The sequence below is a fragment of the Panthera onca genome, chromosome F1, assembly GCF_046562875.1.
Source record: "Panthera onca isolate mPanOnc1 chromosome F1, mPanOnc1 haplotype 2, whole genome shotgun sequence".
Lineage (NCBI taxonomy): Eukaryota > Metazoa > Chordata > Mammalia > Carnivora > Felidae > Panthera > Panthera onca.
In genome coordinates this window covers 28,089,535-28,376,993 of record NC_138355.1, presented here as the reverse complement: position 1 = coordinate 28,376,993, position 287,459 = coordinate 28,089,535, and the positions used below count along the sequence as shown (strand labels likewise).

Genomic DNA, 287,459 nt, shown 5'->3' with positions numbered 1-287,459 from the left:
GCAAGGGCCCCCCAGGTCTGTGGAGCTCTGTCTGGTCCCCAATCTTACCTGTATCACTACCAGGGCACTGAGAGGCCAACCCCAAAAATATTCCTGAGGTGTCAGCTTTAAACTGGTGAAAGTTTATATTTTCACTGGTTTTCTGATGGCTTCTGGGATTCTCCAAGGCACCCAGGTGTCCCTTATTATAGGATAGTTGGGCCACTTTGCACAAGCAAACTGTGCAAGGCAGTCTAGGTTCTTCCTCCTCTGCCTTCAGGGAGAATCTGCACATCGGTGTAGGTTAGGGCTTAGAATTGGGAAGATGCCCTATACCCCCAATGGCCTACTGCCATGACCAGGCTACCCCTGACAAGTTTTCTGAAACAGGTCCCTAGATACTCTGATTTGCTTGTCTTGCACATGCACTATTTCCTCCCCATCAGCAGACTTCCATAACAAAACCTATTGAACATAGTTCTGAATGAGAACAGATTGAAAATATGCCTTGTTCACTAATCCCACCGAAATCACTCAAGAGGCGGTTTAGGGGTAGAATAGATTACATAATTAACTTCAGAGGATTCTGAGAGACCTATTGAAATTTTAGACTGGACAAAATTTGAGACTCCAGATGTTGGCCTGATCACCTGACCGAGTTACATCCTGTATTAAAAAGACCAAAGACATTACAGCACTCTTATTAAGAGCATTAGCTTGCATAGATGCCTATAGATAGAAAGGAAAAGTGCCAGCACGAAAAGTGATCTCCAGGGTAGAATGCTCCTTAGGGCACTAACCCACACCCTGAGCTGATTATTTTAACCCTTGTTGACCCTGTTCATTTTAACTACCTAGAAGCTAGGCCTACGAAAATAGACAAAACTACAACAAATGATAATATGGAACCAATCAGAATCACTAAAGAGAAACCTTATACCAAACAAGAAAGAACAAAAACTGGAATTCCAACATACTGATTTTGACCTACAAACTCAGTGACTATTAGATTTATGGTCCAAAGGAGGACAAAACCTGATCCTCACAGGAGCAGAGATTGTGCACCTCAAACCCATTACCAGCATTGCTACATTGAATCAATACCTTAGAGCATCTGGGGAAAACAGTACTAATTTATAAAATCTTTGGGTAGCAGCAACCTGGAGATTAAGATGGTCTACTCCAAATATATCATCCCTCACAACACCTCCATAGGAAACAGCAGGGGAAGCTACTAATATAATGAAATTAGGACTATTAACTATGATTTATGATAAGGGCAGAAACCAACACTGCTAAGTGTGGAAGCAAGAGAATAAAGAAGTCTAAAAGCTGTACCCCTTCCCCTGCCCACAGTCACAACAGCATTTATAGTATTTGTAGGCCCCAGAAACAGGAGAACTGATTGGCTTGATAAGGACAGCTGAGGAACTAAGTCAAGATATAAAGGATAATTTTAACACTTATGTATATAGACAATAGAAGCCTATGCCTCATAAAAATTAAAAAAAAAAATGCCAATCAAAATAGGCCATCTAGACCCAAATCTACAAGGCCCTTTTGGCTACCTAGACCATTTAGACCACCACCCTTGAAAACAAATTATAACCATAGAAACTCAAAAAATGCTCCAGAAACTACACAGGCAGAAAAACAACCAAACTTGTACAGTAAATAGAATTGCGGAAAATAAACCCACATATACCCACTAGTCCATTTACTGTAAATACTACCCCTTTACAAAACCTAATCCCATTAACAGACAAATCACTGCTAGCCCAAGAGAGCAAACCCTGTGAGCTCCCCACAGGACTCAGCAGTTTTTTATCCTTGGCCCAGGCCAGAGACAATTGCCCATATGTTACACTGGCCGTATAAATAGAAACTTCTCTTGCAAATAAAAATATTATGTATACTGCTGTATTGTTAGATACAGGGTCCCAGTAACAATGATACAAAGATACCCTACTAATTTGAGAATTTAAACAATAAAAAGGGACCAACTGAAGGATTAGAAGGAAAATTAACCCCATGCACATGAATATACACATAGATTCCTAACAATGAGGGCAGATTTTTTTTTTTAAGATTTTATTTTTAAGCAATCTCTATACCCAATGTGGGACTCAAACTCACAACCCTAACTCTACTGACTGAGCCAGCCAGATGCCCCTGAGGACAGACTTTATTTCTTTTAATGTTTATTTTGAGACAGAGACAGAGCACGAGTAAGGGAGGGGCAGAGAGAGAGGGAGACACAGAATCCAAAGCAGGCTCCAAGCTCTGAGCTGTCAGCAGAGAGCCCAATGCGGGGATTAAACCCACAAACCGTGAGATCATGACCTGAGCTGAAGTCAGACACTTAACCGACTGAGCCACCCAGGTGCCCCGCCTGAGGACAGACTTTAAATGCCTTCAAAGTCCCAATTTAGAAAATATTCTTGGAATTGATATGATAGGACACATCATAAGGAACCATTCAGGAACTTCTAAAGAAACAAATGATTGTTCCTACTATTTCACCATATAAATAAATCTGTCCTGTCAAAAATCCAGAAAGGTCAGATAGATTTATCTAGTAGATATTAGGAATGTAAATACTCTCTCCAAAGTGAAGGAGCACTCCTGAATATAGGCATAAACAATACCACCACTGGATCTGGAACTTATTCATGGAGATAGATTCATGTGACATGTTCTTTGCTATTCCAGTTGATAAGGAGAACCTACTCCTGACTGCATTCACATGACAAGGCAAATGATATCAGTTTACTAGATTACCAACAGGAGACCTTAACAGCCAGTAATAAGAACTAGACCCACAAACGTATGGCCAACTCATCTTTGACAGAGCAGGAAAGAACATCCAATGGAAAAAAGACTGTCTCTTTAACAAATGGTGCTGGGAGAACTGGACAGCAACATGCAGAAGGATGAAACTAGACCACTTTCTCACACCATTCACAAAAATAAACTCAAAATGGATAAAGGACCTGAATGTGAGACAGGAAACCATCAAAACCTTAGAGGAGAAAGCAGGAAAAGACCTCTCTGACCTCAGCCGTAGCAATCTCTTACTCGGCACATCCCCAAAGGCAAGGGAATTAAAAGCAAAAGTGAATTACTGGGACCTTATGAAGATAAAAAGCTTCTGCACAGCAAAGGAAACAACCAACAAAACTAAAAGGCAACCAACAGAATGGGAAAAGATATTTGCAAATGACACATCGGACAAAGGGCTCGTATCCAAAATCTATAAAGAGCTCATCAAACTCCACACCCGAAAAACAAATAACCCAGTGAAGAAATGGGCAGAAAACATGAATAGACACTTCTCTAAAGAAGACATCCGGATGGCCAACAGGCACATGAAAAGATGTTCAACGTCGCTCCTTATCAGGGAAATACAAATCAAAACCACACTCAGATATCACCTCACGCCAGTCAGAGTGGCCAAAATGAACAAATCAGGAGACTATAGATGCTGGAGAGGATGTGGAGAAACAGGAACCCTCTTGCACTGTTGGTGGGAATGCAAATTGGTGCAGTCGCTCTGGAAAGCAGTGTGGAGGTTCCTCAGAAAATTAAAAATAGACCTACCCTATGACCCAGCAATAGCACTGCTAGGAATTTATCCAAGGGATACAGGAGTACTGATGCCTAGGGGCACTTGTACCCCAATGTCTATAGCAGCACTCTCAACAATAGCCAAATTATGGAAAGAGCCTTAATGTCCATCAACTGATGAATGGATAAAGAAATTGTGGTTTATATACACAATGGAATACTACGTGGCAATGAGAAAAAATGAAATATGGCCTTTTGTAGCAACGTGGATGGAACTGGAGAGTGTGATGCTAAGTGAAATAAGCCATACAGAGAAAGACAGATACCATATGGTTTCACTCTTATGTGGATCCTGAGAAACGTAACAGAAACCCATGGGGGAGGGGAAGGAAAAAAAAAAAAAAAAAAAAAAAGAGGTTAGAGTGGGAGAGAGCCAAAGCATAAGAGACTGTTGAAAGCTGAGAACAAACTGAGGGTTGATGGGGGGTGGGAGGGAGGGGAGGGTGGGTGATGGGTATTGAGGAGGGCACCTTTTGGGATGAGCACTGGGTGTTGTATGGAAACCAATTTGACAGTAAATTTCATATATTAAAAAATAAAAAAAAATAAAAATAAAATAAAATAAAAAAAAAAACAGCCAGTAATAGCACACAACCTTCTAACACAAGACATCTAGGCTTTTCAGGAAAACAACACACACACACACACACACACACACACACACACACCAGCATTTCTTATATTGGTGACATGCTCATTTATGGTGCTAACTTGGAACAGACTAGGGTTGTAATAGACTTAATTGAATTCCTTACACTCAGAGCATGGACAATTGACCCAAGTAACATCTAAGGACCCCACACTACTGTAAAATTTCTAGGCATAATTTGGTCCTCTGAAGACAGAAAAATAACAGACCCAGTCATAAACAAGACAGATTGCATCCCAGCTCCTACCACAAAAGCAGCAGCTCAGAAACTGATAGGACTGTTTAGATATTGGAAACAGCACATACCTCTAATGGGGATAATACTAAAACACATTTCTGAAGTAACAAGGAAGATAGGGAATTCAGTTGGACAGCGACTCAAAAAGCAGGCTTCAGTTATTTCAAAAATGCACTCAAATTTTTTTTTTTTAATTTTTTTTTTTTATTTTTGGGACAGAGAGAGACAGAGCATGAACGGGGGAGGGGCAGAGAGAGAGGGAGATACAGAATTGGAAACAGGCTCCAGGCTCCGAGCCATCAGCCCAGAGCCCGACGCGGGGCTCGAACTCGCGGACCGCGAGATCGTGACCTGGCTGAAGTCGGACGCTTAACCGACTGCGCCACCCAGGCGCCCCTCAAATTCTTAATACATTGGTGTCAGATAGTAAGGACTCCAAATATAAACTGAAGTGTCTATACTCACAAGGTTTACAACATGGTGTCTGTGGATTAAAACATTGCAGGACCTCAAATTTTACCAGATTGCGTTTAGGACTAATAAATTCCCATGGTCCAAGACCAGATAACTAACCAATTGGAATGCTCACTTAGGCACTCTATGTGGCCCTACAGAACACAGAGCCAGTAACAGAATATAAACCAATTATAGTTAAATGCCAATAGCCTATTTTGGAGTGGGTAAAGCAGACCCCTGACAGAGGGGAATAACTCCTGACCGTAAAGTTCTAAGTGGAAATTGTGTTTTTCCAAGCAGGACTAATGGATGAAGTTTGAACCATCTGCATGAGCTGAGGAAATCTCTGCAATACTAATAGTGAAGTTGCTAGAATTTCCAACAGGAAATTCCAACAGGGTAAGCCTATCCAAGCTTGAGCACTTGGGCAATGGGAGCACCCTGGTCCTCTGAATGGTTTACAGATGGATCAGCCTCCATGACATCATCTGGATTATACTGGTAGACTGCAACCCTGAGGACTAATGATGGTCTCATCCTGACAGAAGCAGGCTCTGGAAAAGCAGCACAGTACACCGAACTAATTTTAAAATTGATGAGGGAACACTCAGTTCAAAAAAAAGTAGAATGACACATGTTTTATCAGACCCATGGGAAGTAGCTAATGGAAAAGCTCTTTGGTTAGGAACATGGCAGGAAAATGAATGGAAAATGAGAAATAGCATATGCAGTAAGGACAGATGGCAGAAAATATCACTGGCTAACATGGCCCTGTTCATCATATGTGTCTCTACAGATCAAAAGGACAACTGTGAAGTAACTAAATTTAATAACTAGGAGATAAACTCAACAAGAAAACTAGTAAATCAAAGAATCCTAAAATTTATCTTAAAAAAAAATAATGATTCATGGCTAAGGAGATAACCAATTCAAAACATAACCATAAATAAAGAAGAAAAACATTAGAATGTAAAATCTAAATGCACAGCTATGCCAACTGATAGGATCATTGCATGGGCACATCACCAAAGAAGTCATGCTGTTACACACGGCACTAGAACATGGTTAGAGGAAAGAAGCATGTATATACCCATGAAATGTCTTCAATTTCAAATTAAGAAATATGAGAATTGCTGAAAGTTTAAAGCTTGGAAGTAATTAATGAATACACCAGATAAGGTTAAAGTGACAGACCCTTCAATATTATACAAATTGATTATACAGGACATTTGCCCATATCAAAGAATAAACTATATGCATGTGCCATTGTAGACACATGATCACCAATAGGATCATCCTATCCTTGCAGGGAAATTATTTTTAAAAATTCACCATCAGAATAGAAAATACCAATGCTTGCTATGGTATTACAACCATAATAAAATCAGATTACAGCCCACTTCACAGGAAAGTGAATATAAGAATGAGCTAAGGAAGAAGTCATAATTGGAATGTCAACTTACCCTACAATCCAGTTGCCTCTGGATCAATTGAGAAGTATAATGGTTTACTCAAGCAAAAGCTTAGAATGCTCACTAACAATCCAGATATGAAAGCTTGGACCAAAACAATCTGGGGGTGGCAAGATCTCCAAATCATCATTATATAAAGGATGGAAAAACTATTAAATAAATATTGCAGTCATCCACGGAGATAAGAATTAGCACGAACACCCCAGAATCTAAACTAAAAGGAAAAGTATTAATTAAAAACATAATATATAGGGGCACCTGGGTGGCTCAGTCAATTAAGTGTCTGAATCTTGGTCTCAGCTCAGGTCATGATCTCATGGTTCATGAGTTCGAGACTCGAGTCAGGCTCTGCACTGGCAGTGTGGAGTTTCCTTGGGATCCTCTCTTTCCCTCTCTCTGCCCCTCCCCTGCTCTCTCTCTCTCTCAAAATAAATAAACTTTACAAAACAAAACATAATAATATATATAGTACTCAGGGGAAAATAGCACCTGCTACTAATCAAACCTATTGGGTGACCAAAGGAAAAAGTATATCACATCAAGTTAAGGAAAATAATGTGATGCCTCCATAACAATTTCAGGAGGGAAGAACACCATCTTTTATTTTATCAGTACCAGATGCCTAATATTTAGCCTAACATGTGTGGGATGATTGTACTTAGAGGAGTATTGGAACAATGGCCATAATAACTATAGATTTCCTTAAGTGGCAAGAACAACAAGGAAGAATTGAAAATTTATAGTACAGTACACCTACCTATATTTTGTAGGCATGAATCCACTATGCATCTTTAACTCTATCAGTATCTCTAACCTGGTCAGTAGCACGCTGCCTGTTGGCTATACCATTCTGCCTACTGTTTATTGTTGGTTACCATACTCATTGCAGCGATGGATAATCTTCTGACAGCACCAGCAAGAGTAGTTGTGCCACCGTTCTGAAGCGGAATGCAACCTTCTGGTCTAGATATTCCACCCTCTGTGACATCCTCCACTTTCTTCAGAAATCAGCCTGGTCACCTTATTGCAACTGAGAACTCACCAGCATCCCCAACATTATCCACATCACCAAGCCCAGCCTCTCCATCCCATCCTTTATTATCAGTGCCATCTATTTGCTGGGAATCCTTCAATCAATGGAGAAACCAAATATTCAGGGATGCTGATGAAGCAGTGGAAAGCTCCACAAGAATCCACAAGGATCCTCAACAACACTCCCTACTAGACATTGAGTTGGAGGATGAAGATTTACCGGAATTACTAACGTGCCTTTGCTATTGTAACCCAGTGTATATACCAAGACAACCAGGGACTAACTTTTCTATTTTTCCCTTATCTTACTTTTGAGTTCAGCACTGGACACATGGCAGAGACTCTGTGACAATAACCCAGATTTAACTCCTGATTTACTCTGTGCTAGTATTTGTAAAAGAGCAGCTGCTTAATATGCAGAATGGATGATTATATCTTTAAGTATAAATAAGTCGAAAATTGATAATTTGCTACACTCCCAATTAACACTATTTAATCCATAATCACCTACTAGAAAATGAACAATAGATCCATGGATACTATAGCCAGACTTTAAATGAACAGAGACATCCTGTAAGGTATATAGTGAAATTTGCATAGGAAACTTAGCATATAACACACATCATTATCCTTCATGGTATATATGAGACCTCTTTTTTTAAATTTATTTTCATGTTTTATTTATTTTTGAGAGAGAGAGAGACAGAGCTTGAGTGGAAGAGAGGCAGACAGAGATGGAGACACAGAATCTGAAACAGACTCCAGGCTCTGAGCTGTTGGCACAGAGCCTGATGTGAGGCTCGAGTCCACAAACTGTGTGATCATGATCTGAGCCGAAGTCAGATGCTCAACCGACTGAACCACCCAGGTGCCCCCATGAGGCTTCTTTCTTACACCATATTTTTCTACCCCAAGAATATGGGAACCTATGTTACTAAAACCTGTCCTGGTCATATTGGAACTTACAATAGTAGGCTATGTTCTGAAGTTTAATATGCAGGATTTTCAAGCCAGAGATAGATCCCAAAATTGTGCTCAGTTTTAGCACAACCTATGTCAAAAACAGATTCACTAAAAAGAAGGAAATTCTTTCAGTTCCTTGTTGGCCTTGTAGGAGGTTTAATTGGAGGAATATGTGTCCTGGTTTAGGTCCCCAACTACCCTGCAGGCATGTGTGCAGTTCCCCCTATCAGCCAGCCTTGGGTTAGGCATTCCATGGGCATTCCAGGCCTATGGAGCTCCAGCTGACCCCAAGCACTTGAGCAGCCTCAGATGGAAGAGAGCCTCCCTCTAGAAAATCTTTGTGATGCAGCAGCTTTTAAACTGGCCGTAGTCAGTCCCCACTTAGATAGGTTGCCTATGTGGCCCTGGGCTTCTCTAGCAATCAGGGCTCCCTGTTACCTATATAGTTTTATAGACATAGGTATATAGGATGGGCCCTAATATACTACACTATATTCTTGCCAAGGAACAATCCAATGTGTTTGAAAGCCACTACTCTTATATCACAGTCAGGTGAGCAACAAAGGGGTCTGTTCAGCCAGCTGAAGTGGGGAATGCAAAACAACCACCCTCTCTGTCCTGTACACACACAGTGATAAACCCTCAAAGCCAAACTGTAATCACTTTTTGATAGGCTCATACTTTTTTGTGTTCTTTTCAGATTTGCACTCAGGCAACCATCTATGTAAAGGAATACTCCCCTTTTCTTCTAACTCCTTGCAAGGCTTGGAGTTCTGGTGAAGCCCTCCAGAGCCCTTGTAGCTCTGCCATCAGTTTAAAAGTTGTCCTATTTTTCATATCTTCATTCTGCCATTCAGCTTAGTGCGACCTCTTCAACAATACAGTGAGGATCCTGTTGCCCCTTCCTGTTTGATCACTCCCGGTCCAACAGAGCGGTGTGAGGATGAGCCTATACACATGAGGAAATCTCATTCTATAGTTTCCAAAAAGCATATGATTTATAACTAGATTATGTAAGAGAAGTTTACATTCTTTTAATGTAATACCTGAGCAATTATACTATCCTCTAAGAGTAAATCTGTAATTACTCTGTGCCGACTGTCTTACATTTCTTTCCTAGATAAGCTCTGTAAGTTTTTGAAATTGAGAAAAATGACATTTGAACTCTTAAAGTTGAAATTGTCACCCAAAAAGGTGTTTTCCTAAAACTACTAGAAATAATAAAAGTGAAAGAAAATACATATGAAAAATAAGTTTAAAAAATAGAATGTGTGTTTTAGATAAGGAAAGGTATGAAGAAATATGAGGGTTTTGGGGGCACCTGGGTGGCTCAGTGGGTTGAGTGTCCAACTTTAGCTCAGGTCATGATCTCATTGTTCATGAGTTCGAGCCCCACATTGGGCTCTATGCTGACAACTCAGAGCCTAGAGCCTGCTTCAGATTCTGTGTCTCCCTCTCTCTCTGCCCTTCCCCTCCTCATATTCTGTCTCTCAAAAATGAATAAATATTTTAAAAAATTACACAGAATATGAGGGTTTTTGGGTTTTTTTGTTAGTAAAGTAAAAAAAAATAATTTTGTTCTAGAATAAAATGATTGTTTCAGAATTTAAAAAAAATTCATTTTGGGCGAATCCTGGGAAGATGGCGGCATAGGAGGACGCTGGGCTCACCGTGCGTCCTGCTGATCCCAGAAACCCAGAAAACCACCAAGTGGGACTTGACATCTGGAAGGTTATAAGCTAACAGCTCTGCTTGGAGAACGGGAGGGCTGGAGGACAATGGGAGGGAGAGTTGCTGAGCCCCGGGACACAGAGCTCAGTTTGGCGGGGAACAAAGGCGCTCACCAGTGCCATCTCCCTCGCCCATTCCCCAGCCAAAATCCCAAAGGGAACCAGTTCCTGCCAGGGAACTTGCTCGCTCCGCGCAAACACCCAACTCTGTGCTTCTGCGGATCCATCCCTCGGTGGGTCTGACTCCCTCCCGGTGCCACAGGGCCCCTCCCGAAGTGGATCTCCGAAGGAAAAGCGAGCTGAGCCTGCCCCTCCCACCCCTGTGCACCTTGCCGATCCACCCCAGCTAATACGCCAGATCCCCAGCACCACAAGCCTGGCAGTGTGCAAGTAGCCCAGACAGGCCATGCCACCCCACAGTGAATCCCGCCCCTAGGAGAGGGGAAGAGAAGGCACACACCAGTCTGACTGTGGCCCCAGCAGTGGGCTGGGGGCAGACATCAGGTCTGACTGCGGCCCCGCCCACCAACGCAAGTTATTCAAGACAGCACAGGGGAAGTGCCCCACAGTCCCTCACCACTCCAGGGACTATCCAAAATGACGAAATGGAAGAATTCCCCTCAGAAAAACGTCCAGGAAATAACGACAGCTAACGAACTGATCAAAAAGGATTTAAACAATATAACAGAAAGTGAATTTAGAATAATAGTCATAAAATTAATCGCTGGGCTTGAAAACAGTATAAAGGACAGCAGAGAATCTATTGCTACAGACATCAGAGATCAAGGGACTAAGGAACAGCCAGGAGGAGCTAAAAAATGCTGTCAATGAACTGCAAAATAAAATGGAGACAACTACGGCTCGGACTGAAGAGGCAGAGGAGAGAATAGGTGAACTAGAAGATAAAATTATGGAAAAAGAAGAAGCTGAGAAAAAGAGAGATAAAAAAATCCAGGAGTATGAGGGGAAAATTAGAAAACTAAGTGATGCACTAAAGAGAAATAATATATGCATAATTGGTATTCCAGAGGAGGAAGAGAGAGGGAAAGGTGCTGAAGGTGTACTTGAAGAAATTATAGCTGAGAACTTCCCTGATCTGGGGAAGGAAAAAGGCATTGAAATCCAAGAGGCACAGAGAACTCCCTTCAGACAGAACTTGAATCGATCTTCTGCATGACATATAATAGTGAAATTGGCAAAATACAAGGATAAAGAGAAAATTCTGAAAGCAGCTAGAGATAAACGTGCCGTAACATATAAAGGGAGACCTATAAGACTCATGACTGATCTCTCTACTGAAACTTGGCAGGCCAGAAAGGAATGGCAGGAGATCTTCCATGTGATGAACAGAAAAAATATGCAGCTGAGAATCCTTTATCCAGCAAGTCTGTCATTTAGAATAGAAGGAGAGACAAAGGTCTTCCCATAAAAACTGAAGGAATTCATCACCACTAAACCAGCCCTACAAGCTCCTAAGGGGGATCCTGTGAGACAAAGTACCAGAGACGTCGCTACAGGCATGAAGCCTACAGACATCACAATGACTCTAAACCTATATCTTTCTATACTAACACTGAATGTAAATGGATTAAATGTGCCAACCAAAAGACATAGGGTATCAGAATGGATAAAAAAACAAGACCCATCTATTTGCTGTCTACAAGAGACACATTTTAGACCTGAGGACACCTTCAGATTGAGAGTGAGGGGATGGAGAACTATTTATCATGCCACTGGAAGTCAGAAGAAAGCTGGAGTAGCCATACTAATATCAGACAAACTAGACTTTAAATTAAAGGCTGTAACAAGAGATGAAGAAGGGCATTATATAATAATCATAGGTTCTATCCATCAGGAAAAGCTAACAATTATAAATGTCTATGCACCAAATACAGGAGCCCCCAAATATATAAAACAATTACTCACAAACATAAACAACCTTACTGATAAGAATGTGGTAATTGCAGGGGACTTTAACACTCCACTGACAGAAATGGATAGATCATCTAGACACACAGTCAATAAAGAAACAAGGGCCCTGAATGATACATTGGATCAGATGGACTTGACAGATATATTTAGAACTCTGCATCCCAGAGCAACAGAATATACTTTCTTCCCGAGTGCACATGGAACATTCTCCAAGATAGATCACATACTGGGTCACAAAACAGCCCTTCATAAGTATACAAGAATTGAAATCATACCATGCATACTTTCAGACTGCAATGCTATGAAGCTTGAAATCAACCACAGGAGAAAGTCTGGAAAACCTCCAAAAGCATGGAGGTTAAAGAACACCCTACTAAAGAATGAATGGGTCAATCAGACAATTAGAGAAGAAATTTAAAAATATATGGAAACAAATGAAAATGAAAATACAACCATCCAAACGCTTTGGGATGCAGCGAAGGCAGTCCCGAGAGGAAAATACATTGCAATCCAGGCCTATCTCAAGAAACAAGAAAAATCCCAAATACAAAATCTAACAGCACACCTAAAGGAAATAGAAGCAGAACAGCAAAGACCACCTAAATCCAGCAGAAGAAGAGAAATAATAAAGATCAGAGCAGAAATAAACAATATAGAATCTTAAAAAACTGTAGAGCAGATCAATGAAACCAAGAGTTGGTTTTTTGAAAAAATAAACAAAATTGACAAACCTCTAGCCAGGCTTCTCAAAAAGAAAAGGGAGATGACCCAAATACATAAAATCATGAATGAAAATGGAATTATTACAACCAATCCCTCAGAGATATAAGCAATTATCAGGGAACACTATGAAAAATTATATGCCAACAAATTGGACAACCTGGAAGAAATGGACAAATTCCTAAACACCCACACGCTTCCAAAACTCAATCAGGAGGAAATAGAAAGCTTGAACAGACCCATAACCAGCGAAGAAATTGAATCAGTCATCAAAAATCTCCCAACAAATAAGAGTCCAGGACCAGATTGCTTCCCAGGGGAGTTCTACCAGATGTTTAAAGCAGAGATAATACCTATCCGTCTCAAGCTATTCCAAAAAATAGAAAAGGAAGGAAAACTTCCAGACTCATTCTATGAAGCCAGTATTACTTTGGTTCCTAAACCAGACAGAGACCCAGTAAAAGAAGAGAACTACAGGCCAATATCCCTGATGAATATGGATGCAAAAATTCTCAATAAGATACTAGCAAATCGAATTCAACAGCATATAAAAAGAATTATTCACCATGATCAAGTGGGATTCATTCCTGGGATGCAGGGCTGGTTCAACATTCACAAATCAATCAATGTGATACATCACATTAATAAAAGAGAAGAACCATATGATGATCCTGTCAATCGATGCAGAAAAGGCCTTTGACAAAATTCAGCAACGTTTCTTAATAAAAACCCTTGAGAAAGTCGGGATAGAAGGAACATACTTAAAGATCATAAAAGCCATTTATGAAAAGCCCACAGCTAACATCATCCTCAATGGGGAAAAACAGAGCTTTTTCCCTGAGATCAGGAACACGACAGGGATGCCCACTCTCACCGCTGTTGTTTAACACAGTATTAGAAGTTCTAGCATCAGCAATCAGACAACAAAAGGAAATCAAAGGAATCAAAATTGGCAAAGATGAAGTTAAGCTTTCACTTCTTGCAGATGACATGATATTATACATGGAAAATCCGATAGACTCCACCAAAAGTCTGCTAGAACTGATACATGAATTCAGCAAAGTTGCAGGATACAAAATCAATGTACAGAAATCAGGTGCATTCTTATACACTAATAATGAAGCAACAGAAAGACAAATAAAGAAACTGATCCCATTCACAATTGCACCAAGAAGCATAAAATACCTAGGAATAAACCTAACCAAAGATGTAAAAGATCTGTATGCTGAAAACTATAGAAAGCTTATGAAGGAAATTTAAGAAGATATAAAGAAATGGAAAAACATTCCGTGCTCATGGGTTGGAAGAATAAATATTGTCAAAATGTCAATACTACCCAAAGCTATCTACACATTCAATGCAATCCCAATCAAAATGGCACCAGCATTCTTCTCAAAACTAGAACAAGCAATCCTAAAATTCATATGGAACCACAAAAGGCCCCGAATAGCCAAAGTAATTTTGAAGAAGAAGACCAAAGCAGGAGGCATCACAATCCCAGACTTTGGCCTCTACTGCAAAGCTGTAATCATCAAGACAGCATGGTATTGGCACAAAAACAGACACATAGACCAATGGAATAGAATAGAAACCCCAGAACTAGACCCACAAACGTATGGCCAACTAATCTTTGACAAAGCAGGAAAGAACATCCAATGGAAAAAAGACAGTCTCTTTAACAAATGGTGCTGGGAGAACTGGACAGCAACATGCAGAAGGTTGAAACTAGACCACTTTCTCACACCATTCACAAAAATAAACTCAAAATGGATAAAGGACCTGAATGTGAGACAGGAAACCATCAAAACCCTAGAGGAGAAAGCAGGAAAAGACCTCTCTCTCTGACCTCAGCCGTAGCAATCTCTTACTTGACACATCCCCAAAGGCAAGGGAATTAAAAGCAAAAATGAACTACTGGGACCTTATGAAGATAAAAAGTTTCTGCACAGCAAAGGAAACAACCAACAGAACTAAAAGGCAACCAACAGAATGGGAAAAGATATTTGCAAATGACATATCAGACAAAGGGCTAGTATCCAAAATCTATAAAGAGCTCACCAAACTCCACACCCGAGAAACAAATAACCCAGTGAAGAAATGGGCAGAAAACATGAATAGACACTTCTCTAAAGAAGACATCCGGATGGTCAACAGGCACATGAAAAGATGCTCAACATCGCTCCTCATCAGGGAAATACAAATCAAAACCACACTCAGATATCACCTCACGCCAGTCAGAGTGGCCAAAATGAACAAATCAGGAGACTATAAATGCTGGCGAGGATGTGGAGAACCAGGAACCCTCTTGCACTGTTGGTGGGAATGCAAATTGGTGCAGCCACTCCGGAAAACAGTGTGGAGGTTCCTCAAAAAATTAAAAATAGACCTACCCTTTGACCCAGCAATAGCACTGCTAGGAATTTACCCAAGGAATACAGGAGTACTGATGCATAGGGGCACTTGTACCCCAATGTTTATAGCAGCACTCTCAACAATAGCCAAATTATGGAAAGAGCCTAAATGTCCATCAACTGATGAATGGATAAAGAAATTGTGGTTTATATACACAATGGAGTACTGTGTGGCAATGAGAAAGAATGAAATATGGCCCTTTGTAGCAACGTGGATGGAACTGGAGAGTGTGATGCTAAGTGAAATAAGCCATACAGAGAAAGACAGATACCATATGGTCTCACTCTTATGTGGATCCTGAGAAACTTAACAGAAGCCCATGGGGGAGGGGAAGAAAAAAAAAAAGAGGTTAGAGTGGAAGAGAGCCAAAGCATAAGAGACTGTTAAAAACTGAGAACAAACTGAGGGTTGATGGGGGGTGGGAGGGAGGGGAGGGTGGGTGATGGGTATTGAGGAGGGCACCTTTTGGGATGAGCACTGGGTGTTGTATGGAAACCAATTTGACAATAAACTTCATATATTGAAAAAAAAAGAAAAAAATTCATTTTAAGTAGATATATAAAGTTGTAGAAGCTTTATGGAAAAGAAATATAGAGAAATGAATTCTATATAGTCAACCTAAAATTAGAATGTATTTAAGTTAAAAAAGAGTTTTAATATCAAAAATATTTTTTAAAATTCATAATCAACATTTTTCTTCGGTTAAAAGAACAAAGTTTTATTATATTATCAGTCTGTTTTCAATAAGAAGTTGTAAACAAATGTTTTCCTTACGTTTAATATAATCTGCATAGGAAACAAAGGTTTTATATTGTGTCTTTTAAAAAAAATTTTTTTAATACTTATTTACATTTGAGAGACAGAATAGGAACAGGGGAGGGACAGGGAGAGAAAGAGTCACAGATTCCAAAGCAGGCTCCCTGCTCTGAGGTGTCAGCACAGAGGCCGATGCGGGGCTCAAACTCACAAACCCGAGCTGAAGTCAGATGGTAAACTGAATGAGCCACCCAGGTGCTCTTGTTTTGTCTTCATCAGGTCTCTGAGCACTCAAGAAAACCAAGTCTTCTGCATATTAAGAGAGCTAAGTTTTGGGGCGCCTGAGTGGCTCAGTCGGTTAAGCGGCCGACTTCAGCTCAGGTCACGATCTCGCGGTCCGTGAGTTCGAGCCCCGCGTCGGGCTCTGGGCTGATGGCTCGGAGCCTGGAGCCTGCTTCCGATTCTGTGTCTCCCTCTCTCTCTGCTCCTCCCCCGTTCATGCTCTGTCTCTCTCTGTCTCAAAAATAAATAAAAAACGTTAAAAAAAATTAAAAAAAAAAAAAAAAAAAAAAGAGAGCTAAGTTTTGCTTCAACTTTGTGAGCCTTTGAAATCTTCCCTTGTCACTTTGGACAAATAGACAATTAAATACTGCTTCATAATGATCTGTAATTCTATTTGGTCAACTGTCCAACACCTTTTGATTTTTTTTTTTTTTTTACAAACTTCTCAAAATTAAATTTTTTTTCATTGCTTTTAAACTTTTTTTTTCCAATCTATGAAATTTATTGTCAAATTGGTTTCCATACAACACCCAGTGCTCATCCCAAAAGGTGCCCTCCTCAATACCCATCACGCACTCTCCCCTCCCTCCCACCCCCATCAACCCTCAGTTTGTTCTCAGTTTTTAAGAGACTCTTATGCTTTGGCTCTCTCCCACTCTAACCTCTTTTTCAAAATTAAATTTTAAATAGTCTTTTTCTCTAAAAGTAACTGAGTATTTCCACAAGATGCTTGAAACTTCTCAAAAGGTTTGCTCTCTCTCCTTATAAAAAGGGAAAGGTTAAACTGCACTAATTAGGTACATTGGGTATTTTAAATTACATGACAAGTATTGTCAAATAAGAGATGCTAAATTTGAATATTTTTGTGTAGATATATGTTAAAATAAGTGTTCTATAAATTGTGTGAAACTCCTTGAAATCTGATATGTTCTTTTTTTTTTAATGTTTGTTTATTTTTGAGAGAGACACAGACAGAGACAGAGGGGCAGAGAGACAGACAGACACAGAATCCGAAGCAGGCTCCAGGCTCTCAGTACAGAGCCTGACGCAGGGCTTGAATTCACGAGTGTGAAATCATGACCTGAGCCAAAGTCAGATGCTTAACCAACTGAGCCACCCAGGTGCCCCTGATATGTTCTTATATATTGAGATATGACATATCTTGAAGTATGTCACAGAAATAACCAAATTCCCTTGCCAATTACCTCATAATAAACTTTCATGAGACCTCTAACCATTGCTATTTTTAAGTCTTTTGTCATCTATAGCCATGATTTTAAGTACTTCATCTTCAAGGATATTTATGGGAAATATTTGATAGTTTTTAATAAATTTAAGATTATAACACTGAACTGGGTAAGAATTTCTGATAGATTGCTTTAATGTTTTGTTTTCCAGATTTAAAGGACTTCTGTTTTTCTTCTATAATCTATCTATAGCTCACAACAATTTTGTAAAATATATTTTTATTTAATTTACTTATTTTAGGGGAGAGAGCAAGTGGGAGAGGGGCAGAAAGAGAGGAGCAGAGGATCTGAAGCAGGCTCTTCACTGACAGGCTGACAGTAGTGAGCTTGCCGTGAGGCTCGAACTCACGAACCACAAGATCATGACCTGAGCCAAAGTCGGACGCTCAACCGACTGATCTACCCAGGTAAAGTATATCTCTAAATGAAAATTAAAGCATTTAACTTTTTCTCCCTACCTGATCCCTCTAGAATTCTGAAACTCTTATTAAATTCTTATTAAATATTTAATTAATTATCAAATATTAAACTCTTATTAAATATTCTTATCATTTATGACAATGTATATATTTACACAAGTTCATGAGAATCTGTTCTCTTTGGAATAGCATACCCAATGCAACTACTTCCTGCTTTGACCAACAGTCAATAAAAGGAGATATACTTCAATATTGGAAAGGCCTCATTGCTTCTATTAAAAATAATCACGCTTTTGTAGAGCATTCATTCCACAGCATATGCTCCTGGAAGACAGAAACTAAAACATCACCTTTATAAACTGGGGACTTTATCTACTGGAAAACATATCTCCAGAAAGACTCTCTTCAACCCCGTTGGAAAGACATTAATCAGGAACTGTCAGACCAACTCTTGTGTCACCAAACTCCAAAGACCAGACTCTTGGATTCATGTGTCACATCTAAAGGAAGCACCAACCCCTGACTAGATCCACACACTCATAGGTGACCTAAAAGTAAAGATTTCCAGGAACTGAGACATATAGCTGAAGAAGACAGCTTTCCCAAGACGATAAGAACAGGCCGGTATGCCCTCTCCTTACTGTTCCTTCTTACCTTGTTTCCCGCCCTGCCCCCCGCCCCTTTCACTTGGAGAGATAATACTCCTATATGCATTTCTCAGTCTATTGCAAAAAGGGAAAACCTATCTGAGTTTTAAATCTGTCACCAGAAACTCCAATTTGTTCACAGTGTCAGAGACCCTTTGGTCTTGTAACTAATTTCTCCATAGTCCAATGCCACAACTGAATACATATATAAGCCTATAGATGTCACCAATCAGGTTAGATTGATTTGACCAGATGTTCCCATAGCTTGTTTCAACCTGTCCGCAATCATAACCATATTAGCTCAACTAACCAACTGAGCCACCCAGGAGCTTGTCCTGAATTACAATTCTGCTGCTAGTCCCAAATAAATTCATTTTGCTGATAAAATAACTGGCATTTTATTTTTAAGGTCGACACCTAAAATGTACACAAATACACACACATATAGACAAACACAGAGGTATTGTAGCTTCTGTTTTAAAACACTATAAAACTCACCAGTTTATAAATAAGAGTTGGAATAAACTGTCTACTCATTCAGATGAGTAAAGTCTTTTACTATTTGTGGGGAAGACTTTTGAGATTTGTATCTGTCCCTGGCAGTAATCTTAAGGAGGCAGTGCTAGAATTTGGGCACAAGATTCATTTTAACTGCTTGTATTTTTTAAAGGCCTCTTTCGGGGCGCCTGGGTGGCTCAGTCGGTTGAGCATCCAACTTCAGCTCAGGTCATGATCTCACGGTCTGAGTTCAAGCCCCACGTCAGGCTCTGTGCCGACAGCTCAGAGCCTGGAGTCTGTTCAGATTCTGTATCTCCCTCTCTCTCTGATCCTCCCTCGTTCATGCTCTGTCTCTCTCTGTCTCAAAAAACTAAATAAAAAAAAAAAATTAAAGAAACATTAAAAAAAATTTTTTTTTAAATAAAGGCCTCTTTCCATTTTTTCCCTTTACTCTCAGGTTACTGTGAGCTATGTTTATGTTTCAAAGACATGAGATTTCTAACTTTAAAAAAGAAATAATGCACATTTTTTCTAAGATATTTGGGGTAGTTGTAATTGACCTTTTTAAAAAATTTTTTTTTTAATTTTCATTCATTTTTGAGAGAGAGAGACAGAGCACGAGTGGGGAAGGAGCAGAGAGAGAGGGAGACACAGAATCCAAGGCAGGCTCCAGGCTGTCAGCACAGAGCCTGATGCAGGCTCAAACCCAGGAACCATGAGATCATGGCCTGAGCCGAAGTCAGCACTTAACCGACAGAAACACCCAGGCACCCCTGTAATTGACCTTTTTAAAATACAGGACAATTTTGTTCCAATATCTTGATGCTTATCTACAAGCATTTTGAGAGATACAGGTGAGCTTTGGAGGTTAGTAAAGATAGGTGGGCTTTGGCCATTTCTTGAGTTGGATTTCTGGTTTTGTAGAGATTTGCAAGACAAAGATCGTTGTTTTTGATCCTCCCAAAGGAATTGGCTTATAGCCTAAGTATTAAGGGACTGACCCACCTTTTTAATTAAACGTGCTACTTTACATCAGGGAGATTTTAACTAGAATGAAAATCAGACAACTTAGGCCTTTGTATAAGGTCTGTTATAAAGCATTTTAACAAAAGCCTTGTTTCTGTGTACACAATTCAGCATTGGCTTCTATCAGTCCCTGAACATCAGCCCTTCTGCTGATCATCTGCAGACGCACCTAGGAGATATTTTGGTCACCTATTTTCTCTGTGGGGAAGTATTGTGCATGACGACTATCTTTCTAATTGCTCCCTGAATTTGGGAGATCTTCTGAAAATGGAGGGAAAGGGCTTTATGAGTGAAGAGACATGCTTATTCAGGGGACATGAATTTCATTTTGATGGGGTGGGGGGGGAGGGTCTAGGATGGATCTATAAAGGACATCGCATAGGAATGCGTGAAGCTGGCAGAGGCCTAAACAGTAGGCGCAAAGCCAGCCTTACTACCAGTCTCAGGAGCTGGTTAAATTCATTTCCTCACTTTCAGCATTTATAAGAGTAACCTGTATACTTTGAACCTAGAGATTAGGCCAGAGTGCTCCCTATAAATCATGTAGGAAAAGGGAAGTTAAAGCAGGTAGATAGGGCCAGATTGTGAGAAGGGGGATTTAAGTTGGATGCAGACATTAAATTTGGTCTTAAGTCTAATTTCCCTTCTTTCATCTTACCAAGGGAGTCCCTAAGCTAGTTGTTTTACTAATAAGACAAAGACTTGTCTTTCCTTTCAGATATAACAAATTTAAAGGATCCACCGTCTGGCCACTAACCAGTAGGCGTTTATTAACCTCAATGGCTACTCAAACCAACACACCTTGTAACAGAAAGACCCAAAGTCAACTTTCCAGGCTTAGACCATGGATGCAAAGGGCATGCTTAGAGAAGGCATCACCGATGCTGGCCCCCATGATCCCAAAAATCCTCTAAGAAAGCAAAGGTGTTCATTGCACAGGCAGTAAGGATTGTGTAGTGAAGACAGTGTCTCTGTTCTCTCCTGGAAATGTGAGACACCTCCAGTCCCAGACTGCTAATCTGTGACACCAGGCAGGCACCACTGGAATGGGACTTTCCAGTATTAACAATCAATGAAGGTTGAGACACACATATCCCTTATGGCTGGGACCCCTCATGACAAACTCCACCTAGAGCTTGGAGAAAGGGAGAGGCTCGACAAAGAGTGCTGCTGCGAGCCTTGTGTTTCAGAACTGTATTCTATCCCACTGGCCACCTGGTACACCCCGGCAAGTGCATCCTTCAGATGACAGAGACCAGAGATATTCTCACTGGTCACAAAGCCAAGTTCTTAGGACGCAGAACAAGATGAAAGGAAAAACTTCATCTTGTTTTCACAGAGAGGACCCACAGCTAAGTTTGTCTAAACAGACACCGGTCTGAGGAGAACCTGAGCTCCCCCCTCTGTGAGGCTGGCTTGAACAGCAGGCGGATAAGGGCTTAGACTGGTGTCCTTTCCCTGTGGTATTATAAATCCTTTTTGTGACCAATGACACAAAAGACAAAGAAAACAGTAACCACCTGTGGGAAGAAAGGGATCAATCACACCAAGAGTATTTTACCAAATTTGCCAGAGTCACTAAGCCCAAGAAACTAGTTCCACAAATGTTTTATCTGACTAATCTAAACTTAGAAAGTGACAGAAAATGGACTCCTCCCTCTTGCTCCATTAGACCCTGTGGGCAGAGAGCCAGGGGCTGACATGTAAATATTCCTATCTTCTGCCAGCTGCTGCTCAGATGTCCCAGGATGTCTCAGCTAACAGTGTCCAGGCAGGGAAGTTTGTCTTGCTGACTATGCCAGCTCTTGAGGAGGAAATATTTTCCTCTTCCCCAAAGTTCCTCTAGCTGGCCTAAGAATTAAACTGACAGGACACAGATTCACAGAAGAAGAAAACAAAGTTTAGCTCACTGTCTGTAACCAAATTGAGAACCAAAGAAAAGACCCAGGCAGGCAGCTTTTATACTTTTTAGACCAAAATTGACAGAAAGGAGAACACTTATGTTTGGGAGCTTCCATTAGCAAGAAATTCTAAACAGAATTTGGGCTGAGGCAGTCATTAATAAAAGTGATAAGGTTTGTTTATACAGCCTTTTCAACTCTGAATGCCCTACCTCTGATGCGGATATCTTTTAGATTTTGGTCCGGGGAGGGCACCTTTCACATGTGAGATTTTTTTCCTGCCTTCTGGAGACAAAGGGGGGGTTTGGGTGACTTTCTTGCACTGGCTGTTTCTTAAGTAATGTACCAAAGTGGCACATGTTAGGGTGGCCTATCCTTGGCCTCCACAGGTGCATCTTTACAGGTTAGGGCTTAGAATAAGGCAGATGCCAAGAGCCCCCCACCATGAGACTGCTCTTGAGGCCTGGATTCTCCAGGCACTGCCCAGTTGCAGGTCCCTGAGCTCCCAGACCTGTGTGGCCCACACCAGGACAGCCAGACTTTGGCAGCTAGGGCCCTCCAGGTGGATATAGCTTGAGCCAGTTTGCAACTACTGACAGTTTCCAAGGTAGAAGGAGCTCACCCCCAAAATCTTTCTGAAGCATCAACTTGAAATTATCAGTTTTCATTTGACTGGCTGCCTGATGGGGTTCTGGACTTCAGGCATCAAACTCCCAGGTGTCTCATATTGAAAGATACCCCTGCTCACCTGCCCCACTCTCCCCTAACAAGGCATCCAATTTCCTGCAGTCCTGACTTCGGGGGAAATGTGTGCGTTTGTAAACGTTAGGGCTCAGAATTAGGCAGATACTTTTGATCCACAAAAGCCCTCACCGAGGACACGGCCTATCCTGACACTTGCCCTGTTCCTTGACTGCACTGACCTGCATGGCTCACACAAGCACTGTGTGTACCCCATCATCTGGCCATGGGCGGCCGCGGCCTCCCGGCTCAACCGGGACCTAACCACCTGCGTAGCCTCATGGGTGGAGGGATCCCTTCCCTTTCCTGAGGTGGCAGCTTTACATAGACGACAGTCAGACCACACCTGCACTGGCTGCCTGATTAGGTCCTGGGCTTCTCCAGCAATCAAGGCTCCCCAGTGTCTCTTACAGGAGGATACCCTGGCCACTCAGGGAATCAGGCCTCATAAAACCAAGGGCCCGTTCTCATGAGCAGCTTTTGCCCACATTTTTCCTGTCACAGTCCCTGGTTATCCTGATCTGCATGGACCACACACACACAGTATGCACCCATAAGCCTGCCTTGTGCAGACCCGGCCCTCCAAGCTCATAGAGCTCCAGCCAGGCCCCGACCACTTGCATATCCTCTGGGGTGGAGGGAAAAAAGCTGAGGCCGCAGCTGCAAATGTGCAACAGTCAGTCATCTTGTGGACTTGCTGCCTGATGGGGTGCCGGCCCGAACAAGGAAGCAGGACTCCCAGGTGTCTCCTCGTGGAGGGATACCCTGTCCCGACCACCCTGCCTGTCCTCGGCAGAGCAGTTGAAAACCCTTCAGCTCTGCCTTTAGGGGGAATACTGCATAATGGGTAGGTAGGCCTTACAGTTCCGTCCATACCTTGCACCACCAAAAGCCTGTCACCAGGGACATGCCTGTCCCGACACTTGCCCTGTTCCAGGTCCCTGACTAACCTGACCTCACAGCCCACGCATGCGCAGTAAGCGCACCTTCAGCCACTTTGGGCTGCCAGGGCCCTCCTGCCCTGAGAAGCTGGAGCCCATCCCCAATCACCTGCATTGCCTCAAGGCTAGAGGCAGTCCACACTTAAAAATCACTCTGAGGCAACTGAAACGTGTGACAGTCAGTCCCCGGGTGGACTTGCAGCCAGTGGCGTCCTGGGCTTCCCTAGGAACCAGGACTCCCAGGTGTCTCCAAATAGGATATCCTTTCCCTGCCTGCCTGGCCCCTCACTGTCAAGGCAGTTGAACAACCTCTCACTCTGCCTTAAGGGGGAGGATTAAACAACAGGCAGGTAGGCCTTATGCATTGGACTAATGTCTTGTCCCCACAAGAGCCCCCTACTGTGATCCAGCCTCACCCAATGTCACCCTGCCCTAGGTGCCCGGCCACCCTAACCTGCACAGTCCACACACGGTCAGCTGGATCTGGGCCGTGGGGGCATTCTGGGCCTGTGCAATGTCAGCCAGAACGCAACCACCTGAATGGCCTCAGGAACGAGGGAGCCCACTGCCCAAAGTCTTTCTGAAGTAGTGGGTTGAAACTGGCAACAGTCAGTCCCCATTTGGACCCAAGGCCTGATGGGGTCCCGGCTTCTCCAGCAATCAAGTCCCCCAGGTGTCTCTCGCTGAAGGATATACCAGCTAGCAGCCCGGCCTGTGATGGCCAAGTAGCCCAGATCTTCCAGCTCGGCCTTCAGCAGGAATATCCACATCTGTGCAGGTTAAAGCTTAGAATCAGGCTGATGCCAGGTACTTCCTCGTACTTCCCTTGTCACCCAGCCTCTCCCAACATTTGCCCTGTTCCAGGTCTCACACATGTGTATTTTGGACCCCACTGGCCATCCTCAGGAAGCTGAGTCCCTCCAGGCCCATAGAGCTTGAGCTCATCCCCAACCACCTGCACACTATCAGGGATGGAGGGAGCCCACGCCCATTGCCCTGCGGTGACTGCTGAAATGGGCAACAGCGCCCACGCAGACTTACTGTATGCTGGGGTCCCGGGCTTCTCCAGCAGTCAAGGCTCCCAGGTGTCTCTTAATTAGGATACCAGGCCAGCTCACAATGATCCAGCCCTGGCAAGCAGTCCAGATGACTCTGGCTTGGCCTTTAGCACTTGGGTAGGTTAAGGCCTATAATCAAGCGGTTGCCTTGTAACCCCAAGAGCCCGCTCCAGTGACCAGCATCTCCAGAGGCTTGCGCTCGCTCTTCAGCTCCTTAACTACCCTGACCTGCCCCACCCACACATGCGCAGTAAATACCCATAAGCCAGCCTCAGGCCAGCCTGGCCCTCCAGGCCTTTGGAACTCTGGCATGGCCTCAGGCATGGAGACACCCAACATTCTGAAAATTTCTCTGAGGTGGCCGCTCCAAATGGGGGACAGACCCCATGTGGACTTGCTGTCCAGGGCTTCCTTAGGAACCAGGACTCCCAGGTGTCTCCCAATCGAGCATGTCCTTTCCTGCTCACCTGCTCCCTTGCTCCACAAGGCAGTTGAAAAACCTCCAGTTTTGCCATTAGAGTGAATATTCCACATTGCTGGATGAGGCTTGAGATTTGGCCCACGTTTTGGACCCCCAACAGCTCTCTGCTGTGACCTAGCCTCTCCTGACACTCGCCCCTTTCCGGGTCCCTGGCAAGCCTAACCTATGCCTCCCACGCAGGTGCAGTATACATTTCATCATCTGTCCCTGGGCAGCTGGGACCCTCCAGGCCTCTGAAACTATGGCTCATCCCCAACCACTTGCATTGTCTTAAGGGTGGAGGAAGCCTACCGCCCCAAATTGCTCTGAGGTAGCTGCTGAAATGGACAACGATCAAGCCCCATGTGGACTAGCTACCTGATAGGGCCCCAGCTTCTGTGGCCATCAGTTCTCCCAGCTGTATCTTATTGGAGGATACCCCAGCCAGCCGGCCAGATCTAGTCCTGGTAAGGCAGTCAGGACTCCTCCAACTCTGCCTTCAGGGGACTACATATGTTTGTAGGTAGGTTAAGGCTTAGAATTAGGAGATGCCATGTACTCCCAATAGGCCTCTCCTGTGACCTTGCCTCTCCGACATTGCCCTGATCCAGGTGCCTAGTTATTCCCTATCCTGCATGGCGCACGCAGATGCTGTTCATCGTCTGTCAGTCAGTTTTGGCCTGCAGGGGGCACTCCAGGCCTGTGAAGCTCCAGGCTGACCACTTGATTGGCCTTGATTGGCTTCAGGGTAGAGAGAGCCCTTCCCAGGAAAATCTAATGTCAACTTTTAGCTGGTGAGTTAATACCCACCCCCTCCCAAATGGACTGCTCACCTGATGGGGCTCCAGCTTCTCCAGCAATCAGGGCTTTCGGGTCTCTCTTACTGGTGAGTGCCCCAGCAACCCAACCTGGCCTCCTTTGGCCAGGAAGTCCAGGCTCCTCCAGCTCTACCTTTCAGGGGAAATACGCACATTTGTGTGGATTAAGGATTAGGCAGATGCAAGGTATTTCCTGGTGTGATTTTCCTGATTTCCTTAATGATGTGGAAAGTTTTTTTCTTAATGGCAACAAATACATTTGATCATTTCAGATAGTGATTAGTCCTATGATATCTTCAAAAATAATGATCGTTGTGAACAACTTTGGACAAGGAAATCCCATCGAATGACAGCAGCTGAGGCCTAGCGGATGAAAGGAACCATCATGCTAAGATCAGCAGGATAAAACCCCAGGCAGAAAGGACCACAAAATCCAGGCCTTTGAGGAAGTGATGGTCTCAGGATTCTTGAGGAACAGAGATACAGCCAGTGCAAGATAGGAGAGTGAAAGCAATTATCACAGAGTTCTAGGACTCTCTATGTGATGGTGACAGTTTGGGTTTTATCTTAACTACAATGAAAAGTCTTTGGAGGATTTTAAGCAGGGAAGTGACCTGATCTGATTTTTTTTTTTTCAAGATCATTTTGTGGAGGAAGGATTGTTAGGGAACAAGTATGGAAGTCAGTTATGAGGCTGATGCTTCAGTTCCAGTGAAAAATCATTGTGGTTTGATCCACGTAGTGGAAACAAAAGGTTGTGAGCAGATTTGGGATTTATTTTGGAAGGAGAACCAACTGGGCTTGTTAATAGATTGGATGTTGAGGGGTGGAGAAAAGAATCCTACAAGACTAATAATTTGGGGGCAATTAGGTGGAAGATGGTAATATCCATAAGTAGAACCTGCATTTCAAAACATGGATGTCTTCTGCCTATTTATGATAATATTAGTCATGGTATTTGAAGAGATCGTCTAAGGAGAAAGGGGGGAAAAAGTGAATTGCTTGAGGCTTAAGTCAGGGACACTCAATGTTTAGAGGATGAGCAGAAAATGAGTTGGCAAAGGACATTGTGGAGAAGCAAACAATGGGGTGAGAAAAAGTAGGTGAGTGTGGTGCTGAGAATGCTAATGGCGGCAGGTGAAAAAGCAAAAGAGTGGTCAGCTGGTAGACTGGTGAAAACAGAGAAGTGTCATTGGATTCGGTGCTATGAAGGTCATGGGTAATCTTGACCTCCTAGGCTGCACTGGAGCAACTGACGAAAGCTGCAATAAGCCCCACTCACAATTATCATTCAGCCCTGCCAAAGTCACCATCTTTGGCTCTCTGGGGAGGCCACACCTGATGGAGTTGCAGACCTGGGTTTGTATCCTAGCTCTTCCACTTACCACCTTTGTGAACTCGAGCAACTTATCGATCCTTTCTGCACATTATTGCCTCTTCTGTAAAATGGAATAATTGCATCTCATAGCATTGTCCTGGGTGTTGATAGATGTCATGTATAGAAGGATTAGGCATTGGAAACCAGTAGGTGCTCAAGAAGTGGTAATTGTTACGTTTACCACAATTGTCTCCCCTGTATTGCTTGTCCAGTACATTCCAGGTGGGCAACTTCCCTCTTCTCTATGTAACTGGCACTTCTGCTTGACAAGTCCAGGCACAGGATCACCTTGCCTAACATAGCACCTAACATGAGCTACAAACTCAGTGAAATGTTTGTGATAATGAGGACCAAGTGAGAAATATTTGCAGAGCATCCACAGAAACCCTCAGAGAATGAAAGCAGAGGGTAAAACGATCAGTTCCTTCCTTCTCTCTCTACAGACACCCCAGCCTCAAATTGTTCCAGAATTACTGAAGGGCTGAAAATAGGCTCCTTTTCCCATTATTAAAGAGGAGGATGCCCTTTCTTAAAACCTAACCAGGAATTATTCATTGAGCATTTTCTATTATATTTATCACCACTCTCTATAGTGGAAATATCACTTAGAGAAAATCAGACTGAATAAGATGACTCCAAGTTTTATTGACTATGCTTTACAAATGGGCATTTTGATTGACATAACCAGGTACTTACTACAAATCAGAAAAACAAACCTTAATTTTAAAATCTAAGGCAATCCTGCTTCTCCTAAAACCTTACAGAACAGCCTTAAGTTTCTTTCTTCCAGTACCTTTTTTTTAAGCAAGGAGAGGATGATCCATGCAATCATAGGTGAGAGTGGAGGACATCAGTGTCAATTATGTTTAGTTTGACTTCCAACTCTTCTTAACTTCATTTACTGTCATCATCTCTTCAGAAAGAACCTAAGATACTGTTTTATCCCCAGTTCCTCCCATTCAAGGCTCCACCTTGACCACCAGAATGAGGATAAGTGGAAAATACATCAGACTTAATGCCAGAAAATATGTTCAAATCAAGACAGTGATACTTTCTAGCTATGTATTAGAGTAAATCAATATGTCTCTATCCTCATCTGCAAAATGAAGATAACAACACCTACCTTACAGGATAATTTTGAAAACTAAAAGAGAAAATATGTGGGTGTAATTTATAAATTATAAAGCACGATTAAAATGTAAGGTAACATTATTATTCATTTATAAAGATGGTTCATTCATTTTTCAGTGACTATTTATTGAATGTTACCATATGGCAGACATTTTGCTAGGCACTAATGATACAAATCAAAAAATATATATTGGGGTGCCTGGGTGGCTCAGTCAGTTAAGTGTCCAACACTTGATTTCGGCTCTGATCATGATCTCATGGTTGTAGGATCGAGCCCCACGTCAAGCTCCATGCTGAGCCCTGTCCCTCCCTCACCTATCCTCACTCTCTCTCTCAAAATAAATAAATAAACATTATAAATATCACTGGTCCTTGAAAGCTTACATTCCAGTGAGGAAGAAGCAAGCTCAAGGTGGAGAGAAGCATGCTCTGGTTATGGGTGCTAGGGGGCCAGAAAGAGCACTCAGACTGGGGGATGGAGGGTGGGGGGAGCTCAGGGGGCTTTCTGAGGAGGTGACACTGGAATTGTTTCACTACAAATCCAAAAGCAAGAAAATAAATCCAAGTCACTCCTCTGTGAGGTGGTCTACACAATCCATGGTCCTGGTCCCCAAGCCAGTTCAAAAGTGTCCCAATTCCTTAAGGCAGAGTTTCTCAGTCTTGGTACCACTGATATTTTAGGCTGGATAATTCTCTGTTGTGGGGGGCTATACTGTGCATCATAGAATGTTTGGCATCATCCCTGACCTCCATCTATCTGATGACAATAACATTCCCTATCTCCCAGATTTAAAACCAAAAACATCCCCAGATGATGCTAAATGGCCCCTGAGGGGCAAAACTGCCCCCAGTTGAGAACTTCCTTGAGGTCATGGAAAACCAATGTAGGTCGTTCTAGAAGGAATGGAATTCATACAATTAGTGTCTGGTCTTATACTAGGTGTTCAACAAATATTGAATGAATGAATGAATGCATAAGTGGAGTAAATGAGTGAATGAGCTTTCTGGAGTCCCTTTGGCATATTCCTTTGGGGATCCACCCAGAAGATCCCTGGGCTAGTGACTAAGTTCTAAATACCCAAGTAAGTGATAACAATAACACGAAATGCATTTATACAGTGCTCTATGCAAGATGTATGATCTTGGGCAAGTAATTCAAACTCTCTGAATCTCAGGTCCGCCAGTTCTTAAATGGGGATAATAAACCCTGTCTTGCAAGGTCATTGGCAGAATTAAATGAGACAATCAAGGTAAAACATAGAAGCATTACAGGTGTAGCCACTCAACTCCTGGGGTGCAACTGACAAGAGGAATCTTAGCAGGATGCCCTCCCAGCTCCTAGCACTAAGCTTTACCCATAAAAAAGACAAGGAAGGTAGTTTAAGCATATACATTTTTCTGTTGTAAACATGTAGGAAAACTGGGCACTGTGTCAGGGCCTGATATACCCGCTATCTAACATCCCCGCAAACAACCAGGTTAGTTAAGAGACCCAGACAGAGAGTTGTGACTTGCCCAAGATCACAGCTAAGTAAGTACCTCCCTGAAGTCTAAAAGCTCAGCCACCACTCAGGGATGACCTCTATCACACTAAGGCTTGTTGGGATTGAGGGTTTTGGGAAAATGCTTTTTGTATTCTGTGTTCTGTAGTTTCGTGTAGACATAGATGACCAGATCTGGAAATTTCTCCTGCAAATACTGGAAAGGTTCTCCAATTCTCGACTTCATCCTGAAATGAAACATAAACATATTGGCATGGTTGCCCCCAAATCGTCTTCCCCCATTATAGCATCTGCGTCCAAAGATCTCTTTGTTCCCTTGGTTTCTAGAGCAGAGGGAGTAAGGAGTTTAAAATCTGACAGAACAAGGGGCACCTGGGTGGCTCAGTCGGTTAAGCATCCGACTTCGGCTCAGGTCATGATGTCTCAGCTCGTGAGTTCAAGCCCTGTGTCAGGCTCTGTGCTAACATCTCAGAGCCTGGAGCCTGCTTCAGATTCCGTGTCTCCCTCTCTCTCTTCCCCTCCCCTGCTCACATTCTCTCTCTCTCAAAAATAAATAAACACTAAAAAAAAATTTTTTTAATCTGACAGAACAAGATTCATCTCCTAACTCTTCAACTAATTAGCAACTTGATTTTTGTGAACCCGTTTTATTCTCCATAACATGGAGATGATACAGTTCCACAGTCCCTTATCTACAATTCCAAAATCCAAAAGAGACCTGAAAACTGCAAGCTTTCTGTGAGTTTACAGCTAACATTTTAAGCTGCAAAAGCTGATTTCACTAACAGGGGCTACTTTTGAGACTTTTACAGCACCACATTCACTTTAGCCAGCTGCCCGGGCCCCTGCATTTCTTCCCACAAGGGAGTCACTACCCTTCTGTTCAAGAGAGCTCAGCAATAGCTAAAAAGGAGGATAAGAGCCTGCGGGGCACATCTGTCATTCACTGTAAGACCCTTGTGTTGGCCTTTTCCAGAGGGGAGGAATTACTTTTCTTCCATCAAAATAAATTTCCTATTCTAACAAATAGCAGATATAAATTTAGAACTGGATTTTTAATTTTTTTAATGTTTATTTATTTTTGAGAGAGAGAGAGAGACAGAGCACACATGGGGAAGGGGCAGAGAGAGAGGAAGACACAGAATCCGAAGCGGGCTCCAGGCTTCAAGCTGTCAGCACAGAGCCCAGCACGGGGCTTGAACTCAGGAACCACGAGATCATGACCTGAGCTGAAGTCGTACACTCAACAGACTGAGCCTCCCAGGCGGCCCTAGAATTAGATTTTTAAATCACCCTCATTTCATAGATGACTTGCAGGAACAGAAATAGTACTTACTCTTTGTTTTTCTCTTCATTAATATGTTCTCCCAAATTCCGGATGAACTTTAACAGATCACACACAGTATTCTTATAACGTTTGCGTTTGTTTTCATAATACTTATTCATTTCTTGCATAACGTAGTTGTCAATCTACAAAACAAAATGTTAAGCAAAAATGTAGTAGCAACACAAAATAAACCCTAATGCACTATTAGTACAAAAAGGCAAAATGCGAATTTGAATATATGCCCAAATTACCACTGATTAATAAAATAAATTAATAGAAAGAAAAAGAACGGAAGTAAATACTATAACATCAAAATGCTAACAGTAGTTGTGTCTAGATGTGGGATTATAAGTAACTTCACATTCTGGTATCTATTTTCTCAGTGAACTGTTTTCATAGGAAGTTAAATATATTGAAACATGGTTTAGACATTCGTTGGCTACTATCCTAGGAAATTTACTCGTTAGACTGTACGATATTTTTATCCTGGTGGCCACCTGTCCAAGTTGGTAATTGATTACATTTCCCCCCTGAAGAGGGGTGTTCAGACTAAAATCGGACCCGGCAGCCATTGCCAAAATGAGTGTGGTGGGTTTTGTTTTGTTCTGAATCCTATTTCCAAAGGTTCCATGTTCCTCCTTGCCTCTAAGTATCTCACAGCAGCGTCTCCCAAGCCCATGCCTTTCTCTGTGTGTTTGCACCCTTGTAGGTGGCTCTCCTTTTTACAAAGCGTTAGGGGTAAGAGAATAGCACCCAACAGTCGTGAAGATAGAGTCCCTCAAGAATCACGGGTGACTAGACCACCCCAGCGAAGACCCGCTGAGACAGTCCACATGTGCCACGTGCAGCGCACCTGGGAGAAGGGCTGAGCCACTGCACGCCAGCGCGGGGCACCCCGGAGGGAGGAGGCAGGAGCACACGCTGGAAAACTTGGCTCCTCGGGGCTGCCGCAAAGCTGAATGTATGACCGTGAAAATGGGCAAGTCGTGAGAATTGACAGAAAGTCAAAGTCTCAAATGGGAATTAAAAGATAAGACTTGAGGGGCGCCTGGGGGCTCAGTCAGTTAAGCATCCAACTTTGGCTCAGGTCATGATCCTGTGGTTCATGGGTTCAAGCCCCACGTCAAGTTCTGGGCTGACAGCTCAGAGCCTAGAGCTTGCTTTGGATTCTGTGTCTCCCTCTCTCTCTCTCTCTGCCCCTGCCCTGCTTGTGCTCTCCCTCTCAAAAATAAATAAATAAACTTAAAAAAAAAAACCTAAAAAATAGTAAAAAGGTAAGGCTTGAAGTCAGTCAAAATGCATCATAAGTCCATGAAGTTTTGGGGAAAGAACTGATGAACTGGGAAACAAAAGAACAGGTTTTCCTTCCCAGGCTCTGCCAATCTTTCTTTTCCAGGTCTGGCTATTTCAGGTTATACCTCTGAGTCTCAATTTCCTCAGCAATTAAATGAACGGGTGGACTTCATGGCATCATCACTTCGTGCAGTGAGTAGCTTTAGCACACAGCATCAGCAGCCCGACTGCCCAGCTTCAGATTCTGTTGCTGGCTCTGTGCCTTTGGAAAAAGTATTTGCCTGTGCCTCAGTGTGCCCACCCACAAAAGGGAGGTAATTGCCTCAGAGGTTGTTATAAGGATTAGCTGTGGAAACTCTCACAAAACCCTGGGAACTATAACTGCCACAGATTCAGTGCTACAGAATTGTCAGCTGTTATTATCACTTGTTCTTGTTTCAAACTTCTCTGTTCCTAAAAGTTTAAGTTTTAGCTGAAGTTTTATAGATGTTCATTTAGCAAAGAGTCATGGCATACCTACTCCATGCCAGGAATTCAGTAACAGACATGACTACGGACAGTCTCTGCCCCCCTGGAATTTACAGGGTAGTGGGGGGAAATGGACACTAAGGCAGCAATTATGAGTGTGATGTGTCATCTAGAGGCAAACAAGGGAAGGAAAGCAAAATGAGACCCAGAAACAAAGAGGTGTGAGACAAGCAGTCCTAGATCAGGCATATGATTGGGAAGCTATTGGTTTCGGTCAAAGACCTGGGGATATGGATTCTCCCATAGTGCTTTGCACTGTCTCCACGGAGCCCAGCATGTATCATACAGCCAGTGTTTCTGTGGGTCTCTTGGCCCTCCATGGACCATGCTGTACTCTGCTTTACATGCCCACAGCCTCACATGGGTCTAGCATGAAACTGGCACTCGATAGGTATCTGCTAAGTAATAATAACGAAAGTTTTGGTAGCATTGACCAGATCGAGGTGATGATTAATTTGTTATGTTTTACTGTATTTAGTTCAAGTTAGGTGGACCATTTCTTGAAGAAGAGAAATTTGAAAGATTTCTTCATGGTGTGTTTCCCCAGGCAGAATGTAGATGTGTATGTGGGCCCTCAGAGCTGGGCTGGACAGTTGGCAGAGGCAGCCAATCTCTCCCTGGACTGCGAAGTCTCATGGTGCGGGACCTCCTTGGGGTTAAACTCTATTTAATCAGCTGCTCTTGTCACAATAGTAATAGGATGATTAGCCAGGCCTCTCTTAGAACCAGGGCTGGAGGGAAAGAGCCATGAGAAAGGAAAAGACTCCTGGGCTGGGACGAGGCCATCCTGAAGAGAAGTCTAGATGAGAGTCTGTCTGTCAGGAGGGCCTAACCTCTGAAAGATGAGACAGAGACCCAACAGGGCAGAGGGGGCTGGGATGGGGAGGAAGGCAGGGAAATCACATCTTCCACCCCTTGGCTGAGCCAGGCCAATAGTATACTGAAAGTTAAAAAAAGAAAAAAAACTAACATAACACATTACACAGATCCTTATTCCTGGAATAACTTCCAGACACAGGAATCGTTCATACCTTAGAAGTCCACTGGGCAAAACTTCTGGAACATTCAGACATTTCAAGTTGCAGTAGTTGGACAATCCTGCTATTACATTTTCGCATTTTAATGTCCGATTCATTTCCCACATCCCTAAGGGTCCTATAGCGGCTGAAGATGACAAAATTATCATGGTCATTCCACTCTGCCTTCTCTTTTCAGAAACAACAATGTTACCTTTTGGTTTTTGATAAAAGTAGTAAAACCATGTCTCTAAAAATTCTGTATGATGGAAGAAGCAGGCATCTTGCTCTCTTTCTCCGCTCCCCCTTCCCCCCCCCCTCCCCGGCTTTTTCTTTTCCTCAGAAAACAAAACCAGAATCCAGAGACATTAAGTCACTACTCCAAAGATACACAATCAGGAGATGCCAAGCTGAGAGGAGAGCCCAGGTCTTCTGATTTCCAGACTAACTCCTTCCCACACCACCTAACCATGATGGTTAATTTTATGTGTTAACTTGTCTGGCCACAAGAGACCCAGATTAAATATTATTCTAGGCATATCTGTGAGGTGTTTCCAGATGAGATTAGTATTTGAACTGGTGAACTCAGTAAAGCAGATCACCTTCCCCTTGTGAATGGGCCTCGTCTAATCCCCCGAGGTCCTTGAATAGAACAAAACCTGGAATTCACCCCTTCTTGTCTTATGGCTTCATCTGGGACATCAACCTTCTTTTGCCCTCACCCCTTTTGGCTCTCAGGCCTTCAGACCCTTACTGGAATCCCCATCATCAGTGCCCCCTCGCTCTCAGGCCTTTGGATTTAGACTAAATTACACTATTGGGTTTCCTGAGTCTCCAGCTTGCAGAAGCAGATCATGAAAATTCTCAGCCTCAGTACTGCCTAAGCCATTTCCTTATGAAAAATAAATATATATTTATATTTATCATTTGGATATATGATATATGATTTTATATATATTATATATAAAATCTCCTGACTAATACACTCATTGTCTCCCTTCTGGATGCCTGAAATATGCAATCAAGCTTTACTTACTTCTCCCAACTCCAAAAGAAGGGATGACCCAGCAGGCCACTCAGATGCTCCTTCACATTTTCTCCAGGGTTGAACAGGTGATGAATGAGGTTACAAGTTTCCTCATCTGGAGAAAGCTGAATCACCTCTTCATTACTTTTAGTCTTCAGGGTTTCAAAAGGGATATCTCCCTTCTTTACCACATATAGGACCAGCAGTCCAAGGGCCTGCATGAAACCCATAAATTGAGCTAAAGGTATTCATGAATTATCACTCTGTATGGAGGTGTGATATAGGTTATGACCAAATGGAAAGTGGGAGAAATCTCAAGGAGTCCACAGGCTTATTAGGGAGAAAAGACACAGGTAGTGTATAAAGAACCCTTCGAGGCAGTATATGGTCCCCACAACTGAGGTTTATAAGGAGTGAAAAGTAATCATGGGCCAGAGTTGTCAGGGCAGACTGCTTAAAGGAAGAGGAATTTGAGCTTGATCTTAAAGTATGGACAGCATACAGATAAACAGGGGAGAAGAAAAATATTTTAAGCAAGGGAAATGGTAGGAATCTGGCTGGGAACTGGGACTTTGGGTTGGGGCTATGTCAGGGAGCAGATAAAGGAGCCAGTCCAGGTCCAGTGGGACAGAGTGATAGCCCCAGGAGTTAGGTCATGACAGGGAGGAAAGGCAAAGAAGGAGGTCAGCATAGGAACTTCATGCAGCAGGCAAGACACCAGTCAGGGAAGAAGCTAAAATCTGAGGCTTTTAACAGCAAAGGCCAGACATGGATAGAGAGCTCTTGCTCCTGGGGTTGAAAGTTGAGCACCCTGGAGAATCCCCCAGGACAAAGCTGCCCTGACAGGATCAGAATCAATCTGGAACCTTTGGTCTGCAGAGGTCAGGCTCTGTTTTTGCCCTCTCTCCTCCCAGGAGAAACAGCTATTTCAGGGTCTTAACCCTTTTGGCCAAGATTAGTCTCTTTCAAGCTGAAGATCAATCTCATCCCTCCCTTGTGTTTCAGAGGGCTGTAGTATCTGGCCCTCCCAGGAGTTTAGCACCCCAGTTTGGATGGAATGGGAAAAGAAATCTCAACTGCTTTGTCCTTAGGCAGAAAATACCTCCTGCAGAAATTCTGGAGGTAATTTGGAGATGCTTCTTGGAGGTAATTTTAGAAGAGATGTGGCATGCTCGATTTATTTACTATCTAGCTGGTGCAGGAGGAGAGAGATCCAAAGAGATACAGAAAGGAGCCACAGCAACAACCAACTCCACACCAACCCAGAGAAATGCTACTGTCTGCACAGGACTGAAGGCAGCGATCTCTGGGAAAACGCTGTGAAAGTTAGTTAAAATAGAAATGATGAACTCTAATTGGCCATAGGACATAAGGGAATGAATGAAACAAAAAAGGAAGGTGAAAGATGGAAAAGTAAACTAGTTGTAGAAATTACCTCTAGATCTGTCTTGATTTCCTGCGGCTCTCCACCCCACTTGATGCTTTTATCGAAATCTGCCAGGCAAACAGCATTCTTGGAATCTAGAGGATAGTTTGTAGAGATGCAATGAAAATCCTTTCTCTTCCTGTTGTAATTAATTTAAATAAATATGTTCCGCAATGTGCTACCATCGCCGAAGAAAGCAGCAATAAAGCTTATATCTGCATGGCCATTTACTCCTCAAAAGAGCCATGTGCACCACATCGTTTCACCTGTTAGTTATATGCCAAGGGCAGGATTTAAATTTTATTTTTTTCCAGTCCTGGGGGTGAGGTAGGATGAGGATAAATTTAACTAGCTCCCCATTCAGGCAATTCCTGGGGGCAAAGAGCACAGATTTATAAAGAAACTGCTGGCAGGAGTTATGTTGACTTCCTAAGGCTACACAACAGCTAACCAACAAGATTCCAAATCCAAGGCCAGATTAGCACAGCACTCCACTAAATCAAGCCCATCACCCACAGACCACTATGATGCTGTAAGCAGTTATCATGGATAAACCATGTGCTTGTTATGAGTCACTGCCTCATCCCCTCTTCAGAATCCTTCTCCCTAGAAAGAAGCCACTGAGTCCTCAGACAGAGGGATGCATGGACAGGAGAGATCCGGAACAATATGAGAGGAGAACAAGTCAGTGATCTGTCCTTGAAGAAGTAGCTCCTGCTTCTGGCTTGAAGGAGTCAAAGAAAGAAAACTGGGTAACTCCAGATAGGATGACAGTCAGTAGAATTGTGTGCTTCTCGAACCCCTTTTATTCTGAACTTAAATATCAAAGTTGCACGGAAACCCACAGTCTAACAAAAATGCTTCCACTAAATTATTCAATAAGGGTCTAGTGAGGGGGAAAATGACAGTGGAGGAGGAGAACACGGCACAGACCCTGCAGGGTTCAGAGTCGCTGAACAAGGAGATAGATATTGAGTGAATAATTACACAAATAAACACAAAGTTAATTGCAACTTTAAAAGTACTAGCCAAAAGTGCAGGAAACTGAAAGTTTATAACAAGAACCACATGGCTGTATGTGGGAAAGAAGTCTTCCTTGAGGAAGGACTCTTAGGGCACCTGGGTGGTTCAGCTGGTTGAGCATCCAACTCTTGATTTCAGCTCAGGTTATGATCTCACAGTTTGTGAATTTGGGCCCGACATGAGGCTCCATGCTGTCATCATGGAGCCTGCTTGGGCTTCTCTCTCTCCCTCTCTCTCTCTCTCTGCCCCTCCCCTGCTTGCATTTTCCCTCTCTCTCTCTCTCTCTCTCTCTCTCTCTCTCTCTTTCAAAATTAGAATTTGAGTGGATAAGTGGAGCAGGGAAGAGAGAATTCCAGATAGGAATTCCCAAGGCAGAAAGGAACCCGAAGAATTCCGCTCTGACAGAAAGCAGGCTGAGTACCTGGAGAGGAGGGATGTAGTTGGAAAGTAGGTTGAAGGGGCAGATGGGATGCAGATCATAACCAGGGACTGTTTTCAGCTATTTGAACTAATAAATCCCCTTCATTGTTTAAGCCACTTGGAGCTGAGTTCTACTACTTAAATTGGCAAGTGCCTGATGGAACACTTCACATCTCTGCCTAACACTTGATTTTTTTAACAAGCCCCAGTTTTGTTTTGTTTTGTTTAGATTCAATAGACATTGTTAAAGTGCTATCAAAATTTTAAACTTACATCATCACAGACTGTTAACAGTCGATGGGCAGAGTCCGGACAAAATCTGCCTACTCCACCCTGCTGTCAATGAATGAATCAAGAACCTCTTCATCCTCACTCCCACCACAGTGATGTCATCTAAGATTAATATATTTGTAATTCTTAAAAAAAAAACAATGTGCATAATTTACATAAACAATGAATTCTTTCTTTGTTTATTCTTTGCTTCTTGTAAGTTACTATTTTCTCCCAGACTCTCTCTCCTTCCTTATGCATATCCTCTAGCAGATCTTTCATGTAGGGTCTGTGGGCAGAAAGTTTTCCTGGATCCTTGAATGCTTAAAAAATGTATTTCAACAAATGGTGTTGGGAAAACTAGACAGCTACATGCAAAAGAATGAAAATAGACCACTTTCTTACACCATACACAAAAATAAACTCAAAATGGATCAAAGACCTAAATGTGAGAGCTGGAACCATTAAATTCTAGAAAAAGAAAAACATAGGCAGTAATTTCTTTGACATTGGCCATAGAAACATTTTTTCTAGATATGTCTCCTCAGGAAGAGAAGACAAAAGCAAAATTAACTATTGGGACTACACTGAAATAAAAAGCTTCTGTACAACAAAGGAAACCATCAGCAAAACGACAAGGTAACCTACTCAGTGGGAGAAGATATTTGCAAATGAGATATCCAATAAGGGGTTAATGCCAAAAAGGTATAAAGAACATATGCAACTCAACACCAAAAAAACCCCAAACAATTCAATTAAAAATGGGCAGAGGACCTGAATAGAAACTTTTTCCAAAGCAGACATACAAATGGCCAACAAACACATGAAAAGATTCTCAACATCACTCATCATCAGGTAATGCAAATCAAAACCACAATGAGATATCACCTTATGCCTGTCAAAATGGCTACAATCAAAAGGACAAAAAATAAATGTTGGTAAAAATGTGGAGAAAAAGTGTGCACTGTTTGTAGGAATGTAAATTACTATAGCCACTGTGGAAAACAGTATGGAGGTTCCTCAAAAAATTAAAAATAGATATGATATGATTCAGTAATTCCACTACCAGATATTTACCCAAAGAAAACAAAACACTAATTTGAAAAGTTATATGCACCCTTATGTTTACTGCAGCGTTATTTACAATAACCAAGATAAGGAGGTAGCCCAAGTGTCTATCAACAGATGAGTGGATAAAGAAGATATATATATATATATATATATATATATATATATTGAGAGAGAGAGAGAGAGAATGAAATATTACTCGGCAATCAAAAAGAATGAAATCTTGCCATTTGTAACAATATGGATGGTCCTAGAGGCTATAATGCTAAGTGAAATAAGTCAGAGAAACCTAAACACCATAGGATTTCATCACATGTGGAATTTAAGAAACAAAACAAATGAACAAAGAAAAAAAAGGGGGCAAACAAAAAAACAGGCTCTTAAATACAGAGAACAAACTGGTGGTTTCCAGAGGGGAAGTGGAGGGGGATGGGTGAAATAAATAAAGGGGATTAAAGTGTGCTTATTGTGATGAGCAGTGGGTAATGTATAGAATTGTTGAATCATTATATTATACATCTGAAACTAATAAAACACTGTGTGCTAATAATACTGCAGTCAAAAATATGTATTTATTCTGAATCACATGTGAACAATAATAATGTGACTGTTCTCTCAGTCAGTCCTGGATGCTATGACAAATCACAATAGACTGAGTGGCTTAAACAACAGAAATTTATTTCTCACAGTTCTGAATATTGGAAATCTGAGATGAGAGTGTCAGCAGGACTGGGTTCATGGTGAAGACCCTCTTACTGGTTTATAGACAGCCATCTTCTTGCTGTGTCCTCATATGGTGGAAAGATAACTAGCTAGCTCTATGACTTCTTTTTTTTTTAATGTTTATTTATTTGTTTATTTATTTTGAGAGAGAAAGTGCAAGTGGCAGAGTGGCAGAGAAAGAGGGAAAGAGAGAATCTCAAGCAGGCTCCATGCTATCAGCACAGAGCCCAACACAGGGCTTAACCTCAAAAACCATGAGATCATGACCTGAGTGGATATGAAGAGTCAGAGAATCAACCAACTGAGCTGCCCAGGCAGCCCTCTATGACCTCTTCTTATAAGGGCATTAATCCATCCAAAGCAATTTTGAGAAAGAACACATCTAGAGGCATCACACTTCCTGGTTTTTAACTATATCACAAAGCTCTAATAATCAAAACAATGTAGTACTGGTATAAAATGAATGAAACAGAATCAAGAGCCCCAAAATAAACCCACACATATGTATTCTTCACAAGGGAGCCAAGAATACCCAATGGGGAAAAGACAATCTCTTCAAAAAATGATGTTGGAAAAAAACAGATAGTTACATGCAAAAGAATGAAAGTGGAACCCTGTCTTACACCACTTAAAAAACTACTTTGAAATGGCTTAAGGCTGAAATGTAAGAAGCCCTATAACTCCTAGAAGAAAACATAGAGGAAAAGCTCTTTGATATTGGTCTCAGCAGTGATAGTTTAGATCCGACACCAAAAGCACAGGCAACAAAAGCAAAAAAAATGAACAAGAGGGACTACATCAAACTAAAAGCTTCTGCACAGGAAAAGAAACCATCAACAAAATTAAAAGGGAATGTACAGAATTTAAAAAAAGCTATTTGCAAATCAGATATCTGGTTTGGAGTGAATTATAAAATTCATTCAATACAATAGCAAAGATAAAGTGTTCTGACTGAAAAATGGGCAAAGGACCTGAATAGACATTTTTTCCAAAGAAGACATTAAAAGAGCCAAAAGATACATGAAAAGGTGCTCAATATCAGTAGTTATTAGTGAAGTGCAAAACAAAACTATAATGTAATATCATCCCATACATCTGTTAGAATAATCACCAAAAGACAGATGACAAGCACTGGTGAGGATGTGGAGGAAAGGAAACTCTAGTGTGTTGTTGGTAGGAATGTAAATTGGTGCAGCCTCTATGGAAAACACCGTGAAGGTTTCTCAAAAAAATTAAAAATTGATAAAATAGAAAAGTATATTTGAAGGAAATAAAATCACCATCTTGAAGAGGTAACTGCGTCTCCAGGTTCATCACACCATTATTTATGTTAGCCAACACATAGAAACTGGCTGTGTCCATTGACAGATGAAGGGATAAATAAATAAATAAATGGTACACACACACACACACACACACACACACACACACACACACAGAGCGGAACACTATGTAGCCATAAAAAGACAGAAATCCTGCCATTTATGACAACATGGAGAACTTTGAAGGCATTATGCTAAGTTTAAGAAGTCAGACAAAGAAACACAAATGCTATATGATCTCACTTATATGTGAAATCTAAAACAAAACAAAACAAAACAAAACTGAGGGGCACCTCGGTGGCTCAGTTGGTTAAGCATCCAACTTTGGCTCAGGTCATGATCTCATGGTTCATGAGTTCAGGCCCCAAGTTGGGCTCTGTAATGACAGCTCAGAGGTTGGAGCCTGCTTCAGATTCTGTGTCTCCCTCTCTCTCTGCCCCTTCCCCGTTCATGCTCTGTCTCTCTGTCTCTCTGTCTCTCTGTGTCTCTCTCTTAAAAATAAACATTTAAAAAAATGTTTTTAAATAATAAAAAAAAAAAAACTGAACTCATAGAAGCAGAGAGTAGATTGGTGGTTGCCAGTGGTGGAGGTCAGGGAAATGGCTAAAGGCAGTCAAAGGGTACAAACTTCCAGTTACAAGATGACTAAATTCTGGGAATGTCATGCACAGCACAGTGACTATAGTTAACAATACTGTATTATATACTTGAAGTTGCTGAGAGTAAATGTTATAAGTTCTCACCACACATACACACAACGGCAACTATGTGAGGTAATGTGTTAACTAACTGTATTGTAGTAATCATCTTGCAATATAGACGTATATTATATCATCACATTATATACCTTAAACTCACACAATGTTACATGTCAATTTTGTCTTAATAAAGCTGGAGAAAATGAAAAAAATTATTTCTAATTGTGAAAAAAAAAAGGCACTAATGTCATTCATGAAGGCTCCACCCTCATGATCCAATCTCCTCCCAAAGGTCTTATCTCCAAGTGCCCTCATATGGAGATTAATGTTTCAACATATGAATTCTGGGGTGACACTAACATTCAGCTGTTAAATAGGCTCTTTCTCATCAGTGCCTTCCTTTGGCATTCAGGTTGCTGATGAGAGAAGTCTCTTACCAATCTGATTTTGGTTTCTATGTAGGTAATTTTTTTTTCTCTTGGGAGCTTTTGAGGTTTTCTCTTTTTTCTTTGATGCTTTGAAATTCCTTTAAGATGTGGCTCAATGGGGTTTTTTCCATACTTATCCTCAGCTCTTGGTGAGTCTTTTCAATAAGAGAACTACATCTATCTTTTAGTTCTGGGACATTCTCAGCGATTTTTTTTTCAAATATTGTTTCAGCCTCACTCTCTTCTTCCCTCTGGAATGCCTATTAGAACTTCTGGATCTAATTCCTGACTTCTTAAACTTTTTCCCTTTCCATCCCTTTATACTTTTCTATTATTTCCTTGGAGAATTTCTTGGGCACATCCTCTAGTTCACTCATTTAATCTTCAACCCAGTCTTGAGTTTTAAATTTTTATTTTATTATGTTTTTATTTTATTTTTGAGAGAGAAAGACAGAGCATGAGTGGAAAAGGGACAGACAGAGAGGGAGACACAGAATCTGAAGCAGGCTCCAGACTCTCAGCTATCAGCACAGAGCCTGATGCGGGGCTGGAACTCACAGACAGTGAGATCATGACCTAAAGTGAAGTCAGACACTCAACCGACTGAGTCACCCAGGCACCCCAAGTTTTAAAATTTTAAACAATCATATTTTTAAATTCCAAATTCTCTATTTGGTTATTTTCACAATGCTTATTCTTGCTTCTTGGAAGACATGACCTATCTTTGTTCTCTGGTTTTATTAATTATATTTAAAGTTGTATTGTGGTTACTTAATAAGGTAAGCTAAGTAAATGCCCATGTACTAATCCGTGGAATCTGTGAATATTACTTTATTTTTTTAAATTTTTTTAATGTTTTATTTATTTTTGAGACAGAGAGAGAGACAAAGCATGAGCAGGGGAGGGGCAGAGAGAGAGGGAGACACAGAATCAGAAGCAGGCTCCAGGCTCTGAGCTGTCAGCACAGAGCCCCACGCGGGACTCGAACTCACAAACTGTGAGATCATGACCTGAGCCGAAGTTAGATGCTCAACCGACTGAGCCACCCAGGCGCCCCTGAATATTACTTTATATAGTCAAAACAAAAAAGGATTTTGCAGATGTGACTAAGAATCTTAAAATAGGAGAGATTATCCTGGGTTAGCAGGGTGAGTCCAAAGTGTAATCACGTACATCCTTATGTAGTGAGAACTTTTAACAACTACCCTCTGTGGAGGCAAAGGGAGATCTGACAACACAAGAGAAAACAATATGACTACAGAGGCAGAGATTAAGTGATGCTACAAGTCAAGGAATATCAGCAGCCAAGAGGAAGAGGCAAGGAACAGAGTCTCCCCCCACAGCCTACAGAGGGAATTTGGTCTTGCTGACACCTGATTTGGGGCCAGTGGTACTGGTTTCTGGCCTCCAGAACTGTGGGAGAATAGGTTTCTATTGTTTAAAAAAATTTTAATGTTTATTTACTTTTGAGAAAAAGAGAGAGTGTGCAAGCAGGGGAGGAGCACAGAGAGACAGAGACCAACTCTGAAGCAGGCTCCAGGCTCTGAGCTGTAAGCACAGAGCCTGCCCCGACACAGGGCTCGAACTCAGGAGCCATGAGATCATGACCTGAGTCAAAGTTGGAGGCTTAACTGACTGAGCCACCTAGGCGCCCCATAAGGTTCTATTAAGACACCAAGTTTGTGATCATTTGTTTCAGCAACCATAGGAAACTAATACATTCAATTAGCTTTGTTTCCTTGGGTGTTAATTCTTCTATTTCATGCATCTCTTTTATGGTATCAGTACTTCATGAATATCTTAAGTGATTTTTTACTATAAGCCTCACTTTGCAGTTGAGAATCCCTGATGCCCTGTGAGTTGTTTCTGTTAATGCTATCCAACATAGGGGGATGGAGGCAGTTGTCAGAACTGCTTTACATTTTATTCAGTGAAACTTAGGGGTAAGAAGGACATGCCATTCAGCAGGGTGCTTTGGCACAAATCTTGTGGGTTTAAATGTTCTTTGTTTCTCTTGAGATCATCAACCACCCAGTGTCTTGAGTAGCAGCCCTGTCTCCCTGTCTGCAGACAGACAGGCCTGTCATAGATGCTTGGTCTGTGGGGGAGAGGGGATGCACAGGGTTTGAGCTTCCTAGTTTCTACCAATGCAGTAATCTGCCTATTACCTGGTCCTTTGTCCTCTCCTGCCTCTGGCTTCCATTACTCTTGAGTGGGGCTTCTTTGCACTGATCCCACTTTTATGAGTAACATCTAGTTGTGGCCTTCTGCATTTATACTGGCTCCTGTGTCCTTCTTTAACCCCATCCAATCATGTTCAGTCTCTTAATGACTCTTCAAAGATTTTGTCCTGTAAAACTTCTTTTGTTATTGTGATCTCAGCTATGAAGTCATTTAACCATCTTTCCCTATCATTTTAGGGATTTAATACAAAGAATAGTCTCTAGTATATGTTAGGTTCACCACCTGAGGCAGAAATATAGTCTATTCTTTATTGTTCAAGCTTAAGAATAGAAGAGGTGGTGCCAGAGGTTCTGAAGAATAGGTAGTGACAAGTAATTTTCTTTAGAACATAATATATGACACTTTTGCATCAAGATAGACATTTAGAAGCGGGAAGGAACCTGCCCTTGGCTGAATCTTGAGACTGCTTCACTTGGTAGAGCTGCACATATTTCTGGCCTTTGTCAGTCTCCCCAGCAAAGTTGGTTAACACCAGGAAGGAGTGCCACTAGTGGCTTCAAACTAAAAGCCAGATTCCAGTTGTGTTCTTAGATTTACCTACTTCTTTCCAGGTCTTGTCCAGGACCTTAAACACTGTTCTCTGCCTTTCCATACCTGAACCCTCTTTTTGTCTTGTTCCCCTACACCTAGCTTGAATCTCAATGCATGCCTGTATATTAGGTACCTGTTTCTGCTTAGCTCTCTAGACAAGAACTTGGCCTTGGTTGAGCACCTATAGCACAGGTAACTTGTCTAACATACTGCACTTAGACCTCATAACAACCTTATCAAAGCAGTATTATCAGTCTTAAATGAGAGAACTAAGCCTCACAGAACCAAGTGACTTTGAGGTTGCAAAGCTACCAAGTGGCAGGACTGGGCTGCAAGCCTCCCTCAACCTGTCTAAAGCCAAGACTCTTTCTACTGCACCACATTGCCTCCTGGGACTTTACATTCAGCTCTGCTTCTTTTCTTTAATGTTGCTTTCATTTGTTTGTTTGTTTGTTTGTTTGTATGTTTGTTTATTGGCTTGAGCCAGTGGGTAGTGCCTTGTTCTGCCTACTTGGAGGCTGTTTCACTGTGTTGCATCTTATCCTGGCATGCCCAATTTTGACCTCAGTTTTGCCATTCAGTTTTACGGTGACTACCATCTTGTCTGAAGGAACATAACTTCAGGATTCTCTGACTTGCAGGCTACTTTAGGAATTCAAATTTCTGGAGCTGACCCCGTCTAAGACATACCTTCATACTTGCATTTGTCAAAGGAAGTATAAGGTTAGCCTGGTATTCCATTGGCATCTGGGACCTCCATGTGGGGTAAAGGTTATACCTCGTAGCAGGAGAGACTGCACTATAATTATGAATCAGTTTCGTTAGTCCTTGAACAGAATAGTATACACGTACTCTACTCCTTTCCTATCTATAATGAAAATCCTTTCCTTTTGTAAATAAAGATCCCACAATTTTTAAGAGAAGACTGGGGAGACTCACCTATTAAGATGTTTCTGGGGTGCAGATCCTGATGAGTGTATCCACACAGTAGATGTAGTTCTTCCACAGCCTTAAATACAGAGAAAAGGACATGCCGGGCAAATTCATCTTCCTCATTTCCCACAGCCTCCCCTCTGTGCTTATCCAAGTGCTCCTCCAGTGTCTGCTCACAGAGGGCAAGGCACACATACAGACAGTCCTTGTGGCTCTCACTCCCATAGAATGTCACCAAGTCACTGTTTGCTCGGCTGCTCTGCAGACAGGAGACCTCCTTTTGTCCATGTGTGCTGCCTTCATAGAAGCGTTTCACAGCTACTTCCTGCCCTTCATAGAACCCCAGGTAGACGCCCCCTTCAGAAGTGTCAGCAATTTTATATTCCTCATCAATAAAGATCTTGAGTTTGCCAATCATAGGGCGGTATATTCTGTGGAGATGTTCCAAGGCCTCCCCCCAACGTGAGCTTTGAGGCTTCCAGTCTTCAGCAGGAGAGTGAAAATCTTCTCTGGCTCCATGAAGGAGAAGAAACTTTGCAAGGGAACTGTCATAGTTGCGCCTCGCTATCATAACAAGATCTCCACAGTCTGTGCTGGCTCCTTTCTCGCATAACAGTTGAGCAATTTCTGCCAGTTTGAGTTGGACAGCCAGCAGAAGTGCTGTATTGCCCTCACTGTCTGTGTCATTAATCTCTATATGCTCTTGTTCCAGAAGCATCTGCACCAAACCCAAGTGCTTCTTTTCCACTGCCAGGATCAGGGGTGTCTTCCCTTTCTCTCCCCTCACATTGACATCAGCCCCATGGTCCAGCAGAAGGCGAGTGAGGACCTCCACCTTTCTATCATCAGAGTTCCTAAGTGCATAGATCAAAGCGTTTCTGCCCATGTTGTCACGGGCTTTGACATCTGCCCCCATCTCATCAAGGAGGACCTTCAAGGCATCTACATGTCCATTTTCAGCAGCATCCATTAGAGCTGTGGCCCCTCCTTTTCTAAGCCTCTTTTGATCCTCCTTTGTCCTTCGACTCAAATTCACCTTTGCCCCACTCTTATATAGGAATCTTAAGGCTTCGACTTTACCATTCACAGCAGCTTCCATGAAAGCTGTGAAGCCATTAGCATCATACTCATTGACCTCTGCACCTTTAGAAAGTAAAAGTTCGAGCACCTTCACCTTTCCTCCAATCCCAGCGATGATGAAGGGAGTGGCCTCATTCTTCTTCCTCAGACAAGGATTAGCGCCATAACGAAACAGAAGATGCAGCATGTCCTCCTGGCCACTTTGTACCGCATTATGCAACGGTGACCAGCCCCACTCCTTTTCCTGGAAATTGACATCAGCCCCTCCTTCCAGCAATTGCTGAACCAGCTTGATGTCTTCTTTTTCAACCGCTTTGATCAACTGGTTGTCCTCCACTGATGCCCTCCCCTTGCTGGAGGGTGTGGGTCTCTCCTGAAGGTTGTCATGGCTCTTGCTCTCCATGATGGTAATTACCAATGGCTACAACTCTGTGCCTTTCCTTTAAGAAAATGAAAATTTATCTTCTTGGGACTTGATCAAAGAGACATGGAGCTCTTAGAACTCCTGTCAGGGTAAATCGGAATTATCTGACTGTGGACCAGCAGTATGAGGGAAAACAATACTCTTGCAGTCTTCTGACATCCCACCAGGAGATGAGAGAGCTATCTGTAATTTCACAATAGTGAGGAAGCATTTGAATTGGAAAAATTAATCTGGTTATTAATATAGAACTATTTGCTCTAGAAAATTATTATGCTACAGTCCCACCACACAGAAATAATCATTGTTAACATTTTAGTATATTTCTATACATTTTTTAAAAATAGTTGAGATCATGCTATGTAAAGATGTTGTATAAATATCCTGCTTTCTTTCACTTAATGCCATAGTGTAAATAATTTCCTATGTTACTGCAAAGTCTTTTAAAATATTGTTAATGGTTGGGGCACCTGGGTGGCTCAGTTGGTTGAGCAGCCAACTCTTGATTTCAGCCCAGGTAATGATCTCACAGTTTGAGACATCAAGCCCCTGCCTCAGAGTCGGAACTGATAGCATCAAGCCTGCTTAGGATTTTCTTTCTCTCTCTCTTTCTCTCTCAAGAATAAATAAATAAACTTAAAAAAATTTAATGGCACTATGCCACCAAACAGTTGCTTCATTTCCTTATTACCGAGCAGTATTTATTTATTTTTTTTTATTTTTTTTATGTTTATTTATTTTTTTGAGACAGAGCATGAACAGGGGGAGGGTCAGAGAGAGAGGGAGACACAGAACCCAAAGCCGGCTCCAGGCTCTGAGGTGTCAGCACAGAGCCCAATGCGGGGCTCGGACTCACGGACCGCGAGATCATGACCTGAACCGAAGTCGGCCGCCCAACCGACTGAGCCACCCAGGCGCCCCTATTTATTTTTAAATGTTTATTTTTGAGAGAGAGTGCAGGCAAGGTAGGGACAGAGAGAGAGGCGGAGAGAGGATCCCAAGAGGACTCTGTGCTGACAACGGTGAGCTCAATGCAGGGCTCGAAGTCATAAACCACGAGATCATGACCTGGGCTGAAGTCAGAGGCTCAACTGACTGATCCACCCAGGCACCACTACTGAGCAGTTTTTAAAAACAATTTTTAAACAAGACGTTTAAAATTAGAATTTTTTTAACCATTCTAAATAATGGTTCAGTTAATTTAGCTTTTTAAACTTTATTTTCTTTCTTTTTTTTAATGTTTATTTTTGAGAGAGAGAGGGAGAGAGTGCAAGTGGGGTAAGGGCAGACAGAGAGAATCTGAAGCTGGGTCCAGGCTCTGAGCTGTCAGCACAGAACCCGACACAGGACCCGAACCCACGAACTGCAAGATCAACCTGAGCCGAAGTTGGACGCTTAACCAACTGCACCCAGGTGCCCCTAAAGCTTGTTTTCTTTTTTTTTTAATTTTTTTTTCAACGTTTTTTATTTATTTTTGGGGGGACAGAGAGAGACAGAGAATGAACGGCGGAGGGGCAGAGAGAGAGGGAGACACAGAATCGGAAACAGGCTCCAGGCTCCGAGCCATCAGCCCAGAGCCTGACGCGGGGCTCGAACTCACGGACCGCGAGATCGTGACCTGGCTGAAGTCGGACGCTTAACCGACTGCGCCACCCAGGCGCCCCTTATGAGAAATCTTATAATAGATTTCTTACGATAGATTTCAAAGAACTGAATGCCTGGTCAAAGAGTAATGGCACACTAACAGGTCTTAAGTGTTAATTTGCTTCAAGCCTATGCACTTGTGTGTGCTGACCTAAGTCCCTCGGTCTGTAGCGGAACTAATCTACTTTCCTTGAGATGTGCAGACCCCTGGCCTTGAGGAGTGAAGGGCCAGCTGCTGCTGATGCCAATATGTCTGTTCAGGGTCATACTGACAAATGACTGCCTGGGCATCTGCTTCTTGGGCACGCAGCCCCCACCCCCTCCCTTTCCCCATGCCTTCCCCAGCTTCCCTTGCATGGGGAAGATGGTCTTTGAGACTTTAGTCTGCCATCTTCCCGGGTTGTCAGTTTCCTGAATAAAGCAACCTTCCCTTTCCCACCATCACCTGTCTCTCTAGTGTTGATTTTTGAGCAGCTAGAAGCCAAACCTGAGTTTGGAACCAGTTCTCTGTCCCACAACAAAAGGATATGATCGTTTTAAAAACTCTCAAGCTATGTTAATAAATGTCTTCTGATGTCATATAAACATACTCTTGCCAGAAATAGATGGGCTCTTAAAAAAAAAAAAAAGAAAGAACTCTCATTTATAGGGGGAAAAAATCTGTGTTATGTCAATTTGCATTTCCTACGCCACAGGTAGTGTGATTCCTCTCAGCGTGTTTGTTCGCTGGCGCTGGGCAGGTCTTCTTTGTGCTTCTATTCAAAATAATACAGAAAAGCGGAAAGAGCTTAAGCTCCAACCTCACAAGATTGAAGTCTGAACCGCTGGTTGTGTAACTTTGGACTGTTACTTCCTAATTGTGTAGCATTAGATTATTCTCAATTTTGTTTCCTCCAGAGGGGGCAACAGTAAATACAGTCATGCATGTCACGTATGGCAAATATTAGGCATTCAATAAATGAGAGAACTAATAATGTCCCACTATGAAAAAATAATAATTCAGCGAATCCTGGTCTCTCCACCTGTGTGCACACACACAGCACATAAACAGGGGACCTGATGGTGTTGATTTAGTCCAACGGCCCTCCACCAGGTGTGAGTAACAGAACTGCAATTCAAGCATGAGCACCAAACTGTTACTTGTGTATCTGTAAAACTGCACCTGCTACAGAACCCACATAGCAACCACTTTTTAGCAATCTGGCCACCCTGACAGTATCAAAGTCCCCTCCCTTAGAGATCTAATCGATCGTGCTATGAAAGCACAACACCCTGGCAATGAAAACTTTGAGACAAATGTTCACGTGCAGGGTTCCTGTTACAGCAGGTGTGAGATGGGCTGGTAGAAATAAAGGAGCAGGGAAGGGAAGGGAGTCAAAGAAATCCCAAACAAAATATCAGAGTAAAGAGACACTGCAGCAAAAGCGCTATCATAGACAACAGCCGGCTTTCAGTTTCGTTTTCTCCGACTCACCAGAGGTGCCGGACAAAGAAGGCTTGAGTTAAGCAATGTGTGAACTGTGGCCAAATCTTGGGGCTCCCAGGAGAGCTCCGGACCAAAGGGCCCCCTGCCAGCGGGCTCTGAGCTCCCTCCCAGGTGTCCCACACCCGCTTCCACCTCCAGACCCCGGAGCCCAAGGAATCCGGAGCCCAAGGAATCGAAGGGAACAGCTTCTCAAGCTTTCCCAGCTCTCCTCTTTGTGAGGTCTTACCTTCTAAACTCAGACGCCCCTCAGCTATTCCTTTGAAGTCCTATACGCCCCTCAGCTATTCCTTTGAGGTCGTATAATCTTCAAAGCCTGTCGCCTACAGGAAAGCACTTCTTGCAAGAGGTCCCTGAGCCACAGGGCGGAGCTGAGAGAAGGAGAAAAAACTGAGCCAGAAAAGAAAGGATCAGGGCCTGAGCAGAGAGCCCTCTAGAGGACAGTGGAGCCCCCACTCTGACTGCCCCTGGCTAATTTGACATCCAGTATAGAGCTGTTCATCTTTCAGCCCTTTAGGCTTTCAGGCCACTGCTTCCAGCTCCATCTTTACATGTTCTTCTAAATCCCGACCTTTCTGAGGGAAATGAGTGGTAAATGCATATTTATTGAACTCTGACTGTGTGCCAGGCGCCCTGCCCATTGCTTCACAAGTGACATGACCCCAGTTGACCCCTAACAAACCTGTTGATGATGAACCTGTGGCTCAGAGAATCTAGATAAACCCAAAGCCCAAGCTCCCTCACTCATGTGGGCATACTCAACTCACTCACTCCCCGAGGCACGGAGGCCTCCTCAGGCGGGCACCAGGATGGCAGTCTGGAGACTTGGTCCTGCAGCCAGCACTGTGGCTGTTTAGGGGAGTGACCTCAGGTGGGTGGATGGTTTAACCGCGTCGAGCCTCATGCTCGTGGAGCATGGTTTTTAAGATTCCTTTCTACTCTAGAAGTTCGGTTCTTGCCACTCTCCTCGCACTGAGATGCATACTGTGTACTCAGTGCTGCAGTGGGAAATATTCCTGTCCACAAGGAATATCCAGTCTTGCTGGGGAGACAAACTCCTGACCATTTTGAACCAGGAGAAGCAAAGAGGGGGTGGCTCAAGAGACAGGTAGAGTGTGACAGCGGGCCTGGTAGGAGGAGACTTCGTTCTGCTCACAGAGACGCCAGCCACTAGGCTGGTGCACAGCTCCAGACTCTGAAGAAGGAGCCACCAAGAGCAGAGGCAAGCAGGTCCAGGAGTGAGTGGGAAACTGAGGCAAGAGCATGCAGAGAAACATAGGCCAAGGCTACATATCATGATGTCCCCCTCCATCCCCTGGGCTTCCCCTTTCCACACACAACATGCTAGGATGGGGACACAGGGTCCTTCCCCTTTCCTTCTTTGGACCAGAAAGAGCCCTAAGGCTGCAAGGATTAGCCCTAAAGTGCGACTAAACTGCATGTTACTTACCAGAATCTCTTCTTGTTGGATCTTGGCAAGAAGACAATGGGGTCGAGTTGAATCAAATACATGACTGATGTTCTCACAGCTTCCTCACAATTTTGCTAATGAAATCTAGGTTTCCCTGCTTTCCTTTGACTGTAGTAATCATGCACCTCACCTATTCTGTGAGCCTGTTAAGAACAGATGAGAAAGTAGAGATGTGGCTAAAATCAGAAATTAAAATTTGCAACCAAAACAAACAAAAACAGGATGCTCATGACCCAAGTGATCATAAAGCAGAATTCTGAAGGAATAAACAAAGGAGTAGCAAGAAATGTGGGCAAGACGAAACAGCTAGCATAGCTAGAAACTCCCTAGCACCTGCGATTGAATAGAGGCTGTTGCCAGGGTATTCCATGCTTAGGAGCAGGAAATGGCAAGACTCTTGCTAGCAGATGTCAAGGCACTGAGTCTCCAAAATGCTTTAGAGCAAGGACACCGGAACCAGGCTGCCTCGCTTCAAAGCCGACTCTCCCACTATAATAGAATAATTACCAAAAAAGAGCCACATTTTTTTTTCCATCTTCCCTTCACCCATGCTCTTCACAGTTTAACTTCATACTGGAATTCTCATTAAGTGCTCTCGTTACTCCCCTCTTTGAATCTTGGCTGGCCCCGTGACTTGGTTGGCCCAGTAGAATGTGGCAAAAGTAATAGTGCACCAGTTCCAAGCCTAAGCATGTTTTCACTCCCTCGGGACCCTGCCACCATATGAAGAAGCTTGGACTAGCCTGCTGGGTGGTAAGAGAGACACAGGGCCCAGACACCACCATTGCCCAAGCCAACAACCAACCAATCCTTAGATGTACGACTAAGGCCATCCTAGACCTGCCAACTCTTACCAGACCACCAGCAGATCACAGATGCAAAACCAAGCCTAGCTGATATTAGCTGAGCCTGGCCAGATAAGCAGAAGTGCCTACCTGACCCACCGACTCATAAGCAATAATACAGGCTTATTATTTGAAGCCACGGAGTCTTGGAATGGTTTGTTATGCAGCAACAGCTAACTAATATAGCTAACTAATATATAACTAGCTAACTCTTTGAATTTAGGCAATTTCCTTAAGCCTTCTGGCCTCGGTTTCTACATCTGTAATATGGTGATAATAATAACAGTAGTGACCTCAAAGGAAGGTTGTGAGGGTTACAGAAATGAATATATGTGAAGCACTTAGGATAGTGCCTATGGCATATAAGCAGCTACAATTTGTTGAGCACTTACTGCCTGTGGGGCACTGTGATGAATATTTGTCATAAATTTTCTCATTCCGTCATCACAAAAGCCCTGTGAAGCCAGTACTATTGTTATTCACAGGTTACAGGAAAAAGTGATGCTCTGAGAAATCCAGTAATGTGCTGAAGTTTACTCCACTGAGAAGTAGCAGGTGTGGGACTGACTTCAGAGCCCGCTGTCTAAAGCAGGACCCTACATTGTCTGTGAAACTGCCTCTTGGAACGGGCATGATGGGATAAGTTAAGGCACTTATCCTATCCAGCAGAGAACTCTTTCTTAAGTGGGGGCCCATCACAAATAAAAGGTTAATCCACACAGCATTGCTTTTCTCAAAGTTTAAAGCAAATCCTCGTCTAAGTTCCTTCCAAGGCTTGGAAATCACCAACACTGTAAGTCGAGAGGTATCTTTTCTAAATGATGGAGACTCAAACTCCATTATCTAGCAGCTAACTGCATTACATCCCTCACCCTTGGGATCTTTCCTCCGTTATTTAAATTTCAAATTTCTTTTCTTCCCTAAAGCAATTTGAATAGCTGGACCAATTTAAAAGTTTCAGTAAAAGGGAATTACCTTGAGATCAGCCCTTAATATGCCCTGAACACCTTTCTCTCTTCACCTAAGAGCTTCAGTTTTTAAAGTTAATTTAGCCTTATTGACTAAAGTTCACTAAAGAAATCTTGTTCTAAACCCTGTACCCATCGGGCTGTCTTAAAAGTTACGCTAATTGGGGCGCCTGGGTGGCTCAGTCGTTTGGGCGGCCGACTTCAGCTCAGGTCATGATCTCACGGTCCCTGAGGGCTGTGAGTTCGAGCCCCGCGTCGGGCTCTGTGCTGACAGCTCAGAGCCTGGAGCCTGTTTCAGACTCTGTGTCTCCCTCTCTCTGACCCTCCCCTGTTCATGCTCTGTCTCTCTCTGTCTCAAAAATAAATAAATGTTAAAAAAAAAATTTAAAAAAAAAAGGTTACGCTAATAATTTTCATTCATATTAAAATTTCACGTGTTTATTAAAAAGCATTAATAAACAAAACTATAAGTTATACCTCTTGGATACCATTCCAAAGGAAGTAGCCAAACAAAATATGGCCGAAGTCAAGCAATACGGAAAAAGTATGCATTGCCTGATATGGCCACAGGGAGGCAGCAGAGGGTGAAAGATGGGCCAGGGGTCCTTGGCAGTCTTGTGGAAGCAACAACAGCACCATGTGGAAGCAGCACTAGCTGACTGGGGTGGGGAGGGGGGTTGAGCGAGTTGATGAATGGCTCAACCCTTGATTTTCTCACTTGAAATTCTGTAATACTCTGCACATCAGATGATATACAATACTGGAACAGTTGGACTATTTTTGAAAGAAAAGTAGATTTGGAATCCTGATTCTTCCAATCTGCTCAAAGTCGGTAAATAATTACTATCTGATGCCCACCGTGTACAAGGCACTGTTTTAAGTACTAGGGATCAGGTAATAATAATAGTAACTAACATTCATGGGAAAATAAGTGCCAAACACTTATTTCATTCAATGTTCCCAAAGAGGGGTGCACTTTTATTATCTTCATTTTACTGTGAGGGAACTACCTTAATAACTTCCCAAGGTCATAAAGCAAATGAGCCAGGATTCCAACCCAAATATTTTGACTCCACAGCCAGAGCTGTGAACCATTTTGCTGCAATCTGTCCGGTCCCATCTTATCAAGGTAAAGGATATGGCTTTTGACCTTGAAGAGACCAGTTTAGGGGAAGGAAAACAGCATGAATTGCACCATGCAGTATGTACAACAGAGTGAAAAAAAGAGTGTGTCCTAGAATCACGGAAGTGGGAGAGATTAACTCTGTGCAGTTGACATCTGGGAAGGCTTCACTGAAGAGGTGATGTTTTTGTTGGATTTAGAGGAAGGCATTTCCCTCCTCACCCCAAAACCCCCATTTAAAAAAAAAAAAAGAGGAAGAGGGCATTCCCAGCACAGGGAGCAGCATGTGTGTAAAGGCCATCTGGGCAGAGGACAGGTCAGAAGAGGGACTTGGTTCAGCTCAGAATGAGCCTCAGATGCCATGGTCAGATCTGGACTTTCTCTCGTAGACAAAGGTGAGCCATTTTAATGCAGCCATCACACGCTCATATCTGTGCATTATGGGTGAAGATTGGCAGTGTGGGAAATGAATGGGAGAGGACGGGGAGGGAGACCAGGTGGAAAGCTGTCTTTGTAGCTCAGACTGGAGAGGACAACAGGCTCCTCTAAGGAGGTCTCCGTGAGCCTGGGAAGGAGAAGCTGGACTCAACCCATTTCCAAGACTGGATGCGATGACATAGGGAAGAGATGGAGAAACCTGAAAAATGGGTGGCCAGCCCCTGTGTATATCAGGGTTAGAGAAACAGAAGGCAGTGCATATTGGTGGGGGATGATGATAACCTTGGTTTTGAATGTGTTATGTATGAAGAGGCTGTGGGACATCCAGGGACGGATCTGGATGGAAGTTGGAAACCGTAATCTAAACTTTTCTCCTGCTGGATTTAAAACTAATCATTAACTCAAGAGCCATTTCCTGAATGCTTATAGGCGAGGCCCTGGGGAGGAAGACCTGCCTAATCCCAGGAGCTTGCCCTCAGGTAAAGAGAAGCAGAAAGCAGGGATCTAAGTGCTCTAATTCAGTTATGAGCAGCTGTGGTACATTGAAAGAGAGGCATCCGTAATCACACCCAAAGGTTCGGGGAAGGCTTCCCAGAAAGATCCTCAAGTTGGTCTTTGGAAGATGCCTCCCTAGCTGAGTAGACGCGGTGGAAAGCGATGATGAGAGGAGGGGACACAGCAGGCAGATGGTCCAGGATGAGGAAGCAAGGAAGCCCGAGACAGTAACAGCAGATCTGGGAACTGTGACAGATTTGTTTTCAAGGGACAGGGGAGAGAGTAGCGACAGAGGCCTAGGAGGCCAGCATTTCCCACTTAGGAAATGCTTTGCCTGCTGAGTCAAAGCCTAGAGTGCTCTGGGGAAGGGGCTAAGGATGCCAGAGACACTTGCTTAGCAATGTGATCTTCAAGAAGTCACTTAAACTCTCAGAGAATCATTAGAGCATGGGACGGTTTTGAGCCTGACACCTGGGTCAGCAAAGAGGTGTGTTTTTTGTTTGTTTTTCTTTATCTTGAGAGAAAGAGCATGCAGGAGGGCAGAGAGAGAAGGAGACAGAATCTCAAGCAGGCTCCGCACTGTCAGCATGGAGCCCAATGTAGGGCTTGAACTGAGGAACCATGAGATCATGACCTGAGCCAAAACCAAGTCAGACGCCCAACCTACTGAATCACCCAGGTGCCCCAGCAAAGAGCTATTCTTATCTCTGATGTGTACCTACCACCTTCAGCCACACCACGGAAGCCAAGGCCACTTTTCATGTGAGAGGGAGGTTTAGTGGGGTGGGGACAAGCCTTGAGGATGGTCCCACTGGACTGTGGGGTCTGCGGCACACACCGCAGATATAGGAGGTCTCCCATCCCCGTTCGTTTCTCTCTCACTCACTGATTACACCTGCCTTTTCCTACTGACCACCCACACTGCTTAAAAAATGTGTGCCCGTGTCTAGCCACATTCAGAATCCCCACCCGCTATGAAATAAATGAAGCTACTTTCTGGTGAAAGTACAGTTATTGCTTTTGGTTTTCTGCCAGGCACCCAGTGGACACACTCAGATTCCTGAGAAGGTGAAGAGATGGAAGGAAAGTAAGAAGAGGACAATGTGGATAGCTCCCCGCCTCCCTGGGGACCCGTCTTTCTTGTCATCCATCACATCCCTCCTCCCATCTCTCACACACTGGACACCCCCCAATGGTGTAACTGGGCTCACAGCTCATCTCTGCTGCTCTCTCGAGCCAGCTGCCCTGGGCATATTCCTTGCCCCACAAACTTCAGTTTCCTTGGTGTTATAGGCTAATACACCTACCTCACAGAGCTGGCCTAGGGACCAAATGGGACCAGGGCCTGCCACAGCATCTGACCCAATCTTCTCTGGCCCTAAGGTCCGGATCCCTCCTAGGACTGCCCACAGAATTGCCCCCTTAGATCTGGGTTTAGAGTGCGAATCTATCAGGTTTTCTGCCCGTCATACCCCGAGTCTGGCCACTAACTCAGACTAACAATAGGGGAGAAATAAAAGTCAATAGCAGGTCCAGATCTGTGTACAAACAGATAATTCAAGAAAAGTTCTTGGGCCGACAGTACTAGGGGGACCCTGAGCTCACCCTGTCCCACATTTTCAACTAGATATCATCCACATCCAAGCCAACAAACTGCAGAGTACAAACAGATAATTCGACGGAGAAGAAAAGTTTAAATACTGGTAACGGGGTGGGGCAGAGGATTGGTAGGGTAAGCAAAGGGAACAAATAGGCTCTTGGCAAAGGATGAGCAGATATGATCCTTGCAAACCTACCCCCAGATTCTTGCAAGCCCAGCTCAACCCCCTTACTCCCCTCAGCCCCTGGAGTGGAGCGGCCTTGCAGATAGAGTGGCTTCCCGGAGCTCATCTCAAAGACTTCTATGAAATTATTTTAGAAATATGAATCCTTTGAATGTGCATGAAATTCTAGTGCAAATTAAGAATGGGCAAAAGTGAAGATGCCCAAAAGCCACCCCCTAAGTGAAAACATGTGGCTACTCGACCGAGGAGTCCCGCCCCTTGTGTGTCTGTTAGAGGCAGAGTTGGGAATGGTTCGTGCTGCGTCAGCCAGGCAAAGGCCATGGGCTCCGAAATGACAGCAGGCTGACAGGGTCCAATCAACACAACAGCCAGACACCAGCTGGGGCCATCGTCAGCTGAAGGAAGTTACCAATCTTGGTGGCCACCCTTAGCACCTAGCCCCTCCTCATCAGTTCTCCCAGTCACCAGACAAACATGGGTCTTTCCCCTGTGCCTCTGCCAGGAACACAAAAGCTCTCCCTCGTGCCCTGAGGGATTTCCGGAGGCCAGCTCCCCCACAAGGCTTTCCATGGCGTTTCTCCTCACCTCTTCCAGACCGCACAGCCCCCGCAGACAGAATCTCATATCTGGGCTTTATGTTTATTGTACAAGAATATAACATGTTAAAACAGGGAAACAGGGATTGAGTACACATTCCTATCTAGGAAACCAGCTCCATTGTCAACAATAAATAAATATTTAACCAGTGAGGAGTCCCTGACAGGCGCTAAGAGGTTCCCAGCACGTAGAGGTAGAGTCTGGTGGAGAGGGAGACAGTCAGGCTGCCAGTTCCTGCTGAGATTCTCCAGCAGAGGCAAACTGAAATTACAATAATAATAAATAACAACAGCAACCACACAACAGTAATAAAATAATATGCTATGACAATGGTCACAAAACCAACAATACATTATACTTAAATAATTTTCTCCTGGAGGAGCTCACAGCACAGAGAGAACAGTGTTGCTTTTCCTGGGGCATAACGGGGCTGCCGGGTTCATTTGCCTCCGTGTCCCGGGCTCGTGCAGAAGTCTCACCAAAAATAGGTGTTTGGTGTTGCCCTGAGGTGACAAGCAGGTTCTGATTTCTCCCAGTCCGCCTCCTCCAAGCAGTCTCTCCCCCCAAATGCACTCCCAGCTTCTAAAGTCTTCCGAGGGCCATCTCGGTTCCAGGCCCGACTTCCCCCCACACTCTGGTAAGGGCACCTCACATCCACAGGAAAGAAACACAAGGCTCCCCTTCCACTGAGGGCGGCCCTTTTTCCCTGTTCTCACACCCACAAAAAATACTGGCTTGATTTCAATGGAACTTTTGGAAACTGCCAAGAGAGTTCTCATGACCCTTTTCTCCCTAGCTCCACCCTGCTGGGCCCAAGAGCTGGGCTAGCCACTCACTGAGGGGCCCCACACCTGCCTCCTCATGGGCCCTATGTTCAAGGGCAGCATGGAGCCACAAGAGGGCACAGCCCAGCAAGAGGCCCCACAGACCCTGCTCACAGGCGGACCTTGCCGCAGGCACAGGGTCAGGGACCACCTACAAAGGTCACCAAGAGCACCAAGATTAATTTCACAGGCGCAAGATGGCCCCTTTTCCAGGCTCTCTACTGACTTGCAAAGGGGCTCAAAAAGCCAGTTTTTGAGGTATAAAACTCTTGCTTGGGGAAAGCATCAAATTGGTTCTCCAGCCTCAATAAGACTGTGAGGCTGGACACGGGAATGTTAAGAAGGGCAAGCTAAGCGACCCTCGGACAGCCCAGAGGTGAAGGGGACAGACTGGGAATGCCCTTCTGTGTCCTGGACAGCCTGGGAACTAGGAAAACAGGATGCAATCGGAGTCAGCTGTTCAACAGGCGGAAGAGCTGATCTGGTGGTCTTCCCCTCTCTCGTTTACAAGTTCCCCTTATCCAGGCTGGAATATTTCCTGCCCCATGGAGAACAAGAGCCAAGAGCCAATGATCACTCCACCACCACCTTTCCTTTCCCCGGAGAGCCCCACACAACCCTCATCTCCAGCCCTATCCGCTGGTCCTGGAAGCGGGCGGTGGGGGGACCCACTCCTGCACAGAATTCAGTCCCACAGTATCTAGAGGAGAGGGCGCTGCTTCCAAAACAGGCGGCCAGATGGGCTTTTTCCTTCACTGTCCTCTCGGGCCTGCTTTGCAGAACCTGCCTCAGGGATGGGCGACTCCACCTCTCTTCCTGGCTGGCTTCCTCACTGCCACAAGGCTCAGGTGTGTGAGGGCTCCACCGGGCCGCAGCTGGACGGAGAGGCCAAGGCGGCCGCGGCTTGGGCGGCCAGGTCCCGGTAAGCAGGTGACTTCAGGAAGCGCGGATACGAGTCCTTCTCCATCAGGGTGCGGGTCTTCCCCTGAGCCACGTCAAAGCAAGTGGCTGTGGCGGCCTGCACATTCGTCCTGGTCAGCTCCCTGGTCTCGTGGTCTATGTTTACCTGTGGGAAGGAGGGCAACAATGTGGGTGAGTGGAGAGTGGGCAAGGCGAGGGGGTCAAGGGGTCAGGGGGCCGAGGAGGGCCTGACGGGCAGGTGCAGCAGTGGAAGGGGTACCCGACTATGAACCTGGAAGCTGGGGTCTCCTGAGCTGACCATTAATTGGCTTTTCAACTGTGGGCCTGTCCCCACCTCAGATCCAGCATCTGCCGTCAAATCTCTCAGTTATCAAGAACATATTAAGAATGTATACAAATCCGGGGCCTCTGATTCTTGATTTGGGCTCAGGTCATGATCTCATGGTCATGAGTGTGGAGCTTGCTTGGGATGCTCTCTCCTCTTTTCTGTCTGCCCTCTCCCCCACTCACACGCACTCTCTCTCATGAACTCACTCTCTAAATAAATAAACAAACATTAAAAAAAAAAGAATATATACAAATCCAATCCCATTTCATCCCTGCCTCTGTACAGTCCTGGTTCAATTCGCCATCACCTCTCTCCTAGGTTAGTGTTAGAGCCTGCTAACTGGTCTCTCCCCTCCACCCTCACTCCTGTGGTCTATTCTCCAGCCAGCAGCTACAGTGAGCCTTTTCAAACTCAAGTCAGTCTGTCAGCAGCAGTGTTGTCTTCCCTGGTCACTCAGAGGAAAAGCCAAAGTGTATGCTGGGCCCGCAGGGCCACCTAGGCCCACATCTGGCCACGTGTCTGACCTCATCTCCTACTCTCCCTCCCTCACTCTCCGTGCTCCACACAGGCTCACTGCCTGGTTCGTAGTAACTAGGACATGTGTTCTCTGGCTTTTGCACTTGCCATTTCCTGTGTTAGAATGTTCTTCCCTCCCTTATCTGTTCATATGTCACTTTATGGAACAGCCCACCCATCACTTCCCTTTGTAAAAACAAAAAGACCTCACACGTCCACCCATCCGGTACTCCTGTGCTCCCCCTTTTTTTTTTTTAAATGTTTATTTATTTTTGAGACAGAGAGACAGAGCATGAACAGGGGAGGGTCAGAGAGACAGGGAGATGCAGAATCTGAAGCAGGCTCAAGGCTCTGAGCTGTCAGTGCAGAGCCCAACACGGGGCTTGAACTCACGGACCGCAAGACCATGACCTGAGCTGAAGTCGGATGCTTAACCGACTGAGCCACCCACGTGCCCCCTGTGCTCCCTTTCAAATCCTGCTTTGTTTGGATCAAAACACGCACCATCACCTGACATATATTTATGTATTTCACCATTATTGTCATCTTCTCCCATTAGGGTAGAGACTTTTGTCCCTGCTATGTCTCTAATAACTATAACAGTGCCTTGCATGTAAATGGTGCTCAATAACTCTTTTATGGAATAATGTGGTAACAATTAAAGTGCTCAGAAAATACAATACAAAATAGGATACAAAAGCAAGGTATTACTATATTCTCTCCACAAGGTGGCCCCGTGCACTTTACCAAACGCTGAGGCCAGCCATGGAGACCTGAGGAAAGGTGGAAAAATTCACCAACCACATACCAACCAGCCTGAGGCAGCCTGAGTCAGCCAGGGGACTGAAGCAGGTCACACAAGGTCCCTAGGGTGACCTGTCTCCCCACTTGTATATTTTAACCCTCTAATAAGGGCTTAGTTTACAAAAGCAGGTATGCACCAAAGCCAAAACACCTGCCAACCCCTCTAAGCCCCATCAGCGAGTCTGAGGGTAACAGCACCCATGAGTGGCACAGAACCTGGTTTTCCTAGTCTCCAGCCACAGAAGCCCATTCATGCCTGTGCAAAATAAGATCACTCTCTATACTCAACCCTTGCCCTGATGGACACCCACCACCCCCAGTTCTCAGTGGGGAAGGAGCAGGCAGGTGGAGGGTCCACAGGACATGTGGAGGCTCTGACCTCTTTTGGGGCTTCACTGCGGATGAATTCATCAAAGATCTTGTGAGCCCGGGAGGCCAGCTTGGTAGCCGACCGGAGCTTTTTAAACTCCTCACAGGCCAGCCAGAACTCCAGGTTCTCCTCGCTGAACTCCGTCTTCAGGAAAGCATGGAAGGCGGCTACTCCATCTGGGGTTGAGGGGACAGAGGGAGAGACAGGTCAGACAGTGGGACAGCGAGGAATCAAAGAAGAAAGACAGCAATTGTAGTTAATGGCTCTATTTTTAGGATGTAATTTTCTTGAACAAGGACCTGCCTTTGTATTCTGAATAGAGGCTGGCACACTAGGGGATGGATCATTATTATTATTACTACAACTATTATTTTGCCCACGCTTTCAGCATCCCTCAGGCTGGCTCCAAAGCACATGGGTACACATGTGCCACCCCCGGACGGACACAACGGATCCTACTCACTTTTACTGCTCAGTAGCAAGTCAAATGACTCTTTCCACCCCAGCACATCTTCTGAGAAGTTTCTGCTAGAAAACAAAACAAAACGCAAAGATTTTACTTAAAAAAAAATCAACAAACTAATGCCTAGCATAAATCCTAGCCAGAACTCTCATGGAGGTTGTAGAATTCACACAAAGTGATTACTGGAGCAGACTCCTCCAACCCTTGGTTGAGGCTACAGGTATTTTTGTAGGGGACAATTAATTCAGTAATGAGAAACCAAAGCCAAGGGGCCTTCTAGTCCTCAGTAGATAACTCTAAGACTGTCTCTTCACAGTCCAAAATTGTTTCTATTCCTCTGACCGTGGGCTTTGTTTTCTACATTTCCCCTCGTGGAAATAAGGGCCTCAGGAATAGAGATTAAGTCTACCCATAACCCCAAAGCCTAGAGCAGCACCTGGCAGTGTTGATTTTCAATATGAAAGGGCTTACAGGCAAAGTGCACACTAATGGGAGTAAAGTCATTGACTGAAAAGCCTCAAGTGTTCTTAGACCTTGTCCTAGCCCTGGTTGCAGAGACAGTGACATCTGCAGGTGGAGGAGTCTGGTAACTAGACATTCCACCCTGGGCACACATATCTGTCGGTGGGCCGAGAACCCTGGAGCCACCGACCCAATCACCCATAGCAGACCAGCAGGAATCTTCACTAAAATCCTCAGGAAGGGGTCACCAAGATGCACCCTCACACGTCCTAATTTCTGCTTGTATTTTCCTCCTTGTGGCTCCTCTCCTCGATCTGGATCCCTCCCCTCTAGGGCCCTAGGCCGGCCAGCAGGACTCACCCCTCTTTGCCGTGTTTGCTACTCCACTCGAACTTGCCAACACTGCCAGTATCAGAGCCCAGCTCTGATTTGTGAAGAAAGATCCCCAGCCGTGTCTTGAACTCTTTGGCTCTGGAAGACAAAGCAGGCACATGGGAGGATTCCCCATTTGCTCAGCCAGGGCAAAGAGGCGTCCCAGAAGAGTTGGGGCCGGTGCCACCCACCTTCCAGCCTCAAGGGCTCCTGGGAACCTTCAGCTGTTCCCAGGGCCTAAACTTTGCTTCTTTTCTTAATATCACCAACCCAGAACAATGAAAGTAATGTTTCAGCTGTTCCTCAGTAGGACTTACACTTTCTGGGTTCAGAGCACAGCATACATGGCCTCTTTCCCACTTAAGTCACACTAATCTATATTTGTGCCTGTTGATTAGCAGAATGCAGCTCGGCACCCTCTAGGCTTGTCATGAATATTTCTGGAACTTTGTGGAAACTGATTCCTGCCTTCGCCTTCACAGCCACCAGCTTCAGCAAGGGCTAGAGGTGGCTGAGTAGCTCCCTGGGAAGTGGGCACATCCCTCACTGGTGGACCCAAAACACACCTCCCTGCCTTCTCAAGGCCAGGGGACTCATGCTCCTAGATCTAGGCTGTAGAATGAAAACCCAGTGTTTAAGAAACTAGAAAGGCAGTTCTGCCTGCTGATGCCAACGTGCTCTTCGTGTAGCTGATCTTTGGCAGGTCACCTGAGGACTGCCATTTGTCAGAGGCTGGGCTATAACAGTAAACAGTGGTCCCTCCACTTCCCCTTGTTTTTCCTCCTCCCTTCTCTTGGCCCGTGGCGTCTCTAGGACTCTAAGGGAAGCATCTGAGAACGTGGAACTAAGGTGACCTCTGCGTCTCCTCTCAAGTCAGTAGAGTCTCATTCTCCCGCCCACCCGGTCCCCAAGCCTGCCACTCCACTCCTTAAGGACTGGTGGGACTAGGACTTCTTCCTCTGGGCGGCTGGCAAGCTCCATGGGACAAGCTTCTCTTACCTCTCCAGGCAGGTGGTGGGGAAGGCGGTCAGGGTCCGGCACATAGCTGCGGGTTCAGAGCAGCACGTCGTGGGGAGGATGGTGATGGGCTCCAGCGGTCGCCGCGAGCGCGACGAGGCAGAGGGGCAAGAGGCGCGACTGGCACTGTTGAGCAAACCTGAGCTTTATCGGACTGCACGCAAGGAGGCGCAGCTACCGCGGCTTTTATTTCCTCGGAGGGAGTGGGGCGGGGCTGCGCGCCACCGACCAATCGAAGCGTGGAGGTGGAAGGTGGAGGCGGGGCCAGGGAGATCGACGGGGCGGGGCGCCCGCCACTTGCACGCAGCTGTGAGTCGCTGGGCGCACGCGGCGGCCCCCTCCTCCGGGCGGACGCTACCACGCGGAGGGAGAAGCAGCAGGGAAGTTACACGGCACGAGGTGCGCCCACTCAGTTTAGTAGGAAAAAACCCGTCGGCCTCTAGTAAAAGCAGAAAGCCAAGTCAGCGGTAGCAGGCGGATTTGCGTAGGGGGTGGCACGTTGGGGAGGCACACACACAGTGCCAGTCACAGCCTGAGCCTGAACCTGCGGGGCCCTGAAGGACGGGAGCGAGGGGCGCTAGCCCGGCAAGACGGCGTCGTGATTATACTGATAGCAACCATTTACTGTGCTCCTACTCGAAGAGCCATCCCATCACCTCCATTTCAGAGATGAAGAAACTGAGTCAGAAAGTTAAAGAGGGTTGGAGTTAGCAGACAAACGGCCCGGGGTCGGGGGGCTCTTTATTGAGCATCTGTATGCCAGGCATTTTTACTAAGAGTCAGGTTACGTAATTTGCTCAGCCTTACACAATTAGTGTTATGCCAGCATTCAAATATGAATTTCCCATGCTTTTTCCACTGCCCTACCACCCAAAATTAGAATCCCAACACCTCTGTAAACTGATAAATGATCGACCCTGGGTTTAAGCAGCAGCTAACTCAGTGTCCTTATCTCTGAGATCAAGGACATCTTCCCTCTCTCCCCATCTTCCCATGAAAGCCTTACAGCCACCCCCACCCCTCACCCCCGTTGCCCCTCAGTTCCCTTGGAATTGCTACTGAAGAGGCTGCATGTGAGGTTTAGAGTGTGGAATCCAGAGCTGGATTTCCAGGTTTCAAATCACGGCTCCACCACTTACTAATGGGAGACCTTGGGCAAGATTCTTAATCTTTCTGTGCCTCAGTTTCCTTATCTCTAAGATGAAAATATGATACACCTATTTCATAAAGTTATGAGGATTACATGAGTTCTTAGAGTTCCCTAGGAGACAGGAAATGCAGTTCCCCTGAGGCATTGCCTTGCTGGGGAAAGTTCTCAGATCAGAGAGGGAGTGAGAGAAGCAGGGTTAGACAGAGGGAAGAGTTAAATGCCATGCTGCTGTGATAGAGACCACCATTGGCCCCAGGGGATGCCCCCATTAAAGCAAGGGGGCAGGCCTTTGTACCTCACATTAATCATTCAATGTATGTGGTGGCCCCAAGAAGATGCTTAATCTCAAGGCAACTGCCTCTGTCAAGGGCAACTCCCAGAGAGACTGTGCTGTGAGCCTACAGCAGACCACAGGCTGGAGAATGAGGGCCTCGGTCCCAAACAAGAAATCTTGGTGGTATGCCACAGCACCCCTACCAAGGTGGTTAGATCAGTGCTGAACACATAGTCTGCACTCAATAAACTTTAGCTCTCGGATTTACTTACTAGGAATACAGGAATCACCAGACAATAAGGAAAAGTAGTAAGTTTTTTGTGCCTCTTGGAATTTAGGTTTCCATGAGGGGCATCTAAGAGTTGCTGTTCTTTAGCAAAGCCTGGGAGTAAAGGGTCAGAAGAGAGAGACAGGAGGAGAAGAGGTCCTCACCTGAGAGAGTAGGGTGACACAGCCCAGAAAAGCTGGTCAGGGAAGGAAAGGTTAAAACCACAGAAGGGGTGAGGACAGGAAGGCCTGGAGATTGTCGAGGCATTGCTTGAGCAAAAGAGGCCCAAATCAGAGCAACATGTGGGGCTATTTGACAAAACAGATTCTCTTGTTAAGCCAGGGCCTGTAGAAGATGACCCGGTTAGTAAAAACATAATGCGCTCTGAAGAGTAGAGTCAAATCCTTCCCCAGCCTCCCAGTGGGTCAGTGGACAGAGGCAGGTACAAACACTGGCAGCAGCATCTCAGGTGCCAGCATCCCACCTTCACCCCCATCCCTGGGTCTTCCTTTCTCACAAGTGCAGGGCTGGGTTGGTGTGGGGCAGGGGTTGGGAGGGGGGCAGTGGTGTGCAGCCGGGCAATCGAAGAATGCCTCTTGAACATCTGTGTTGCTCAGCACAACCCTCCATCCACACGAGGAAGTAGCCCACCCTCCCCATCAGCAGCACGTTCTGCTGGAGGAGTTGGTCAGCTGAGGGGAGGCCCGATGCTGCACCCGGTGCCACTCAGCTCAATCCCCAGCGTGGGATTGATTGTATTATGCAGCTGCCAGGTGGGGATGCGGGTGGTATCCGGGACAGCTTCTCTTCAAGCGACAAAAACAAGTTTATGGACGGACTGAATGCCAGGTCTTGCCCCCAGTAGCACCATGTTGGAATCAGCCCAGACGTGGCCACATAACAACAATGATAGTGATTATGCACAGACCCTCCCTAAACCTTCCTGTTCTGTCTGCATCCCTGTGAATAGGCCAGAGGAGCCTCTTAATTTCTATTTTGCAGACAACAAAACAGCCAGTGCCTGAGGTGACCTTACTTAAGGACCCTGGAACTGAAAACAGCTGAAACCCGGGCCCGCTCTCCAGATCCTGAGCTAGCGCTTTCTCCCATTGGACAAACAAGGCAAAAGAGGCAAGAGAGACAAAGGCTTGCAGCCTGGCAAATCCAATCCGAGAGCACAAAGCTCCCGGCTCAAGATGAAGAGCCCTCTCTGAGTTCAACCTGCCTCCCGGTTGCCATGGTTACCTCTTCAGTTTCCAGACAGAAACTTTTTGAAGTTCACAATGTATCCCAAATTCTCTTCCCAGCAGGTGGGCTGGTTCATGTCTGCAATTTCAGTAATGACTCCACAGTTGCTGGAAATCCAGCATGTTGAGCCCACCTGTGAACCTCACACGCTTGGGTATGAACCTGACCTCGTTTTTGCCCAGCGCTCGCAGCACAGCTGTGCTCCCTTTAATGGAGGGTGTGGGGACACAGCTCGGAAGCCTGGGTCATCTGGGATCAGGATTAAATATCCCACAACATCCCGGCCACACTGCCCTTCACTCCTGCCCCTGCTCCTCTGCAACCCCACCCAGCACCACCCTTTCCACCGAGCTGCAGTCTACACAGGACCTTGTCTGCTGAAAACGATCCGGGGAAATGGAAACATTTTCTCGACTTCTGATTTGGTGCAGATGATCCTCACCGGGGTCCGAATGTTCCCAATTCCATCATCGATCTACCAATAAATATTTAGTAAGAATTGATTATGTTCCCTGGCCGGTGGAGGAAATCACAGCTTTTAGACTCTTCACTGAGTTTAATGACCTTCTATTTCCTCCTCTCTGAGGAAACAGAACTAACACAGTAGGGAAGGAGAGGTGAAAGGAAGTTATTGACAGGAGTTGCAACAGAAGTCCGGGAAAGTAAGAGCTCAGGGAGTGTCTGCGATGTTTTAAAAAGGAGTGAGTGGGGTTTGAGCACGATGGAATACAGCCAGACATGCTAGATATGAAGGAAGTAGCGTGCTCCCAGTGGGAGAGCTGTACAAGCCAGTTGTAGTTTGGGAGTGCGGGAAGATTTAGGAATCCCTCGTATACAGCAAAGGCTCTCAGGATGCACAACTGCATATCACGGTTTGATAGAAGCATAAAAACAGCAGGAGCAGCACATACCGTGAGGCAGCTCAGTGAGGAGAGAGATATCCCTTCCTGAATGCATGAAGTAGACAGTCACCGGGGCCATCTCCCTGCGAGGTCATGACAACAACTATGGGTGCCCTCCCCTCGGGCAGGGGGACTTGAAGGACTTCAGCCTGGATGCAGGAAAGGACTGTTTTTCCTGGTTACCCTTCAGAGCACTGGGTACAGCTCACTTCAATGGCTGTTTTATTCTTCTCCCACTTCTCCTCTTTCCTCTCCCTCCTGTCTGGGAGAGGTTCTGAGGGTATGGGGGTTTGGGAGGCCTGCTTTCCTCCTCCCCCACCAGGCTAATGGACCCCTGGCTTCCAAGGCAGGGCAGTCTCAGTCACTTGGGAAGGAGGCTGAAACTCTTCAGCAGTACCTATGGCTTATAGGACCATGTCTACACTCTTCTGTACGGCATCTAAGGCTCTGACCGCCTGATCTCACATCCTTCATCTCACACCCTAAAGCCCAACCAAATTCAGCAATTGGCAGGTTCTCATGTCTCCGTGCTGCCTTGCACATAGAAAGCCCTGAGCATGAGATTCTCTTGGCCTAAAGGTCTCTCCTCTCTCTGTAATACTCACTTTAAAAGAAATTTCCTTCATGTGCCTTCCAGCCAACCCCACCTACCCGCCCCCCCATCAGAGGTAACCATTATCCTTAGTCCTAAAACCACAGGACCAGTGTTGACTCTTCTTGACTTTATCACCGAATTTTGAGACCTAATTTTGATTTCCAGTCTGTTTGCTCATGAGCTCCTGGAGGGTAGGGACCATTGCCTTGGCCACCTTTTTATTATCTTCAGCCCCTAGCACCATGCCCTGTCCAATGTATGTATCTAAGTAAGTGTTGAATAGATGGATGGCTTCTGTTTCAACACCAATCATAACAGCTAGCATTTATTGAACACTTACTAAGTGCCAGGCTCTGTTCTGTGTGTTTTCCTCTGAATTATCTTCCAGTTCTCATAAGTGCCCCCACAAGATGAGTACTTTCTTGTCCTCATTTTACATTTGAGGACACTGTGGCAGAGGCTGGTTAAGTAATCGGCCTTGTGTCACACAGCTACTTAGTGGTCAAGCTGGGTTTTGATCTCGGATAGTCCAAGTCCAGAACCTGTGCTCCTAAGCACATGCCATGCCTGCTGGAGGTATGGCACTCTCCAGAAAGCGGCATTTGCTCACTATGAGAAGATAAAGGCTGAGCTTGGGAAATCATGGCAGGATGCTACAACCCCTCTTTCTGTTGTAATTTCCTCTTCTCGTCTCCTCTCCAAACATCTCTTCTTCGCTCACTCCATCCTTCTCTCGTCATGCACATCTCCCACTTTCTATCTTTGCCTTTAGTGTATGTCATCACTGGCCCTAGCCTTTTCTGCTTCCTCAGTCCCTTGTGTGTGTGCAGTTCCCAAGAGTGGTTGCAGAGACCCCCCTTTTCTGCTGAAGTCCTTCCATTAATATCTGGGCTTTGATTTTTCTTTGCAGGAAAGCTCCGAGTTCAGCTGCTCTGCCCTGCCACCCTTTCCAGCTGTGTTTCTCCATCCCTCTTTGCTCTTGTGGGACTGCGATTCCCATCCGGAAGGAGCCCCAGAGCAGCTTCTGAGGGAGGCAGATCTTCATCTCCAGAAGTCTTTGGGATGTGTTGGACCCTGGGGACCTTTGCTTGTCCTCAGCCTCCTGGGAGCCTGGCTGCTGATAGATGTTGCTTCCAGTGTTTATGCTTTTTCCTAAAGGCTGGCTGTGGCCCTTCCGCAGGCTCCTCGCTCGGTGTATGACGTCTGACCCACACGCATGGTCTTCCCCTCCTGCCTGTGACTGTCAGCCCTACCCCACACACTAACCAACCATCCACCTGCCTCAGACTCCTGAATTCTCACTGACTGCTGGTGCCCAGCATCCTCCCCACAGCATGCCTGTCCTCAGCCTGTCCCCATACTCGCCCCCTGTCACCTTCACTCTCACCTGCAAGTGCTCCTGCTGTCATATTGATGCGTTCTCTAAAGTACCAACTAAATTAATGGCTGTAAATGACCCCCATCTCACATAAGACTGCCAATTCCAAAATAGGAGAAACTACTCAAGAACCCTGGGTTTCTAAATGTCTTCCTCTTTCTCACCCTCCCTCCTCATCCCTTTGTTCACTTTTGTCACAAATGTCATATTTCGGAGAGCATTTCACTTCCACTCACTGAGACATAGAAACAAGTTTGTCAGAATGCAGATTTTCCTCCTTTAATAATTTTCCAAGGCCCTGAGGAACCACTTAGGATGAAGGATGAGGGGGGAAAATGGGAGGTCTGGGATTTGCATACGACTGAAAGATGATGTTTACAATTCCAACTCCCTGCTTCTTCCCAGGCTGAGGATGAGCACTTTTGGATCCTAGAACTGCAAAATCAGACAGGTGCTACATGCTGGGTTGTGCCTCTCTCCAGGCAGGAAGTAAGCCCCGGGATGGGGGGGGGGGGTGGTGGTGGAGGGAATCTAACATGCCACCCTCTAGCTGGGGAGTAGAAGGGGAGATTCTGACCACTCACTGTCTCTGCCACATTCCTCAACCAGGGCAACCACCAGCGCTTGAGATGGGCAAGGAGAAGGCACACTGTTCTCTGGGAAGACTCTGAAAACAGCCTAATTGTTGTTTTAAGGGAGGACAGGGATACAGAATAGGTGACGAGGAAGCATTGTCTTATTCTCAAACTGGGAGTGTGTTTGTATGAGTATGTGTGTTTGTGTGTGAGAGTGAGTGTGTAAGGCAGGGAAACCTCTACTGTAGCCGATGAAGCCCAAGCCTACCACCCTCATTTCTCAGGGAGCCTCAGCACATCAGACTATCCCTGATCCCAGAGACACCCAGTGTTGGGAAGTTAACCATTGAGAAGTGGGTGTTCACTTGGGCAGATCCAAAATGGCCCCAGGGAGGCCTGGCCTCCTGAACCTTGGTGCCCAGCACGGTCTCTGGCACAGCACAGGAACTCATTAAATCGTCAACGAGGAGTGAAGGAAACACATCCCATTCTAGATGAGATCTTTGGGATCACAGACATTCTTGGCTGAACTTCAACCAGACAGCTTTCTGGAAATGGGTCACAGACCGGCTGGATTACACAGTGAAACATGACTATGCATCTCCCAAACTTGTCTCCCACTGTGGCTTGTGGAGTCCCCCAGTGCAGGCGAACTGGCACTAAGTCGGGGAAGGGTCTGGCAGATGTGAGTGGTTCCAGAGCACAGCTCAAGTGGGAAACAGGGCACCAAACACACATGGAATCTGTGCCTCCTCGTCATACTTCTCTGAAGGTCTTGAGTAAGGAAAACCCCAACACACCTTGTCCCCTTCTCTCCCTCTCCTCTAAGTACTTCAGAGAGGCATGTGCTGGGAAGAAGCCGTGGGCCGGACCCAGCTCTGTGTTTGGGAGTAAGGACAGACTTCAGCCAGCTGGAGGACACCTGGCCCTACTCTAAACCCGGTTTAGGAGGAAGAGAAACTGCTCTTTGTATGCCCTGCCATGATCTAGCAGTGAGCTCAGTGCCTTATAGACACCACCACAGATGGGGAACTGGAAAATCATGGGTAAGTAGTCTAACCAAAGTGACATACCCAGTAAATGCAGGTGCCAGGACTGGAACCCAGTTCTGTGTGGCAGGTCCCAACCCAGGGCTACTCAATGCCTGTTCTCTGGTTTCTGAGCAGCTCTTTCACAGGCCCCTGGCCACTGCTTCAGGCCATGTCTCCACACTGCCCTCGTTAGGGATTTCTAGGTGCTTACGTAGGCCACTGAAGAGACGTAAGGACTGCGGGAACAGCAAACCCAGCATGTGAACATCACAAGCACATGCGGAGATGTTAGGTCAGAGCTGCAGGAGGGCCTTTGCCATCTGGTGGGAGTTAGAGACCTGCCCTCCACGCAGCCCTCTTTCCCTCCTTTGAGTCACCTTCCATGAACCCCCATGTCAACAGAGAGAGTGAGGGTGAGGGTGGGGAGGGCCGATGCAGGGACACAGAGGGAAAGCAGTTTTATGGGAAACGGGAGGGCAACACTAGCCGTGAGTGCCGGACAAGTTGTAAGGAAACGTGCCTCTCACGATGTGCCCGAGACACCTGAGCAGAGGGAGGAACGTGGTTTGATATGCGAGCAGTTGGAGGCTGGGGCTGGCGGCGTTGGGGTGGGAGGGAAGGGGCAGGCAGAGCGAGAGGAACAGGTGGTCCTTTCACAAGCTCCCAGGCCATCAGCCCCTGACATAGCAGCTGTCCTAGAAACAGGCCCAGGTGGACGGAGGGAAGAGCACAGTGGGGGGGGTGCGTGATGTTCTGCAGAGAAAGAAATGAGCCCTCCCTAATGGGCCCCACGCATCTGAGCACGGGGAGACACGAGGCGAGCTGTGTGACTGAGCCGGGCTGAGCCCCTCCCTTTCCACCAGCCCGCTGGCTGTGCTGCTCCAAGTATGGCCCCAGGGAAACCTGCTGGATCCAAATCCCCAGGCTTCCTGAACCCCCACCCCACCGGGGCTGCAGTAATAACCATGATAATCACTAACATTTAGTGAGTGCTTTCTGGCTCTATATTTATGGTGCTTCTGGTCTTCATCTCATTTAAGTCTTGCACTAATCTCTGGAGAAGGTACTCTTACTGTTGTTGTTCTACAGATGGGGAAACTGAGGCAGGGAGAGGTTAATGGAGGAAGGGACAGAAGGCAGAGCCTGGTACCTGGTCATCTGACTCCTGCGCCCGTGCGGTTAGCCACTCACTCCACACACTGCCCCCACCTTCTCTGGAGCTGCAGAAAGCCCTTTCCTGGCCTGGATTTCAAAATGCTCGTTTCTCAAGCTCCAAGAGGATTCGGGAGATGAGGGTTTTTATCTTCCCTTATAGTTCAATCTGGTCTTCACTTCTTGGGAAGGGGCAGAGGGAGCACAAGAAAAGAACTTCCTGCTTCCAAGACACAGGTTAGAGAGGGCCAGTCCTGGGACGCCCAGCAGATTTGACCCCGGGGCTGTGCCATTCATCTAGAACATCCCTCCCCTCTAGAAATGGTATTTCACCTATCCAGCAACTACAAAGTCTTCACCTGGAGCTTGGAATTTGGAATTTCATGCATATGAGCTCATTTAATGCTCACTGTGAACCTGCCAGGTGGGCTGCCCACCCTCTGGCTTGCCTCCCATGTCTGTGGCTGCTCCTCTTGTCTTTTGCCCGTTCATCCAATACGGATGCTGCCCAGGGCTGTGGCCTTGACCCACCTCTCTTCCAGTATGATAGCCTCTTTCAGAATAAGCTGTGATTGCTTCTGCCACATCTGTATGCTGATGACCCCCAAACCTATCTCCCTGGCTCCTGCTAGAATTCAAGAGCCTATATCCACCCGCAAGTTGGGTGCCTTCATACTTAACTTGTCCAATATGAATTCAGTATTATATACACACCACCACATTTGACTAGATTAGTGACATTATTTAATGGTAGTAAGGCATCTATTCACTTGGCTCTAAAAGAAATCTCACTCACCACCAGCGATCCCTTTCTTCCATCCTTTCTAACTCCAGTCAGCCTCCAAATCCTATCTACTCTGATCTGATGTCTGCAATCTTCTCCTCCCATCTCCACAACCTTTGTCCCCACCCTCTCTCATGCTAACCAGTCTTCTTCCACCCACTCTGGTGCCGGATAAAGATAAATCAGAGCATGGCATCTCTCTCTTCCAGAGCCTTCAGATTCTCCCACTTTCCCCAGGGTCACGCAGAAACTCCATATCAGGACATTCCAGTTCCTCCACAGTCTGGTTCCAATCAGTTGCTCCAATGTCCTCTTCTTCCTGCTCCCCTACCCCTTCAGCTCTGGTCACCCTCCACAACCTTTTCGCCAAATACTCCATGTTGCCCACCCATTTGCTTTTCCTTGTATTGTCATTGCAGCCTGGAATGACATTCCTCTTTTGTCTGATAAACTCCTACTTATCTGAAAAGACCCAACTCAAAATCCACTCTTTGAACGTCCTTGTTCTTAGAAGATGCATGCTGAAATGTTTCAGAAGGGATGTCATGATTCCTCTCACTTACTGTCAAATGATTCAGCCATAGCTGTACCTTGAGAGGGAAAGATAATATGGCAAACTATGGTTGAACCTAGGTGGTGGTTGTAATCATCTTTCAATTCTTCCATATGCTTGAAAATTTTTCACAGATAAAATTACCTCATCTCTGATAGTTTCCTCATTGCCTCTGACAAAATGAATGACCCCTTTCTCTGAATTCCCGTAACACTCTGCATTTGCAGCAATATAGCACTTCACTACATTTTACTTTAATTTTGTGTTCGACAACTTTCTCTTCCATAGACTGTGAACCTACAAAACCATACTAGCTGCACATAGTAGGCACTCAATAACTGTTTATTTCCTGTTTACGTCCCCTCCTGCAAAGCTGAACTGAAGGAGCAATAAGCCACATGGGGCACCTGGATGGGTGTCCAACTTCGGCTCAGGTCATGATCTCACCGTCTGTGGGTTCAAGCCCCGCGTCTGGCTCTGTGCTGACAGCTCGGAGCCTGGAGCATGCTTTGGATTCTGTGTCTCCCTCGCTCTCTGCCCCTCCTCTGCTCAAGCTCTGTCTCTATTTCAAAAATAAATAAACGTTTAAAAAAATTTTTTTAAATAAGCCGCAGAACAGGCAGCCCAGCCCCTGATGCTTCATTCTCCAATACATGGATGGATGCCTGTGAGCATAGGACAGGCACCTTGGGGGAAGATAATAGATGGCTATTTACTGGATAACAGAACATAATTTAAAACTCAGGAGATCTAGCCTCTGTGACTGGTTCTATGAGTAGCTGTGTGATCACGGGCAACCACCAACCTCTCTGTGTCTCAGTTTTCTCACTTGTAAACAGAGAGTAATAATGTAAGTCTTACCCATCAAATGGGAGGAAAGTGTGTGAATGAGCTCTGAGAAGTCTAAGAGATGTACAAAGAAGGCGGTGCTATACTGATTTTTGTGATTAAAATGAGCAAGACCTTGTCCTGACCATGACCGGTGAAGAATTCTGAGTCACTGGGTTTTGGGGCAGGGGAAGTGCTTTGCTTCCGTGAAGAATGGGAATTTCCACCCAGCTGGAAGTAATGAGCGGCTGTGGCTTGGGCCTCATTTTCCCCACCCCGCTTTCCCTTTCCTCTGACCAAGTGACAATTGCTGGGAAACAGACAGAACCAGGGATCTTAAAATAGAGCAGCAAATGTCTGGACTCTCTGCCCCAGGCTTGGTTGCACCATCAGTCAACTCACACTGCATACACACATACACAAACGACTGGCTCACAGGGGCATCCACCCCTCCCGGAAGACCAAGGCCGTGGAAAAAGTAACACATTGATTCCAGAGAAGAGCAGTCATCCAGGAATGCAGTGTTGTGGTTGGCTGCTGAGGCCCAGCTCCGTCGGGAGGAGATGCCTTCCCTGATGCTCCTGTATCCTCTGAGGCCTGGGGCTCCCCCAAGGACCAGCTCTTCCTGGAAACAATAGCAGTCGCACTGGCCCCAGCAAGCTGGGGAAAGACAATGAGAGGCCTCTAGGGGAGGTTCTATGACTCACTGGTTTCAGAAAGCTCGACTTCCCAGACTGTGAGCGCTTCAGTTGGGGATGCTTATGCAACAAAACACGGGCAGCCTAAAGTACTCTGAAGTGGAGAGTCACCTCGAAGACCGGACCCTTCACTGTGTGACCCCGCAGACCCAAAATACTAATCTGGTAAACTTTCAGCCTGATCCTAGAGAAAGGGTCCTTTCAGAGTGTGAAGGTTGAGGTGATGAGACAAAGATCATAATCCTGAAAAGCAACTGTTATGCTCATTTGAAATTCTCCTAAGTTCATTCGTTCGTAAACAGTCGGTGCCAGGCCGCACATCCCATATATGCACTCATTTAATTGTCACTGTCTACAGGAACCGTCATTCTCCCTGCTTTAATAATGGGGAAGCTGAGACACACAGAGGTCCAAACTCTCACAATGGCAGCACCGTGATTCAAACCCAGGCAGGCCGGCTCCAGTGTCTGTGGGTGTAACCACTACACTACAGCCAGTAGCTGCTGGGAACCTGGTAATGGAGGGGCCCTGGTGAGGATGGGGAGGAGGTCTGGCAGGTAGCTTACTTTCAAGGAAGGAAAACAGATAACGAACGACTATCAAATTGCCAACAGTGATTAACACAGTAAAGAAAATAGAAAGTCGGGTGGGGGGGTGAGGAGACTAGTTTAAGTAAGGTGGTTTGGGAAGGTGTACTAGTCAAGTTTCTGTTGCTAAGGACAGAAATGAACTTTCTCTGACTTAAAGAGAGAATAATTTTTTGAAGGGAGTTCGGGGCAACCCACAGAATTTTCAGGCAGTCTCAGAACAAAGATAAGAACAAAGGGAGGCTCAGCAGCCAAAAATCCCTACACAAAACCGTCCTGATGAAGACCCAACAGGTACCAGGGCTGAAGGCTAGACGTCTCAGCCCTCTCCACAACCACGGCTGGAACTCCCCAGATACTGCTGCTGGTTCTGCTGCCCTGGAAACCGGATACCGCCGCCACCACTAACCCCAAAGTGGATTCTCCACCACCCCATTTCTTTGCACCACCAGCTCCTGACTCAAAGTCCCTGATGGGTGCACCTAATTGGTGCCCTGCTGCTTCTGACACAAAAGTCCCAGGCTGTGCTGGGAAGGCATTGGCAGCTCTTGGCACTGGTCCCACCCTGTGCTGCTGGATACGCAGGCCTGTGCTTAAGGCACTGTTGGGGGGAGGGCAAGAGGGGATGCTGACTATCCATCCACTCTTTTTTGTTTTTAATATTTTATTTATTTTTGAGAGAGAGAGAGAGAGAGAGAGAGAGAGAGCGTGAGCAGGGGAGGAGGACGAGGGGGGACAGACGATCTGAAGCAGGCTCCCCTACTGACAGCAGCAAGCCCATGTGAGGCTTGAACTCACCAACCCTGAGATCATGACCCAAGTGGAAGTCGGCTGCTGAGCCACCCAGATGCCCCTATCCATCCACTCTTTATTGAAGTCCACTCCCAACCGAGTTTGGCTGATGCAGCCTTTCTCTTCCCACCAACCACCCCCACCCCCCCGCCACTGGCAATGGGATTTCAGCCTCCCTTCCAATAAAAATAATAGCTACTAATTTTGAGTGCCTATTAAATGCAAATCCTTCACAAACATCATCTCTAAGGCTTACTACCTCTTTGCAAGGTAGTTAATTACCCTCTCCATTTTCAGATGCAGAATCTAAGACTTGGAGAGGTTAGAAATCTCATCGAGGAAGTTGCTGAGCCCATATGTGAATACAGGTCTGTTATGCTCTCAGGAGCACAGGCTACCTCCCAAGGGGATTAAAATTCAGGCAAATTTTCAGCACCGATGTGACCCCCTCCTTCCGAATCCAGGACATCATACATGGGGGGAGGGAACAGTAAACTCCATCTGGATTTAGGACCACAGGTCCTACAGCCCTTTACCTGCCAATCACCTATGGTCTTCCTGATACCCCAAGATTGCAGCTGTCCCAGCCTTTCAGGTGGCCAAGCTCTGTAAGACCATTTGGCAGGAGTCTCTGGTGCCTTCTTTGTCAAGGAGGACCCACACTCCACTGAGGCTTGCCCCATCAAGCCTCCATAAAGCCCCTCTGGGGTTCTACACTTCTGGACTTATACTGCTATAAGCAAGGCTCACTTTCATAAGATACATATGGCCCCTAAAACTACATCTGAGTTGCATTTTTGTGAATCAATTCTATATACTCATTGGCTTACACCATCACTTCAGATATCATTGTTAATCTCCAAACTCTCTTCACTGAGCATTGACCACCAGATGCTTCAGCTTAAATTATCATCCCCCTGCCCCCTCAGGGCACTCCAGTGGCTCAGTTGGTTAACCATCCGACTCTCGATCTCAGGTCTTGATCTCAGTGTCATGAGTTTGAGCCCTGCATTCAGTGGAGGCTACTTAAAAAAAAAAAAATCATCCCCCTCTGCCTTCCCTACTTTTCTCTGAAAAGATCCATAAGCCAACATTTAAATGTACCAGGGAAGCTTACCATTAATGCATTTCCAAGGGGAATCATCTTAAAGTGAAAAAATTGCTCCTTGAAAAGGAAAATCATCCCCTAAGACATTCATATTATGAATTGGATGGTTTTTTTCTTGGTTTTAATGCATCATATTCCATGTATATACCTAGGAGTGTAGTAATAAACTGGTACTGTAAAATGAGTAATTTGCTCAAAGAGAATGAAGAAAGAAAGAGAGGTAATGAGAATGAATATAGATTTCTGGGCCTTTTTGTTACGGGTTAATCACAGGTCACCCAGCCAGTCATTCAGGACTCAGTTTCTCTCTTTGACACACAGAGCATAGATCTTCTGTATATTTGATGAGGCTGTCATGAGATCTTAATGAGGCTCTCTGGTTAAGGTCCTTTGAGATAAGCACAAAGTATTATTAGAATGCAATCCATATGCATCTATTAAGAGAGCAGCGTCTCACCTACCACTGCTTGCTAAGTGCCCCCCACCCCTGGCCAGGTTTCTATTTTCCCAAAGTGCCAGTGCCTGCATCCTTCCTAAAAAGGAGGTTTGGCATTGCATCATTCACACTTTTCCCCAAGGCCTGAACAACAAGACAAACAAAATGGCTGTAAGGTCGAAGACTTGGTCTCTGGCTGCTGCTGGAAATGTGCGCAGCAGTATTTCCCCTGGCAACAGACAGCTGCTGTGTTAGGTGTGAATCAAACATGTAAACCTCTGGAGATTTGTCTTTCACTTCTCCGAGACACAACTTAGCAGAATTGCTGAAAATATGGTGACACATTGCCTTCGCACAGGGCTGTCAGGGAGACGGAAGAGAGGAGTGAGGATTACTCTTCACTAGTGCTCAGGAGTGACTCCAGTCCCTATCCCCATCCTCCCCTGGGCCTCTGTGCCTTGACATCATCTCTCTTCTCCACTCTGAGTTTCTGGAACTATCAGACTATAAAAGCAGAGCAGGCCCCTAGCTGCCCCAGACACCTTGGACGGTGATTACATCCCTAGAGGTGCCAGGACTCTGCCTGGAGACCCTGGGCAGGAATCGGGCTAGAAATGAGCTTGATTCCTTCATCTGTCCCCTGATTACTTTGGCTAAGAACCTAATCCATGTGTACATACATGTGGACCTACGTGCACACACATGTGTGATCCCTGAGCTAAAGGACAAAAATTCTCTCCAGAAATGCCAGTAGTTACAGCTGCATTCCTTTGTCTTTCTTGTTGGAGGGTTGATGATCCCCTGATGATGTGTGAGCAGGAAGAGACATTCTGCATCCTCCTCCAATGATGGATGTAGGCAGGCTTAACAATGTAGAAGCTGGGGGCAGCCAGGCAACCAATAGAAGCCTATCCTGAACTCTCGCACTTGGGGCCCAGGGAATTTATTTTATGTCATTATTATTTGGTACACTTGGCATTAGTTTATATGTCAATGTACACATATCAGCTAGGAATCCCAGCTCATAAACTGTTTTCTTTATTTCCTGTAGCCTAACCTAATTTTTTCAATTTAAGCACCCATTCCACAAACTGCTAGAAAAGCAAAAAACAAAGATCGGATCTACCAAAGGTACTCTCTGCAAAATGGTACCAGGGCTATGAGGCTTTCTATAGCACCAGGCATCAAGTAGTGGGAATGAGCGGCCCTCTGATCTTTGATCCTCTGTCCATTCAGGTTTCTGCTCAGACAGCTACAATCCCTATCTGTGATCAGGTCCAGAAGCTCCCTGCTGCTGTGCTACTTCTCTTGTGGAACAGGAATCTTTTACACAAGTATTGTCTTGTGGACCCCTTGCTCTCCCAGGCCTTCCTTTCTAGCATCTTGCTGCTCTCTGGAGACAACCCTAGCAAACAGATCACAGGCCCCCTCTGCTTTGATAACCAAAGCTATTTACTCCTTCCTGCCCCAGCCCCAGGGGAACCTCTTTTGAGTGGTAAGACCAAACTGTCTCAGAAAGGAGACTTACAGATACTTACAGATGCTGACATTTGGGGCTGCCCATGGGAAAACAAACAAACAAACAGGTTTCCTAAAAGCCCCACTCATGCACACAGAGCTTCCAATGATGTTCTTAGTGTTTTACTCTTAAACACAAGTGAACAACTGAGGATCGCCAGACCTTAGAACAAAATCTTGAACACAAAAGAGACTAAAATAAATGGTAAAAAGGAACCTGGAAGAAACAGAAAGGATTGAGGGAACAGAATAAAAAGTAAACAAACTAAAACAAAATAAACCCATCATTAATATCCTTAGAGAAGTAGGAGAAAATATTGCATTTATGAAATAAGATCAGAGTTTTGTTTTGTAAGAAATAATCAGAGAAAAAGCACAAGCTCTTGGAAATTAGAAATATGATAGCAAAAAAAAAAAAAATGATTTAGAGGATAAAGCCCAGTAGTCTTATTTCTAACTAGTAGGAATACCAGGGGGGAAAAGCAAACAGAGAAAACAGTGGGAAAGAAATTACCAAAGAAATATTATAAGCAAATTTTCCCCAAAGTGAAGCATAAATCTCCAAATTGACAAGACCTACCAAGTGCTCATACTGAATGTAAAAAGTCCCACATCAAGCCCCACATCATTGTAAATTCAGAACCCTGGCACATAAAGGAGATCCTAAAAGTTGAGACAACAGAGTGAGGGGGACCAGGGAACAGACCAAAAATGATGAGCAGGAATTAGAATGACATCAGTCTTCTCAACAACATTGAAAATGGAAGACAATGGTAATGACTCCAAAATTCTAAGTGAAAATAAGTTTAAGCCTGGAATGCTATCCCTCCCACCCCTGCCAAATCAAGAGTACATAGAGAATGAGATTTTCAGTCAGAAAAGTCTCAAAAAAATTTTATCTCCCATGTACTCTTTCTTAGAAAGCTACTAGTGTCTGGAAAATATGCTCTGTTAAAGTGGAAACAAGAAAATAAAAAGAGAGGATGGGGTAGGAGACAAGAATTAGGAGACAAGAGAGAGGTGAAAGGAATTTTCAGGAAATCAGCAGAGGAAAGGGTCATAACAGCTAGACAACAGAGAGAGCAACCAATCTCCATACAAGGTCAGCAGACTCCAAGAGAGCCATCTGGGAGGGGTTGAGGGGGTATCTGTCAGGCTCGACAACATGAAAACGTTATTGAGCAATGTTTCACAGAGCTATGGGAGCATGTGGGAGAACTTAGTCAAGTGTTGATATAAAACTAAATGAATGAAAATTAAAGGCAATTATTAACCCCAGGAAAAATTTTTTAAAAATGTGCAAGAACTGATATGTAATTAAAATACATTAATTGGTTTAATAGTAAACAATATTTATACAATTATGATAACAACAGCATTGTTAACCAGAAACAGGGGCAGACTAGAAGAAGAGAAGGAGGGAATGTACATGGGTTTAAAATCCTCATTACCATAATAGGAAGTCTATAACTAACATCTAAAATTGATAAGTAAGCAGCACATTCTGTGAATTGGAAATCTAGGGGAAATACCAGATGAATAACTTAGAGTTGAAAGTGGTTTTCTCTTTGCAAAAGGAGGTGGGGCAGAAGGGAGACAAATAAGAATAGCTAATCTTTATTATGTGTTTTTCTACAAATATAACTTAAAACTAAGTATCCAGGAGTAGTTTTATTTAAAATAAAAGTATATTAAGTAAATATTAAAAATGAACCCCTGGTCATGTATGTGAAACAGATAAACAGGTCTGACACATAAACAGATCAGTAGAGAAAAGAACTACAGGTGCTACCTATACTCAGGTAAGGTGTGGACACCAAAGAGAGGGGAGATGACCAAGAAATTCCTGACTTCTACTCTTTCATCTTATCCAGGGACATTGCTGCCTGTGTGCGTATACAGATGTGGCTCACTTGTAAAAACCTGAGAAGCAAGGTAGAAACTCACCAAACACTCCTGGAAAGGTGACAGGGTCTGTAGGTTAGGACGCCAAACATAAGCATCACACTGCCTGGGTTTGAATCCTGGCTTTACCACTTACTAGTTGGGTCGTTTTGGACAAGTTACTTACCTTCCTCAGTCTCCTCAAATGTTTCTACCTCAGGGGATTATTTCAAGGGTTCAGTGAGTTATTGTGTAAAGGGCTCAGAACAATTATTGGTATATTTCAGTATTCTCTCAGCAGCCACCAGGTGAATCTGCTGAGTGCAGACACTGGATAAACAGTGTGTGTGTGTGTGTGTGTGTGTGTGTGTGTGTGTGTGTGTTGGGGAGGGGGTGTGGATTACAAAGAGCTCTAAGCCTGTCCCTGCCCTCTAGGAGCTTAAGGAGAGGGTAGGGATTGAGGAAAAAGAAACACCTGTAAGTAGGCATTTTACCAGTACTAGTGACCAGTAGCTGGATGCAGAAAGGGGGGGCGGGGGGTGGGGAGAAGGGCTAGTTTCCTAGAGACAGTGACTGTCAATACATGCTCCATGGGAGGGTCTAGGAGACACTCTCTGGATGGTAGCATCAGTCTCCTTTCTCTAGGAATTTCTCCTTCCCCTCCCACCTGCATGCAGTAGAAGCAGAAGCTGCTACTGCCTCTTTGCCTCCTTGGCCCAAGGAAACACATCCAAATCAAGTTAGCCTCTTACCTGAAAATTTTGGACACAAAACTGAGACAGAATTTTTTCCCTCTTGATTTCTTTGTGTTAGGACTCATATGTCAACATGAAAGCTATTGGTCATTTTTTTGCCATGGGAACTGGGAACTAGGAAACAGAAAAACAGTCTGCAAGCAGAGAAAAGGGTGCAGCCAACGCACAGATGGACACCAAGGCAGGAAGAGAAACAGGGCTTCTGGGTTCCTCAGGCTCTGCTCACTGTTTCTGATGCCAAACAGGCTATATCCCTGTGTAGGTTCCATGGGGACCCCAAGTACTCTGGCCACCCCCCATTTTATTAATGTTGCTTAGAGTTGAATTTATGTGGCAAACCAAAATTTCTTTAGTAAAAGAGGAGGTCCCTCCACTCCTTCCTCCTGTACAGGCAGCAGAAAAAAAAGATTTGACCATATTCCCTGATCTAGTGAGACTTTTGGTAAGTGTAAACCTGGAAAAACCCAAAGGAGTCCCTGGGGTTGCATTGAGATGTAGTCTGGCTCTGGGCCCAGACCAGAGCAGCTCTGCTTCCTGGGAGGGACTTGGACTGTGGAACAGGCTGAAAGAGTGGACAGAAACTCTGGGCTGTGGGAGAAGTCGAGGCTATCTGGCTGAGGCTCATTCAAGCTTGAAGGACAGAGGCTGAGGTGGGAGGACTGACAGGGAAGGACCAATAAGCATGGCAACAGGAAGGCGAAAAGGAGTGTCAGTAGCTACTAGAGGCAAAGGTGAACTAGAGGAGGGGGTGACAAAGCAAGGCTCCGGTGCAGGCCAATGAGTGGTAACCCTTCCACCTATTAACTCTGGCCTCCTCTGCCCATTGTATGCTAGGCAGCAAAACTTGGGGTCAAAGGAATGAAAGGCCAGCTTTTTGAGGGCTCTGCTATGGAGATGAGTCACAGAATTATGGGGTGTTACCATTGTGTTCCTCTTGGTGGGTATGGCTAAGGAATCGCTGATCAGCAGTTAGAAGCACCACTCAAAGCTACAATTCAAATACTCCAAAGAGCGAAAGATCAGAGGTTGGGAAACCTGGTAAGGCTTCCTAGAGGAAGTAGACCTGGAAAGATGGATAGAATTTAGACATTTAAAGACCAAGCTTTGGGAATGCAAGCTGGTGCAGCCACTCTGGAAAACAGTATGGAGGTTCCTCAAAAAACTAAAAACAGAACTACCCTAGGACCCAGCAATTACACCACTAGGTATTTATCCAAGGGATCCAGGTATGCTGTTTCAAAGGGGCACATGCACCCCAATGTTTATAGCAACACTATCAACAATAGCCAAAGTATGGAAAGAGCCCAAATGTCCATCGATGGATGAATGGATAAAGAAGATGTGGTATATATACATACAATGGAGTATTACTCAGCAATCAAAAAGAATGAAATCTTGCCATTTGCAACTATGTGGATGGAACTGGAGGGTATTATGCTAAGTGAAATTAATCAGTCAGAGCAAGACAAATATCATGTGACTTCACTCATATGAGGACTTTAAGAGACAAAACAGATGAACATAAGGGAAGGGAAACAATATAAAAACAGGGAGGGGGACAAAGCATAAGAGACTCATAAATATGGAGAACAAACAGAGGGTTACTGGAGGGGTTGTGGGGGGGGGGGGATGGGCTAAATGGGTAAGAGGCATTAAGGAATCTACTCCTGAAATGATTGTTGCACTATTAGTTTTGATGTAAATTAAAAAAAATAAAATTAAAAAAAAAGATTTAGATAGGCAAATTAGAGTTCTGAACCCTATATTTCTTTTTTGTTAAATTATGTATCATAATTATGATATCTCTGTTCCATTGGTTAAGATTAACAGTAAGAATTAAATAATATCTGAAACATACTAGGTGCTCAATAAATGGAAATCGAATGTGAAAAAATAAATAAAAATAAATAAATAAAGACCAAGCTTTGCAATATCCAGTAGACAGAGAGGATTCCTCTTTGTAGCTCCATCTCCTGGAATGCTCAGAAACTACCTACTTAGTTGAATTGGATTCCAAGCAAAAGGAATAGCATAATAAAGGCAAGGGTTTGGGCGATGCATATGGGGCCACACGTAGCAGTCCTGTGTGTGGTAATACGAGGCACAAAATAGATCAGTGAAGACATATTGAAAAACAAGTTGAGGCCAAGGCTGTAATTTCGGAATGGCTGGTCCGTTCTTGAACTCCCTGAGGACTGGGGCCATGACATTCATCCCAGCCTGCCTCATCATGGGATCAAGGCCTGTGCAGAATACACACACAGAAATTAGTCCATTTAATTTAGGACCTAGTGCACAGAAATTATTTTTGCACACAACCATTTACATTGACATGGTAAATGGTTTGGCGTGTAGACCTGTGTCTGAATCCCACTTGACTGTTGGAGGTATACTTTTTTCTGACTCCTTATGTTTTCATGCGAAGGGACTGCCCTAAAGTTATCCTTTGTGTCCCCAACTTGTTCCCTAACTTTACTCAGTCCTACTCATGGCAGTAGCAACTCCCTGGTCTGAGTTTGGAAAAAGGAACTGGGCATATGCCCAGAGTGGCTTGTCCTCAGGAAGCCGGCAACCCCTACTCTATGCTAAGTTTAGTGGGGCCTCGGGAGAAGCTTGCAATTACAGAGTTCATTTCAGTTCAGGAGAGCCTATTAGCAGACCCATTTGGCAGCCCTCTCAGCCAAGCCTTCCAAACCAGCTTTTATCAGTAATGAAGTTGACATTTTCATCCTTGTATGCCTGACTCCGGAGTCAGACGGAGTTAAGAACTCAGGAAATGACTGGGGGAAAGAAGTGTTAGTTATTGACTCCCTGAAATCCCAACTCTTACTGGCTTGAGAATTTCTTACCAGTAAGATGGTTATGATGATAATAGCCATTATATAGGCTTTAGTGAAAATTCCAAAAGGTAATATGTTAGATGTTTCTCAGTTCAGGCTGCTATTCACAAAAATATCATAGACCAAGTGGCTTAAATGACAAACATTCATTTTTCTCAATTCTGGAGACTGGGAAGTCCAAGGTCAAGGCATGGGCAGATCCAGGCTGGCGAGAGCTGACTTCCTGGCTTGTAGATGGCCACCTTCTCACTGCGTCCTCATGCGGCCGAGTGAGTACTCTGGTTTCTTCCCCTTCTCAAAAGGACACTAATCCCATCATGGGGGCTCCACCCTCATGACTTCATCTTTACCTACTCATCTCCCAAAGCCCCCACCTCCTAATACTATCTCACTGGGGGGTAGAGTTCAACATATGAATTTGGGAGAGGGGACAGAAACAAGCAGTCCATAACAGATGCTCAGTAAATGTTTCTGACATCCTCCTCTTTAAGCATATCCCTACGAAGGCAGAGTGTGTCCTATTCTATATGTCTAGCATATTTTTTGATGTTTTGTAGAGATTCGAAAAGTGGAAATGATCATTGTAGGGTCTCCCAGCGACTGATTCATTTCTGCCCATATATTTTAAAACAGTTTATTGAGGCATAGTCAACACACAGTAAAGTGTACATATTTAAAGTGTGAAATCTGATGTTCTGACATATGTAAACACCAGTGAAATCATCACAATCAAAATAGTGAGCAATCAACTACCACCCGCCCTCTCAGATTCTCTCAAATCCCTTTGTGATCTCTACTTCCCACTTTGCCCTGCTCACCTGTCCCCAGGCAGCCACTGATCTGCCTTCTGTCTCTAAGGATTAGTTTACATTTTCTAGAGTTGCATATGAAGGGAATCACAGCATATTCTTTTTGTCTGTCCACACTTTGAATATAGTGAAGGAACACTGATCCTGAAGTCAACAGATCAGGGCTCTTGTTCTGAGTAGATAATAACAGGTTGTATGATCTTGGACAAACCACGTAATCTTTCTGTGCCTCAGTTTCCTTATCAGTAAGATGGGGAATAATGGTGTCTGCACAACCTCACAGATTCGTTTATGGTAGAAATACTGCATAAGGTATAATACTAGAAGACTGCTTAGTCTCTTCAAGCAAATAACTGACTCTGTAACTTCTTTTGTCAGGGAAGTGTTATACAGAGTGGAAAACCAGAAGCAGCCCACAGATCTTCCTGGCTTTAGCTTTCTCAGACCCTAAGCCTTGATAAGGGTATATAGGTATGTAGAAAAGTAAAAGGAGAAGGGATTTGTGGGCTCATAATGATGGTGTCTTAGGGAAGCAGTAGGGAGGGTGTAGTGAATATTTCTCACCAGGCTCTCCAAAAATCCTTCTGATCCACCTCCCTTCTGATTCCTCTAATACCTGAGTCTCTCTGGGATTCTGAAGGCATATGAACTTGTATCTTATCAATCAACACCCCCCTCCTCTCCCTCCTACCCCCTCTGGGTTCAGGTTTGGCCTCTATCTTCTCTGGTAAGTCATTTGTCATTTCTCCATCTGCTATCTCCATGTATTATTGTGGGTTACAGATATGATCTAGTTTCACAGAGCTGAAGTTTATTTTGCTGTTTCTTATTCTCCTAGTGGTTTGTGAGTTATTCGTCAGAGAGGAAGGGTACAGAAACGTCTTCACGCTGCCTGCTTGAAATTGGAAACTAGTGATTTCTTTGCCTGCCACTTTTTTACGAAGATATGATTCACATACAGCAGAACACACAGGTCTTAAGTATTTTAGGCTGAGGAGTTTTGACAAACATATCACCCATGTAACTCACACCATTAGTAAGATCTAGAACATTCTCATCACCCCAGATAGTTTGCTCATGTCTCTTCCCAGTTCCCTACTACCATCCCACCCATTCCCATCCCCAGCCAGGCACTTACTTTTCTGGTGTTTTGTTGTTCTTGCTTTTCCCATTGATTGGTTTGCCTGTTGTAAAAATTTCGCATAAATAGAATCATACAGAACGCAGCGTTTGGCTTCTTTTTGGAATTATATTTATCAGTAGTGTATTCCTTTTAATTGCTAAGCAGTGTTTTCTATGATATGATAGACCACAATTTGCTTATCTATCTTCCTGTTTGTTTTTTTCAAGTTTTGCCTGTTGTGAATACAACTGTTATGAACATCTGTGTACATGTCTTTTTGTGGACCTATGTTTTGAGACCCGTGAGTGGAGTAGCTGGGTAAATACACATTTAGCTTTAAAGAAACTGTCAAACTGCTTTGTACGAGCTTGTGTTCACACCAGCACTGTATAAGAATTCCAGTTATTCCACATGCTTGTCCACCCTTGTTGTGATCAGGATTTTCATTTTACATATTTTGGTGGGTGTGCAATGGAACCTCACTGTTGGTTTTGGCCTAATTTTTCCGAATGTTCCCTCATCATTGGTAGAGCCTCTCAGAGCTCTGAACAGGGGTTTCTTGGCACTCTTTTGGGTTGTCATTTGTACGTCACAAGTGTGGCTATTTATGGGCAAGAGAGAATCATTATGAGGCTATGCTAACAGTAATGCGGGTTTCTGTGTTTACAGAGGGTGGTGACTGTAGCCCATTGGGAGATGGCTCCCTGGCAAAGAGAAATGTTAATGTGTCATTTGCGAACTTAGAAAAGAGGCCTCAGAGGCCACAAGTGAAAGATTATATAAGCATTGACATCTATTTAAAAAAAAAATCTAGCTTCATGGGTTTGGTGCTGTGGATAAAAATAATTTGGAGGCAGAGAAAAGATACAAGAAAAAGTTTTATAACTAAAATATAAAGAAGCACTTGGAAACCCATCGAACTGTTAAGGACACAAAGCTGTCTCAAATGCTGGCACCACTATTTACACAGTTAGCTGTTGGCAAACTGTTTGATTTGCATTTTCCTAGTGATTGATGGTGTTGACAAGTTTTTTAATTTGGTGTACTGGCCATTAATGTACATCCTTTTGTGAAGGGTCTATGTAAGTCTTTGAGCAATTTTAACGATTATTCTTTGTTTTTCATTGCGTTCTAGAAATTCTTTACATATCTCGGCTACAAGTTTATTGTCTGATGTGTGTTGTAAACATCTCCTCCCAGCATGCCTTCCCTGTTCATTTTAACAATGTCAATTGATGAACAGAAGTTTTAAATTTTCACATAGTCTCATTTGTCATTTTTCCCTTTTATGCTTAGTGCCCTTTGTGTCCGAAGAAACATTTACCTGTCTCCAAGCCAGAAACGTATTCTCCTGTTTTCTTCTAGAAGCTTTATGGAAACTATGGCTTTTTGAACTAGCCTCTGAGAAACCCTAGAAAGGCCTTGAGGGGAAATGTTGAGGTCTAGCCACCTTAACCCTGACTTTCTAGTTCCTTTGCTTCCTCCTTCTTCTGCCCCCACCTCAGTCAAAGCAGCCTCTCACTTCACTTTACGTATTGAGGCTTTAACTAAAATTCCACTTAACCAAAAGATCCACTTTTTCTCTATTTCTTGTTCCTTGAATACAGGAACCATGCAATCTTTTATTCTTCTTTCTGTCCTACGTACCTTGTGAACACTTAATACAACTTGTTAATTGAAATAAATCTAACCAAACTTGAAAATGAGAAGAGAAGGTCTACTCAGTTTAGCCGAACCTTACATAATATGTACTCCCGGGATTCCAATCTGGGCCAGGCTCCGCTGAGGGGAGCGAGGCTCCCAGTGAGAAGATCAGAGGCCTCTGTCTGCAGCAGGGCTCCATAGGAAGCAATAAGAAAAGCATCATCTTACACTTATGTAACCTTTTACTATTTATAAAACACCTTCATGTACCCCATATCCAAAAAAGAAAAGCTCCTAAATGTAAAAAGACCTTTCCCTACTCATAAAGACGAACGAATACCCTAGAGTTTTAAATATATGGGGGCCATGGGGAGTGGGGAGGCTGGCCACATTTTCAATTTGAACAGAATTCTGGCCCCTTGGAGTGAGGAGAAAAGACACCCAAATGGCTCTTTCTAAGCTCCCCACTACCCCACACCTTCTCCAAAATTCCCACTGAAGCTCAAGATGAGCCCAACTTTATCCCTTCAGGCGAAGGTCTTTATCCCTGGCAAATGCAAACGCTGTGGGAAGACAGGCACACTTTAGTCCCCCTCCGCAGTGAGGCAGGAGGCAGGATTGGCGGTGTGAGGTCAGCAATGGCCATGGTGGGAGGTATTTCCAACGGGGACACTGGGGGACTCCAGGGTCTCCCTTCCAAGTCTCATAGCTGTGCTCTGGTCAAACTCCGCAGACACCACCCCCGCCTCTGCGTTAGACAGGCAGGTGTGACCTAAAATACAAGATGCCCTCACTTCCTGTCTGTGGCAGTCGCCTCCACCCCAACGCCTGGTTTCTGCCCCCACATTTTCACTATTGATCTCAGGATAACCCCATCTGACCTAAGAAACTGTCTCCAGTCTGTTTCACACCTAAAAAAAAAATGAATAGTTGGAGACATTCCGATGGTTAAGATATCACGAAGATTTTTTTCTTAAGTACATAAAAAGCTCAGCCCCATGCCTACACATAATGGGTGTTCAGTAGATCTGTTTTGGAAATAAGTACAGAGTTCACCCCAGCCTTCCGGTCTGTCTCACAGACCTCGAACTAATCATGCTGCTGGGCTGGGCTAAGTCACTTTTTTGAGGGAAAAGAAGGTTAACTATCTCAGGACAAGCCTAATGATTTTTAAAAGACCGGTGGGTTGTGAAATCACCAGTACCCCCAAACCATCTGCCTGATTTCCATCACCATGAGGGTTCCCCAGAATTGCTTCAGTGACTTCCTTTCTCCTTCCTCTGCTTCTGAAACAAGGGCTGGGAAACAAGGAGACTTGTTTTTTGTCATGTCTTTCCCAGGCATCCTGCTCCAATGGACAGGGGGCTCAGGACGCAGGGATACAAATCAGCGATCCGCTTCCATCCCCGTGACAAACATCACCCGTCTATTCCACCAAACTTATCGGCACTGAAGCTTGAAATGACACTTCCTTGTCAAATCTGGATTAGGCATTTTTCACTCTGACTGGTGTGAGTCTATCAGTCCGCTGGAGGAAAACCCGAGCTCTGGAGAGGATTCAGATTCAGCAAACAGTTTTTGGAGGTCTACTCTGTGTCGGGCACACATTGCATTGTGTGTGTGTGCGTGTGCGTGTGTGAGTGGGTTTAATTTATAGACCAAGCTGCATAGTACAGACGAGGAGAGCAGGGAAAGTTCGGGATCCTAACCCAGGTTTTACAGCCCTAGGTCCAAGTCCAGTGTTCTTCCCATTAGCCCATAGGAGCCACATTGCGTGCAATCCCAGGCCGCCTTCTGCAGCGTCCTCCTAGAATATTACAGACCACATTGGGCTCTCTCCTCTCTGGACATCAGCAGCATGGCCATGTGTCTGTGTCACCTGGAGAAACTGCCCAGGCCCGGGAGTTATACCTTGTTCTTCCCATCCACTGATAGGGTGCAGGGCATATAGGAAAACAACCATTTACTGGGGGCACTTAACAGCCTGAGCCTTCTCATATATACTGTCCCCAGAGCTCTGCAACACAGGATGGATAAGCTTTATTATTTTCTCTGGTGGGAGAGAGGAGAGGAGAGCAGGAGAGGAAGGAAGCACAAGGAAATTAATAAGTCACTTAGACTCCATCCCTAAAGGACCAAAGCACTAAGAATCCTGATTTACGGGGAGCAAGATAAGGTCCATGGTTGGCTGGGAAAATGGAGAGATTAACTTTATTTCTTGAGTACCTACTGGATGCCAGAGAGTGCATTAGGAGGTTGTTAAGAACATTCTTTCATTTGATACAATCCTGTAATCTCTGCAGTCATATTTTTAATGGACTTCAGTGCACAAAACTGAATTAATCTTCTAATACTTCATTCATTCATACTATCCTTATTGGTCTATGCTTGGGTCTTAATGATTTTTTTTTTCAATCATCTGTTTTAGTGATCTGATGAACACCCTCGAACCTACACCTAACCCAAGAATTGTATCTATTCATATGCTCCTTACCTATATTGTCACAAATTAAAATAATGTACCGGCCCTCTTCTGTAGTTAATTTTCATAACAGGCTATTAAGAATTGCTGGCTTAGCCTCCCTTGTCCATAAACTCTTGAAATAACAAAACAAATAAGTTTATCTGCTTGATTAAAAAAAAAAAATCCTTCCCTACCTCCCCTTACAACAGGCAACCCCATCCCCTATCACTTCCTGTCTCTTTTTTTAGATTGTATATCTATGGAAACTTTAAAAAATATTGTTTTAATTATATTCAAATTTTAATAGAAGGACTTGCTTTTTTAGCTCAACACTATTTTGCCTCGATTCATCCAGTGTTGCTGCAGAATCACCGGACACCATCCACTTTCACAACTATGTGATACTCTGTTGAGTCAACGTACCATAATCTATCCTCTTCTTTTGAGAGCTTTTTATGTGGTGTCCAGTCTTTTGCTACTGCTACTAAGTGCTACTGTTGCTATTTCGTGCTACTAAGAACACTCTTGTGCACACCTTTTGGTGTCCACGTATAAAAATGTTTCGGAGGTTTATATATCTAGGAGTGGAAATGCTGGGCCCATTTTACAGGTATGGAAACTGAGGCTCAGAGAGGTTAAGGAAACTGTTCAAGATCACATGACTAGTAAATAACCAGATCCAGCATTTGAATCCAGGACTACTGTGAAGAACAGAAGGTGAGGAAATACTGGGGGATAGGAGATAGAGGGGGTAACATAATTATTAAATTATATTTAATAATCTTAGCTTGAGACTAGAACTTATAATCACTGAATGTTCTCAGCACTTTGCATACCTATTCTCATGGCTGTGGCCTGTGCTGGGCATGGGAAGCTCCAGAGGTTGGAAGAACCTCTAGGCAGCCCTGGTTCTGGAGGAAGTCACTTGACTCCTTAATCCCCCGGGGCTGACTGCTTAGCCACAGAAGTGGCAAACCTTTCTGGGTTTCAGAAGCTGCCCTTTCCCAGGGCACGTCCTCCCTCCTACCAAAGATGGTGCTCCCAGACTCTGCCCCTGCCCAGCCTGCCATCCCCCATGGTGCGCACACACACACACACACACAACACACACACGCACAACACCAGAGCCTCCTCGCTGTTCCTGATGGGCAGCCTGGATCCTCACCCGCTCTGGCCCAGTCTGCCCCCTCCACCCCATGCATATGCACTTCAGAGGGAGGCCACCCACAGAGCCATTTGATCATCCTGAGTGCAAGGCCACACCACAGGCACAGGCAACAGGCAGGGAAAACAGGACCTGCTGTGTGGTGACGTCAGTGATGGGGCAGATGGGCATTCAAATAAAAATGAGAATTACCAGACAGATACACCCTTGGCAGAGCAGCTGTTCCCTGGCCTCGGGCTTACAGGATTCCCAGATCTGTGTATATTTAAGTAATGGCAGGGCCTATAAAACCCCTCCCCAGAGGGCCTCCAGGCCCAGATCTTGTTCCTCCGATAGAGGCCTCACTCTTTCCCGAGCCATAGACCTGCCCTCACCCACACCTTCACCTTCTATTCACCTTCTAATGGAATTTGCAAGCAGTTTTAAGGGAGATTGGAACTGAAAAAACTAATATTGAAGCCCTACAGAGAGTCAGGGATATCTATGCACAGGAAGGACAGCCCAGTATAACCTTGACTCTAGAGGGAACATCCAGGCACTCACTGTGCATCATAGAAGAGCCCTGGGCAGCGCAGGCTGCCATCCAAGAAGTATCAGACTTGACACTGGCCCTTTGGGAGCTTATAGTCTGGGTAAAAAGAGAAAGAAAATGAACGACAGATGAAAAGTTAAATAGGTAGCTTAGCTCTCCTGTAGAAGAAGTGATCTAGAGAGGTCTTTTCTTCAGAAAGGCAAAGCGCGGGCCCAGGAAGTGGTGGAAGGCCATGGCTAAGAGCTTGGTGCTAATCATTCACATTCGGTCTGCAATCCCATCCTGCCATTTGCCTGGGGAAGCGGCAATAACCCTCAGAGACCAACGTACCTTTCTATAAAATGGGATAATAATGCCTGCTCCATAGGGCTGTGCTGGCGCTTAAACAATGAAATGTTTGTAAGTTCCAGTGTATCAAATAAACAAGTCCTGGGGATGTCCTGTGCAGCATGGTGACAATAATTAACAACACCATACTGCATATCTGCAAGTTGCTGAGAGAGTAGGTCTTCAAAGTTCTCGTCACAAGACGAGAAACTTGTAACTGGGAGGTGATGGATGTTCACCAGCCTTAACCATGGTGACCAGTTTGCAATATACACAAATAGCAGATCGTTATGTTGCACACCTGAAACTAATAAAATGTTATATGTCAATAAAAGCTCAATTAAAAGACAAAAGCAAAAGCCAGGACAGCCCTGCCTTGTGATGATGAGGGGAAAAAAAAAGAAAGAAAATGTTTGTAAAACATGGGCTTATAAGACGCGCTTCACGAATAGCAGTGATCAGTGATCCCTATGTCAAGAACTGCGTGACCCCATCAAGTTCTCTGCTCCAACTCAGCGATTATAGGGTGTGTTTTACCTCTCTCTCTCTCTCTCTCTCTCTCGGTCATGGATGTGTACATACGGCCTTGTTTTTCCCTGCAGCTTCAAAGAGCATCTCCTCTTCCTCTATCCCCACCAATGTCCCCCCTCCACAAGCACAGACCCCTCCCCCCCCAAATGGCGTGAGCCTGTAGGGTAAGCTGAACCTGTCCTCGTAGAAGAGCGAGAGCAGTAAATGGGCCGAGCCCCTGAATCTCTCCACAGCGGCCTGGCATGGCTGGCCTCTGTCTAGCCTGCTGCTAGCCTGTCTGGCTCTGGGACAGATGCTTCCCTGGGGACAGGGAAGTAGAAGCAGGGGCAGGTGCTACTAAGACAAAAAGGCTGGCAGACGGGCCAGCTGCCAGAGTGTGGAGGGGGCCCCTGTGTGTGGGACCTTAGGTGGGGCAGAGCGGGGCACGTGACGAGCATCTGGGCCGCTGCACCCTGCTCACAGCTCACCTCCCAAAGCTAATGGCCCAGGCAGGCAATGCTGAACGCCTCCTTTATTCTAGAGGCCAGGCTGTCTCACTCCTCCTCAAAAGAGGGCTTAACCCAGGCTGGTGAGCAGGTGGCCAACAGCTGCTCCCTCCACAGAGCAAGACTGTCTCCGTGGCTACAAAGCAGGTCCAGATGCCACCCCTCTGCGTGAGAATGTCTCCTCTGGCTGAGACCAGCCCCTCGGAAGAGCTGCCTGCAAAAGGCCATTTGCCAGTGGGAGGGGCCGGGTCCTGCAAGCCCCCTGGCTGCCCACAGGCACCACCTCCCCTCTTCCCTTGCAAGACCCCTTTATCTTAGCAACTGCCAGCCCTGAGTCAGGAAAGCAAACCAATAGATTCTTATGGGTAATTGCTGCATATTCGTCTCCCCAGGACTCAACTCCCTTTCTCCCCTCTATGGGGAGACTGCCCTGCTCAGCATGCCCCCACCTGGGGGATTCTGCGATTTGAATGTGATGATGACGCATAAGGTCCTAGAAGCTCCCTTCCAGCTCCTCACCCCTACCTTGCCATTTCCTGGCAGATGTTGCCAACCTAAGCCCTGCGGAGTTGTGGATTCAAAGCATCCTCGCTATCGGTGACAGCTGACCTGGGAAAGCACTGACTGGAAAACCTCAACAATTTCATTTTATTTAAAGTTTGTGTGGTTTTTTAAAATTTATTTTGAGAGTGAGAGAGATAGTGAGTGCAAGTAGGGGAGGGGCAGAGAGAGAGGGAGAGAAAGAGGGTCCCCCGCAGGCTCCGTGCTGTCAGCGCAGAGCCCTACGTGAGGCTCCGTCTCGCAGACCATGAGGTCACGACCTGAGCCAAGACCAAGAGTCGGACGTTTAACCCACTGAGCCACCCAGGTGCCCCGACAATTTCATTTTTAAGACATAAGATTAAAATAATTTTCCTTAACCTCCCAGCAAACACATACACAGCTACTCTGCACTCGAGGTGGGTTCCGGAGCCACTGGGACCTTGAGTGAGAACATGCACATCAGTGACATTTCTCACATGTCTCCAAAGGCTACAAGTCAGGAGTAGCATTCTGGCCCCCCGCATAAAGTAGGGCAGGGCATACCAAAAGTGCTCCATCAGATAATTTGGTTTTGCAACTCACAGGATCTTGTTTTTAGCTCGGTCAATTCAAAGTTCGGGTCATTTGTGTGCATTCTGTGTGTCTCACTGGAAAGCCTGCATGACAAGTGAATGATCCCTGCTAATTTAGGTCGTAGGGCATGTCAGGCGGGGACCTAATACGCTGGCTGGGGCAGAGCACCCTCCAGAATGAAAGGCACCTTGTTCTGCTTCCAGTGTCAGACATCTCATTTGTCAATACAGCTTACATTCAACCTACCGCCCTGGACTTTCTACTGCCCACAGCCCCATGATCGGTTCCGGGATGGTTGCAAACCAGGGTCGAAATCTCCAATACCTGTGGGTACTATTTTGGCCTACACATGCCAGCTCCTGCCCAGTGCTTTGCCCATCTCATCTCCAATCCTCACAGCCACCCTGCCTGGAAATGTGGGTACTACTATCCCCCTTTTGCTAACAAGAAAACAGAGGCTAGAAGAGGCAAAGTTCCTTCCCCACGGTCACACTCCCTAAAAAGCAAAGGTTTCAGGATTCAATCTCAGGCATCCGAATCTCCATGTTCTCGCCTGCCATGTGTCTAAGAGGAGAGCCCCTGTCCCTTTTGGCACCTGCAAGACTAATCTTAGTGCCTGAGGAGATGGGGCTGTTTCTCCCTCCGTGGGAAGGGCATGCCTGGAGCCTGCCCCACGGCAGACGCAGGAGACAGAGACTCAGCACGTCTGGGGTTGTGGGCAGGGCTATGACTCAGCCTGCCCCGGGAGAACCACGGGCTTGAGACGGTAGCAGACCCATCATCCTAAAGGAGACAGAGCACAAAGAGCAGGACAGAAACCAAACAAACTGGCACAAGGGCACCTGAACGCACAGCTGGGGAAAAGCTCGGGCAGATAATCGGCGAATCCAATTTCCAGCCGGCTCTGCAGTGCATGCGTCAGCCACCAGCATTTTGCATCAGGCCTTCAACATCTCCGGGAGCCCAGATTTTTGAGCAAGTAAAAGATAAGGAACTGACCCCCATTCCCACCCCAACCCTCACCTCCGCCTCGGCCTGTGTTGGCGTATACATGCATCCCTCCCACCCCAGGGGCAGCTCAGCTCCAGCACCCCCTCCCCTCCCCTGCACCCACGCACCTCACCCCACCCATGCATTCCCTTCTAGTCTACAGCAAAGCAGAGGTTAAAAACACCAGCTGTGGGTTTACAGGGCTGGGGTTCTACATCCAATTCTGTCACCTGCAGGTTGCATGACCTTGGGTATATTAAGCTCTCTGTGCCTCAGTTTCCTCATCTGTATGCGGGGATAAGAACCCAAAATGGTATCTACCTGCTATGGGCTGAACTGTGTCATGTCCCACTCCCCCCCCACCCCCCACCACCGCCAGCAAATTCATATGCTGATGCCTTAATCCCAAGTACTTCAGAATATGACTGAATTTGGAGATAGGCCTTCAGAGAGGTGATTAAATTAAAATGAGGCTGTTGGGGTAAGCCCTAATCCAACCCGACAGGTGTTTTCACAAGAAGAGGAAGAGACCCAAGGGGCATGGTCACAGAGGAAAGATGGCAAGAAGGTGGCCTTCTACAGCCAAGGAGAGAGGCCTCAGAAGAAATTAATCGTGCCTGCACCTTGATCTTGGATTTCCAGCCTGTAGAACTGTGAGGAAATACATGTCTGTTGTTTAAGCTACTCAGTCTGTGGTATTTTGTAACAGAAGCCTAGCAAATCAACACCCTACCGCATAGCATTGTAGTGGGGATTCAACGAGACAGAGCATCTAAATTGCTCTACAAAGCTCCTGGCTCCTGAAGTGTCTTCTATTATATGGCCGCTTTTGAATCTACAGCCACTCACTTTCTATACCCCTCATTTGGTAAGCCTTGTGCCAATGCTTGTGAAGGGCTAAGTTCCGGTGAGAGTTAAGTAAGTTCTCTGAGGGCCCAGGTAGTAGATTTCTGACCTCCACATCCAGTCTACCCTAGAAGTGCCTAATCTAGAAGGGCTGCTCAAAAACATTTGTAGAAATAATATTGTTTCAATAATTATCCAGGGACTGGAGTAGGGAGCAAGGCAGACAGTCTTCAGGAAGTTTATGGTTTAGTGGGAAAGGGGGAGACACTGATCACGTAACACCTTTTGCCTTCAATCAAGAAGCCAAGCGGACTTGGAATGGAGGTGCTGGCTGGAGTCCTGGTGATCCGTGGGAGAGAAGGCACCAGCTGGTACCCACTGTGTGCCTGCTATGTCCTAGGCATTGGGATAAACAGGCTTCCGTGTTAACGTACACTGTGTTCACAACAGCCCCAAGCGGTTGGCTCTGTTTTTATTTTAGTTCTACAGATGAGAAAACTGAAGCACAGGGAAATAACTTTCCTAGGTCCACATAACTTGTAAGCAGAGTTCACAGCTGAGATTCAAACTCAGACTGTCTAGCATCAGAGCCCCAATTATCTGGAAGAGTGTGCTGATGGAACCCCAGTCAAAGATGGTTCTCTCAGGCTCGCGGCTTTGTTTTCATGGCTGGGCACATAGCCACTGTGACGTGTGGTGGGGGGCTTGGTGTCCCCTCTGTGCTATAGAACCAGTCATGGACAGGGGAGGCAGCACCCATGACAGGTCCCCATACTTTCCTTCTAGCTTTCGAAATGGCTTTGCCCCCTACCTCCTGGACAGGGGACAAGAACAGACCTCAACGAAGAAATGCATCCGCAGGAGGGAGTTATATCAATGACTCCTCTTGTTTTCCTCTGGCCACTTGCTTGGTGTAGACAATAGGACAGAAGGGATTTTGCTTGTTTTCCCCACATTTACTGCGTGGTAATGAGATGCTCAGCATAGTGTTAAGTGTTTTCCATCTGAAAGAGGCTCTGTCAAGGCCTAGGAGATAGATCTCAGACCCAAAGGGTTCCAGACCCTACGAACACTGCAGGGAAGGAGCAGAGAACCAGTGAGGGGCACTCCAAAGCTGTCCCACCAGAGAAAAAGGTCAGGGCCAGAGAGAATTTGTGAAGGTTTTTGGAACTTTTAGTGTACTATGAGTCCAGCCTCCCTCCCGAAGGGCTAAGTGCCTGCCTCTCACCTCACCCCCAGAGAGTGTGGGTATACAGCATTCCTGGGAGAGCCTGACATGTGCCTCTGAGGCTTGGAAACTTAATCCCAGCCTAGAAAATCAAAAACATGAGCTGGGGGCTGGCAGGGGGCTCTGGCTGCAGAGCAGAAGCCTTGTGATTCTAGGGTCAAGTACGCCCCAAATGCTTCTAGTCGGCCAGCTGTGGGTCTCTGAGACGAAGACTGGCATGGGGTCATCCAAGGAGCTGTCCCAAAGGGTGGCCTGGAGGAACAAACAGAGTGCAGCAGAGAGAAGCTGGGGCACTTCCCAAGAAGGAGCAAGCACCAGCCAGAGTAGGAAAGCATTCAGCCTGTTTAGGGGAGCTGGAGGTAAGAGGGAAAGACTCCTCAGAGGCAGGGTCTCCAAGGAACCCAGGAAGGACTCACCAGAGTTTTCCCAAGCCCAAAGAGCCCGAGGCATGTGTATCAGGGAGGACCCCCCTGCCCTGCTCCCTTCCCTCTCTTCTTTCCCTGACCTTCTCAGTTCTGGAAGGGTCAGAAACCCAAGTGGCAATAAGGGTAAGGGGCATAGCTGGAAAGAGAGGAACCAATCACACACCCTCCCCAGCAGCAGGTCCCTGTCCTGCCCAGGCTGCTACCCCTCAAAGCCCAGTCCTCAACACTGGGTTTTGGGAGTGATGGTTTGCATGACAAAAGGCTTTTTCAGTTAACCCAAAGCATTCCACCTGTGAAGAAACACCCGCTTTCCTTTAGACAGACCTTCTCTGGTGCATTTTAATGATCTGGATTATTAACATTTCGTGTATCTCTAGCTTTTCCCCACACATGCAAAATGAGCTTTTACAAGCAGACACTGCACCCTCTTCTCCTTTGGTCCCCTCCACGGACCCCATCACCAGAGACCCTCGAAGGCTTGATGACTAAAGCACACTTTTCAGGGACACGCCGACTGTATGAAGTGCGCCGCAGTCATGAGCAAGATCAACCCCCCTCCATTTTCAGACTGCTCCAGCTGAACAAATACATACACCGTCCCTCAGCCTTGTCTCTCCCTGCATTCCAAGCGGTAGGTGGTGCTAATAAAAACCTCATATTTGTGTAGCACTTTACGGTTCCGAAGCCACCCTCGTCACCTAAAGTCACCCTCCACCCCCCACACCGTCCCAAACCACTCCCCACCCACACGGCTGCTTTTCCTGACGGCCACCCCGTGCCAGCCCCTGCCTGGGGAGGCCACGTGCCCCCCTGGGGGAGCCCGTGTGTTGTGCGAAGCGTCTCCTCATAAAGAGTCAGCTGGCCAGAAACGTGGGCAGAGAGCGAAGGGCAGCGTGTTCAGGGTGTGTTTATTATGTTCTCACAGCCTTGTTTATAGTAAAGGTGAATGACATTATCCCACTTTGCACAGTAATGAGACAACTCAATGAGGACTCCGTCAGCCAAGCGGTTTACATGGCAGCTGGGCGGCTACGGATCTGTGGTGCACGCCGCGTGACTCAGCTAGGGCTCCCGCGGCTGGAGCGCACGCCGCCGGCCACCTTTCCCCGCACGCGGCACACGGAAGGCGGCCGAAGAGTCCAAAGGGAGTAACGATCCACAAGGGAGCAGTTTCTCGAGCGGGCCTGGCCCCCAACCCTGGGAAGGCCAGTGGCCCCGTCCCGCAGCCTCCCATCTTGGTCCACGGCATCCCTGGGCGGTCCCGAGAGGCCACAGGGACAGGAAGACATTTCTGCTCTTGGCTTCTTCCTCCACGATCTCAGGCCAAGTGGCACAGGTTCTCAAAGGCAGGGGTGACTTTTGCCACCTCTCCCGCTTCTGACCCGGAGAGACGCATATTGAATGAGGGCTGACGCTCGGCGCACTGAAGGACAGTGTCAGGTGGAAAATCAGATTCCTCTGCTTTGCGTGGAAGTAGGCACGGACAGGGTCAGGATGGTTCTGGGCGCTCGTGTCGATGGGGCATCTCTGCCTCTGCCTGTGCCGCTTTCACCTCTCCCTTCTGCTTCATGGAGAGGCAGCCAGCACCTCAGCCATTCATCTTTCCCACCCTGTTCCTTCCTCTTCAGTCTCTTCCCCCCCTCCCCCAGCTCTCAACACAATGGATTCGTGTCTTTCCCTCACAGTCCAGGGCCCCGGGGCACGTGCACACCCCGGCCAGCTCGCTAGCTCCCGGAGGCTGGGCCTGCCGCCCGGGGCAGAACACCGTTTCACAGCTTTGGTTTATTCAGAGCAGCAAGTTCTGGGGCGGGCGGGGAGGGGGAGCACCAGAGAATAAAATCAACTAGGAACTTTCATCTGCCCACCCAGCCTGAGACCAAAGAGGCGATCGTGAGGGCTAACAGCAGGCACTGAAGCCCCACTGTGGCCTTGGAAAAGAAAGCTCCAAAGAGCATATTCCTGGGGTGGGTGACCCTCCAATGAGAAACCTGGAAGTTGTCGTGCTTCTGCCATTATTACCCCGACACACCCTTTCCCCTGCTACCTGAGTTTCAACTACCACGTCATCCCATGGCCTTGGATACAGAGGCACAACCAAACGCAGACAGCCAAACACAGAGTGCATGAGAGCAAACAGACGAGGGAGCAGCCCAGGAGGCAAGCCTGGAGGAAGCACTGCGAATGAGGCTCAGGATGTGTGGGAAAACCTCTCTTAATCAAATACCCTCCAGAGCTCCCCGCCATCGGCACACCCGCTGCCGAACACTGCATGCAGCTGGAACGTTTTGATCTCAAAGGGGCGAATCAGACTGAGACAGCACAGAGGCAGCCTCCCCGAATCAAGCTCAGGGCTGGCGGGTTCCGGGTGTTGTGCCTGATTGCATCTTGGCTTGCTCCAGCCCTCTTGGCCACACGTTTGCATAAGCTCAGCCCTGCACATCCTCACTCCTCAGGCCAGTGCTTCCTCACCTCACCTGCACGTAGAATCACCTGGGGAGCTCTGAAAACTGCTGATGTCTTGGGTCGTGGCCCCAAGCTGTTCTGGGGTGGGACCTGGACATTTAGATTTCAAAACTCTACAGGTGATTCCAATGAGCAGCCAATGGTGGGAGCCACTGTCTTAGAACATCTTTTTTCAAAGCATGGTCTATAGGGACTTACTAAAAATGCAGTTTTCTGGGTCTGAAAACCCAGGTCTTTTGGATCAGCATCTCTGGGTGTGCAACCTGGGAATGAGCACTTGTAACAGGCTTTCTGGGTGAGCCTGGGCATGCTCAGAGGATCCTTCCTCACCCCAAAGGTGCCCTGGGGCTATGAATGGTTGTTACTGATTATGGTCTATTTGGTTTGCCAAAGGCAATGGGATATCTTACACCTAGCCTAAAAACAGGTTGATGCGCAAGTGGGGCCAAAAGGCCACTTGGGGGGTGGAGAGCAGTCCTAAAGATCACAGCTCTGCCTGGCCTCCTGCCCTGGCTTGCCCTGGGTCTTCAGAGGTTCCAGGCCCAGAGCAAGCCTCAAGCCCAGAAGGCAGTCCACAGCACAAGCCTGGCACGAGGACAAAAGGAAGACCTTAAATGGAAGAAGTGGCACCTGCAGAGGCCCACCTAGCGAGGCAGATGAGGGCTTGTGGAAGAGGAGACGGGCAAGAGGGCAGGACCGGGAGACATGGACGGTCATGGATGAGGTATGCTTTGATATTGCTCTAGATGTTGTAAACATTTCTCTTTGTTTCGTCACAGACCAAAATCTGGGTTGGCATGACCTAAGTGCCTGAACATAGGCATCAGAGCAGAGAGCTCTGTGCCTTTTGTGGGAAGCAGGAGAGAAAGGGTGTGAGGACAGCTCTACCCCATGGGAAGATGGTCTCTGTGGTGTCCTGGACTCATGCTCACAATGGTCTCACACACACACACATGCACGCAGACACTCCACGGGAGTACCATAAATATAGCCATCACATTCCTCTACACACAGACACATGCCCACATACGCTCACATAGCGGCAAAATTCAGGATACCCAAGCTTGGTCCTTCACGCCTCCCCATCGTGGGAGGAAGTCACTGGGTGCCATGACACCACCATCTGCAGCCTTCATTCCACCAATGGTTGGCAAGAACTCTAGGCCTCAAGTGAGGCCACTGCACAACAGTCTTGTTCAGACTTCTCCTGGGGATAGTGGAAGTGGTAAAAAGGCCCCTCTGAAACATTTCATTTTTCCATAACTCTGCCGTTCCAATTTACATGCACCTCATATTCAACAGTAGAGTTGGCAGCAGATGTACATTTCATATGTAAACAATGTTTAAAATACCCTGTTCAAGAATTTGATCATTAAATTAATTCCGGAAGCTTTAGCTAAGAATGGTTTTTTACCAGTGGAGGCAGGGGAACACTACCTGATCTAACTAACAACACCTATTTGAGGCATCGGAGTTCTTGAACATGAGATTTCACAGAGTGCTTCGGTGTGAGGGCTAAGAGGTATGTGTTCTCTCCTTGATGGTTCAGACAGACTCACCAGCCCTCACTTACAGACAACGTGCCATGGCGGAGCAATAGACCCTAACACCAGTGGGACTCAAGAGCCTTCTTGAACTTGTCTAGCTGCAGCCAAGGAAGGAAGAAATTCACAAAGTTACTGGACAGGAATGCAAACACTAGAATCCTGTGTACCTAAAGAGGCCCATCACCCCACAAAAGGAGAATGCTTCAGCCCAGTTCTCAATCACCTGCACTCCAGAGCTTACGCCTAATCGCAGCTATTTCATTTAGTCAAGCTGAAAGTTGTGGAGATCTGCAATGACTCCAAATCCACTGGCTGTGAATTATCCCAATAGTAACTCCACCATATTCTCTACGATTTGGTCCACCTGGAGACCAGCCTCTTCCAGACTCCTCTTCCACTTTCCAGTCTCTCTGCTGAGGATTCATATCCCTGGCACTGCAAATTTGTGCCGAAGTCCACTTTTTTTCTCAGGAAGCTAGGGTGCTTTACGCTCACCCTCCAAGGAAGAGTATCCTGACACATTTCCAAAAGGAGCCTCAGGGTACCATGAAAGCATTTCAGGAAGATTCTCCACAGCCAGATGTTCACAGTGATCTTAGCCTCACCTCCTGTTCCATGTTCAATCCCAAAAGGTCAGAGATCAAGAAGGAAGTTGCTGAATAGCCAAGATGGCCCTCATGAGAGAGACCTTTCTAAGAAAGCATGCTCCCAGGAAGCAAGCTGAAGAGTTACAGCCTAAGTTCCCATTCTCCCCCATCATAATTACATGACCTGCATGGAAGGGGGGACAGGGAGAGACAAGGAAAGTATTAGGCACCATGAAAGCTGTCCATGCTATGGGAATTCACCTCCCTTTGCCAAGCTGTCTTTCTAAGAGATCAGTGATGTGTGATGCCACAGGGAGGTGACGGCGGAGAATACATTAAGCAACAGAGAGGTTATATGGCGCCCCATTGCACAAAAGTCTACTGGAGCTATGTTCCCTGGTCGTTCGACTTCTGGAATACTTCTTGGTAGAATCAAGGAAGATCTGCAAGCTGTATCTTTCTTAAAAGCAGACTCCACATCAGAAATCATATAAGAGATCTCCCAAGACCCTTCATGGAATTGTGAGGGTAAAAATGTCTTGTGAATTTCCTAGGCTAAGATGGGCAGTGATGACAGCTTTTCACACTGGTCTAATGGAAATGGAAGAAATAGCCAGCTCCATGGAGTTTGCCCCTTCTCCCAGAGGCCACGTGTCAATGACAGCGTTAGAAACCTGGGATTCCCCACAAACCTCTCTCCTACACTAGCACTGGCCACTACACTGTGACAGCAAATCACCTAGGTGAGCCGGAGTCTTCTAGCTATTCCTCACAGGGGTATAGTACAAGTTAGAGCCAAGAATCCTAACTGAGGAGGGTGTGGAAGTGGTGGGAATTGCATCTGCATTATTTACACATTAGCCCAGCATAGCAAATCTGCCTTCTCAGCAGAAATGACCCAAGGCATTGTGAAGGGCAAGTTGCTGACCCAGAAGGAGGGTAACAGCAGCAAGGTGCTACCGCTAACCAAAACACAAACATGGGTTAATGGAATAGAGTCCGAGCTCTGGTGACTGGATCTTACTTTGGAATGGCCCTTCATCCACTCCTCATCCCCCAGGCTCCCAAACTAAACGCCATTGCTTTTTGAACACCTATGACATTTCACATTAGAATATGGTCTTGGCAGCAAGGGGAGGGGGGAAGCCAGTGATCTCCAAGAGTCCCCATCTGAGGTCTAACTGAGCCTCCTCTGGCTTTGGGACAGCAAATCTAAGTACATTTTGGACCTCAGGAACCTGGGATAAGAGTCTTTCTCCATGAGGCTGTGTACTTTTCCCTGCGCTTGGTCAAAGCAAGTCAGGGATGGCTCTTGCATGTTCTTCCTCGTGGCTTCTCGGGTCTGGAAGTCTATGTTTACCTGGAGACACAAACAGAGAGCATGGTCACAGGCCCTCAAGGGCCATGGTGCCTGGCAACTGCTCCTAGCTATGTAATAATTACTAATGACAGTATCTTATATATGTAAGCTTAGTCATGCTTTTCAAACTGTTTTCATGGAGGTTATCCCTTTTAATCCCAGCAAGAATCCTGTGAGGTCTGAAGACCAGACATTCTTTGTCTCAATTTACAGATAAGGACACTGAAGAAAAGAGATACTACAAGGCTGCTCTAAAGCAGTATGGAAAGTTAGTAACAGAGCCAAGGCAAAATCCCAAATCACTTAACTCCTAATCCAGGGGTCTTCATGATGTCAAGCAAAGAGTGAGACTGAAGGTAAGTATTAATGTGGATTCCCTAAAGGAAGCTTGCCCTCTTGTTTGTTCTTAACCACTAAAGAAACAAATGCCCCAGGAGGAGAGATTATGGTTAGAATGGACATCTCTGTTCTAAACAGCATTTTAAAGGGTCTACAGCATCCTGGGCACTGGGCAAAGACCTCCTACCTCCCAAGTCAAAGAATAATTGAAGAGTCCTAGGTATATAGCACACCAAAACTCGTAAACAGCAAACATTTTGCTTCTATAAAATCCTCCCAAGTAAAATTCTGTTTTATAACTCAGCACAGCCATATATAGAGATTCATTTTATTATTATAAATGATAATAACTTATTATAAAATAATATAAATGACTGTAATGACTCATTAACAGGCAGTGACAGATGTTGACGAGGTGCTTTATCCCTAATACTCAGAGTAGTCTTGAAAGGTACACTTTCACTTTGGGGCAAATGGGAGTCAGAGAGACTAGATAACTCGGATAAGACCACACAGCTTCTAACTGGTAGAGCTGAGACTGGAATAAGATTCCAAAGTGGATGCTCATCCCATTAACCTGTGCTGCCTTCCACTAGGAAAACTAACATGGATTCAATGGCATCTATCCTTACAGAATCCCTATAGAAACACAGGTCTTGCAGGCACATGTTTGAAAGACAACTAAAGCACTCCTAATAGAGCCCCTCTTTAGAAGCCCTGGGCTGTGCACTTTAGAAGTGATCCTCTTTTCATTAAGAGCCATCAGAGCAGCGAGGCTCAGTTCAGAAGACAGTCCCCAACAAGACTGGCTCAAACCCCCGCCAAGAGAGAGATGTGAGCCAGGAGCCATGGATAGAGGTCTTACAAGACTCTCGCCACCGCCAACACACCTCCCTCGGAGCCTGCACATCCACAAACTCCTCAAAGATCCTATGGGCCTTGGAGACCAGTTTTGCAGTTGATCTGGTCTTCTTGAACTCCTCACAGGCCAGCCAGAATTCTAGGTTCTCCTCGCTGAACTCGGTCTTCAAAAAGGCGCGGAAGGCGGCCACCCCATCTGTGGGTGTGGGGAAGGTGAAAAGGAAGAGAGATAGGAAGAGGCATAAGCTCACAGACTGTAGATGAAAGAGAGAAAGGTAGTAATAATGTGAGACTGGCCCTGATTGTCCAACCCCCACTGCTCCTCCACATCCTCTTGGAGACTCTACCTCTTAAACACACTGGTATCCCCGGAGGCAGGCTCTGCTTCCTACTCAAGGATCAGAGTGATATTAGGGAGAAATGTTTAGGAAGCCACAGTAATAATGACTGTGGGAAACCCTGGTCACTGCTCATCAGCCCTCAGTGGTCACTGTCTGTCCCCTAATGCAGAGTCAGCTGTCCCGAGTCTACTGGTGAGCCCATGTTTCTAATGAGGCCAAAGTGATATTCGTAATGCATTCTGTACCCTAATCCAAGTCAACCACCCTAAAAAAACAATCTTTTACAAGACAAACTACGGGAGGGTGTGAATGCCTCAGGGCAAATCCTTCACTACTACCAGAAGAACTTCTGAAAGTAAACACCCTACTGAAATTCAGTCGCTGAAGCCATTCTATTGCCTGTAAAAGATTCCCAGCCTCTTTTAAAACCTTTTGAGGCCCCATGTTTTAATGGTTCATCCCATGGATACTTTATTTTAAAAGATCCTGCTTACCAAATTACGTGTTTTAATTAAGATTAACTATAATTTTCTCCCAATGACTTAATGATGAACACACCTTTTCATTTTTTAAAATCAATGTCATGCAGGGCGCCTGGGTGGCTCAGTCGGTTGAGTGTCCGACTTCGGCTCAGGTCATGATCTCACAGCCCGTGAGTTCGAGCCCCGCGTCAGGCTCTGTGCTGACAGCTCAGAGCCTGGAGCCTGCTTCAGATTCTGTGTCTCCCTGTCTCTCTGCCCCTCCCCTGCTCATACTCTGTCTCTGTCTCAAAAATAAATAAAAACATTTAAAAAATAAATAAAATAAAATAAAATCAATGTCATGCATGTTGCCAAAACAGAGCAACGTGCTCTGATTCTAATCAGAATAAGATGAGCAGAATAAGATTACCACATAGATTTGGAAAACAACATTCATTGATTGCCTATATACTCAGCTAATGTTTTTATATTAAAATATATTTTATGAATTATCTTAACCTTCAATATACTCTTCACTATTCAAATAAGAGCTACAGCTTTCTACAAACTGTCCTCAGGGGATGGGCAGACATAGCCTAGAATAAAGTGACTGCATTGGTTAAAAATGACTCTGAGGGCACCTGGGTGGCTCAGTTGGTTAAGCGTCTGACTCTCAATTTCAGCTCAGGTCATGATCTTACCATTGAGAGATCGAGCTCCGAGTCAGACTTTGCACTGGGTGTGGAGCCTGCTTGGGATTCTCACTCTTTCTCCCTCTGCCCCTCTCCCACTCTCTCTCTCTAATCAAAGAAAAAAAAAAAAAGACTCTGGCTACAATGTTTTCTTTCTTTTCTAAAATTTGTCAAAAGGACAATATGTTAATAGTTCTTAATTCTAAGGGATAGAATCACCTGAATATCTGAGGCCCACCAATGTGCACCAGGACAATGTGTTGCCCAGGATCGTGGATTGGTGGTGCCATGCTGTTGCCATATTTAAATGTTTGTTTTTTCTTTTGTGAAACATTTTCATTTCTCCTAATTAAAGTTATTGGGTATCTTTGTCTTTAAAATGGATGTTATGGGGCACCTGGGTGGCTCCATCAGATGAGCACCTGATTTCAGCTCAGGCCATAACCTCCAGGTTCATGAGTTTGAGCCCTGCATCAGGCTCTGTGCTAACAGCTCAGGGCCTGGAGCCTTCCCAGGCCTCAGATTCTGTATCTCCCTCTCTCTCTGCCCCTCTCCCACTTGTGTTCTCTCTCTCTCTCTCAAAAATAAATAAACATACATTAAAAAAAATAGATGTTATAATTCCCTCATTAGAACAACAGTCATAAAAACCAAGACTTAACTTGCAAGGGGCAGGAAATTGGGGTAGAAAAGGGTTTTGATGCAATTCCCAAAGCCAAGCTTTAAATCAAAAAGAAATCTAAGTTTGGAGGCCTGAGTTTCACGTGTTTATCAAAAGCAGAGTAGCCATGAAATTTACCATCTAAGCCAGGACGTTTTTGAGAACGAAGAGGGGCATGCCTATTAATTACACAGAGACAATGGGCATAAACCATGACCACCACAGGCAAAAACCAGGACATACGGTCACCTTAAGACAAGACATATGGTCCTCTAAGACAAGGAGTATGGAGAAAGCAGAATATGATGTAAGGTTGTTTTCCATCAGGGAGGATGTAAATAAAATTGTTCCTGTGCCAAGGAAGGAAGAGGGGGGTAACATAGGTTAGACTCCTATGAAAGGTTGGCTCAGGGTCCCACTCACCCTCATTCCTACATTGGGTTTAAAACCTTGAAGAGGGAGTAGAAATCCAAGATAAAATGAGAATCAAAGACAGCATGAAACACTAACGTGGCAATGATTAGGCAGAGAGATGGCTAGAGAATCACTCATTCAATGATTTCTTTTATAAGCTACTAATGCACAAAACACTTACATCAGAAAACAGGTCATAAAATCCCTGCCCATAAAAACCCTTCTGGATGCTCTTTTTTCCATACCTTGTCTCCTCCAAGTTCTTACGAAGGTAATCCAGAAGTTTCCACAGGCTCTGAGGAACTCAGACCTGAGAGTTAGCCTGCCTGCCTGCCAGGAGATTGCCATTGCTTGCAGAAGAGGTACCTGTAGCAGGGGCTAGAGGCAGAGGCGGGGTAGAATACCATTTGGAGCTGTGGAAGCCTCCAAGGAGATTCAGTGCCCATGAGAGCCAAGGCAGAGCTGGCTCAGCAAGGTGGTCTCTAAGCAGTGGATGGACACTATCAGTGGATGCAAGGAGGACCTAAAGACCCCAGGCCAAAGGCCTTCTCTGGCTGCTTTTCCACTGTGGGCAGGGCGTGGGAAGGAAAGGGCAGGGAGAGAATGCTAAAACACTGCATTTATCTAAAGCAGTAAATTCAGGGGCGCCTGGGTGGCTCAGTCGGTTAACCACCTGACCTTCAACTCAGGTCATGATCTCACGGCTCATGAGTTCGAGCCCCGCGTTGGGCTCCGTGCTGACAGCTCAGAGCCTAGAGCCTGCTTTGGATTTTGTGTCTCCCTCTCTCTCTGCCTTACTCCCCCCCTCCCTCACTCTCTCTCTCTCAAAAATAAATAAACATTAAAAAAACATTAAAAGAGTAAATTCAAAGTGACTTGGAAGAGTTACTTGGACGAGCCTGTTGTTTTTAAATCAGAAGAGACTAAATAAATACCTTGAATGGCAAAGCTGAAAGTTTGCTGTTAATGTTAGATTTCGTGTTATTTTCCATTGAACAAAAACAAGCGCTTGCGAGCAACCTGAATCAAGTTACAGATAAAGAAAGAACATTACCTTTCTGCCTTCACCGATGGCATTGGTGAAGAGAGCCCTGCTCGGGAAACCATCCATGCTAGACAAGATGCAGACATTATCTCCTTTCATCAAAGTCTCAACTGTGTTGGGCCTTTGTGCAGATTAAAAAAGAGAGAGCACCTGCAAAGTGCCCTGGGGAATATTGCTGAACTTTTCTCAATTGTATAGAGCAAGAAGCTTGGAGGAGGGGCTTGACAGAGTTCACACAGGTAATACTATGTAGCATTAAAAATATAAGGTATACTAATTCCCAATCCAACACAGCAATAATGCCACCTCCACCCATCAATTCACTCATTCGCACACACCCATTATGGGACCCAGGCATTCTGCGAGGGGCTAAAAAACAGGCACAACGAAGCCCTCAGAACTTACAGTGAGAGGCTATTTGAGCCAAGAAAACATAATTTGGTAATTACGGTATACATGAAGAGTGGTATGACAGGGAAAGCAGAGGTTGCCGGGAAAGTACCCAGAAGGGGTGCCTGAGCCAGACCTAAGGAGGAAAGGCAAGATGTGCAGGAGGGAGAAGCTTCTAAGCTGAGATGTGAAGTTGAAGAGCCAGAAGCTAAGTGAAAGAAGGGAAGAGAAGGTGGAGAAGAGTCTGGCAGGAAGGGGGAGCCACACAAGTGAAGGCCTAGAATTAAGAGTGTTCGAGTAATTAGAAATAGTTCAAGAAGATTAGTGTTTAACAATAATAATAATAATAATAACAGCAACAATAATAATAATGTTAACAATTATTGGGGTGCCTGGGTGGCTCAGTCAGTTAAGCGTCCGACTTGATTTTGGCCCAGGTCATGATCTCATGGTTCGGGAGTTCAAGCCCGGAGTTGGGTTCTGTACTGACAGCACAGAGTCTGTGGGGATTTTCTCTCTCTCTCTCCTTCTCTCTCTCTCTCTCTCTCTCTGCCCCTCCCGTGCTCTCACTCTCTCTCCAAATAAAAAAACATTAAAAAAAATAATGTAAACAATTATTGAGCCCACTCATAAGATACATCAAGAGGTCTGTGAAAGAGCCTGAGAGATAGAAGGATAACACAGCACTGCAAAAATCCAGGGAAGCGAACGTTTCAAGGAGGAGGAAGCGGCCACGTGTCCAGCACTACCCAGAGGTCAAGCTAGCTACGGGCTGAGATGTGGCTGTTGGATTCGGTGGTGAGATTCAGCAACCATGGGAGGGAGCAGCTTTAGTGGTGTAACGGGGATCCTGGGCACACTGTGGTGAACGTGGTGGTGAATGAGAGGAGAGGAAGCAGAAAACAGTGAACTCAGATGTCTCTTGCAAGAAGGGGAGTAGAAAGATCAGATAGCTTTACTAGAAGGAAACAGGAGGTCAGGAAAAAATGCGGTTTTCTGTGTTTTTGTTTTTTGTTTTGTTAGTCTTGAGTATGTTTGATGTGGATCTAATCAGAAAAGACTGGTTGAATAGGAGGAGTTGAAATTAAAGGAAAGAGTTTAACTAATAAAATGTTACCCCTAGGAAGGTAGAGAAGTAAGCCTGAGAACAGAATTATGATGGAGAGAAGAGGGCTGCGTGTGGATACCAGGAAGTTTCTAGTTTGGGTGCCAGAAAATGAAGGAAGGAGTTCCTGTCTGAGAAGGTGGTGGGACCTAGGCATGGTAGGGTTTTATTTTGATGTATTTATTTGGGATTTGGGGCAGGGAGTTTTATCTATTTACTATATGCCACACTTTTTGCTGGAGATTTTGCAAACACTAGCTCAATTTATTTTCACAACAATGCTGATCCATAGATAGTAGCACTCTCATTTTCCAAATGAAGACATAAGGCTTACTTACAGAAGTCGAAGCAATGTCCCAGTTACACAGCTGGCAAGAAAAGCCAAGTTTCCCTACCAGGTCCCTATGACTCCAAAGCAAGATCTTTCCAGATGTATTGCAGGCAGAAGGAAAAGAGCAAGGGAAGATAAAAGATTAAAGAAACAAAAGAATGTATCTGGTGAAGGAAAATTCTGGAGAAGGAGGGGGACCCAGAAGTAGAAGAACTTGTGCTCCTTAAAATCAGAAGTAGAGTAAAAGAAAGTAGAGTGGATGAAGACGGAAAGAATTGGTCAGGGAAGGGACATATCTGAGATACGTAAGTTTGAACAGCCTTGATCTTCGTTAATTTGCGGTGAAGTCCCTGTGAAGGTGGTCTGCCTCCATATGCTAGGTTTGCAGGATACGACATGAGTAAATCAAATGAAGTCACCACCTCACAGAACTCAAAAGCTAGTCTAGGGTCACAGATAGTGAGCAATAATTTAAGATAATTAATTGAATAATTATAAGTCCAGTGTGTGTGGTAGGGGTTTGGGAAGGGTTGACAACAGCTACTTTGGAAAAATGAATAGGAACATGATAAGAAACAGGCAAACACTTGTAAAGGCCTAGGTTCTAGTTCCTGGACAAGGTTACGATGCACCAAGAAGGAAGCAAGAACTTTTTTTTTTTTTTTTTTTTTTTTTAAATTTTTTTTTATTTTTTAATATATGAAATTTACTGTCAAATTGGTTTCCATACAACACCCAGTGCTCATCCCAAAAGGTTCCCTCCTCAATACCCATCACCCACCCTGCCCTCCCTCCCACCCTGCCCTCCCTCCCACCCCCCATCAACCCTCAGTTTGTTCTCAGTTTTTAACAGTCTCTTATGCTTTGGCTCTCTCCCACTCTAACCTCTTTTTTTTTCCTTCCCCTCCCCCATGGGTTTCTGTTATGTTTCTCAGGATCCACATAAGAGTGTAACCATATGGTATCTGTCTTTCTCTGTATGGCTTATTTCACTTAGCATCACACTCTCCAGTTCCATCCATGTTGCTACAAAAGGCCATATTTCATTTTTTCTCATTGCCACGTAGTATTCCATTGTGTATATAAACCACAATTTCTTTATCCATTCATCAGTTGATGGACATTTAGGCTCTTTCCATAATTTGGCTATTGTTGAGAGTGCCGCTATAAACATTGGGGTACAGGTGCCCCTATGCATCAGTACTCCTGTATCCCTTGGATAAATTCCTAGCAGTGCTATTGCTGGGTCATAGGGTAGGTCTATTTTTAATTTTCTGAGGAACCTCCACACTGCTTTCCAGAGCGGCTGCACCAATTGGAAGCAAGAACTTTTAGTTTGGGGATGTGCCTCTCAGTCAAAGAAAGGACCATCAGGTCCAGGTTGGTAAAGGAAGCTTAAACCCAGAGAACAGCAGGATTTAGGATCTAAACATTGGGACATAGGAAAAGGGGAGAAGGATAAACAGGAGGTTTAAAAAAAGTTGAAGTTAGAGGAGGAATCTTGAAAACAACCACCGCAGGCACTGATCGAGCACTTTGGGCCAGGCACTGCATTAAATGCTTTAGGTACCTCTGGCATACTTATAGCACAGGTCCTCATATTATTGCCATTTGTAGAGAAGTAAGTGAAGCTTAGAGAAGTTAAGTAACTTGCCTGAGGTCACATGATTAATAAGTGGCATGGATACCAAATTATAAAGCAGGCATTCTTATGTGAGTCAGGAGTCCAGTCTCCAGCTCTGCATCATGGTGGGGCCCAAGCGATGCCTGCACCAGCAATGGCTGGGGGGAGGGGGGGTGGAGGGAGTGCTATCTCAGCCCAAGACAAGGGGGCCATGAGTAACTCCATGGATGGTGAGGTTTCCAGGAATGATGGCAATAGATGAGATGGGGAGAAATCGAAAGAGTCCCTGTGGAAGGCGGAGTTGGATCTTGGGTAGAAGAACAACCTAGAGACAAGGATGGGCACTGGATTACATTAGAAGCCACGGAGATGGACTCAGGAGGAATGGGGATTTGAAGTAAATGTATGGCAAACTCATACCCAGCTCATGACTTCCTGTCAGCTTCACTGAGGCAGCCTACAGAACCTTTCTGGTCCCACCTGGGATGGGAGCACCACTGTCCCAGTTGGGAGCATCCCTTCTGATCAGAGTCAGGCCCATAATTAGCTCTATGACCTTGGACAACACATTCGACTTCCCTGGGTCTCAGCATCTTCATCTGTAAAGTGAGGGGTTGGATCTTATTAACTCTCCCTGGGGAAGAGTCTGCTCTGCGCTCCCTTTGCAAGTCAGGCCTGCATGAGACACAGCTCTTAGCTGATTGTTTTCTGTCCTCCTCCTTAGCAACATCATCACCACAATGCACTGAGGATTTACCCCGAACCAGTTCTACATTGTCCAGTCTACATATGTCAACTCACTCAATCTTCACACCAACCCTATTATCAAGGCAGAGGTTCTGGAGCCAGAGAGCCTGTCTGGGTCCGAATCTGTGCGACCTCAGAAAGTGTCCTCACATCTTGAAGCCCACATCATCTCATCTGTAAAATGGGAATAATGCTGGGACTTACTGCACCGGATTGTTCTGAGAACTGAATGAGGCGATCCACGTAAAAGTGCCCAACGCGCATTACAAGCAGTCAGTAAATGTTAGCTCGGACGGGAGTTTGTCTCACAAAGAGGGAAAGTGAGACTTGGAGAGTTTGGGTTCAATGTTTGGAGTCACATGGCCAGTAACAGGGGACAGTGGGTTCACACACATCTGTGTGACTTCAGAGACCACTCTGCCTGTGTCTCCTCTTGTGATCGCCAGAGAACCTCACGTCATCTCTTCCTTCAAAGGAGGGATGGACAATAACCCCAAATCAAGCTGTCGCACTGAAAGTACATCACAGTGGGGCAAATGTGACACCTAGCTTACAGAGCTGGAGATTCTCCCACAGGAGGACACCTGCCATCACCTTATCTGTGGTGACAATGGAGGACTAAACTCTCTTCTTCCCGCAGCACCTCCCTGAGCATCCTTCCCGAGACACAGAAGCATCACACAGAGCAGACTGGCACATTCCCCAATGGTGGCCTGGGGACACTGTAACAAAGCATGGCTGAGTGACCTTGTAAAGATGCCGAGCGCTTTCAGGCAGCCTCAACCCAAAAATGCGGTCATCTGCATTTCCAGGGCTGGTTTCAGACACAGTGGGAGGGGAACCAAAGCAAAATATGGCCTTTAAAATTTGTCAGGGATTTCAAAGGAAGAGCTTGAGGAGAGATGGGGAGGGTCCAGACCTGAGAAGCAGTAGCGTCTAGAGAACAGATTGTGGTAAAGAAAAAGCTCACAAAGCTCTGCACAGACTGTGCCTGCCCACAGCCCTCCTCCTCTGCTCCCCCACCCCTCTCCACCCTGATCTCTCACCACCCTCCATATTCCCAGGGCTGGCTCTGGAGGCAGGGGTGAGGGTCACTGTGCAAAGAAAAACTTCACCTGGGAACAATGGATGTGAGAAGGGGTGGGAGCCCCTCCCCCTCCCAGAGCAGATGGTGGGAGTGGGCTTTGTGTACAGACCACCTGGCCCACCTTTCCCACTTCTGGGACCCAGCAAAGGAACGGGATGGGACCAGAGCCAGAGCCATTCCTCCTCATCAGCTACATCCTTTCTTCCTCCTTCCATCCCCTCCCACCTCATCCCTGCAAACTCTCTGTCTGGTCCTCGCCTGACTCTTCAGCATCTTTTCCCAGCGTCTCTCCCTTTTCTTCTGTCCCTTGTTGCCCCTCCTCCCCTCTTCCCCCTTCCTTCTTTCCACCAGGACCCTCTCCTTCCCTTCTGCTTCTCCATAAACTGCAGTTGGTTAGAATGAAGGATGCCAGTTTATCTCTGAAAGGCTCATGAGCATTTATGGGCATCTCTCAGCATGACCTGCTTTGCATGAGCTGTGCTCCCCAGCCTGGGGCCCTGTGCATGCCAGACCCTGCACCCTCCCAGATACCCAGGTCCTGGAGTTTCTGAGTCCCCACAGATCCCAAGTAGAAGGAAAGAGTGACTCCTTTCTGATCCCTGAAGCCATTCTGCCTGGGATTGTGCCCTGGCTCTGACACACACTAGCTAGGTGTGACCTTGGGCACTATGCTTAACCTCTCTGTGCTTCAGTTCCCTCATCTGTGAAATGCAGATCCTAAGAGTATCTGCTCCATGGAGCTTTGGGGGTGAAGGGAGTTAGGACACGCAGGGCCCGACACTCAGGGAGTGCTCCATGCGAGTTAGTGACCATGAAGCCTGTATTTTGGGGGCTTAAGGTGCCATCATACAGAATAAACATGCCTAATGCCCCAAGACAAACCTGGTAACTTAAAGGTGGTGGGTGGTGAATAGTTCAGGAAGATGAGAGAGAAACAAAAGGATCTGTCTTTTTTTTTTTTTTAATTTCATTTTTTTTTATTTCACTTTGGTTTTCTCTGTATGACATTCTAAGAAGTCAAGGCTCTATGAACATTACACATCTTTTTGAAATTAGTGTCTATCTAGTGCAGGAAGGGAGAGGCTCGTGTCCAGAATTCCTGGAACACTCAGCAGAATCTTGGCATCCCCCTGGGCATGCACAGAATCTCCAAGAACATACCCGTGGCCACACGTGCTGCCTGCTGCCGGCATCTTCCTCTTAGTTCTGTGATGCAGGGTGCTTACATAAGAACCGAAACTGGGTCACTATGAATGAGCGGTACAGCTGGTGCAGCGGGGAGGGTGGCTTAGGTAATAGTTCGACGTCCAGGAGCCCTGATTCAGCTGGCATGGGGTGGGCTGGAGCCCAGCTCAGTTCCCAGGCTTCGAAAAACCCAAGATCGCAAGAAATATTTTGGGGGTACCTCTCTGTTTACCAAAGTGCTGTCCCAGACACCAGAGTTCTCTTGCATCCCTGATCAATAGGAAAAATAAACTGGTGAATGGGTTTCAATATCAGAGGATAAGAAAGGCAAATTTATTTATAAAATCCAGGATGCATATACTAATGGTGAAGTCAAAAATCTCTTTGATGCAGAACTGAGTTCACTCCTTTGAAATCTGTGATGAGAACAGCGTTAGGATCAAAGTCTTTCTTTTGTGTTATCTCTAAAATAAAGGTTTTTAAACAAATAACTGGGGCTTAGCAAGGTTTAGGTAAAGAGATTATTTAGAGGACAAACTATTTCCAGTTACTGACATTTATTGGCAAGCAACTGGCATGCTAATTATACTTCAGCCTTGTGATTAACATAATTTTCTTCAATGATCTTCACTTTGTTAGTGTACGTATAGCAAAATGGTATGTTATAACAGTAGTAGGATTTGACAGGTGTTAGACTCTTCGGGCCAGAAAGGACATGAGAGATTAAGGCTTACATTGGACACAAAGAAATGGTGAGGCTCTAAGGTTGGATGGTTTCTTATTCCTAGGACGTGGTAGCAGAAGCCTAAGGACAGCCTGGGTCGTACAACTCCTATTCCAATGTTCTTTTCTATTTTATCAAGCAGAAGCTAGGTCAAGTAACAACAACGACAAAAACCAAGCTAGGGCCTGTATCCGCAACTAGTATAAGAAATTAGCAAGGAGTTTTCTATTGAAAGGGAAACAAAGAAAAATGTCCCTAATGGGTAAAAGCATTCACAAATGACTCCTTTAATACAAGGGAAGTGTTATAAAGCTCCAGGTACACCAATGCATCACCTAAAAGGTTCCCAAAATTAAATGTCCAGGAATATTTATCTAATTAGTTTGATACAGGAACACTACAGGGAGTCTCAAAGAGGGACCACATCAGATTCGCCTGCTGGGTTGTTAAAAAACTACATCCCCAGGGGGGATCCTCTCACATACACTGAAGGGAAATTGGGAAGGGATGAGGAAAGGATACCCAAAGCTCATGACACGAAGGGGGTGAGGTATTATGGAATATGAATAAGCGCCCCCCCCCGCGATTCTAATACAGTCCCCATCCAACCATCATGTTCAACCCCCAGCTGCCCATGGAAAGAAGCTGATGCCATCTCTAGCATACAGAAAGTGTGAAATCTGTTTCCTCGATGAATTTAATGTTGTGTTATCACGAAAATAATTAAAATAGTTCTCTTTTGTGGAGCCCTTCTACGTCATGTTATCATACTTAGCATTTCACAACTATAGCCACATTTAAATCTCAAACAACTATGCAAGGCAAGGCTTATCATTCCCCTTTTACAGATGAGGAAAGCGAGGTTTAGAGAAGTTGTGTAATTTGCCCAAGGTCACAGAGCCAGTAAGCGACAGAATGGATGTTGGAGGCCCATCCAATTGCTTTTCATTCAAACCTTTTCCAGCAGACTTTGAATAGTTACCTTATCTATTCCCGGCACTCCTTCTATAAAGGCTAAATGCACCCACATTCCTGGGTGCAAGTAAAAATCATAACAATGTAGAGAGGTTGGCAAAGAGGAAGAGAAACTTCTTTTCCATCCATGTCTGCTTCACATACCTCTTTCTAACCCTTAGCCTCAGTTTATCCAGAAAACACACTTGCCATTTTGTTTATTTATGGCAAACACCGTCCACCATACCCGCTGCATAGGTAGCATCATACCATCAAAGGGTTGTGCTGCCTTAGAACTTTGGAAGGCTGTAACACAGTCTTCAGCGTGTTTCTTGGAAAGCACAGGCCACCTGTGTCACCAAGATGCTCCAGATTCATCGCTTTACGTACTTATGTTTTAGAGTGTTTCTCAAGATTTAGTGGGCATAAATATTACTGGAGGGCTTGAGGAAAAACAAATTACTGAGTCCCACCCCTAGAGATTCTGCCTCCGTCGGTCTGAGACCAAACCCCAGAATTTTCACTTCTTACAAGTACCCAGCAGCTGCTGGGGCTGCTTTCTTTGGATCACACTTTGAGTAACACTGTTCCAGAATTTTTTGGCTTGGAGAAGGATGTGGGGAGGGCTATGCAATGAATGGAAACCTGATACTTAAACTGTACATTCTAAAGCTAATGACCATTTGGATGAATAATTAAGGAATTTCATTAGCTCGTAATCTTAACGTTGTTGTTTGTTTTGGGTTTTCTGCTTGGTTGCTGTGTGACCAGATCAAGTCATTATATTTTTCTATATCTCAATCATTATCCCAAAGAGGCCAATTTTTAAAAACCAACAGCTTCCTTATTTATTGGTCTCCTTTTCTTAGAGGTGGATACTAACTCTGTGAATGCAAAAGAGCTTTCAATTATACTATTCCACTCGCCTGACATTCCCTGGGCCTGGTGGGGACAGGTCAGCACAGACCCTCCATGCTCTGGGCAAACAATGCAACAAAGCCAAGGACCAAATGGATGCCCAGGGTGAGGTGTTCTGTCATCCAGGTATAGGATCAGGCTAAAAAAAGTGAGTGAGAGAAAGGGAAAGAAACCCTGTCTACACTTTCCTCTTAAAACTGGAATGAATCCAACTTTTATGTGAAAACACACACACACACACACACACACACACACACACACAAAGGAAGGAGGGAGGAAGGAAGGAAGAAAGGAAGGAGGAAGATTCAGAGTTTGAACTGAATCAGAGTTCAGGACTGAGGGTCCCACTAAAAGTTGGACATGAACATCAGGAGGAAATCAAAGCACACAATTTTGTGCCTACTCTCCCGTAACCCGTCAGAAAAGAATTCTCCCACAAACTGGGAGTCTTTGCTGTCCTGGGTATGAAGTGCAGAGGCAGGAAGTCTTCTGGATGTGTACATGTACATGCACACACACATGCATACACACAAACCCTCCAAGGCAGTGTAAGGAGCACAGCTCACAGACACCAAGTCTAACTGTCCCTGGATGAGCAGGAAAAAGACGCCAAATTAGCCCACATTAGAAATCCTTCTTTGGCTGATCAAGTCACCAGCAATTTCATTTTTCATTTGTTAGTTGGGGGAAAAAAAAGAAGCCCTCAGCAAGTGGCTATCCCCCAGACCTCCATCGTATCTCTTCAGCTTGGTCCTGCACTTGTAAGCAAATGTGATTGGAACTCAAACTGGTCCAAATATTTGCTTTCCAGATTTTTCTCTTTCTAAAGTTTAAAAAATGAAGTTTCTTTCTTCTTTTCCTGAGGTTTGAGCCTGAGAAGAGCTCCCCACATGGTGGGACCCTGTCAAGGAGGGAAGGCTTCGTAACCCAGGTGCTTCAGCCCCTCATTTGGTTGCCTGAACAATTTCAGCTTTGAAGCAGCTTTACGTAACCCTGCAGGCAGCGCTGACTCAAACCACCTGCCGTAGGTGTTTGGTTATGGCTCAGTCTCCGGGATTGCTACAGACAGCATCCTAGAACAAGAGGGTAGTCCTGGATCCAGTCTCTGAAACACCGTATTCCAGATCCTTCATTGTAGAGATGAAGAACCAGATTTTCCAAGAGATTGAGGGACTCCATCAAGGCTGCCCAGCTATTTAGAAGCAGAACCGGGTTAAAATCATTTGGACACAGGTCTGACTACCAGCTAATGTTCTAAACTTAATTGTGCAGAAGCATACTCTCCAATTAAGTGCAAACAATGCTCTAAACTAAAAACAGACCCGCTGCTGCCAGGTCAGTAAGGACTTCTAATACTGACAAAATGGAATTTAAGAGGAACACCCAGTATCAGGATTCTATCTGAAATCTTGAAACTCCCTAGCCTGTAGTCAGCACACTATTATTTCTTATGTCCACGTCTCAGAAGGCTGCATTCTCCACCAGGGAGGTCCTGTCCTGTCCACCCCCAACCAACTGCTTAGCACAGACTTCAAACATAATGAACACTTAGTACACCTTTATTGAAATAAATGAGTGCCCAAAACACTCAAGCAGAGCAGGGAAGGTAAAGATGCTCTATAAACTGAGAATGGGGGAAAAAAAGAATTATCTGAAATAGAAAACTCAGGGAGGACAGTTGCCTACATACAGAGGATTACCAGGGGGGTGGGTTCTAGACTAAAGCACATTGTTTCCGGAGCTCATTCGTGATTCTCCTTTCTTTACTTTTTAGGACATTTTGCTATCTTAATTGAAAGCCCTGCACACCTCTGATCAACCACTGTCCCTCCTGAGGGACCAGCACACATGCAATCCCTTTGGAAAAGCTTAATCAGCCCTAATTGAGTCACAGCATTAACCCAAATTAATTAGACTTTAAGAAAGTTGTCAACACCCTTCAAGGTAACCTGGGCTCCAACTCCTCCCTAGCCTTCACAGAGAGAAGGCTACGGAAATTCTGCCAGTGACCTGTGAATACAGGCCTCTTTCTTCTCAAAGATGTTCGCTTATTGGCTTTTTATTTCTATGCTAAACAGAAATAAAAACAGAACATCAGACTCCAGGAAGGATCACAGAACCTCAAAGTCCAAAACAACCTATTTCTGTTGTGCCTTGACAAAGAAGCAATGTGGTGGCCCCTTAGTGGAATCCTCATCTCAGAAAGGAGTAACTGCCTTCCTGGAAACCAAATACATCCAGGATGGAAGGAGAACCAAGTGTCTGCAGTTCTAAAAGTCACTGAATCAAACAAATAAAAGTAAAACTTTTAATCTCCAGGTCTTGTCACTGCAGCAGTTCAAATATACCCTAAGATTACATCCGCTAATTTAATGACCATAAGCTTTGACTCTAATGGCTCAGCATTAATAACTGGCAGCCAAATTTGCAAACTTATTCTTAAGGCACATTTATTTTGCATTTGATAAATAAGCATCATTAAAAAAAATACCACCATATTCTTACACAACACCTTTAAGTAGAAAACCCCAATAAAGGTGTCTTCTTGTGAAGATTCTCATACCCAGGTGACAGGTAGCACACAGGTGTTTCTATCACCATTTCAGAATGAGGAAACAGCCTCAGGGACTTGAACTAAGTGAGTCAGTTATGAGGCTGAAATAGAAACCAAACTTCAAGATGACCTTGAAGTAAATCCAGCCAGAAAAGAAGGTGTAAATTAATAGTGACACTTGTTTAGCCTAATATGACTCCAGAAAACAAGTCAAAAAAATAGCCTCATAAAAACCAGCCTTCCTGCCAAATTCAAAGTATTATTGAACATATGCCATTACCTTGGCAAATTTACCACAGAAGCTGGCTGTTTGGGGTACAGCCACATGTCACACACACTCTACCTATGCTGGCTTGTTTTCCTTCCTGACTGTAGTCCACAGAACACTCAAATGACTATGTGTCTCATGAAACTACTTGCTACAATATATGCTTAGTCTTAGATCTCACATTTCATTTTAAAATCTGTTCAAGAGCATTTGTTAACTAGTTTACTAGGATCAGGGGCATAGTTAGAGGGAACAGCCCATCCAGCAGACAGAAAAACCAGTTCTAAAGACATCTGAGGATTGGGGGACTCCATCAAGGCCACTCAATTACCTAGTAGCCGAGCTGGGTCAAAATCCAGAACACAGGTCTGAGTATCAGGCAATGCCCTTAACCTCCTCTTACAAAAATCAAGTTCCCCAATTAAGTGTAAACAAGACTCTAAGCTAAAAGCTACCCTTCTGTACCTAGATCAATCAGGATTTCTACTATTGGCAGGAAGGGTATAAAAGGAACTCTGAAGGTCTGGGTAAAACCTTTCCTCTGCAAAAGACCCTCTTCTCTTCCTCACCCCTGCTCGCCCACTCCTATGTATTTCTTGCCACTAGGATTTCTTTTTTTGTTTTTTAAGTTTTATTTATTTATTTTGAGAGAGAGTGAGAGAGAGAACATGAGCAGGGGGAGGGAGGGGCAAAGAGAGAGAGGGAGAGAAAGAATGCTAAGCAGGGGCTCGAACCCATGAACTGAACCCTGAGATCATGATGTGAGCCAAGATCAAGAGTCGGGGCTTAACCGACTAAATTGCCCAGACACCCCACCAGTAGAATTTCAAAGCCTGATAATTTTGGACTTGCTTATGATGAGAAAAAAGCAAGAGCTGGAAAGTTTGGCCGGCATCAAAGCACCCTTCCCACCCCAAAATATGCATGATTACGTCTGTATCTGTTGGGGGACAAAAGGCATGAGAAATGAGGAAAAGGGAAAACAGAAAAGAAGGGGCAGCAGAAATATGTTCTAGTAAAACCCACACCCATCCAGAAACTGAGGAGTGTGATACAGCCGGAGTAGTAAAGCCCCAAAATAAAAAGCAACAAGAAAACACAAAACTATGCCAACTCAAGAGACTAACAAAATGCACAGAATATACATTTGATGGATGAGTAACCCAAGGCTCTCCAGGGACTTGGAGGGAGGTCATTCAATTTTTTTTTTTTAATTTTTTTTTTTAACGTTTATTTATTTTTGAGACAGAGAGAGACAGAGCATGAACGGGGGAGGGTCAGAGAGAGGGAGACACAGAATCTGAAACAGGCTCCAGGCTCTAGCTGTCAGCACAGAGCCCGATGCGGGGCTTGAACTCACGGACGCGAGATCATGACCTGAGCCGAAGTCGGCCACTTAACCGACTGAGCCACCCAGGCGCCCCTCATTTAATTTTATAAACAAGATCTGGGGTGGAAACTAGACGGTCATTCCACTGAGCCCATCACTCCAACTCCCTAAACTGAATTCTTTCTTGCCAGAACTGCTGAAAATATGAAGGCTTCTTGGGACCATACTTTCAACCCAGAATGCAGGAAAGAAGGCCCTCTTCCCACTACACTTAAACTGTGTTTTGTTATCCATCCACTTCCCTAAGCAGGAGGCTCTGTGAGGGCAGGGACCTGAGCTGTGTGGGGCACCCAGTACAGTACCTGGATCATGGTGGGAATTTGGTGCATCTTTTGCTAAACGGGTGATTTGCTGCGACACAATGAGACCTTACTCTACTTACACTTATGGGAGAGAAGCACGTCAAAGGAATCTGCCCACCTCGTGGCTTCTTCTGTGGATAGTCTCCTAGGAAAGAAGAAACATCTCTCTTGAATATTTCTGAAATGACCCCCCACCCCCGCCCCGCCATCAGCAACCATTGAGATTTGCTCAGGCAAACAAATCAGAACAATGAGAGGAAGGGGTACAGACGAAGAACCACACCTGGATTCCTACAGTTCTGTCACTGTCGATGGGTACATTCTTAAGTAACTGATGGCAAACCTCAGTACTGGAATTCAGTGTGTTGAGTACATTAGGTTTCAGTCTAAAAAACCAAGCTAAGTAAGCACATGATATAAAGATGCCAAGACAACAATGGAAATAAACCAGCCTTAGAGTCAGAAAAGGTAGGCTGAGCTCCTGACTCCATATTTTACTGTGACATAAATCTCTTCACCTGTGCAATGGGTATCATGATGCACATCCCAGAACCTCACAAGGGTTAAAGGAGGTAACATCTAGGACATCATTTAACACAGTATTTGCACAGTACAGGCACTGAATCCAGATTATCTGAACCTAAACACATTTTTAGACTATTTTTGAGTGCTTGTTTCCAAACTAAGAGCTCAGATGGCCAACTAAGTAGAACCAGGGAGTATCCTTCATCACAGATTCGTAAGAGTGGTGGATAATATGGTTCTCTTAAAAGTAAAAAGAGCCGGTGACACCTGGGTGGCTCAGTCTGTTAAGCGTCCGACTTCAGCTGAGGTTATAATCTCGTTTGTGGGTTCGAGCCCCACTGTGCTGACAGCTCGGAGCCTGGAGCCCGCTTCGGATTCTGTGTCTCCCTCTCTCTCTGCCCCTCCCCGACTCACACTCTTTCTCTCAAAAATACAGAAACATTAAAAAAAAAAAAAAGTAAAAACAGGGTTCCTATTCTGAATTAAATCATGCATTTTGAAAAGGAAAGTACACGTCCACGCACTCGCGTTTAGGGATATAAAAGAAGCTGCCAAGTGGCAGGGATTTACTGTCACCCGGCTCATCTGGTCAACAACTCAGTAGAGAAGAACAGGTCCTACAGCCCCGAGGTGGGCACCCCATGGTGAGCTCCCTGGGAATTCCAGGTGGCCACACTACTCACTTTAGAGCACGGTTGGGTTTGTCGGGAAGAATAGCTGTGAAATCACTACACGAGTCTGACTTGTGAGACAGGCATCCCAGGCGGGTCCTCATCCCTTTGTTCCTGCAACAACACAGGGCAGAAGGACGGGAAACTGTTGTGATCGTACCTGTCAGCTCTAGAAAGGCCCCCTGGAACTGCTGCTGCAGGAGCCTCAGCTGCCTCCCCTGACCCCCCATCCTGCCCCAGGCGGTCCCTAAAGATTTCATGAACAAGAGGAGAGATACCTAGAAGATCAAGGGATATACTCACTCCCTAACTCGACTACTGGAATGGTAATAGGTACCCTACCCCCTAGAGGCTTAAGGCTTTTTCAAAGCTAACACTCAACTTGATAGTAAGTCAATGAAGGTCATTAGCTTGGAAGAATTTCTAAATTGGGATTCTCTGTAGGGAAAGGAAATACGGTGAAGACAAAATAACAATCCACATTTTGCTCTCCCACTAGGAGGGCAAAGGAGCAACAGCAGCAGTTTCTGATTGCAAAGCCTTGGAAGTGGTACCCACACGGAGGGTAGAGAGTTGTTCGCATAAGACAGGGGTGCAGATCACAGAATCTCAGCACACAAATGAAGCTTTAAGGCAAATTAATTCTGACTCAGGTTCTCCCCACTCATCCCAAAACCTGGGGGGATATATATACATATACATAAATGGCTACGGACCAGCAAGGACCAACACCCATAGGTGACTGCAATGAATGGTCAAGAACCAGGACCTCTTTCTCAGTTCTTTCATGGACTTCACTCATCTCTCATATTCCTACTTATATTCTGGCTTATCTCAATCAGCATGTTTACAATTTTAACACATATGTGTAAAATTCTTGTACTTTATATTTTCCTAAGATGTTTAAAGGTTCTGTTATGGAGAATCCAATGGGAAATTACGTGAATGTCTCTTTCTGACTTACAACATTAGTGCCTTTTAACCTTTAACCATAGATCAGCAAACTATGGCCCCACAAGATGCCTGTTTGTGTAAATAAAGTTTACTGGAACACGACAGCACCCATTCATTTCCATATTGTCTAAAGCTGCTTTCAAGCAGGAGGGCAGAGTTGGATGGTTACAATACAGACTGTATAAAACTCAAAATATTTACTCTCTGTCCCTTGACAGAGTAAGTTTACTGACCCTGGACCTTTAACCGTGGCAGCTCCTCGCATGCAGAGCAAAGGTAAGTGGGAAGGGTTTGGGGTAATCAAATCAGGACTTTGGAGTGACCTAAAAGGGCACCGCCACATGCACACTGGTAACAATTTGCCACAGAAATAGTCCTGGAGAAGTTATTTTCCATGTGGAAGGGAAGTTCTTCCAGCCTGGCTTTCCCTTCCCCCGTTTCACGAATCCTGGACCTGGGCAGAGACATTAGAAGCCATCCAATTCAAACTCTTCCTTTCACTCCACATGGGTTTTCATCCCTGTCCCAGCTTCTCCAACAAACGTCAACTGGGATGGTATTATATTTGGCAAGGGTGGACATTTGTATTCCACAGCCCATCTCCGAGAGCCTTTTAAAGCTGGAACATCCAAGTTCCCAGAAATATCCCCTCTCCTGCAGAAAACTGGGTCTGCACATCCTATGTTCCCACCTCTGATCTCAGCCAGGCACATTATGAAGCCATCGATTTTGTGGCATTTTAAAACATTAGTGCTAGCCATTCTATCTCCGGCGATGGTGAGCATGTTATGTCCACTCACTCTTACAAATCACAGGGTGCTCTGACACCAGGCCATGTGAGCAACTGATTAAGGGCCCCTGAGTCACCACATTCCATGAATTCAAGTAAAGGTCTTGCTCTGGCTGCACCAAGGCCAAAACCCAACTTTCAGGGAGTACATTCACTCCTCGGTGCCCCAGAATCATCAATCACATAATAGTCAGGTCAATGCCCCCGAAGAGCAATTAAGAGGACTTCAAAAAATGGCAAATCCACAAAAGCCATCTAACCAAGTTTAGCAGGGGCCAGTGTACAGGGTATACTTGTTACCAAGACAACGGTGATTCTCCCAAATAGTTTGCAAAGATCTTCCACAAGATATTCTTTGGGGCCAAATGGTTTTGATTTTCCATCTTGTGTAGCTGAGACCTGAATTATAACCCTGTTAGTTAGGTCTGAAATAATGGGAGCACAAGTGAGAGTCAAAGGTTAAGGTTACTTAAAAACAACAACAACAACAACAACACAAAACCAGAAATCAAAGCTTGCCCTCATCTCTCTTCCCTGTTCCAGTACCTTATAGAGGTTCCTAAATGGTTCAGTACAAGCTCATGCACAGTCCCACCCCATGAGTCCCACCAGTCAATAGGAGGGGTCGGCGCTAAGGCAGGTCCCGTTTGCAAGGCCACAACTTTGCAAGAAGCACCCAGGAAGGACAGCATGGTCCACACAGATGGCCTGAGGGGCTGGATGCAAGTGGACCACCCGTGGGATTAGAAGGCTGGGGCAGGCTCAAACAGCAGGGGAGAAAGGGGAAAGGGACAGGCGCGGGAAGACAGGTTAGCATCATTACCTGCGTGGCATCAGTAAAGCGGCCATGCAGGCACACGCTTACGGTTAACCCTCTGGCCGGTGTGCAGGGACGTCAGGGCGGGAGATAAGACTGCGGGGCACAGGGGTAAATCCCTCTCACGTCCTCTCACCTAAAATCAAAGAATCTGCTGTAAGAGGGGGGCCACCCTCTCTTATCTGACTGCGCTACAAATCCTCTTGGATGGCTTTCCGCTGACAGAATACCTTCCCACACACAGCCCGCTCCCCACAAATTCCTGCTTGTCCTGAGGAAGGGTGACCAACTAAGGATGAACAGGGACAAATTGCTGGGTGGCTCCTACATCCCCAAAACACAGCCCATCAACAGTGAAGTGGGGCACATGCCCCAGGGGAGGGAGGCATGGGCCTGGCAAGCCAAAAATTACCATTCTCTTTGTCTTCCTCCGGTGGGGCCCAAGTGAACAGCCAGCCAGGGGTGGGGAGTGGGTGGTCAGCGCTTGTTCTAGAATTATTTGGCTGCCTCTCTGATTCTTGCTTCCTCTAAGGATGGGATGCAAGGAGCCTTGGGAGGGTATAAGCAGGAGGAAGGGTGAAGGCTCATCGAGCACTGTCACGGCATAGGCTTGCTCCTTTGCAGGGATCACAGGCACAAGCTGACAAAATGAATATGCCAACCTCTCTGTCTTGCCCACGGGGAGGCTGCCTGACCTTCCTCAGCCTGGGCACTGGCCTGTTCCCGACCTGAAGCAGGGAGGACATCAGGAAAGGGGATACTGAGGCTGAGGGCTCATTGACTGATCATCTCTCTCTCCTGAGGGTCCCACTCTCAGTACTTCAAACCCTTTGTTCCCACAAAAATGACAGGAAGAAACACGTGAAGAGAGCAGCCTATCCATAAAGGGCTCCCCCGGGGAACCCTGACACCAAACATAGAATCCATTTTAAAAGAAACCTAATTTAGATAGATAAGGTCCCCACTCGATCTTACTCCATGTAAGTTATTTTGATATTACACGGAACACTTCAACAAATACTTTTTGAAATACCGTCTCGAATAATACCATAATTAATAAAATTAAAAGACTGCTTTAAAACTAAACTAAAAAATAAATAAATAAAACCAGTTAGACTTTGTGTAAAAGCTCATCCCCAGGTGACTGAGCTTAGATCATGTTCCCTGCCAGTGAGGACGTCTCCTTCATCCTTGTCCTAATGGTGCGCACACCTGCCTGGCCAGAAGTCAGGAAATCGAATCTCTTTGCAGCCTTAAGGTTCTCCTACAGCTGCAAGAAATCACTGTTTGGGGCACCTCTGCCTCATTTCCTCCTGCTTATGGGAAACAGCCACAGAGGACGGGAAGCCTGTGCCAGGGGCCTTCATTACTCTGGTGCTGAACAGAAGCAGGGACTGCTCCCCACGTACAAGGCAGGCAAGGTCATTGGGGGCAGGTGTTACCAGGCCTCCGGTCACTGCCTTGCCTCTCTTCCCGTTCCCACTGCTAGCTCCTACTGGCTTGCCGGGACTGCTTCCATGCCTGCCTCTCTCCCTTCCAAATCCAGCACTGCCCACCGCTGCCCCTCGGACCTTCCACCATCCTTTTACTCAGCTCAGCCTTGGATTCGATTAAATAAGAATCTACAGGACACTCTGGCCCCCGCTGCCTGCTTCACCCCAGCACCTTGGGACTCTAATTCCATTTGGCCCTTGACTTCTAGGGGACAGAATTCGGGGTTACCAGAGCCCAGACAGGCCTGCGGCAATGTGCCCTCTTAGGTGGACACCAAGTTACAGGTGACTCTGAGGCGGACAGGATGGGACATAATGGAAAGAGAGGATACTCAAGGAAAAAACAAAGGTTAAAAGCAAAGAGCAACGATTTTTAAAGAGGGGAAGAGAAACGAAGAGTCTCAGCAGGGAGAAAGCAATCAATATGCATGGAGAGGCAGGTTAATTAAATATGGATAATGCAATCAGCCCACATGGGCACCTTGAAGAGGAAAGAGAAAAGCAAAAGCCATACTCACTGTCTTTGACCGGTCCTCATGGCCTGCAGGTCTTTGCCAACTGGATGGTCAGAGAGGCTGCAGGTTAAGGAGTTCTGGGGAAAGAGTAGATCTTTCTTTTAGCAGTCAGATCCTCGGTGGGTGAAGAACATGTGTGCATGGATGCACAGGCACACTCGTGCGTGCACACACATATATACACACGCATGCACGCACAACACACCTCCCACCACTCGAGCCGGGCAGCAGGCGGCCCCGCTGAAAGCTCTTCTCTCTGCTTGTCACATCCAGTAAATACTGAAGCAGCCTACACCCAGCGGGCGGCGGCTCAGCTCCCGGGCACAGTCTGCACGCCCATCCTCATTGGCAGGATGCAGGAGGTGCCCCTGAACAGAGCTCGCCTGGCACTCCTCCCGTACCTTCCTCTTCAGCCTCACTAACCTGCTTCCCTGCTCTTCTGGCTGCAGCTCAGGGAGAAGTCCCCACAGCCCAAAGCTGCCTCCCTCTGCACCCAGAGGCTGTGCAGGGGGCAGTGAAGCCGTAGGTATTAACTCTTTCCGGCCACCAATGAGCTGAAAATCAAGTGTCCAGAGGGCCCTCTTCTAATGAGCTCTGCTGCTGGCTGAAGGCTGGTTGCTGCTCAGGGAGCAGGGAGCATAAAGATCTTGCCCCAGACAGCTGCTGACAGCAGGAGCCAAGCCGAATCAAATCTCCTAATGAGCCAGGAGGAGGGGGGCTGTCTTGCTGGGTGTGATGTGATGTGATAAATGCAGAGAGCAAGAAAGCTACGGGGCAGGTCACACATCTAAATTCCACCCCCTTTCTCCCAATTTCTATTGTGCTTCACTACCAAGCCGAACCACACAGCCCTGAAATTACCCCCTCTGCCACATCTCAGCTGTCCCCCTTACTCTACGAAGGCACTTCTCCCCCGTCCGTCTCTACTCCCACCCCCCAGCACCAAACACACCATCACTCCTGACTTCTTAATGAGAAATTTCCACCTCTTCTGCCTCCTTAAAACATGTATATTTCCAATTCTGCTGGCTTTTCCTACAGTGGAAATTCACCTCTCTCCCTCATCCATCACCTAGCAACTTCCCCCTACTTGCATTTGTTATGGAGTGAGACTTTTCCCTTTGTTCTGCCCAATCTGCACATTATCCCTATTTTTCTGTCTTCTGCATTTTTTGTCCTTCCAAACCACCTTACCCACATGGACCTTCACACTGTCTGGTTCAGTTCCAGAAGGAGGACTCCTTCTTCCTGCTTGCCCTAGTACAGTAGTTCTCTGAGTATCCACCCCCCCCCCCCACCCTCCACCAGCAGCTGTCAGCATCACCTGGGAATGTGTTAGAAATGCAAATTCTCAGGCCCAACCCCCAGACCTACAGAATCAGAAGCCCAAGGGATGGAACCCACTCTCCCAGGTGATTCTGATGCATGCTAAAGTTTGCAAACTGCTACCCTGGGACAAAGCTGACCTTCTCCACATTCTACTCTAGTCTCTAAGGCTGGATCTCCTGCTCCCACTCAGGAACTAGCTCCAAGCGTACCGAACCTTTGCCGCAAGTCATATCGGACACCCAGAAGGCAGCATTTGCTACAGGCAGCAGAAATCTCTATGGAAGGTGATGGCTTTATAATAAAAATATTAGATTCCATTTGTTTAACCTTTCATAATGTGGAAAGCATGTTTGTGTATTGTTTCTCAACAATCCTATTCCATAGTCAGAGTATTAATCTCCCCAAGTTACAGATGAGAAGATTGAGGCTAGAAAAGGTAGCATGCCTTTTTCTAAGTGACACAACACGTCAGGGGCAACTCAAGGACCAGACTTGTTTTCTTAGAACTCTTACAGCAGAGCTTCCCCTACTATGTCATGCTGGGACCGAATCCCTGGCAGGTCTGTTGGTGCAGAACCCATATTCTCGCAGTGATAGGAGTATGCCTCAAGCACACACTGACGAAGGATGAAATAAAAAGTCTGATGCTGCCTCCACAGTGACTCATTGTCTCTCTCTGGAAATGTCCACAGTGTGCCTCTGTTAGGTAAATGGAACTTCGTGTTATAAAATGAGATGCAAGAGAAATGTTTTCCATTCCTCAAAATCCCTGTCTTGAACCCTGACGCTACCTGGGGTTTAGAATTTAAGCATAGGGGGTGCCTGGGTGGCTAAGTTGGTTGAGCGTCTGACTCTTGGTTTCGGCTCAGGTCCTGATCTTGCGGCTTCGGGGGTTCAAGCCCCGCATCACACACACTCCATGCTGACAGCAAGGAGCCTGCTTGGGATTCTGTCTGTCTGTCTGTCTGTCTCTCTCTGCTCCTTCCCTGCTCGCTCTCTCTCTCTCGCTGTCTCTTGCAAAGCAAATAAATTTTTGAAAAAGAATAAGAATTGAAGCATAAAGAGAATCCTTTGCTTCTAGACATCTTCTTGATACATGGCAACCGTAAGAAATAGGTTCACATATAAACTGTGAATACGGCCCATTGATAAGCACTTCCCTAATCCAAGAGAAGTTATTCCACAAGGTGGATCCTCCCTGATTCCATGCATACAGCCTTTTTTTAACAAGCACTCAATATGTGCCAGACATTGTGCTCAACGTTGCACCGCTGCTGTCTTATTTAACTCTCACAACAAACTTACAAGGCTGACATTTTTATCGTCCCCATTTTACAGATGGAGAAACAGAGACAAGTCACTTAAAAGTGGCCAGAGCTGGTGCCTGATACCAAACTTCCTGTTTCCAACCCTTGCTATGCCCCTTGCTTTTAACACAAAGGTAGTATCATCATGGGACTCCTCTTCTGGTGCTAAAATTGTGAGATAAAGGCCTCCTCCAAGTCCCAGGCTGCCCCATCTGGCATCCAGGATTGAAAGGCACTGAGGAGTTAGGGCAGGACTGCAGATGGGCCCAAGTCTCACATGGGGGCTGACTAGTATTAACTTGGCATCAGAATCTTCAATTAGCCATTGGAGAAATGATATAGTCCTAGGAAGTCAATAAGCCAACCCAAGTGTTTAAGGAAAGATAGAATCATTAATAAAAATGTAAGGAACAGCAGGAATATAAAGAGCTAGGACATGCATCTAACATGAGTAAAAAGAAAAAATTAGGGGCACCTGGGTGGCTTGACCAGTTAAGCCTCCAACTCTTGATCTCGGCTCAGGTCACAATCTCACGGTTTGTGGGTTTGAGCCCCTCATCAGGTTCTATGCTTACAGCATGGATCCTACTTAGGATTCTCTGTCTCTCTCTCTCTCTCTCTCTCTCTCTCTCTCAAAGTAAATAAATAAACTTAAAAAAAAAAAAGAAAAATGAAAACTAGTCCAAACTTTTTTTTTTAACCCAAACATTCCTAAACATCAAAGTGTAACTACACCGTACCCTAGTTTGAGAAGCATAGACCTAGTACAGGGTCCCTCTCAGGGGAGGACTCTAACTTAATCTTTCTTCCTATAGAGGCAGGTACACTAGGCATTCCAGCGAGGGCAGGGTGGAGGGCTCAGCAGAGCGGAGGGGGTCCACATTCGGGCATGGTCTCCTCTCCTGAAGGAGAGAGACAGGGAAGGGCACGCAGGGAGGGGTAGTAGTGACAAAGGCACTCACCTACTTGCACTGTTTCCCTGGGGTTAGAGCCCTGGATTCTCTTCTGGTCACTGCTCCTGAGTTGCTGGCTGCAGACTCAGCATAGGACATCTCAGCCGGGACACAGGGTTTTTCCCAGGAAAACAGGCATCACAAGCCCTGCTCTCACTCTGAGTTTCTCACTCTTCCCTGCCCCTCTCAGCTCTTCTCCCTCTCCGTTTGTTCCTCCTGGGAAACCCAACCTCTGGCAACCGTGCTTCAGTCCTGCCTCTTTTCCAGAGGACAGCCAGACAACTCCATCCCCCTCAGACTCTGCAGATGCAACTGTGTCCGAAACAACCTCCTTTCCCTCCAAATCCTCCCTTCCTGCTGGGCTCCCTATGCTTGCTCATGACAGTGCTCTGTCCTAGCCCCAGGGTAGTGAGTATAGGTATTTCTGGCTTCTTTTTCTCTTGCCCCATTGAACTGATTTTTAAAACTTCTCGGGGCGCCTGGGTGGCGCAGTCGGTTAAGCGTCCGACTTCAGCCAGGTCACGATCTCGCGGTCCGTGAGTTCGAGCCCCGCGTCAGGCTCTGGGCTGATGGCTCGGAGCCTGGAGCCTGTTTCCGATTCTGTGTCTCCCTCTCTCTCTGCCCCTCCCCCGTTCATGCTCTGTCTCTCTCTGTCCCAAAAATAAATAAAAAACGTTGAAAAAAAAATTAAAAAAAAAAAACAAAAAAAAAAACTTCTCATTACATTTCTGAACTATTTCTTAACTTTATCCCCTCTCATTCATTGACACTGCCGTTCAGAGGTCATTGGGCACCCAGCTTGGTGCATTCCTCTTCCACTCCCTCCTAAGTAGCTGATCTTCCTGCCCCCATTTCGATGCCTCCCCCCACCCCCCATAAACCTCATGGCGCACTACACTACCACCAGAGTGACCCACTGAACAGGTACCATAAAGTGAATCGTCTCTATAGTCATTTTCGATGGGCTTCATTGTGGCAATGTGTCCTACCTGACATCCTGACAATTTGGTCCCATTTGCCTATCCGGTCTTGTATCCCATTGTGCACACACATGTGCCTGATTCCTCTGCTGCCTCCTCTGCCCAGAATGTTCCCCCCACACCCTGGATCTACCCTCTTAATTCCCAGTTCCTTCTCTCAACCCAATACCTCCAAAATAAAAATTCTTCTTTCCAAAGCTTTTTCAGAACACCCTCAATCAGAAAAGGAATCCCTCCATCCCAACACCACCACATTGCCGTGTGACTCTGACAGCCCCCATCACAGTCTATAGTTTATCCTTGTGATTTATGTTTTCCGATCCTCCCAAATGACTACGTGTTCCACAAAGACAGACTCTCTGACTTACTCCCCTTGCTATCAATTCTCATTGCCTCGTCTGAAGCAGGTGTTTAATAAATGTCAGCTGGATTTGATTTTGAGCTCATAAAAAAAAATTCTGAAAAATCACCGAGGATTCCTTATGGCACAAACACTTTGGACTACCACAGTCTCAGGGTCAAGACTGCAGTCAGCCTAACGCTAACGACGCTCAGGGGCAGCAGCATGGGTATTTGCGAACTATTGTTCCCAACAGTGCAGTCAGGGCAGGGTGGAATTAATCAAGAGCAAAAGGAGCACCTGGCATTGTCACACAGGCCACAAAAATGTAATTAAATTGAAGATAAAGGGAATTACAGTCTGCAATATAATATTTTTAAAAGCCATGTTAGTAGAGGAGGAGGTTTACTGCCAAATGCCCCCTGTGTGTTTATTTAATCAACATACCACCTAAGACAGTGCCACATTAAAAGCTTTTAATGAAACAGTCATTCAGATATTAGATTTGAATTCTGGTCAGCATGCTAAAGCTCTTCCACAAATCTTTTAAAAGCAATTTCCACTCTGTAGCTTCCTAGTAACAGCAGAAACATGAATCAACATATGCTGCATTGATTTGGGGTTTCCATGGAGACTGGAAGGACACAGGGAAGGGAAGGACAGAAAGAGGCCACTCGGCCCAAAATTCTACTTAAAAAAAAAAAAAATACGTCTCGATTTCATCCCTCTGAGTATTAGCAGCCTCATTTCCTGCTCATCAGTTCAAGCATCCAGATATTTAATTTGTAATAAGTCTGCTCAACTTCTCACGAGGAATATCAGAGGGGATGCGGAAAGAAGTCAGCAAAGGTGTGGGCCCATGAGGTTTGCACAGAGACCCGAACGAGCACAGGATCTGGAATGAGAAGAAAAGACCTCTGGTCCTAACTCTGCGTCAACTAGCTCCATGACACTCACTATCCTAATGTGGTCTTAGCTATGTGGTCACTAACATCATGAAGATAAAGGGAATTACTGTCTGCAATATAATATTTTTTAAAAGCCATGGTAGTAGAGGAGGAGGTTTATTGCCAAATGCCCCGTGTGTTTATTTAATCAACAGAGCTTTGAATTTTGATTTCTTCTCCCATAAAACACAAATGAACTGTCCTGTTTATTTTTCAGAGTGGCTATAAGAAAGAAAAGGATCCTATAAAGGATCCTATAAAAAGGATGTGGGAAGGAAGATGCCTTGCAAATTCTAGTCCACTGTATGCCCTACCACAGATGGTCCCCGACTTATGATGGGTCCACCTGAGATTGTTCCCCTTATGACTGTGTGACTTTGCTGTGGTGAGAAAGGGACACACATTAAGTGGAGACCAGACTTCGTGTTTTGCATTCTGCTCTTTTTCTCAGGCTGGTGATACGTGGTAGGATGCTTGCTCATGATCCTGCACAGCGGCAGCCGCGAGATCACAAGAGTCAACAACTAATACCCTTACAACCAACCTGTATGCTTACAACCATCCCGTGTTTCACTTTCAGTGCAGTACTCAATACATTACATGAGATGTTCGACACTTGATTATAAAATGGGCTTTGTGTTGGATGATTTTGCCCAACTGTAGCTAAAGTAAGTGTTCGGAGCATGTTTAAGGTAGCCCAGGCTAAGCTATGAAGTTCGGTAGGTTAGATGTATCAAATGCATTTTTGACTTAGGATATTTTCAACTTATGATGAGTTTATCAGGACATAACCCCATCATAAGTCAAGGAAAATCTGTATTATACTTGGTGATACTCTGGACTTCTCTTTAAATAGAATTTTGCCAGGGGTGCCTGGGTGGCTCAGTCAGTTAAGCATCCGACTTCGGCTCAGGTCATGATCTCACAGTTCGTGAGTTTGAGCCTCGAGTCGGGCTCTGTGCTGACAGCTTGGAGCCTGGAGCCTGCTTTGGATTCTGTGTCTCCCTCTCTCTCTGTCCCTCCCCACTTCACACACTCTCTCTCAAAAATAAATAAAAATATTGAAATAGAATTTTGCCAGCAAGTAAGTATATACGTCTTTTTAAAAAAATCGCTGATTTAGTGGGGAGTATACTGACCTGGAAAAAAGAAAAGTGGGTTGGACAGGCCTGAGTTTCAATCCCTACTCTGTAATTTTCCAGATCTGTGACTATGGGCACGTTACTCCTCCTGAGTCGTTTTCATCACAGGTAGAATGAAGATAACAGTACCAAAGCTGTAGGCTTATTAGAGGATTGTTACATGGATTAACCGAGTGGCTCGAGCAATGCTTGGCAAACGGCAAACGGCAAATGGCAAATGAGTGTGTAATGTGAGCCACGATCATTAGCCGTCTCGTCTGTTTCGTCATCTGTAAAATGGGAATTAGGATTCCTACTACTTCCCTACTTCACATAGGGGATTACTTGGATGACATCTGCCCACTATTTGATACACTGTTCGGGAAAATGCCCTAAATGAATACAACGTTGTTATTAAAATATTCATGTGTACTACCTGCTAACCGAGGTGACACAAAAATGTATGAAACACGTTTGTGAGGCTTTTCAAGCGTCTTGGTGGATAGGGGGTTACATGTGTCTCTGGTACCTTTTTCATTCTCTTTTGTTCCTCTTGAGCTCTCATGTGTCTCCTTACCACTCACTGAGCCTTTTCTGTCCTCTTTTCTTTATTCACTATTGTTATGCTTCTCCTTTTAAGTGTATCTAGAAGGAATTTTAAAATTAAACTTCAGAAACTTTGGAGTCTAATGCAATTGTTCCTTAGGCCTCCTAAAATTAAATGGTACACCAACACGGGGCAAAATGACACAAAATGAAATGTTATAGGGATTTTAGGAATTATAGGACTGTTCCTCCAACAATGGTCACCAGTGTTAGATGTGTGTGTGTGTGTGTGTGCGTGTGTCCACATACACGCACACACACACACACACACACACACACACACACATATCTATCTATCAACCAAATGCAATATGTGGAGTTTATTTTGGACCCTGATTCAAATTTAAAACCATAAAATATTACAAGAAATTTAAGCACTGATTAGATATTGATATTAATGTGATATTGAGGGGTTTTTTTTCTTAAGCAACTTATTATATAGAGATACATTCTGAAATATTTAGAGTTGAAATAATATGTTACCTGGGAATTGCTTCAAAATCATTTAGGGTGGATGGGAGTGCAGGGTGTTGAAGCTGGGAGGTTATACACAGGTGTTCCCTGTTCTATTCTCTTGTGTATATTTAAAATTGTGCATAAAACTGTTTTATATAGTGTGACCACTGACAATATATGCTTCAGTAAAATAAGCCTATGAAGTGTAAACTATTAGTGCAAGAAAACTGAAATACAGAAAGAGGCAATTTGAATAGGAATTGATTTCCTGTATTGTAAGTTTTCTTTCCCACGAATAAATCCATTTTCAGAAAAACCTTTTATTTGACTTCTATGGAGCAGTTGCCAAAATTCATAGAGGTTTCGAGGGGGTATGAGTCTTTGTTATCACCTACAGAAAGTAAACTTTAAAGACTTTGCCCAAGGTCACATTTCGTAAGGCATGGTCAGAACTCCAGCCCAGAGCTCCTGGGGTGGAATCCCGCCATATCCTTTCTGCCCACTGCTGAGCTGCCCATCTCCACAACCAGAATCCAGGACGGTAAGTAAGTCTTGGATCAGGATACAAATGACGACCTGTGTGCTTACCTCCCCAACCCTTCTTCATTCCTGTTGTAACCTCAGCCTCAAACAGTGAACTTGGCTTTTACAAACTAGCTTCCCATTGGCCAGCTGGCTTCCATGAAGGCAGCTGAAGGGTGGGAGTCCACAGTGGAGGCAAAGAGAGGGCTCATGCAACACACACAATCCTACACACACCCCTACCCTGATCTCCTGGTTCACCAAGATAATTGAGGCCTCAGATATGAAGTATCTCAAGCCCTTTCCCTGTCTCATCCCCTGCGATTCTAGCCACACTTACACACAACTTTCCTTCCTTCCCACCATTCATGGATGTGTCTACTCAAGGTAAATCCTTCCTCCTGTGGCCCTGAGCCCCTCCTTCCCATCTGCCCTGCTTTATCAACCCTGTACCTTTATTCTTTCCTTCTCCCATGTTATTCTATACTTATAAATAAAAATACTCTTTCATTACAAAAATATTCTCCCCTGGGGTGGGAGTTTCCTCCTTTTGTCAGCAAAGCTCCCTGAAAGAATTTCCTGTTTCCCCACTTCCTATCCCTTCCTCCATCCTTTGCAGTTTGGTTTCCATCCCTACCGCTCCCTTGAAAGAGCAACTTCCATATTGTGAGGTTCAGTGGTCCATGGTCCTTGTCTTCATGGACCTCTGGGTGCATTTGCTATGGTGGTGATTTAGTTTTGGCACCTCCACCCCCTCGACCTCCTTGGTCTCCTTTGCTGGCTCCTCCTCTGCCCACTCCATAATGCTGACATTCTCCTGCCCTCTAACCTTGGTTTCCTGCTCTTCTCTCTTTAAATGCTCCTTGGGCAATCTCATCCTCGCCTGTAGTCCCAACTACATTGGGTATACTGACCACTTCTGAATATTTTCCTCTAATTCTGGTCGCTCTTCCAATCATATAGATTCTTTACAGCCCATGGGTTGCTGAACATACCCGTCAGGTATCCCACAGGCACAACAAATAAAAATATGTCTAATAATTAACCATATCATAGCCCCTTCTTCTCCTGACCCATTTTATCCCCCACCCCACCCCCATCACCTTACATACACATACAAATCTTCCTCTGGAATTCCTGGTCTCAGTTTCTGACACCACCAACCACTGAGTAACTCAAGCCAGAAATAAGGAAGTATTTAGACACTACTCCCTTTTCTCTTATCTCCTATAGTCAACCAATTACCAGATCTTACTGGTCAAATCTCCCTCATCATTTTCACATCTGTCCCCTCCTCTCCATCCTTACTAGTACTGCCCTGCTACATGTCCCACTTGTTCATCCCTGGTTCTTGTCCTCGTTGTCTTTGGTATCTGTGATCAACCTACCCCCTTAACTTCAGCTCCATTTTGCAGCCATAGTAACCAGTTTAAATCACAAATATGACTACATTCACTTCTCCTCACAACCTATAAGCCCCCTGGCCTATGGATAAAGTTAAACATCCTAACACATGAGCTCCCCAAGAGCTGGGTCCCACCTGCCTCGAGGGCCACCCACCACTCCCCTGGTTTGTTTTTCATGCTCCAATGACTCCATGTGGTTCACAATCTTGAGCGCATACCACAGGCTCCACATCTCTGGGCCTCGTTCATGCCTTCTCATCCTTCAAATTGCACTTCAGGACCACTTCCTCCAAGCAGCCTCCCCTGCACACCCAGATTCCATAAGTGCCCTACCATGTGCTCCCAGACATGCTTCTGTGTATCAGAACATGGCCTGATCTGGTGCCTGCAACTCTCTTCTACTAATCAGACTCTTAGGTTCATCAAGGGCAGGAAAGTGTATTCATTCATTCATTCACTCATTCATCCATTTATTCAACTAACATTGAGGCATTTCCTGTGTGCCAAACAATGTACCAGGCAGAGTACATTACCTGTGCACATTATGTAAGTGAAAGCTGTATTTGCCATCTCTACATCTCCAACACCATGTACAGTGCCTGGCACCAAGAAGATGCTCAATAAACATTTGCTGAACCAGCCAGCAGACAAGTGAGTGAGACCATGTACAGAGTCATAGAAATGGTACAGGCTCCAGGATCTGGGGACAAGGGTTCACGTTCCAACTCTGCCCATTCATTGCTGGGTCATCTTGGCTGAAGACCTTGCTTTCTTATCTATGAAATCAGAATTACTAAGGCAATGCCAACCTCCTGTTTTACTGTAAGAATTCAGTGGGATATATAAGCAAACATGGATTGTACATTATTCAGTCTCATGAAAACATGAAGTCACACTGACGGTGTCAGTCACAGAGCAGAGGCCCAACACCAAATGGGTGTGGGGATGGAGGCTGCAGAGGAAGGGGCAGCAGGCCAGAGAGAGAGCAGCAGCAGGACCTAGTTTTCAAAGCCCTGGGGCTGTGATGTAAGCACAAGGGACTGCCACAACTGAAATGTGTCTCTCTCCTCCTATCTTGTGGTGCCAGGGCGCTGGCTATCAATCTCTTCCCCTCCTTAGGCAGTAACAAAAGCTTTACCATTTGCCATCAGGGTCTACAGCTGTGGGCAGAAGGCAGCTTCGGCCCTCTCCCCTCCTCTGAATATAAAACAAGCTGTTTCTAATCCTCCATTTTCAATGACTTTAGCCAATGGCTTTCACCAGCTCCATTCTGGCCAGCCACTTAGAGTCACGCAAAAAGGAAACTCCTCATAGCCATCAGACCAGGGGCGGGCTCTGGTGCAGCAACAGTGGTAGAAATCAGTGGAGTGGAGCCCCGGCCTCCTCCAGGGACAGCTCTCCCACTGGGATCTGCTCCTACCTTCACAGAGCCCTCAGGGAAAGGAGGCAACTTGCTTTTGAGCCTGTGCTGGGCGCACATGAATGTCCGCGCTGGGGGCAGGAGGAGGCCCCAGGGCTGTGTGAGTGCACTCTGATGCACAAAGATGCCGAGCAGATTCTAACACTTTTCCTTGAGAGACAAGGCCTGGTCGGAAGAGGCCCTCTTCCTTCGAGGACCTTTTGTTGAAAAATCAGAAGCCTTTTGGAAATTCCATACACAGCACACTAGCAAAGGACCCGATGAGAAGGCTGAAGCTTCCTGGCCAGTGAAAAACATCCTAATCCCTGAGGCGCAGATGGGGAGCAAAGGAGCACTTCTAGCAACTCTGGAGGTGTAGATGTGTGGACCAAGAGGAAATAAAAGAGCACAAAACAGTCTGGGATAGGATGGGCAGCACAAAAAGTCTAAGCCATGAAGCCATCACACAAAACAAAGCTTACATTTATGTGGCACAATCACAACCTACAAATTGCTTTCACTTCTCTGGCTGAATTTGATCAGTTCTTAACCTCCTAGCCTCAATATGCTCTGGGAAGTCGAGAGGATTAAACAGCATCATGTAGGGAAATTACCTAGCAAAGGTGTCTGGCACATCTTGGTAGCTGGGAGCTACCATTATTCCTTCTAGTAGATCTCACAAAAACCTTTGGAAGTAAGCTGGGTGCTGATTATTGTGCCCATTTTACAGACTACAGAAGCAAAGTTGTTCAGTAGCCCTGAGTGAAGGGCCCATGGTAATTCCATTAATGGCCCTAGGGAGACTTGAACCCAGGACCACCAGGGCTTTCCCTACTCTATACAACATATCAGCGTGAACAGATCTTCATCACTGAGATCCACGTTTGGAGGCTTTTGTTAATGGAACTATGATGGGATTTGCTCAGCCATCCATCCACACTCTCACTCACTCCCCTAGGAGTACCTGGCATTTGTGAAATGGCTATCGTAGCTAAGGAACCATGATCTTCAGGTCAGAGTTAACTGACCCATGAAAGAAAGACCTTGGCTTCAGTATCAGACTTAATCCAACCAGACACATATTATGAGAAAGTTTTGCAATTCTTTGTGTATTAGGCACTGGGTGAATTTTTTTTTTTTAAGTGACTAATGGAGCCGGTCCCCAGGGGTGGCTTAGTGACGCCTGGACACGGTGGACTACAGGGCTGTCTACATACTCTAACAGCCCTGTTCACCCCAGGCCCATGGACCTTCTCTAGGAAACCTACTCTAAGGACTGAGAAGAGAGCAAATGGTTAACAAAAACTAGTTTACGGGATTGATTCAGTGCTCACGGGGCTATCACTCCCAAAATAACAGCCATCGATAGCATAATATCACATTGCATGTTTACAGCTCTGAGCTTTTCCCAAACACTGATATGATCTCAGGATCACAGCTATCTCATTCCCCCACTTTCCAGCACCTCCTCCATCTTCCAAGAAAACCCTGAAGTTTTCCAAATCTGTAGGAACAAATAATCCAAAAAACAACCCACACTGCAGGATGCAGCAGGTTTTCCTTCTTATTTCATTACTTTGAAAGCACCCCAAGATCAGGACTTAGAAGGACCTGAAAGCCAGATTTTCAGGATGTGTGTGAAACAGTGGATTGACACTGAGTGGCTCTAACACAGAAACAGAAAAACCACTCTCCTCCTCCACACCTCCCAAAAGTCACTACCGAGACAGCCCCAAGAAGCACCCATTTAGCTGATGCCAGGGACTCATCACCTCCTATAAGTGGCAACTATGCCCTCAATTCACTGCTTAGCAATTGGTGACCTGCCAGGAAAAAAAAAACACACACACAAAAAAACAAAACAAAAACCCAGTAGCTATGTATGATGATGGATATTAACTACATTTATTGTGGCAATCACTTTGCGATACATACACAAACCAAATCATTGTGTTGTACACCTGAAACTAATATAATGGTACATGGCAATTATATCTCAGTTAAAACAAAAACAAAAACAAAAACAAAAAACCTTGTCCCAGCAAGTCTAGTTTTAAGAATATGTTCAAGCAAACAATCCAGAATGTGAGCAAAATTTTAATTATGATGTTATTCCAGCAATGTATATAATAATAAAACAAATTTAATTAATAAAAGAAAGAAATCAGTAACCTGCCGATGGATGTTAGTTACCTCAATGGTGGGAATCCTTTCGCCATGTATCCACCAGATCATCACATTGGACACTTTAAACATATCACAATTTTATTTGTTAATTCCACCTCAACAAAGCTGGGGGGAAAGATAACAACAGAAAAAACTGGTGACCTCCAATGTACCTTCATCTGCCTCCGACTCATTGTGATTGTGAATCCTGCACTGGAATGTGTCACCAGTGTTAGTCACCAGCAACACCGGGACCTGCACTTGGACGAAACAAAACAGATGCTGTGGGCAGTCAGACTGCTGTGCAGACGACCCACTTAAAACAGCAGCAGAAAAGACATGAATGGAGCGAAAAGAGGCAGTGCCACAGTCCTGATATCAACCCCCCCCCCCCCTCCGCCCAACAAGGGATCTGAGCGAAGAAATGGCATCTCTTGGGACCAGGAAACAGGTTTCAGGGGGTATGAGGAGTTAGGACTGGGGAGAAAAAAAGGACACAAAAAAAGGACATTTGCAGCTTGGCGCCCACTAAGTGGGAAGAATGGGCATATTCCTGCACTCTCGCTCCGGGCAAGGGTGACAGGCTTGCCCCCCTCTGCAAAGCTCTGTGACAGAATGAACAAGGACTGACAGGAGGGCAGTGCCTTTTCTGCCCTGCGGTGCCCTGCCCTTCTCAGCAAGACTTGTGGCCGGGGTTGGCCAGTCCAGAGATCCATCCAGGCCCTGCTGGAAGGAGCTGCTCTCTCTTACCTGTCTGGCGGTGGGCAGTGCCGCCGGGAAGGTGTGGCTGGCCCCGGCCCCAGCTGGGCATGGCTCGGTGAGGCCCTGAGTGACAGAGTCAGCCACCTCCTGGTACATGGGAGAGGGTGGCAGAGGGACACGGCCCACCTCACCTCTGCGCCCCTGGCAGAGCTGCTGCAACGTGCGGCTCCTGCTCCCGCTCCGCTCTGCTCACCCGCCCGCCAGGGCTTTGCATCTCATGAACAGGGAAAGAGCTGGCAGCAAGGGAAGGGGGTGGGGAGGCGGAGGGAGGGAGAGGGGCACTCTGACAGATGATGCGCACTGCCACGCCGAGTTGGGGGAGGACTGAAGACTGAAGCAGGATGCCACTGCCTGTGTTGTGTGGCTCTCCCGCTGACAGCTCATCACTGAGGGGCCGGCTGCTCTGGAGAATTCAGGGAGAGGCAGAGAGCAGGGGGGTGGCAGAAGGAGGGGGAGGAGGGAGGAGGGAGGAGATCCCCTGAGTTGCACAGAGGGGAAGGAGGTGAACTCGGGTAACTGGCATGGGGGAGAGAGGAGGCACTGCCTTGGCTCAAAGACGGACCAGGCTGGAAACATCACTTGACTAGGTGGTGTGGGGGGAAAGATGAAGCACCATATTCCTAGCCTGCTGTCAAGGTTGTCTCCATCTCCTTCCATGACCAACTGGCAAGGCCACTCTGCCTTAGAAATTTGGAATAGCTAGACACTTTAGACCAAGCACAGCTCCAACTTTCTCAAAGAGAAGGGAAAAGCTGGCAAGAAAGACTATAATGCATGAAACGTTTGGTGTCACACATCACTCTACACTGCAGGCAAGTCTGAGTGCCCCTCTGCCACCTGCCCAACCTGTGACCAGGAGGTTGCCGTGGCAAGAACAGGAGCAAAAGGGAGCACCCATCCAGAGGGGATGGAGCATGTCACATGACGCTTCTGTCTGTAAAGTTCCATTTGGATGGTCAGGAGCAAAATCTGCTGGGCAGCTTGGGCCAGTGCCTGGAGAAGCTTCTTAGCCTGAGGGCTAACCCGCAGCATCTGATGCTAGAGTCTACCTGACCTGCCACTGACATGGGGCAGGTTCACTGCACAGGCCCCGGAGCTGACAGTCATCAGCTCTATTTACAACCACAGCAGAGGAAGAGGCTGACAGGAAAGAAAATAAACAAACAGTGGAAGCCGGAGAAGGACCAAAGGAAGCTGCAGCTGGGGAACACTCAGCAAGCTCAGCTAATGAGGGGAAGAGAGATCTCAAATAAGGGCCTTCTCCGGAGGGAGGGGACGGGATGCTGCAAATTTCCAGGGACTTGTCCATCCCTGGTGCAAGCTAGTGCTCTTCTTCAGGTCTGTCTCCAGAGTCCTGCCAAGCACTGCCCCAGATGACCCCTCGGGTATGGCGGATGGTCAGCACACTGCCTCTACAGATGGCCACAGTCACCATCTCACTGCTGCGTAAAAACATCACACCAATTCAACAAGATCAGGTCAATTCAGCCAGCCGTCATTGGAGCCTACTGTGTGTTGGGGGGATGCAAAGATGACTAAGACAACCTAGTTCTGTCTCACAGGGTCCAGAAGGGAGACAGATTTAAATAAGTGACTCCAATGCATGGACATAAGTAAGCTCAAGACTCAGTGCCACCTCAACACTGAGGGAGGGGACAGCCACCTGACAAATCACATACGTCCTCCCAGAGGAGGCCTCATCTGACCTGCACTTTGAAGATGACCTGTGGATTTTGACAAGCTTGAGTTCAATGGGGGAGAACTCAAGGCAGAGGAACAGCCTGGGCAAAGGCAGAGTCTAAAGGTGCCTGGTGTGTTTGGAGCAGAAAGTGAAGCGGGATAGGAGGCCACCATGGAGGATGTGATTTAAGGGGCACATTGTGACCAGATAGGAAAAAAAAAAGCTTTAAATAAAAGAGTGTCATTTTCATGATCAGACCTGTGCTTTGAGAAGACACATTTGAGTGATGAGGGACTGGGAGAGAGGGAATCCAATCAAGGTTATGTTGTAAATCCCTAGGCGAGAGGATGAGAACCAAAATGAAACAGTGCACCTGAGAGGAAAGAACAAAGTACAGAGATTTGGGAAGGCTGGATTGGCAGGGCTTGATCTGATGTGAGGGACTAAGGGGGGGTGTTCAGAACAGGAGAGGGTGGGAAGGAGTTGAGAATGGACCTACAATCAGTTTGCTAGGGGACCTCAGTCCTACAACTGCAAGGAACTGAATGCAGCTAAAAAACCCAAATGAGTGAGGAAACAGGTCCTTCCCTAGAGCCTCCAGAAAGGAACGCAGCCCTGTCAACACCTTGGTTTTTATCCCAGTGAGGCCCATGTCAGATTTCCTGGCTACAAGACCATTGGGATATAGTTTGTGATCATTTGTTATGACGACAGCAGAAAATAATATACAGAGGCTGTCCTTGGTTGTAGTTAGGACATTTCTTGCATAATGTAGACGTACAGAAACAGTTGAAGAACCAAAATCAGAAATTAGATAACCTCTGCTTTTGGACATCTGGGTGGCTCAGTTGCTTAAGCATCTGGCTCTTGATTTCTGCTCAGGTCATGGTCTTGTGGTTCATGAGTTTGAGCCCCACATCAGGCTCTGCACTGATAGCTCAGAGCTTGCTTGGGATTCTCTCTCTGTCTCTCAATCTCTCTCTCTCTCTTTCTTTTTTTTTTTTTTTTTTTTTAATTTTTTTTTTAACGTTTATTTATTTTTCAGACAGAGAGAGACACAGCATGAACAGGGGAGGGGCAGAAAGAGAGGGAAACACAGAATCGGAAGCAGGCTCCAGGCTCTGAGCCATCAGCCCAGAGCCTGACGCGGGGCTCGAACCCGCGGACCGCGAGATCGTGACCTGAGCCGAAGTCGGATGCTTAACCGACTGAGCCACCCAGGCGCCCCTCTCTCTCTCTCTTTCTGTCCCTTCCCCCACTTATGCACTCTCGCGTGTGCAAAATAAATAAATAAACTTTAAAACAAAACAAACCTCTGCCTTTCACTGAAGTGTAAGTTCTAAATATCTCCCTTAGAGTATATCACTCTCACACATACACGCACACACACATATGCATGCACGCACACACACATCCCATAAATGAATGTCTGAGCTCAGTCTTAAATGATTTGTTAGCCCCCCTCCCTTTTTCAGGCATATTCTACTTCCAGCAAAAGTGGCTGTGTCTCTCTGATTGATTAGCCATTGTTGAGGAAGGCTTCCTTTGCTCTCTCATATAGTATCACCTGTCATAGGGAACCTAGTCAATGCTTAAGGTTTAAGAGAAGGAAAGGAGGGAGGGGGCCACCTCCTTTGTCAGCAGAAGGGAACCTCTGGCAATGAGAAAGCAGAACCTGACAACCTGAAGAAAAAAAAAAAAAGGAAACAAAAACAGGAAGAAAATCCAAATAACCCAGTCCCAGGGTAGGAAGGAGATTCCAAATAGAAAGAAAATAGAATAGATGAATGGACAGATAGATACAGTTAATTAAAGGAACAAAGAAAGCTGAACCCTACCATATGGACCAATTTATATATCTATCTGTTAGAGTTCAATCCTCTCTATACGTGGGTGCATGTGGGCACAGGCCTGCGTGTGTTCATGTGCAAACACACACATGAGCATCACTCACAGAGATTGAAACTTGCAAGTATCCAAAGGCTATTTACAGAGAATAGAACTTATACCTATCCAGGAATTCAGCTCGGAACTTATTAACTCGGAAGTTATTCTGTAGGAAGTCTGAATGATCCTTCAATTATACCCACTTCTCCCCTATCCCCATTTCCATAGGCAGCAAATGGAAATGGTCAAGAACATGGATTGTGGCAAGCTAAGAACAGGTACTCTGTACACAAATTCCAATTCTGCCACTTACCAGTTTTGTGACCTCAAGCACATCACTTAACCTTTCTGTGATCCAACTTTTCTTTTTTCTGTAAAACAGGGATACCCATAGCACCTGCCTTATAGGGATGTTATGAACATTAATGAGTTTATATGTAAGCAGCCTAGACTACTAATGGATATCCCATCTACCCACTCAGGATCAATGTCCCCCTTGATTCCTCATAACATCCTATACTTACCCGTGCTTATGTGTTTCATTATCTGGTTTCTCATCTGTGTATTCCCATTAGACTATAAACTCCATGAAGGCAGAAACTATATCTTGTTTCACTTTGCTTTCCTCACCTCATCCCATGTGCTCAAAAAATCAAAGATGAAATGGAGCTTTCTTTCTTACCTAAGATTAAATTCCCAGGGTACAGGCATAGGTGTTTCAAATATTTATCAGTGCCCAACTCCTGCAGCCTCTGTGGAGATGTGAGGAAATCTCCACAAGCTTACTGGATGAATAGAAACATGTGATCTAGTCACCACTATGGTACCAATCGACAACCAGTCAACTGCCAGACTTGTGAGTGAGCTCATACTAGATAACCCAGGCAACAGTCAATCCACCAGCTGACTCTGGACACATGAACAACATTAGCAAAGCCAACCCAATCAGGATTGTCCAAATAACCTACATCATTAGGACCTTAATATATGTTTGTTGTTTTAAGCCAAGAAGTTTTAGAATGTTTTGTTACACAGCAAAAGCTCAGATACATCATTGAGTAGCCCAGATTTTGAAGCCCATTCTGGGTACTTCTAGCTCCACTCCCTGAACACCATTTTCATCGTAACTGCCCAACTTTATTTCTGACATTAAAGAGCAAAACTGACATAGGTAAATCAATGAAACCCAGGCTTTATGAGAAAGTCAAGTTGTGTTTGTTTCTTCTGAAACCTTGGACAACCTTTCTTTGTCTCAGGATGGTAAATATTTTTTCAGGGTCGTTAAATTGTTCTTGTATATAACAGGTATGTTCATCTACCCACCTATAATGGCACAATCCACTTATCAAACACAGCTTTGAAAGTTAACTTCGTGCAGGCTATTTTGCCTAAGTGTCTAATTTTCCTACAGGAATTGCTTACTCTTGGAGAGCAAAGAGTCATTCCTTTTTACCCTTCACAGTGCCTCGTGTAGCATTTCAGTGATTTCCAGACCTATACATCATGGCCCAGTTAAATTTATAAAATTCCCAAATGGCAACCACAGGGTCATCAAACTTTTATTTTTCCAAATAAGAACATTAAAAAGAGTTATCTACCATTGCCATAATTTTATACAATAAAGATAAATTTTTAATGTTTATTTTTGAGAGAGAGAGAGACAGAGTGTGAACAGGGGAGAGGCAGAGAGACAGGCAGACACAGAATCTGAAGCAGGCTCCAGGCTCTGAGCTGTCAGCACAGAGCCTGATGTGGGGCTCAAACTCACAAACTGTGAGATCATGACCTGATCTGAAGTCGGATGCTTAACCAATTGAGCCACCCAAGCACCTTAAAATAAAGATAATTTTGGGGCGCCTGGGTGGCGCAGTCGGTTAAGCGTCCGACTTCAGCCAGGTCACGATCTCACGGTCCGTGAGTTCGAGCCCCGCGTCAGGCTCTGGGCTGATGGCTCAGAGCCTGGAGCCTGTTTCCGATTCTGTGTCTCCCTCTCTCTCTGTCCCTCCCCCGTTCATGCTCTGTCTCTCTCTGTCCCAAAAATAAATAAAAAAAAAAATAAATAAAATAAAATAAAATAAAGATAATTTTGATGCCAAAAACATACAAAGGACATAATCTCAGAATAAAGGATAATTCCTCCCATGAAAGCACAGCTAGCAACCCTGCACCCACATTTAGGTACATAAAATTAATATAAATATTTAAACACGTACACATTCATATGCACATGTATGTGTGCATATGTGTACATACGTGTGTGTGTGCGCGCACACACACACACACACACACACACACACACACTGCATTGTGTTATTTTTTTCTTCCATTTTTCTGTGACCAGTGATGACTTTATCTTTGGCACCAATAGATGAACTTGATTTGGGAACCACTGGCCTACAACATTGCATGTACAAAACAATTACTTGGTGGAACAGCTAGGGGATATCTTAGCATTCACAACTTCTGCTAAAGAGGTTAGTCTTTCTTCAGACCGACCTGGAAGCTGACACTAGAGCAAGTACTGACCTCCCACCACTGCAGCAGATATAAGTGAGATAAATTTTCAGCACCATGAAAATGGACGTATTGTAACAAAAAGCTGCCAACTCACATTTTCCCAGAACACTTTGAGGGAAAACAATCTTCTTCCATTTCAGCACACTCAGAATTGTGCAGCTAATGGAGCTCAGGAATCCTACTGAGGGGACTCTGCAAACCAATTCTGAATTTTGAGAAACTGCACACTGCCTACAGTCACTCTTAAACAGGCATTTAAGAAAGCATCGCCTCTGACACTAGTATCTAACATGAATGGCCCAGTACACAGAACTGGTCAACGGACACTGCAGAAGCAAATGAAAGAATAAGAGAGTTCCTGCCTGAACTGAAGAGACATTTCCCAGTCTACGTCGAGTCTTTAGATATGAGAGATGGGACATAAATAGCAGAACACACTACAGTCCAATGTACATGTGCGCAAGCTTAAGATAAGTGTTTAGTAAACTGCTTGTATATATCCTGTGTCTCATAGATGTGGAATTTCAAAACTTCCATAGAATCAAGCACCTACATCTACCCACTTAAGAGCATCTATATAAATATATGGTGCTCAATATAAAATTTGATGAAAAGATGAATGAACAAATGAACTTCTACAAGAGAGACGATTTATTTATTAACTTAAGCAACATATGTTTATTTAATGCCTCTTATGGGCCAGGCACTGTGCTAAGGCTACCTACCATTGCTAGGAATACTCCCATGAACAAAACAATCTTGGTTTTTTGTCTAGCTTTCATTCTCTCTACTCTGCTTCTTGTCCCTTCGTCAAAGTCCATCTAATTTAAGAATCCACCAGCTAGTCCTGAAGATAGCTCATAGACATCCCAAGGCCATTCTCAACGATGACCTAAGAAGCCCATCTTTTGTTTTTCAACCACTGTTGGCTCCAAATCTAGTCTGTTATTCTAAGCCCTTAGGTCTGAATTGACTGCTAGAGTTTGAATCTCTTCACTTGCCCTGGTGGATCTCAAACCTGGCTCACTTCCCTTGAGGTTTTCAATCCTTCTGCCGTAGGTAGGAATCTTCACGCAATTTCCAGCCCATTAGGGGGCAGCCACTGAAGACAGCTCCTTCCTAACAAGAAAGAAGCTCTGACCCTTCTATGAGTCATTCCCTTATTCTTAAGTAATCCTTCTCTTGTCTTGAAAAAGAGCAACCCTTCAGCTATTGTTAAAAATAGATATCTGAACCAGGCTGAACTCCAGCTGACAACTGTAATCAAAATTCTGATACCCAGAGAGGGCAGACCATGTATGAAGAACCCTTATAAAATACTACCTTAACAAGGCTTATTCCTTGTTGAAAGATGGAAATAAAATACTACATTTTCTCAATTCTAAGACACATTTTTTTCTCACATTTTAACATTTCTGTGGCCAAGATGTTTTACAATCAGCATATACTTATAATGTGGTAAGGTTGGTGACCCCGATCCGCATCAATGCCCCTCAAAAAATAACGCTGTATTAAAAACATAACTCATCTTTCATTTGATGGAATCTTGTAATTGGGAAAATGTAGTGGGCCACAACTCTTCATTGCCAAAGGCCAGGCGAGTGCTTATTAAAATGATTCAAATTGAAGTAGAAGAAAAGAAAGGCCATGAGAAAGGGTAGGATTTCCAAAATCTTTAATGCATTAATAATGTCTCCAATTCAGGGAACCAGAGGCAATACTAGGAAGGAGGACACAAATAATCACTTTCCTCACTTGACAGTTACTAGAATGGCTGATGATCATGTAAAGTGAAGGATTTTGAGTTCCTCTGTTTCTCCCTTCCCCTGCTACCCTCTGCTAGAATGGTGAACAATATAAAATCAGGGAGAAGGAAGAAGCCAAAGCCATGAAAATTCAACAAACTAGTTGACAGCCTTTGATAAGGAGCTGACACCATCTGGGTCATTGTATGGTTTATTTCTTCGTTTAGATTTTTGTTTTATTGTATTCATCATAGGACTTAAGAGGGCAGGTTCTGGAACCATAAGACTTAAGAGGGCAGGTTCTGGAACCAAACTGTCTAGGTTTGAATCCTGACTCCACCACTTAAAAGCTGTGTGACTTTAGGCAAATGATTCAATCCTGCTGTGCCTCAGTTTTCATATCTGTAAAACAGGGATCATAAATAAGTTGATACCTGTACACTTACAGAAATGTCTGCCACATAGAAGCACTCAGTAAGGTCATTTATTATTAATACTTGAAATTTCCTTGAAGAAAAATAATCCCTTCTCTCTGGAAAGCCAAAAAAGAATTCCATAAAGCCCTAGAAGAAACTTACATCTTTCCCTGATGCAGAATTATTTCCCCTCTAAGATTAAAGTCACATAAACCTTTCCCCAGGACTTTTCCTTTTTGTGGATGAAAAAACAACATCAGCAATCTTATCTAGGTGAAGGTGAATTTGCTGCCGAGCAAAACCCTCTTTCAAGTGTTGAAAATTTCACCAGTCCTGAATAAGAAAAGGGTAGAGTGGTCCCAGCTGGAGTCAGATGCTTATCATGATTTTGTTTGACTCTGAAATAAGTCTTACCTCATAAACACAGAATTTCCTGAGGAGACTGGAACAAGAGGAATTAGCAACTGTGTGCACACATCTCTGTAATGAACGCGTAGTTCCATATGTCACCACGTCCATGTAAGTGCTCAGAGACTTACTGTATGTCTGCAAAAAAAAAAAAAAAAAAAAAGCACCCAGAGAAACATCAAGTATTTATTTGGGTTAGACTGTTTTTTATAATCCTGCAAAAAGTTACACACAGAAGATGGGTTATTGCATACAGGGAGCTAGGACTCAGGCATCCTGATTCATCCTCTCATATTAAAGGCAGCCTCTCCTTTGTTGCAAATGACATATCAGATAAAGAGTATCTAAAATATATTTTAAAAATGTATACAACTCAACACCCCCAAAACAAATAACCCGATTAAAAGTGGGCACAAGATGGGGCGCCTGGGTGGCTCAGTCGGTTAAGCGTCCAACTCTAGGTTTTGGCTCAAGTCATAATCTCACAGTTTGTGGGATTGAGCCCCGAGTCAGGCTCTGCGCTGACTGATAGAATGGAGCCAGCTTGGGATTCTCTCTCTCTGCCCCTTCCCCCACTCTCCCTATCCATCTCTCTCTCTCTCTCGTTCTCAAAATAAATAAGGATTAACACAAATGGGGACAAGACATGAACACACGTTTCTCCAAAGACATAAAGATGGCCAACAGATACATGAAAAGATTCTCAATATCACTCATCATCAGGGAAATATAAATCAAAACTATAATGAGATATCACCTCACACCTGTGAAAATGGCTAAAACCAAAAACACAAAAAAACACAAATATTGGCAAGGTTGTGGAGAAAAAAGAACTCTCATGCACTATTGGTGGGAATGCAAACTGGTGCAGCTACTGTGGAAGTCAGTACGGAGGATCCTCAAAAAATTAAGAAAAGAGGGGCGCCTGGGTGGCTCAGTCGGTTAAGCAGCCGACTTCGGCTCAGGTCATGATCTCGCGGTCCGTGAGTTCGAGCCCCGCATCGGGCTCTGTGCTGACAGCTCAGAGCCTGGAGCCTGTTTCAGATTCTGTGTCTCCCTCTCTCTGACCCTCCCCCGTTCATGCTCTGTCTCTCTCTGTCTCAAAAATAAATAAACGTTAAAAAAAATTAAAAAAAAAAAATTAAGAATTAAGAACTACCCTATGATCCAGTAATCACACTACTAGGTATGTATATGAAGATTACAAAAATATCCCATGTTTATTGCAGTTTTTTTAATAATACCAAAATTATGGAAGTAGCCCAGGTACTGAATGATAGATGAATGGATAAAGAAGATGTGGTATATATACGATGGGAATATTGTTCAGCCATGAAAAATGAAATCTTACCATTTGCAACAACATGGATGGATCCAGAGAGTACAATGCTAGGGGGATTAAGTTAGTCAGAGAAAGACAGATACCACTCATATGTGGAATTTAAGAAACAAAATAAATAAACAAAGGAAAAAAAGAGAGAGAGACAAACCAAGAAACAGACTGTTAACTATAGAGAACAAACTGTGGTCACTAGAGGGGAGGAGGGTGGGGGGATGGGTGAAATAGGTGATGAGGACAAGAGAACACGTACCGTGATGAGCACTGAGTAATGTCGAGAATTGTTGAATCACCGTAGTGTACATCTGGCACTAATACAATGTTGTATGTTAACTATATTGGAATTGAAAGTAAAAAGTCAATTTAAAAAAAGCACCTTCTCCTCCTGCTGCACTTCCATCATCCTGAGCTCCTCCACCTCTGGGGCAGAGGGTTTTTCGTATCATGACAGAGACAGGCCCTCATTCATTTCATCTATTTCATCTGATGTAAAAGATATTGAAAGGGGAGCTATGGCTGAGTGGGTGTTTTTTTTTTTTAATATTTATGTATTTATTGGGGGGTGGGGGTAGGGGAAGAGAGAGAGGAAGAGAGAGAATCCCAAGCAGGTTCTGTGCTGTCAGCTTAGAACCTGATGCGGGGCTTGATCCCACCACCATGAGATCATGACCTGAGTCAAAATCAAGAGTGCGACGCTTAATGAGCTGAGCCACACAGGCGCCCCTGCTGAGTGGGTGTTTCTGTCTGCAAAGCCTGGTATGGGAAACACCAGAGGAGTTCGCTGGGTGTGTGGGGGTAGAGGAGTGGAGGGAGGATGGGGGCTTCTGCAGACAGACAACTTCTCCAGACACCTCCCAGGGAACAAAGATTAGCTTGGACACCCAGCCCTCAATGGCAGGAGGACAAAGGAAGCAGGCCTGAGAACTTCCCTAACCTCAGCCTCTGGAAACTGACGCTTGCCACAGGGAACGTAGAAAATATTTTACAAAAGAGGCTAGACGCACGCCATATGGCTGTGTCCGGAAAACTCCCATACACATCCTTGTTGGAGGCTCTTCTCCCTGTGCAGTGGCTCCCAAAAGTCAGCTTCATTGCCGTGGGGACTTAAGGAATCCGAAGGGACTCCAGGAACCACGGGGATTGCAATGAGGATGCAGGGAAGAAAAGTCTCCTGAGTGGGCTGCAACACGCTTCAGACTTGGGGACTTCCCGGCAGAACGGATATCTCTATTCCAGGAGCCAGGGGTCTGAAATCTAGAGAAAGGGATCCCTCGGGGACCATAATGAATGCTGTGCTCCGGCAGTGCCGGCATGGTTCAGCTGTTTGATTAATGCCACACGAGAAGGCAAATTTAATAGAGAGCAAACCCTTCTAGGGTGCCTGCACTGCATAAGATCCTGCACCTCACACCCAGTGAAGAGGACCACAGAGGGATTTGCGAGACTCCTTCCGGAGCTCTGGGCCGAGGGCAGAAGTGTGTAAAGAGTGTGCCTCTGTCTCAGCTTCTGAGTCCTGAATGCATAACAATGTGCCCTGAGAGCCAGCCAAGGGGAGAAGGGTTTCCATCTGCTCCTTCCCCATTCTCTGCTCCAGCGAAGGGGAGGGGGTGTCCTTCAGCTGTTAGGCCGGTCCTGTATGGCTATTGGCTGACACATTTTCAAAGCCACTCTCAAAGGCTTTGATTAGCCGGCTGTTGCTGGGCAGCAGCTGAAGCCATTTGCCCTGGAAAATGGAAGGAAGCAGGTGTAACCACTCACCCCAACCTGACCCCCCAAAACACACCCCCTCCCACCCCGCATACACTTTACAACCGACTGGGTTACTTTGTCCCTATACATTTTAATGAGTGCACCCCCTTAGCATCCCTTCCCTAAAATGTAACCAAGGGCAACACTGTTCTTGACTTCTCTCTCAAGAGAAAGGAAGTGCCAGGGGTGCCTGGGTAGCTCAGTCCGTTAAGCATTCGACTCTTCATTTCAGCTCAGGTCATGATCTCACAGTTCGTGAGATTGAGCCCCGTGTTGGGCTTTGCACTGACCATGGAGCCTGCTTGGGATTCTTTCTCTCCCTCTCTTGCTGCCCCTCCCCCACTCGCGTTGTCTCTGTCTCTCTCTCTCTCAAAATAAATGAATAAACTTAAAAAAAAAAAAAAAAAAAAAAAGGAAGTACCAGCCCAGGGTGATACCTGGGTGAGGCTCCAGGTTCTCCTCAGGCTGACTCTGGCTACAGAGGGTTCAGGACAGCTCTCCCATGGTCTGATTTCCATAGCCTTCAGGAATAGCAGAGTGACTGGAAGCCATAGGCATACTGGGAAGACCGAATACTTTTTTATTACATTCTCATTTTATTAAGTACACCCCTCCCCACCAAAACAACACTATACTTAAGAATTAATGCAATCTCAGGGCGCCTGGGTGGCTCAGTCGGTTAAGTGGCCGACTTCGGCTCAGGTCATGATCTCGCGGTCTGTGAGTTCGAGCCCTGCGTCGGGCTCTGTGCTGACAGCCCAGAGCCTGGAGCCTGTTTCAGATTCTGTGTCTCCCTCTCTCTGACCCTTCCCCGTTCATGCTCTGTCTCAAAAAATAAATAAACGTTAAAAAAAATTTAAAAAAAAGAATGCAATCTCTAATTTTTATTCACTAAATGAGATTTTGTACTTGAAAGTGCTTTGAATTTAAAATTTAATATCTGAAAGGACTCTTGCGCAATCCTCTAATCTGATCACCTTAACAATCCAGTAGGCTAAATACCTTTGGGGAAATTGAGACACCAGAAGAAAACCAAATTACCTAAGGATTTATAATAGTAATATAGAAGAACTGGCTTCATATTCAAGTTTTCCTAATCCCAGCTGAATAGCCTCTCCTACCATCCCAATTTTAATAAATAAATTGCATATATTGTGAATCATTATTGAAAAACTGTCATATATGTTTACCCAACATGCTTGTTGTGCTTTCTTGCAAGCCCGTTAAATGGGTCCCACATGACTTTTAGCCTGCTTCTTCCTCTACCTGCAGCTCTATCTCAAGTGAGGCAAAGAAGTGAAATTGGTGGCAGAATAAGAGTGGGAGTTCAAGCTGATGGACAACAGACAGCATCGCTGAGCAGGACTGTGACGCAACAGCAGCATTTCAGGAAACTTTATCTGGTAGCAAAGTACTAGCCTCAGAAGAAGAGGCAGATGGGAGTTATCACTTCTCTTGGACCATATCCATGCCCGATCTTCCTTGGGGACAAATGGAACTTTCTGCCCCTCAAAGTGTACCATGCCCCTCAAAGTACCTTCAGTGCTTGCATCACAGGGAGCTGCTGCTCCTGGGATGAGCTAAGATTACAGAGATGACCCCAAGATTAGTCTTTAGATGCATCCATCATATCTGGCAGCCTAGAAGACTGAATGCTACTTACAAAGGATTTCAATTTCCAGCTGGTGATGGTGCAGAGCCTGGATCAAACTGGAAAGCAGGTTCTTCTGTCTAAATAGGCAGAGGCAAGGGGTGCCTGGGTGGTCCCAGGGGTTAAGCGTCTGACTCTTGATCTCAGCTCAGATCATGATCTCACATAAGACTGAGCCCAGCGTCAGGCTTCAGGCTGGGTGTGGAGCCTGCTCAAGATTCTCTTTCTCCCTCTTCCTCTGCCCCTCTCCTGCTCATGCTCTTGGGCTCTCTCTCCCTCTCTCAAAAATAAAAACTATTTTAAATAAATAAATAGGTAGAGGCAAAAGTTCCAATCAGTCTTTGAGCTGAAATCCTTGAGGGGTTACGTGTGCTCTGATCTTTCCTCCCACTGACTCTTGGTTTTAAAGGACTTGCCTTGTATCTCACATACTCATTAACAAAGGACTCAACCAGCTAACTTGGGAGAGGGGTAAAGGTCTTAAGTAAAATACCAACATTATCTATGATGTTCTAAATAAGCACATATTACATTTTTCTGTGACTTCCTAAAGAAATCCAATTCTTTAACTTTGCTATCTGACCCCTAAGTGATAATAATGATGGGAATTTTAGACCAGGTCAAAGGCACAGGTCACCAGGGGATGACCCAATACTTCCAGAGACATAAAAACTTTTGTCATGACTGACACCAAACAGATGCCCATCTAACGTACTTCTATCACAGTTATCTAACTGCAGGTACGTGGCTCAGTAAGTCACCTCTAAATGGGAGTGCAGTGGGTCATTGGAAAGTGTAGGCAAATGACAAAAGGGCAGGAACAAACTTGACTGTTTGCAGCCAGCGGTTTCATGTGCTCATCCACTCATTCACTGGAGGGCCTGTTTTGTGCCCTGCACTCTGCAATGTTGAATGAGATAGAGGGGTTCCGAATGGTCCAGACTGAACATACAATTCCAAGTCAGAGCCCTGACATAAATTTTGCAAAGATTCCACCTCTAAGCTTCCACCTCTCCAAACTCCCAGCGCCTCTGCTCTGAAGAGGAAGGATCACTTTCTCCTGCAACCCAAATTTCTGGGACAGATGCCTACGTGGTAGCAAAAGCTATGACCCAGAACTGTTCCCTGGGGACTGGGGAAGTGGTGGCATCTGATGTGAATGGCAAACTTCTCTGGTCTCACAAATCCTACCTACCACCCACAGCCCAATCCTGAACAACCTAAAGAGAGAGCAAATTGAACTTGTCCAGGGGTGGTCTAAAGGTCAATTCAACATAGAATTCAGCTAAGAAAAATACCACCCTTTTGTCTTGTGTCTTCAGCTCACCACGACTTTGTTTTCTCCTAAGCCGTGCTCACAGCATCCTCCTGTCTTTTCCCTCTGTTCTAAAGTAGAAATGCAGAACCAATATCAACTATAACCTGATTATCTGCAAGAATTGGGCCAGCACAGGGTCATGGATAATAACCACAGACAATTCTGAGAAATCATTTAAATTTGCCTTTGGCCTACATTTGTTTATATGTGTGCATTTCCAAATAGATTTACCTTCCTAATTGGGTTTTGTTTGCATTCCCTCGGCACACACTGACTAGGATGTCAGGGAGGGGACAGGGGGTGGGCTGAGTGTTGAGAAAAGCTGGGTTGAGATAAAAATTTGTAGGAGTGAAACTTCTAGTTGCATCGTTCACTTAACAAATATTTATTGAACAGCAACAAATGGCATAGCACGGCACTTGGTTTTACAGGAGATGCACAGTAGGGATGAGATACAGTCTCTGCCCTAAAGAAGTTTTCCATCTTGTCAAAGGGAGTACATGAAGACTTTACATTTATACAGTTGAGATTTAACTATAGCCTTAAATGTGAGCCGAAATAGCGCTGTTTTTAACTCAAACATCCGCTTTTGATCTAATGGGACTCAGATAAATAGCGATTCCTCCAGTTCCCATACTTCAGGTTTCTGTGTTTCTCTGCTTGTATAAAATGCAAGTTTCTCAGCTTATATAAAACAGCACAGGAATCATTTCCCAGAGTACGCGAGCGTTGGCGATAATGGGTTGGAGGGGTTTCCCCTTGAGACTCCATGTCTGAATTTACTGACGAGTTAATCACTGAGGAAGCAAATACTCAATGTTTTACATTGTCCTCAGTTCAACAATTTCCAGGCAAGCCCCACCACCCCTTTCTCTTTGGTGTATATTCCCATGCCTAGAATCTGCTACACTCCCCCTCAAAAGGCAGAAGCTCTCCCCAGTTCAGTTGTCCACTGAAAACATGCCAATTTTGGAAAAGCAAGTAAGGGGCAAGGGCTGTCTTGTCTTGGACCTGTATGGAAAGTGGGACAAAAGTGTAGCACTACACCTCACCCAGATTCTCCCCACTAAAACCGGTTCCTTCCCACTTTCTCTGTCATTTCCGCTACACCAAAAGGAATTAGTGATGTGGATTATGTGTGTGTCTCTCGTTGGACTAGGGAATCCCAGATCTACTCTTACTACCCCCATTTCCAGGAGACCACCTCAGACTCAAGACATCCTTGGTAGACTGCTGGGAGGAAAAAGTGGCCTCAGGCTAGGAATGAGTGATGAATTTACAAAAGGCACCGCCAGCCAGATTACCAAAGGCCAACATTATCAGCACCATCATCAGAGGCACTCATGCCACACATGACCATTTATGTACATGCAAGCCAGGTGCAAACATGAGCCCTGGCCCCCTGACTGCAAGTGACCTATGAAATCAATTTCAGACATCAAATGACACTTTTTTACGCACAGTGAAGGGAACTGTTGTTATGTGAAATGACATACGTCAAATATATTCTTATTTTGTATCATAGTTTTTAAAAAATGCTGTACAGTATACAGCATTAATATAGGTGAGCATGAAGCAAAGAGCCTTAGGAACAATCCTATAATATTTACTGAATCAATGCTAAAGTAAGAGTAAATATTTGTACATGTACAAGGAAATGACAACCTAAATTAAAGGATACGGAATGTGGAGGGTGAAGTTCCTTTTAAAACAAGGCTGTGTATAGAACTGTTGACCCTTCCCAATTCTTGGAAGGCATTCAAGTTCCCAGAAATGCCTCTCATTCCCCTGACTCAGCAAGGAAAAAGGAGCCATCTATTTTAATAGCTTCTTCTGTAACTGAAGGGGTTTAGGAACAAGTCAGGGAGAGACGGTGCGATTCATGCCTCAGAATCCCCAATAAACTTTTTAGAAATACACTCTGTAAATCAGGATAGCAATTTGGCTCTCCTGTTCAGCTGGTGCTAATCATGCCACCTGCTAAAGTTGAGCCACAGAGGAGAAATTTGAAGACCAAGATAGAGCAGGTAACTAACCACCTAAGTAGGAAGACCTGATGTTCCCAGAATGCCTTCCCTACTCTTAAAATTAGTATGAGAGTATGTTATTTTACATGAAAATCTTGGGGCACCTGGGTGGCTCAGTCGGTTAAGCATCTGACTCCTGATTTCAGCTCAGGTCATGATCTCACAGTTTGTGAGACTGAGCCCAACATCAGGCTCTGCACTCTCAGTGCAGAGCCTTTTTGGGACTCTCTCTATTCCTCTCTCTCTCTCTCTCTCTCTCTCTCTGCCCCTGCTTGCACTCTATTTCTCAAAATAAATACATAAACTTTTTTTTAATCCAAATTCCCCTGAAGAAGTAACACTTTCAACTGTCAGTCATTTACATTTCAGTGTAAATTTGTTTCAGATCATTTTCTAAAACACGGTATTGAATGGAACTAGAAAAGATTGTGAAGACCCCCCACACACATGCCTTGGAGGATACTACTATTATAAAAGGGGCACCGAGGAAGACAGCTGGAGAGGCAATGACAGCCTTTCGACTCTGCCTTACTCAGAGCTGGCCCAGCTGAGGAACATGGCCTCCTGCCCACTAAGAACACTGGAACAACTGTGAACATTGGCCATTTGAGCTTGGCTTTAAACCTAGAAGTCCAGCTTTCTAAGAACATTGGCTTTGAACCTAGAAGTCCAAATCCAAATATAAAGCAGGGTAGGGTGTGCCCAGAAGCATCAAAAATTTGATTTTAGTATTTGTGAAACCATCTTTATTCTTTTTCCTATTCCTACCCCCACCTGCCATCAAGAGAATCATTCCAATAACCCCCTAACTTGGGAACAGATGATCTCCATGCTGTGGCCAGAAAAAGTTCAAGGGGCATAGGCATCTAAGACAGCTGTGTGGTCATCATCATCAATAAATAGCAAGTATTAGATACTTTCTATATGTCAGCATGGTGCTAAATTTTTTCTGTGGATCATTTCTTTTGCTCATCACAACAACCCATGAGATAAGGTTATCATTGTGCAATAATAACACCGAGACTTAGAGAGGCTAAGCCAAGGTTACATGGCTTGTAAGTAGTGCAGCTGAAAGTTAACCAAGGCAGTCTAACTCCAAACTCATAACCAATAGATTAAGCAGCAGCAACTCTTGGGAAGAAGTGCTAGTTGTTGAATAGTCAACCAGAAAAGTCAGCTTCCTTCTGTGTGTCTTCCACTCAGACCTCATGTCTTCACAATATGACCTGATAAAAGAATTTCTGCTCACTGTACCTCCCAGGTCATAGTGGGGAGGAAACCCTGGCCTGGGCCCTATGGTGTCCTTCAAGGAAGATGCATGAAGGAGAGACAGGACCTGGCTTACAGCCACTGTCAGCCCTGTGCTGAAAAAGCAGCCCTCTCTATGGAGGCGTGCCTGGGCTCCCCCACCCCTGAGGTGAAATAATGGCTCAGACAAGGGGTTTGAAGGCATCAATGGACTGACAGCATAATACCCATGACTTTCACAGCATGTGTCTTTCAGCTGCAGAAATAAGGGCAGGATAATTTTAGCTCTGCGTGTCTTAACACAGCTCCACCTCTCCTGCCACCAGGCTGGCTCCAGACAGGGGCCCATTGTGTCCTTCAGCACTGAAGCTCCCAGACCCTGCTAAGAACTACTGACTGCAAAGTCTGGGGAGTAAGTTTGGGCCTCAGTGGGCAACAGGGCTCTGGGCTACCACAGCTCTCGCCCCAGGCTCCAGAGCTGTGCGTCAGCAGGAAACCACTTCCTCTCTGACCACAGGCCTGAGGTGGTGACCTCTGAATATCCAAGGAGACACCGCTGCCCCAACATCTGCTCACTGACACACAGCTCCCCTCAGCAGCTCTACACAGGCAGAGGACAGGGAAAGGAAAGGATCGCCTGTGCTGAATGCTGGACAGCCGACATCCTCTGACCTAGAAAGAGTGACCTGACTGAAGTGCCTTTTCTCATTGTCCACATACCTTCTTCTCCTGATTTCTTTCTTTGGTTGTAGTGGCTCTTCCTTTTCCTGATTTTCCTCCTACTTCTTCAGCTATGGTTTTATGTATGTGTAGGGTTGTGTGTGTGTGTGTGTGTGTGTGTGTGTGTGTGTGTGTGTGTTTATCCTACATAGGAGATTGTATACCTCTCTTGTGAAATCCCCATTTTATGGGTCTTATTTCTTAGTGGGGAAAACCTAGGGTCTCATCATCTACACTCTGGCCAATTTTGCTCTCCTCAGCCCATTTCCCTTTGCTCATCCAAGGCCAGGCATAAGTGCTTACTGAGGGAAAAGACACAGGAATCTCTGAGCCTTGAAGTATACACACGTACTCCTCCCACCCAGCCACAATATGCTTGGCTCAAACTTAACAGAGCCCTTTGAAAAGATGACCTTTCTCTTTTATGGTCTAATTATGTCTCTGTATCAATGTGGCACCTCACACCTAATTGCCTTTAGAACCCAGGACTAAGCTTCCATAGCTCCTGGTGAACTGTCAGTTACTCCACAGGGCCAAAGGCTGGATGGGCACTTACCACAGGGCATACGAGCCATTGCCACTGCACGACCCCATAATGACACCATATCTCATTGGCACTTCCCTACGTAGTTGGAATTTAAAGTTCTGACAAGCTATCTCTAGTTTCTGTCTTTAAGAGGAAGATATGAAGTTGCAAACTATTGTCAAGCTAACTCTTGTGTTTTTTTTTTTTTTTCAAATATCACTACTGCCCTTTACTTCCTTTGTGATCTCAGGAAGTCTTCACAATCTCCTTGCCTCAGTTTCTTCATCTTTAAAATAGGGATAATAAAAACCGCCTATCCCTTAGGGCTATTGGGTCAAATAAATGTGAAACGCTACAGTTCTTGGTTGCAAGCAACAGAATCCAAATCTGGACAACTGAACCAATGAGACAGCTCCCAAACTCAAGAGGAAAAAACTGAACGCTCTCATCCCAGAAAAGGCAGGGTCCAGGGAAACACCAAGATTCTTGGTTACAGAAATGAACGATTTCCCCAGGGCAGCTCTATTTGGACTAATCAGCTCTATTCATTTTTCCCACTTTGTTTCATCCAACTCAAGTTTCGTATTTCCAAGAGAGAGACCCTGACTGGTGTAGAATAGGTCACACACCCATCCTCATTACCAGAGGAGGGCACAGAACTTGGATACACAGATGTGGTATAAGGCTTAAAATTAAGATCCAATATCATGTGTGCCTTGACATCTGGGGAAAACAGGGAGGACCTCAAGTGGCCTGACCATAAATTCTCCTCCCCCTCTGCTCCTGCAAATAAGGTCCTCTAGCCAAAGACCCTTTGTATCAAAAGACCAAAGGCAATACCTATTTGCCCTGGAGGAGCTGGTTTCACTGCCGACTCATGGAATTATTCAAACAACCCAATCACATCCTTGTGTGAGAACCAAGGGCCTACAAAGTCTGCCTCCCAGAGCCCCTGCTGGTTTACTCTACTGCCAAGTACGATCTCCACATGGCTCTGTGTGACATGTGGTCTTCTCCTCCCCCAGTGAGTGTATATGGCTAATAAACTGCTGTCAACCCACCTGTCTGCATCAGGTATCATGCGTCCAGCCATCCCTATCACCCTCACCAATGGGGTGAAGAAGTGGTGAATAAAACAGGTCCCCCAAGATGGCACACACCAGGGGACGGGTGGGTCCTAAGAGAAAAATCCAGGTGCTATTACCAGAAGTTGAGGAGGAAAGCAGGACAAGCACAAACAACGGGTGTTCAAGACATCATGAAAACTGTTCAACACAGAGCCTGAAAACCAGAAAGTGAACCCAAAAATGTAGGTAGTAGAAATACTATTTCCACATTGTCATGGAAATCAACAGTCCCTGGAAAGAATCTCCCAGTGTAGCACTTGCCATGTTTATAGAGTACTTTCTGCCCTCTTCCCTGGCACTTCTTCCCAGCACCTTCACGGCAGTGCAGAGCAACAGGCATCGGGAAGTCAGAGGGAACACCCCCGTGCGTGACACCCCCTTGCGTGGGATTCCTGCCTTGAGCAGATGGATGAGGCACCAGGGGTACATCACACAAGCACCTTGCTCTGCAATTAAACTCACTGTCAGCCCAAAATGCATCAGGCTGGAAGTGAACAGGTGATAAGCCAGTCACTCCCTTCACTGAAGCACTCCCCTGATTATCTCCCTCCTCCAGGTAAGAGTTAAAAACACTATTTCTGGCAAGTACTGGCCTTCAAGGCAGAAAGCATGGCCACTGGATGACGTATAATCACAAATGCTAGACAGAGCCCCCGGACCTCAAACATCAACCTGTTGCCTATCATTCTGTCATTAAAATGTAATTCTTCCAGTGTCTGAGAGTCCTTTTCAAAATAACACAGGTCCCACCTCGTTGGCAAATACCTTTCCAGAGGGTTGCTCTCTTTATGCTGAAAACCAAAATAGGACACAGACTGGGTACCTGACTGGAAGCAGAACACCTGACTAGGACAAGACCCAGGAGGAAGGAAAGGAGGACTGAGAAGTGGCTGGGGACACACACCAGTGACAAATATCAAGACAGCTACTCAGTGGGCTGGGGTCAACCAGCACTGGCCCCTTCTGCTGTAGGACCAGCCAACTTAGTGATGTGGCCACAGTCAGGCATCACCTTAACACCTCTGTCTGCCAAACACTTGGCATCTGCATTGACAGCCAGGAATATGCTGGCTCCAGATATTGGCTAAGTTCCAAACATTTTCAGATGCTGCATAGAGCCTGGGATCTCAGCTCCTTGAGCACCAGGAAACCCTAACTTGGGCTTCCCACCATGTCAGCCCCTATTTTCCTCCTTGGCTTCCCATCATCCTAGCGCTTCACATTTGTGTTATGTTTAGAAATAAAAATTCTTGAGTAGCTGCATACACAGCTCTCTGCAGCTTAAAAGTGCATATAATAACAGTATAGGCAACAATTAAACTAAAGACTTTCTTAAATGCCAGGGACTTTATAAATATTATCCTATTTATTTCCCTACAATAATCCTGAAGGTGGGCTTTGTTACTCCTGTTTAACAGGTGAGAAAATCTAAGTCTAGATGTCAACGGACTTGTTCAAAGCCACACAGATAGTAAGCAGTTTAGCTAGGACTCAAATCTAACTGCAAGGCCTCTAATATACTCATTGCCCCTTGAAAAAAGGTGCTGACTTATCATCATGGCCTAATCATGTTGGGAAGGTTTGCCATATACCCATGCAGGATGCATGAAAACATGACAGTTTTTCCTGGAGTTTTTACTCAGGTGTTCAGGATGTAAACTCATCCAACCACTTGGACGTCAATCCATGGCCACATTTGACCTTATTACCCAGGTCTCGGAGAGCCCAGACCCTGCCCTAGAAGTTGAATAAATAAGCATATCTTGCCACTTCTGAATTCTACCCTGAATCTTTTAGTCTCTTTCTAGAGTCCTTATTGATACATCTTCTCAATGTGTTCACATTATCACCCACGACTAGAACATAAAAACATCCCTGGCTTGGAGCACCATATGAACAGCATTTATACCTTTTTAAAATGTGGGCATCCTTTAAAATATCCACATTTTACAATAAACAATGCCATTTAGGATGTGCCGAGACAGAAGTATTCTTTTCCTTCTGTTCTTCTATTGTAGTCATGGAGACCTCAAATTTGGTTGAAATGAGCAGACAAAATTAAAACCTGCACAGAAAGTTGGTATCAGGGAAAATAATGACAGTTTATATTTCAGTGGTATTTGTGTGTGAGGCAATCAATCATTCTACAGACGTTACCTCATTCTGATCTTTCACTAAGGTAGGAAAAGGACAGGTGCTTTTCATCCTCCTAAAATCCACACTGGATAAATGGTGAAGACCATGAAAAGGAGAGACTAAGTCTACACTACATGAAACTACACGGCTGAGACAAAAAAAAAAAATGCACCCACCCAGTTGTTTGGCCTGAGACTGGTCTTAAATTAATCATTTGAAGTTAATGTTTTAATCACTCAACTGAGATGCACTGGTCCACACAGACAGGAATCACCAAATTTACCAATAAGCCATCAAGAGCAGCTGAGGTCTCTCCACTGAATGTGCCACTTAAAAAAAAAATACATTGCCCTACCCTATGATGCTCACCTTAATGACTGCCACTGTCCCGTATATCTCCACACCATCATCATGGGGGGGAGGGGGGTTCTAAAATACAGATCTGATCACCTTACTCCATATTGACCACAGATGGACTTGAAACTCTTCCTGACCAGACCTCTTGCCTACTTTCCTGTTCTATCTCTCAACCCCTCCCCCACTGCCATGTTGTAGTCCTAAGAAGACATTCAAATACAGTAACTAGCAGTAATTTAAACACTACAAGCTGTTGCCTAGCAAGACTACCTCCCCCCACCCAACCCCACCCTACCCGGCCACCACATACACCTAAACCTTGACCCTCTCATTGCCTATCTGAAAACACCCATTTTTTTCTCCTTCTTTTTAGGATTACTTTTTAAACATTATTATTATTATTTTACTATTATAATCATCAGCATCATTATTATTACAGAAAAGTACACCAAAGATATAATAAATAAAAACAGAAAAAAGAAAATTAAAAAATATACATAATCCCATTACCCAGAGATAAAACCCTGTTAGCATTCTGGAATATTCCTTACAGTCTTCTCTATGTGCACATATAGAGACATTTTCCACCACACCAGTTTGACTTCTGAGACTTGACTCTAGTGCCACTTCCTGTAAGAAGATGCTTCTAACCTTTCCTCCCCCTCCTCCCCCAAACTTAATCATGTTCGCTCCCACTCACCCTTCAGGTCGCCACTTAAATGTCACATCCTCAGACAGTCCTTTCCTGAACACCCAAAGCAAATGACATCACCCCAATTACTCTCTCTGGTAGCACAGTTCTTTTCTCTCATTGGATTATCTGAATTTATAACTGTATGTGTGTTTATACATTCATGTCTTTCCCACTAGACTGTAAGCCTCATGAGACTAGAGACCAGAGCTGGTAATGCTGATCACTGTACCCCCAAGCCTAAAACAGCATCTGTGTCATCAAACCCACAAGAAGTATGAAAAGCTAAGTAAATGGCAGCTCCCTTCTCCACACCCCCACAAACACCTTACCAATCTCTAACACAGAATTTATTCCATCCTACCAGTTGCTCTACCACTAAACTATTTGCTCCTGGAAGACAAAGGCTATCTTTCCTCCTAGGACGTATATTTACAACTGAAGTCATAACTACCCCCCCATAACACAATACCAGGCCTGCACACGGCAGATTTCAGTTCTTCTGAATGATTGAAAAAGTGAATGAAGCAAGAGCCGTATGGGCAGGGCACCTGGTCAGCAATGCTCTTGGGTGACCCCATCTCTTACATAAATCTTTATTCTTGGCTTTTCTTAATAATGGTCTCCGTATGATGCCAAAATATAGCTGAAAAGTGAAACCATTGCTTCATGCTCCAGATGTCTCGTTTTCAGAAGCCGAACATCCAGATGACTGGACACATGTGAACAACTCAGTATCTCTTCACCAAGCTGTCTGACATCTTGGCTCATTCAGAGTCTAGAGAGAAAACAAAATGAATGCTTTGCTTCTCCATCACCAATAAAACTAAATAAATATAACTAATTTTAATGGAAACTAAAATAAATAATTACTGTGATTAAAGCCCACATTTTCAGTGCACCATAATCTTTCTACACTCCAAAGAGCACTGGCTTGCATAAGAGACAACTGTTATGTGGGAATATCAGAGAGTGCAAATAAGAAAACCCAACGAAGAGTAGCTTACGTATCAATAATTTTATTATAGCACATAAGGGGGAAGTCTAGAGGTTGGCTAACTCAGCAGTTCAGCAGCGTTAACAAAGACCCGGTTCTTTCTACCTTTCTGCTCTGCCTTTCTTAAAAAATCATCTTCCTCCTAGTTTCAGAGTGGCATGAATAATTCCAGGTATCCCATACACCACAAATAGCATCTTGCAGAGAAGAATGCACCTCTTTAAAGGAGCAAAGAAAACTTTAGCACACTTCCCCTCCCCAGCTGACTCCTTCTCAGGCCCTACAGACCAAGACTGGGCCATATGTCCATGCTTAACCCAATTATTGGAAAGGGCAATAATATGATCACAGCTGCTTCAGATCAGTGGTTTTTAAACTTTAACAGAGTCACCGAGAGGGTTTGTGAAAACACAGATTGCTGAGCTCTCCTCCCAGGGTTTTGGATTCCATAGATCTTTCTCGGTTGGGGCCTGAGAATATGCGTTTTTAACAAGGCCCCCAGTGATATCTATACTGCCCATCCTAGAACCACATTTTGAGAACTTCTGGCTTAGACCAATCATGATTTACCTACCAGGGATGGGGAGAGGGTCAAGCCTGTCAGGTATTATAGCTGCTTGAGAACTGTAGAGAATTGTGATTTTCTTTGCAAAGAAGCGGGTGGGTGGCTGTAGACTGGTCATATTGGAGTCCACCACAGTGAAATAGAATGATAATGGCTAGAATGTACTGAGAATTCACATGCATCAAAAACTGCCCTAAAAACAACATACATTATTTAATTCCCCCAAATAATCCTTTAAGGTAGGATTCACATCAGAAAACTGAGAGTCAGAAAGGCTGCATAAATTGTCCACAGTTATGCTGCTAATAAGTTCTACGGCCTGGATTTAAACGGAGATCTGTGTGACCCCCACCATGGCCCATGCTCTTAGATACGATGCAATTTAGGGACCCGAGTTTGAATTCTGGACCTGCCGCTCTTCCATGCCTCAGATCATAGAGGTTCTGGGGTCAAATATAAATGCCAGATTTCACTGTACAAATGATCATAGTTTGGTGGCAAATGAATGGTGTTTGGTGTCAGGCAGAAAATTAGGCCCAGTACTTGTGTGAGTTGACAGTCTTCATCTCTCCAACCTCAACTTCTTTCGACACACAATAAGCGTGCTTAATGCTTGTCTCCTAGGAAAACTGGAGCAGATATGTGGTAAAACACCTTAGCTGTCCTGGCACATAGTAGGCAATCACTCTGAGTAGCTCTCATTACTATTACTAACCTCTGACCTAGAACATTCATCTGTACAGAGTAGTTAGGAAGACCATATAAGCTCTGAGAAAATGCCTTGCGCATTTGTGTATTTTAATAACCTGCTGCATTATAGTTGCACACCGTTAAATGAGGGCCACACTATGTCCTGGTACAAGAAGGTGAAAATTATGCTGAGGTTGGGGCAGGCAGAGGGAGGGGAGAGGGGCAGAAAAGGCTACTGGAAACCTCAATAACTTCTGTATGGAAAATGTCAGGCCCATTTTTCCTCCTGAAATGAACAGCGTCTCCTTCTCTTTACATGCCAATGACTCTGAACTGAAATTGTTGAAACAGGATGACACCTCTAACCTCAGCACATGGATATAATCACCTCCCCAGCTCATTTCATCAACAACACCCAGAAGTAACCTGCAACACCCAGAACACCTGCAAGTAAAAGGTTTAAAAGTCTGTTGTTTCAGAGGTTCTGAAAGGCCTGCCCTGATGGACCACCCTAAATCAAAGAATGTCTCCCTACACCCGCACCCACTGTCACTCTTGATTCCCTTTCTGGTTGTATGTCTTCAGAGAATTTATCACTATCTGAAACCACCATGTTGGTTTACTTGTTAATTGTCTGCCTCTCCCGTGGGAAGGTGAACTCCAAGAAGGGAAAAAAATTGTCTGTCTTGTCACTGGTATGTTCTCAACCCTAGAACAGTCCCTGGTGTATAATACTTACTAATTAAATATGTGTTGAACGAATCATGATGGTGGCCATGATGTCAAAGACATCATCTAGGCTGACTAGAAAAGAGAAAATTGGTGGAACCAGATCGTAGCTGAGAGGATTAGTTCATGAGTACATGTTAAGCAGCACGGAATCTGGAACCCCAGAACAGTATGAGAAATTTGAGAGGGCTAAAGAAGAAAAACACTGCTTTATAGATGTTGTCATGACCCTATTTTACAGAAAGTCTTCTTTTTATAGTTTTAATCGCCATAGAATGGTATATTTTTTTTAAAGTAACCCAAATAAAACTGGGCCATCTTCTCCTCTCACCTTGAATCCAATCTCAACACTCTGATAAATCAAAAAACACTTGCATATTCACAAATCTGATCGTAAGATCAACAAATGTAAATGGGATGTTTTTATGGGAATCTGTAAGGGATTCAGTGGCGGGTGTGATGCTTTTTATCCCCAATCAAAACTTCCTTAAAATTGCTTATACAAATGGTTTGTCCCCACCACCAACTCCCTCCAGTAGTTGCTGAGATCTTCCCACACTCCTTCAGGTTATTTCTTGTTTCCACAGCTCCTTAGTCCCTATCAATCCCAGATGTCTCATTATATCCAGCCACGTCCTCACCATGTCTGTTGCCTTCTGCACTCATCACCATAAGGGCCAGGAGCTGAGCAGCACCAAGTAGACTTCGAATCATTTTTCCCTCTATCACAGAAAGCAAAACCAGAAGATAGAATTTTAAGTGAGAAGAGAGTAAAAAGTTAAACGCTTTCTAATAATGTACTTATTAAATAATAAATGCATTTTCACAAGTGATATCACAAAAAGAAGAAGAAAACTAATGTAAATTCAGGAGACGGAGCAAGATACCTTGAAACCAGAAATATAAAATTTCTGAAATTTTCTACATCAAAAGGAAAAAACTTTTTTTATTTATATAGATTGGTAAAGGAAGAAACAAATAACATGCTGCAGAATAATCAAAATAAGTTCACTACATTTGCACAATTTATGGTCCTTTTGTTAGTTGAGGGTATAAAATATGTCACATACTCTAACTGGATTGCTCACAAAATTGTTCTTTTCCTCCATGCTCCCAGTCTAATTTGACCACACCCTATTTTTTCCAGTCTGATTTATGTCACTTACCCTAGGTTCCAATCAGAGTATGCTAAATTGGTCTTAGTTTCTACGCTATTCATGTAATTTCTGCTTCTTCAGATGCTTCTCTTTTAAGTCATCTGATGGTTTTATCATTGCTGAAAATTTATCTAAAATATATTACTCATCGTTTTGAATTTTTCCAAAAGATAAAATGAACCTGAAGAGAAAAAAGGCTTCTCTTCATTTTTCTTGTTTTTTCTTTCCTTTACTTCCTTTTGGGCCTTTGTGTTTCTATTTCAGAGTGCCAAAAGTTGCAAATAGGTTTTTGTGTAAATGACTGAACCTAAGCCCAGATTATCACAGGAAAATAACTAGTCATAAAATAGCAGTGGCCTACATGGTGTAATCTGAGACTACTAAAAGTTCTTTCACAAAAATCTTCACTGACCTGCTTTATGACCTTAAATCTCTATTACGTAAAAGTATATCCTTTTAGGTAGAAGCTTTGCGTTTTCTGTTAAAATGAAACTACCCATAGGAGGGATAATAGCTCACTTCTCTGCTTGAAAATCATCCACTGATTTCCCCATTGGCCAACAAATAAATTTCAAGTTCTTCAGCTGGTCATCCAAAGCTCTCAGAGATGAGCTACCCGCCTTCTGAACATCACCCCCACACCCCCCAACTCAATACCCAACAGGACCCCTGCACTCACAGGCTCTGAGCATGCCCAGTGTATTCCTTTCTCTAGACCTTAGCTTATAATGTGCCCCAAGCGTGCTGCCTGATTAGCCCAAATGTATGCTTATCAATAGCCTACCTTTAGCATTCAGTCTATATTCTACCTTGATTATAACTAATTTTTTTTTAATATTCCTGATTTAGTAAGGCCTTCTCTGGTTTAAAGAAATCCAATTTATTCATTCATTTAACAAATATTTATTTAGGGCTTGTCATGTCCCAAATTCTAGGGGTTGAGGATACAACAGAGAAAAAATAAGGAAAAGACAAACAGTTCCAGCTCAGTTAAGCAAAAACAGGGGAGTCTGGAAAGTCTTGGCTCATGTCACTGAAAAAACTAAATTTGGTTTCAGTCACAACTGGGTCTATGGATGTCATCAGAAAAAAATCTCTCTCTATCCCTCTGTCTCTGTCTCTTTATTTCCCCACCCCACCCCACCCCCAAACACTTATCTTAATTCTGCTTTCCTTGGATAGGCTTCACTCTCTGGCAGGATTTCTTCACAGAGATATAGAAATGGCCATGGCAGCCTTATGCTTGCATCATCCTTGAGGCAATAACGCCAAAGAAAAGAGACTGCTTCGTTCCCAGGGAAAGGGTATTTTGGGGATCTGCTAAGACGAAGTTGAGCCAGGGACACATTTAGTTTGAGCTTATCTATGTGTCTATCAGTCACTTTCCTGTATATTTCAAGTCATTTCTAGCCACCCTGGTGTAGGAATGGTTTCTAGGAGGACTCTTATCACCCACTGTGCTAACTCATTCAGCTTTACAACACAAAGATGCAAGGCTAGAGTTCATATCATGACGTGAAACTGAGCAACACTGGAAGTATGTGGGAGTAGAGAAGCCATGTTTGAAGCTTACGAAGTCATAGTTAGTCTATGGAAAACTCTTATATTCACATACATATAAAATTGTAAGCAGAGAATTTGGTTTCGTTGATGTCTAGTCAAAATGTGCACTCCCTAACACACTGCATGTAATTATAAAATACCTTCCCCACCCTTTGATAGAGATGGGCCAAATCAAACATATCAGAATTGCTGTGGATAGGGCACAAGCTTATGCCAGCACCACAGGTTTTGTGTATGAAGGTGCATGCTTTAAGCATCCCAATGTGCCATGTCTTAACACGTCTGTACCCCTCTTGCCCTGATCGAGAAAGTAAATCCAGGTAAAATGTTGCAAAATTGCCAAAAACACAGAAAAACGGCCCAAAGAAGTAAGTGTCTTTTCTACATACTTATTCATTGAAAAAGCAAATATAGCATAAGAGTAATTTGGTTACATAATTGTATCTGTTATCCCTTGCTGCTTCACAGACTAACCTGCATTGGGTTGCTAGGGCTGCCATAACAAATTACCACAAACCAGGTGGGTTAAAACAACGAAAATGTATTCTCTCATAGCCCTGAAGGTCCTCAGGCCTCAGTTCCTTACCAAGCAGGCTTGGTTCCATAGCCGCCTCAGTTTCTTCATGACATGGAAGCTGGCTTCCTCCAGAGTAATGAGTGCCCTAGACAGGGAGAATATGAGCAAGGGAGGAAGAGAGAACCCAAGACAGAAACTGCAATCTTTTATAATCTAACGTCAAAAGTGACACATCATTACTTGTGCTACATGCTTTTGGTCCCACAGACCAACTCTGGAACAAGGTGGGAGAATACTACACAAAAGTGTGAAAACCAAGGGGCTGGGGTCCTCGAGGGCATCTTGGAGGCTGTCTCCCATAATAACAGTGCAGCTCAGTATATCAGGATGACAATTTTTAAATGTATCTAAATTGTTCCACTGTATGCCTTCATTTCAGATTAATTTTTGCATTTTATTCAGAATTGATGATTCTCAATTGTAAAAGTATTATAGAAGTGTGCCATAAGGTTAATTACTAAAACAGACGCCCAAATATAGCAGATGTTCACCATACCCCCCAGCAGGACTGCTGCTAACTTCTGTAGACTCAGGCTGGATGTGTCCTAACACTTCTTTGTACACTTCCTAGACCAAAAAGAGCATTTGAACCTTTACAGTTTCAAAACTAGAGAGACCAACCTGTCAGCCAGCATAGCCATGAGAAGGAACACACACAAGGGGGACATGGTGATAGGAATTAGGGTGGGTGATAGGACAGGGATCCAAGAGCCACCTCCTATGAGGAGGAGGAGTAAGTGCTGGGGTAGCTGTGGGATCCCCAGAGCGCTGGAAATGGGGAGAAGGACCCAAAAGTGAAACTTGGTAATATGTGCCACCATTGAATAGGACTGACTTTGTAAGGCTGGTGTTCTTGGTTCTAGAGGTAGTGTGTTTTCTACTCAATTCTATGTCTTGAAATCCAGTAGGTTCAGCTACACAGTGGTGCCGGAGGTTAAGGTAATGTGACTTAATTACCAGACATTCCCCACTCACAGGCAAAAAAAGAAATATCAGAGGAGCTTTAAAAATAAAATGTAACCCCATCAAAGCAGCAAAACATGAATGTTAACAACTCATGAGTAACATATGTGTGCATTTTAAAGGTTGCACGTAAAGAAGATAGTTAATAAATTATGAACACCTAGACACAAGTAAACCAGCTGTCTCAGCTTCCACCACTCTATTAGCACTGCTTCCATTTCCTCTGGATCTTTAACATCTGGGCCCAAAACTCCTATCACTGGCTTCTCAGTAGCTTGCAGCTTGATGTTCTTAGTTAATTACAGTAAACTGGCAATGATTGCCCTTAGGAAAGAATTTCATTTGTGCCTATGTAGCGCTAATCCCAGAAAAGTCCTTAGGTTTCCAAACCTTCTCTGTTTTCAAGAAAACAGCTTTGAGTTCTACTAAGCTTTCTCTGCAGAATGCTTACAAGTATCCTCTGAGCAACCCCAGGTAACCCTCTTTTCATCTAGGGGAAGAGCTAGTTCTACGAAGCCCCCCAAACCCAATGCTGTGCTAACGTATCACTCCACTGAAATCTCCATTCCACCATAACCCTCCCTAGCAGCACTGGAAAGTAGTGCACCCAATGTTGAAGAAACTTTCATGTTGCCGCCACTTCTGTGGTTACTCTTCCAAAGCGAGAAGGAAGCTGGTGGTGGAGCCCAGCCACAGCAGCCTGTGAGTTGTACCAGGTCCCTGGTCCCCAGGAACCCGACAGCCAGGCTTGAGGTTTTTGATGGAGGCTTTTGTTATCTTAGACCCTCCTAGCTGAAGCTGGCTTCTTGGCTTCCTGGGGCCATGTGCCCCCACCCCTGCATCCCCAACTTCCAGAGACTGGGGGAGTAAAAGGTGAACAACCCATCAGCTCCTCCCTCTCTCTCATTCCAGCACTCCCCACTCCATGCCAACAACTGATGATAAGAGCTAAGCATTTTTTTGGATGCTTACTTCATGTCAGGAACTCCATTTAAGCATTTTTCAGGTATCTCTTATGTAAGAGATGACACCTTGGTAAAGAGCACAGACTTGAGTCAGGATTGCCTGAGTTCAAGTCCTGCTCTCCCACTTCCTATCTGTGTGACCTTGGAAAAATTGCTTAATGTGAGTCTTAGCTTCTTCATCTGTAGGATGAGCTAATAAGACCCATAACTTAAGGGCTCACTAAGAGCATAATGTGAGTTAATATACAGAGAGAGTAGTAGAACAGTACAATTGAAGTATTGGCTACCAATAATATGTCTGGATTGAAGACATTTATGATAAATTGAGATTTTCATGATTTGGAGTTTTTCTCTTCATGGCATTTCAAGGAAGTAAAATTGACATTCTGCTTTTTACTTATTCTCCTAAAATGTGAAGAATTTCCAAACAGAACCTTTCCTTGAGAGACTCATGACCCAAATGGAATTAAATAACTAAAAACTAAATATAGTTTTATAGGCTATTTTGTTTGGTGTTATGAATTTTAGAACATCAAATAATTCTACAAAGATTAGAATTCTGATATTGTCTATTCCACATTTCTCTACTTTGTGTTATAATTAATCTTATAAATATTTGCAGACTCAGAAAGCATATGGGTCTATCTAAAGTAACCTAGCTAATGTATTCTTTTATTATGCATATTAACTGACATTCTTTCCCTATTTATTTATCTGAAATTTCTTATTAACTATTTTTATATTTATATATTATATACATTATATATTATATACTTATATAATATATCTCACAATCATATTAACTATTGCAGAATTTTACTCTTGCAAAAATAACGTTTATACTTCATCTAAGAGACTTAACTAAATAAAGAATATAAAGACTTTTCACTCCAAATTACATTTAGAAGAAAACTTATCCAATATTTGAATGTTCCAGTATCCCAATACCCCAATATTGACAACAAATCCAAAAAACATGAAGTGTTCATTTTACAGGTATTGTTACACTTATATTTGATGATGGTAAATAAGCAATTACACAATCACTTCTCACACTCAACTTCAGAGATGTGAGAAATGATATTGTACTTAGTAGATATTCATCTATTAGGGTTTCAAAGACTAAGCCCAAACTAATGATGAATAGCATGTTCTGGCTAAATACCAAAGCCAAAGCCAAGCTTCAGTGTGTCTAATATATTAGAATAGTCTGCAGCCATGACAAGTGATAGTTTAAAAAATAAAGATATGGGGAAATGCTCAAGATAGCACTAAGTACATAAGAAAATGGGACACAGAATTATATAAATAATATGTCTCAAATCATTTCCATATGGACTCTTCAAATCCTGAAGACTAGAGACCCGCTCTAGATAGCACAGGTAAAAGAAGTTTGACATAAGGATAGACACTGTATGTTATGGATGATGTCAATGAAATCCAAGAGCCAAGACTTAATGGAACTAATAAAGAGGGAAAAAAATAGAGGAAGGATAAGTGTGCTAAATTCTTCGTCTAACATACTGGGTTATCAATGTCTAAAGTTGATTGAACAAGAAATGGAGATTTGAGGAAAATTTTTTTAAAGACTGAAAACAGGAAACCAACAGAACAAACAATTGCATTAAAAATTAGAAGGGGAATGGGGCGCCTGGGCAGCTCAATTGGTTAAGTGTTCAACTTGGGCTCAGGTCATGATCTCGTGGTTCATGGGTTCAAGCCCCATGTCAGGCTCTGTGCTGACAGCTCAGAGCCTAGAGCCTGCTTTGGATTCTGTGTCTCCCTCTCTCTCTGCCCCTCCCCAACTCACGTTCTGCCTCTGTCTCTGTCTGTCTCTCTCTCAAAAATAAATAAACACTTACAGCAGCACTATCAACAATAGCCAAAGTATGGAAAGAGCCCAAATGTCCATCGCTGGATGAATGGATAAAGAAGATGTGGTATATATATACAATGGAGTATTACTTGGCAATCAAAAAGAATGAAATCTTGCCATTTGCAACTATGTGGATGGAACTAGAGGGTATTACGCTAAGCAAAATTAGTCAGAGAAAGACAAATACCATATGACTTCACTCATATGAGGACTTTAAGATACAAAACAGATGAACATAAGGGAAGCAAAAATAATATAAAAACAGGGAGGGGGACAAAACATAGGAGACGCTTAAATATGGAGAACAAACAGAGGGTTATTGGAGGGATTGTGGGAGGGGGGATGGGCTAAATGGGTAAGGGGCATTAAGGAATCTACTCCTGAAACCACTGTGGCACTATATGCTAACTAACTTGGATGTAAATTTTAAAAAGTTAACTAAAGGGGTTCCTGGGTGGCTCAGTCGGTTTGGCATCCAACTTTGGCTTAGGTCATGATCTCGCTGTCTGTGGGTTCTAGCCCCGCGTTGGGCTCTATGCTGACAGCTCGGAGCCTGGAGCCTGTTTCAAATTCTGTGTCTCCCTCTCTCTCTGCTCCTCCCCCACTCATGCTCTCTCTCTCTCTCCCTCTGTCAAAAATAAAAAAAATAAACATTAAAAAATAGAAGGGGAAGAGGAAAATAGTGCAATACTCATGTCTGATGGGGCAATCAATAGATCTATCTTAAAATAATCAAACAAAAATTACGCAGGACAGGGGTGTCTGGGTTGCTGAGTAGGTTGAGTATCTGACTCTTGATCTCGGCTCAGATCATGAACTTATGGTTCCTGAGTTTGAGCCCCACGTTGGGCTCCATGCTGGAGGTGCAGAGCCCACTTGGGATTCTCTCTCTTCTCTCTCAAAAATAAATAAACATTTTTAAAACATTACACAGGACAAGTATACTACTTAGAAATGAAGGTAACTACCAAAAACACTAAAAACAAAACCACTTAAAGATGGTTGCCTCTGGTGAGTGGGTATGTGGTAAAGCAGATACTATTGCTTCTTTTAAATGCTCTCTACGTGATCTTTTTCAATTCAAGGTTCGTGTATTACCTGAATAAACATTTTTTAATGAAATGGCAGACTGTTTAGAGACATTATCTCCCTAGAATGTGTACACCTGCATGGATGATGAAGATGTTGGCTTGTATGCAACTTCTTCCGGAATACCTGGAGGTGAAAGAGAGTGGCCTGGGTTGGTGAAGTCCTGACAGAGGTTTCTTCCATATCCATCCATTATGCTCCCTTCTACCGGCTCTGTCAGTTCTGATCATTGGCAAAAGTGGGAAACTTCCATTTTTATTCAAAAATCACATCCTTTCCTTACGCCAAAGACAGCACAGTGAAATTGTTTCTAATTTACATTTTGAAACTCCCTCACATAATAATTCATTATCCTATGAAAATGTGCATTATTCTGTAAATGTGAACGGCTTCAAAAGGCAAAGCATTAGTAAAAAAAAAAAAAATGTAATGTCCTTCCTTGCCACCTAAGCCAAATCCTGATAAAGCTACATTAGCCTACTGATTAGTAATTTTTGCACATTAAAAATTTTATATAGATTTGATAAGATTTTCAACTTTTGTTTAATGAATATTTAATTCAGAAAGCCACGAAATAATAGGTAATTATAGCTCTACAAGAACACATATTGACATGTAGTTTAAGAGACTGTGAAAGGTTCCTTGTGCTTGCAGTGAGTTTATAATTTAAACACAAAGAAAAATTTTAAGGTTGCCAATCAAATATTCATCAGCAGAAAGAATGCACGGAGGATCTCACTTCCTCAGGGCACGTATGCAAAGGAGATACTAAAAATAACATAGGTACAGGTTTGGCAGACCTTGTTTAGGCAAAATTCCAAACACATCCAAAAAGAGCTGATGACAAAAGTTTCCCTAGCTTGGAAGCAGAGGCAATGGCATATAAGGGTCAGGTTTGGAAAAGATGGTGGAGGGAATAAGCAAAGGGCCTTAGAGGCAGAAACAAATGGGCAAGCCCAAGAATTTTATTTGAATTTTATTTCCCCACCATTTCTTTTAATCTTTTTCTTAAACCTTTTTTTTTTTTAATGTTTATTTACTTTTTGAAGGAGAGAGAGAGAGAGAGAGAGAGAGAGAGAGAGAGAGAGCATGAGCAGGGGAGGGGCAGAGAGAGAGGGAGACACAGAATCCAAAGCAGGTTCCAGGCTTTGAGATGTCAGCAAAGAGACCGATGTGGAGCTCGAACTCACAAGCTGTGAGATAATGACCTGAGCTGAAGTCGGGCACTTAACTGACTGAGCCACCCAGGTGCCCCACTTTCAATCTTTTTCTTAACGTGAGCTATCCTCTAATATCTTTAGTCCTGACTCACAATGAGACTCAGGTCCCTCTTGCTGTCCCTAAGAAACTCAGTGATTCTAATGCATAGGGACTTAATGGGTTCTCTCTCCTGGGGCTTGGTGGGGGGGGGGGGGGGAATTACATTTTAAGGGCCCACACAAGTTTAAAACACATATGCCTTATCATTCTAACAGATGATCACCTTTTCTTGCAAAGATTTGCCAGGTTTAAAAAAAAGAAAATTTTAGGGGCACCTGAGTGGCTCAGTCAGTTAAGCATCCAATTCTTGATTTCAACTCAGGTCATTATATCACAGTTCATGAGATCAAGCCTTGCATCAAGCTCACAGCATGGAGCCTGCTTGGAATTCTCTCTCTCCCTCTCTCTGCTCCTCCCCCACTTGCTCACACAAACTCTCTGTCTCCAAATAAATAAGCATTTAAAAATTTTTAAAAAGAAAATTTTAGAGTCCTTCTAGCAACTCACCTCCTACCTTGTAGAGAAAGTCCCTAGGCCAGTAGACCTCAAATTCTAACACACTTAAGAATTTTCTGGAATACTCCAACTGACTGGTCTCATTCCCTGATATTCTGAGATTCTGAGTCAGCCCCAGAAAGCTATATTTTTAACCAGCATTACAAACCATCCCCTGGCCCACATTTAAAATGTGTGCATTGCACTAGAAGACTGCAGGGTTACAGAAATCTTCACTTCCCTCTGTTGCAGGGAAATCCACCAGGGCAGGTTTTCTGAGAATTTTCTCCAACCTGCATTCTATATTCTTGTCCTCACCCATGACTTGCTTCTGAAAATTATCAAGAATCCTTAATTGTCCTTCCTTCCCAAGCATGGACATGGGCACTAATCTGCCTGCTACCTGGTAGCTCCTACAACGCTCACTCAGAAGCATCTGCAGCCCCTGAAGATTTAGGCAGAAACTAGCTCAGTAATCCTGCACCTTCAGCCCTCACAAACCTAGCCGTGCAAAGAGACCTGCTCCACTCTGGTATTTTTAATTTCTCCAATTAACTGCCTGTTGGTTGACTGACTGGCAGTTGGATTCCTTCCTGTTTCTTGTTTACCTGATACTATAAAATAATTCCTCTTTGCCTATTCCGCAAGCTTTGTGTCACCCATGTGAGTCCATCCTGCCCCCAAGGAAATAGGATAAACCCTCCAACTATAGTTAAAACATTTCCTTAGAGCTACAAAAGTTGGGAAAGTCTTTTTCCAAATCAAGATTCTTGCAATCACTGCTGAAAAAAATGTCTCAATCTGCTTTTTTTTTCAAAAGCCAATCCCAATTAAAGCAACATTACTCAGCCTCAACATTACAATGAGCACAAACACAACAACTGAAACCATGCTGCAGTCCTCAGCAAGGAAAGGGTCACTCTGGTGTTCTAACATAATCTCGAGGTTGAGGGGTTATGGTTTAAATGAAAATAAAATTCAAAAACCCTCACAGAGTACTTGGGAATGTCCTTAGACCTCCAGGGTTCTACAGATCACAGTTTGAAAAACACTAGTATAATAGAAAGAATTCTTGTCCCTGCCACTTGTTACCTATGTGACCTTGTTTGTGGTACCTAATCTCTCTGAGTCTCACTTAAAACTAAAGAATGCTCAGGAAAAGGCTACAGTATGGAGGATGGATTGCACTGGGAGAGACTGAAGTCTCCAAGACCAGATGGAAAGTTATTGCAATGGCCCAGGTATGGCAGGTAACGAATGGGACTAGGGTACTTGCAGTGGGAATGAAAGGGGTATTTACAACTTTAGAAAGGCTAATTTCGAAAGAACCAATATCAGTGACCAACTGGGTATTTTCCCCAACTATGCTCCCAAGATGTTGTTTGGTGTTCTGTGAAAACTATGATTCTATCTTCCAAGAAAATATGGGAAACTTTGCTATAAGGTAAGCAGAACAATCCTCACATATCTTATTCCAGAATAATATTTGCTAGATCCACAACTACTAACCCAATGAAATTAGAAATGAAAGTCTGTTTTAGTGTCCTCTCTAAGGGAACTCTCCCTTTCTCTCCTTCTCTCTCTCCCTCCTCCTTCTTTTCCCCTACACACACACACACACTCTCTCTCTGAATGCCTCAATCAGAACCTGTCCAAAAACAGGTATTAAATGAATAAATGAACAATGAGCATATAAGGAAACAACTAGATAGATGAATTTTAAGAGCCTGGAAAGTATGTATAACATTCACTCCAAATCCTCTTCCCTGATAGTTAATGTTAAAATTTCAACATTAGAATTTAAATCCTAGGGTGCCTGGGTGGCTCAGTCCATTAAGCATCAGACTATGGCTCAGGTCATGATCTTATGGTTTGTGAGCTTGAGCCCCGCATTGGGCTCTGTGCTGACAGCTCAGTACCTGGAGCCTGCTTCGGATTCTGTGTCTCCCTCTCCCTTTGTTCCTCCCCTGCTCGTGCTCTGTTTCTCTGTGTCTCTCAAAAATTAATAAACATTAAAAAAAAAATAAAAAGTTTAAATCCTTTGGCCAAAATCTCTCAGGAGAAGATACAGCTTCAGCAAAAGATTTTTCAGACTTATGAAGATGGCAGAGAACTTAAGAGTGGATGATGGTCATTGTAAAGCACTTGGGCTAGAAATAGTTTTGTTATTAGGAACTGAATGTTATATGTTGGTAATGATTGACTAATAGGAACGTGCTATTATGGAATAAGGAATGGCTGATTGAGTAGAAGCTCCTGGAAGATTCTTCCAAGGCAAAAGTAAGATAGCGGCCATAGTAAAAAGAATCAAGAGTCCTTCACCCTGGCAACTCCAAAGATGATTTCTTGTGGCACATGCCTCAGGTAGAGTCCTGGCTACAAAGAAAATGTTATTGTGGCTTCACAGAAATCACAAAGTGAAGCCATCACAGCTTAATACAACCAAGTTGAAAAGTCACTTTAGGAAATTAAAATATCCAATGAATGAAACATATAGGAAACCTGAACACAGAAGCAAATGTATCTCATGGTTCCATAGCCTGCTCTGACAAAGGATTTCAATGTCAAAAGTGTGAGTGAGGTGAATCAATTTCACAACAGAGGATATAAGGATATCTGAATGCTATATTTATAGGTAGTGACTCCTCATAGTACCTGATACATGTGTTATACAGGGTTTTCTGTTAATTAAATCTCAATGCAATTTTGTGGCAATTTTATTTGTTCTTTGTTTTAGATACTCCCAAGTGTGTTGGGTAAGAAGTGATATGCCATGCTCAAGGGGTGCCTGGCTGGTTCAATTCGTAGAACATGTGACTCCTGATCTTGGGGTTGTGAGTTTAAGCCCCATGTTGGGTATAGATATTGTTTTAAAAAAATGAAGTCTTGGAAGGAAGGAAGGAAGGGAGGAAGGAAGGAAGGAAGGAAGGAAGGAAGGAAAAAGAAAAGAACCATGCTCAAAATTCCAGGAAATTAATTACCTAGGAGAATTCATGAAAGATTGCAGAAGTATGATGCTGCATTTTTTTAAGTTTATCTACTTTGAGAAAGAGAGCAAGCAGAGGGAGCAGAGAGACAGGGGAGAGAGTGAATCCCAAGCAGGCTCTGCAGGTCAGCACAGAGCCCGATGTGGGGCTGGAACCCACAAACCATGAGATCATGACCTGAGCTGAAATCAAGAGTCAGACGCTTAACCGACTGAGCCACCCAGGTGCCCCTATGATGCTGCATTTTTATATCCATTTGCTATATATTTATTGACTTTGATGAGTGTTAGAACTTGCAAGCTGACACAGGGCATCAGGTATCAAAATCCTTAGGAATTTTGGCAGGGTAGGATAAATGGAGCCAGCCGGTAGGAGCTAAGCTAGAACTGGGATTTGGACCCAGATGCAAGTATGGCCAGGACAGGACTGGGACAGTACACTGGAGTGACTCACCCATTTCTCAAATCTCAAGCCACACTGGAGCACAAGGAGACAGGGACAGCTTGAGGATTGAGGAGGCAAAGCAAATACAGCTAAGGACCAGGGTTCAAGGTAAAAAAAAAAAAAAAAAAGTAATGAAGAAAGATTCAGGCATATCCACCTCCAGTACCAAGTGCTCATCTATACTGTCTAATAAAATTAGGAATATATGTAGACACAACATCAACAGACTAAACAGAGGCTCTTGACGTCAGTATTCTGTTTAATGGCATGGCCAAAACAAAAGACACAGCTTGGATGCCAAAATTATTTATTTCGGCTTCCGATCTGGGTAAACAAGAAGCAGGTCAGTCACAATATGATCTAACACTCCACATTCATAGATGGGCGATGACTGACTGGAAGCTGAATAACTCAATTATAATGATGATGGTTACGATTCTCAGAGCCGAGTGTTATGAGATCTGCAGCAAAAAGAGCTTTATGAAGTCCAATCATCCCACTTGAGAAGAGGATAATACTCGCCAGATAAAAAGATTAGAAGATTCGCATCAATAAGCCAAAGAAAAAAATAACTGAAGGAATCTTGGGCTTGTTACAAACATATTTTCAATATCCTGATACTCCTTTATTCTTCTTTGACTTTGTAATTGATCCAAATACTTTTCTATGCATTTTTATGTTGTTTCATTATAAGGTATGGTTTTGTAAGAATTAGGCTTGACCAAGATGATCTTTCCATAATAGAATCTACTAATATTAACTAAGGAGGTAAGGGAATTGACCTAAATACCCAAGTTAGGAACCAAAGAGCCAGAATTTTGTACTGTCAGCACTGAGAGGATGTTGGGAAATCCAGAGCACATGACCATTTAGTGTCAAGTCAACAAAAAGTTGTGATTTACTGCAAGTTGAACTTAGTATTTTCTAAGGCAACTGTGTCCATGGAAATATGTGAACCACTAATATGCTAATATGAGTAGCACTAATATGCTAATATGTAAATTTAAATTTTCAAGTAGCCATATTAAAACAGGTAAAAAGAAACAGGTGAAATTAATTTGTATAGTATATTTTAATGCAATAGAGCCAACGGTATTATCATTTCAACATATACTCAATATTTTAAAATTATTAATAGTATACATCCTCTTTTGTTACACTAAGTGTTGAAATTCGATGTATATTTTACACTAACAACACATTTCAATTCAGACTAGCTCCATTTCAAGTGCTCAACAGCCCCATGTGGCTAGTGGCTACTACCCAGGGCAACAGATCCTAAGAGATCCTAAGATCCTAACATCTCATATGGGTAGTGAAATTCAAATAGGCAAAAGCACTTACTGAATATATCATCTGATGAATCAAATTCCCCAAAACATCAAACTGTTCTAACATATATGTATTACATTATTTATAGAACATTATAATCATCTGTAACTAAAGAAAAGTCACTGCTATATATTTTTTAAAAGAAAATAAAGTGGGTTTTTTTTCATCTCCAATAAAATTTATTTATCAGTTAATTTTTGAGGTAAAATGCTTCAACCCAACAGAATTTGAAAACAAATGCTTTGGGATAACAGGGGTCATTTACAATTCTGAAAAAAAAATCTCAGCAAAATTTTATGAGCTCAGGGTGAAAGAGAAGGAAGAGGGAAAGAGAAGGAAGGAGGGGACAGGAGGGCACTATGCCACTGACAGAGGACCCAGTTGGGGGGAGGTGGGAGGGCGCTTTGTCTCCACTGCATTTTTACCAAGAACCAGTCCTGATATTGAATAAATTTATGCCTCTATACAGCTCCACTGCACCAGTATGCAACTACTTATTCCTCTGGTTCTCTCTTTTCTACATTCATAAGACACACCTTGTAAGGGCGTGGCTCACCTATTCACTCTGACCAGCTTCATGACTGATACTGACCACCAGCACCTCCCCGACATAAAGGAATCAGCAGTGACCTACAAAGGGCCTTTCTGCCCTCAAAATACCTCCTTCAGTTCCCACTGTGATGCCTGAAATCTACAAAGAGCTTTCCCTTGGGTTAGGAGAGTGTTTCCCAAAGTTCAATCATTTGATTATGTCTGTCATATCATTATTTATTATATTTTCCTTAAATCTATATTTTTTATTTGTATATTAATATATAATATTATATATTATATTTTCTTTAAATTAACTTTTTTTTATAAAAATACATTCATTGAAGAAACTCTATCACTCCCAAAAAAGTAAAACCTATACAATTTGCCATAAATACTCTAAAGATAACTAAACGACTATTAACATTTTAAGTGGTCATACACGTAACAACTGAAATTCTTTTGCCTCTCACCAGTGGTAAAATTATCACTAATTAAGAACTACTGAGTTAAATATTTCCAAATACTTAAAAAGGCGACTGTGAAAACACAAATATCATAGAACAGGTGTGTCGCATTCACAAACAGCTACGAAAACTGCTTGAGGTGGGAAAAGGGTTTAGGTTAGCGTTCTCATCTTTATTGTGCATAGGAATCACCTGGGAAGCTTATTAAAAATATAGGTTTCTGGGTCCCACACCAGATTTCATAGATTTAGCAAAACTGGGTTGGGCCTAAATATCTGCATTTTCCTCAAGCTCTTCAGGTGATTAGGATTTAGCTGGTCAGCAAATGATGCTTCAAGAAGCCTAGCACAGAGCACTATGACCCAGTAAGAGATGTGAAGCTATGTCATGGATTATAACGCCCTGGGATAGTAGCAGGACGCCAGTACAGAAGAGATGCATGGAGAGAGAGGAGGGATCTGAACATCAGCTCCATCAATTCCACTGTTTTGTGGAAGGTATCCTTCCAGAGGAACAGAGCTAAATGCAAACAGTCTACCTGCTTCAGCATAAACCCAGCAACAAAACTGCTTCCATATATCAAAAGTACTTGTATATATCAGTCCTACACAGAATCTTTCTATGGATGTCTCGTTTTTCTCCTCTTTCAGAAAAGATAAAGGTCATGTGTTTATTATGCTTAGAGTACTGGGAATCCGTATAAAACTTCCAGTTGATCTTGAAAGTCTATATGAAAGATACGAGATTTTAGGTTGGTGTAAAAAAAAGAGGGGTAGAGATTATGTGATCGGACTCTTCCCAGCAAAGCAGGGTGAATCAAAATGGATTCTACAGGAAATTATGTCATTCCTAACAAGAGCTCTCCAGGTAAACGCCGTCGCAGCAAACGAACGAAGTGAGAAGCAGAAAAACACTCAGCAGAGGCCTGTCTGCAATTTGAGATGCTTTCTGGTTTCCCCCTTATCTCACACCAAATACTGTACAGCTTGCTGTGTGGGAAGCTTCTGAGACGGCCCCCAGTGATCCCTGCCTCCTGGTATTCATGCCCTCCTATAATCCCCTCCCCTGCTGTGTGGGCTGAACCTTAGTAGTTTGCTTCTTATTTGTAAAATATAGCAGAGGTGTTGGGATAGTATACTTGTGTTTCAGTTCTACAGCCATGACTTCCTTCTTGCTCACACTCTGTCTTGCTTGCCGTGTCTGATGAAACAAACTACCATGCTGTGGACGCCCTGTGAGGAGGCCCATATGGCAAGGGGCTGAGGACAGTATATTAGTTCCTGTGGCTGCTGTAACAGCTTACCACGGACTTGGTGGCTTCAAACAACAGAAATGTGTTCTCTCAGTTCTGGAGGCCAGAAGTCTGGGATATGATCAAGGGTCAGCGAGGCTGTGCTTCCTCTGGAGACTCTAGAGGAGAATCTGTTCCCGCCTCTTCCAACTTCTGGTGGCCACCAGCATCCCTTGATTTGGGCCTCTGTCATTCCAGTCACTGGCTCTGTGGTCACACTACCTCTTCCTCTTCTGTGTCTAATCTCCCTCTGTGTCTCTCTAATACTTCTGATGGCAGTTAGGGCCCACCCAGATAGTCCAGGATAATCTCCTCATCTCAGAAGCCTGAATCTCATCATGTAAAGCTTTACCATAAGGTAAATCTTATGCTATGTGTATTTTACCACAATTAAAAATTGTTTTTTAATTTTTAAGGTAATGTTCCCAGATTCCAGAGATTAGGACCTCATAACATTGGGGGCCACCAGTCAGCCCACTATAGGTTGTCCCTAGCCAACAACCAGGAGGGAACTGAGGCCCAGATCAACAGCAAGCAAGGAACTCTGTCCTGGTAACAAACACATGAGCGAGCTCAGAAGCCAGTCCTTCTCCGGTTGAGTCTTGAGATGACTACCCAGCTGAAGCCCTGAGTAGAGCCTGTGAGAGACCCTGAGCCAAAGAACATGGCCATGCATAGATTCCTGACTTAACTGTGAGATAAATACTTTTGTAAGCAACTGTGTTCAGGAGTTATTTGCTACCCGGCAGTAGATAACCAACAGTTGCTTTGTCAAGGCTCATAAAATGGCAATTTATTACATTGTATTCACATCTATTTAAGATGACAAGCCAAAACTATTTTATTAATGGAGGCAAACTGATATTGTGACAAGAGCAAAAGCCATAGATTTAGAAAAAGCCCACTTACTGCATGACCTTGAACTTCCCTGGGACTTTGTTTCCACTTGAGGTAGGTGGTGATAACAATACTTTCCTAATGGTGTTGCTGATAATGTTTAATGACATATGTAAAGCATCTATTTCAGGATCTGGCACATAGTAAGTGCTCAACAAGTAGTAGCTTATACTACTTCTATATGCCTTAAGAAAAAAATTTTTTTTTCAAAATAAAAATAAATATATTTTAGACTTCTCATCCTAGATTCTTTAATGAAATTATAGTTTCTCAAGGCCAGTTATTTAGCGTTACTTGAAAAAAGAAAAAAAGAATCTAACATCTCCTGTGATGGACTCACCCAATTCCATGGGCCATGGGCCAGCTATACTATGGGCACCCTTTTTATGGCCAATCCTTTTTGAAACATCAAAAGAAGTTAATATAAAGGACACCTGGGTAGCTTAGTTGGTTAAGTGTCCAACTCTCATCTCATGGTTCATGAGATCAAGCCCTGCATCTGGCTCTGCCTCACAGCACGGAGCCTGCTTGGGATTCTCTCTCTCCCTCTCTCTCTGCCTCTCCCCCACTCATTTTCCCTCTCTCTCTCAAAATAAATAAATAAACAGTTTTTAAAAAGTAGTTAATATAAAATATGGAATCAAGAAATGAGGGAATAAAGAAATCAAGATGAAATTCTTTTGCTGGAGTCAGTGAACATTTATTGACAGAAAGAGGGGGAGAGATGATGCAAGCACTCAAGAGTAAATAAAAGACCTTGAAACCAAGGATGAGTCTGGGAAACCAGTTCAGGGATGGATGGCCATTCAATTCAGGCAGCTGAGGCAGAATGAAGAGGCTGTAATATCACTTGGAGAGCCAGGGAGACAGTTTTAGAAGCATTTTGCTGGGCAAGAGGCTGAAGGTTAATGGCAAGGACACTAAAAGATGTGAAAGCTGGAGAATTAAGAGAACATTCTCTGTCTTTCATGGAAGGTTTGATCTGGAGTCTCATCCCTGAACCTGATAAACACTTAACCTCTGGTCTTTCCTCATCCCTGAAATCGGGGATCATCCTGGATCGTCTCCCAGGTCCCTTCTAGCTGACACTCATGGCTTCTGCCCGGGTGAAAATGGATTATTCTGCCACATGTGTGCTGGACAATACTCAGCTTTCAGGTGAACAATGAAATATGCTGGTCAGAGTCAGCTGCTGTTTTGCTTCTCTATCTGCTCTCTCTCTCGTGTCAGTATGTTATTCCTCTTTAGGAAGAGAACCAGTGCTTAATACACAAGAGTAAAGCACCTGAAAGATGGCTTTCCAAGGGGGTTCTGCATAGTCTGGTAAGACAATTTATCTTCTCCCTGTGCTGACAGAAATAGTCACTGGGGCAGCTGACATTGAGTACTGAGATGAAGGAACTGATGTGCTTTGGATGGGGGTATTAAGTCACTGGCAATCATACATACACATACATTTTCTTGGAATTTATGAAGAATTAGGTTTCCTTTTAAAGAAGAAAAGAAAAAAAAAACAAAAAGGACAAGCTAAACTGTTTTTTCCTTTTCCAAGGTATTTTATATTTACTGGCTTTTTATTGCGCCAGAGATTACTATGAATGGGAAAAGGCGGTGCTGAGAATTTCTTTATTATTTCTAAGTGTTCAGGCCTCCCCTTCTTCCATAAGCCTGGTGGGGATCTCCGAGGCACTGATGCCTCTGGTATGTGTAGAGGTATATGCGTAGAGGCACTGATGCTTCCTTTCCTTTTGGCCTTGACCTCTGACTCCTTGCACCTTCCTCCCAGCCACCCAGCCAGCGGGCAGCCAAGCACAGCCCACTCCTCCAGAAGCCCTTGCAGGTGCCAGCCAGTTACCTGGCAACAGAGACAATCATACAGGAGACAAAACAGCAGTGAAGACCAGAGAGGAGCTTCCTCCACAATCTAAAAGATGGAAGAGGCAGGGAAGCAAATGACCCTTTTTATCAATAGCCTTTCATCCGTGCCCACATTGTTCTCCTGAATCTCTAACCCCCAATTTCCATCACTGCCTGGTAAGAATGGCCTCCAATTGGAGAATTCAATCACAGCCACAGAATTCATATGAAATAGTGTACTTGGGGGGACTCAGTAATCACCAACCCCTAACCCCGGTGTAATGTTCAGGAGTTAATCAACCCGAATTTCCATCTGTGCACATGTTGTGTTCCATCCGATCCAAGGATGTATTCTGACCATCCTTTCATAACAGCATCCTAACTGTCCTTTCATAACAGCATCCTAAACTCTATGTCCTGAGAAGCACCGACAAGTGATTACCTCACTTCTTGCCTTCCTAGCCATCATTCTACAGTGAGTGGTACCAGAGAGGGAGGCATACGCAGGCTAGCTACTAATAGCTGACATTTACTGAATGCTTCCTCCATTCTAGGCACTTCCCTGAGCACCACACGGGCACATTTAACTTTCAAAACAGCCCTATGAAATCAAAAGTATTATCATCTCCATTTTACAGATGAAAAAACTGGGACTTAGGAACAGATGGTCAAAGAGTGTGCATCTACGAAGAACAGGGTCAACACTGGAACTCACTTCAGGATTTCAGCTTATGTTCCCAACCACTTTGTTACGCAGATAAAAGGTGAGAAATGGTAGGTTTGCCAAGAGGGAGTCTGGCTAGTATGGCAGAGATGAAAATTACCAAACTGTAAGAGTCAGTGGATAAAAATGAATTATGCTAAAGTCACCTAACAGAATATGCTAAGGAAACTTTACTTCCTCAGGTAAGGTGGGACTGTGTAATAATAAGAGAGTCTAACCAATGCCTTTTAGCAGAGTCCTGTGAAACTGCATATACACCCACAGGCTGTAAATGCCAAAGAAGACTCCTGAAGACCCTGTCACCCTCATCATCCTTTGATTTGAAAAGAAAAGTAATATGGCCCATTTGAGTCAATGCAAACAGAATGGGATGTGGAGTTAGATGTCCAGAATGTAAGTTCTGGCTTGGTTGTCCACTCACTTTGAGATCTCAAAGAAGTCAGGTCCATAAATATTTACTACTCCTATGTTTTACACCAAGTGCTGATTTAGGAGAGGAGGATATAAGAATTACCAGACATAGGCCAAGTTCTGAAGTGAGAACATGGGCTCATGGAGCAGGGAGAATTATGGACAATTTCCTACATTTTTCTTTTTTAAAAAATTTTTGGATTTTTAAAGTTTTTAAATTCTAGTTAACATACAGTGTAATATTATTTCAGGTGTACAATTTAGTGATTCAACACTTGCATACAACAGCCATTGTTCATCACAAGTCCCACATTTTTCTTATCTATAGACTGAGATGGCTAGTCGCAACTTCTGTGGTAAGCATCAAACAAGATGGCGACTGTGAAAAGCACTTATGGATGGCATAATACATCATGCAAAGTTAACAGTGATTTTTAGTGCTAAGATGCAGTGGGTATAAAATTCACAGATATTACCATGATTATTACCTACATGATCTGACTCCTGCCAACCTCTCTAACTTTCTTTCCCACTACCTCCCTGTCCCTCTTCTTGGTGGTACAGTCCATGATACTCCTGCCTTAGAGTCTCTGCACTGCCTGAGATATACTTATCTCACTTATCTGGATGGCTTACATTTTCATTTCATTCAGATCTCTGCTCAAAGTGATATTCCCCAGGATATTTCACCCTGTCTAAAATAGAGAACACGTGTGTACTCACACACATACATACACACAGAGATACACACGCAGTGCACACATTAGAACACAGGCACACAACACGCACATGTGTATACAGATATGTTATACACTCAGATACATACACACATATACACATACACATAAGTATACAAACACAAATCACTCTCTATTTCCTTATCCTGCTTTTTTTTTTTAATCCGTAGTACTACTTCTTCCTAAAATTATGTTTTTACATGTTTGCTTACATGTTTATTGTCTGACTCCCCCACTGGAATGCAAGCTCCATGAGGGCGGGGACTCAGTGTCGTTCAATATTCTATTTCTTTTTTTTCTTAAAGGTTTATTTTGAGAGAGAGAACAAGCAGGGGAGGGGCAGAGAGAGAGGGAGAGAGAGAATCCCAAGCAGTCTGTGCTGTCAGTGTGGAGCTCCACTCAGGGCTCAATCTTGTGACCTCAAGATCATGAGTTGAGCCGATATCAAGAGTCAGACGCTTGACCAACTGAGCCACCCAGGTGCCCCAAGATTCTATTTCTAGTGCCCAGAGCACTAGCTTATAATCCAGCTCCATAATTATTCAGCAATAGTTCCCATACCATACAATTCCCCTATTTAAACCATAAAATTCAATGTTTTTAATATATTCACAGAGTTGTACAATCGCCACAATCAATATCAGAACATTTTCACTGCCTCCGAAAGAAACCCAATACCCATTAGCAGCCACTCTCCATTCCCCTCTAAAGTCCCCACCACACTCCACCCCGGGCCTACTAACCTACTTTGTGTTTCTACAGATGTGCCCATTCTGGACATTTCATATAAATACAATCATATAATATGTGGTCTTTCAAACATTAAATATTGAGGAATGAATGGGGAAAAAAAGTTAAATCCAATTTCTTGCCACACCCTGTAGATATTAACAGCCCCTCAGAAAGTTTCCCTCTTACTGAGCAGTCTATTATCCAATCTAGAAAATGAAGAATTCATCCAGAAAAAATATGGCAAAAATATCATTTATGGTACATTTCTATTTGTTTTTAATTGTGATGTTTGACAGGAGTTTATCAGAAACTTCCCCTTGAATTATCAACAGAAAGGAGGAAGGGCTGACAACAAACAAATACTTGACATGAAATTCTGAGGGGTCTATTTATTTCCTTAAGAGACCAACTGTTTTCAAACACTCCGAATTACAAACGATTTAATTCTAATCTAAGCAGAGACCAGCAAGCCTGGTGCTCTGATATGCTGATTACAAATCATTCTCTATTCATTAAAGCAGAATCTTGATCAGGCAACTTGGGTAGACATAACTCCATGCACCCATGGACTTGGAAGTTATAAAATGGCCTTTTATTATTTATAAGCATTTCATAATTGGCTTCATCAACCAAACTGTCTTTCCCCTTCAATTATTTTAAATCAGTGAGGTTTTAGTGCATAAATATGCTCTTCCCCAACATACATTGTTAAGCCATTTCTCATATTTGATTCACATACGAGCAAATGACATCAGCATCTGACTCAAACCATGAGCGAAGTTCTTAGAACTGGAATGGAACTTAAGGTCATCGGGTATAACCTCTCACCCGATGCTGGAATCCATGCCATCACTTCCCTAGCTTGAATGTGTCCCAGGGATCTGGAGCACATCATTGCTCAGGGCATCCCCCACTCCCACCCCCACGCCACCCCTGCATCATTGCAAACAGCCTCAACTGTTGTTCCTTATAATAAATTCCCCTAAGTATCCTAATTTAAAGATTTCTCCCACATATACATGACTGTCCCCCTGCATCTACCTTCTTTTAGTCCAAGTTCTACCCCCATGGTAAGAGGGGAGCAGCCTATTTCTTTCTACCCAGGGCAAGTGAGTCCCTCAAATATCTGAAGACAGCTTGCCTCCCTGGGGATTCCTCCCTGAACTAAACATCCCCTAGCCCATCTTACAACTTGGTTTTAGACCCTCTCGCTGCTGCACTCCCACACCACTGTCCCCCACCCGCCAGGTTTCTGATCACACACCACTGAAACAATTCATTGTTGTCCTTCAGTACAAATCAACAATATGGGTATTTAATCATAAAGCTGCCCAATGGACAAGGGGCCACACATGTCTCCTGTTGTTTGCTAATATAACCTGTTAAGTGCAAACACAATGATATGAATTGTTGAGACTGTATCAATGAAATAATCCATATTTACAGACTTCTGTGGGCGTTTCACATTCACTTGCGGGCCAAAGACTGCTTTGAAAAGCTAAAGTGAGCAGATTCCCTTTAAGCAAAGGACGATATCCATTCAGGAGGTCTGACCTGCACATCCTATCTTCAGACACATGTAATTTCAGCTGCAGTTATCATGAATTGAACCAGGAGAGCCAGAACTATTTCAGCAACCATGAGAAACAAAAGCAATAATACCAAGCTACTTATTTCCTTTTAATTTGGAGCTTTCCCAAGCAGAAAGAAGTAAATTTCAGTGTGCTTCCCATTGAAAGATATCATACAATGAACACTGTGTGGTTTCACAAGTCCCTTCCAGTGGCTCATCAGCGCTTTAAGGGGAAGAACTGCCAGCCTATTTTTGAAAGGGCCACAGAGACACTACCTCAGTGAGAATACTGCATCTCCTGCCACAACAGTCTGGGCTGGATCACCTAATCAGACATTCTTGAGGGATTACCTTTCATCCTGGGCAACTGTAGGATGTGCATCGATCTCTCCTGCTCAGGGATGGCCAATGATCCCAAGCCTTGACATAGAACATCCACAGGTGGTTCCTCTCGGGAACAGCCCTTCCTGGTGTAGGCAGCCTGTAGCTTCTGGGGATGCTCAGGCAGGCGAGACAGTGGCAGCTCTGTCTCCTTCATTAGAATTTCCTCCCATTGTGCACCTCCAGGAGGGGAACTGACTGTGCGGTGGTGACTCCAGAATGATGCTAAAGTTGGAACTGGGCATAATCCAAGTTGGCTGCCGCTGAATCATGAGGAGATTGTATGCTGCCACTTGATCTTCCATCAAGCTCCAGTGACTCAGTTGTTTAAATCTTGTGGCAAGACACCTGGAAGCTATTTATCTTTTTTACTAAGGATTCATTCACAGAGTAAAAATGTAATATAATGTTCATTTACCATCACTCCATTACCCTGAGAACCAGATTGCTGCTAATTCAATGTGGAGCTGATTCAGTCATCACATCACTGAGGCAACATTCTCCTGCCATAGCTATTTATGTCCTAGGACCATCTGAAATCCTTTCTGAAATGTTCAAGTCCCAAGAGAGGCTGCCTGAGCTGATGAGAACGGCACCGAATGTGGGTCCAAGGGGAGCACGTGTGAAGGTCAGCCAACCACCCTGGAGTCATGCCGGCCCCCAGCTCCAGGGACACCTCCCCCTTATCCTCAAACTTGTGTCAGGACAAACTTCCTCAGATTCAGAGAGTCACAGCCCACCTCCACTCTGGAGCAGTCTCCTGCTCACTGAAGGCAGGAAGAAGGTGGAGAAACGTGTTGGTAGCTGAACATTTGATAACATTTGCTTCAGACTCACCAGTGGTCTGGCATGAGAACTTGGTCATCCTGCCCGGCTTCTCTGTGCCTCAAATTCCCCATCCAGAAATGAGGATATTTACCTCCCATTGAAGGAAGGCAAATAAATGATGGGATGAGGGTAATTACACACTAATGAGTGGTTGGACACCCAATGTGAAGCCAGGAGAGGGGCAATATTTGAGCCTATTTATGCAGTGAGGAAATCCTTGGGTTTGTTTCCCCATCCTCTCAGAGGGCCTGAGGTCTCAGCTAAAAGAGTGATCATCAGGAAGAAAACAAGCCAATGCTGTCCTTGCTTCCTCCCTCTTTTCCAGGCACCCAGGTGAGAGCAGTTGATAACATGCTCGTGGAGGACCTTAAATTCCTGAGAGACCGGTGCTATATGACTAGAAAGTGTTCTTATACCACAAAACACCGGAGAATGGCTTCCCCGGAAGTCATCACGCACCAGAGGACAGATGGAATAATTTATTTTCCTTTCTTCTGGTCTCTGGCTAACAGCTTGTCAGTCATTTAAGGAGGATTTAATCCACTAGTGGACTGTCCCCAATTGAGGACAGCAGGGCTAAAGTTAGTACTGACCTGAACACAACAACCACAAGGGGGAAGAGACCACAGTTTCTCTCTACTGCTGCAAACTAGTCACCAGCCAGTTTGCACACCTGTTGCTTCCCCGGAGTTTGGGGGGACAAAGTGTTCCACCACAGTCTCTCTCCTTTGGAATGCCTTTAAGCCACAGCAGGCTGAAAAAACACCCCTCTGGCCCTTCTCTCATCCCTGATTTTCACTGCTTTTCTTCAAGGGGCCTACTCCTCACTGGTATAGGGCCTCGCTCTCAGCTGCTAATCATTACTCCAGTTATATTGTGGTCCCTCTAAAGACCCTCCTGTAACCACAACCGATTTTAAAGCTCTGAGGAAGAGTCTTCCTAGGGGCTAAGGAAGAAATTGTGAGAGTAGGAGGCCCATTCTTTTCCCTTTAAATTCCTCCATAAAAGTAGCTTTCAATTCCAGCCTTCATATTGGTCCTTTTCTGAAGGTCCAGAGAGGACCAAAGAAGAAGCAGACACACACAGCATGAAAATTAACAGGTAGAACTGGAGGTGTTTCACTTAGAAAAGGAGTCGCTCAAGGAGATGCATAGGTGTTTTCAAATATGTGAATGTATGTTATTGTAGTTTGGCTTTTATAATAATAAACTACAGGGGCGCCTGGGTGGCTCAGTTGGTTAAGCGTCTGACTTTGGCTCAGGTCATGATCTTGCAGTTCGTGAGTTTGAGCCCCGCGTCAGGCACTGTGCTGACAGCTCAGAGCCTGGAGCCTGTTTCGGATTCTGTGTCTCCCTCTCTCTCTCTCTCTGCCCGACCCCCACTTGCACTCTGTCTCTTTCAAAAATAAAATAAACATTTAAAAAAATTATAATAATAAACTACAAAAACCCATTCAAGCTAGCTCAAGTAAAATGGGATAGTTAGAGGACTTTTAAGGGGACTCCCAGGGAAACCCAAAAGATGGAGCCATAATAGGCCTGGGCCTCCTGGAGAAATGGGTGGGAGTGGATTTGAACTTAAGGTGGTCTAAACACGACAGTAGCAGAAGCTCAAGTGCTTTTTTTAGAAAAGTCACCTTTCACATGACTCATCTACAGGCCACCCATCTGCTTCTCCCTCCAACAACTAGCAAATTCTTTTCAAGTTTCTTCATTTAAATACCATTGAGTGAGAATCCCAGTGGCTTGGCTTTCTTTTTTTTTTTTTTTTTTTTTTAAGAACTTCATGTTTTTAGAGCAGTTGTAGGTTCACAGCAAAATTGAGAGAAAGGTACAGAAATTTTCCATATACTCTTGCCCTCACATGTACACAGGCTCTGACATTATCAACATCTCTCACCACAGTGGTACATTTGCTACATTGATGAACTTGCACTGACACATCATAATCACCCCAACTCCACAGTTTATGTTAGGGTTCACTCTTGGTATTGTACATTCTGTGAGTTGGACGAATGTATAACGACATGTATCCTTCACTGTAGTATCATATGGGCTAATTTCACTGCCTAAAGAAATTAACCCACTATTCATCTCTTGTGCTCTGCCTATTCATCTCTTCTCCCTTGCCTCCAACCCCTGGCAACCACTGATTTTTTTTTACTGTCTCCATAGTTTTGCCTTTTCCAGAATATTGTATCATACGGTATGTGACCTTTTCAAATTGACTTATTTCACCTACAAATACGCTTTTAAGGTTCCTCTTCATCTTTTCATGGCTTGATAGTTCATTTCTTTTTAGCACCGAATAATACAATGGATTACAATAATACAATAATACAATGGAATATTGTCCGGATGTACCACAGTTTATTTATTCATTCACCTACTGAAGGAAATCTTGGTTGCTTCCAAGTTTTGGTAATTATGAATAAAGCTGCTATTAGTATCCATGCACAGGTTTTTGTGTGGACATCAGTTTTCAACTCCTTTGGAAAAATACCAAGAAGCAAGATTACTGGACCACATGGTAAGAATATACTTAAAGTTGTAAGAAACCACCATACTGTCTTCCAATGTAGCTGTGCCATTTTGCATTCCCACCAGCAATGAATGAGAGTTCCTGTTGCTTCACATCCTCATCAGCATCTGGTATTGCCAATGTTTCAGATTTTGGCCATTCTAATAGGTGTATAGTGGTACTTCCTTGCTGTTTTAATTTGCATGTCCACGATGTCATATGATGTGGAGCATCTTTTCATATGCTTATTTTATTTTTTTAAATATTTTTTAATGTTTTTATTTAATTTTGAGAGAGAGAGCAGGGGAGGGGCAGAGAGAGGGAGACACAGAATCCGAAGCTGGCTCCAGGCTCTGAGCTGTCAGCACAGAGCCCGACAGGGGGCTCAAACTCATGAACCGCTAGATCATGACCTGAGCCAAAGTTGGATGCTCAACTGACTGAGCCACCCAGGCATCCCTCATATGCTTATTTTCTATCTGTATATATCTTCTTTGATGGGGTGTCCATTAATGTCTTTAGCCCTTTTTTCAATCAAGCTATCTTCTTGTTATTGAATTTTAGAATTCTTTGCATATTTTGGAAACAGTCCTTTATCAAATGTGTCTTTTGCAAATATTTTCTCCCAGTCTATGTCTTGTCTTCTCATTAGCTCATTATGGTATTCCCAGAGCAGAAGTTTTTAATTTTAATGAAGTCCAGCTTACCAACTACTTTTTAGCAGATCACCCAAATAATAAGTTGCAGTCTACCTATGGATGGCCTAGCATGGATCAGGGATCCACCTCTCTTTCAGTCAGCCTTAGCAAGAGGGTAGAGTTAAATAGTATATTAAAAAAAAAAAATTGTTCCTGCCATGGCAATCTGGTCTGGGGGCAAGGCAGCAGCAACTTCTCAAAAGAAGCGCAAAAGGATGAGCAAACTAACATGGAGGTAAAGGGCATCGATCCTGGAATTACACTATCTGGTTTGATTTTGTGCACACTGGATAAATTCATCTTCTCTGTGCCTCAATTTGTTTAACTGTGAAATGGGAAAATAAGTAAGATTGTTAAAAAAGTTAATCAAGCAATCCACATAAAGCACTTAAAATAGTGCCCAGCATAAAGAGGTGCTCAATAAATATCTGCTGTTGTTACTCTCTCCAATACAGTGCCTCTCCAACTTTAATGTGAATATGAATACTTGAGGAGCTTTTAAATGCAGATTCTGACTGAGTAGATACAGAATGAAACTGGAGATTCTACATGTCTAGTCAGCCTCCAGGTGATGTCAAGGCATTTGGTATATGGCTCACACTTTGAATAGCCAGGCTCTAGTCCATAGGACATGGAGCAGAGGGATTAGACTATCACTAGGGAAAAGAACTACTATAAAAGTCTTTAAATTAAAAAAAAAAAAAAGCGGGGTGCCCAGGTGGCTCAGTCGGTTGAACGTCTGAGCTCAGGTCATGATCTCACAGTTCATGGGTTTGAGCCCCGCGTCGGGCTCTGTGCTGACAGCTCAGAACCTGGAGCCTGCTTCAGATTCTGTGTGTGTGTGTGTGTGTGTGTGTGTGTGTGTCTGCCCCTCCTCCACTCCTCGGGCTCTGTCTCTCTCTTTCAAAAATAAATAAGTGTTAAAAAAATAAATTAAAAAAAAGCAACTTCAACTCAAAGTAAGAAGTTTCTATAAAATGAAATTATCCTTAAATAGAATATATGAGCTGCTTTGTAAGATAGTCAGTATCCCCTTCTGGAAGCAGGCCCAATGTCTCCTTTAGGTACAGGAGGCAAGCGCCTAGGGCCCATGATTCTTTTAAGGACCACAAAATGCTTTAATTTCTTTCAAAATCATAGGAAAAATGAATATATAACCATGAATCCAGCCTGGATTATAGTTGGTTGTACCAAGAGAGTCATAAAATACAATTTTAAGTATTTTTTATGGAACAAGAGGCCTACAAAAGCAAATGTACCTCAGACCTATGAAATTCATAATGTGGCTCTGGCAGGGTGTTTTCCCAGGGATTTGAGCTTGATATAAAGGATGGAGATGAAGGAACTCTAAGGTTCCTTCCAACTTTGAAAGTCAATGCTTCTTTAAGTTCTATGACTTTGCTCTAGGTCAGCTACCTCAAACCTCACATCTGCAAAAGTTCACTTCCTGCTTGTTCCACATTCTTACACATAGACTAACATTGCTTACCCATTGTAATGAATTAGCACTTTACAAGCCACCCCTGCAATTTATAATCCACCTCTGCCTTCTCCTAGTTTGCTTCCAAAATAAAAGTATGATTTTTATTCTTACAGAAGACATTTGATTCCAGAAGCATTTTGCAGATATTTCCTCATATAAACCGCTTTATCGAAGAAGGTGAAGTTTTGCTTTGTTTCCACTTTTTTAAAAAAATTTTTTGTGTTTATTTATTTTTCAGAGAGAGAGACACACAGAGCATGAGCGGGGGAGGGTCAGAGAGAGAAGAATACAAAGAAGGCTCCAGGCTCCAAGCTTTCAGCACAGAGCCGGACGCGGGACTCAAACTCAGGAACCGTGAGATGGTGACCTGAGCCAAAGTTGGACGCTTAACTGACTGAGCCACCCAGGCACCCTGCTTCGTTTCCACTTTTGAAGTGAAAAATGAAGCCAATAAAAGATGAGAGGTATGCTTTCAAACTCAGAGAAAGAGAAAAAAAATGCCTAAGGTGATGCCTATTATTATTATTATTATTATTATTATTATTATTATTATTATTATTATAGTTATGGGTGTGAAGCATATTAAGCACTCAGAAATCACTTAGGAAGTGACTCTCAACCATTGGTACAAATTACAATTACCTATGTAGCTTGGACCCCATGGCAAACCTCCCTAAGACCCAGAGAGCAAAGCCCCAGATCTGTGTTTTGAAAAATCTCCCTAAGTGAGTTACCATTATAAGGGTTTAAAAACCACTATGTCAAATCCAGAGAGAAGGACACAGCAGAAGCCTTGGAAGGATAAAGTTCCAAGCAGGGAATGGTTTGGAGTTTGAGGATGCACAAAGATGAAACAATATGGAGATGGAAAAAGGTACTTTGAATTTGGGGGAACATTAGTGACTTTGGTGAAAATAGTGACCTTGGGCCATGACGACAAAAACCAGATTACAAAAGTTTGCTTACGCTAATAAACAGTGCAGATACAAATATCTGCAGTCAGCAGATACAAATATCTGCAGTCAGCAGATACAAATATCTGCAGTCAGCAGATATTTGGAGAATCATAAACCTGAGATATGAATGGAAGATAATAAAGTAGGTAGGGAGTACAGGGTTTTTAACCTGGGGTTCCTATATCCACCCCCCCGCCCCGCCTCCAAAGGATCAAGGGATCCATGAATAGAATTCAAGGAGTTGATGAACTTGGAGTGGAAAAATACTGCATCTTGATTTTCACTCCCCTCTGAAATGTCGTCTTTCCTTCTATTATAAATATAGGCCTCACTGTTCATTAATGCCAAATCATGGCTATTTTATTTTTTATTGAAGTACAATTGACAATGTTATATTAGTTTCAGGTGTACAACATAGTGATTCAACTTCTCCATACATTACGCTGTGCTCCCCACACATATAGCTACCATCTGTCACCATACAAGCTATTACGTTATCATTGACTATATTCCTTATGCTGTACCTTTGATCTCTGTGAATTATTCATTCCATAACTGGAAGCCTGTACCTCCCACTCCCCTTCATCCATTTTGCCCATCCTCCCACTCCTTTCCCTCTGGCAACCACCAGTTTGTTCTCTGTTTTTATGGGTCTATTTCTGTCGCTTTTGTTTGTTCATTTGTTTTTTTTCTTTTTTTTAATGTTTATTTATTTTGAAAGAGAGAGAGCAAGAGTGCAAGCGGGGCTGGACGAGAGAGAAAGGAAGAGAGATAAAGAATTCCAAGCAGGCTCCATGCTGCCAGCACAAAGCCCAACATGGGGCTTGAACCCACAAACTGTGAGATCATGACCTAAGGTGAAACCATGAGTTGGACACTTAACCAACTGAGCACCCGTTTTCTTTCTCAGATTCCACATATGAATGAAATCATATGGTATTTGTTTTTCTCTGTCTGACTTATTTCACTTAGCATAGTACCCTCTAGGTCCATCCATGTTGTCACAAATAGAAAGATCTTTTTTATGGCTGAGTAGCATTCTGGTGTGTGTGTGTGTGTGTGTATACGTACATATGTACCTCATCTTCTTTATCCATTCATCTATTGATGGACACTTGGATTGTTTACACATCTTGGCTATTATAAATAATGTTGAAATAAACACAGGGGTGCCTATGTCTTTTCAAATTAGTGGGTTTTTTTTTTCATTTTCTTTGGGTAAATACCAAGTAGTAGAATTAGTGGATCACATGGTAATTCTATTTCTAACTTTTTGAGGAACCTCCCTACTGTTTTCTACAGTGGCTACACCAATTTACACTCCCACCAAAAGTGTGAAAGGGTTCTTTATTTTCCACATCCTCACCAGCAATGGTTATTTCCTGTCTTTTTTGATACTAGCCATACTGACAGATGTAAGGTGATTATCTCATTGTGGTTTTGATTTGCATTTTCCTGATGAATAGTGATGTTGGACATATTTTCATGTATCTGTTGGCCATCAGCATGTCTTCTTTGGAAAAATGTCTATTCAGGTTCTCTACCCATATTTTTTTCAATTTTAGTTTCACTATAGTTAACATGCAGTGTTATGTTAGATTCACATGTGCAACATAGTAATTCGGCTATTCTATACATTACTCAGTGCTCATTGTGTTAAGTGTTCTCTTAATCCCCTTCACCTATTTCACCCATCCCCCCATCCACCACCCTTCTGGTAACCACCAATTTGTTCTCTATAGTTAACAGTTTGGTTTTTTGGTTTGTCTCTTTTTGTCTTGGTTCATTAGTTTTGATTCTTAAATTACACATATGAGTGGAAGCATACGGTATTTGTCTTTTTCTTATCAACTTATTTCACTTAGCATTATATTCTCTAAATCCATCCATGTTGTTGCAAATGGCAAGATTTCATTCTTTTTTATGTCTGAGTAACATTCCATTATACACACACATTTTCTTTATCCATCCATCTAACAGTGCACACTTGGGTCGTTCCACATATTGCTATTGTAAATAATGCTCTAGAGGGGTGTTTTGTTTTGTTTTGTTTTTCCTTTGGGTAAATACCCAGTAGTAGACTTACTGGATCATATGGCAGTTCTATTTTTTTTTTTTTTTTTTTTTTGAGGAACCTCTATACTGTGTTCCACAGTGTCTACACCAGTTTGCATTCCTACCAATAGTGCATAAAGGCTCCTTTTTCTCCATATCCTAACACTTGTTGTTTCTTGTGTTTTTTACTTTAGCCATTCTGAAAGGTATAAAGTGATATCTTATTTTAGTTTTGATTTGCATTTCCCTGATGATGAGTGACACTGAGCATCTTTTCAAGTCTCTGTTGGACATCTGTACGTCTTTTTTTGAGAAAAGTCATGTTCGTGTCTTCTGCCCATTTTTAATAGGATTACTTGGGTTTTTTGGTATTGAGTTGTATAAATTCTTTCTATATTTTAGAGACTAAGTCTTCATTGGATATGTCATTTGCAAAATATCTGCTCCTATTCAGTAGATTGTCTTTTAGTTTTAATATTTCCTTTGCTATGCAGAAGTTTTTTATTTTGATGTAGTTCTAATAGTTTATTTGCTTTTGTTTCCCTTGTCTCAGGAGACATATCTAAAAAAACGTTTCTAAGGCTGATGTCAGAGAAATTACTTGTCTTCTCTTCTGCGGGTTTTATGGTTTCAGGTCTCACAATTAAGTCTTTAATCCATTTTAAGTTTATTTTTTGTATGGCGTAAGAAAGTGGTCCAGTTTTCCCAGCACCATTTATTGAAGAGACTATCTTTCTCCCCATTGTATATTGTTGCCTCCTTTGTCGTAGATTAACTGACTATATAAGAGTGCGTTTACTTCTGGGTTGTCTATTCTGATCTATTGATCTATGGGTCTATTTTTTTATTAGTTCCATAGTGTTTTGATTACTATAGCTTTTTATCTTGAAATCTGAGATTGTGATACCTCCAGTTTTAGTCTTTTTCAAGATTGTTTTGGTTATTTGGGGTCTTATGTGGTTCCACACAAATTTTAGGATTGTTTGTTCTAGTTCTGTGAAAAATACTATTGGTATTTTGATAGGGATTGCATTACACTATAGATTGCTTTGGGCAGTATGGACATTTTAACAGTATTAATTCTTCCAATCCATGAGCATAGTACATATTTCCATCTGTTTGTGTTGTCTTCAATTTCTTTCATCAAAGTTTTACAGTTTTCAGAGTAAAGGTCTTTCACCTCCTTGGTAAGTTTATTCCCAGGTATTTCACTATTTGTGGTATAATTGTAAATGAAAATGTTTTCTTAATTTCTCTTTCTGTTACTTTGTTATTAGTGTATAGGAGTTCAACAAATTTCCATATGTCATGGCGGTTTTAATGTCATATTACAGTTGATATAATGTTGTAAAATATTATTTACAATCATCCCTCCTTGGACATTACAGGAGTTACCACACCCACTTCAAGATCTGGTTATTTAATGCATTAATAAAAGACACACAAAAATAAAATAAATATACTCTGTGCCAGGATGAGTGCCTAACTTAACTCACAGAATCTTTCTCCCGGAACACTCTATCCTGAGCCCTGAGACACAAAACAGGTGGCATTCCATTCCTACACTACCCAAATGATGATTTGCATTTAGTCTTCTGTCAACTCTTCCATATCTCTTAAAAGTGAAGGCTAAAGAACAGAGGAGCAGAAGAGGAACCGGGAAGGTTTTTGTTCTTGTTTTTTTTTTTTTTTTTTAAGGACAATAGCAGTAAATACAGGCAAAAGGCAGTGAACAAGGATCTACAGAGTTAGTAACAAGAAGAATCAAAAGTAACCCATAAATCCTAAGAGCTGATAACCTAAACAATGCTCAATATTGTAATTCTCCTCACCCTCCTCCAATCCTGTTCTATCTCATTGTGTACTATTCCCTTCTCTGCTCACATACTTTTGTCAAGTTGAATAAAGTCACCGGACAACAGAGGAAGAATACACCATAATGCAGAGTTCCCCAAATGCCAGGCCCCAGAAGGGGACTGTTCTGGGAAGAGCTTTTACAAGGCCCCAGTGAACTGTGAAAATTAATGACGAGGTACTGAGTATGCTACAAACTAATATATTCAATTTCAAAGACTGTTTTTTATTCTGAGATTATAGCTTTTTAATATTTTTTATATTGAAATGCTGTTTTATCAAATAGTACTGATATTAGATTTGTTTTGTATTTTAATATTCTTACTTGGCATTATAAAGTTTTATAAGCCCTGTGTCTATTTTGCAATTTTTAAAATGATTTTTATTGCTCTGTGAAATCCACAAGGCTGGGAAGTACTATCTTATGCCTTTTGTTTTATTTACTCCTCTCTTTTTAGAGATGAATTCCAAACAAGGCAATGTGACTTCCACTCCAGAATGTAGGTTTAGAAGCACAAGCTTCAGAGCCTGGTTTTGAGACCTGGGTTTGACCCCTGGTCTGCCTTTCTCCACTTGTGTTACCTTGGGCAAGGAACTTGATCTCCTCAAGCCTGTTTCCTCATCCGTAAAGTAAGAATAATTTTTACATCATGAGATAGTTAAAGGATAAAATGAGATAATGAATGTAAAAGTACTTTGCATATTACCAAATAAAGTCATTATTATTACTATCATTACCATCATTTTACTAACTCAATATCCCATGGTTAAATGGCAGAACGTGGCTTCCACATTGGGCTGACTCCCTAACCTTCAAACTATCACTTAGTGAATCTATGTTGGATTGTGTTTTCAGTTTAGCTCAAGAAACATTAACATCACTTATTTAGTATTCCTGCCAAAATTGCATAATCTGACTCTAATCATGAGGGAACATCAGACAAACCCAATTTTAGGGACATTCTAAAAAATAATTGGGGCGCCTGGGTGGCGCAGTCGGTTAAGCGTCCGACTTCAGCCAGGTCACGATCTTGCGGTCCGTGAGTCCGTGAGTTCGAGCCCCGCGTCAGGCTCTGGGCTGATGGCTCGGAGCCTGGAGCCTGTTTCCGATTCTGTGTCTCCCTCTCTCTCTGCCCCTCCCCCGCTCATGCTGTGTCTCTCTCTGTCCCCAAAATAAATAAAAAACGTTGAAAAAAAAAATTAAAAAAAAAAAATAAATAAAAATAAAAAATAACTGCCGTAAATTCATCAAATTTATCAGTCATGAAAATCAAAGAAAGTCCACAAAATTATTCCAGATGTATGATTCTGAATTGGATCCTGGACCAGAAAAAAAAATCATTGCTATAAAAAAACCATTATGGGAACAATTAGCAAAATTTAAGACCTGTAATTACATAATAGTATGTCATTGTTAAATATCCTGAGTGAACATTCTTCTTAGAAAATATATACTGAAGTATTTAGGGACAAAGGGGCATGATTTCAGAAACTTGCTGTCAAATAGTTCAGAAAAACTTATATATATATATATATATATATATATATATATACATACATATAATCATATGTAACATATGTGTGGTGTAGTTTCTAATTAATTCCCTACTCGGAACTCTCTTCTATGAAAAATCTATGATTTCTTATTGTCCTTTATTAAATGAGGGCTAGCACAGAAACTGGTAATTTTTTTATATTCTCCTTGTCAGACACCAGTAAAAACACAATGTGCATTATATGTGTTGTAAATGAATTACACAACTTACAATTATCCTTATTAAGTTTATCCCTATTAAAGTTTATGTTTATATATGGAAAGAAGGGGAAAACCAGAGAGAAAGAAAAAAGGAGAGAAAAAGAGAGATGGACAATAATAAAACAAATTTGGCAAATGGTAAGTGCACCCATTCAATGTAAGGCATTGTGATAATAATGTTATGATTTGTTATGCTACAATGATATGTTATGATAATAACACCAGATATGATGCAGGACTTTACAGTTTACAACATACTTTCATATGACTTCCCATTTGATTTGATTCTCATTGAATTCTAAGTGAAGTACAATGAAACCACGTCTTCTGGGGGTGGGAAGGGGAAGAGGGAGTCTAAAATTTCAACTAGGAAGGCAAAAACTCATAAACAGTTTTAAAATATTATCCCCCTAGAACAGTCTTCAAGTTTACTATTTATCTTGTAAACACAAATGGTTTGGTCTTGTATCTGGGACCAGACTGTCACAATGAACAATTCTTCAATCACTCTGCTCACTTATTCAGAGTATACAGACTGAGCACAGCAAGATTCTCCAACTATGAGAGGTACACCAAGGAAACAGAGAGACTGCATCTCCTATCACACATTCATGCCAGATCTGAGGTTCCCTCCTTGAATAGAGCGTTCAACACAATTGCTCAGCATATTTAAATCTCCCTTTCTCCCTCAATGAACTGATTTGGTTATGCTGAGTGCATATTGTTGAACTGGAGACAGTTCGACATGCATATAATAGGACTCAGGTAGGGCAGTGTGCAGGATTTGATTAATTGTGGCTCAGAATCTGTTCTCACCTATATCCAAGGGCTTTCCAATGTGACAGAGGCTGGAACTACACCTTCCAGATTCTACTTAGGGGTCTGCAGCCATCTTTCTGCTACCTTTTCTGTTTTCTGTGGACAGAGAAGATGTCAGCGTTGTCTGTCTCCATTCCCTGCCTTGTGGATACTGAAAGCTGCTTGGGCAACGGAGATCACCAGATTCCACATTCCACCGTCTAGATAATTTGCAGAAGCAGCAGCAGTAGCTGCTTCTTAATGCTATCTTTCTGATCTCTAGATGTATGCCACTGTGTTGTGAAAGTCAATGGTTATAGCCTCTGGCTGCCTTTCCTAACAGGGGCCAGAGGTTCTCATTTCTCTTGTGGGTCAGTTCTGCAATGTCCTAGGAGTCTTTGTGAAGGTTCCGCCTAGCACACACTCCTCCTATCTCTTCCAATAATTTTGGAAGTACCCAGTCTCCTACATTAACCCCCTTTCTGTTTAAAATACCTAGGGTAGTTTTACTTCCAGAACTGAACACTAACTGATGTTTCCCTGTCTCCCAGATGTGAGAGGTTACAGTGGTCGGGTGCTTGAATGAAGTTCTCATACAATCAAGTACAGTAGCTAGGATTTAGTGCATCTGGTCCATAAACACAACACTGAGTTTGGACCCCTAGACTCTTTCTCTCTTAGATGACATGCTCCTAAAACAGAGATTGCAACTCTGCACAAACTATGTAAGGGTGCCTAGCATTGACCAGGCTCAGAAAATAGTAAGTATTCTAATTATTATTCTAGAGTTTTTCTTCAGGAAGTTAAAGCAAACTTCCCTTTGTTATCTGTTCATTTTTCACTTCCTAAGGCAAGAGAAGGAGTGGAGGCGCACCTAGTTGGCTCAGTTGTTTGAGTGTCTGCTCTTGATTTCAGCTCAGGTCATGATCTCAGGGATCAAGCCCTGCTTCGGGCTCTGCACTCAGCATGGAGCCTATTTGAGATTCTCTCTCTGCCCCTCTCCCCCATTTGTGCTCTCTCTCTCTAAAAATAAAATAAATCTTTAAAAAAATAAAAAGAGGAGAGTGCTCCGGACAGAAATGAATACAGGTGATGTTAACTCTCCAGATTCAATGGTGATGAGTAGGGACAGAAAACACTCAGCAGGAAATTTCATCAGGAGCAGAGGCTCAAAACCAAAGTATCCATAAACAAATACAGTCTCTATCTTACCTCTGAAAAGATAAAAGCAGAAAAGATAGGTGGATAATGGAAAGAGTTAACAATTAACTAACATAAAAAGCTCTTAGTCAATTTTCACAGCAAACTTAAGAGGCAAATACATTATTATCACCATTTCCTGGGCGAGGGGACTGAGGCTCAGGTGAAATAATCACTCAAGGTCACACAGCTATTAAACATCCTAACTCAGGTGGTGGCACATGTAACCTAGCCCAGGCTCCCGTAATGCCAAAGTCTAGTCCTTTAACCACTGGCAAAATAATGCAGCCTCTCCACAAGGTGAATGATTGCCAATATTTTTTCCACTCCCCAAAATAGTGTTTTCTAAGCTGAAATAGACAACCATTGATTAAACCCAGCAGCCCTCATTAATCAGTTTCTTGAGTGAAAATAAAACAGTAGGTTCCAGCATTTTTATTCTTAGCTCTCTTACTGGAGGAAGGAGAGGAAAAAGGAAGGAAATTAGAATCAAGACCCAAGATGACTGAATCAAATCTATCCTTCTGCCTCCCGAGCCAGCAGCCCCTGGATTCCCTCCTATGTGTCCCTCCCCCCAGTTCTACACCAGGACGTCTGTGCCTCACCCCTGAATCCATGCAAGATTTCCATTCCCTATAACCACTTCTTCCTCCATAGTGAGTAAAAATTTTGTTTCTCTAATATTAATAGTGAGTTTCGCACAACAGCGACTGGCTAAAATTCTCAGGTTAGAATGAGAATGGATCTGCCATGAGAGCCCTCTTACCGCCTCGCTTTCCCCTTCTGTCCAGGTAGTTCCTGCGGCTCTTGATTACAGTGCCAAGGTTCAGACACTCCTCCCGCCATCACACAAATGGCCAGTGATCCATTCATAACTGTCACCCAAGCCTTCACCGCTCACTGTTGCAAAAAGAATTTTTGAATCTCTGGGATTTGTAACCGTCCCCATTTTTCTTTTTTGCTGACAAATTCTGGAGAGCAGTAGGGATAGCAGTTAAGACATCCATCATCTTGTGGGGTTTACAAGCAGCTGGCGTGGCATACTCAGCCAATATGACTGCAAGCTGACTTTAATCATGGTCTGTTGATCTCAGCTTCCAGGAATATTGCCTTGATACATCATTCCATTCCTTCTCTAAATGCTCAGAGGAAGGCGTTCTGAGTCTCACCATCTAAGCCCCAGGGAGGAGGGTGGAGGGAATGCATAGAACTGTTTCTGCATTTGCAAAGGTAACTGGAAAACAGCTGGATTTTAAAAGTCCATAGACCTTGAAAGAAGACCATTAAAGCTAAAATCTGAGGACATGAAAGTATTTGCAAATGTTAGCAAAGTCGGTGCCAAACAAATGTTCCATCTTGCTGAATTTCACTGATTTCTTCCAATAAGTTTCACTGAGTATTTCCACATTTTCCAAGTTGACCCTTGGATTACCAATAAGGCCAGTTGCTTTTATATAATTAATGGCAATCTGAATTTGAGTCTTCCCCAAAATTTCACTTTCTGCAAAAATAAAACTCAGCTGATTTAAACATCATTCCAGGCTCATTACAACTTTTGATTATATGAGGGGATGGCTGAGAAATGGTAAGCTGCTGTCCCCTGCATCTGACAGGATAAGACAACTTGCCCTGACATTTGCATCTGGCAAGTGCTATGACCAGTGGCCTCCAAATATTTTGCACATGCACCTCAATAAAAAATGTGAAGCATGCTGCCTGTGTTAAGCAGAAATAACAAAGAGACCGAGATGTGTGTGATGGCTCAAATACACAAGTTTATTTCTTGGTCCTATAACAGCCTAAGGTGCACGTTCTTGGTAAATGAGTGGTTCCCCTCCCAGTAATGTTTCAGGGACGCAAGTTCCTCCCATCTCAGACCTCTATCATCCCCAGGACCGGGGCATTTTCTGCATCTAAGCCAGCAGAAGAGGTAAGAGTACAAAGCAGGCTTGCTTCTCAAAAGCTTTGGTCCAGAACTAACAGGTATCACTTCTACTCACCTCCCATTGGGGAGAACTGGTAACTGCTACTTACAGAGGGTCTGAGAAAGTTGCCTCTGACTGGGCAGCAACTACCACTACTCACAGCTACAACTGTATAATCTGCAACCAAGGACAGATTTTGGTGAACAATCAACTATCTGCCATGACTCTTAGTTTATTCTCTCTTTTATTTAATCATTTTTATTTATTCACAAGTCATATACAAATGTATATACATAAAACACATAGTGCTAATATGCATATTATAAAGCATATTTATGCACACTCAAAGGATGAGAAGAAAAAACAAGTTTAAACAGCAATTTTAAATGTTCTTCCTGCAGCCCATTGGATCATCTTGTGCCTCCCCTGGTCAAGATTCACACCCAAAATTCATCGCTCAAGGTTCTGGAAGGTCCAGGGAGTTAGCAAGTGCTCTTCTAGGGTAGAGTTTTAAGAAATGAAGGTTATCACATTAACAACTCAGGCAACAACAGATGTTGGTGAGGATGTGGAGAAAGAGGATCTCTTTTGCACTGCTGGTGGGAATGCAAACTGGTGCAGCCACTCTGGAAAACAGTATGGAGGGTCCGCAAAAAATTAAAAATAGAACTACCTTATGACCCAGCAATTGCACTACTAGGTATTTATCCAAGAGATACAGGTATGCTGTTTCAAAGGAACACATGCACCCCCATGTTTAGAGCAGCACTATCAACAATAGCCAAAGTATGGAAAGAGCCCAAATGTCTTATCAATGGATGAATGGATAAAGAAGATGTGGTGTGTGTGTGTTTGTGTGTGCGTGTGTGTATACACACACACACACAAACACACACACATACACATACAATGGAGTATTACTCAGCAATCAACAAGAATGAAATCTTGCCATTTGCAACTACATGGATGGAACAAGAGGGTATTATGCTAAGCAAAATTAGTCACTCAAAGAAAGACAAATATCATATGACTTCACTCATATGAGGACTTTAAGACACAGAACAGATTAACATAAGGGAAGGGAAGCAAAAATAATATAAAAACAGAGATGGGGACAAAACACAGGAGACTCTTAAATATGGAGAACAAACAGAGGGTTACTGGAGGAGTTGTGGGAGGGGGGATGGGCTAAATGGGTAAGGGGCGTTAAGGAATCTACTCCAGAAATCATTGTTGTACTATATGCTAACTAATTTGGATGTAAATTTAAAAATAAAATAAAATAAAATAAAATAAAAAGAAATGAAGGCTATCACCCTCCCCTAGTCTTTCCTATTTTTAGATCACTCCCCCCCCCCCCCGACACACACACACATAGCTACTCAAGCCCAAACCTAGAAATCATCTTCAATTCTTCACTGCCCTCTACCTCCATATCCAGTACCTAGCTAGGCCTGTCCACTTACCTTCCCAAACAGACCCGGAATCCCTACTTACCTCTCTCTCCACCTCCACGACTGCCAACCTATCCTAGACACTATCATCTCTTATCTGGACCTCTACAACATGTCTTATCCTGCAAATCCACTCTCCATGGGACAGCTGGTGCAATCTTTAAAACATGTAAAAAAGATTGGTGACTGCCCTACAGAGACTCTCCAATGGGCGGACCCTTCAAATAAAATCTAACCTCCTTAACCTCCTCACTCAAGCTTACAAGGCACAGCAAGAACTCAAATATCTCTTAAATATTGTTAAATCTTGTCTGCATAGTAAAAAAAAAATCTGAAAAAAATATATACCATGCTAAACACTAAAGATAACTATAGTGTTAATTTGCTGAACAGCACCTTTTATAATCAAAAACAAAGTTATTTGCATTTTGTAAAGAAGAAGATAGAGGAGAATAAAAAGAAGAAATGAAGAATATCTGTTTCCAGATAAATTCTACTCTAATGACTAGATACTATTATTTTTATTACTATTTTCCCCTTCTAATTCAAGCAGATTCTAGCTCACATGCCTTGCAGGTGGTTAGCAGCAAGAACAAACAGAAAAGATACTTCACTTCCTGGCTTGCTTTTTTTTTTCCCTCCCAAGAGCAAACCCCACAGAGGATAATCAGAGTTTGGTGAGGGGAAAAGGACATCAGAAAGAAAGTGGGGAGGGATTTCCCTCTGAGAAAAAGATCTGGCCTGGTTTAGGGAGAAGAGAGACTGATTGAAGAGATCTCAGAGGAAAAGGCCTGATGCCCCTTGGGGAAGCTGGGAGGCTGTGTTGTCATCTGGGGTTCTGTTTTAGGACCTCAAGGGCCAGAGGGATCCTGGGGCCAAAGACGGCAGCCATTTCCACGGAACCAGTAGAGATAATTGTTCTGCAAAACGTTGGCCCTGCATAAGACACTAGAATCTTGACACAAGCTCACTGGAAATAACAGGGATTAGTTCAGAATGACAGAGGCTAAATTTCCTGCCAGTCCAAAAGGCTGGGTGTCCAGAGCCAAAATTAAGGTGATTTACAGAAACAAAGGAAATGTCCTATTTCTTGGATACTTTTCTTTTCACCATGAGATTTATTCCCACTCTCTTCCTGTATGAAAATATGCACAGGATTTATCACCTTCATAAATTACTTCTGATTCAATGCCATTACTATAATAATGTCACTCTTACTCATATGCATTCTAAAATGCTTTTCTGGGGCAGGAGGGTGGGGTGAAAGGGGAAAGGAATGGAATTATGCACAATGCTGGTCCTGTCCCAGAGAATGTAGCTCATGCCATGCCTACCGGGGGCATACATTTTGGGGAGCCAAGGGCTGATACCCAGAGTTCTACGCCTGTCTCAGTCTGACTTGATTACAGTTTCTTGTTTGCATCCCTAGCCATGTCTGCTATAGAACCTTGGACATAGGGGATGACATAGCACAGTAGGTTCTGGACTCAGACTCTCTGAGATGAAAAGCTCTGCCAGCTCAATAAGCTATGTCATATAGAGCAAGTTTCCTAATCCTTCCATTTTCTCATCTGGGGATAATGATATTCTTACTTCACAGGGATATTGTTAAGACGAAATGTGATCATTTTTTTTAAGTTTATTTATTTTGAGAGAGAGAGCACAAGTAGGGGAGGGGCAGAGAAAGAAGGAGAGACAGAATCCCAAGCAGGCTCTGCACTGACAGTGCACAACCTGATGTGGGGCTCGAACCCACGAACTGTGAGATCACGACCTGAGCTGAGATCAAGAGTCGGATGCTTAACAGACTGCGCCACCCAGGCACCCCTAAATGTGATAATTTTAAGGTGCTTAGCACAGTGCCTGCCACGTGGTAAGCTCTCTTAATGTTAATTGTTATTATCAGCTTTTATTAGAGTAGGCATGTAAAAATGCTGGATGAATAAATGAAGGATGTATCTCAGGGTATTGAGAGCAGAAAATTACCAAAGAAAAATGGAACTGGTGAGGTTATCTCCCACTTAGGTGTTGTTCTGGGCCAAATACGGCCACACTTTGCTTTTGTGACTGAAGTACATATATTTGGGCACACATCACAATCCTGAGGAGGTGGTCAAATACTGCATGGAGCACACTGTCTCACCTGGTGACCCGTGGCTGACACTGGCAAGAACTTGGGCCACAATGAAGAATACACTTTGTGGTTATGCCAAAGAATCTTCTTCTTCTTTTTTTTAAGTTTTCTTTTAATGTTTATTTATTTTTGAGAGAGCAAGACAGGGTGTGAATGGGGTAGAGGCAGGGAGAGAGGGAGACACAGACTCCAAAGCAAGGCTCCAGGCTCTGAGCTGTCAGCACAGAGCCCGACCTGAGCCGAAGTCGGATGTCTAACCAACTGAACCACCCAGGTGCCCCTGCCAAAGAATCTTCTTCCAGAAATGCTAACTGCCTTCTATGGGAATCCATTTGCAATTCTGGCCTCAAGTAGCATTAGAATAAATCAGTTTCAGGAATAATGGGAAATCAGGAAATGTGTATCCTTCTGAGGTTGTATTTAAAACACCCCTCAGCCAACAACTCAGCAGAGTGAACAGTTGGACAGTAGCCATTTAAAAACACTCACATTTTAAGAAATGGTGTTGATACATTCCTTTCCAAATATCCTCTAGGAAAACTTCTGCAATGAAATAAAAATGATGCATGTATGTTCAATAGCTCTATGTTGCTTTCCCACCAAATTTCAAAGCAAGAATCACAAACATGTCATATTTTCTCACATCTTTGGGCCTTTGCCCATGCTGTTTCCTCAGCCTGGAACATCCTCCAATACCCACCGTCATGCTATCCTAACCACCCCGCTAATGTCAGCAAATCCCAGCAGTATAGTGCAGAGGTTAGTGGCACGGGTTCAAATCCCATCTCTACATTTCCCCAGCTAGGTATCATTGGGCAAGTTACTTAACTTATCTGTGAGTCAGCTTCCTATGGGGATGATAAAATAGAGTTTGGGAGAAATTAAACAGGTTAATATATGGAAGATGCTTAGAACAGGACAGTTCGTGGAACAGAGTAATCACTAGATAATTGGTGTCATTCTTGTCCTTCACATCCTAGCTCCAGCTCCAAACCCCTGGGAAGGTTTCTTTCATTCCCCTGGGCAGAGTTACATACTTCTTTCCCCATGCTTGTGTTCTCTCTACTTAGTATGTATCACACTCAATTACAACCACTGGTGTGCATGTCTGCCTTGCCACGATGCACAAATATGAGGAATGCAAACACCAACACTTTACCTGGGGAGTCTCCAGGCCTTACCACAGAGCCATGAACATGACAGATGCACAATAAATATAAGGTGAATATATGAATGCATTAATTAAATGTTACGTAAGCTTTTGAGTTCCCCAAGCCATGTGTTCCCCTCCTTGCATGAAACTGTTGAGTGATCACTGTTGCTGTGCATGCTTCTAAAGCCAAAAGAGGCAAGGCTCTGAGCTACCTCAGAGTTTGTGCACTAATCACTGACATCATAAAAATTCGTCATTAGCACCATTAACAGAGTGGCTCGCTGTTATCACTGAGACGGCAGAATGACTCGGCCCAGCACGTTATCGCTCGAGATGAGACTTAGCATTTCCCCCAGCAGCTCTCAAGCACTGCGTTCCTCCAGCACTGCCCGGGACAAGGGACAGGTCACCCTTCTGAGGGGTGATGTGGGAGTGCTTAGTCACAGTCTATCTGCAAGCAGAGAAAGGCTTTGGCAGGAATGTGATCCGAGGAGACACTGAAAATAGCAAGTCCACTGAAGGCCAAGGGAACTTCCTCTTGTGAAAGTGGGAAGAAGGGCTTGATGAAATAAGCTGCTTCCTGGCGGAGGAAAGAAAACATCCTGTCTGAACTGGACTGAGAGAGAGAGAGAGAGAGAGGGGGGAACCAAGGAAAGTTCTGGAGGCCTTGGGAAAGCAGGGAAAGCATCAGATTTGGAATCAAAACAATCAAATCTTAATCCTTCCATTTGGTAAGCTTTCTCCACTTCAAAACAGAGAATCAAATGAAGGCCACCAAAAAGCACCAGATAAACACAAGACGTGATTCAATATGGTTGGAAAAAGCCCCTTCACAAGGGAACTCACAGAAGGGGCTCCACCCAGAACAGAGGCCTCTCCTTCTTCACTCCAGGGTAGAAAGAGATGTCTCTGCCTCCTTTTCATTTAAATTAGCAAGTTTTATTTTTTAATTTTTTTAAACATTTATTTATTTTTGAGAGACAGAGCGCAAGTAGGGGAGGGGCAGAGATAGAGGAAGACACAGAATCCGAAGCAGCTCCAGGCTCTGAGCTGTCAGCACAGAGCCCTACGTGGAGCTTGAACCTACAAACTGTGGGATCATGACCCGAGCTGAATTTGGACGCTCACACAGGTGCCTCTAAATTAGCAAGTTTTAAAGAAGTTTCAAAGGACAATAAGTTTCAAGGTTTCCTTGGAATAAAACACTTTATTAGGAATCTGCCTTTGCTTTATTTTTTGGGTTTTGGCCAGTGTAGCTTTAACATATATGAAACCATGCTGCGTGATTTATGGCCTACGTGGAGTTTTCTTACCTTTCGAGCAAACATTTACCACGCAAGCAGTGGTGTGCTCTGGGAGCTGTCAGCAGCCAGCAAGGACTGATTTTGCACATGTCCTCCCAATTCCATGTTTTGTGGCACCGCATCCATAGCTTGAAATTAACCATGGTGGGAGTATTTCACCCTGGCAACTGACAAATGCTATAAATTAGGTTTTTTTTTTCCCTCTCCCAAAGTTGGCTTGCCAGCACACCACTGACTGAGCCCAAAAGGATTCAAGAGTCCCCCAGCCATCCCTCTCCACTCCAAATGCCACAAAAAGGCAACTGAAACCACATACACAAATATTGGATGGGAAACATTACAGAGATACATCAAATCTATGCAGACAGAAACACAAAAACAAACTGAAAAACTGTGGTAAATTATCTGTACATTCCTACCACACAAGGTTCTGGCAATGAGGTGTTGATATTTTTTTTTAACTAACAGTAAATGTAATATGGCCAGAGAATTTTGAATCAGCCTTATCTGGAGCCACAAATGAATATACTCAAAAGACATACATATTACTGCTGGAATCCAAATATCTCAATTGCACACTGAGGGCAATATAATGATGGAATAACTGACTTGTCAGAGTAGGTGATCTGTCATTTATCCCAGTAAGCAAATGTAGTGGTGCATTTTTAGTCTTGTAATGGCCAATGAATAATAATGGTTAAATGAATTAACAGTCTTTGTTTCCTCTTATACGTTTTATCTATTCTCTTAATGTTTAAATGGATTGGTCCTTTTTGTCTGGAACTCTAAACATTATGCTATGTTCCCAAGGCTGGCAATTGTGATAGGGGAAGTACATATAAGATGCTGGATGGTTCTCAGAGGACTTTTTTATATGCAATTCCTGATTAATGCTTACACACACCCTCCAAAGTAAGGTGCACCCATTTTGAGAGAAGGAAAAAGATGTTCGTCAGGGTAAGAGCTGTGGACTCTGCACCCTATTGTGATTATTGCTACTGAACATTGGAAGATGGCTATCATAGCCATCAACACCATGGCCATAAGAATGACTACCAAACTGCCCCTGCTTCTTTCTGTCACTCTCACTGTCAGGAAGCTCAGGACAAGAGCTTGTCTCGTGTCTACACACTAAGTCTCAGGTCAAAATTTTAAGTGAGCCAATATCTTGTCTTTTTTTCCTTTCTGCTGTAGGATGAAGATCCTCCACCTAGCAAGACTCTCAAAATGGCAGATGCCCCACACAGAAAGGAGTTCAAATTCTGGACGTATATTATCACTATCATTATTTTTATTATTATTATTGGCATCTATCTTATTCATGGCAGCTTATCTTTTTTGAGACTCCTTTCTAAATTTAGGGAAATATTCAAATCATGAGTCATTACCACTCCAACACAGGAGTCAGAACACACTCTGCAATCTGAGGATTCGGGCACATGAATTAGTTCCTGCCAGTTAGGGACACTACCACAAGATACTGATTCAGAATTAAGCAACAAAAGGAAAGAGGTGCTCCATGGGCCTTCCATCTTTGCATCTTCGCTGGTGAGGCAGAGGCAGAGGTGTCTGGTTTTGTAGTGACTGTTCTCCAGGGACTGAAATAGTACTTTTCTCATGTAGAAGCAGCAACTGTATAGAAGTAGGAGCTTGGTTTGGGGTACTGTACCCCAAGACTTATCCTCAAGCCATTTTCCAGTCCACTCAACAGTTCTGTGATCCACCTGGTAATTTTTTTTAAGTTTATTTATTTATTTTAAGAGAGGGAGTACCAAGCAGGCTCTGCACTGTCAGCACAGAACCCAATGTGGGGCTTGATCTCACAGACCATGACATCATGACCTGAGCTGAAATCAAGAGTCAGACGCTTAACCACCTGAGCCACCCAGGTGCCACCACCCAATATCTTTTAAAATAAAATGCTTTTTCATTTATTCAGCAAGAGTCAGCTTCTATTTTTTAGAGAACTCTGACTAATACAAGAACTCTAATACAATTATTTTCCCTATTTCTCAGATATGGAAACAGAGCTTTAATTGGTTAAATTGCTTACAATCACAAAGTCAGTCAATGAGAGAGCGAGAATTTCAACTAGGACTATCATAATCCAAAACCCACCTCTAAACCAGAAAGATTATACCACAAGGCCATAAAACTAATGAATCAGAGTTGAGTCACTGCTGTTTTTTAATATATAGTCTCACCTGAAGTTCTGAAAACTAAAGTGTCATAGAAGAGGACACAACACAAGTCTTCTTACCTGATGTGCTTTCCATGGTACCTCTCATCCTCATAATCCTGCCATTTTTTTTTTTTTTTTGCTTTATATGTTTTGAGATGAGTTTTTAAGTGTAAATGAGTTTAAGAATATTGTACAGGAAGGAGGGGACCAATTGTTTCTTGCATCCCACACTTTCCTTCTGTGTTGTGTCCATCTTACCAAAATACATTCCTTGGTAGTTCTTTCAGCAGGAGTCTATTTTTAAATTATTTACCAGAAAATGCCTTTATTTTTTTCCTCTTTTTTTTTTTTTTTTTTTTTTTGGAGAGAGAGAGAGAGAGAGAGAGAGAGAGCAAGCAGGGGAGGGGCAGAGAGAAAGGGAGAGAGAGAATCTTAAGCAGGTTCCATGGCCAGCATGGAGCTTGATCTCACAACTGTGAGGTAATGACTTGAGCTGAAATCAAGAGTCAGATGCTTAACCGATTGAGTCACCCAGCTGTCCCAAGTTTTTCCTTATTCTTGAATGACAGTTCAGTTGGATATTTCTAGGTTATTTTTCACCAACACTTTGAAGATATTATTTCATTGTTTTCTAGTATTGAAGCTGATAAAAAGTTTACTATTGATCTGCATTTGTGATTAATGTTTTTCTAGTTGTTTTTAATGTCTTACTTTTCTTTAATAGTCTACAATATCAGCCCACTGTGAGGTTTGTTCTTAGTTATCTTGCTTGGGACATGCTCAGATTTTCATTCTTAGGACTGTTATCTTTCAACAATTCTGGAAAACTCCCAGTCATGACCTCTTCTAGCATTGCCTCACCTCTGCGGGATAAACTGCCAGGATCTATAGGATCTACTTCTATTTCCTTTGGGAAAAGAATTACCACTTTTTTTATTTTCTGGGAACACAGCTCTCCCTGCCTCCCTAATGGGTTTGTGATATGAGAAGTGACATGTGCATCTTCTAGATAGTGCCTTTAAAAGACATGGGCAAACATGATCCTTTTCCCTTCTCTGCGACCCCGACCCTGCCACCGCCACTGCTGCTTAGGATGCAGACTCCAGGACTAGAGCTAAAGAAGCCACAGATTAAAATAACAGAGCCACTCACCAGCCCTTAGTATCTGTTATATGGGAGAAAAATAAATCCCTATCTTCTTCAGGCTTCTATATTTTAGGTCTTTTTTAAAAAAAAAACAACTTCTATTATACCTTAACAATTGTACCTCTGTTCTGTCTACTCTCTCCCTTATGCCTTCCTTACTGCGTGTGTACCTGTCTGCATATGCGTTCCCGCGCACGCACACATGCACACGTGTCTCTCCTTCTTTTATTTCTCTTATTTTCTTTTCTCTTATTCATATTCATATTTTCTACCTCGTTATTTCTCCACATTGCTTTTGAGGTGAATGTCTTTAGATCTTTCTTACACTTCACTTGTTCTCTTCAGATGTCTAATGTGCTATTTAACACATCCCTTTGAATTTCTAAAGTCAACAAATATGTTTTTAATTTCTATACTTTCTATTTGGTTCTTTTGCAAATAAACCTGTTCTTTTTACATAATAAATTATTTCATTCTACTCCTTCCTTTATGTCTCTGATATTTAAAACATACCTATTTCATAACCTCTCTCAGATATTTGAAGTTAGCTCAGTTTTGGGGTAACTAACTTTCCTCTTTATTTTATCTCCAGATTCAGGGTGACTTATTTCCTCATTCAGTTTGTAATTTTTTTTAAGTTTATTTATTTATGTTTGAGAGCAGGGAAGGGCAATGAGAGAGGGGGAAAGAGAGAACCCCAACCAGGTTCTGTGCTATCAGCACAGAGCCAGATGTGGAGCTTGATTTCATGAACCATGAGATCATGACCTGAGCCAAAATCAAGAGTCAAGATGCTTAAGTGACTGAACCACTCAGGGGTCCTGGTTTGTAATTTTTAATTAAGACTTCATCTTCAGCAGGACCATTTATCCCAGTGGATATCTGTGTGATAAGTTGTAGAAATACCCCTAACACAGCAGTTTATTTGTCCCTGGTGAAATTCTGAGTTTCAAAGGTCCTAGGCCAGCTTTTATAATTTCTCAGATTAACATTTCTATACCCATAGATAATATAAACTTGAAATCTATATCTACACATGGTAAGGCCTGGGGAACACTTACATTTTCCCACTAACAGCCCCAGACCAATTAAAGCTTCCTTTCTGCTTCTCCACAACAGTTGTGCATGTTTCTCTAAGGTAGTTACACCCAGGTGGTTACACAATCCCTTCACAGATGAGGCACCCCTGCTGGCCTCCAGGATTTATTGAGAGAACTCTGCCACAGAATTGTCAGATAAGATACAGAATATCTGGTTAAATCTGAATGTCAGATAAACATTTTTTAGTATAAGTATGTCCCATTCAACTTTTGGAACATACTTATATTTTTAAAAGTATTCATTGTTTATCTGTAATTCAAGTTTAACTGGCATCCTGTACTTTTAAATGTTAAATCTAACAAGACTAGTCACAGTTCTCTGCCTAAACTTGGCCCTTGGGGCCATATATCCTGTCCCCACAAGGGCCTCAAAATGCCAGCCTCCAGATTCTGGGACCTTTATGTAGCTCCAGCAACATTAGCTACAGTTATCACACTGGCTCTGAATTCCTTTTTTATACAGAGAACTAGACTATTTTCCTTACTTTTTTCAAGACTAGTTGTATATAAATATTTGAAATTTCTGCCACATTTTATCTAGACTTTCTACGTGGCAGTCACGGGAAGGAAGGCTTGTCCATGTCAGCGCAGGCTGCCACTGTCACAAATACTTGAGTTGCGCACTGCACCATGCCACCCAATGGAAAGCCTGGAGCACAGAGGGGTTAATTCACCCAAATTAATTGGAAGATGAGGAAATGTGCAGGCACAAGTCCTCACAACTTGTGCTCCGGGGATGTTGCCCATTTTGGCAAAAGGAAGTTGTCCTATAGGATGGATTCTTCAAAGAGAAGCAAACACGTCTCAGTGTTAGCTAAGGTTTGACTTCTCAAGAACCTGGGTATCCAAGGATTTCCCCTATATTTGGAGGGCCCAGGAAACGCAGTAAAATTCTGACTTTACTGCACTTTATTTTCACTGGGCCAACTAAAAGATGAGAAGCTAGATGGGGAGGTAAAAATAGAAAATTATTAACTAAAAGGGGTTGAAACATGTATATTTTAAGACCTTAGTCAAAATCTAGAAAATGGAAGACACCAAGTCATCAGATGAGAAAATACAGTGCTTTTGTATTGCAATGTTTCGAGAAAAGCCCCTTTCAATATAGTTCTAAATGAAGTCCTCAGAATAGAAAAAGAGTATTTTGTTTTCATTTTAGACATGGAAAATCCCCTGGACCAAAAATTCCAAAATCTTTCCCAGATAGTTTCCGATTTTTTTCAATAATTCCACATCCCCCACATGGTTTCCAGGCAGAGCCTAATTTAGCCTAGACCCAAATATTCACCAAAGATCGCAAATCCAGGCTTTTAACATGTTCCCAAAATGATGAAATTTAACTTCCTGTTTTTGTATTCTCTGTGTTAAAGGTATTGATTTGTTCAAGATAAGCATTTTTAAAACACCACAAATTTTGAAACTCTGTTTTGGTACATCTATATATATATATATATATATATATATATATATATTTTTTTTTTTTTTTTTAGTATTCCGTAAGTCTAAAAAATTGATCCATGCTCTGGGCTTTCTGCCCCCTGCCAGGTTCTGCTGCTAAAAATTCATGTTATAAAAGCCTTAAAGAGTACGCATACCTCCCATTATCTCCTAGCTTGATGTGAGTCAATGAAAATAAACTACACATTCTGCTAAATAGGAATCATTTATAATTCAAAGAAAAATAGAATAATGCTTCTGAAGCTTGTCCCTTGGCCCCGAACTTCTTTGCTGCATGAAATCTGAAGCTCTAACCTACCTCCACCTCCAAGGTCTGTAGGAATCCCTTCCAGGACAGGTCTAGTCCACTCTAAGAAAACTCACTGGATGACAGTCCAAATTATGACTCTCCAAACTTTCAAAACAAATTAAATCAGAGAATCATAGGATTTTTTTAATGTTTATTCACCCAAATTAATTGGAGGATGAGGGAATGTGCAGGAACACATTTGAGAGAGAGAGAGAGAGAGAGAGAGAGAGAGAGAGAGAGAGAGAACAAGTGGGGGAGGGGTTAAGAGAAGGAGAAAGAAAGAGAATCCCAAGCAGGTCCCACACCGTCAGCACTGAGCCCACCACAAACCGTGAGATCATGACCTGAGCCAAAATCGAGTCAGATGCTTAACTGACTGAGCCACTCAAGGGCCCCAAGAACCACAGGATTTTAATAAATGTTTTCAGAGTAAACCATGTAGCTTAGAAAACATTTGGAAATTTCACAAAAGCATAAAGTGGAAATAATATATATCTTCATCATTCAGATACGCTTTTTTGCATAAAACATATGTTTAACAAAAATGGAATCATACTCTAGGAGTTGTAGAATTTTTTTTTGCTTATCTATATATTGTGAACATGTCCCACTACGTTAAATGGTTTTGCATGGTAGCATTTTAGTGACTACACATTCCATTTTTATAAATATGTTAATTTTTTATTGGTCCTCTATTTGGGGGCATTTAGATTGTCTCCAGTCCTGTGATAATTATCCTTGTAGAAGAGTTATTCTTGCAGCCAGCCATGATTACATCGTTAGGATAAATTCCCCAAGTAAAAATGATAGACTCCAGAATAGGCACATTTTCAAGGTTTGAGGTACCCACTGCCAAATTACCTTGCAAAAGGTTTATCAATCCTGCCAGTAGTATATGAGAGTTATCTATTTACCTACTTTAAGGAGTTTTATATAAACTAGTGATTATCTGTCATGCAAAAGTACTCTTCATTAATGAAAAGGATTTTCAGCATGATTTCTGTAAACACTGAACTCTCCTAGTACACTGTAGTACATTATTCAATTTAAAATATGATTTTAAGTTTCTGTGGAAATGTTCTGTAATGCAATTAATAAAGAAAATAAGGCATTTCTCTACTTGATTTTCATTTTAAACAGAGAATGCCACCTCTCAAAGAATTCTTTCCCTTTCTGCCCTCATCTAGGCTGAGAAGAGATAGCAAAGTACAGCACAGTTATTCTGCTCTTCATCCACCCTCTATTTCGTATTCAGTTTCCCATCATGCACCAGATAAACACGGCAGCCCTGACATGATGAGAAGCCTTCCCTGAAGACTACAGCCCACACTCATCCATCCCTTCACTGAACTCCTATTATACTTATTGTCTGTACCACACAATTAGCACTTTATTATATACTGTCTTGTTCTCTAATTGTCTGTACCACACAATTTAGCACTTTATTACATTCTGTCAGATTCTGTAATTGTGTCATGTATTTTTGCCTTGTCTCTCCACCTAGATTATAAGCACCAAAGTGGCAAGGGCCCTGTCTGGTGCTGCTTCGGCATTCCCCACAGTACCAAACACTGCCCTAGGAACAACAAAGTGGGCTTTCGACAAATACCAACTGCTTTATTGGTTGGTGCGTGGGTTGGGAGACTGGTAGATTGATTTTGTGATGGGCGGAGCTATGGAGAACTCAGAATGGGAGATAGGGAAGGTGCTGAGTGACAGGACACCCGGGTGCTCTGGTCATTCTAGCCACTCCTCTTCAGTAGGACCTGTTCTGTCACCTAACAAGTCATTGAGTTTCTGAGTTTTTCTATGTACAAAGAACAGGGAAACCAAAACATGTGACCAGACAACAGCATTTTTAAAATCACATGAAAATCACATGCTTTTCATCTGAAGATTTTCCATCGAACATTCTCCAACATGGGAGGCACTGCTATGCAGAGAAAGAGGTCACTCTTTAGAATTAGACAGACTTCTTACCACCTGTGTGACCTTCAACAAATTGTTTAACACCTCTCTCTCCCTAAAATTAAACCCTGGTTCGTCATCTCTGCAATTATTCCAATGACCGTGATTATATGTGATATCGCCACTGAGTATCCATAAGACTGCTGGAGTATTCTTATTTTTTCCAATTTGTGCAAATGCCATGCCTTGAAGTAAGTGTTAAACATTGTTATTATAATAAACATAATCAGTACCTCTTTTAGTCTCACACACTAGTTGAAGAGGATTGACCTTGCCTGTGATTCATGGGTTTGTTTCTCAGAAAATAAGCTCAGGTAGTTACACAATTTCTTGATCTTTCTCTGTTGGAGGGTCGTTTACACTCAGTGGTCTACCACATGACACCAGACCTCCTTCTAGTAAATTATAAGAGAAGAAACACCCGATGTCCAGCATTAGCAGATCCAAGCCTCAGTCTGTCACTTTTACCTCCACTGTAAACATTTAGGTGACTGGAGCATTGAGTTAACCACGTTTCTCTGAATTTGGGATGATACAAATAAAATGTTCTGTTCCTGTATGTCATCTACCTTTTCCCTTTCCAGTCAATATGTTTTGCCATACTGTACCCTGTCATGTTTTTGTCCTTGTTTCTTCAATTGGCAGGTGCACAGTAAAATGTAACCAAACAGTTGTTCAACATGTTATTCTCTCAAAACAAGACCAATGGAAGCTCCCAGAAGTGCTGCTCTCACCCTGCTTCTTCTGCTCCCCTGAAGACACAAGGAGCCCAGAGAGCCTTGAATGGCTATTTTGTAGGGTAGGGGATGTCCCTTTACAAATAGCTCCCCTCCCTCTGTGCCTGTTGCCTGGATGTCCTTTGGTAAAGAGGAGAGGCTTCCTTTTGCATATCTAGGCGAAATGACTGTGATCGATTATTCTTCAAAAAAGTATTTATCAAGGTCTGCCCCATGAAAGCAAGGACTGGGTGCTGGCCAAAGATGCATTCCACACAGTTAGGAGCTCATACTTGAGGAACTTGGGGAAGGAGACATGCCAACATATAATTACCACACAGTGAGATAAGTGTAAAGAGAACATCTGTGGCCAGGGTGCCAGCCCGAGTCCAACTGTGCCTATCACAAAAGGTCAACTTTGATAAATCTAAGGGCACAGCTGACCTGGCTAGGAGTTGATTAGACTCAAGGAAGCTACTGCTGGAAGACAGTTTTGTGGCAGCCTCGGGTGGAGAAAGGGGGACAGGAAGGGTAGGCTTGGGGTGGGGAAGTGGGGTGGGTAGGAAGAAATGCCTGATCTCGGTCTTTAGTTCCCTGCCTTGGCTCCATGGACTCAGTGAACCTGAGGCCTGTGGAGCAGATCCTTCAGGTGGAGAGGAGGAGGCTCAGTAAGACACTCAAGTCTCACTTCAGCAAGTCATGCTGCTCTGGGACCTGGGTGACAGAATGTGGCAAAGCAGAAGAGAAAAGCTTCTCTGCACAATTTTAGGCACCAGAAGACAGCAACCCTGGCTTAAGAGTGGCTGGGACTGTAGCTGAGACCAGACACTGCTCCCTAGTAGCTGCACAGCAGAGGACACCAACAAGGAGCTCAAAGCAGAAGAGGAAAGGATGGAAGAGGGCACAATGGAAGGTCCACCCTGCCTCCCAGGCAAACCAGGGGACACATGGAGTCTGGGGCGGTTCTGCACCAGGCAGGTGGATGCCCAAACCAATGCAACATGAGTTCTTACCATGGTTATGACAACCACTGCCATTCGTGCTGATGCTCAAACAAAACTTAGGGAAGCACAGGTTCTCCAACACAGAAAAAATAGAAAGAACACATATTTTCTGCTCACAAGATTAAGCACAGTAATGTCTATCCTAGTTGGTAATGGAACTGAGGTCTGGTAAGGTGGAGAGACAAGAGGTGCAGGATAAGTAACAGAAGGAGATTCAGACAGTAACGCTGAGGACTGGGCGGAGGCGGGGGGGTTGGTGCTGGTGAAAGGGGGTCAGCGAGGTGAGCAGAGGGGTGTAAGCAAAGCTCTGGGTGGAGGAGCTGCCTGCAAGATGGAACAAAAGAGAATAGCCCTGAGTCTGTAGGCAGACTGGAGTCGGATGACTAGACAGAAATGTCCAGAACCAAATTCTAAAAATAAGACTTCTCCCCTGAGCCAAACAAAATTAAATTCAATTTCCAAGTACGTGATTGAATAGAATTCAAACAACAACAAAGCATTTCAAACAGTGCTAAAGGGCACGCTGAATACTAAGTCCGTCCTCCTCAAATCCCCGCTCCCAGGAGGACCCATGGATAGCTGCTGGGGAACACCAGGACAACCACATGTTGTTAAACTGCTTAAAGGTTCTCTACAGACTAGTAAACAGCTGCTGCTTCAAGCCACTGGAATGCTGCCCCCTCCCCCCCAGAACTTCAATCAGTCATTACAGGGTTAAAGCTTAGATATTAGAAGATCCCCAGCACGCTTCCAGATCTCAAGCCAGCAGCCATCCCTGTTCCCAGAACCGACCCAGTTGTTAAATATTTGACTATCACTGTTATCCTTCCAGATAACATACCTTCACATACAGGTACGCCCCTACACGCACCTTGTTTTCCTTTAATACAAATGGCAGAATTGAATACCGTTCTGTATTTTGCTTTGCTTATTTTTTTAACCTACTTGGCCCACCTTTAAATGTATGGCCAAATATAGATTGGAGGCATTTCTTTCAGAGCTGAGATAATTTAGCCGTAACTAAGATACCTAGCCTGCAAAATGGAGCACAGGAATAGAGTGAGGCCTGGAAGAACCTCATCAATGGGGGCCATGGAAATAACACTGGAAGCTGGGGCCAGCAATGCACGATGGCTTGAGCAGAGGAATGAGGAGGGGCAGGATCAACAAAATTTCCCGGAATACCCCTCAGGAGGCCATCTGAGCTCCCACCCCCTTCACCAGCTGACAGAAGGGGCCTAAACTTCCCCAAGTCCAGACCATTAGTGCCGAGTTCAGCTGTTACCCAGAACTGAAGCAGTCTTAGGTGGAAGCAAATGAAATTTCAAGTTGCACTTACCTCACCGAACACTTTCCAGGGAGTCTTCCTTTTGCTCAAAGAGGACATAAAACGAAACTTCTTCATAAATGAGCTAAAATACATTCCTCCTAAGAGCTCCATCTTCACCTCAAATGCTGAAAGGAAGCATAGAGTGATTTATATTCCTGAGGGAGAAAATACTTATAAACTAAACTTGAACCAGATTTTTAAATATCCTCTCCCTATAAAAAGTCAAGGGGCTCTAGGGTGGCAGTTCGTTGAGCATCTGACTCTGGATTTCGGCTCAAGTCATGATCTCATGGTTCATGAGTCTGAGCCCCACATTGGGCTTTGCACTGACTGCTTGGGATTCTTGGTCTTCCTTTCTCTATCTCTCCCCCACTCACAATGTCTCTTCCTCTCCTCTCTCTCTCTCTCTCTCTCTAAATAAATAAACTTGAAGAAAAAAAAAAAAGCCAAGGGACACTTGGGTAGCTCAGTTAGTGAAGCATCCAACTTTGGCTCAGGTCATGATCTCACAGTTTGTGGGTTCAAGCCCTGTGTCAAGCTCTGTGCTGACAGTTCAAAGCCTGGAGCCTGCTTCAGATTCTGTCTCCCTCTCTCTCTCTGCCCCTCCCCTGCTCCCAGTCTCTGTCTCTGTCTCTCTCTCTCAAAACTAAATAAACATTAAAAAAAAAAAAAAGCCAAGACCACTGAGTGTACTCTTTTTATAGCCATATTTATCTTCAAAACCCAAAGAAGTAGTATGGGAGGGGAAACTTAATTTTCTGTGTCTGATTTCTGTGTCTCCATACATCATTTTTTCATTACTTTAATATTAAGGAAAGAGAGATTAAAGAAGAATGTTTGCCATTGAAGATGTCAGCTCCATAGATTTTTGGGAAAGGGAGGATAGGGAAATGGGATCGGAAAAAGATTACCTAATATTTTTATTTTTACTGATATTCCCAGAAACTTGCAGTTGGGGAAAGAGTCATTAAATGAGAAAGCAATTTCTGCTGACAGACTGTCACCTAGTGGTGAGTCCTTACCTAATTCATAATATGAGCAGCTATTGAGCTTTGGGAAGCTTTTGGAAGACGTGTTTATTACTCTTTAGATCCCCGGGGAACCTTACAGAGTACTGTTACAAGTAGACCAGACTCACTTGCATGCGTCCCAACAGCCTCATGTTCATCAGGCAATACCTAACACAGGCCGAACATCCTTCAAAGGAAGTTTAACTCTGTACTTTTCTGAGTATTGTCAAAGAAACCTGGCCAAGCAAAATTAATATTAACTTCCTTTTCTGTTTTCAGACTATGGCCCCCTCATACTTTCCCCCTTGCTAGTCATCAAACTAGGCCCACATTTTCAAAGGGTTTTCCAACTATTAGGGGATGATAAATCAATGTGGGTAACCCATTGGCACATTGGTCCATACATACAATTCAGAAAGAGGTCTCAAAGTCAGCAACAAGGCAACATCGTCCAGATTTAATATACATCAGGAATCCCTCCCTTCATGCTCTCAGAGAGACACTACAGTCCTCTTTATCTGGATCCAGTGTCCTCAATGCTCCCTAGTTCTTGTTCTCTGTGTTCTTACCACCCTTCTCGGCCACAGGGGTCCTTACTCTTATATCAATACCAGTCAACAAGGGGGTAACCCTCCTCCCATCAGTGCAAAAGGCTATGTTCTGGCAACAGAGCTAGGATACCTCTCTCTGTTACCAACAGTCATTCTGCATTGCATAGTATTTCAACTACTTATTGAGTGCCTATGATGTAGCAGGCACTAGATGTGTCCCAAGGAACAGAACAGACAGACCACTGCCCTCACAAAGCTTACCAACTAACGGGGAGAACTAAACACACTAATAAGTTGTGACAGGAATGGAAAGAACACAGTGCTAGGAGGAGGGTCTGCACAAGTCAGCTTCTCAGGAGGGTTACACCTGAGCCATGATCTGAAGGATGAGTAGCAGTCAGACTGAAGAAGGGCCGCCCAGGCAGGTGTAAAAGCCCTGATCTTGGTAAGGACTTGGGGCTTCTGAAAAACCAAACAGAAGCCAGAATGCTATAAACGAACTCCACTGGAAAAAAGATGCTGACAATATTCCAGGAGGTCTAAAATCCACAATCACAATAATAGCATTATTCATAATAGCCAAAAACTGGAAAGAACTCAAATGTCCACCAACCAATGGATGAATAAAATGTTGTATATCCATACAATGGAATATTGTGTGGGTATAAAAAGGGATGAAGCAGATTCCTGCTACAATATGGATGAACCTTGAAAATACTACACTAAGGAAAAGAAGCCAGACACAAAGGACTACATGATGCATAATTCCATTTATATGAAATGTCCATAACAGGCAAATCTATAAAAATGGAAAGACTAATGGTTGTTTAGAGCTGGGGGCCAGGAGGAGGAAGGGAACGGGGCGTGACTGCTAACACATATGGGTTATTGGGCGGGGTGGGGGGGGTCATGAAAATGTTCTAAAATTGTAGCAATGATTGCACAACTCTGTGACATAATAAAGAATATTGAACTACCATATGCTTAAAATAGGTGAATTGCATAGTATTGAATAGCATCTCAATAAAGATTAGTATTATTAAAAGATTATTGCTATTAAAAATCCGGAGTCACAGAGTCCAAGTTAAGAATGCCAATATGGAGTTACATCTCTGTTCATTTTTTTCCTTTGAGCTGGAAACCAATATGCATTCACCAAAGGGCTGAGCCAGGAGACAACTGAGCACAACTACTCTCAAAACTGTCCCTTCCTGTTACCCAAGGGGTTCTCTGAAACGCAGCTTATGCATAGGACTTTTCTCTCCTCAAGAGACATCCTTCTACTAGTAGGCACTTAGTCTCAGAAATTAACCTATAAAAGGGAAGAGTCTTTGTCATGGGGACTAGCAATCTGTCCAACTTCTAGTCATGGCCTGCTTCCTTCTCTGAAGATCTATGGACTTTGATGCAAAAATAAACTTGTGCTTTTCTACCAGCCCCACCGACATACCCACACAACCAGAATTTCCAGCAGTGATTCTCATACCTATAACTTGGTTGTATTCCTTTACATGGGATGCAAAGGACTGTTCTTCCTCACCATGGAGAGAACTTTCTCAGGCCCACGATGGAGAGCAATGCTTCAAGACCCAAATTCCATTCTCCTTCCTTCATGAACGTTCCCCAATGTAGCAGTATTCTGGCTGTCTACAATCCATTTCCTCTTTCCTGGTAAGGACAACTGTAACATTGTCATTTATAATAAAAACTATAAATTTGGTCTTCCATTTCTGGCACAGAGCTCCTAAAACTCTTGACATTTCCGAAGAGATGAGAGCAATGAATGTCTTTTGTTATGTTAATGAGGTGACTAGCTTTTCAAAAGCATCTTAGGATAGGGGCTGGTTGCCAAGAGAATCAATCATGTGATTAGAAGGTTGAAACTTTCGGTTCCATCCCCAACCTTCTCCAAAATTGAATCAATTACCAATGGCCAGTGATTTGATCAATACTGCCTATGTAGGGGCACCTGGGTGGCTCAGTCGGTTAAGTGTCCAATCTGCTCAGGTCATGATCTCACAATTCGTGGGTTCGAGCCCCATGTCAAGCTCTGTGCTGACAGCTCAGAGCCTGGAGCCTGCTTTGGATTCTGTGTCTCCCTCTCTCTCTGCCCCTCCCCCACTCACACTCTGTCTCTCTGTCTCTCTCTCAAAAATAAACATTAAAAAAAAAATACTGCCTATGTAATGAAGCCTCCATAAAACCCCAAAAAAGGAGGGCGGGCAGAGGGTTTCCAGCTGGTAAATATGGAGATTTGGGGAGAGCATACACTTGTGCTCAGAAAGGACATGGAAATTATGAGCCCTTTCCCCATCCCATGCCCTATGCATCTTTTCCACCTGGTTGTTCCCAAGTTATAGCTTTTTATAATAAGCCAGTGATCTAGTAAGTAAAATGTTTCTTTGAGTTCTATAAGCTGTTGTAGCAAATTAATCAAATCCAAGGAGGGGGTCAAAGGAACCTCTGGTTTATAGCCAATGGGTCAGAAGCACAGGTAATAGCCTGGATCTGATGTAACATCTGAAGTGGGGGTGGGGCAGGGAGGGCAGACTTCTATGACTGAACCCTTAACCTGTGAAATTTGATGCTATCTCTGGGGAGATAGTGTCTGTCGGAATTGAGTTAAACTGTAGGACACCCAGCTGGCATCAGAGAACTATTCCTTCTTAGTGAGGGGAACACCTCCCACACAGTGGAATTGGTACTAGAACATTTCAGCACCATGACAAGAAGGTAAGGGGAACCTTTCTGGGAAGGTTTCTCCAAGTCCACTCAGGAACCTGTGATAAGGCTCCACTGTCAGCACCAAGGATAGAACGTGTGGCCAGTCTGATCAATTACAGTGTACTATATCCCCCCAAGCTCTTTTCTCCACATCACTGAGTTTCAAACTTGAATTGTAGTGAACACAATACGATGAGGAACCCCAACATATATATTTTTTTAAACAAAGCAGAGTTGAAGGGAGTAAACATCTCCAAATCCAACCCTCTTTGCCTGCAGGTAGATAAGCACTGAGCTCTGCGCTGTGGGAAAAACAAAGAAATAGGACAAACAAAGAAATAGGACAAGGTACCTGCCTTGAGCACCTCGCAGTGGAATGAGGGGGCAAGAAAGAAAAGCATAAAAAGTAATGATGATTAAAGAACACTGTACAACAATAAAAGAAAGGCCACAGAGCCCTTGCCACTTATCAGACAAGTGTTAGAGGACTTCGGGCCAGCAGTGAACCTTGGCTGTCTCTCCCTTCTTCTAAGGCCTCCTCCTTGTCTAAGACTGCTCAAGTGTCAACCTCCCCCAGGAAGACTTTTCAGAAATGCTCTCCTGCCTCATCATGCCCACACACTCACCCCTCTGCCCAGATCAGAGTCTTTCCCTCCCTCAGTGTTTCATACCTTTGTACCAGCATACGTATTTTTAAAGGTAAATGTCTTCCCCACAATTCATTGGAGAGGCTGTGAGTTTCTTAAGGGCATGTAGTGGAGGCTATGATGCTCCCCCTCCACCATTCCAGCGAGACTCTTCCCCACCCCCTTTCTTTCCATAGCTTCTACCACAGGTGTCAGCCCTGTATGACCATCAAGGCTCTCCCTGCCTTCTCCCTGGGTCCCTCCCCAAGTATATTTCCTGCACCTCAAATCCAGTTTTAGCATCTGTTTCTTAGCAAACCCTAACACACTATTATAAGCCATTGCTTTGTACTACTACATATATTTAAACAGTAGTTTATTCATTTAACATGTTGGTTTATTGGTTGACAATATTAAGCCTGATGTTCTATAACTTTTGGGTACTGAAATACTTAATTTTGCATGTATTAAAGTATGACTTTGAAAAAACTTACTAACGTCCCATTGGGATATATTCTTGTTGACATTCTTAGACAGACATAACTAGGACTTTTCCCTTCCTTTTTTGCAGGAAAACATAGAGTAGTGGTTAAAAGTATCATCTCCCGCACTACTTGAGACCAAATCACAGCTCAACTACTCATGGGCACTGTGGCCTTTGGCAAATTACTCAAACTCATTAAAATACTTTTTTTTTTTTTTTTCTGATCTTTAGAATGGGATGGTGCTGAGGCACCTGGATGGCTCAGTTGGTTAAGCGTGGTACTTAGGCTTAAACAGGACTTCAGCTGAGGTCATGATCTCACCATTTGTGAGTTCCAGCCCCGCATTGGGCTCTGCACTGACAGCGTGGAGCCTGCTTGGGATTCTCTCTCTCTTCCTCTCTCTCTGCCCCTCCTCCACTTGCACTCCCTCCCTCTCAAAATAAATAAACTTAAAAAAATAGAATGGGATGATGGTTCCTCAACTGTAAAATAGGACTTTAAAAAATAGTACTCACGACAAAGGATTGTTTTATGAATTGATTAATGAATTAATTTCTGGAGCCACATGCAATGAAAGTACTTCTACAATGGGTTTAAAAGCATTTAAAATGCAAACTAGAAAGCCCTAAGGGAAATTTATTTTCCCTAAATGAATTAAGCATAGGCCATTGTCTTTTATGCAAAATTGAGGATAATTCACATTAACAAGAGAAACCTGAGGACTTGTCTATGTTTCTGATGTATTGGCACAGCATGTGACACTAGAAAGTAAACTCTTTACATTCCTACAAGTAGAGATATTTTGTTTAAAAATAATTATCCCGTTCAAAACTCTTTCAGTTGTTCTCCAGAATACGCAGGAAAGCTACCGCTTTAGAAACGAATCCAATTTTAATATCCGTTCATCACCTTTGAACATGAGGGCATGTGGGGTTGGGGCAGCAGCACCAGCCTGAAAAGCACAGACGGGATCCCCGACTGGCAGGCAGGGTTCTCAGCACGCTTCGGAACCGGCAGCCCAAATTTCAAAGCCCACAACCACGAAGTACCTGTTGCTGCCGAGCCCTGGACAGAAGTTAAAGCGAACAGGAGCCCAGGAGGCATCCGCAAGCGGTACGACCCGCGCAGCAGAAGGTGAAGGGAGAGTTTGCCCCGCGGAATCTGGGCGCGCGTAAACACGCGCCGCGGCTCGGGAGGCGCAAGCTCGGAAGCTCGCAGTCCCGGCGCCTCGCCCACACCCCCAGGTAACGCGGAGGGAGGCTAAACTGCACATGTGCTCAGCGTCCGGGGCGTGCGGGGCGCGCGGCTCTGCGCGGGCGCGTAGGCACGTGGTGCGGGGCCGCGCGGCAGCGGAGGAGAGAAAGGCCACGGCGGGGGCGCGGGGCGGCGTGCAGCACTGCGGCGAGCGGCAGCAGCGGCGGCGGCCCACCCGCGACCGAGGCGGACCCGGGCTTATCCGGTGAGCGCGGCCCGCGCGGGGCGGATGGGCGGACGGAAACCTGCAGCCCACCCGGGGATGGGGGCAGGGGGGCAGGGGGGTAGAGGGGCGGGGGGACGGGGATGGCCCGGAGGAGAGGGGAAGGCAGAAAAGCTGGGACGTGGGGCTAGAGGAAGTGCGAAAGCGACACGCTGCAGTCCTGGGGCAGGGGTCTGCACAGAGGGACCACTCCCCTGGATTCTTTCCGGACCGCATAGCCTTCTCCAAGGACCCTTCAGTGAGCTGAGTCAGCTGTGGAGTGGAACAGACTTTATCATTGCATTTGACCCAATGCCTTCATTTTATGGGAACTTGGTTATGTTTCTGCGTTTTGGTTTTGTTTCTTTCGTTTCTCCATTTCTTTTCTTCTTTTGCGCGTATTTCTTGAGTCATTCACCATGCCCAGAGTTGCATCCTCCGTCTCGCCCAGAGATTTTTTTTTTTTTAACTTTGCCCTTTTCCGAGGATTTGACTTGAATTCTTTGTACTAAGTGTTGGTGGATAGAGATACGAGATTTCAAGAGTAATAGCCTCTCCCCAGCATCTCTATTAACATTCTAAATTCGCATTGAGCCCTAGGGTGGAGAACATTCTAACCACTTGCTTTTGATACAAGCTACAAAGAATCCCAAAGCTTGACGTTAACAAGTTTATTTAAAATTTGAATGTACAAAATATCAATCATTACCTATTACAGTTTTTGTGATCTTTTGCCCCCATCTCTTCCTGGAAATTCAGCATTCACAAAGTCAGCAAATTTTGGTCTTTTCGTGTACTGCTCTGTGCAGAGACAAATTTTTTTGAAGCTGTTCCTGCTCCCTGGTGGCTGACGCTGTAGAAGAGGAGCCAAAACCACCCTGCTAATAACATGTAACATTTTTAAGGAAAAGCAAGTGTTTGAGGGAATTTTGAGGAGTAAGAAGTTGTCTTCTTCTTGGGAGATCAGGGAATGTTCTTTAACTTGTACAGTGAGTTTTAAAAGTTGTCTAGACTCAAGGGGCTGAAGTGGGAGATAGTCATTCCAGATGGGAGAACCTAAGGAAGCAGGCCAGATGGGAGAAGGCGGTTAGGAGCAACAGGGAACACTTGAGCTAGTGCCCTTCAGGCATGAAGAGATTTATACAGAGCCCTGGACCAGGAAGTTTGGCATTTCTCCTACTGAAGCCAGGGGAAGTCATTAGCATTTTCTGAGCTGGGCCAAGGCAGGCTTAGAAATGTCTGTGCTTCCAGGAGATTAACCTGGAAGCCTATGTGGATTGGAGGAGGAGAGTGGGGATTAAGGTAGGAATTCCTGACTCTGACCCCACATCCCTACAGGTTCTATGTTTTTGAGATTTTGTAACCAAATTGCATTTACATGCACTTAATTTTGTTTCTTTCAATCAAAGCCATATATAAAACTACCCATCCAAGCTTCTGATGATCCTAAGAGTATCTGTAACTGCCCTAAGTGTGAAATAAATGTAACTAAAAGCTCAGAATACAGAAGTCTAGTGTGAACAGCCTAGCACTGTTTGAATTAGACTTTTGGTGCTGACCCTAGCTCTTGAGACTGTTATCATTTGAGCCTTCTTGAGTCCCTTTGGGCCTCTTAGACCTGGGGTTGTGCCCGTTGGTCTAGATAAGAGGTAATAAAGGGTAAGTTATGAGAGAGGCAGTAAGGGGGCAGGGAAGGAAGATGAGAGGCAAGAATACTTGCTAATGTCCTGTAGCCATCTGGTGCGACTTCATACTGTACTTGCTGTGTGCCGGGCACCGTTGTTAATCACTCTACAAGAATTCATTTAATTCTCAACAACATATGAAATATGACTACTGTTATTGACAGGAGTGAACACCGAAGCACAGAGAAGGTAAATAACACTTCCAGGCTCACCCCACTGGGAACTGGTGGAGCCAGGATGCAGACCCATGGTGTCTGACTCCAGAGCTAATGCTCCACCTCCTCCACTGTAAGGACTAAAGGAAGCAATCATAGGGGACAGGTGGCAGGTTCAGTCTGAAGTGTCCTGAGTTCAATGCTTGCAGGAGTGCCCGGTGGAGATACGCAGCAGGCATAGCGTCCATCTCCTTTAATGCACAGACATTCCTCTGGGATAGATGGGCCTATGTTATTGGCCTTGTGTTTTCCCCATGGGCCAGGTGATTACATTTGTCTCAAACCGCCCAACAGGATTTTGGTCTCATCTTCAAACTAGGACAGGGCAGAAAAATCCTAGTATCCCGTATATCACGTAAGGTTCCCCTTTATTGCCCTTCAATACAGAGCAAAACTACCTGAAGGATTTGGGCTTAATTTCAGGAGCAAGTCTTGCTAGGGACGTATCTGTAAGGGGGGGGGATCACGTTGGCTTCCTATAAAAGCAGTAAATTTTGCCACAGTGTGCCCTTTCATGTCTTTGTCTTTGTTTTGTCCTGTTTCTGGCTTGAAGGGCTCACCTGAGCCAGAACTCTTGGAGGAGACAGAAAAAGTAAAAGATATGATCTTTGTAATCTGTAAAGTTTATGCTCCTATTTGGGGAAATGAGGTTAACAGTTATAAAGAGCAAGCAAAATGAAACAGTTGATAATTGTTACGTTGTTGTGGGTCAACTTTAAGTATAGTGGACACTGGGCTTTTTAATGTGCCAGTGACCTCAGACCTGTAATATACCCCAACTTGTCCATTACCTATAGACATCACCGTGTTTGCTCTAAGCCAACCATGTTTTGTCTAATTGTCACCAAATACTATTTGGTTATATTTTATTTTCTTCTTCAATTTTTAAGACTTTGCATTCATGGCTTTGCATTTTTGTGTCTTACAGTTCAAAAAATAATAACAGTTCTGTAACTAGGTAAGTGGAAAAGCTGAGAGTTGAGCCAGGCAGTCAGCCTATGGAATCCAAGCTATTAACCACGATACTCTCTTGCCTCTCATTGGCTGTTTTCGACAGCCTCTTGGCTTTTTTTTTTTTTTTTTTTTAAATTTTTTTTTCAACGTTTTTTATTTATTTTTGGGACAGAGAGAGACAGAGCATGAACGGGGGAGGGGCAGAGAGAGAGGGAGACACAGAATCCGAAACAGGCTCCAGGCTCCGAGCCATCAGCCCAGAGCCCGACGCGGGGCTCGAACTCACGGACCGCGAGATCGTGACCTGGCTGAAGTCGGACGCTTAACCGACTGCGCCACCCAGGTGCCCCCCTCTTGGCTTTTTTACACTGGTGCAGACAGGTGTATTCTCTGCCAGATGGGGAGGGATCCTTTTGCCCCACATAAGTGGGGTCAGGTTGATTTTCTCAGCCATGATCACCCTGTCTGTGGAAGTCATTATCCAGCTACAATTTGAACACCTCATTCAATTACCTACATATTCATCCCTTTTTAATTGAACACAAGATGTCTTACCAGGTAACTCAGTGCAGGAAAAGCAAAGGCAAATGAAATGTATTCCCTGTCCTAGGGAGCTTGGTCTAGTGGGGGAGAGATGAATAAACAATTATGATACAGTGTACATGGTCTACTAGAGCTAGGAAAACAGGGCAAAACTAGTCAAAATTAGAATTTTCAAACATAGGTAAATCTGAAGATTGTTAAGTAGATCACACAGAAGCCTTAAGACTGTAAGTGCTGGTTTTAGGTGAGCTTCTCCTTAAAAGAATGAAGATATGGAAAAACAAAAGAATGTCTCTTTTCTCCTGGCCATATTTCAATTTAAGTAATAGTATTTATGTATATATAATATTTATATTATATATATTATATATCATTGTATATATTATGTATTATAATTATATATGATATATTATCATATATATTACATATATTATAACTATGTATTATATATTATATGGTATATAGTTATAATTATTATTTATATAATTGTGTATTATATAATTACATATATAAGTTATAGATTATATTAAATATATAATATATAATATATATTATAATTATATATTACATATGTTATATATTTTATATATATAATGTATTATATATAAAATGTATATGTTATATATAATACGTAATATATATAAATATATATAATATATATAAAAATATATATTGTATATTATATATAATACGTTATGTATATAATATATAGGATAATATATATAATTTTATACATATGTTTTATGTTATATATGTATAAAATTACTATTAATTAAATTGAAATATGGTCAGGAGAAAGATATATATATATATATATACACATATATATATATATATATATATATATATGTATATATATGATCTCCTTGAGTTAAATTGATGTTCTTTCTTGGGCCTGCTGTCATGTACCCCCTCTCTGTGAGGTTTCAGGCTGCCTGAATCACCTGTATAGACAAAGTGGGAGGCCTTTCTGATAGTATTTTCCTGGAACACTTGTCACCCCCCCCCCCCCCCCGCTCCTGTCTTTAAAAATAATCTCCTTGTCTGCAAAATTAAGCTCTACATTTTACATTCTCTTCATTTGCTCTGTGTGTTTGTGTACTTGTAAGCATTTTTCACAATTTTAAACTGGGAATGGACTTTGCCTGGGAGTTTGATCATTAATTGGCATTCCTTGAAGAAGGAGAGGAATTATATTGTATGTTTTGCAGACATTTTTCAGCAGCTCAATGGCCTCCCAAAAGAAGAAACTTCAAGGTCTTGTTGCTGCAACCATCACGCCAATGACGGAGCATGGGTAACTATCACTTGGGACCTAAGGGGATCTGTTCTCATTCCAGCAACATGGACAGAAATCCTCTACACTAGCAGTCACTTAGACTGTGCACCTCTGTGGTACTGTTGCCAAATGGCAGCTTCTGTCAGTTATCCCCCCCCTGCATGGTCTCTGACCCCAAGTCAGAGAAGAGGTCTCTGTGTCACAGACTGAACAGGAAGAGAGAAGGTACAATGTGGCATCTTGCCTTTCTCCCAGCATCTGTAGCTCCAGAAAGTAAATTCTCTTTGAATTTCATCAGAGCCCTGGCTTTCCCAAATAAGGCCAGTGGAACTGGATGAGGAGAATCTCATTTTAGCAGGATTTGCTATTAGCACTGACCTGGCCCCTCTAGATCCTGTCCCTGGAAAGCTGCATGATTCCACCCCAGGCTATTCGTAGATGTGATTAAAATGCCCTCCCTTGAGGAAAGTGGGGAAGTTAGCTGCAAGGTGGACCCCTTAGTATGTTTGTAATCACATTTCAGCATTGGTTAAATGTTGGCAGCCTGCAGGAATTCGAGGTAACAACAGATGATTGCTGAGAACTCCTTACCCAAACAAGTATTTTAGCTCCTAGATGAATGTTATGGCAGGCCCTTTGCTCGGTCCTAGCAGATAACGGTCACGTGCCGTAGGTGTCCACATGCAACGTGTAACTCCTCCCCGGACATTGGCATTAACCAAAAAGGGATTTATCCACCTGGATCTAAATGCTTTTGACCTGTTAGAGGGGTCAGTCTGCCAAAAACAGTCAAAATTCTGGATTCTTAAAGCTTCTCCTTTCTTTCTCTATAAAATGCAATGGTAATTCACCTGCATGGTGGACTTACAGGTGTTCAAGTGAGGTCATCCATATGATGGTGCTCAGCACAGGGTCACTATGCACTTAGGTCAATAAGTTTGTTTGAACCACTGTTGTGGCATCAGATGGGGATGAAAAGATGATGGGACATTTAAGATATCTTTATGCATGGCATTTTATTTTTTTGGTCTTATGTTGCTGAATTTGTAAACCTTGACCCTTCCCCTTTAAAAAAGGTGAAATTTCTTAGGATTTTGTATTCTCATTCAGAGCTGGCCATATCACAGTTTTCCCTCAGATCATTGGAGTTCAAAACCTCCATCTTCTCAGTTTCCTGAAAAATCTTGTCTTTAACTAGGTCTAAATCGAATTCTTGCTGAGATGGCATTTAGATTACTCAGTGATTCCTAGCAGTTTTTTTCTGTTGCTTCTCCATTTCCACAAGTTCGAAGAAAGACTGAAGTCAGCTCTTTGTGTGTTAGCCACTGTTGGCCCCATAAAACAGATAAATCATGTGACTGCATGAGCAGGCAGGATTCACTTCCTGTTATTGACTAGGATCCTGTTTGCAAGCTCAGAACACGACTACTGGTTGATGCTGCTTTAACCTTTTTAATCAGACCCCTCAGCCTAGAAGGGACCTCTTGAACAGTCTCATTTGTTCCTTTGGGACTCACTGAGAGTGTCAATGTGTTCTTCCTCCCCATTCCACTGTTTTCCCAGGACACCAAGCCCCATGTATTAGAGATAAAGGACTCTGCTTTTTTGGATCCTTCTCCACTCCCCAGTATCTCTGGCCCTGCTGTCTCCACTTCTCTATTTCTTCCTCTTCTTCAATTCTTTTCCTTTTCTAGAACCTTCACTTTCCTGATGTGTGAAATTGGGGGTGCCTGGGTGGCTCACTCAGTTAGGTGTCCAGCTCTTGGTTTCAGCCCAGGTTGTAAACTCACAGTTTGTGAAATTGAGCCCTACATCAGGCTTTGTTCTGACAGTGTAGAGCCTACTTGGGATTCTTTCTCTCCCTCTGCCCTTCCCTGCTTGCTTACATGTGCATGCTCTCCCTCTCAAAAAAATAAACTAAAAACAAAAAAAATTTTTAAGAATTAAGTTAAATTAAGGAGAGCATGGGTGGCTTAGTTGGTTAAGTTCCGACTCTTGATTTTGGCTCAGGTAATGACCTCAGGGTTCGTGAGTTCGAGCCTCGTGTGGGACTCTGGGCTGATAGCTCTGAACCTGCTTGGGATTCTGTCTCTCCCTGTCTTTCTGCCCCTCCCCCTGCTTGTGCTCACTCTCACTCTCTCCCTCAAAATAAATACATAAACTTAAAAAAAAATTAAAATGTATGTCAGGGCATAGCACATAGTAAGCATATAAGTTATATTAGTTCCACTGTCTTCTTCTGCCTGCCCCATCCAAGCTTTCCTGTAGGTACAAGGCAAGATTGGAGCACCCACCGAGGACAGGTGGGCATTTGCCTACTTGCCTACAGGGGAATGTGAACTTCTGACATGTTTCCAGGAGATAAAAAAAGGGTCATGTGGAATCAAATACCTGGAAATTCTGCCTGGTGACCTGACATCATGGGTGTTTCCCTAACCTGGCTCATAAAGTAAGCCACAGTCTCCATGAGTGAGAGTGGTTGAAAAAGAACTCTTCCCTGCATCCTTTTTTCTTCATAAGTCTAAGAAATACTCTGATTCAATGCTGAATGTAAGTTAAAGTTATGGAATGGGGAAGTTCTCAGAAAGAACATGGTTAGGTGAGTTTCAGTTAGAATGTCTGGGTTCTTGACCCCCACCCCCCCAGCTTTACCACCAACTAGCTGTCTGACCCCAAGGAGGTCTTGTCACGTGTTAAAAGTTCTCTTTCATATTCTGTAAAGAGAGGGAGTTCAGCCATATCCTCTCCAAAGCCCATTAAAATTCAAAGAGTCTTCTCTGGTGCTATGTCATGAGGGATACTGCAGTGGTCCCGTAAGAATGTGTAAAAGCACCTGTAACCCCAGTCCAGCCTGCACACTGTAGCACAGTGAGCTTCCTCATAAATAAATCTGATTACGTCCTCTTTAAGAATCTCTGCTGACTCCCTTTTGTCTAAGCCTTACTGCTTATCCACAGACTATTTGCTGTACATCACATGGGAACTTGCTAGGAATGCAGAATCTCAGGCCCTACTACATACCAACTGAATCAGGACAGGCATTTTAACTATCCCTGGATGATTCTTTAGCACATTAAAGTCCGAGATGAACTGATCTAAGTTCAAGCTCAGACTCTCTTGAATACCTCTCCTGCTACATTTCTGGTCCCCCAAACACCTCATAGTTTTTTCCCTCAGTGCCTTTACTCATTCTGTTTCCTCTGCCTTTTTCTACCACCATCCTCCCCTCCCTCTACTCCACGTGAGCACTTCTACTCATCCATCAAAACCATCCTCTGGTGCTTCTTCCCCATTTTCCGTAAAAAAGAATGATAGAGTCCTTCCCTTGGGATTCCACGTCAGCCTGTGTACATCTTTACACATTACATCAGCCTGTGCATGCCTTTTACGGTACTCATTACCTGTCTCTCCCTCCAGGCTTGCAGCTGCTTCACCTTATTCCACGGATATTTATTGAGTACCAGGCAATCCGCAAAGACTGAGCGTGTTTTTTATTCATCATTCTGTCTTCAGCCTGTAGCACAGTGAATAGTACATTTTGTTATTTCACTAGGAAAAGAAGCTAACACTGATGAGCTAAATACTAGGTGTCAGTCATCATGTCGGGCATTTTAATGTACATGTTCCAATTTTGTTTAATGTTTATTCTGGGGAAGAGAGAGCATGATCAGGGGAGGGGCAGAGAGAGAGAGAGAGAGAGAGAGAGAGAGAGAGAGAGAGAATCCCAAGCAGGCTTCACGCTTAGGAAAGAGCCCAGTGCAGGGCTCAATCATGACCTGAGCTGAAATCGAGTCAGACGCTCAGCCAACCAACTGAGCTACCCAGTGCCCTGTACATGTTCCAATTTAATCTGAGAGAGAACTACAATGTTGTTTGTAGAGTTGATGAGACCAAGATCCTAAAGGTTAACACACTGCCCCTAGCCATGTCACTGGAGAGAAAGATCTTTCTCTACCCACCTCAGTTCTCATCTTTTTCTACACAAGAGTAGAAGATGTTTGTTTTCCTTAGTTGTTTTGAGAAGTCACTCCTTCCCTTGGGCCAGTACAGTGTTTAGAACAGCAAGTCCATTTCAGATTGGCCAAAATGTCAAGAAAAAGACTATTTCCTCCCCAGAATGCCTTTGGCTTCATCACAGGAATCCTCATATCACCCTCTGGTAAAAACAGACCTGTTACCCCAGTCCGAAAGGGCCTGGACCGCTGGAGTTGGAATTGTGTAGAGTATTGTTTTCTTAACTGTGTTGAGAGACTACATGACCCAAATTCTCAGAACAGAATGTTTTCTGGCAAGGCAGGGCAATTATGGTCCCTGAATACTTCCCTGCTGAAGGAGTTTTGAAGTAGCCAAGTAATTATTTTGCCAAAAGTACACATAACTTTCATCTGGTTTTGAATACTGAGAGTTATATGTAAAAGGCCAAAAAAAAAAAAAAAAAGGGAATATCAGATATTCTGACAGGCATGCTCGTGACCTGCCCCTTTGATTCTGTATTCTCAAATAAAGGGAACCTTTCACTTAGTGTCATACACCAGGAGAGGAAGTGAACAGCAATAGAGATTTTTCTCTGAAAAGCCACTTCAAATGAATTCTGTTATCCTTCTCCCCTAAGAGAAGAGATACAGTCTACATATGGTCTCAAACTGCACCCACTCAGGGCCGTGACTGGTGGCAAAAATAATTGGATAAACATTCTGTCCTCTTACATAGTCTACAGGTGCACTAAATGTCCAAGGGTAGAGGATTAGCTAAATTAATTCTGTTCATTCATACAATGAAATGCTGCATAGCCAGTCTAGTAACAGAATATCTAAAGATGAGGGGAAATATTCGATTTGGCATGCTGAGTGAAAATATAGTACCATATTTGGTACATATTTATAGTACCAAATATGACCATATTTATTTAAGAAAATGCTTTATTATGTATTTGCAAATAGAAAAGTATCAAACTAATAAGAGTGATAACATCCAAAGAGATCCTGCATAGGTTCTTCTCTCCTTTTTTATGGTGTGTACTTTCAAATATAAATGACAGAGCTTCTACAGTATGAAGAAAGTTAAGCACTTTTATGAAAAGAAACTCATGAGCCCAAGGCAAAGAATCTGAACCCCTGGGAATTGAAATTAAGGTATTAAATTGGAGTTAAATCGGGGAGTGACTTCAACAAGCCTGGCATTTGGTTCTGGATCATACAACCCTGAGGTGGCCAGCAGTGAGATGTGTTCTTGGGGCTCATGAAGGAAGACACACACAATGGAAAGCCAGCCTTTGGAAGTGAACTGGCTTGTGCCACTTCTCACTTCCTTGAGCAACAGGCCCCAAATGGCCATCCAGTGGGGATAAGAATCATCCAGTCTTAGTGTTTCCATTACTGCTGGTGACTTCCTCCTAGCTGAGATGGTGCCTGCAGCAATTTACATAAACCCACACTTCACACAGAGAGAGAGTAGGGTGGGAAACCAGAGAAGGGAGTAAAGTTCCCAGAGAGGATTATCATCCTGTTCCCACCTTAGCCCTGCTGTTGGGATGCTTTTGTGACAAATATGGTAACAGCTCTGGGTAATTTCACTGGGTTCACTTGCGACTGGAGCCACTGAGCCAAGGGCTGCAGAGATCTGAAATCCCTGAGTTGGTCTGGGGTGGGGGGGGTTCTGTGCCTCCAAAGGGGACAGCCTCTGCTCTTCCCAGCCATTAATGCTGTTCAGAAATGCAGGCCTGGAGGCGCCTGGGTGGCTCAGTCGGTTAAGCGTCCAACTTCAGCTTAGGTCATGATCTCACAGTTCATGAGTTCAAGCCCCACGTTGGGCTCTGTGCTGACAGCTCAGAGCCTGGATCCCACTTCAGGTTCTGGGTCTCCCTGTCTCTGTCTCTCCCCCACTTGCACTCTGTCTCACTGTCTCTCTTTCAAAAATAAAGAATTTAAAAAAATGCAGGCCTGGCCTTATTAGATCTTCTGCCTTCTCAAAGTCATTTTTTTTTTAGTGTTTATTTTTTGAGAGAGAATCGGAAGCAGGCTCTAGGCTCTGAGTTGTCAGCACAGAGCCCCATGTGGGGCTCAAACTCATGAGCCCCATGAGATTATGACCTGAGCCAAAGTTGGTCACTTAACTGACTGAGCCACCCAGGCCCCCCTCAAAGTTATTTTTTTAAACAAGAAAATAAATGTTTAATGTTGTGAAGGTCAAAACACTTAAGAGCCATCTCTTTTCCACCTCTCTCTCTAAGAGGATTTTAGGAGCATTTTATGAAAAGCAACAAACTGCTTTCTTTCTTTCATTTTTTTAAGTTTATTTTGAGAGAGAGACAGAGAGAAAGAGCACATATGTGCAAATGGGAGGGGCATAGAGAGGCAGAGAATCCCAAGCAGCTCTGTGCAGTCATCTTGGAGCCCAATGTGGGGTTTGAACTCAGGAACCATGAGATCATGGCCTGAGCTGAAACCAAGAGCCGGATCCTTAACCAACTGAGCCACCCAGGCGCCCCAACAAACCGCTTTCTTGAGGGGCTAGAAAATGTATCACCCATAGCATCCCTAACCCTAGTATAATTGTGGCTCCCATCCAGCAAGGCCTAAAGGAGTAGTGAGAAGGGGGTCAGTGCAGATGGAAGCACTACCCACTGAAGCCCTAAAATAGTATGGAGTTCACTGAAAGAGGAGAGCAATCATGGGCTTCATGTACTGGCCTACATTTGTCAAAGGGTGCAGCCAACTCCCTGGAAAGAGAAGGGCCAAGGGAGGAAGGAGCGCAAGATTTCATCCTGTTTATTCCAGATCCGCCTCCTCCTCAAAGTCTCTGTTCCCAGCCTCCCTGATTAGAATAATTAGCCCCTCTTCTAAACCCCTGTATACTTAAAAAAACTTTTTTAATATTTTATTTATTTTTGAGAGAGACAGCGTGAGAGCAGGGAAGGAGCAGAGAGAGAAGGAGACACAGAATCTGAAGCAGGCTCCAGGCTCTGAGCTGGAGAGCTCCAGGCTCTGTCAGCACAGAGCCCAATGCGGGGCTCGAACCCACAAGCCGTGAGATCATGACCTGAGCCACCCGGGCACCCCATCCCATATACTTTTTGATTCAGTCATAGCCTTTATCATGTTTTCTCAATGGTCTAGTTATTTATATACTAGTTTCTCCTTTATTCAGTTAACGTTATAGGTTTAAATGTATCCTGCGGGTGTGGGGATAAGCTGCTTTTAAGACAGCGATCACGGGTGTTTCACCATCATTGAGTCTCTGCACTATGCCAGGCACAGACTAGGGATTGTGAGGTATAAAAGGCACAGGCCTGCCTTCTGGAAGTCCTTGCTCTAGCCTGCAGGGTGAGCATAAACAATTTACAAAATGATTCTTGGGGTGTTTGGGTGGCTCAGTCAGTTTGGCATCAGACTTCACCTCAGGTCATGATCTCTCTGTTGGTGAGTTTGAGGCCTGCATTGGGCTCTGTGCTGATAGCTCAGAGCCTGCAGCCTGCTTCAGACTCTGTGTCTCCCGGTTTCTCTGCCCCTCCCCAGTTTGCATTCTTGTCTGTCTGTCTCTCTGTCTCTCTTAAAAGTAAACATTTAAGTAGGGATGTGAACTTCGCTGAGGGTGTGAGGTGTTTCTGGGTTTTGTCATGAGGAGTAGTAACAGAAATAATGATTGAGCATTTCATTGGAGCCAGGTAGGGTGCTGAGCACATGTACTAGACTGGCCATTAGAGGCCCACTTGGCAGTGTGGGTCCCTGCTGAGTTTAGAGTCCATTCTGGGGACACACACACACACACACCCTAACAGACTAAATCAGTTTCTCTCCTTAAGTATTTCTGAAAATGGAAACAAGCTCTTCAGCCTCCCTTTCCAAATGAAGAAGCATTAGACTAAACCAAAAGAATGCACATCAAAGGACAGTACCTACCAGCCCCTGACAATCTGGAGCTCTATGGGCTCCTCCTTGGTGACAAAGCCAGGCCTGCTCTAGGTGGTCTTCAGTACGTGGCCGGGATGGGATTGGGGAGCTGTCAAGACCTCAGTGAAAGTGTACAGGAGCCACTGTGTTTGAGTCTGTGATTCCAACATGGACGGTTGCCCACCAGATTTCTTTCCAGCTTCCAGTCTGATTTGGAAGTTCCCTAGGTCTGCCAGAGCTATTTGCTGGTTGCTTGCATTGGTAGATGAGCACTACTGGTCAAAATCAGGGTTAGCCATGCACAGACAAAGCCGCTACTGATTTTCTTGCATCTCAGAGCTTATCCCAAGTGGCGGAGGGCTAATGGAAGCAGCCAGAAGCAGGTTCCAAGTGGCAGGAACATAGATATTCCCAGTTGAACAGGTCAAGCTGACCTAAATGAGGGTATTGAGATGGATTGTCTAGGCAGATAACTCACCCATTCTCCCTTTAGGTGAGAACAACCTAAATTTGTTCTTGTCCTGTATTGAGGGAGCTCCTCTGCTCAGCAAGACTGAGAGGCCAGGATTTGGTATTTGAGCAAGGGGGGCAGGGGCGGCAATGTTCTGAGGCTGTGCTCGTGAGCCATTATGCCATTATGCCATTATGCCATTATGGAGGGAGTCTGCTCCCCTCAGGGGGCCTTAGAACTGCTTTAAAGCACACTTTCCCAGTTGACTGGCTCTGATTAGTTGTCATTTGCATGTTGTGGATAGTGACTGCCTGTGCATTCTTTGCTGTTATCTCTAGTGTTTCTATTATCTTTAATAAATATCCTTTGATGTCTTTGTTTTCTTTATGCATCAGATTTTTTTTTGTTTTGTTTTTGTGTGGTAAGGAATACAATAAGCAAAGATGAAAAGGATGTTAACAAGGTTAAAATTAAACTGAGATTTTCTGGTCCCCATTGACAAAAATGTAAATGGAAGCCAACTAGCACTTTTTGTTCTTGGCTGTATAACCATGGGTTCTGTGGCATTTAACACCTGCTAGCCACAGCACAGTTTTCCTTTGAGTTTTCACTCTCTAGCCCCCATCATCCTCACCTGCACTTTGATTGAGAACAAGTCACTTTATATGATGTGTGTAAATCTGTTTCTAGATTTTAAAATCAGTATGATTTTTAAGGAAAAGAGCCCTTATTGCCTTAAGCATCAGATCCTTACAGGGTCATTGCTCTTCAGACTGCCCAGTGCATGCATGCAGATCACAAGGGAATCTTATTCCCATGAGGATTTTGACTGGGGAGGACTGTGTGAGGACTGGGACTCTGCATTTCTTACAGACCCCAGATGCCTGTGCTACTCTTCCACAGACCGTGCTTTGAGAGGCAGTGACAGCCAAGTTCCTCTCCGATGTTAATCCTGTTCGATGTAAAACTAGCAAATACAATTGAAGCTTAATTTGCTGTCACAAATATTAAGTGCTAAAATTCTTAAATATTAAGATCGAATTTTCCTACCTTGTAAGCCTAAAAGATGATTGCCTCTCACCAAATGGAATATGTTAAATTCTCATTTCACCACGGCTTCAACCATTGTTCTTCCCCAAAAGGGCAAAAGCTTACTAAGTAATTACTTTTTAAATCTTACTTGTGGGGATATTTAAATGTAAAGCCTTTGCTGATAAATAAGTGATGTGTTGCTCACGTAAGTGAAGCATATGTGAACAACTAGAGAAATCACTCAAAAAACAAGGAAAAACTCAGGCATTATTTAGAGCAGGCTAACAGTTTTACACACCAGCCTGGTGGACTTTTAATAACTAGTAACAAAAGGGAGCAGTTTATAGATTTAAGGGTTGGTTGAATAATATTCTAAAAAAGTCTTAATATGCATTTCTTCTTTTTTTTTTTTCCTGTGTCCTTTAGAGAAATCAACTTTTCAGTCATTGGTCAGTACGTGGACTATCTTGTGGAAGAACAGGGAGTGAAGAATATTTTTGGTGAGTCATCTTTAGAGATTTCTCTATACATCTCTAGCCAAATCCTTAGAGAGTAGCTCTTACCTGGTTACTAGTAGGTCACAGTGTCTTGTGCCATAGTTTACTGGCTAAGCTAAGTAAAATTTGTGAATCTGTGGACTCATCAGTTTTAGATGTGGAAGGCATCTCAAGAGATTATCTAATTTGGTGGTGTACCTTCAAAACAGATAAGGTATTATTTTTATCCCCACTTAAGGAGGAAAATCTATGACTCAGATATATTATTCAGGGTGCCTAACGCACTGAACCAAGAAATGGTAGAGTAACAGCAAAATCCAGACTTCTCTGTCTTAAGAATGGGCTTTATTCTGACCTCAACCAGACCTTTCATATGGTAAATGTAGAAAGACTCAACATGCAGCACACAAGGGAATCACAGGTCCAGCAGTTACCCTCATTTATTTCAGAGACGGTGGAAATTAAAAAGTCAGACCCTGAATATTTCAGGCCTGAGAACTATGCTTACCTCTGGTTGAGTTACCCCTTGTGTTGTGTTCTGGGTGCTTGACTCCATAGACTGGACACTACGTCTTTTTCCTGAGCTACTGCTCTACCAACAGGGGCCCCTTAAAAACTGGAAGCATAAGGTCAGAATCAAAGGAGGTTAAAACTTCTGTGAAAAGGTGTGCAGGCCACACATTAAAACCAGAGCCTGATTACAGAACCACTTGGTGTCCGCCCTACAGCTCCAAGCTGTAGTGAGGAAGACAGATTCTTACTCATCGAAAGGCCACAGATGTCCCCTGGGTGTAGGGAAAAACTAGGAACATCCCTACTAGTAGAGCATGTTTGAAATTTCTTAAGACCCCAAAGGAGTAGGAAAAACACTCTTTCCTACTCTCACTCCCCTTCTCTACCCCACCTGAGTGCTCAGTGTTTGGTGATCCGAAGTGCTGCCATATGCCTTAGGCTCCTGTAATGTATCCTAGTGCTGTTTGCATACTTTCTGTGGTCCATTAAGAGATTATTGTATTAGCAGGGCAGGTTTTGGAAACACACAGATCTGGATTCAAACTTAGATTACTTAGTGATTCAGAGCCTCATTTTTTCATCTGTAAATGAGAAAAATCATTTGTACTTTGCAGGGTTACTGTGAGAATAAGTGAATATGTAAGAGTGTTTATTCAAGAAATATTAATATCCTTGGTGTTTAATTATGAATTACCATTTAAAAATTGTCCTAGAGTGCTGCCATCATGTTAAACTGTAGACTGAGGTCGTTTTAGATACGCAGTATGCACCACTACCCTCATAAGTAACTCCCATGTGTGATGCCCTTGACATCCCAGCTCTGGATGGTGTTGATCTTCCTGCCATTCAAGCCCAAATAATAGAACTGGGTGGTTTTGCCCAAAATTTGCCTAAAATGAGGACAGTCTCCATTCAAATACTTGCTATCTGTTCCTGATAGCAAGAACAGATTTGTAATTACAAGTCATAAATTAGCCTTCCCGCTGCTTTGGCCAAGGTGAAGATAGAAAAAAGACAGAGTCTTAGATAAAAATGGAAACATAGCATTCCCCCTGCCAGATTCCATCCTCTGATCTTTCCCCATGTCCCTCCCTCGTAAGCAGGGAGTTCTGACCCTGCGTTTCCAGTGTTGCTGTTGGAGGAGCAAAAGGAATTGGTTGGCCCCACTGACTGACTCTCTGTTTGGAACAGTGAATGGCACAACGGGAGAAGGCCTGTCCCTGAGCGTCTCAGAGCGACGCCAGGTCGCAGAGGAATGGATGACAAAAGGGCGGAACAAGTGAGTGGTGTCACCAGGATAAAGGGTCTCTTGCAGAGAGCTGTGTGGAGTACTGCTCTTTTCTGATGACACAGTCTCCCACCTTCTGGTCAGAGGTCAGGCTTGAGGCATGGGGATCCGGGCACTTCAGCGAGGCACTGAGGTAGAGGAGTGCCCCTCCTTTCTAGGTGGAAGCAGGCAGACTGCAAGGCCCACCTGTCTCCCAGAGGATACATCTGGAAGCTGCCCCTTACTGTCTATAAGGGTTACCTGTCCTTGGACTGAGGGGATAAGAGGGAGTGGGGCTGGTGACAGACTCTGCTGTCCCCTGGCTCTTCTGAACAACTCCTCTCAGGATGGGTGCCTGATGCTTATATCAGCCCTGGCTTCCCTCCATCTTCTCTGTGCACGCGACTCAGCATGCTCTCTGTGGTGCTTCCTTTTGTAGTCTTAGGGAACTTTCTACATTTTCTAAACTTCAGTGTAATGATATATTTTTGTTCTAATGCTCCATTCATGCCATGGTAAGCAAATAGGACAGGATCCATTCAGTAAGCACACTCAGTTAACCAAGCTTTATTTGTCATGTGTGATGCACTGTGCTGGCACTTGGGAGATGAAACAGAGTCCCTGCCTTCAGGTTGCTTGTCATCCAATGGAGATGTCCAATCACGAAATTTAACACTGATCCTTGTGATGACCAGCATAAGCAGGGGTCAAAGAAGGCAATGGTTGATGTTGCCTTAGGTGGTGGCAAAGACTGGAGGTAAGTCCCAAGTGACCCTGGAGCAGAGGTTTTCAGAGTGAAGCCCATGACCTCCTTGGGGATCCTTAAGTGACTTCAGAACACCTTGAGTACTCTGATGCTACACGCCAAGTCTGAATGCGTGTCTGCATACACGTTTCCTGTTGACCCATCACCTTTCAGCTCATTTCCAGTCAGATTTGGGCCCAAATTCCAGCAGGCCCAAACAGATTAAAGACCATGGACACAAAAAAGAGGAAAGTTAAAGATCAATATTAAGAAAAGCACCAGAAATGGGGAGAAAGTGAAGGGGACAAAGACAGAAAGCCCTCAGAAGGGCAGGAGAGAGGTCAGGGGTGAATCCCGCCACTTAAGGAAGAATAGTTTCAGAGCATGCCAATGTAGCGCAATTATTAGGAGTGGGGACTGTGCAGCCAGACTGCCTGAGTTTGGGTCCTGGTTCTGTCTCTTACTAGCCTTCTGAACTCAAGTCCTTTAACCGCCCTGTGTTTCACCTATAAAATAGGAATAAAAGTACATGTCTTCTAAGGTGGTGGCGAGGATTGAGATGGTGGCTGGCACACAGTACCGAGTGTTACATAGGAATTCATTGTAATTCTTGGCAGTAGATGCTGTGTTATCACATTTGTTATAAATATTGGATGTTGTGAAAGTCAGTAGATGGAGGGCTGAGAAGACCGCTTGGTTTGCAGTGACTGTGACCAATGACCTCAGAGCAGAGCCAGTGGGGTTGTTGAAACAGAAGCAGACCGCAGTGAGCTGTAGAAGGCAGCAGGTGTGCAGAGGTGGGGGCCATGAGTGCAGCCCATTCTCCAAACGTTTTCTGGTGAAGGGAAGAAGAGATGGAGTAGTATCTTAGGGAGGAAGAAGCAAGATTAAAAGAAGGGTAATTAGTTATAAAGCAGGGTAGTTCTGAGCATGTTTCTCTGCCGAAAAGACACCGTTATGGGAGAAAAGATTAACAAAGACAGCTGCTACCTTTGATAGGAAGGTCTGGGGGCACGCGGGGCTTGAAATAAAACCAAAAGTAGATAATGTTAGAGGACAGCCACGAAGCTAGGAGGAAAGCATAGATGGGGAGGTAACTAAGTGTAGAGGCACAGAGAAGGAGAAGGGGGGCAGTCTGTGTATGAAACGTCTTTATTTCTGGTGTATTGGAAGTGAAGACATCTGCCAGGAACAAGGAGTTGGGCTGGAATATAGAGCTTGAGAGTAGTCCAGATTTGAAGTAGCCATTGCAGGGAATTGGAAGGGAAGTCCGTTGTGATGACCAGAAGGCTTTCTGGAGCCTCGTTCTCCTGAATTGGGAAATAACGAGTTGGTATCAAAGCCACAGGGTGGTTTTTTCTAGCAGCAACTAACAGCAGGATAGAAGGGAGGAAGGAATGTGTGACTTGTTTTAACCTAGGCCAGGAGAAGGGGTGTGAAAGGTTTGAGGAGGTCATGCGGACAAGCTACTGGTAAGAGTAGAGCACATCAGTCAGCCTTCCCTTCTTTTCGAGGGCTTTTCCTATAAAAATGCAAACCTGATCACATCACCTCTTTAGTGAGGCCCATTTCACCTGAGACCTAACAAGTCAAGAATCGCTGAGGACTCACTGATCGGGCCTAAACAAGAATGTGGTGTCTCCATCCCCTGAGGATGGCACATGAGTCATTCAGGGGCCCCTCAGAAGAGTCACTGGGATGACTGGCCTCACAGCTGAATTTTATTAACCCTCCCTGAGAACACCCGTCTCACTGTGGCCTCCGCCCACGGGGTCACATGGAGCACCTCCGAAGATGAATATTGGGGTCTCAGAGGAAACCTCTCTTATAAGAGGCCAAATTCTGAGGACTTACAAGACAGGGAAAAGCTTTATGCAGTGAATTCATTTCTCATATGGCTGGTTCCTGGCTGTACTCTTTGAAGAACCTCTTTATTTTTATCTCCAACCAAAAAATGTCTCGATTTTACACCTATCTCCAGGCACCTATCACCATCAAATACACCATCTAAAACAGCGCTTCATCAAAGATAGTATTCAAGTATCAATCGCTCTGGTCAGAGTGGCTAAAATGAACAAATCAGGAGACTATAGACGCTGGCGATGATGTGGAGAAATGGGAACCCTCTTGCACTGCTGGTGGGAGTGCAACTGGTGTAGCCTCTCTGGAAAACAGTGTGGAGGTTCCTCAAAAAATTAAAAATAGAACTACCCTATGACCCAGCAATAGCCCTGCTGCTCGGAATCTACCCAAAGGATGCAGGAGTGCTGATGCATAGGGGCACACGTACCCCAATGTTTATAGCAACACTTTCAACAATAGCCAAATTATGGAAAGAGCCTAAATGTCCATCTACTGACAAATGGATAAAGAAGACATGGTTTATATATACAATGGAATACTACTTGGCAATGAGAAAGAATGAAATCTGGCCATTTGCAGCAATGTGAATGGAACTGGAAGGCATTATGCTAAGTGAAATAAGCCAGGGAGAGAAAGATAACCATATATTTTCACTCATACGTGGATCTTGAGAAACTTAACAGAAGACCATGGGAGAGGCGAAGGGGGAAAAAAAGTTACAGAGAGTGAGGGAGGCAAACCATAATAGACTCTTAAGGACTGAGAACAAACTAAGGGTAGATAGGGGTGGGGGAGAGGGGAAAGAGGATGATGGGCAGGGAGGAGGGCACTTGTTGGGATGAGCACTGGGTGTTGTATGGTAACCAATTTGACAATAAATTATGTTTTAAAAAAATACCGATTAATCGGTTATTGGTTTCAAAATTCTGCTTGGTTGGACCTTAAATTTTATTTCCTGGACATTCTTTTTTTTTAATCCTTTATTAGATTAGTTTTAAATAGACCACTATAGAATTTAATGGTTTTGAGATTGAGATTAGTGAGGCATTAGCCGACTTCCAGGATTAGTGAGACAGCACAAAGCAGGATAGTGCAGCCCTTCTGTGTTACTCTAAACTCCCAAGTGATGCAGCATGTTTTCTCCTTTGCAGGCTTGATCAGGTAGTAATTCACGTAGGAGCACTGAGCTTGAAGGAGTCACAAGAACTGGTATGTATGGAGGTCTATCTGGGAGAGACCACTCTAGGGTCCTCCTTTTTCTCTTATTACTGGAGTACAGTTGACATGTACAATGTTATATTAATTTCAGTGAAATTCATATAGTGAGCTGATAATTGTATGCATTAGTCCGTATTCACCAGGGTAAGTGTGGTCACCAGCTGTCATCATACATGGTTATTACAATATTATTGTCTATATTCCCTATGCTGTGCTTTTCATCTCTGTGACTTGTTTTACAATTGGAAGTTTGTATCCCTTAATCCTCTTCATCTATTTTGCCCGTCCCCCCACTACCCTCTCCTCTGGCAACTACCAGTTGGTTCTCTTCATTTACGTATTATTGTATATCTCTCTTTCTATTTTTTTGTTTATTCATTTCTTTTGTTTTTTAGATTCCACATAAGGGAAGGAAGGGGCTCCTTTTTTATGCTGAGGTTAAACTCAATACAGTTTTTGCTGTATATTGGACGCTGTCATGGGGAGTATGAGATGAGGGACCTCAGAGAGCTCACCATCCAGAAGCAGGCAGAGAGCCATGATGAGAGTAGCCCGAGGTGATAACTCCTGTAGCAGAAGTCAGGGTGGGTATAGATGGAGCTAAGTTTGCGAGTCAGGAGAACTTGAGCGAACCTCAGCTTTTCCTCGGAAGCAAAGAGCAAAGCCATCTGCTGGGCATGAAGGAGATGGTAGATGGGGTTCAGGTGTAAAGAGCAGTTACCGCCTCAGAGAATGGGAGAGAGAACTGAAACACAGGAAGACTGTCCCACCCATGTTCGAATCAGCATTATCTATAATGTAAAGAGGCAGAAGCAGCCCAAATGCCCATCAGTGGATAAATAGATAAAATGTGGTATAGGCATACTATTAAAGGACAAAAAGGCAGCTGAGTAATTTAAAAGATCCAGTTGGCTTTGAGTGATTCATGAATCCAGCAGCATCCAATCTAGCAAATAGAAGGGAGCTCTGGGGGGCCTGGGTGGCTCAGTTGGTTAAGCATCTGACTCTTGATTTTGGCTCAGATCATGTCGTGGTTCATGAGATCGAGCCCCACGTCAGGCTCTGTGCTGACACTGTGGAGCCTGTTTGGGATTCTTTCTCTCTCCTTCTCTCTCTCTCTGCCCCTCCCCCACTCTCCCACTCTCTCAAAATAAGTACAGTTTAAAAAAAAAAAAGAAGGAAGTTTTTTGAAGCCTGGAAAAGGAAAGGTTTTTAAAGACAGAGAGGGAGTGAAGAAAAGAAAATTATTAGCAAAGAACACATTGTTTTAAGCAAGGTCATCCTCCTAAGGGGAATGGAAGGGGTCTGGCAATAAATTTCCTCATGCTGACCAGGAAGTTCCATGTTGACAGTTTAAAGGTTACATTCCTGGGAAGATTGAAACTGCAGTCAGGTTATGTATTAAGTCTTGGTTTGCTGATGTGGGGCCTTAACATAAGTGACTCCATCTGGGTCCTGTGATTTTCTTTTTAACAATACAGTGGAATATTATTCAACCTTAAAAAGGAAGGAAATCTATCCTGTCACATGCTGTAATGTAGGTGAACCTCCTTGAGGACATTATGTTAAATAAGCCAGTCACTAGAAAACAAATACTATATGATTCTTCTTAAATGAGGTATCTAAAGTAGTCAAATTCATAAAAACAAAGTAGAATGGTGGATATCAGGGGCTAGAGGGAGAGAAAAAGAAGAATTGTTTAATGGGTATAGAGTTTCAGATCTGGAAGATGAAAAGTTGTAGAGGGGCGCCTGGGTGGCTTAGTCCTTTGAGCGTCCCACTTCAGCTTAGGTCATGATCTCAAGGTTCACGGGTTTGAGCCCAGCGTCAGGTTCTGTGCTGACAGCTCAGAGCCTGGAGCCTGCTTGGGACTCTGTGTCTCCCTCTCTCTCTGCCCCTCCCCTGCTCATACTCTGTATCTCTGTCTCAAAAATTAATAAAATATTTTTAAAAATTTTTTAAATTAATAAAATTAAAAGAAAAGTTGTAGAGATATGTTTCATAACTGCTGAACTGTACACTTAAAAATGATTAAAGTGGTAAATTTTATGTGATTTTGTCACAAAAAAAAATTTTTTTTAAGTAACTTATATGCCCCACATTTGGCAGACTTGAACTCAAAACCCTGAGATTAGGAGTCAGTCACATGCTCTTCTGACTGAGCCAGCCAGGTACCCCTAATTAGTCAAATTTTTAAAAAGGATTGCCCAGTGGTGCTGAAAACCAACTGAAGCTGAGTCATAAATTTCTCATACCACCATTCAACTAGGTTATGGAAATTTCTTCCTAGGTACAGTCTTCAACCAGAACATAGGTTCAAGAACACAAACAATTGCATTGCTCTGGGTTTGAAGATTAGCAGATTAGATGGAGCAAAGGGTAGGAGTAGGAGTCAAAGTTGCTGGCAGAAAAGTACATGACCTGGTGGTTCCAGGACTTTGTGAATTGGGTAAAAAAAGAAAGCTCAACAATGTTGCAGTGTTTACCAGGAGGCCTAGTACCTGGACCACTGCTAAATTAACCATGTTTTCAGAATTTATATATTCTAATTCCAAAGATTCCAATGACTTGACCTGGCCTCAACATCTTCTTGATGCGTTTTGTTTTTCCTATTACTGAATTTAGAAATGGAATGCATTATACATATTTGCAAAATTGCAGTTCAACACTCTTAGGCAAGCCACACAGGAAGACATATTGCTAGTTGGTTGCTTAATAAGCCTAAAATCAGAAGTTGGAGACTTGATTTATCCTTCTTATTCTTGATAGGTCTTTCAGTTTAGGTAGTATCATGTAGGAAACCTTTTTTTTCCCCATCTCTTTTCAATTGCTTTCTTTCCCTATGTGTGATACAAATTTTAAAGTATTGTCATGTCATGACATGAAAACTGTCCTCTATTGGGCTAACCACCAGAAGAGTATAATCTTAGTATAGAAATAATCCCCTGCTATAGGGATAATCCCCTGCTATAGGGATAATCCCCTACTATGGGGATAATCTTACCAATGAGATGATAATTTTGTATCTGCTTAGCCATAACTCCATTGGATGGGGTTTGAATGGGCACTGCCATCAACTGTCTTTAGCTGTTTCCTTTTTCCTTATTTGCAGCTAAGGTTACCCTTCTACTTCTTGCCCTAAACAGAGTGCTAAAACAAATTATTCAAATACATTACATTCCAACCCCATGTTAATGAAATTACACCCAATGTCACAATTGGTCTTTGGACTATATCCCGTTCTTCTTTTTGGCTCTCCTACTTCTGCAGAAAGCTAATCACATCTATTAGGTATAGATATTAAAGTCTCAAAGGGAAGCGTGTTTCCATTTTAGGTAGTGGGACATGTTCTGAAGCAATCCGCAAGTCCCTGCTATGTGCTCAGCACCATGATTAACTAACTGTACACAAGAGTAAAATCTGACCCCTGCCCTCAGGAAACTCATTCTATTTGAAAACAGTCACTGTACACAACTCTCTTGCCATGTAGTAGACTTTAGGTACTCTACTTGAAATAGATAAGGATGTTTGAGGGCCCAGCAGAAGGAAATGTTATTTTTCCTGGAGAAATCTGAGAAAACCTCAGAATAGTGGTACAGTGTATCTTCCTTTATGTGCATAATCTTTTTCTTCTCAACCATCCTCAACTTCATTCCCAATCCATAAATTAAAATTTTTAAATAAATTTAGAATAAATTTTAAAATGTGACTATTAAAGCACTGGACAGGAAAGATAGCGTCATCCAATGGATCCAATGGGCTGAACACTAGAAGAGAAATTACACCTGCAAGCTTCTCTTTAATGAACCACTCATGTCTTCTTTAGCAAGGTTTTTTTGTACTGACAGAGTCTGAAGAAGAATCAGATTAAATGCACAGGCCACCTCCAACAGCGGTCTCTACTTTGCAATTTGGGATTTTCCTGGTAATGACATTTATCATTAAATTTGGCTTATTTTCCGTTCTCTAGTGGTGCATCAGTTGCATCACTTCAAGTGCTACTGTCAGTAGTTTGTTGCTACTCTCATTATCTAACTGAAGGTGCATATAATAAGTCACTTATTCCAAGTGATATTGTAATTTATAATAAATATGTATTTGGTCTTTGCTCAGCTTCTGGCACAGAGTTCCTAACACTCTTGGAATTCTCTGTGATGAGAGCAATAAAGGTGTCTCTGGTTATGTGAATGAGGTGGCTTTTAGAATGCAACGTAATCGAGGGGCGCCTGGGTGGCTCTGTGGGTTAAGCGTCCAACTTTGGCTCAGGTCATGATCTCATGCTCTGTGAGTTCGACCCCACATCAGGCTCTGTGCTGACAGCTCAGAGCCTGGAGACTGCTTCAGATTCTGTGTCTCCCTCTCTCTCTGCCTCTCTCTCTCTCTCTCTCTCTCTCAAAAACAAGTAAACATTTAAAAAATTAAAAAGAATGCAACTAAGGATGAGGGCTGGTTGCCAGGAGAACCAACCACATGATTAGAGGGTTGGAACTTTCAGTCCTACTCGACCTCCACCCCTGGAGAGGGAGGAAGAACTGGAGGTTGAATCAGTCACCAGAGGTCAGTGATTTAATGAATGGTGCCTCTACGGGGAAGCCTCTATTAAAACCCAAAAAGGCAGGTTTCAGAGAGCTTCCATGTTGGTGAACGTGTGGCAATCTGGGGAGAGTGGTGCCCCGGTGCTGGGAGAAGATGTGGAAACCATAAGCCCTGTCTCTGTCCCTGATGCTATGCATCTCTTCCACCTGGCTGTTCCTGAGTAATATACTCTTACAATAAACTGGTGATCTAGTGAATAAATAGTTTCTCTGAGTTCTGTGAGCTGCTCTAGCAGATTAATCAACCCAAGGAGGGAATCATTGGAACCCCCAGCCTGTAGCCAGTGAGCCAGAAACACAGGTGACAACCTGGGCTTCTGACTGGCATCTAAAGTTGGAGGAGGTGGAGTAGTCTTATAGGACTGAGCCCTTAACCTGTGGAATCTGATTCTGTCTCCAGGTAGATAGCATCAGAGTTGAGTAGAATTGTGGGACACACAGCTGGTATCAGAGAATTGCTTGCTGATGTGGGGAAACCCCCACACCCACATATCAGAATTGTGCCTAGACCCACAATGGTCTTACTTCTTCTTTTAAAGGCCCGACATGCAGCAGAAATAGGAGCCGATGGCATCGCTGTCATTGCGCCTTTCTTTCTCAAGCCATGGAACAAAGGTAAGTAGACGGTCCAAACACATGGTGCCTCACACGGGCCGCTTCTTTTTGCCTTCATTCAAAATGGTTACACTGAACTCGTGAAAGTAAAGTTTTATGGACTGACAGTGTGCAGTTGCAGTAGTACACAGCAGTGGTCCAGGATATTTGGCCTCCCTGGATCCATGTGAGAAAATACTCCTTTGAGAAGGGCTTCAACTCCTTTGCCAAACAATCTGATTGGGTCATCATCCACCAAGCCCCAGGTCAGCCTATAGGTGCCTGTTTGAGTCAGGTGTTCACTCCTAGTCCAGCCGGTTTTGCAGTGTCAGAGTAACATGGCAAAACATGGGACCGGTTTTCTCAAAACAGAGGAATATAAGTGATGGGCATCTTGAGAATACACGTTCTATTCAAGATTGAATGAGTAATGAATTTGAGGGAGATTTCACAGAAACATCCATTGTCTCCCAAAATAACAAGTTAATTGCTTTCTCCTTCTCTGCTTTCTCTATGGAAACTACTTGTGGTTTCCAAGTATACTGAGTCTTTTTCATCCTCCTGATTAACAAACAAAGAAATGCAAATTTTGAAAAGATTGAAAACAGACAATCCATGATTGAATGCATGATTAATAAATACACAGCTAGGGAAGCCTGGGTGGCTCAGTCGGTTAAGCATCCGACTTAGGCTCAGGTCATGATCTCGCAGTTGGTGAGTTGGAGCCCCCACTTGGGCTCTGTGCTGACAGCTCAGAGCCTGGAGCCTGCTTCAGATTCTGTCTCCCTCTCTCTGCCCCTCCCCTGCTTGTGCTCTATCTCTCTCTCTCTCTCTCAAAAATAAATAAATGTTAAAAAAAATTTTTCTTTAAATATCTCTCCCACTAGCCAAAGTGCAAGCAAGTCTGCTAGATTTATTTATCATCTGTAGTAATGTTGCAGTTGAAGCTCACAGTGGATGATGTAGGAAATCGCAACTTCTCAGTAAAGTAGAGTGAGTTCTCTTCTGCCATATCTGGATTTCTCCCCAAACAGGGAAAGAACCAGCCTCTGGTTGAATTATTGTGAGATATGCCTCTATTCTTATAACTTCCCTCTTTAAGCAAATGTTGTTTACCTCTTTGTTGTAGAATTTTCTCAGTTAAAACTTGATGATTCTGATCCTAATGCAGATTCCTTGTTGTTCCCTGACCACGTTTAACCCTTGTGGGAAAAGAGCATAAAAGTCTTCTTGATGGGCTTCTGGCTTTTATGAGAGTATTTCATGATCTTCTCTTAATATCTGGGAGGGTTTGCACCAGTTTTTTAATAGTATTTTAGTATGGTACGAAAGTGATCATCTTATTTTGGCCTTTCTCCAGAAAGGAAAATAAAACTTTGAATGGAACAAGCTGCAATGACATTGCCGTAACAATCTCAGGGATGGTAAGAGTGATCAAGAATTTTCAGCTGCTGAGAGGGATGGTTGCATTTCATTAGATGGTTCTTTTTTTTTGTTTTTTTTTTTTAGCAGGGAAAGCCAGTGTTTTATATGCTTGTTCACACCACGGCTTTTCCTGCTCTTCTTTCAGATGTCTTGATTAATTTCCTAAAGGAGGTGGCTGCTGCGGCCCCAGCATTGCCATTTTATTACTATCACATCCCTGCCTTGACAGGGGTAAAGAGTAAGTGTGGCTTCTTTCAATGTTTCTGTCCCTCCATCCCATATCTTACCGTTTCACTAAGAAAACTCCACCCCACATCATCAAAGCATAATATTGTTGACCAGACAGTTCCAGTTGATCCACAATAAGTCAGTGTTATCCATCGTTGACCCTTCCTTATAATGGAAGTTTTTAAGTGTGAAAGACGAGCTGACACGTAGGCACTTCTAGCAGATATGTTGTGTCTATCACACACACCCCTGCTTCTTATATGAGAAGACACAAGCCTGTAAGACCCTCAAGGAGAAAGACTGTGTCTGCCATGTCCTCTACCGTATTCTCAGTGCGGTAGGTACTGAGGTACCCTGAGCCCTCCTCACTTCTCTTCTGGCTTTTCTTTTGTCGTTACTATGCTTCTCCAACAAGGAGATCGTTACAATTAGATGACATTTCTTAGGGGCTTATTTTTTAGATTTCATTCCTTTCTACTTCCTTAAAAGAAAAAAGTAGAAGTTGCGCCTTGGAAACATGCACGTGTTGTCTTCAAAGAACAGAAGGTTTGGGGCTGTAATTTGACAAGTGTACAGGAACTACTAGGTGAGGGTGCGTGACGTCCAGCTGAGAACAGGTTCTGGCACTCTGTGCCGATGCAGGGGGACCTACAAGACGCGGTTTGGCATCTTCTGGAGTGTGCAGATTAGTGAGGCATTGACTGTTTTGAGCAGTTCGTGCTGAGGAATTGCTGGATGGGATTCAGGAGAAGATCCCCACCTTCCAAGGGCTGAAGTTCAGTGACACAGATCTCTTAGACTTCGGGCAATGTGTTGATCAGAATCGCGAGCGGCAGTTTGCTTTCCTTTTTGGGGTGGATGAGGTAAGTCGCTCACTTGTCAGGTTAGTTGCCCTCTGGAACCATTTATAAAGCTATAGAGCAGCAGCCTCTCGCTTTCTCTTGTTCATAAAAGCGAATACTCTGTGTCTGTTTTTGACTAGCAACTGCTGAGTGCTCTGGTGATGGGAGCGACGGGAGCGGTGGGCAGGTAAGCATGACGCATTTTTCCCAACAGTTATAAATGTCAAGTCCCCCAGGGAGAGGTAGTCACCACCTAATTCGTTATACTTCTTGCACAAACACCGTTTTTAATACAAATTGCCTTTCTTTCCCCCAGTCTTTCAGTACAAAGGAATTAAGTAGGGCATAGCAGTTTGTTAGCAACCCAATCATTGTCCCTACAAGCCTCTGCTGCAATCAGAGGTAAGGCACCAGAACCAAGAGCATGCACAGAACCCATCAGAAATTATTTACTTACTAGTAACAGAAACCCATTCAAAGGAGCTAATGTAGACAAAGATAAGGTATAAACTACTGGAAAATTACATAAAACTCAAGAGGAGGAAGTGCAGCCAGGCCTCAGAGAAGATGAGAACCCAGAACTGCAAATCTCTCAGCAGCCACAGCAGAGCACTCTCCTGTCTGTGGCCCTCTGGAGACTCTCGCCCCTGTGTCTCTCTGCGCACCCCTCTATTTCCCCTCTGGCTCTCCACGTGGGCTTGCTGTGCGTCAGCGTGTGCACATGGCCAATCGTGGCTGCCCAAGCATGGCACCTCAGGGTGTCACCAGATCGCACCTCCTGTTCAGTTTGCCTGAAGTCCAGTCACCTGCAGCCAAGAAAGTAGAATTATGTGGCCTGATGCCTACTTAGACAGGCTAGGGAAGGCAGGAAATTCGATTAGCATGTCCACTGCACATGGTAACCTAATTTATTAGAAAAGTGCCTACAAGGGATTGATTGAAATAATTTGTATTCACTGAAAGGACATTTCCTCCCTATAGGAAAAGTGTAGGGAGAAGCAAAGTAATATTGATAACATGTCTTGGTGAGTGCGGCTTTGATGAAGAATAATTAAGTTGGGAGCTCCTGGGTGGCTCAGTCGTTTAAGCATCCGACTCTTGATTTCAGCTCAGGTCATGATCTCATGGTTTTATGAGTTTGAGCCCCATGACAGGCTCTGTGCTGACAGTGCAGATCCTGCTTAGGATTCTCTGTCTCCCTCTCTCTCTGCCCCTACCCCACTTGCGATGTCTGTCTGTCTGTCTCTCTCTCTCTCAAATAAATAAATAAATAAATAAATAAATAACTTAAAAATTTATTTAAAAGAAAAGAATAATTAAGTTGGATAATTTAATGGCTTATTCACCAAGTCAGGATGGCCGGAAATATCCATTGTCACTACAGGGACATTTCTGCCAAGGAGACCTGAATGCCTGGATATGCTGGCTGTGAAATTCTTACTTTTTTTCCCCTGTAAATTCTTACTTTTTTGACTTTTGTTTTTTTGGCCCCCATTTGGCATTTTTAATTCTGTCAACATTCTGGAGGCAAAGTACATTTGGTTAGACTTTATTTCTTCTTCACTGTAATCACATTCTCTCTAACCAAATATGCCTAAGACCCCTGGGATTTGAATTTTAGTATTCTGAAACTCCTCTGACGTTCACATACATATCGTGACCTAGAAGTGTTCCACATCTATAAGTGACTTATCTCAGCTATTATGTTTTATTTTTCCTTACTTTATGACCAGAAGGTAATGTGGAACTTCACATTCTTGGAATCCCTTGCTGCTCATTCCAGGGTCTACATATATGAAGTACCAACAACATTCTGTTCTTCATATACCAAGATAAATATATTTTTCTGATATTGACTTAACTCTATGAGAAGTCGCTCGACACTGGGGAAGCATCCTTGTTAAGAATTTCTGTAAACATCTACCTTGCCAATTTCTCTAAGAATTCAGTGATTAGTCTAAGATATTTGTCTTTATTGGTAGCTAGAGACTTTTTTTTTTTTTCCAGCCTACACTCTATCAGATCAAAGGACTTATTCTCACTTTTATGTTTGCTGAATTGTAATAGATGGTGGTGTGAGGTGGTGAAAGCCTTTGCCACAACTCTGTAGCCTTCTTTAAGCTGGAGTTTTTTCACAGTGAAACAGAAGCCAGGCTTACCCTGCAGGGCTTTGAGAGGATTAGACATGATTTATGTCATGCACCTGGAACACAATAGACAGTAAATGATCTGTTTTATTATTATCTTTATTAAAATTATTATTAGAAACTAGCTTCTAGATAATACATGAATTAAGCGTATATATTACAGGTAGCGTATAAACTGGGCAGAGAATTTAGACAATCTGCTGGGATTTGCCCCATTCACCCAGTTCTTCAGCATAAGACTTCAAGGCCTCAGCTCAGATGCTATATTTTATCCACAGCTCTTGGCTAGCATTGTGCCTGCACATGTGCCCTGAGGCAGGTGTTGGCCTCATTTACTCCCTACCAAATACACTAACTCCATCTCCTGCTTTTTTCCCTTTTCTTCTAACTTTATCATTTTCCATTTTTCTTCCTTTTCTTTATCCCCTTTGGTGTTCTGTGCCTCCTCTTGGCACTGCTTAGTGTTGCTACAAAACTCAGAACTGAAGACACCTGATCTCTAATAGATTAGGGCCAAAAAATACACTTCTGGAAGGCCTGGTATATTTTTCCCTTTTAAGCATCAAAGGGATTAGAAGAATCTCTCCCGCTGAGTTATTGATCTTGCAGTGTATACTGTTTTCTTTCTAGTACCTATAACTACCTGGGAAAAAAGACAAACCAGATGTTGGAGGCTTTTGAACGAAAGGACTTCTCTTCAGCCCTGAACCATCAGGTTAACTTGATTTTCCCTTCACATAAATCACAGCCACTTTTCTTTCCACTGGATAATTCTTATTCTTTCTCATCAGCACTCCTACCTTACCTGCCCTTGTTAAATTGCCCAGCTGCCTCTCTCTTCATTTTCCTTCTGCTTCTTACCTGTTCTTGTTTAAAACCAAACCTGTCCCCATTGTCTGTGTTCCCTGCAAGCTAATCAGGACCGGCCCTGTACGGGAATGATCTCTCTCTGTTCCTCCTACAAACGATCTTTTACTCTATGTTCAAAGTATTTTTGTGAGTATGAAATAACAGTGATAGATTTCTGGGAAAAATGTGACCAAATGCTGTCCCCTTGAGGACCTGACACCCAAGTCTCCAGAGTTTATGAAGAAGCTGTGAAGCTGGTAACCCCAAATGGGAAGACTTGAGCTGAAGTCAGAGCCAGTCAGTCACCTTCACTTGCAGTGTGCTGAGAACTGGTGGAAGCATCCACCAGGCAGAAACAAGAGGCTAGTGAGTGATCTAAAAGGAGACACTGGCTTTGAACTAAGAAGAGAAAAGCAGCAGGAGACGATGCTTTACAGGGAGGACCTGGGGGGGATAGTGGCCACTGTTAATGCTACATGGAGGACAGGCCAGCTGTCCAGAGAATGAAGAGACTCCTGAAGGGCAGAACCAATCTCGCAGCTGGGTAATATGTGTACTCGACACAAGTGGAACGGGATGGAAAGAAAGAGCGTAGGCACAAGAGAAGGACTTGGCCTCCGAAATAGTAAATAATCAAAGTGACTGAGTAGAGTATAATAATCAAAGTGACGGAGTAGAGTATCCCAAGAAAATAAGCTGAATGAAAGGCATAGGCAAGATCAGAGCAGGTGCTCAGTCCCAATAAGATTCAGATAAGGAATCTTTTTTAACAAGACAGGCTGCCTTTAGGGAAATTAGAGATTATAGAGCAGAAGTGCAGAACATCCTGGAGGTTAGAGGGAGAGGGGGTGACCTGAGCTCCAAGTCAGAGAGAATGTGAGGTAGCAGTTGCCAGGAATGATTAATTCCCCACCTTTTAGACCTGAACATTGAGCGATCCTAAATCTACTTCCTATTTCAAGTTTAAATAGCTGATTTAATAGTTGCCTTTGTTCAGCCTCAGATCACGTGAAGCTGAGAACAAGAACAGGGTAGGGACTTAGGAAGCTTTGCCAACTAAACCAAACATTGACAAGACTTTGGTTTAAATTAAGATAAGTCTGTCTGAATTGTGCAGACTTTGCCTTTTTTTTTTTTTTTTTTTTTTTTTTGCACCGATGGTTATTTTCTTTTTCCTTAGTTTCCCAGTGAAAGTTATTTCTGAAAATTCCAATCTGTTCTAAGCTGAATGACAGGGAAACCATATGATGGAGTAGACAGTAAAACAGCTGTGATAGGAGCCCTTCCATTTAGTGGTTTCTTTCATTGACTGGTCCGGTTTCCATCTCTTTCTTTTCCCCCATTAGTCCCACTCAAAATAGTATTGGTAAGGAATTTAGTTTACCACATTCTCTGTTTTATCCTTATAGAAGGCTAGTGTGAGTGGGTCTCATTTACTCATTTATTTATATGCCAAGGGCTGGGCCAAGTGCATAACTTCATTAATACTGGTCTCTGCTCTAAGGGAATATACAATCAAGTGAAGAAGCAAAAAGTTAGGGCAGAATTTATTCATTCTAATGGACTTAAATGCCATCTGTTATATTTACATAAGTGAAATGACACACGTACAGAGATGTTCCGTACAACCTTGTTTATAATACCAAAAGATGGAAACAACCCAAATATCCACCCATAAGGAAATGGTTAAATGCATTGTGTTTGAGTTACGCAATGGAATTCTATGCAGCCCTTAAAAGGGTGAATTCTATGTACAGGCCTGGAAATATTCCATGATATATTAAATGTAAAAAAGCAGCAGGGTATAGAGTCATGAATGTGATGTGCTACAGTTTGTGTGAGAGGGAGAAAAGAACATAAATACATACATGTTTGTAAGGTTCTGGGTGTTAGAATTTCATTCTGCACAGAATTTTCTGTTACTAGACTGTATACAGTTGATGAAAACAACGTAAGAGTAAAATGTTACTGAAAAGGCATCTCTTCATGAGACGGATGGAGTCTTTTTCTTATGAATTAGTTCACAAATTCTTGGATGAATATTACTTAATGCTAGCATGAGTTTAATTTCAGCATCGATATTATTTCTGGTTTTGGTTTTTAGAGAAATGAGTGCTGCGAAACCCTGTAGGAATGGAAGAAATTTTGTTACAGCAAAGTCACTCAATTCTTTGAACAGTTTTTGAGTCATGTTAAAAATCACAGAATGCTTTAGTGATTTTCAGCTAACAGCCTGGGTAGCAACATTGAAAATAATGTTGAAAGCAAGAAGTTGAAAGCCCTATGGTTTTTTAGAGGACTCGTTACCCATTAATTAGAGGAGTCGCTTTGTCACTTTGTCAGTGCCCATACCAGTATTTTGATCTGCTCCTTTATTTGGTTCCCAGAGGTGTCCCAAGGCAGTGATATGGGAGGTATGTCTTTATTTTTTTCAAAAGTGGGAGAAAAAGGACTATGAAAAGGAAATACAAAAGGACAACCTGTAGCTGTATTACATGCGAATTCTTCCCCTCATCAGTTTTAGAAAATAGCATTTATGGATGTTGAGGATCTAGAAATTATTTATCCCCATAAATCTTAGCCTTGGCTAAGTGTCCCTTAGGTATCTTGGAAAGAAAGTGCCCCAGAGGTTAGTGTACCCCTGTTTGAGAACAGCCACAATAGCTGATAGTTTAGCTATGCAAGCTAGATGAATAAAGGGTGCCTGCCCCCATCTTAGCTCTAGCTTACAATTCTATCTTTGGCGCTTGTTTTCTGCAAGAGCCCTTTTAATAAAGCTTATGTATGTGAAAAGATCCTACCTTCTCCTGGGTGGATCTCAACCCCAACCTCACTTGGCTGTTTTTTTCCACTCTGACAGGCCTTCAGACAACTAGGGTGTGTGGGCTTTTTAGTTTGGGGTTTCTGTCCTTTGACTTCCAAAATTTCTAAATTGTTATCACAGCTTAGTAATACTGACTATAGATTTGTGTTTTTCTTTTTCCTTTCCAGTTTTGCATTCAGAGATTTATCAACTTTGTGCTCAAACTTGGTAAGTTTTCTGCTTTGCCTGCTATGAGTATAAAGGAAATGGAACACCATCACTGTGAGGGTTCAACAAGGACACCAAAAAAAAAATTTTTTTGATGTTTATTTTTGAGAGAGAGCAGGGGAGGGGCAGAGAGAAAGGGAGAGAGGATCTGAAGCAGGCTCTGTGCTGTTGGTGCAAAACCCAATGTAGGGCTCGAACCCACCAAATGTTGGATCGTGACCTATGCTGAAGTCGGACATTCAGTCAGCTGAGCCACCCAGGCTCCCCCAACAAGGACACTTCTTCCTGTTCCGTTGCAAGCAGAGTTTTATTTCCAATACTAGCTTTAAGGCCAACCCTATAAAATGGTGAAGTAAACCTATTTGGAGGGTCTTTGGCACCCTTCCACAAATCTCAACCCTCCATTTTATCACTTTGTTTGCCTCCCCCGCCTCTGCACACCATTTTTTTTATCCTTTTCTCCCACCATCCTGCCCTTGCTCATTAAAATTCTACCACACAGATTTCAGCCTGAGGGCTTGGTGGGGGAAGGCAGTCTGAACACAGACCTTACTAAATTGTGAATGACTGGCAGCTCTCCCAAGAGTATTTGCAATGTAAAGAGAGTTTATTAACATAAGTAAGCTCAGATGATGGAGGTTTGGATAATAGGACAGAGTAGAATTTGAGGGAAATACAGTAAATTTGCATAGAGAAACCTCCTCACAATCTCCTAAATCTTACCCCGTGACAAATGCCACCATTTAGTCCACCTCTTGAGGAGGTTGGCCCTTTCTGAGAACTTGGGTCGAGTCCAGGAAAGGTTTTAGGTTTGTTCTTGGCAGACCTCCCACCTCCCTTTCAGAGCCTTTTGTCTTCTGGCAACTCCTCCCGAGCTCCAAGCACCTATCATATGGAGCACCTCATTCCTGCAAGGTCCTCCACTAGCTCTCTTAATCCTTTGAAGACGCTGTTTCCCATTCGCTCTTCCACTTCCATGATTGTTGTCCTATTTATGTGCCACAAGTACTATATTATTCCCTTGTCCTACCTAAGCCATACTTTTCACAAAATTGTGGGTTTGGTGTGGTAGGTGTGTATGTTCCTAAGGTACATTTAAATAAATATTAAACTATTAAAACTAGAGCTAAAAGTGTGCTTGTGTACATATAAGATCGTCTAGCAGTGACACTGCAACATTTCTGCCACATAGAGCTCTAACATACTAGCTGATACTCTTGCCAGAATATTTGCATTTTTTTTTTAAGTTTATTTATTTCATAAGAGAGAGAGAGAGAAGGGGAAAGAGAGAATCCCAAGCAGGCTCCATGCCGTTAGCAGAGAGCCCGTTGTGGGGCTTGAACTCACAAACTGTGAGATCCTGACCTGAACTGAAATCGAGTCAAACACTTGATGGACTGAGCCACCCAGGTGCCCCCAGAATATTTGCGTTTTGAATGTGGACTCTTGAAGATAATTTTTATGATTTAAGAGAACACATCTTTAAAGAAATCGTTTCAGACTTCCTTGGCAGGTTGGAGCTTTCGTGATTTAGTCAAGGAGAGACTATCTTAATAAATTTGTAGTCTACAGGGCACCTGGGTGACTCAGTTGGTTGAGCATCCGCTTCAGCTCAGGTCATGATCTCGTGGTTTCTGAGTTCAAGCCCCACATCGGGCTTGCTGCTACTATATGTGCAGAGCCTGCTTCAGATTCTGTCCCCCTCTCTCTGCTCCTCCCCCACTTGCACTCTCAAAAAATAAATGCTTAAAATAAATAAATAAATAAACTTGTAGTCTTACTATGAGGGTAGCTCCCTATTCCACCATTTGTAATAAGCCTGGGAGGGCCATTTTGCATTCATCAAACTATACTGTATCTTTGGTCATGTTAGTATTTTCCTTCCCAATGTTCAATTAGTTAACTTAGCAAAAGAAAGTTACGTTTCATACCCTAGATCTAAAAACCATAGCTGATTAAAACAAATATCTGGCTGTGCTGTATTGTTTCCTTAGATCCGCCTTCAAAATCCCTAATTCTATGTTTAGCTCTGTTTTCTACTATTTCATTTCACTGAATGTAAATTTTTCATTTCTAGTATTTCTTTTTGTTTTTTCCCCCAGATATTTCTGTATCATCAATTCTCAGGATGTGAGATTTGTCCGTTAAGCATCTGCTAGATCTTGTGTGACTTCTTTTTCTCATGTGTTTTGTAAATTTTAATTCTGAATTTGTCTTCAGAGACTTGTTTTCTTGTGCTCTAGTTTATAAGGTGTCCTAACAAGTGGTTTTACATTTGCCTCTGTTGGAGCTTTCACCAATTCTAACCAGTTTTTAGGTTAATTTCTTAATCCAGTTCTTACACCAAGTACCTAATGCAAATGTGGACCCAGTGTTCATATATGGCAGAAGCTTAGGGTTTCTTTCATATGATCTTCTTCCATCCACAACCCTGGTGGAAATGAAGCTTCCTTGCCTCTCTATGCCCAGGCTGGCAGGCTGGCTCCCAGTTTCACACAGGGAGTTTAATTCAACCCCCTCTATGCACAGACCCAAGGCTTCCTCTTGGATTCCTGACCAGCTTTATAACACCAGCTCTAAAACAGCAGCATCTTAAATAGTGCGTTTCTCAGGGACTTCTTAGATTTACTTGAACTAAATTCTGTCTTAGCGATGAAGTCCTATCATTCGATCCATGGCAGTATATCCCTGAATCAGATTATCCTCCTGGACCAGTTGGCTTCAGCAACTCCTCACCACACTGACTTCTCTCTTCCCGATACCTTTGGTCCCTCCTTGTTTCTGAGGTTGACTTTGAGTCTTCCTTTGTTTTGTTTTACTGTTTGTCAAGTTGTTTAAAATATTCCATCTTTTCTATGTGTTTGAGACAGGAAGAGGAATTTCCTGTGTCTGCTCAGTCTGCCATAGTGACCGGAAATGTTCCCCTCTTTTATTCCCACCTTATCCTGTCATAGAAGTCACTGTAAGAATGTGATCTCGCTTTGAGATGTTTGTGGCAAAGTGGACAGTCCCAGTCACATTTCATCATTTGTTTTTCTTGTCTAGGTTTTGGAGTGTCGCAGACGAAAGCCATCATGACTCTGGTTTCTGGGATTCCAATGGGCCCACCCCGGCCTCCGCTGCAGAGAGCTTCCAGAGAGTTTATTGATGAAGCCAAAGCTAGGCTGGAGAGCCTGGATTTCCTTTCTTCCACTGATTTAAAGGATAGAAACTTGGAATCCTGTAGCTAAGGCCTTTCTATCAAATCAGAGTGTGTACCTTGAATACTGCATTCATTTCTCAAGGGCTTTTTAAATGAACTTGAACTAAACACTTTTCTAACAAATGAAATCTCACCTCAATCGACAAGTATTTAAGTACATTCTATGATCCTAAAATGTTTAATTTTTGTGAAGGGGCAAAAACCCTAAATGGGGTCATGAACCCTAAGTCATTCAATATTTCACAACATTTTTGTGGAGAAATTTCTGCTTATATGGATGAAACGGAATCAAGAGGAAAATTATAAGTGATTCATTCCACTTGCCTTTAGGAGCTCCCATTATCTTGATTTCTGATTCTTAATCCTATTTTAAAATTTTCTAATTTTAAACCCGTATAATGTACTTTCATTTTAATAAATATTCATTTGGAATCTAGGACAGCTCTGAGCTACTGCATTTAGGCGGGTACACTTTACAACATGACTCAACTTTACACAACTATTAACACACCAGCTCACTTTGCTGCTCAGTCTAACTCTAGACTATCTGCTTTCAGATTAACTGTGATGTCACAGTTTTCCCCCCAAACATTGGGTTATGTGGAAACTTGCTTGACCACTAAAGGGCCCATGAGAGTGCTTTTCGCAGAACCAAGAAAAGGCCCTCCCCAAAGATGAACTCAGGTCTCCACTTCTTGCTATGCAGAGAACTTGTCACAGCTCAAAATCTCAAAGAACCAAAGGTCTCTCCCCTGGGCACCACACACTTCCCCTTTCCCCATTGAGAAGAAAGTGTCTCGTCTACGGCCATACCACCCTGAACGCGCCCGATCTCGTCTGATCTCGGAAGCTAAGCAGGGTCGGGCCTGGTTAGTACTTGGATGAGAGAAGAAAGTGTCTCCCCAACAGGTCCCTGAATTACTGGAAGTGAAGGCCAATGTCCCTTCTACAGTTAGCCCAGGGGCCCCTGTTATTTCTAGGTCATACTTTCAAGCACATTTCTTCAGTGAAGGAAGATTTGAGGAGGACCCAAAGATTTTATCTCAGTCTAGCTTTCCTTACACACCTTCTTTACTCTTTCCTTTCTACGTACTATATCCCTGGCTGTTTAATCTCTTTTCCAGCAAACCCTTGTGAGCACTTCCTAGTAACAAAATATACTGCCAGTCAACCCTTGATGATTTTATTTATTTAAAAAAAAAAAATTTTTTTTAATATTTATTTACTTTTGAAACAGAGAGAGAGAGAGAGAGAGAGCATGAACAGGGGAGGGTCAGAGAAAAAGGGAGACAACAGAATCTGAAACAGGCTCCAGGCTTTGAGCTGTCAGCCCAGAGCCCGACACGGGGCTCGAACCCACGGACCGCGAGATCATGACCTGAGCCAAAGTCGGACGCTTAACCAACTGAGCCACCCAGGCACCCCAACCCTTAATGATTTTAAACCTGACTATCCAGTCTGTCACTTATCTAAGATTTTGTTTTTGTTTCTTTTGTAATGAGTCTACTCATTGGCAAAGGGCAAGTACTTGAAATTCATGTCAGGTATACTTTTTATTTATTTATTTTTTAATGTTTATCTTAGCATGAGTTGGGGAGGGGCAGAGAGAGGGAGACAGAGGATCTGAAGTGGGCTCTGCGCTGACAGCAGGGAGCCTGATGCAGGCTCTAAATCATGAATGGTGAGATCATGACCTGAGCCAAAGTAGGACACTCAACCGACTGAGGCACTCAGGTGTTATTGTTTTTGCTGTGTCTGGCATCTATCAGGCTCTGTCGTCATTGTCTCCAACTCTATTGCTTGGTTAGGTAGTGACCATGCACAGTCTCACTCAGCAGCACACCTCTCAGGGTCTACTGCATTAAGTTTGAATTTAATGTTAGATCAAATCCTCCCTGGCTTTTGAGCCATGGGTTACTGTGGCAACACATTTAAAACTAAACTTAGAAGAATAAAATACTGTGACTTACTATTTTGTAAACAAAACCAAGCCTATGGGCAAAATGTACATCCTTACTGGGATATTCTGGGCTGGTACATTTTGTCCCTAAGAGGTGACACATCACTTTTTGTGCTCTGGGACATACTGATCACTGCAGCTTACCCTGGATTCCTTATTTATATACCTCTTGCCATTCTTGCTCTAGGTGGGGTCTCGTCTTTCCAACCACACATAGGTGCCGTGAACACAAGGTAATTTTCAGATGCTTGTTTGTTTGTTTTTGTTTTCAAAGAGAAAAACAAGTTTTAAATATGGTATATGCCAAGTCCTGAATCTCGTATGCTTATTTATCTATTCTTTATAGTTACTTTTGAGGTAGGTTAATGATGTTTCATCGAATTTCTAAGATGCTCTTCATTGTAAGATATCATTTGATATACCTCTGAGGAAGAAAAAAACGCTGATAAAGTAGGACATGCCATCCCATTCTAGAGGTATCAAAATGCTTTTCAAAGTGTATTTTAGAACTGATACAACAGAGCATCATCCCTTTTTTAAAATGAGGTAGCTATGGCAAAGAGAAGTTTAATATCTTGAGGTCACACATGGTCTGTGGCAGAGCCAGAACAGGAATCTTAACTGGGTGGAAACCAGACTATATTCCACACTGAGAGTCTTAAACACGTATGTCTACTTTTAACAATACCTCTTAGCTAGTGTTATCCCTAAGATTCAAGCCCAAGGGCCTACTGATATAGTGGAGAGTTGGGTTCAACATAGTATGAAATGACAGACGGTATGGCATGGTTGTATGAAAGGCAGGGTCACCTCATGGTGAGGAGTATGTGCTCAGGTCCAGGCTGTGTGGGTTCAAGTCCCGGCTCCACCACTCTCTGTGTATGACCTACAACATTTCATTTAGTTTCTCAGTCTTTCAGTTATCGATAACATGAGAATTATAATATGTATTACCTGTCTCCTGGTTATTATGAGGATTACGCCAAATAATACATATAAAGTTCTTAATGAATATTGAATAGTGTCTGGCACAGCATTCACACAGTGAAGTACTAATTTTTGTAGCTATCCAAGGCATTCATATATACTCTTTATACAACAGAGAAATATTACATTACTGCTAAACCTTTTAATGAATAGCTGGCAAAATAAAGTTGAAAATGAGACTAAACCCAAGGCAAGAACTGCAACAGAAATCTGCATTTATTATTAATGAAGCCCAGATTATAGTGCCACTCTCAGGTTTTTTCCTGGGTTGGGAAGTTTTTACTGTGTTTCCATCCAACCATAGAGGGTAGGAAATGAAAGGTATCTGTGGGCTTTTCCACAATGAGATACCACCTCACACCTGTCAGAATGGCTAACATTAACAGCTCAGGCAACAACAGGTGTTGGCAAGGATGCAGAGAAGGGATCTCTTTTGCACTGCTGGTGAGAATGAAAACTGATGCAGCCACTCTGGAAAACAGTATGGAGGTTCCTCACAAAACTAAAAATAGAACTACCCTACAACCCAGCAATTGCACTACTAGGTATTTATCCAAGGGATACAAGTGTGCTGTTTTGAAGGGTCACATGCACCCCGATGTTTATTAGCAGCACTATCCACAATAGCCAAAGTATGGAAAGAGCCCAAATGTCCATCGATGGGTGAATGGATAAAGAAGATGTGGTATATATATACAATGGAGTATTACTCAGCAATCAAAAAGAATGAAATCTTGCCATTTGCAACTGCATGGATGGAACTAGAGGGTATTATGCATGGATGGAACTAGAGGGTATTATGCTAAGTGAAATTAGAGAAAGACAGATATCATATGACTTCACTCACATGAGGACTTTAAGACACAGAACAGATGAACATAGGGAAGGGAAGCAAAAATAATATAAAAACAGGGAGGGGGACAAAATAGAAGAGACTCATAAATATGGAGAACAAATTGAGGGTTGCTGGAGTGGTTGTGGGAGGGAGGATGGGCTAAATGGGTAAGGGGCATTAAGGAATCTCCTCCTGAAATCACTATATGCTAAGTTGGATGTAAATTTAAAAAATTAATTTAAAAAATATATCTGGGGGTGCCTGGGTGGCCCCGTCAGTTAAGCGTCTGACTTCAGCTCAGGTCATGATCTTGCGGTTCGTGAGTTCGAGCTCCGCATCGGGTTCTGTGCTGACAGCTCAGAGCCTGGAGCTGCTTTGGACTCTGTGTGTCTCTCTCTCTCTCTGCCCCTCCCTGTTCATGCTCTGCCTCTCTTCCTCAAAAGTAAATATTAAAACATTTAAAAATTTTTTTAAAAATCGTGCAAAAAATATGTCTGTGGGTTTTTGAATGAGCTGCGTGTGACTATTTGGAACAGGGACTAACAATTAGAGAATGCCTTGTGCTAAGTGATTTGAGAACAAGCAGGTCAAAGAAGCATGGGTAAGAAAAGGGAAAACAATGAGTCATCATTATTGAAAAATATGTGTATAGGATAGGGAGGTATGTGACATGACTTTGTATTAAAAATGTCACTCTTGAGACAATATGATGAGTAGATTGGAAGACAGAGACCAGGAACAGGTAAACCATTTGTTGGCCTATTGCAACTGGCACCCAATGGTGAAGCCCTAAACTAAGGAAGTGGCAGAAAGGAATGAAAGAATAGAATCTGAATATAGAAGATATTTGTATTTGTTATATATTCTTTGTAACAAATCACCCCAAAACTTAGCAGCTCAAAACTGCAAACATTAATTAACTCACATAGTTTTTGAGGGTTGAGAATCCAGGAGCAGTTTAACTGGGTGGTTCTGCCTCAAGTTTCTTTTACAACCTTGTAAATAGCAGTCAAGCTATTGACCAGAGCTTCACTCATGTCAAGGTTCAACTGGAGCTGGAGAATCTGATTCTAGGTTCACTTAAAAAGTAGTGGGCAGGCCTCAGTTCCTTCCTGGCTGTTGACCAGAGGCTTCAGCTTACTTCCTCTGGAAAGAGAGAGAAAGAATGGGCCAAGAGCCCAAAAGAGAAATAATGGTCTTTTAAAGAAATCTCAGAAGTGACCTACCATCCCTTTCTGTATGCTATTAGTCATACAGAAGACCAATTCTGGTACAATGTAGGATGGAACTAACAGGGTATGAATTCCAGGAGGCAAGGACCATTGTTGGCCATCTTGGAAGGTTGTCTACCACAATAGTGAAGGAATCAGAATTGACACCCAAGAATCAGAGCCTGTGGGACATGATATAGAGAGGTCCACCAAGCATGTATATATGCTAATCTGAAGCTCAAAAGAAGGTTTGGTTAGGAGATAGAGGTTGAGGAAATATCAACATAGAGATGGTAGTTGAAGCGATGAGAAGAATAAGATTATCCAAACAGAGTATACATAGAGGGCTAAGAAGAGAACCTAGGCATGACTGGCATTTGGAGTGCCTATAGAGGAGGTGGCATAGGAGTCTGAGATGGAATGATCAGAGATATGGGAGCACAGCTGTGCTCAAAGGAACTCCAAATCCTCAAATATGACGGGTGGTAATGTTCAGAACATTTGCTTGGAGAAGAACATAGAGTTCAAAGGAAAATAGTTAGCAAGGTAACAGCCTCAAAGGACCAGAGCCTCCCAACCACCACCGAAGGCCTCTTTGAAGTGTAGGTAGTCCTGGAAGCTCAGCAGTTGGGTACTGCACGAGGTACCACTCTCAACCACCCCATCACAGGCTGAGCCCCAGGCTTAAGGTAGCTCAGAAGCAGCACAACTCACCATCAGGCTTCACAGGCTGCAGGGAAGAAGACTGGAGCTGGAAGACCAGCAGCCACCCAACTCCTGACTCAAGGGAAGGAAAGACTCAACCCAAAACAGCTGAAGGACCTGCCCAGACCAGGGCCACTGGTAAGTGGACAAGTGGTCAGCAACTGGCTCTGGCAGAGCATGGGGTTGGGGGGAAAAGGCCCAGATTTGTCACATTTGCCAATTTCTGTGGTCTAAATATTCCCACCATGGTGATATCAAATTACAACATGACATCAACTGGCTTGCAGACTTCTTGGAGATGGAACAATTGGCTCTCGGGAGCATGACTCTAATACTTTATATATTACTGTTTTAAGTTTTTTACTACTATATTTACATATGCATTATTAATTTTATAAATTATATGTGACCAGTTAAATATAATTCAAAAAATTATATAAGTAAGTTATTTTTTATATAAAACATTAGCCAACCAATCATACCCTAGAACCCAAATGACTCTCCCTAGAGAACATGACTCTCCCATAGGATTCATCTGGACCAATATGTATGACCACACTGTTCTGTTCAATAGCAGATACCCGTGGTCTCATACCGCAAGCCTGGGGTTCGATTCCCGATGAAGCACAACTCCTGGGCACTCAAACAGTGCTACTTGCCACATTCCAGGAAGTAGGCCCATCGACAAACCACTCTCAGGAATCAGAGCCTATCTCCTAATTCCTTCCTGCAAGTTTCTTCCATGCATTCCCGCCTGTCGTAGACTCTGGGTCTGGAGTTCCTTCTTGTCCAGCAAGAAAGCGGGACGTAGGATTAAAAATGTGAGAGAGGCTGATGTCCGGGGAAGACAAGAGCCCCAATTAAGGGTCCTTGCTCCGTTTTTATTAGGATCAGAAGGCTTACAAACGTGGTGTTGTACGTGCACAAAGAGACAATGAAACTGTGAACATTAACTCATGGGCATGAGGGAATGGGGGTTTTGAAAATAAGTGGTGTTAGGGGTTTGGTTTAATACAAAACAAAATCCTAGCGCCCTTCGGGGAAGATTGTTTACAGTTGTTTACAGCAGACATGAGTCTGTTTACCCAGACTGTTCTAGGGGACAAGAAAGAGCATGCTACCTCAAGGTCAACAAGGCATCTTTCTTTTGCTAATTAGCTCAGCTTTGGGCAACTTCGCCCTGCAGAGGTCTATAGCTCTATTTACCTGTTTACCTAATTTGGTCCTTCCTTCCTGCGAAAGCAGCTTTCTGCTATAGAACCAAGTTTGGGGTGGGGGGGGGGGCTTCCACCCTGAATACCTAATCTTGTTTACCTCATATTTGAATGTTTTCATCCTGAGATTCCCTATTTCTATGCATTTGTCCTATACAGGGACCTTTGCCCCACTTTACCTATTCTTGATTTACCTAATCTTGTGTACCCAAACTTTGGTGTGTACATCCTATGGCTTTCTAATTCTTTATGCCTTGTTAACCCATCAGTGCAGGCTCAGGAAATTCCTAAGCTTATTCCCCACACCTGCCCACGCCCTTGTTAGCCTTCCAATAGGAAAACCATCATTTGCTCTCTGATTATGGACCATTGACCAGCCACTTAAAACTCTTCAAGCTTAGCATCATAAAATTTGTTTACTCTTCCTAAGAGCAAATAGGACCACAGTCTTTTTAATGTTCTACCAAGAATGTGACCACAGAAATGTGAGATAATAACCAAATGTTGAGTTAAGCCACTAAGTTTATACTAATGTGTTACGTAGCAATAGAAAACTAAACTTTAAGACAGTTTTGTGGAAATGGTACATTCGATATATATTCTTTTTTCCTTTAGCCTCTGAATTTCTTCTTTAAAAAAGTTGTCTGTCTTTTATGTTCTTTTAAATCATGATCAGAAGACTCAACTATTTCTAAGCCCTCATTATTGATGATAGTTGGATTAAAGGCTACAGGGCTGGGGCCACATTTAAATATTAAATATTGCTTTGATGGAATTCTAATACTGCAAGCAGTTCAAAGGGCTGTGGTTTCCCCTGTTGCAAACTAAAATTAAAACTAAACACAGAGAAGCCAAAGACTTAATCAGGAATGTCCATAGCAACTCTATTCACATTAGCCAAAACTAGAAATTACTCAAATGCCCATCGTCAGGAGAGTGGATAAACAAATTGTGGAATGTTAATAGAACAGAGTACAAACAGTAATAAAAAGTACTGCTAGATCTAACAACATGGATGAATCTCAAAAGTATTATGTTGAGTGAAATAAGCCAGATCCAGAACGGAACATGATGCCACTTTTATGAAGTTGAAGAACAAGTAACATTATTGTCATAAAAGTGAGAATGATAGTTACCACTGAGAAAGGACACAAGATAACTGTCTGGATGATAGAAATGGTCAGTATCTGGATTTGGGTGGTAGTTCTATTGGTGTACACATAGGTTAAAAAAAAAAAAAGAAAGGCTGTCCATTTAAGGGTTTATAATCTTTACATATGTAAATACCTCAATTAAAAGATAGGGACCACAATTAACTGAATTAATTATGCATGAAAATTTGGGGGGAGTTCTTTCAGTGTAGTCTGTATATAATTGAAAGCATGGTGATCTGGGGGCGCCCGGGTGGCTCAGTCGGTTGAGCCTCCGACTTCAGCTCAGGTCACGATCTCACGGTCTGTGAGTTCGAGCCCCGCGTCGGGCTCTGGGCTGATGGCTCAGAGCCTGGAGCCTGCTTCCGATTCTGTGTCTCCCTCTCTCTCTGCCCCTCCCCCATTCATGCTCTGTCTCTCTCTGTCTCAAAAATAAATAAACGTTAAAAAAAAAAATTAAAAAAAAAAAAAGAAAGAAAGAAAGCATGGTGATCTGTACACCCCCTTGAGAGAGTTCGGAAAAGACCATGCTTGTGGCCCACAGGAGAATCACAGACTTTTCTTACAGGGGATTGACTAAAAATGGATCAGAAGGAATGAAATAAAATGCAAAAATTATGGCCACTAGGTCTGCTTCCAAGGGAGGAATTAGGATCATGTGAGGAAATAAAGCCATTTATTCCCCCAACATCCTCTCCTTCAAAATATCCAGTTATCTGTACCACAGACCTTACCTACTAAGAGCTTAGGCCTTTACCATAATTTGCCTTGGCCTGTGGTAGAGTTTCTCCTCTGAGATGTCTTGTCTTAAACCCATAATCTTTGGACCTTCTCGGCTAGGAAGATATGGGTTCAAGGCACTTTGAGAATAGAGACACTGTACTGTTTTAAACGTTATCCCACCCTACATGACTTGTTACCTCTTTTCCTCCTTACAGGGAGATATAAGAGTCTGTAATGCTCTTCTCCTCATTCTTACATGACTGTCTTCTTGTCTGCCATTCAGACGTTAGCTTAAATACTACCTTCTTGGAAATGATATTTTTAACCATCCAAGTTTAAAATAGCCACCCAAATTCTATCTCAGCATTATATTTAATTCTCTGCATAGCATTTGTTACCAGTGAATATTTTATTTGCATTCATGTTAATTGTCTCTCTGCTAAAATGCAAGCTTCCTTGAAGCTGTGGCTTTATGTCTTCATTGGTGTTAGGGATGTTTCACTTCAGACATTGCATTTTCTCCATGCTATCTCTCTTCTACTTTTGAAACTTTAATTATGTGTACAATAGAACTTTTCACCACGTTCCACTCATCTTTTAGGTTCTTTCATGTATTTATCGTTTGTTTTTCTCTGCAAGGTCAATGTGGATATCTTCTATTGATCTATTTCCAATTGATGAATTCTCTTTCCTGCTATGTACAATCTATTACCTCATTGAGTTCTGAATTTCGGTGATTTCTATTTTCACTTCTAAAATTTCTATTTGATACTTCTCACTTACTCCAGCTCTCTGTAAATCATCTTCAATGTTTTCATCTATTTTTCCTTTTTTAAAAAGTTTATTTATTTATTCATTCATTTATTTATTTATTTATTTACAGACAGAGACAGCATGAGCAGGGGAGGGGCAGAGAGAGAGGGAGAAGAGAGAGAATCCCTGGCAGGCTCTGCATTGTCTGCACAGAGCCCAACGTGGGGCTCAAACTCACAAAACTGTGAGATCATGACTTGAGCCAACACCTAGAGTCCACGCTTAACCGACTGAGCCACTCAGGCTCATCTATTTTCTTGAGCATATTAATCACAATTTTTATAAAGTCTCTGATGATTTCAGTGTCTGGATCATTTATGGGAGTGTTTCTCATTTTTTCTCTTTTTTAAAAGTTTAAAAAAAATTTTTAAGTCTATTCACTCATCCATTCTGAGAGAAACAGAGAGTGAGTAGGAGAGGAGCAGAGAGAGAGGGCAGAGAGAATCCCAAGCCCCATGTGGGGCTCAAACTCATGAACCGTGAGATCATGACCTGAGCTGAAACCAAGAGTTGGATGCTTAACCGACTGAACCACCCAGGCACCCCATCTTATTTTTTTCCTCTTGATTTTCAGTCATTTGGCCTGTCTCCTGGCTTGCCTGGAGACTTTTTTTTCTTTATTGAATTTGGGAGATTCTATAAAAAATTTTACAAGTTACAGGTCATTCTGCCAGAAGAGGAGGACAGAGCACTTTGGTCCAATGAGAAAGTACGATGATTCAAGGCTGGTTCTCATTCCCCTGAGTTTGTCCTTCCTTCTAGAATGTACTTCTGCAGGGGGTATCAGATGAAAGCCTGGCCTCTCTTCCTTGGTCCAGGTTTTGTCTCTCTAGTATCATTAGGCTCCAGAAAGCTCTACCTAGTTTTTCAGCCTCATAGCCTCTGTTTTCTATTTGGCTTCTTGATCTCTTGCCCTAGGCAGGTTAGTTAGGAATCAGCAAATGCATCAAAGTGCAAAGTGATTCAAAAGCTCTGCTCTTCCCTCTTCCCCAGGATTTTAACTCCTCAGATATTAGCTGCCTTACTTCTAATGCTTCAAACAGCAGTCTTGTTTGGATTTTTTTTTTTTTCCCTTCAGATTTTGGAGTTGTTATTGGCAGGAGAGTCGGTCTGATAAAACTACTGTATCATACTACACAGAAGTCATCTCTAAATGCAAGCTCTATGAGAAAAGGATGTCATCTGTCTTATTTATGGCCATTTCCTCCAGAACAGTGCCTAGTAAAAAAAAATTTTTTTTAAGCCCTCCATAAACATTTATTTTAATTAATATAAGTAAGAATTAGACCCTATATCTGTCCTTGACATCTGTATCATTTACAGTCTTGCATATCTATCCAAGGGATTCTAGAAGGGTAGATGTTTTCCTTTGAAAATAATTCCTCACCCACATTCCCTCCCAATACAATAGACATCCGTTCTACTGTGTTTAATGCGTAACTTTTAAAAACATTTTTTTGCAAAACATCTAGTATCATTTTTTTTGAAGTTTTTAAATTTATTTTGAGGGTGGAGGAGGGCAGAAAGAGGGAGAGACAGAATCCCAAGCAGGCTCTGTGCTGTCAGCCCAACACAGGGTTTGAATCCACCAGCTGTGAGACCATGACTTGAGCTGAGATCAAGAGACAGATGCTCAACTGACTGAGCCACCCAGGTGCCCCTAGTGTCATTTTAAATTGACATAGATAATTTATTTTGTTCCTTTTTTTTTTTTTTTTCCACTAACCCTACACCCTTAAGTTCTGTGTATATCCAATTCATTTCTTCTGACCATTGCATTAGATTCCATGGTTAACATCCACTGGATTTTACCTGTCTAGGGAAGAACATCAAATTGCCTCTAACTCCCTGCCAACGTGAATAATGCTGTAATAAACATATCTTAAATGTTCTCTTTTGGACTTATGTAAAACTTTCATATATATCTATATATCTATAAATCTATACATATATAAATATATATAATCTATGTAAAACTTATGTAAAAACTTATATAGATATATATATCTTATCATATGTGTGTGTATATACATGTATACATACATATACACATATATATGTGTATACACACACACACACACACACACACACACACACACACGAGCAGACTTGTTTGATTTTACCCATACAGATTGTTTGAGTAAGTAGTACCTGATTTCTCCCCAGGATGGCTGTATCAGTCTGCTTTTTTACAAGCTGGGCATGGTGAACCTTATATCCCAACATCATCACCAACATTTGACAGTATTCACTTTTCTAATGTTTGCTGATCTAATGGGCATGTGGTAATATCTGATTATTGTTTTAATTGCATTTCTCCTGGTACTAACACTTTTGAGCATCTTGAATATGCTTAGTGACCTTTTGGTTTTCCTTTTCCGACATTGCTTCTTGTCCCCTGCCCATTTTTCTGTCAGGATTGCTACATTTTTCTTGTTGGTTTGAAGGAGTTTCCTGAATAGTTCAGAATAGTTAATCATCTCTTGACAGCCTTAAACATCTCTTGACAACCTTGAACATCATGAATATCTTCCCCAACTCTGTCAACTATGCAATAACTTCATTCATGGTGTCCTTTTTGAGCAAATATCCTTAATTTTAATATAACCAATGCCTTTTGTTTTTTTCCTGTGGTTCGTACTTTTGAACTTTTCCTTAAAGGGACTTTTTTTTTTTTTTAAGTTCACTTGTTGGGGTGCCTGAATGGCTCAGTTAGTTAAGTGTCCAACTTCTGCTCAGGTCATGATCTCCTGGTCCATGAGTTCGAGCCCTGCATTGCAATCTGTGCTGACAGCTCAGAGCCTGGAGCCTGCTTTAGCTTCTGTGTCTCCCTCTCGCTCTGTCCCTCCCCTACTCATGCTTTGCCTCTCTCTCAAAAATAAACAAACATAAAAAAAAATTGTTTTAACTTCATTTATTTTGAGAGAGAGAGAGGGCATGCACAAGTAGGGGGAGAGGCAAAGAGACAAGGAGACAGTGAATGAATCCTAAGCAGTCTCTGTGCAGTGCAGAGCCTAACATGGAGCTTGACCCCACAAACCATGAGATCATGACCTGAGCCGAGATCAAAAGTCAGACACTCAACCAACTGAGCCACCCAGGTGCCTGTAAAGGAATTATTTTTTATATATCTTTCCCTGAAACTAACATCCAGATTCTGTGGATGCACTTGTGAGGGTGGCAGACGAATTTGGCCCACAGGATAACTTGGATTGTATACCCTCCCGGAATGCAGAGAGCACCCAACTTGTCTTCCTCCTTGGGTTTTGCCTTTCTATCCGTCACTTTCACTTCTTTTACCCTTTTATATGTTCTTAATGTAAACCTACCAACTTTAACATAATTTATTCTGGTTTTAGAAGTGAAAAGGGTGTAAACAATTCTCGGAAGACCCTGAATACAAGGACCCTAGCCTATTCAGCATTATAGGCCACTTCCCAAGACTCTCAAGTCAAGTTACCCCATCTATCAGGAAGTCTCTAACAGAACAAAACAAACAAAAAAACTTCCTGTCTGAATGCAACATTGTATATGGTAGTAGTACAGGAGTGTTGAAGGTCACAAGTGTGATTGATGTTCACAAGTTATGAGTGTGTTCACACTTTACCAACACTGACTTCCTCAAGACATCATAACTCTGCTTAAATTCTAGTTCTGGTCCCTGGCATTCTTCTTCCATTCCCCCATCCCCAACCTTCTGCTTATTTGAGGAACAGAGGAAGAGTGATGAACCAAAACATTCTCCCTCATTTCTCATCATCCATTTCAACTATAGGTGTTGGTAATAACTGTCTCATTCTCCCTGGAAGAAACTTTGCCTCAGTCCATTGGGTTGGCAGAAATAACAAATGACATGAGAAACTTTGCTGTGTTTTTTTCCCCCATACACTCTTCAGATTGACTTTAATACATATCTTTAGAATCTTTATCTTCTACCAAACTCAGGAACCAAGTCAACTCTTTCAGAAGTTATTTCTAGGGGCGCCTGGGTGGCTCGGTCGGTTAGGCATCTGACTTCGGCCTAGGTCACGATCTTGTGATTCGTGAGTTCAAGCCCCATGTCAGGCTCAGTGCTGACAGCTCAGAGCCTGGTTCCAGATTCTGTGTCTCTCTCTCTGCCCCTCCCCTGCTCATGATCTGTCTTTCTCTCTGTCTCTCAAAAATAAATAAATGTTAAAAAAAATTTTAAAAAAGTTATTTCTAGGTAATAACTTAAAAACTTGAAAATAACTTAAAAACTTAAAAAAAATAAGAATAACTTTAAAAAGGTAAATGTGAAATGTTAAGTGGTCCAGTCACACTGCTCTATCCTGCTTTGCCAACCTCTGTAGTCTTCTAGATAGTCCTATACTGGAAACATCTAGTTGTTATACTGAAATCTGACCACACTCTACTACAGGTTTCAAAGCTTCGTTTACAAATGTTAAGATGTTGGAGGGTGATAGTTGCCAACAGCAACCTACAAAGGTAATGCTAGTTATGGTCACCAATCCACTGGGGACTCTAGGTCTCAGGAGGAGAGCAAGGCCCAAATTAAGAACCAACTTAATAACAAAATTCTTCATAATTCTTGGAAGCTAAAGATACACCTGTGAAAATTTTATTTATACTTGACATGTTGTCATTTTTGCTGTATTTGTTATCTAGTACAAAACATTTGCAATCCACGTGTGCTCCTTGAGTTTCCTTTATCATAAATAACTGTCAGGCACCCGCTGCTTTAAGCACCCTGAAAGGTACAAAGAAATAAAAGATGAAGATCTTTCTCTGAATGATTTTACTCTTAATTGAAGAGAGCAAACACATGAAGAAAAGAAAAGAAAAAATAAATGCTAAACTTATTCTAACTGTAGGAGCAACAGGGTTTTAGAGGAATTGATCGCTATTAGCTAGAAGAATTAAGAAAAAAAGCAAGAGGGGTGCCTGGGTGGCTCAGTCAGTTAGGCCTCAGACTTCGGCTCAAGTCATGACATTGCAGTTCATGAGTTCAAGCTCTGCATTGGACTCTGTGCTGACAGCTTGGAGCCTGGGGCCTGCTTTGGATTCTGTGCCTGTCTCTCTCTGTCCTTCCCCCGCTGGCACGCTCTCTCTCTCTTTCTCAAAAATACATAAACGTTAAAAAAAAAGAAAAAAAGCAATAAAAGGTGAAAAGTGAGGATGGATAAGATATGATGGGCCCATACGATTGTTTAGTCTGGAGTCTCTGGAACAACCCAACTTGAAATATTTTTTTTTTTATTGTTGCCTTCACGGGAAACACTAGAGTTCAAAAAGGTAACAATGACTACTACAATATTTAAGAATACAAATTAGTCCAAAGACTCTGAGGACAAGTATTTTTTTTGTATTGCCTTCATGGGAAGCACTAGAGTTCAAAAATGTAACAACGACTGCTACAATATTTAAGAATACAAATTAGTCCAAAGACTCTGAAGACAAAAGATTATCCAATTTAAGCAAAAACAACCTTGCAGGTTTTATCCACTCATTAAGCTGGGTTTTACTGAGCGCTTAGGATTTGCCCCACACAGCAGTGAGTGGCCTCAACTAGCCAGGCTAGTTTCCTCCCTTCACAGCTACTGAACACATACTATGTCCGAGGGACTGAGCTAAACCCCTTTCATGTATATGC

The 287,459-nt window shown here is 43.6% G+C and overlaps 4 protein-coding genes across 15 annotated transcripts; 1 reads left to right on the top strand and 3 right to left on the bottom strand.

The window, feature by feature from the left end:
- Positions 1-28,007: 28,007 nt before the first annotated feature.
- Positions 28,008-51,421, bottom strand: RNASEL (ribonuclease L). 2 transcript variants are annotated; one of them, XM_060643775.3, is made up of 7 exons: positions 51,150-51,421; positions 46,299-47,979; positions 36,642-36,727; positions 35,216-35,421; positions 34,195-34,327; positions 31,352-31,485; positions 28,008-30,242 (listed from the first exon to the last, which is right to left on the bottom strand). In XM_060643775.3, exons 2-7 carry the CDS (start codon positions 47,773-47,775, stop codon positions 30,104-30,106), a joined length of 2,175 nt encoding a protein of 724 aa, XP_060499758.1. In that variant the 5' UTR covers positions 47,776-47,979; positions 51,150-51,421; the 3' UTR covers positions 28,008-30,103. The 2 variants fall into 2 exon arrangements, with proteins under 2 accessions (XP_060499758.1, XP_060499760.1); XM_060643777.3 differs by having other exon boundaries at positions 46,299-47,812.
- Positions 51,422-58,664: 7,243 nt separating this feature from the next.
- Positions 58,665-64,938, bottom strand: RGS16 (regulator of G protein signaling 16). Of its 2 annotated transcripts, none has more exons than XM_060643774.3 (5): positions 64,701-64,938; positions 63,690-63,800; positions 62,868-62,929; positions 62,414-62,580; positions 58,665-60,531 (listed from the first exon to the last, which is right to left on the bottom strand). In XM_060643774.3, exons 1-5 carry the CDS (start codon positions 64,742-64,744, stop codon positions 60,310-60,312), a joined length of 606 nt encoding a protein of 201 aa, XP_060499757.1. In that variant the 5' UTR covers positions 64,745-64,938; the 3' UTR covers positions 58,665-60,309. The 2 variants fall into 2 exon arrangements, with proteins under 2 accessions (XP_060499757.1, XP_060499756.1); XM_060643773.3 differs by having other exon boundaries at positions 62,868-62,932; positions 64,701-64,935.
- A 35,627-nt stretch (positions 64,939-100,565) lies between these two features.
- RGS8 (regulator of G protein signaling 8) lies at positions 100,566-234,860 on the bottom strand. 7 transcript variants are annotated; one of them, XM_060643765.3, is made up of 7 exons: positions 234,758-234,860; positions 228,322-228,437; positions 129,878-129,951; positions 125,318-125,419; positions 124,190-124,254; positions 106,946-107,112; positions 100,566-105,716 (listed from the first exon to the last, which is right to left on the bottom strand). In XM_060643765.3, the coding sequence occupies exons 1-7, from the start codon at positions 234,810-234,812 to the stop codon at positions 105,534-105,536; spliced, it is 762 nt and encodes a 253-aa protein (XP_060499748.1). In that variant the 5' UTR covers positions 234,813-234,860; the 3' UTR covers positions 100,566-105,533. The 7 variants fall into 7 exon arrangements, with proteins under 7 accessions (XP_060499748.1, XP_060499749.2, XP_060499750.1 ...); XM_060643771.3 differs by lacking the exon at positions 234,758-234,860 and adding an exon at positions 127,873-128,002 and having other exon boundaries at positions 100,569-105,716; positions 228,322-228,340; XM_060643770.3 differs by lacking the exons at positions 228,322-228,437; positions 234,758-234,860 and adding exons at positions 127,873-128,002; positions 144,157-144,192 and having other exon boundaries at positions 100,569-105,716.
- Positions 234,846-272,664, top strand: NPL (N-acetylneuraminate pyruvate lyase). Of its 4 annotated transcripts, none has more exons than XM_060643760.3 (12): positions 234,846-234,952; positions 239,773-239,858; positions 249,639-249,712; positions 251,414-251,501; positions 255,249-255,306; positions 260,450-260,525; positions 262,075-262,167; positions 262,872-263,020; positions 263,140-263,186; positions 265,777-265,861; positions 268,987-269,026; positions 272,072-272,664. In XM_060643760.3, exons 2-12 carry the CDS (start codon positions 239,791-239,793, stop codon positions 272,254-272,256), a joined length of 963 nt encoding a protein of 320 aa, XP_060499743.1. In that variant the 5' UTR covers positions 234,846-234,952; positions 239,773-239,790; the 3' UTR covers positions 272,257-272,664. The 4 variants fall into 4 exon arrangements, with proteins under 4 accessions (XP_060499743.1, XP_060499740.1, XP_060499742.1 ...); XM_060643759.3 differs by lacking the exon at positions 234,846-234,952 and adding an exon at positions 235,060-235,167; XM_060643757.3 differs by lacking the exons at positions 234,846-234,952; positions 239,773-239,858 and adding an exon at positions 234,959-235,167.
- The last annotated feature ends 14,795 nt before the right edge of the window (positions 272,665-287,459 follow it).

What these genes read in the sequence shown, in the direction of transcription:
- RNASEL (XM_060643775.3), bottom strand. Translation starts at nt 47,775, where the DNA reads ATGGAGAGCAAGAGCCATGACAACCTTCAGGAGAGACCCACACCCTCC. An exon ending in AAATCAAGACAGATCTAGAG is followed by an intron (nt 35,422 to 36,641) that starts GTAATTTCTACA and finishes GGTTTCATGCAG; the next exon opens with GCCCTTGGACTGCTGGTCCT. An exon ending in AATGAAGAGAAAAACAAAGA is followed by an intron (nt 30,243 to 31,351) that starts GTAAGTACTATT and finishes GTTTCATTTCAG; the next exon opens with GATGAAGTCGAGAATTGGAG.
- RGS16 (XM_060643773.3), bottom strand. Translation starts at nt 64,744, where the DNA reads ATGTGCCGGACCCTGACCGCCTTCCCCACCACCTGCCTGGAGAG. An exon ending in CCCACCACCTGCCTGGAGAG is followed by an intron (nt 63,801 to 64,700) that starts GTAAGAGAAGCT and finishes TTTGTCTTCCAG; the next exon opens with AGCCAAAGAGTTCAAGACAC. An exon ending in GCAGTGAAGCCCCAAAAGAG is followed by an intron (nt 60,532 to 62,413) that starts GTCAGAGCCTCC and finishes TCCTTCCCACAG; the next exon opens with GTAAACATAGACCACGAGAC.
- RGS8 (XM_060643765.3), bottom strand. Translation starts at nt 234,812, where the DNA reads ATGCCTCCTGGGCTCCTGTTCGCTTTAACTTCTGTCCAGGGCTCGGCA. An exon ending in CCAGGGCTCGGCAGCAACAG is followed by an intron (nt 228,438 to 234,757) that starts GTACTTCGTGGT and finishes GCTTCCTTTCAG; the next exon opens with CATTTGAGGTGAAGATGGAG. An exon ending in CGTGCTTCTCTCCCATAAGT is followed by an intron (nt 107,113 to 124,189) that starts GTAAGTAGAGTA and finishes CCACACCCACAG; the next exon opens with ATGGGGTGGCCGCCTTCCGC.
- NPL (XM_060643757.3), top strand. Translation starts at nt 234,980, where the DNA reads ATGTGCTCAGCGTCCGGGGCGTGCGGGGCGCGCGGCTCTGCGCGGGCG. An exon ending in TCTCAAGCCATGGAACAAAG is followed by an intron (nt 260,526 to 262,074) that starts GTAAGTAGACGG and finishes CTCTTCTTTCAG; the next exon opens with ATGTCTTGATTAATTTCCTA. An exon ending in TCCTTTTTGGGGTGGATGAG is followed by an intron (nt 263,021 to 263,139) that starts GTAAGTCGCTCA and finishes GTTTTTGACTAG; the next exon opens with CAACTGCTGAGTGCTCTGGT.